Below are 265035 nucleotides of genomic sequence, written 5' to 3'. Positions count from 1 at the left end.
GTGCATTGCCTCTGACCACCGCCTGTGTGTGTGTGTGTGCATTGCCTTTGACCACCACCTGTGTGTGTGCACGTGTTTGCACACGTGCTTTGATTCAGTCGTTAATACAGGAAGCAACCTGTCTGTTTTGCTGACAGCTGCTTAGACAGCTAGCACAGTTCAGTTCAGATTCCAGAAGTCAGATTCTTTATCTTGCTCCGTTCACCAGGGTACATACCTCTCACGGTCGTCATCATGCTCCCTGACCTCAGATTTCCAGAACGCAGCTGTTGAGCCAGAGTGCGGGGCGGGGGGCTGCTCCTCACAGTGGCCCACTGAGGCGCCGGGGCCCCAGGGCTTGCTGCTGACAGCCGCCACCTCAGGGCTGTGAAACCAGACCCCGCGTCTGGAAGGCTCTGGAGCTCACACGCTCAGTTAGGTATGAATATTTGATGGCGGCAGCCAGTAAGGACTTGGGGTAACAACAGTGTCTCAGGGAAGCACCGTGCAGAGAGCACACCCGCATTGTCTGTGCTTCAGGGCCCACAGCAGATGGATGGAAAGAGGGAAAAGTGAAAAGGACCCGGAACAGCCTGCGGCAGGTCGGAGTCTGGTGTCAGCGTGCTCCGGGTTGGTGCCCTTGGGAGGCGGGAGCTTCCCGTGGGCAGTGACCGCAGGCCGCAGCTTGGGGTCCAGCTGGCTCTGCGCCAGAGCGCACTACCCACAGTGACGACGCAGCAGGTGCTAAAGCCAGAGAGCCAAGGACCCTGACTGACGGTGCCCGGGCCGTAGCCACAAATCCGGAGCCAAGCCAAAGAGCCACTCCGTGCCTGACAGGGAGGAGACACTCGACACCTGTTATCTCTCCCCTTCCTTCCTCCTTCCCCTCAAAGTGCCTAGAGCCCGCCTCTCCAGAGCCTCCTACTGCCTGTACAACACCTCACTGGAATGTTCGTGTCAGCAGCCTCCCTGGTAACATGGCCATTTTTGGAGGCTGAGGATCTTAGCAACGATGAGGCCATGGGTGGTCAGAAACTCCCCTCCATTCCCTGAGCTATAAACCCTCCTGTGGGCAGAGAACGTGTCTCTCATACTTTGGAGAGGAAGGAACCGAGAACTGTCATTTCTGGAATCCCATGTAAGTTCTAGAAAGTTCCATCCTGAAGGCGAAAGCCATTCTGTCTTCTGTGGCTTGTGTACCAACAACAACAACAACAAAATACCTAACATCTACTGAGCACTCGCTACATACCAGATAGCAATGTAAGCATCTTAGATGCATTAACTCACTAATCCCCTCCTGATAACCCCGCAGGGTAAGTTCTAGGAATATTTCGTTTTTGAGGTAGGCACAGAAAGGTGAAGCACTTGCTGATGTCACACTCTTGGCAAGTTGTAGGGCCTACCGCTTTGCCCATGGATCCCCTCAGGGCCTTTCCCGGGAGCAGCCTTTTAAGGAGAATGGAGGAGAAAGCAGTTGTGTCCCTCCCTCCTCCTGTTACTTTGTCCTCATGATGGAGCCCCCACCTGTGCCCGTCACTGAGCAAGGGCTTTACCTGCGTCATTTCATGTCGCTTTTGCAACTGCCCTGTGAGGTAGGAAGTATGGTTATGTCCCCGTCCCAGGGGAGGAAGCTGACATGAAGCAACCTGCCCAGCAACGCAGTGGTAAGAGTCAGGATCTGGCCCAGGGCTGCACCATCTTTCAAGGCCAGGCCCTTGCTGGGCACAGCACGAGGCAGCCCACGTGCAGACACGGCCATGAGGGAATGGAGTGAGTGGGGGAGGGGGGAGGATGGCCAAGGAGGCATCGTGGGCGGCAGGAGGGAGGTTTGCGGCGAAGTCTTGTCTATGTCTCTGCCAAGAAGATGCGCTGGTAATTGTCTATCTGAGGGTGGCACCCTGAACAGACAGCCTCGGGTGGGGCCCGATGCCTCTGGGCGGGGGTCCAAGCCTGGGTTCTCATCCCAGCCCTGCCTGGACAGATCCAGCCTCTTCCCGGGGCTGGGCGGAGGGCAGGCTCTGCCGACCCTCCTGGCTCTAATATTTTGTGATGCGGGAGCAGGAAGCAGGGTGGACCGCATAAACCCTTACCCATGGTAGCCTTTCAGGGAATGCCTGAAAAGCAGCCCACTCCCCAGGGTTGTGACTCTGCGCCCCCCCCCCCCCCACAGCAAGCCCCACAGCAGAGGGCAGGGACAGCAAGCGCCTCTGAGCACCAACCAGACACCAGGGGCCATAGGGCAGCCTCTTCGCAAGCTACTTGCTCTGAATTAAAGCAGACACTGTTGCTATACCCATTTTATGGATGAGGAAACCGAGACTCAGGAAAGTCAAACAACTTGCTCAAGGTCACCACAAACCCAGTAAGCGTGAGGCCGACTTATCCACTAGAGCCAGTGGCCACCGTGCTCAGGGACCACAGTACTTTTCAGGGGGCCCATGAAGATATTTTAATTTCAGTTAAAAATCAGAAGGAAAAAATAAGCTTTCAGGATAAAGAAAATGTTTTAAAGTATAATAGTGATATATTCATCTTTATATCAACGTAGTAGTGGATATATTTTTGGATTTTTCTTTTTGATGGAGAAAGGGAACCGTAAAGGCAAAAGTGCCTAGGGCTCATGAAAGTCATCATGGCGCTCTGGGTAAGCAGCCCTTGAGCCCAGATCTGTTGCCCTCCCAAGGCCAGAGCTGTCAAAGAAATGCCCCAGCGTCTCTCCTGGTGTCAAAGGAGCAGCATCCAGGGTAATCCTGTCTCTGGGAGGGCCTTAGGACAGACACCTGGCCATGGACACCCACTCCACTGGCCACTATCCCTGGTGGGCAAGCTTCCTCGGGCTCAACTCCCAGCAAGAAACTGAGGTGCAGAGGAATCACTTCTCAGGGGCAAGTCATTCATGAGGAGAAGGTGAGGAACAAGGTGATCCCCTGGAGGTTCCTGCTTGGAAGAAGCAGAAGAATGACGAAGATCATCCAGAAGAACATTCTAGCTTTTCCTCTTTACCTGACAGAAAACAAAACAAAAGCCTGGACCAAGGGTAGAAATTCTGTCTCTGGAAGTCCAGGTATAGCCCAGGTGGACAGAGAGCCTTAGCTCTGGAGTCATGCAGACCTGGGTTCTGGTTCCCACTCTGTCACTTAGTTTGCTGTGTGACCTTGAGAAAGTCGCTTTACCTCTCTGACTCTGATTTCCCTTCCGGAAAATGGTAATAGGAACAACCCTCCATCCCCACAGGGTTGCACTGAGAATGCTTCCTGTATAGAAAATGCTTGCCGTATAGAAAAGCAGTTGCAACTAAAAGCCAGAGGAATATTTATTGTGGGGGGAAAGAAAAAAATTGATCCCAACATCCCCAGGGCCTTGGGTAATTGGTATGCTGTGGGCTTGCTCAAGTTATTGATTTATTTGGAGAAGCCAGCAAAGCTGCCATTACCATGAGATCAGCCTCATTTTCCCTCGAAGTCTTTGAGGGGATGGTTTATACAGGAGATAGTCACCCTGCTAACGAAAGAGGAGTGTCACCTCCAATTAAAGCGTCACCAGAGCTGGGAATTCATCAGCCCCGGTGACTTATGCCACACTTGAGCCTTGCGAGTCCAGAGTTACACAATGTCTGGCAGAAACCATGAAACAGAACAGAGGTTTGAATAATGAGCAGACCTGAGGGTTCCTTCCAGATGAGCAGCATTGTTGCCCAGCAGGTGAGCCTGTCTTACACCAGGCGTGGTGCTATAGTTAGAACAGCATCTGTGAACATCAGGGAGGCTGAACCCTGCTAACCCAACAAGGGAACTCCTCCAGGTGTCCCCAAAGCCCAAAGGCAGCCCCCTCCCCCAGAGTGGTGCTTCTCAAATTGCACACGAATCACCTGGGTTCTTGTTAAAATGCAGCTTAAGATTCAGTGGGGCTTGAGATTCTGCATCTCTGACCAGCTCCTGGGTGATGCTGACACACGAGGGCAAGACCTTTCTCTGGGGCTGCCCTCCATGCGCTCCAGGGAGCCCTGAGCACTCTGCACTCCAGACTTGGCATTCGAGGAACCAGCTGCACTACTATAAACTAGATCCTCATGATTTCCTTTTTTTGGTGGGGGATGGGGTATAAGATAAACTAAATAGAAACATCTGTGGCAGGATAATTAATTGAATGGTTCATTTTCACCCTTCCAGCAAACCCACTTCCCAAAACACACACACACACACACACACACACACACACCCATTTCAGGTAACAAGACCCTTTGGTGCTGTCTTGCCACAGAGATTTTAAAATTACAACTAGTTGGAATAGTCAGATGCTTTGCTTTTAAAAAAGAAAAGGCTCTGAGGACGCCTGGGTGGCTCAGTCGGTTAAGCATCTGCCTTCGGCTCAGGTCATGATCCCAGGGTCCCGGGATCGAGTCCCACATCGGGCTCCTTGCTCAGCAGGAAGCCTGCTTCTCCCTCTCTCCCCCTCTGATTGTATTCTGTCAAATAAATAAAATCTTAAAAAGAAATGAAGCTCCTCTTTTAAAAAACAAAAACAAACCAAAAAAAAAAAAAGAAAGAAAGACAAGGCTCTGGATAAAGCCAAACCCTCTGCTATCACCCCTGCTCCTAACCCCCCCCTCACTCTTAGGACTCCCCTGTTCATGCTTATGGAAAAGTATTTTTAAAGAGGGATTTTTTGCAGAATCATCTTGGAGTGGCTTTTCTTTTATAAAAATCTAAGTCCAAGGGCATCTGGCTGGCTCTGTCGATGAAGCATGCAACTCTTGATCTTGGGGTTGTGGGTTCGAGTCCCACTTTGGGTGTAGAGATTACTTAAAAATAAAATCTTAAAATATATATAGGGGTGCCTGGGTGGCTCAGTTGGCTAAGTGTCTGCCTTGGGCTCAGGTCTTGATCTCGGGATCCTGGGATGGAGCCCTGCATGGGTTCCCGGCTCAGTCTGCTTCTCCCCCTCCCTCTGCCCCTTGCCCCCCACCCCATGCTCTCTCTCTCAAAATATTTTTAAAAATCTTAAAACATATATAAGCCCAGAGGCCCAGAATGGGGGAGGGGACAGGGGCTCCCCGTTCCCATCTGTGCTAGATGTACTGGTGGCGGGTAGTGATGGTGCCACAGGGGAGTTCGGGGCCTACAGCCTCCCTATCGACTCCACCAGGACCCGTCCCTAATTCCTGAACATAGCTCAGCCACAGCACTCTGGGGACGCTGGGGCCAAGCACCGTAGGGGATTCCCTGCACTGGGGAGAAAGGCTGTGCACGGGCTGAGGCAATCAGGCAGAGCTGAGCCTCAGAGAGAAGCTTCCAGCCACATCCTAGGCTCCCCCACCGCAAGCTCGCTGCACCTGGAAGCAGCCCCCATGGACCCCCACCCCACCCTCCCAGAGGACCCGAAGCCTGGGATGGTTATGATGCCAGCGTCAGAAATGACGACATAGACGTACAGAGCCCTTGCCCTTGGCTCTGGTGGTGTTCCTGCTCTGGAGACACCTGGAAGAGGGAGGGCCTCTAAAATTATTGAAAAGGAATTTAAGGCCACCCCTCTCCAAGGGAGCTGGGGGACAGAATTAGACACCATCAATGACAATGTTGAATTCTTTTTTTTAAGGGTATTTATTTTTTTTTTAGTAATCTCTACACCCAACGTGGGACTCAAACTCGGGACCCGGAGATCAAGAGTTGCATGGTCTTCCAGCTGAGCCAGCCGGGTGCCCCTTTCTATAATTTTTAAAGTGGTTTCATACCCCCCGGCACAGACTTAGTTTAATGATACTCAATATTTAGGAAAGCAGTTACCATTTTACTTTTAAAGTGAGAAGTGAACTGTGGCTTAGAAACTCACTATTTTTTTTTTTAGAAACTCACTATTGACTATACCATTTGATTAAAAAAAATCGCTAAAGTTTACCATCTGTTAAACTAATCTCTTAGCACTCTCCTTGTTTCAACTATTCTACACCATCAGTTTAGTTGCTCGCTGAGCAAACTGCACTCCCTGACATTATATAAACATAGGAACGAATGAGTGAATGAATGAATGAGGGAATGAATGAGAGAATGAATAAAGCAAAGGTTATACACACTACACAGTTCATTATTCAGTGAAACAATCACCTTGATCCTTTTTTTTTTTTTTTAAGTGTTAAAATTCTGAAATCCCCATGACATCAGAACACCCCTAAGGTGCCATTGAGTCGGGCCGTTCCCTTCTGGTGTCTCCGGAGGGCACTGCGCTCCGCAGAAACAGCGGTTAATTAGCAAAGCTTGGGCCTCCACCGCCTGCTGTTCTTCCCTAAGGAAGTCCATCTAGGAAACAGTAGGAGGTACCTGCCCGTGATAGTAAAGCTCAGGAGGATTTAAAAAAAAAAGGGGGGGGGCAACAGAAAAGCGTCCTATTTCCTCTCCCCTTTGCCAGGCCTGACGGACTGGATCCCTGCCGGGCCCCTCAGCCCTGTGAGTAAGAGGAAGATTCCCTCTTTTGTTCTAGCCACACAGTCATGGGAGAAAGGCTGCCTCTTTCCTCAAGGCACACTCGCATCAGTATCTGAGTAGATGATAGGCAATTTCATCATCATCAGGTTTTGGCAACAGAAAAAAAAAAAAACCCACATCTTTTAAAAACAAAATAAAATTTAAAAATATCAAAATCGTGGGGCGCCTGGGTGGCTCAGTCGTTGAGCGTCTGCCTTCGGCTCAGGTCATGATCCCAGGGTCCTGGGATCGAGCCCCACATCAGGCTCCCCGCTCTGCGGGAAGCCTGCTTCTCCCTCTCCCACTCCCCCTGCTTGTATTTCCTCTCTGGCTCTCTGTCTCTGTGTCAAATAAATAAATTAAAAAAAAAATCAAAATCACAATCACATCAGCTGCTTTATCAACAGGGAGGGAGGGGGAAAAAGTTTGTTCATTGCATCCCAGCCTGTTCTGAAAGAGGAGGCTGAACACACTCCACAGAGCAGCGAAGAACATGCGTATGGAAAGTCAAAGTGCGTATCTTCCAATGATGACAGTGGATTTTCTGAAGTCCCCAGCATGAATGTAGTAAGAACTATCGACTGGGTACTGACTACATGACAGCATTTTCTATGGCCTTTCCTTAAATTCTGAGAACAGCCCAATGAGGTGGCACTACTCAGCCTGTTTTATGCTAACAGAAGAAGTGCCTAAGCTCAAAGTTTTGTGGCTAATAAAACAGGATTCCAACCCAGGCACCCTGGCCGCTCTGGACACCAGGGTGCGACCCAGCCCAGACCCGTGGGCAGGTCACTCCTCCCTGGGGAACACGAAGGTTGTGGACAGAGCCCCTCTGGTAGGGCTAAGAGCACTCTTTTTTCTTGATATAGAGCTAAACCTCCCACTCAAACAGTTGAATTCATGCAGAGTCAAAAAAGGAATTCGTGGTAGAGTTTTCTATTCTTGGGCTGAAAACTATCTCATTAAACTACCCCAAAAAGGCACAGAAAGTTCACAAAAATGTGTACTCTTGCTCCAAAAGCATTCTCCCGGCTTTCCTCTCAGCCCTTTAAAGATACGTCATCTGGGTGTGTATGGTGAGTACTTGTGAGTGTGTGTGTGTTTGGAGAGGGTGACAGAGTCGGGGAAGCAGGCAACAACTGAGGACTTCGCTCAACTCCGTAGGAAAGAAACCATCACAATACTGAAAAATGGACATTTTCATTTTCCCAGCATTTGTTCTGGGCAGGTGTGGACAGACAGGTGTCCTCGGGGAAGGGCAAGGATGATGATGTGCCCGTTTGCTGAGGTCAGGGTTCATAATTGGGGGGCTGGTACTGCCCCCAGATAAGGGGTCTTGGACAGTCAGTGCACAGAGAACCCTGTGTCTCTGAGCATCCATGCCAGGCAGAGCATCATCACCGTGTCACAAAGATGGAGGCGATGGTACTCGAAGTTCTTCGTTGCGTGGATGCGACACTGAGGCTCAGGCGGAGGATCACACAGCGAGGGGGACGCAGAGCCTGGTTCAGACTCAGGTCCACCGACCCCCGGTGGCTGTTCCACATTGGCCTGCTGAACCAGGGTCAATTAGGAGGGGTTGGGGGAAAACACAAGGCAAGGAGGCAGCACCGCACAGCCTAAACCCATCGACAGAACAGGACCACCTTTTATATTTTTTCCGCACCAGATGATGCATTACCAGCAAATCGCTGCCAGGGAACAAAGAAGGCAGACATAGGAGCATCCTTGAGCTCAGCCATCAGAGACGGAGTGAAAGGCGGATTTACCTGCAAGAGCAGCTGATGTTTTGCCTACAAACCTCCTCCCGGCAGGCTGTGAGATGTGGAGTGCACGTGCTCTGCAAGCTGCACACAGCAATCCTCGAGGCGGCCCGGCTGGGTCCCCGCAGCCGCCATGCAGGTGGAATACTAAACACACCCCGGGAGTCCAGACACGGCCGCCTGGTTCCCGCCCCGCCCGCGCTAGTCTGCAGCAATAGCTCTCCGGGGCGAGGCTTCACGCGGATCTGTTCCCGAGCATCTGGAGACAAGCGTTCGAAAAGCTCAGCTCCTTGTGGGAAAAGAGAAGCCATCAGCAGATCATCTTCGTGGGGGGCAGGAACATCTTCAGGTGGAAAATATTGCTCTGATGACTTCCCCATCGGGGAAGAACCGGCTGAAATTGCCAAGGTTGCTGTGGCTTCCATTTTCCAAAAAAGCAAAATGTTTTCGAGAAGCCCCTATTGTACCTTGGCTTAATCCATTCCTTGGCTTAATTCATTCCTCCTTTGGCGTCATTTTCCTGGCCGCTGGAACCACTCCTGCACTTTATAGTTACTGCAAAATCTCATCATAAAGAGATCCGTAGCGTCGGTACTGTCGTTTGAAAACCAAACAACAAAAAGGCACCGCGACAGGCAGATTCGTGAAGCCCTTGGCGGGATGGGTGACTTCAGTTAAAGTGGTCCCTGGGAAATGTGGGGGTGGCCTGAAAAACTCAGCGGGGCTCCTCCTAAAAACTGAGAGCACGGGTGCCTGGCTGGCCCAGTCGGTAGAGCACGTGACTTTCGATCTCAGGGTCGTGAGTTCAAGCCCCACACAGGGCCTAGAGCTTACCTAAAAACTAAGAGGAGCATTCTGGGAAATAACCCTCATTCTGGGCGGTACCCCTCTCCTAAAATATTAAAGGTTATTTGTAATTGTCTCTATAACCGAAAGACAAAAAAAAAAAAAAAAAAAAACAAAAAACACTATGAAAGGAGAGACCTCTCCCTTATCATTCCCTTATTTTATCTTAAATTACATTGAAATTTACTTTAAGCACTTCCTGTGCCTTGAAAATGTAGACATTTTGGCTAACGTTATTATTTGATGCTTTGTACTTGAAGGTAATCAAAGTGTCAGGTTTATGTACCCAAACTTACTTAGACCTAGGTTTGGGATCCTTTTTTTTTTTTTTTTTTTTGGATCTAAAATTGCATGATACTTGAGTAACACCGTTTGTCCGTCGGGCAGTTTCCCCGTGGTTTTAGGCACTTTCTTGCTCACCATCTTATTCCACCCACAATGGTCTCTTACTGTCTTAAAGATGGCTCAGTTTGACTTCCCTGGCCAGATGCCCCCTCCCGGATCTATGTCCCCTCAGCCTTCTAGGTTTCAGTAAACGGTCACAGTTGCTCAAATCAAAATCCTGAAGGAAGTCATCATTACTCAAACCCACACCCCAGTTGTTAGCAAGTCCAGTGGGACCTGCATGCCAGATAATGTCAAACCGGACCACCTCCCACCAACCCCATCCCAGAGGGCTCCCAAAGTCCCCTCACCAGTCCTCTGTGTCCCCAGTCCTCCCTCCACGAGGCAGCCAGAGGGACCTGGTAAAAACATAACCTACAACATGTCACTTTATTCAGACTCGCATTTGACAAAAATTTGCACGCTGACTCTGGGCCGGCACAGTTCTAGCAATTTCTTGACGTTGCTAGAACTTGCGGGGGACAAGCACCCAAATTAAAGAGTGAAATGTAGAAATTTGCTCTGGGTTCTCTCCCATCTGGGCCACCACCTACCCCCCTGCCCTGCACACACGCCTGTCCTTCATTCTCCTTTTCTCAAGCCTGGCTCCTGCCCATCCCCACGTCTTGGAGATGTCACTTCCTTGGAGAGGCCTTCCCTGACCACTCCAGCCTCCCATTATCCACCTTCCTCCTGTGTTTTATTCTCATCAAGGTTCTTGTCACCATCTGAAACTCTTTCCTGTCTGCCTCAGCTATGGGGAATGCAAGCTCCAAGAAAGAATCGCGCCGGCCCATTCACAGCCTGGAACGGGGCCTGGTTCAGAGCAAACGTTCAATACATATTTGCTGAATGAAGCAATCAATCAATCAAGTAGAACTAGTTAAAGAACTTGTAAGTAATTAATGTGGTCAGGGCAGCAAATCGGGCATCACTCAAAAACTAATCAACCCCCGTCTCAAGCTCTGCCATTTTATCATCATTAAGACAACAACAGTAATAAAAAATTCAATAGTTCCATCTCATAATTCGATTCCCTAAAAACAGTTCAATAACACTTATACTTGGGAATTTATTCAAAGCCCTTAGCATTTACCATCTCTCTTCATCTCGTGACAACCCAGTGAGAGATGGTCCGTTCTTCTCATTTGAATAGGTCCAATCACTGAGGTGTCAGAGATGTTTTGTGACTTGCCCAAGGTCACACAGCCAGTAAAGGGCAGAGCCAACACCTTCACAACCAGGCCACACAATTGTATTCAAATTCCTCTCAAATAAACATCATAGGGCACTTATTGTGTACAAGAAACCCTGTAAGAAAAAGTTTCAAAGATAGATTATCTCAGAGACAAATTGAGTTGTTGCAGATAAAAGGTTTTTCAATGAATTCTGAACTACTTGGCAGAGATCCAACCACAGTGTGTCAGAATGCGATATAAACCACTTTATTGAGTGCTTCCTCTCTACCACGCCCGGGCTATGACCTCACGTGCATGACCTCATCACTATGTATTATTATCCTCACTTTACAAATGAGCAAACTGAGGCTTGGAGTGAGTAAGTAACTTGCTCAAGGTCCTATGGCCAGGAAGTGACGGAGCTGGGCGCTGAAGGCAGTGCTGACTTCGGAGATACTCACCACGGGAAAAACCTAGTACTCTGTGTTAAATCTGGTCAGTTGGCAGGAGTTTCTGAGTACAGAAGAACTAGAAATGCCTGAATCTAGCAACCTTGAGACATGTTTGCAGGACTGGAAGGAAAACATCCCTGCTCCTTCCTGGAGAAGGTTCTTGCCTTTATCTAAAGATATGAAGCCCCTCAGCAATGTCTGGTAGTCATCCGTTTGTTCCTTACCTGTAAGCTGTGGCCTGTTGTCTCTGAGACCAGGACGCTTCCTAGGGAGAGGGCTTGGAGTTTGGCAAGAAGAACTCTGTTGGAGACGTGGGGGCCAGGCCAACGCCTGCCTTGACAGCCAGGGGCCTCCTCCTGGCCTGGGCTGGGGTCTCGCTCCCCCTCTCCCTGCTGCTCCCTCCGCAGGACCCAGCTGTTGGAGCTCAGCCACACCAGGACCGGAACCACAAACATGGCAGCCTGTGGCCTGGCTCCCTCAGTCAGGCTATGGGAGAAGAAGCCTCCAAACCGGAGCCTGTAATGGCCGGTGCCCTGGAATTTTCTGCTTGGTTCACCAATTCCTAGCTGGTCCAGACGTGGCTTTGGTGAACAAGGCGGCCATTCAGTCTGTAGTCCAGCAATTAAAAGGCTTCGAGGGCAGACTCTCCTTCGGCTTCCAATACTGATCCAGGTCGTCAGCTAGAAATACGGTCTTCTGGGTTTTCTAGCCCGTGTGTCTCCTCTGCGGTCCATTCGATTTTGAGAAGAGTTGGAATTGTGACAGAATTGGGGGGGGGGGCCAAGAATAAAATTAATTAGGCTCTCTTGACTTCCAGGTGGGACCTCAAGATGTCCACAACTGAACCTTGATTTTCCTCTCCCCCCCAAATCCTGCTTCACCCCAGCCTTCCCGTCCCGGCTAAGAGTAGCCGCATCCCTCCCAGGGGTGGACTTGTGGACTCTTCCTCTCTTGCACACCCCACATCCTATCCGGCCACACCTCCTGTGGGCCCCACCCTCAAGTATTCTCCAGAATCACTGGGCCCTCAGCTGGCCGGACTCCTGGCTCCAAACCCCAGATCAAGCTGGGAGAAGCAGACAGAGCTGCAGGGTACATCTTTCCCTACCTGTGGCCTCCGGCCGCCTCCAACCTGGACGCCAGGCCTTCCAGGTGCTCAGCTTTCTAAACAACAATGTTGATTGCTGAAGAAAGAGAATGATACAGAGTGATCCTAACAGAAGTGAGCTCTCTGCAGATGCTGGAAGGTAGTGTCCTGCTGGGAATCATAGCCATCCAAGAAGGTGCAGCCCCTTCTCTTGTCAAACCCAGTCTGGTCTCAACTCGTTAATGAATCTGGTCACAGACAGCAGAGCTCCCTGCTCTCTCTCCCTCTCCATCTGGGTGTTAAGGAGAAAAGCAGATTAGAAATGTCACTCCCGTGGCTGGCTCAAAGCTGCACCATCGGTCCACCGTCGTTCCGTGCCGACAGGTCCAATTGCCTTCCCCAGACACTCAGGTGTGTGGTTTTGAGAAATCTTCTACTTAGATGAATTTCATGAGCCCAACTATGACCTGGGGTAACTCTTTTATGAGCAAAACAAAGAAATGATCAACGACAAGAATGAGTTTGTTCTCCTTTGTGACTCCAGATAGTCTGTGCGTGTCCAACTTACACAGGGCTTGCCCAATTTTCTGTTGTAGGCAGGGGAGGTGCATCCCGTAAGGGGGTCTGCCAAAGATATGAGTGTATGAGAGAAGATTAAAGCCTTCTTTTCCTTCATCTCATCGTTCAAGAGTATATACTTTTAGATTAAGGCCAGATGCTAGAAGAGTCCTTGGCAAAGCAATTTTGAAATACTCTGGGAAAGGATTAAAAATAAACCAGAAGCCAAAGTTTTAATATTAAGTCATTATTTTATATCTAATGGCTTGAAATAGCCACGCATTTGGGGGAGTCGATTAAAGCTACCAGCTCATTTTGTCCACTTGGGTGTTCATGTGTTATTATGACGCCCTTGGGAAGTAAGAAGTGTCTCGGAGTCATTGTTACTTAGTCATTGTTTTCTTTAGTGTATAAAGCTGGAAGTGAACAAGGTGTGATTTATCTGATTGAAGCAGGACCACACAGAGAGATGAAATTCAGGACCGGTGTCAAGACGCCTCGTGAATCTCATTTTCTATTCTATATGCAGACCACCAAAGCATCTCTCTTACTAAACAGAAGCCCAACGAATCACTACGTAGCATTTTTAACAAAAAGATGTAGCATACCTTAGAACTTTATGCTTGTGATATTTTCAGGCAGCCTTAAAAAAAAAAAAAAATCTATGGAGGTTCAGATGCAATTTTTCAAGTTTGTGAAAATTCAGTTAGAAAAGGAAAAAATCTAGGGGCACCTGGGTGGCTCAGTCTGTTAAGTGTCTGCCTTAGGCTCAGGTCATGATCTCAGGGTCCTGGGATTAAGCCCTTCATGGGAGGCACCCCGTCCCTGCTCAGCAGGGAGGCTGCTTCTCCCTCTCCCTTTTTCCCTACCCCCTGCTTGTGCTCTCTCTCGCTATTGCTCTCAAATAAATAAATAAAATCTTAAAAAATAATCTAAAGAATTTAGATTCCCTGGAGGCAGTGATCTTAAACTTTGTTTTGTGTGAGGAAAACAGTCACATAAAATTAAGCTCTGTGAGAGAGGTTCTGTGATGATTTCATTTCGCTTTTTTCCCCTCGATGAAACATTAATCCCCAAATCCCAAATTGTTCTCCCCTTAGATGTCATAAGTAACCCACTTTTTATCTGCTTTGTAACAAGCAGAAAACAATAGTACTGAGTGATCAGATGGTACAAGGGATTAGCAGAGAGGTTAGCCATAAGCTTTAGAGGTTTATACCTGTAGCTCCTTAGTCTGAAATGGGGTCCCCTATCGGTGGAGACAGGAACCCTGTTAACCAATTAATTCAAGGCAACTACTGTGACATTTCCTTGGTAATTGGTGGTCCCAGCAGAAAGGATAAATTGTAAATAAGCACAGAAATGAAACCCAGTTTTCACTCATCAAGTGATTCCCTACAGATCAGTTTCATTGAGATAAATTGCCTTATAAATAACGACAATGCAAACTTACACCCGATGAACTGAGATAAATTTCTGTGTGTATTTGTGAAGGCATTGTCTTTTCGGTTACTGATGGAATTATTTTAAAGCACTTACTAACATGCTCAGTGGGTACATGGTGGTACTTCAAGAATCTGAAAGTCACTATAGCTTTTAAACTACAGTTACTACCCTTTGTTTTGTGAAGGACACAAAATTGATGCTTCTGGAATAGAAGATGCTGGGTAGAGGTGGGTAGAATGAGGTTTTCATGTTCCTTTACGGTCCGATGTTAAAATTCCAAGGATTTCCAATGGTTCACTCTTGTTTGTAACGGGAAATTTCTAAAGGAGGAAACTTCATTAAAGGAGAGAGAAATTTATTTTCCTCCTTCGCTTAGCAATGAAAATCTCTGAGTAAAACACCCTGGGAAAATACCAGGACACACCTGAGATTTGTGACTTCTTTTAAGAATGAGTCATCTGTTGTGCGGGCACTCAGCAAGGCATTTTTGATCTAGAAATTCATGTGCTTTGGTTTCGGGAAATTTCCTGTTATTTCTCTCTGATATTGTCCTTCCCTCCATTGTCTTGGTTCTCTCCGGAATTCCTTTGGATCATTTTTTGGAATTCCTAATTTGATTCTCTTTCTTTTCTAGGTATCATTTCTATCTTTTTGTCTTTTTGTTCTGGCTCCTGAGAAATTTCCTCAACTGTACCTTCCAATCCCACCTATTGATTTCCCCCCTCACATTATATTTTTAATTCCCCAGAGATTTCTTGTTTTTGATATTTATTAAACAGCATTCCAAGCATGCAATTGCATCTCATCTCTCTGGGACTACTAATTATAGGGTCTGGGTTTTTTTTCTTCCTTTCTTTTCTGCTGTCTGGAATTGCCTGTTTTTCTCTTGCTTTTTCCCTGTTTGCTTTGTGTTGGTATCTATTTTTCAGCTAGAGACTTCCTATAAGATTATTCTTGACTTTCATATTTAAGGATGGGGCACTACAAAGGCAATTGGAAATTGCTTGTGTGGGTGGAGCTTGTGGTGGAGGATTTCCTGCCCCGGGGATGGAGTGGGACCCGGACATTTCACTGGAAAGCCTTCACTGCAGGTTTTTTGTTTTGTTTTTCATTTGACAGAGAGAGAGGGAATACAGGCAGGGGGAGTGGGAGAGGGAGCAGGGAGCCTGATGCGGAGCTCGATCCCAGGATCCTGGGATCATGACCTGAGCCGAAGGCAGACGCTTAACGACTGAGCCACCCAGGCGCCCCTTCACTGCAGGTTTTACTAGGTCCTTTCTCTTGAACTGGTCAGTTTCCCCACAAGTGAATAGTCCTCTCTCCCACTAAGGTTGGGTATAATCCTGACTGCCAATATTTTGAGACCTACAAGAGAGAAAGAAGCCAGAGATCTCATTGCTCTGAGTCAGAGTTGCACTTAGTCCCCATTTGGGGTTCCGAGCCTCATCAGCCCACACCTCCGCGCCAGGTCTCTCTATGTCCAGATTTTTTGATGCCTTTTGTCTGATGTTTTTCTTCTTCTACTATTTTTATCCTTATCAGTTTTTACTTTTTAAACCCTTTACAGTCATTTCCCCCCCCCCCCCCAAAGATTTTATTTATTTGATAGAGAGAGCCAGTGAGCACAAGCGGGCGGAATGGCAGAGGGAGAAGGAGAAGCAAGCTCCTCGTGGAGCAGGGAGCCCGATGCGGGCTCGATCCCGTGTCCCTGGGATCCTGACCTGAGCCGAAGGCAGACGCTTAGCCGACTGAACCACCTAGGTGTCCCCTTTACAGTCATTTCATTCGGGTTCAGGAAGGGATGAAAATAAATGCGTATGCTTAAGACTTCATGCTTAACTAGAAGTCCGACACATTCCTATTTTACTTTGAGAGGATTAGTGCAAAGCACATATATTAGGAGCAATAATTGCTCCATCAGCTCCAGGGAGCCCAAGTGGGAAAAAGTAAAGAAAACACATGTGCCAAAAAGATGTCTACATTCCACTTGGAGTGGTGGAATATCGATTCTAAGTAGACTGCGCTAAGTTAGATACATATATTGTAGTCCCAGAGCAATTTTTAAAAAAATTTGTAGAATAGTTCCTTGAATAGAAAACTAGAACTTTTTTGTATAGAACTAAAACTAGTATGTCCTAGTATATAAACAAAAAAAATCTCTTTGTATACAAGAACTATACAAAGAAATATAATGAAACACCCAATAGATAAATTGAAATAGTATATGAAAAGTATCTAAATAACCTAAAAGAAGGCAAGGAAGGGCAAATAAAGAAACAAAAAATGGAGAAGACAAACAGAATGCAGGTAATAAAATGGTAGACCTAAATTCAAAAATATTAATAATTATCTTAAATGTAAATAGTCTCAACATACCAATTAAAAAACAAAAATTGCTAAATTGGAGTTTTAAAAAAGATCCAATGATATGCTGCCTATAGAAACCTACTTTATGTATGGTGGTATAGGTATATTAAGAGCATCAAGATGGAAAAATATATACCATGCTAACAAAAAGCTGGAGTGGCTATAACCATATCAGACAAAGTAAATTTCAGAGCAAGGAAATTACCAGGGATAAAGAAGATGGACATTACATAATGATAAGAGGGTCAACTCACCAAAAAGACATAACAATCCTAAATGTATAGGCACAAATTCACAATTATAGTTGGAGATTTCAACATGCCCCTCTCAGGAATTAGTAGAACAAGTAGGCAGAAAATCATCAAAGATGTAGAAGTGAATATTACCATCATTCAAATGAATCTAATGAACATTTATAGAATATTCCACCCAGTAACAGAACACATATTCTTTTCAAATGCACATAGAACATTCACCATGATAGACCATATTCTGGGTCATAAAGCAAACCCTAATAATTGTAAAAGAATTTAAATCCCTTAAAGTATGTTCTCTGACCATATAGGAATTAAAGTAGAAATCAATAGAAAAATACCTGGAAGATCTCCAAATATTTGGAAACTAAACAACACATTTTTTTAAATTTTATTGTTATGTTAATCACCATACATTACATCATTAGTTTTTGATGTAGTGTTCCATGATTCATTGTTTGTGCATAACACCCAGTGCTCCACGCAGAACATGCCCTCTTTAATACCCATCACCAGGCTAACCCATCCCCCCACACCCCTCCCCTCTAGAACCCTCAGTTTGTTTTTCAGATAAACAACACATTTCTAAATAATACCTGAATCAAAATGGAAATCTCCACAGAAATTAGAAAATATTTTAAACTGAGTGAAAATGGAAATACAACAGGGGTGCCTGGGTGGCTCAGCCGGTTAAGCATCTGCTTTGGGCTCAGGTCATGATCTCAGGGTTGTGGGATTGTGCCCTGCATTGTATTAGGCTCCCTGCTCAGTGGGGAGTCGGCTTCTCCCTCTCTCTCTGCCCCTTCCCCCATTCGTGCTCTGTCTCTCTCTCAAATAAATAAAATCTTAAAAAAAAAAAAGAAAATGGAAATACAACATATGAAAATTTTGTGGGATGTAAGAAAGAAGTGCTTGGGGGAAAATGTATAGCATTAAATCCTTATATTAGAAAAGGTCTCAACCCAAAGAGCTAAGCTTCCACCTTAAGAAACTAGAATAAGAATAAAATAAATCCAAAGCAAGCAGAAGCAAGAAAATAGTAAATTAAGAGCAGAAATCAATACAATTTAAAATGGAGAAGTGATAGAGAAAGAACAATAAAACCAAAAGCTAGTTCTTTGAAAATCTCAATAAAACTGGTAAACCTCTAGCCAGATGGACAGAGAAAAAGAGAAGACAGAAATCACCAACATCTGAAACGAAAGAGTAAATATAATGAAAGACTTTCACTGACATTTAAGGGATAATATTAAGGAAATATTTCAAACAACTCTACACACACGTTTGACAGCTTAGACGAAGTGAACCGATTCCTTAAAGCCACAAACTACCAAACTGACCCAAGAAGAAATGGACAGACTAAATAGTTATACATCTGTTACAAGAAATTGAATTATAGGGGCACCTGAGTGACTCAGTTGAGTAAGTGTCCAACTCTTGATTTCTACGCAGGTCATGATCTCAGGGTTGTGGAATTGAGCCCCACATTGGGCTCTGTGCTCATCGCAGAGTCTGCTTGTCCCTCTCCCTCTGCTCCTCCTTCTGCTCCCCCTACCCCGCTTTCTCAATCTCTCCCTCTCATAAATAAAGTCTTAAAAAAAAAAAAAAAAAGAAACTGAATTTATAGTCAAATCCTTCTGGAAAAACAAAACAAAACTCCAGGCCAAGAAGGTTTCACTGGTGAATTCCACCAAACATTTAGAGAAGTTATAACACCAGCTCTTCATAATCTCTTCCATAAAATAGACCAGAGATACCTCCCATTTCCTGTTATGAGACCAGCATCACTGATACCAATGAGCCCAAGATTATGGTATTAGTAATGACAGTAAATTTTCATTTATCATAAAATCCATTTTCTAAAGATATGTCAAAGCTTTACGTAAAAGGTAGAGTGGCACAGGCCCACCCTCCCTGTGTACTGTGTATCTTTCTAAGGAACTCTAGAGGGAAGCACATATGATCCTTGGTTGTTGCCAACTTCGCCCGCAAACAGAGTGAACTTGAAGTTCAGGCATCACCATCCCTAAGATGCCAACCCGCCCTCCTTGGGAAAGCTTCCTTCCTTCCTTCCTTTTCTTTCTCTCTTTCTATCTCTTTCTCTCTCTCTCTCTCTCTCTCCTTTCTTTCCTTATTTATTTATTTTAGAGAGAGAGAGCATGAGCGGTGTGTGTGGGGGGTGCACAGAGACAGAGGGAGAGAATCTCCAGCAGATTCCCTCCTGAGTGTGGAGCCAGAGACTCTGGGGCTCGACCTCACAACCCTGAGATCATGACCTGAGCCAAAATCAAGAGTCCGACGCCCAACCAACTGAGCCACCCAGGCTCCCGGGGAAAGCTTATTTCTGAACCTTGCTTCTGGTCCCCTGACTTCAGCCTGGCCTCCTGAGATTCTTCTCTCATTTTTCACTTCCCAGAATCTCCTAGGACCCCTTTCCCCCCAAACTTCCTTTCTCTCCCTTTTCAAATTTCCTAATACTTAACAAGCAGAGAAATTTAGTTTACTTCAATCTCAGAGCCTCATCGCACAACCTGAAGGTCCGTCAATAGAATGTCCCCAGGATGAAGAGCACTTTACCCCTTGGTGAAGCTTTCTTTTCCCCAGAATTCAGAAGCCGCTGAACAGGTTTTAGGTTTTTGTTTTTGTTTCATTTGTTTTTATTTTTCACTTCCTGTCCCACTTCAATAGTAGAAAGACATGCAATGTAAGTTTTGTGCACCACTCATTGAAAAATAAAGTGTGCAACATGACAGCCAGCCTTGTCTTTCTCTGGGGTTCTGCCGTTTATTTTCTATTGTTTACTAGTTCACAAGCACACCTTTTTTCTACCTCTCACTCCCTTGAAAATTTTAAGAAAAAAATATAATTGGATTCTCAAAACAGACTTAATGTCCGTTTGTATCAAGACAGACAAATGCATTAAAAAATTTACGAAGTATTCTTTGGTTTTATGAAAAAGGCGATAACAAAAAGGCACTTTTACTTTGCGTTCTTACGGTTTTAAAACAATATATAGGACCATGACCACCTCCCAGTTAGAGTTCCTTCAAGCCATGGCTACACTGCAGTTTTGTGCTGCGGTGGGCAGCAAAGATCCAAAGAGGAGAGACAAAGCCTTTCCAGAAAGGTCTTCACTGAAGACACTTAGTTTCCACACACCCAAAATAGTTTACTAATGCATTCTCTCTGCTTATTTTCCCTGCTTCCACTTCCAAGTTTGAGAAAAGGCTTGCCCTCCCTTCCCTAAAAATTTGGTTTTGCAGTTAAAATGGCATGAATGATTTTAGTTGGGAGTAAAAAGGGTAGTAGTGAAAGAGGTACAAATTATCTTCTCACCAAGCTTTCAGAAACTCCACCAGAGGGCTCATCCCTCCCTACCAAGCTGCCATAGACCCCAAGATTATGTTGTCTACGCTGGCCTTAGAAATCCCCTCATCCAGTTCCCCTCCCACACCCCTTGAGTAATAGACAGTGATGATGGGAGGCAAGCTGTGTAGATAACTAAAAACCCCAAACTACTGGTTTCATTTCAAAACACATGACCCACAAAACAACAAACAAACCAGCCACGAGTGTAGCAGATGAGGGCTCCTCATGCCTTCCAAGAAAATTACATAAAGACAGAGGAAAGTGTAGAAAATCAAATTGGACATACCAGTGAAATTAATTAGGCACTGGCACTCATCGCCATGATCAACCTTCTATCTCAATGCCCCTCCCTCTGATTCTATCACCATGAAACCTCCCACACTAGTTTGTCAGTCTCCTACATCACATGGGGTTGACCTGGCCTGGAAGCTCAAAGAACTGTGGACCAGGGAGTTGGCACTTCCCCAGCGGACACTGGTGACGCAGCGTTCACGGGGTCTGGAGGGGTGGGAGAGCAGAAGGGTGCCATGTGAGCAACCTAACCTTTTCCTACAGGTAAAATCGTCTCAAGCTCGGGGCTTTGGAGTCCTGGTCAGTGGTATGTACAGGCCATCAAAGAGTGAGGACGAGCTTCTTGGGTGCAAATCCTCACAGGTTGGGTTTTCTCAGAGGGCCTGTGTCTGGGAGCTTTTCTGTTATTCCTTCTGTGTCACCTTCTCAGAGAGACCTTCCTTAACCTCTCTTTCTAAACTAAGAACTTAGTTAATGCACACAGGAATAAAGAAATAGAGCCCACACCTGAGTTGAGTTTCCTCCTTTGTCATGGGGAGAGCCAATGTTCTCCACAGACCTTCACTGAGCCCCCATGATGTGCTGACTGAGAGAGGGGCTCTGGGGGTGCAGCGGGGAGCCAAAGAGGGGAGCTGAGGTGAACCTTCCTGGCAGGAGAGGATGCCAGAGGATTAGAGACAAAATACTAAAAATACCTGACATGGAATAAGCCCTCGACAAGATTAATAGGAGCCTTTATTACCTCTTAAAGGAAACCCTGAGCTTGGAAATCTACACAACTGAAACAGATTATCTTGTGCTTAGAACATCTCAAGGGTCCTCATTTTACCCTGCTTCTCCTCTTTCCACGCACAGCACCTCCCACCCCCATTCTCACCCCCTGGACACATTTGAAATACAATTCCGTTCACCAAACTTCTAATTTGGGGTGCCAAGTGAGGTTAATAGTAATAATATAATTAGTGCTGGAGGAGGGCCAAAGGAAAACAGGATGGTTCTGGACAGGGAGATGCTCTTTTAAAAGAGTCTTTAAGAAGCCCCTCCGGGGGAAAGCAGCAGCTCAGAGCCTCCTCAGAGCAGTCCCCATCAATTGCCCCAAAAGTTCTGCCCCTCCAGCTATAGGGAAAGGCCCCGCGACCCACCAAGTGGGCCACTTCAGGCTGGTCTTGGTGGCAATGGGTCCAGGAGAGAGAAATAACGTTCTCAGCCATTGGTGGCGGTAGCCAGAAGAAAAACGCTTTGGTGGAAGCACAATTTGGACAACTAAAAGGAAAACATCAGTGGCATGTTCCAGAAGAGGAAGGAGAGGACAAAGGTGGCCTGGAGAAGTCTGTTTGTCCCTAATTCTAATCAGGCAGTGCTGGGAGGGGGGATGGGGTTCTTGATCCCTTTTATTGGGGGTGGGGGAACTCTCTACAGGAAGATTTTCTGTGCTTTAACTTGGAATGCCATTAAATTGTCTTTCAGGGGCACCTGGCTGGTTCAGTTGGAAAAGCATGTGACTCTTGATCTCAGGGTTGGGAGTTCAAGCCCCACGTTGGGTATATAGATTATTAAAAAAGAAAAATTAAAATTTTTAAATAAATTTTTAAAAAGATTTTATTTATTTGAGGAAGAGAGAGAGAGAGCATGAGCGGGGGGAGGGGTAGAAGGAGCGGGAGGAGCAGACTCCCTGCTGAGCAGGAAGCCTGCCCCTGCCCCCATGGGGCTCAATCCCAGGACCCTGAGATCATGACCTGAGCCGAAGGCAGACCCTTAACCAACTGAGTCACCCAGGTGCCCCTAAATAAATTGCATTTTATAAAAATAATTTCAAAGATGTCATCTAAGTAGTACGTGCATTTAATTAAAACAATTTTGTCAATGCTTTGTAAGTAATTCAAGCACTAGACTTGTAACAACCCTCTAAGGATATTGGTTACAACCCGGATCACCGTTTTCCAAAGAGAAGACCGTGGGTTCCACGCCCAAGACCTCTCTCCAACATGGCTTCCCCTCCCATCCTCGCTGCGCTGTCCCCAGTCAGACCGCCACCTGGCACTGCCCTGTGACTCCGGGTTTCCTGGCCTCCGACCCCCCATGCAGCTGCCAGGGGGCTCCTTGTGAAAAGCAGATCTGTCCCAGCCATTCCCTGGACTATACTCCTTCCTGGGCTGTCCCGCCACCTCCAGCATCAAGGGCACATTCTAAGCATAACACCTGTGACAAGGCCTTCAGGGTGCGTCCCCTGCTTCCAGGATTGCCAGCCATTGCCCCATGCCCTCTGGGCTCAGCCACAACCTGCAGCTCTCCAGCAAGCCTCTCCACCTTCCCCCATGCTCTTCCCTGTCTGGAAGGTTCTGCCTCCCGTTTTCTCAGCCTACAAGCCCCCGTGTCCTTCAGCCTCAAAGGTAATGTCACCAAAATTTTTTTTTTTTTAAGAGTTTATTTACTTGAGAGAGAGAGAGAGATCATGAGCAGGCGGGAGGGGCAGAGGGAGAGGGAGAAGCAGACTCCCCGCTGAGCAGGGCGCACCCCCTACCCTCCATGGGGCTTGATCCCAGGACCCTGAGATCATGACCTGAGCTGAAGGCAGAGGCTTAACGGACTCAGCCAGCCAGGCACCCCCCAAATCTTCCCTTTAAATTCCTCAAGCAGCTGGTTGCAAATTCCTCCAAGTGACCCAAGTGTACTACAATCCCCTCTATTATAGCATCTTTGATTTAGGATATGCTTTTTTTATTTCATTTCTGTATTTCCTAAGAGAATGTGAGTTCCTAGAAAGCTCTTTTTTTTTTTGTTTTTAATTCCCAGTGCCTAGCATTGCGCAAAGCAAAAGGTAAGTATGCAGTAGCTTCTTCCTGGATGAACGAGTGAGGGAGTGGATGGTACCCTGCAGGTGCCACAGTGCTCTTTCTGCAAAGCGAACCCGACCGCCTGCCTCTCTCTCTGAGCCCGAGCTCCTCTGGTGATGAGTTTACAAGGGAGCTATTAACAAACAAGAAGCAAACAAAACAAACAAAAACGAAGTAGCCGCAGAAGTGGAGACGTCGAGGGGGCTCTGACAAATTACTTATTTGCACTGAGTTTCTGTTTCCTCATTTGTGAAACACAAGTGTTGCCCGGGTGAGCTCTGAAGGAATCTTCCAGTTCTCAAATTCCAGCTGGCGGAGCTCCAGGAACCACAGTTTCCCTGAGGCCTGGCAGCTATAACCCGAGTCTTAGCACCATCTAGTGATAAACAGGCCCAGTAGCAGCGGGGAGGAAGGCTGGGGAATGGGGACCATATAGGCACAAGAAGGAAACCCCGAGCTTAAATATTTCAGGAGGCAACAAGAAATTAGGTCAAATGTGGAGTTAAACCAAGAGGTCTAATTTGAGTCCTTTCCCCTGGTGATGGGATAATCAATAAGCCTCGGAACATGTGAGCAGCAGCCAGTCAGGATCCTTAAAACGTGAAAAAGGCAACAAAACAACTCCTGTGGGCTAGGGTCCTCTTGTTCTTTTTATTAAGTTACTGCTTGCTGTCCCAATTAAGTCTTTGCCTTGGCAGGAAAAGTACTTTTGAAGAACCTATGGTGTGGAACTCTAAAAACCCCAATAAAAATACAAATTATTCAATTAAGAGTTTGTATGTATTTTTCAAATGTCTTTTACCTTCATCAGAGTGTGATAAGAAATGTGAGGGGCGCCTGGGTGGCTCAGTTGGTTGGGCGTCTGCCTTCGGCTCAGGTCATGATCCCAGGGTCCTGGGATCGAGCCCGGCATCGGGCTTCCTGCTCGGTGGAGAGCCTGCTTCTCCCTCTGCCCCTCACCCCCTGCTTGTGTGTGCATGTGCACGCACGCGTTCTAACAAATCTCAAAAAAAAAGTTAAAAATCCAAATATGGCCAACTAACATTATAGAAAATATTAAAGACAATTCTGAGAGAAGCAAAACAGTCACAAGAACAATAGTACCTACATCATGCTCGTGCACAAGTTCCCTTAGAACTCACCCCAACATTTCACCAACCTGATCTTTCTTTTCTAAATTACCTTCTGGTCATCAAGAGCAAGACTCAACCAACCAACTGAATAAATAAACACAGTTTAAAAAAAAAAATAGAAACCTTACTGTTGGAGGATGATGCTGAATCTTTGCCGTAGGCTGTGTCCCTGCGGGCCGGGCTCCCCAGACAGCCTTCGGGGCAAAGCAAACCGTGAAAAGCTGCTTTATAGACACGTGAGGGAAGCAGGGCCTTTGAGTGGGGAGCAAGACTCATCAGCCCTACATTTAAAACAGCTCTGAAGGCAGAGCCCATTGGAGGGTGTAATCACATTCGCAAAAAATAACCAACATCTGCAGAGCGCCTGATTCTAGAAGCCTGTTCTTACACATCTTCCCTCAATGGGGTTTGGTGAAAGCCCACTCGCCGCTTATTGACCGGTACCTACTTACCTCACTGATACGCAGTAATGAGTATTACCTGACCCCCAGAATCCATATCGTATGACGTTGAACCCAGGCCATTCCACCGTGGTGACCGTATTTTCCAGACCCAAACTGAGGCCACTAGCAAGGACAAGGACGTGTGTGCACACAGATGCAGAGGGGAAGCCGGGGCTGCCGGTACATCTCACCTCTGCATCCCTCCTTGGGAAATGTATCATCTAGAAGTGTCTGAAAAAGGCAAAAATGGCACACAGAAAACCGAGCTGGCCTTCCGACAGGAATCAGGATGAAACGGGTAGGATTTGGAGGCAGCTTTGAAGAAAAGGGGTGAGTGGCTGGGCGCAGTTGGTTCAGGCATTAGCAACATAAAGGAATGTAACAGGCGTGATGGACTCAGGAGGCAGGTCTGGGCCTGACTTGTACATTCTACCTCCCATTGAACATAGGCCCTAACCTGTAAGCTTACTAGAGGTACCTCTTTTAATTCTAATACAGTTACATTAAAGATGATGTGTTCTACTTGGATCAGCTCAAGTTTACCTGACAAATTCAAAAAGCGTTTCACACATAGAGGCTTGGAAAACAGACTCCAAATAAATAAAAATTTTAAATTCTAATAGTGCCCAAATAGGTGCCCAGAGCATGGGAAGGAGGGAGGAAGGTCCATTAGCTCAGTGCCATCATCAGCTTCCTCATAAATTCCAAATACGGGAAACCCTTGCAATTAATTTCATGGGGATTTAACATATATTAGGTGATTGTGAACGTTACCTTCCCGACCAGCGGCCTTTGGAATGTAAATGTGTTCTTTATTCTCCAAACGCCCCCATTGTTTTCCTCCCCGTGTTCCATTTGGAAACAGTGTATATCGGCAGATGTCACGGTCGTTACCTCTTTGTTGATAAGCATGCTCCGCTAAGAGGTTTTTATAAGAGTCATCTTTCCTGTAATGAATACTCAGCGATTCAAGCCCGTCTTTTCAGCTTGCTGGATGTAAGTGTCCCTTGATTAATGGACCTGTCAGCTCAATCAGCGGCTATCATACCACAAAGGCTCAGCCTGAAAAATGTCACTTCTTATGCTGGTTGTCCAAGCACGTCTGGTGTACAGGCATTTGTGCACCAACCGGACGTACCTAGGATTTCATTTTGGGTTTGGTTAATCATAAGGGAAGGTACGTTAAAGTAGATAATTGAATTATTTAATGCAATCGGAAGAATTTCTTTTGTTCAAACAATGGGCTTCATAGGACGGCGGGGGGGGGTGTGTTTTTCTAGTTTTTCACTTCTGTCAGCTGAACTGCTACCTAACCATTTAAATCCATGTATAGATCAATATAAACAACATTCGTTTTTCTTTTTTTATTTCCTCCATTCTGCCTGGAGTTAAAGTCTTGCAAGAACAGAGTTGCTTGGGAGGAAAAAGAAAATCAAGTCCTTAAATGAAATTATTCTGCTTAATAAGTCAAAAGACATGGAATCAGTTAAAATTAAGGCTGTATGCTTTGAAAGTCGATTTTTCCATATGCTTTTATGTTGTTGGATTCCATTTCAGTGTGGGAATCGGAGCTCTCGCATTATAAAGGAGAAGTATGGGCAACTCCATTTCTAGATAGACAATATTATTTTTTTCTAAAAGATTTTATTTTATTTTTTAAATATTTATTTATTTGACAGAGGGAGACACAACAAGAGGGGGAACACAAGCAGGGGGTGTGGGAGAGGGAGAAGCAGGCTTCCTACAGAGCAGGGAGCCCGATGCAGGGCTCGATCCCAGGACCCTGGGATCATCACCTAAGCTGAAGGCAGATGCTTAACGACTGAGCCGCCCAGGAGCCCCCAGAAGATTTTATTTTCAAGTAATCTCTATACCCAACGTGATCAAGAGTCACATGCTCTAACGACTGAACCAGCCAGCACACCTAGATAGACAATATTCTTGAAAAATTATGTAACTGTCTGGGTAGAATAAATTTCAAGGGGATTATGAAGACCAGCAGTCCCAAAGTTATAAAACGGTGGACTAACTCAATGTTTTCCACACTATAAGTAAAGAAAAGTACCAGATGCCATGCTGGTGCCCCAGTGAAAGAAGGAAAGCAAAAAAACACTTTCTTTCAATGTCTGGGGGGATAGAAATATAAAATGTAGGTCTCAAAAGAAACAAGGACTAGAGTAAGGTACATAACTATAAAAATCTAAAATGTCCTTAAATAATAAGAAAGGGAATGTAAGCCTTGAGCCAGGACAGCTAGACACAGCATCTCATGGAAAGTAAACACAGGGCTGGCGGAGGCTGGATCAGCCCGGCCAAGCTCAAGGGCTAGAGGACAGGGATGCAGCAGGGACATCTAGGTCCTCCTATACATACCAAATTCGAGCAACATCAAGACTAATGGTCAAAAACCCAATAAAGAACTGAGGACAGCATAGGGGCGTCGAGGATGTCATTCACAGACATTCGAATGACTTCGAGTATAGCGGTTCTGCACTAAGTATAAGTAATAGGGCCCTCAACTGAATACAATAGAAGAATGCTCATTGAAGATACTGCAAATACACAGCTTACAGGGGGTGTGAAGAGATTTACACATGCTTTCTGCAGCAACCAAAGTTTATGCTAAAATAAAACCTTAGAGAAATCCATAAAGTCTCTGTAGCTGACCACTTTGTTATTTTGTTACACTGTTCTAAAAGAGCAACTGTCTCTTCTGCTAGATATTCCACAAGCACCAAAAAGAAATTGCCAAGGAGAACAACTCCAAATCTACAAGCACACAGAGCACTGAGTACTGCTTGCATTCAGTGCCCTACCATTTGCTGACTAATTAAGAGGAATATTCTTATTTTCTTTCATATTAGCAACCTCATGCAGATACTGTTAGGTTCCTGCTGTTTCCAGTGCCCTTTGGTTTCCTGGCAAGCCAGTCTGAGAAATTCTGTGATTCAGCAAACCTTATTCCTGGTTTCAGTTTACTGTCTTTGGGGTCGTTACTCACATCTGAAAGAATTACCCCAGGTTGCAATGGATAATTCAAATCTGGATCGCACAAAGTTTCTAATCTCCTTGTTAGTCTTCAAAAATTTCTTCTCCATCGCTATCATGTAATGTTCCTGAGGGGTAATTTAAAAGGGGATCCAGCTGTATCCTCAGTTCAAGCCTTTCAAGTGAATGTAGTTTCTGAGAGAATGCAAAGTATTATCTTTTGGTACAAACACTTGTGGCCCGTACTCCTTCCTGGCAGCTTTCTTCCCTGGTAAGTGCTGTTCATTATAAATTTGCCCAAAGTGGTCAATACATTTTCCTCCATAGAACTGAGGTCAATCTGATTTTAAAACCTTTTAAACACTTTAGGCTTATCTGTGGAAGTTTCAGTCCTACCTGAATTATGCTTTTGGACCTATCTGGAAACACTTCAGGTTCTTTTTTCCCCCTTCTTTAATGAGCGAAACGTTTTGGTTTCAGAAATTTGGTGAAAGGTGGGGTTGACCAACGCAGTCTATATGCACATTTCTATATACATTGCCTATGGGGGAATTCAACTTCCCTGGATTTCTCCGTGCTCCGGTAAAAGCCCTCGCCTCCGGAGACCCTTCACACGGCATAATGATTAGATCTGTGGTCATTTATCTACCTAATTGCTCTTCTCTGAAAGGACATGAAGTTCCTCTTATCTCAGGGAGGGAGAGGGCCAAATGGCTCCAGCCAGACCTAGGGCCCTAGGTGAAGCCCCAAGGTGCCGGAACTCTGCAGTGCTCTCTGTAGGTAGATATTCATATCAGAAGGAATGAAGTCCCTGAACTTGCAGACTCTAGGAGGGGGTAAAAGCAGAGACCCTGGGGGGCCGTCTAGCTCTTGGAGAGACTATTTACATACCAAAAGGATGGAGTTAGGTTTCAAACCCATTTGGTATCCAAGCAGTCTTTCAAGAAGGAAGGGGACTATCTGCCTCCTTCCTCTTTATTAGCAAAGAAGCATTATTTTTTCCTTGCATAGGACATTTGACCCCTGGCCAGCAGTAAGATCTGGGGGACGTGGGGGTGGAGGTGATATACTTATTTCTATTTAGGCAATTGATAAGAAATCTGTCTCCGATCCAGAACACCTTGTCTGTACATTCAAGATACAATCGATAACAATGAACATGAAAAACCAAACACTGACAGACTGGGTGATCAGACTGGGGTGCGTCCTTTCCCTCCTTCCCCACCAATCACAAACAGCTGTGGAGGGAGGGAGTAAGGTGTCCAGTCAAAAGCCTAGTCCTGCCTTTCTAAGCTGGAGGGTGCCCTCTGGTGCATTTGGTCTGCACTGAGTGGATTGCCAGATAAGATAGAGGACCCGGTTAAATGGGAATTTTGGATAAATAACAAATAATAGCATAAGTATATCCCAAATACTGCATGGGCCATACTTATGCTTAAAAAAAAATCCTTCATTCATTCTTTATCTGAAATTGAAATTTAACTGGACATCCTGTACTTTTATTTGCTAAATTTTGCCCTCTACCCTGATGACAGTGACCTCCTAGAGTTGCCAACAACTCATGTCCATTAAAAGAATAAATTTAAAAGGGCCCTTTTCACGAAGGGGGCCTTTCTCTTTGTTTCTGGAGGGATGTTAGAGGACATTGTGCTCAGATACAGAATCTGGTCAATGTTGACATCCAGAATTAGGGGCTGAATGTGTCTCCCCACCAGTTCCTGTGAAGGCCTAACCCCACCCCGTGTGGCTGTGTTTGGAGATGAGGCCTCTGAGGACATAATTAAGGCCAAATGAGGCTGTAGGGGTGGCGCCCTGAGCCAATAGGAGGAGTGACCTTCGAAGAAGAGACAGCAGAGATCTCGAGCTCTCTCTCCACACGCACAGAAGAAAGGCCTCGCAAGGACGGCGGGAAAACAGCTACCTGCACACTAGAAAGACAGCTCTCACCAGAAACCAACCCTGTGATCTCAGACTTTCCAGCTGCCAGAGCTGTGAGAAAATAATGTCTGTCCTTCAAGCCGCCCAGTCCGCGTCTTGTTATGGCAGCCTGAGCCGACTAAGGCACCATGGGCACAGTTAGCTTCTCAAGTCTCCACTGAACCTTCCCACAACCACCCTGGGCGGGGGGCGGGGGTGGTGCTGGTATTTCTCCTGGCTCAGAGATACAACTCCCAGGGCCTGGAAAACGGTAGAACAGTGCTCAGCACATAGAAAGAAGTTTTAAAAATATTTAATGAGGGCGCCTGGGTGGCTCACTGTCAAAATAAGTAAATAAAATCTTAAAAAATATATATTTAATGAAGGAAAGTTACCCAGCTGAGGTGGCACCGTGCGTGCGTCTGAGGCCGAGGCGGGACAGTAGCCTTCGGGCTCCTCTCTCTTGGCTGTTTCTGTCTCTAACCCAGGGATGCCGAGTCCCTGAGGATAAGTCCCTTTGCCAGTGTAGGTTTGGATTTCCTCGTCTCTAATCTGGCTTTACTAATTCCCATCCTGATCAGCTCACAGCAGGATGGTGGATGCAACTAGTTGAATGCGGAAAGCTCTCGGAAAACCATAGAGCCCGATCACCTGTGTTCTGAGCCTTACCTGTAAAAGAAAGCAGTGAGAGGCAGACCAGTCTAGGGGATCATTCAAGAGGAGGCTCTGTCCCAGGGACCTTTGCTGTTGTGTCCTTCTGCAGGACAGGGGAGGACGCTGGATGAGCCTGGGGGGAAATGCCCCTTGAGGCCCACGTGCTCTTTGTGGGGTAAAAGCACGGCCTCCCACTGGGTTTCCCATCCCCAGAGAAGCATTTGAATTTGATCTTGGTCCAAACGGCCTCCTCTGTCCTCCGTTCCTTCCTCTGAAGTTCTCTTCCTGATGTTTGAATTTAGAAACCACAGGTTCGGGGACCAAAGAATCACACCCAGAGTGGGTGGCCTAGATCTTGAATTTTAAACAACTGGGGAACTCCCAGAAGTACTTTTGTCTGCCTCAGTGAGCAACAGAAGCTAACTCGGGCTGACTTCAGGTGAATTTATTCAAAATACACAAGGTAGCCTGTGTAATTAAGGAAGAGCTGAAGAGCTGGCCAGAAAGCACAGGGCACGGATAGTCGCAAAGACCTGAGCGACAGAAATGAACAGTGCGTGTGGCCAGGGTGTTGGGACTGTGATGCACCTGCTCCCACTTTCTTTCTTTCCTTCCCCATCTCATCACCCTCCCAGCTGGTTGTTTTCAGCTGCAGGCAAGAGGTCGTGGCTAAAAATGCCTTAATAATAAAGGTATTTCAGGGGCACCTGGGTGGCTCAGTTGGTTAAGCATCTGTCTTTGGCTCAGGTCATGATCCCGGGGTCCTGGGATCGAGCCCCACATTGGGCTCCCTGCTCAGCAGGGAGCCTGCTTCTCCCTCTGCCTGTGTCTTGCTTCTCCCCTTGCTCATTCTCTCTCTCTGACAAATAAATAAAATCTTTTTTAAAAAAGATATTTCATTGTCTCACGGAACAAGTATTCTGGAGATGAGTGGTCTGGGGTTGATGTCACGGTCTACATCGCTGATTCTTTGGCTGTTCTATCTCAAAATGGCTGCTGCCGCTACAGATTATTCTCCCCCTGGTATTGCAAGCAGGAAGAAGGGTAGTAGAAATAGGGATGTCCCTTTTTATTAAGGAGGCCTCCCATCACCCTTCCCTTTATAATTGGTTGGAACTGGGTCCCACGGCCACCCCTAGCCACAAGGAATGCTGGGAATGTGAGCGTCTGGCGTAAGTCATCAGAAGAGCAGTGACTGGCTTACACCAGGGCTTCATCTCCTGGGGTTGGGCATATTGGTGCACAAAACTAAATCAGGGCTCTGTTAGCCAGGAGGAAGGCGCAGGAGTTCTCATGATTCAGATTCCCTGGAAAGAGAGCCAATGTGCCTAGCTTGGGTCACCATGGCTGAGTCCCGATGCATGACTGAAAGGTACTACTCAAGAAGGAGCGGGATCCTGTGGCTAGAAGAAGGGAGATGAAAGCTGGGTGCCAAAAGGATGTGTCTCTACCTCCCTGTCGTTTGGATTTTCCAGATATCAGAGGGGATTCCAGCCTAGCAAGACTCTGTAATTTGTGGGACCCAGTACAAATAAAAATACAGGAATGCCTTATTCAGAAATTATTATGAATTTCAAGATGGTGGCAGCAGAGCGTGAAACAAATATGGGACTCTTCTGACCACATGTGGTAAGCCTTAGGTAGGGTCTGTTTTTGTATGCAATTGGATGAAATACATTCGTGGATGGTGGGGAAGGCTGTGATCTATAGTTACAATTCATGTATGTCCAGGTGCTTGTGCAAACTCTCAGTTAAAGAGCAAAGAAAGGGGTGATCACACCTCTTCTGTGTGTATACTTGGCCAGAGGCAGAATTCAGGGCAGAGTTCTCAGGGAGCTTCCAATGTACCCCAATCGCGATCATCACTGTGGCCATGTGCAGTACAGTGTATCATCTGTGTCTTCTAGATGAGGTTGTTGGGGCTCAGAGAGGTTCATGGTCATCTGTGGTCCATGGTCAAGCTAGAATTGGAAGCTGGGCAGTCTGAATCCCGAGTCCATGTTCATCAGCACATTACATGATTGGACAAGTCTAACGGAGTTGGGTCATCATAAGCAGTTGGTTTGGTGAGACCAATAGGGTTTGACCAGACGTAAGGGGGCTGTTTTTGAGGGTCTTCGAGTCCTAGGGCCCATGGAGAGCTGTGTCACAAGCAACAGGAATGCAGGATGGATGACAGCCCCAAGGACGTCACTTGCAGATAAGAGGAGCCTGAACCAGGAAACAAACTTAGTTTTCCTCACCAAAGGGTCTGTCACACACGGTCAATTTCTGAAATGAATCCACAAGCCAGGAACATTTGTCTAAACACTTTAATTAAAATGCATTTGTAACAGGATGAAAGCCAGCATCTAAGTACAGTGTTCATGTTTGCTAAGAAGACAGATGAAAGTATTCCCGGTAGCCAAACACATTTTGATAATGAAATTTTACACAGCTTCTTGGTTTTAATCTTATTTAAAATATTTATATAGTTAAAAAAATAGTTTGCTATTCATTTTCTACCACAGTACAGGAAACGTGGAGACATTTGAAATCGGTACAGATTCAAACACATAAGTAAAGATTCTCTTTCAGCGGCAAAATTATAGTGTTCTGAGCTGCGCCACCCGTGCCTTGGTGACTAACCAGTCCAATTCTATTTGGAGAATAACGCTAGCCTCAAGTTCAATTTATCTGCAATCCAACTTTCGTGAAAGCATCAAGTTTAATGAAATATCACAGTGAAGTTAAGACACCGCTAATCTCATTTCAAAATCAATTTTCTTTCCGGGACAATTCTTGGGAACCTCAAGAATCTCTCGCTTCATATAATAAGCAGTATATATTCAAGGGTTGATATCTAAAAGAATGAGTGTGTTCATATAGAAAAAAAAAAGCTTCCTTATAAAATAGGCTCTCACAGCAAAGGGGCCTTTGAAATATTTTGCCATCTACTGCAGGGTAATACGTGAGCTTTATTGATATATCTGAAATCCTTGGCTAAAGATGGAAGCATTCTCTATGCTTGGATCTTAGAATACGTAGTGCAAATACGAGTATGCTAAATGGGGATGGTGAAGACAAAAATTAGCCCAAACTTCCAGACTTCCCCTATTTAAAAACAGTGCTTACTGCATGAAATTATGTATAAGATTTTTGTGTATTGCAGCATTTTTTTTTTTTAACAGCATGAGATTGGAAACATTGCAAATGCCTGTCCATGGAGAGCAATTCAACATTATGGTCCTTGCATACAATGGACCAGATTGCAGGCATGAAAAATCAGCACGCCCTTGATGTACTAAGAAGGGAGGATCTTCTAAATCAAATGAAAAACAACAGCAGCTCTAGTATGTTACCATTTGTGTAAAGAAGAAAAAAGAAGAAGAAAAAAGGAAGGGTACAAGGAACTGATGTAGTGTGGACCACGGAGGTTGGGCACCAGGGGTAGGAGAGATCATTTTACCTGGGTAGCCTTTTGTACCCATGAAAATATGTTATTAGCTATTAAAGTAAATTAATAAAAGCTTTTTAAACGGCTATAATCATGCCGCTCATCATTATATTCAATGTGGTGATTACTCAGATCATGTGGCATGTCATCAACTAGATAAATCTGTTACCCTGGGATTTGGAAATGTTTAGAGCAGCCTGGCAACTCTCATATTGCGTCATTTTTTCACAGGGGAAATGAATGTTCTGCTTTTAGTCTGATGGACAAATACACAACATTTGCAAGCCCTCAAAGGCCCCTGTTGCAGCACGGCAAGGTCCTGTGATTTTATATAAAGTGGGCAGTATCTATTGGAATTACGGGCCTTTTGTGTTCATTGTTGCTGGTGGAAACAAATAGCCCAACACTAGTTTTTGTTGTTAATCACCCACTGCCCCAAGAGCCATTAGGTATGCAAATAAAATCCTCCCAATATTCAGTGACTGAATGACTCCTCCCCACCCCACCCCCCTTTTATCTTGAATCATTACAGCAACATGACTTGATCTGGAGAAACTTCAGGAATGTCAGTGGTGTCAGCTGTGGTTTCTGTCTCCTAGGAGTAATGGAAGTTGCTGCCATCATCTTTATAGCAAGGGTGTCAAAAGCAAGCAAGCATGAACCCCTGCAGACCAGACCTGAGGAACGGGTAGGGGTGCCCAGAATCGCTCACAGTTACCGTGGCCAGTAAGCCCACTTCCATTTTATCTGTTCTGAGATACTGGCATCGGACTGGGAACTGAATCCAGCCTGGGGAAGATCCGTGCTAACCACCCTAACCAGCACAAGATCCCTAAAGCGACTGCCCAGCATGGATCATCAGGTCAGGTGAGCTGTAATTTAGTCAATTTAGTCAAATGTAATTTAGTCATTTAGTTAAATGAACAGCACAACTGTACTTTCTGCTCTCAAGGTTTTTTTTTTTTTTTAAAAAAAGTAACCTCTACACCGAACGTGGGGCTTGCACTCAGGACCCTGAAATCAAGAGTCGTATTCCCCATGGGACTGAGCCAGCCAGGTGCCCCAACTGCTGGCAGGTTTTCTATCCTTGAAATGTGGGAGATGAAATTCAAACATTCAGTAATAACCCTTTAGCCGCCAACAGAGCTTCCCAGGTGTTGGAGCCTCGTTCTCTGCTCTGCCTACAAACTTTTAAAACAGAAAAGAATTTTGTTCTTAAAAATCATAGTTGGGAGAGGTAGGGTTCTCAGGTGACGGTGGGAAATTAGGGACACGAACACTACATTTGTTGACTTAAAGACCAGCCCTGGCAGAAGCCGATGCCCGGGCAGGAATGACGGACTCTCTGTGCCCGGGGAGTCTGGGCCTGCGCAAGCTGGGCGCGGGGCTGGGCACCGGCCTGGGGCGCGGGGAGGACGCGCCTGCACCCGCCCCGCCGGGGAGTGGCGCGCGGGGGGCCGACTCACTCGGCCTCCTTCTCCGCCGGGATCTCCACCGACAGGATCTGCTCACTGGGATCCGGGCCCGGGCTCATGCGGATCCGCACTGAGGGCTCCTTGGGCCTGGCCTCCCCCTCCCCGCCTTCCTCCGGCTTCCCAGGGGAGGCAGGTGGCGGAGAGCACCGGGTCGCAGGTGGCGGAGAGCACGGGGTCGCAGGCTCCGGCGTTGCGGGCTGCTCCGGGGCGGCCGGGCCAGCCTCTCCCGCAGCGTCTTGCGAGCTCTTGGCCTGAAATCCGGAAAGGGTGATTGGTGAGGCAAAGAACGTCTGAGAGTTCTTGGAGGGGTCTTGAACACCTTCCCATTCCCCTTCTCAGACCCCCAAGGAGGAGGATGGCAGAGGGCCCAGGGGTGCAATCTAATGGGTGGGAAGTGGGGGATGGGAGCGGCATCAGGATTATTCCGTAGAAACAGAGTACATTATGGAGAGGTTTAGGGATTAAAAGTCCCGGTTGGATTTGGTGGATATTTTCGGTCTCCGTTGATTGGCCAGGCTAGAAACCAAGTGAAGTTGCAGGTTCAAGCCTGCCCCTGAGCTATGGAGAGAGGAGAGGCTGTGACCAGAAGGGAGCGCCAGCGAGGACTTTGCAAAGCTGAGCCAGCTGCCGGGTCCCCCCGGGGCTGCCCCGTCCACCCCAGATACCAGGGCTGGATGCTCCTGGGTGAATAGAAACATTCTAAGCAAACAAGATAAAGGCTGAGATGGCAGAAGCAGCCTGGTGCCCTTTCTGGAAGGTCTCAAAGGTGGAGACCCCCACGCCCACCCCCATGCCCCAGGAGAATGGGCAGGGTACCACTGGCATTCGGCTGGGCTGAGCCCCCATGTTTGTGGACTTGGTGGGGACTTCCAGCCTCCAGGCTTCTGGGTTCCTGTGGACACTGGCTGTAGTCTGTGTATCAGTAAAAACCCAAGCCTTTGTGGATACCTGTGGCCTCTCCTGCCCTGTCTGACCCACCTCTGCCTGGACATAAATGGGAGGGAGTGGCCCCCAGAGGAGGAGACCTGAATGGTCCATAGCTATCCGAGACCCACTTGAGATAGTGGTAGTGAATTTAAAATGAGAGCCGTCAACATGCTTCTGAGGAAGAAAGATCCCCTGAAGTTTGCTCAAATCATAGGGTGTTGAAGGAAGGGAAGTGGGGTGGGGAACCCCACTCCTAGAACCCAGGGCAACTCTGGGGACCTGTCCCTCCCTCTGTTTCTGTGTTCCTGCATGTTCTAGTGCACCTGTTCTGCCTTTCCCTGTCTGTCCTAAACTATGACAACACACTTCCAGGGCAGGTGCCCATTATGGGACTTCCAGAAGCATCCTGCTATGAACGGAACCAGAAGAATCATGGGGAGGTTGGTCAGGGGCTTTGCCAAGTTCAAAAGGCTTTTAAAAAGATATCCAAGGTATCCTGCTTCATCTCTACATCCCCATGGGGCAACCATGAGTAATCTGGGTCTCAGAATGCATGAGGAGCTTCCCCGGGTCACAGAGCTGGCCATGACAGAGCTGGGATTTAGACCCGTGTCTTTGGATTGTTATTTCAGAGCTCCTTGCACTCTACCCATTCTGCCCTGATTATTCTGAAATTGCTTTTTATTAGAACTCTCATACAAATTTAATTCACCTCTCCAAGCTGCCTGGGTGGAGAGCTAATACTCAGGAGAAATAAGCCCCATTTCAGATAAAGCCTTTCACCGTCCTGAGAACAGTCTTGGAGTTCATGTACACTTATTTCCACGTAGGAGCCAGCACTAAAACCCCAACTTGCTGGCTCGACCTTGACCCTGGCACTTGGTGAGCCAGGCAATCCTGTCTGTCCTCTGTCTGGGGCCACGGGTGGCTGTATATTGAGAATATCTTGGAACCCTGGGTAGCTTTGATGTCACCTCCCGGACTCGAGATGTCAAACGATCTCCGGATGGGTCCCCTGGACTCTAACACCAGCCTGGATTGAGACTGAGTTCCCTGGGCTCCTTTGAATTCTGTCGTGTAGTCTGCAGCACCCTCCCTGCCACCGAGCTCCTGCCTACCCACCGCCCCCCTTCCTAGCAGGTTCCCTGAAGGACAGTCATGAATAGTCATAATTAGTGCAATCATTCTAATTGGCATTTTCAGCATTAGTCACAGAAAAGAGTCCCAGAACTAATTTTAAAATTCCCTTCAGATTTCCGAGGGCGGGGACAGTTGGCACTGTGCTGGCCGGCAGGGTTTTTTCTCTTCAAGTCTCCTAAATTGTCACAGACACAAAGATTAAATATGAGAACATCACGGCCATCTGGGGAGAGACCTTCCCTGCCCACTGCTCCCACCTCTGCAACAGCACAGACTCCCCTCGGGGAAATGGCCTCCCTCAGCCCAGGGACGGGCATGGGAGCCTGGCCTCCCCCAGGGCTCCACAGTGAATGGCTCTGGAAGTGACACGAGATCCGATTCTGTCCAATGACAGTGAGCCCTGGGACTTTTGCTGGAATCACGGGGCAAGAGAGGCTTCCGGTGGGCATTGCTAAACCAGGAGGTGGCGGTCCTAGTGCTCTTGCGATCTGAAGCCATCCTCGAGGGAAGCGGACATGACAGGATGGCAAAACGAGTCCCATTGGCAATATCTGAGCTTTTGGATCCAGCCTTGCCTAGACTTTGCAGCTACTTGGCCCAATCGATTCCCTGTTCCCTTGAGCTAACTTGAGCTGGCACGGTGACCTGCATTTGTCACTTGCCACCAAAGGCATCCCGACCGATAGGAAGGAGGGGGAGACATTCCCTGCAATGAAAGGTGCACAGTCCAGGCTCTGGCATGAAGTTGAAATGGGGGGGCGGGTGGCCGGTTCCCCACTGCGTTACCTGTTCCAGCAATTGTTGCTGCCTCGAAGCTGACTCCAGCTCAGCGAGCTCCTTGAGCCGGGCCCTCAGGTGGGCAAGCTTGCCAGCTATGGCCCCCTTGCTGCCCATCTTTCCTGCTGCGGCCAGGGCGGCATTGAAGAGCTTGGGCGTGCCTGCCCGGGGAGGCAGGATGAGCACGCTCTTCGGCTCCCTGGGCTTGTTGTTATTTCTCAGCATGCACCTGAAAGAAAGCAGCACCCGCGCACATCACAAGTGTGCTCTGGGAGAGAAGAAAGGCCCGTCTGTGGCGGACTCTGCTGGAGCTGCGTGCTGGGGCTGGTCGTTCTGGCTAACAGTCTGTGAGCAAGCCCAGTGTTAGGTGCTTTATGCACAGCATCTCAGTGAAGGATCGGAACAACCCCAGTGACATGAGTCTTACTGTCTGGACCTTATAGGTCCACGCCTCAAGAACCAAGGGCAGCCACCAGTCAACAATTAGCTGGGAATGGAGGTCCCCAGTCCTACAACCACAGGGAACTGAATTCGGGTGACCACCATGTGACCTTGGAAGCAGGTCCTTCCCCAGGGGAGACTTGAGATGAGACTCAGCTCTGGCCAGCACCTTGATGATGGCCTTGGAGCAGACCCACCTAAGCCATCCCAGACTTCTGACCCATAGAAACTACCTAACATGTAGTAATATTATTATGCAACAGATAACCGATTCACACTTTGTCATTTAAATCCCACAGAATCCTTACAGGGAGGCCCCTATTTTTCTCCCTCATTTCAAATAAAGATACGGAAGACCAGAAGGGGTAAGTAATTTTCCCAAGGTTACACAGTTAGGAAGTGGTGGGTGCAGAATTAAAACTCAGATCTAAAGGCAGTATGCCACCCTGCTCTGTAAATAAGGCTAGAATCTTCCATCAAACAGAGCCCCAGCCTTTGATAGTGAATTGTTCATGCTACAGATATGTGATGCGTGGTTTGGCTCAAGAACAAATGAATTTCGTCTGCAGTCTAGTGGGCCTGGACTCCTAATTGGCAAATTCATTCATCAGGGCTCCAGCAAAACTTGTTTGTTTAAAAATGAGGACATTATTGGCTGCTTATCTAATCAGAGGCAATGGATTTAAATTGTGCATATTGATATTAATTGGCCAAGACTTGCATTTTCTGGCTGGGGCTCCCCCAGGAGAGCACAAACATGATAATTCATCAGAGGCCTCTTCATGCCTGGCACCATCACCTGTGTTATTCAGTCCATAATTCACAGCACGACAGTCTGTGGGAAAGCTCAGCATGGTACAAAAATGACACAAAAGAACTCTCTGTGGGACCTGTGCTGATGGCCAATGGCCATCTCTCTTCTGAAACATTGTGCTGGCTTCTGGGACATTGGATTCCAGAGTCAGGAAATTCAGCCTCACTTTCAGATGACATGTTTTCCTATAAGCAGGATCGCACGTTCATCCCTGAAGAGAGTGGCATGCCCCATTTCTTGGAGTGGCCAAGACAGAGAGCTGAGCCCTTCACGTCTCTGGGGCCCCAGGTCCCCGATCTGTAAAGTGAGGAGTTGAGACAGAATCCCACACATGGCTTTCACCAGCTCAGACGTCCCCAGGCCCTGTGGTCCTCAGACCTCATCTTCCCTTTGATGGGCAGAGCTCCCGCATATTTCCCTGCCTCTGTCCTGAAGCTTGCTTATCCAGGGAACCTGGCTCTCTGATGAACCATGCTAGAGCGCTGGCCTCAGGGCCTCTGTGCTGCAGGACCCGGGGGCTCCTCCTCGTTCCTCACCTTCTCCAGCGTCTGGCTGCCAGCTCACCGAGCATGGTCAGCAGCCTCGGCGGGATCCTAGCTGATTTGCCAACCCCTCACCTAACCTAGCCAAAGGAGTGGGTGGTGGCTACAAGCGTGGCTTTCTTGGGCCTTGCTCCTCATGCAGAGGGAGGAAGGGAGGACAGGGAAAACTGGCCCCTGCTCTCAGACAGAAACAGTCGATTCTCAGTATTCGTGGTAGTGTCGTTCTATAGAGTCCCTACAAATCCTGAATTAGCGAATACCGAAACCATTGCTTCTGGCGGAAATACAGTTAGGTTTCTGGTGAGCCTCTCATGACAACATTTCAGCAACTGATCAATACTTGTGTGTGTTTCTGTTTAAAGACATCTGATTTAATATACAGTTGATTCATTGACATCGAACTCACGACCCACAGCTCTATGAGTCATGCCTGAGCGAAGCTTATCTAAGCCACATGTCTTCTCTGTAAGGGACATTCCAGCCTCCTGGCCCTTGGGAACGTACACAGCACCTCAGCACCACACTTTGGGGCCATTTTAAATAGCAAATTTGCCAACGACAATCACAGAATGTGAAAAATGCGGTACTAAATAGACCACGAACAGGCTCTTGTTGTCAAGTGTTCAGATGCTTCTGGGCTGAAACAATAAAGCAGAGCGTCACCTTGGTCAACTTCTGCTGGGAATGTGCACTTAGGGCAACTCAAACTTCTCACTGCTGTCTCTATGCACGTCCGCGTATTACTGGGGATGCCCATGAGTGCTGATTTTGGGGTTCCAATACATTTTAGTGAGTAGCTGAATTGCAGATACAGAATCGCAACTATGTGAATCACGAGGATTGAGAATACTTCCCTGCTCCTCGGGAGAGTCAGGGGAAGTGGGCAGAGTTTGTGGGAGAAGTTCAGACAGATCAGTCTTTGGAAGGGTCCAGTAACTTCCTTAAGAGCAAACAGGTAGGTTGAGTTATGGGGCAGCTTCCTTCCTGTGTGTATTATGCTCTAACCTCAACACAGCATCCACTCACCTGGGGTTGCCAAAGGGATCCTGTGAAAACCTAAGTCACCTCAAGTCACCAGTCTGTGTAAAACCCTACATAGCTTCCATCTCCCTCAGAGCAAAACCCAAAGTCCCTTGCAAGGCTTCACCTACAAGGCCCTGCCCGGTCTCATCCCCTTGATTTCTCCCATCCCGCATCAAGCTACACTTATTTTCTGGCTGGTCTGCACACACACCGAGCCTACTCCCCCACAGAGCCTTTCCACCTGCTGTTTGCTCCCTCTGGCTGGAATGCTCCTCCCTGCAAGCAGTCCCGCTCACTCTTTCATTCTGTGCAGGTCTCAGCTGAAATGCCACGTCCTAAGAATGGCTTTTCCTGACCAACCGCTCTCAAGGAACTCCCTCCATCACCTCCGTCTCCTCAATGTGGCTTTTTGTTTCCCTGTAGCCCTGTCCCCAGCTGACACACCACAGAATCGTTCATTTCTCCACGGTCGGCCTCCCCTATTAGAATGCCAGCTTTATTTGGTCCCTGCTGTGTCCCCAGGGCCTAGAACTATGCACTCAATAAATGATTGTGCGCGATGAGTGAATGTTGTAAGTTTGTGCCCTTTATCATGACCTCTCTCGGTGCAGTTTATTTATGGTGTCATTTCATAGAATGTGGTAGAAGATAGGAATATGGGGAAAAGGCATGGAGGAAAATCCAGATATGTAGATTTGAAAGGCTTCAACCAATGGGAAAATTACAGAGAGGATTTAATGGATAAAGAGGAACAATTATGATTGTGAATATTCATTGAGCTCTCCCACCTGCTGGTACCCTGCTGGAGACATTCGCACACACGCTATTTTATTTAATTTTCCCAATAACAAAGTAAGGGGTTAAAATACCCTTATTTTACAGAATTGCAGAAAACTGAGACCAGAGAAGTTAAGTAACTTTTCCAAAGCCACACAGCCAGTACTTCACACAGATAGGGTGTGAGCCCCACCAGCTTCCCAAGCCTGCTGTGGATTTTCTACCACAACCAAACTGCCTCTGTCACTCAGCTTGAAACCTGATCCTAAGGGTCAGAAAGCAAAAGCCTGCTTCTCTAAAAAGTTACCCACTCTTCACCAGTACAAAATACAGATGGCACAAGGTTATTCGCTGTGGCACTGTTTATAATTGCAAAATATTAGAACTCTAACTGCCCATTTACAGGAACACTCTGCAACTGTCAGAGGAACAAGGAAACTGATGGGTCTATGGACTGAGAGAGAATGTTTTCCAGGATTGGTTGTCAGGTGAAAAAAAAGCGAAGTGCAAAAGAAAATCTACAGTATGCTACATTTTGTGTAAGACAGGGAAAATAAAATATTCACCGATCTGCCTATTTTTGCAAAAGGAAACACATTAAGGAAGCAGCAGAAACTAATGAGCCTGGGCTCTTGTAGAGCCGGGAGTAACAAGTGGGGGAAGCTGGGACACTTCTCCGGGCACACCATTCTGTTGCATTATGACTTTTGGTACCATGCTAATGCGTGACATATTCAAAACAACAAAAAATCAACAAGGGTTGGGGCAGGAGGAATCATTAAAAAAAAAATGGAGTGCAAACCGAAACACACGAGCCTGGGTACATTTCAGATGAACAAACAACCACACCCAAGGGAGGCAAAAGAAAATGAATCCAATTAACTCTGAACACACACTTACCTCATAGGTACTTAGGCTAAAGACAAAAAGAACAGCACCAAATACTAAATTCTGCTGAGAAGGCTTCCCCACCACCCCAGTGCTTTGAGATAGCAATTCTGAAATCGCTTTGTCTGTATTGTAGGACTGAATAAATGAGTGAATGCAATGAGGGCAAATAGATCCAAATCTCTCAGTGTTGGAGAAGGAATTTACAAATAGGGAAAAGGAGAAGATTTGAAAGAACTCTGTGGTGTTAGACTGAAATTGTTAGATAGATACAGATGGAAAAAAATAGATGTTGAGATATATATACTTATATGAGTGTATATGTATATTTGCATTTGTATATATACGGGGGCATGCAGGTGTGTTTCCCAGGTCTGTCCACTCGGAAGCCTAATAGCACCCTAGTAGCCATGGGCACACATAGTGCTCAGATGTTGGTTTCTAAAAACCATTCCCACCTGCAAGGAATTGGGCTCCTTGGAGAAATGGCCATTCCCAGGGATGTGGCAGGAAAGTCACAAGATGAGCCCGGACGGAGCATCTTATTGCGCTTGTAAGCAAGGAAGTGCTAAAATGGTTTGGGTACATAACAAAGAGCCACAAGGGCCAGCCTAAAGAGGTCCCTGCTGGCTAAATCTGGAACAATTTGAGCATCAAAATAATGATTATAACATTATTATGGAACAAAAGAAATCCACATTGATATAGATAAATGAATAAACAAATACATGGGAGAGAAGAGAAACCTCTTCCTCACAGTAGAATGCTCCTAATAAATGTAGAAGGCATGATGAAATCAGAAAAATCACCATTTTGCAACCATGATGGCAATCACTGATTTAGCAAGGAGCCCTCAGTGGATGCTGAACATAGAGAGTGAAGGTTTGATGGGAAACAGGAAGTCTAGATAGCCTCAGACTGACTCCCTGCTAATTACTTATTAATTACAAGGAGAAAAATGTTAACTTCGGCATGCAAAAACCTAAACCAAGTGATCAAAGGGAAAATCATCAATACTAGGAGAAGCCAGCATCCCGTGCCTCTCGGTATGCTGTACTAAGAAGAACACAACATCACTTTTTTTTTTAAAAAAAAAGTAGGCTCCATGCCCAGTGTGGGTCTTGAACTCACAACCCTGAGATCAAGAGTCACATGCCCTACAGACGGAGCCAGCCAGGTGCCCCCCCAACATCACTTCTGAGAAATTCCTGCCCCCATGCAGAACCTGAAGGTAATCATGAGAAAACATCAGAACATCAGCTAACCCTAAGTGAAGGGACATTCTACAAAATAACTGGCCTGTCCTCTTCAAAGAAATCCAAGTCACTGAAGTTGGAAAAAGGTTGAGGTGCCATCCCAGATCCAAGGAGACTGAAGATATGAGGCTATGTAATGAAACAGGGGGTCCTACACTGGATCCAGGAATGGAAAAGAAGACAGGAAAGGCTATAAAAGGCATGATTGGGACAACTGGCCAAATTTGAAGATGGATTGGGAATAATAGCATGATTTCCATACTGAATTTCCTGACTGTGACAAAGGTACTATGGTCGGTAAGATAAAGGTTTAGTCCTTAAGAAATGTGCACTGAGGGGCGCCTGGGTGGCTCAGGTGTTAAGCGTCTGCCTTCGGCTCAGGTCATGATCCCAGGGTCCTGGGATCGAGCCCCACATCGGGCTCCTTGCTCGGCGGGAAGCCTGCTCCTCCCTCCCCCGCGCCCCCTGCTTGTGTTCCCTCTCTCGCTGTGTCTTTCTCTGTCAAATAAACGAATAAAATCTTAAAAAAAAAAAAAAAAGAACATGTATCACATGACCTCACTGATATGAGGAATTCTTAATCTCAGGAAACAAACTGAGTGTTACTGGAGTGGTGGGGGGTGGGAGGGAGGGGGTGGCTGGGTGATAGACATTGGGGAGGGTATGTGCTACGGTGAGCGCTGTGAATTGTGCAAGACTGTTGAATCACAGATCTGTACTTCTGAAACAAATAACGCAACATATTTTAAGAAAAAAGAAAAAGAAGATAACAGGAGAGGAAGAAAAGGGGAGTAAGTCAGAGGGGGAGACGAACCATGAGAGATGATGGACTCTGAAAAACAAACTGAGGGTTCTAGAGGGGAGGGGGGAGGGGGATGGGTTAGCCTGGTGATGGGTATTGAGGAGGGCACGTTCTGCATGGAGCACTGGGTGTTATGCACAAACAATGAATCATGGAACACTGCATCAAAAACTAATGATGTAATATATGGTGATTAACATAACAATAAAAAAATAAAAAAAAAAAGAAATGTGCACTGACATATATGTGGATTTTTTTTTTTTTAATAAAAAAAACGTACCTGGCCTTCTTCCGGAGTAACTTCTGAGACTCGGGATAATGCACCAAAATTTCATTGAGGTCCTTCTTGTCCAGAATGAAGAGGTTGGTAAACCCGTGGGCGACCACATTGGCCGTGCGCCGATTCCCGCCCCCAACGGCCAGCAAGCTGGGATGGGGAAGGGAGGTGAGACCTGGCAGGCTGGGGTTGGGATCCCACTAAAATGTCCCTTTCCACCCCTTGCCCGGAGCACAGTGGCGGCCCCACACGGGCGAGAGCCGAGGCCCACCCTGCATATGTCAGCATCCACAGCGGCTTACTCAGACCCACCAAAGGGCCCTTGAGGATGAGGTTGTCCCCTCTCCCACTGGCACCCCCCCCCCAGCTTGGGCCCAGGTCCGCTCATTTCACCCCAGCTCCCCAATGACCTTATTTCTCCAAACACGGATCCAGGCTTCAGTGTCACCAGCACAGCCTTCCCGTCGGGGCCACCCAAGACCTGCACCTGTCCTGCCTGGATGATGTACATTTCTCGGCCTATCTCCCCCTGAAACAGAGAAGGGGTGAGCCCCCTGCTGTCGCCAAAAGTGACCACAAAGGCGGCAGGGCTGGGCCCAGAGGCTGCTGGCACAGCACGGAGCAACCTGGGCTGGTATCCAGCCCCACCACCGACTCGGTGTGTGGTGTGGAGCCAGTCACTTCCCCTCTGGGGCCCCAGTCTCCCCATCTGTGGCTTGGGGAGAGTGGCCACCCCTGGCCTGCCTAACTGACAGGATTCTGTGGGGAGTTAGGGGTGTGATGGAGAGGAAAGTACTAGGTAAGGTAGAAGGCACAGCTGTAATGGCATTTTGGAAATTCCCAATTATGCACGCCAGTGGAGGGTCGGGGGCGTGGAAAAAATTAACAATGGTTCATACAATACATTGATACCTGTGCCTAGCACATGTCACTTCAGGAGCTCGGTAAGCGTTTGCTAGCTGAAACAGGAGTGGTGACAACATTGGTAATGAAGTCCAGCTGTTGTGTGACATTTTTCTGTGCGAGGCATTGCTCTAAGTGCTGGGCCTGCTTAATCCTCCACAGCTCCGGGGTAAGAACTCTTTGCCCCAGGTCGCAAAGCTAGGCCACGGGAGAGCAGGGATTTGAGCCCAGACAGTCTGGTTCCAGACCTCATGGTTGCTGTGGGTTGAACGCTGTCCCTCCCAAACCCATATGTTGAAGTCCTCATCCCCAGGTGCTCAGAATGTGACCTTCTTTGGAAATAGGGTCACTGCAGATGTCATTCGTTAAATTAAGATGAGGTTGTACTGGAGTTGGGTGAGCCCCTAATCCAATATGACTGGTGTCCCTATTAAAGGGACATTTGGACACAGAGATGGGCATAGCAAGAAGACGAGATAAAGTGACACAGGGAGAGGACAGCCATCCATACGCCAAGGGGAGAGGAGCAGATCCTTCCCTCACAGCCCCGAGAAGGAACCGACCCTACCGACACCTTGATCTTGGACTTCCAGCCTCCAGAACTGAGAGACAATGCATTGCTGTTGCTTAAGCTGCCCAGGCTCTGGTCCTTATTTAGAGCAGCTGTAGCAGACTAATGCAATGGTCTTAAATCCCCAGTTAAAGCAAACGAACGAATGAATGAATGCATGCATGAATAGCTTGCTTTGGACTGCAATCAGAAATACCCAGTCTGGGGCGCCTGGGTGGCTCAGTCGGTTAAGCATCTGCCTTTGGCTCAGGTCATGATCCCAGGGTCCTGGGACTGAGCCCCACATCTCACTCCTGCTCAACAGGGAGTCTGCTTCTCCCTCTCCTTCTGCCGCTTGCTCATGCCTTCTCTCTCACTCTTTCTTTTAAAAATAAATAAAATGAAATAAATAAAAATTTTTAAATAAATAAATGAGATCTTTTAAAAAAGAAAAAAAAAATACCCAGTCTGCCATGCACCTTCCAATCCTCATGCCCTCACAAGCCCCCGGCTCCCTGTCCATCACATCTGGCATGTTTATGTTTTTGTTTTTTTTAAGATTTTATTTATCTATTTGACACAGACTGAGAGATAGTGAGAGAGAGAGCACAAGCAGGGGGAGTGGCAGGCAGAGGGAGAGGGAGAAGCAGGCTCCCCCCTAAGCAAAGAGCCCCAAGCAAGGATCCCGATGCAGGGACTGGATCCCAGGACCCTGGGATCATGACCTGAGCCAAAGGCAGCCGCTTAACCAACTGAGCCACCCAGGCGCCCCATATCTGGCATGTTTAAAAGGAGAAGAGCAAGGATAGGTAAATTGATGACTCTGGATTCATTCAACAAACGTTTCCTGGGCACCTCACAGAGGCATGAGCTTCTTAACAGACAGGAAGAAAGTTCCATGCCCCTGTTTCTGTGTCCAATTTGACACGGGGCTGAAGGGTCTAGAGAACTCACCCTTGCCTCACTAACCAGCCTTGGGGTGGGCAGCGGGGGGCATCCCAAGGGTGTCTGAGCAAGATCATCGCTGCGCAAAACTGGACAGCAGAGGGCGCCATTCACACTTGCTCATCAAGGGCTCACTTCAACGTCCCCCTGCCAACTCCCACCAACTGGTTCAGTCTTCCTCATTTGCCAGCAAGTTCTACATACCCCCAGGGATAATAAGAGCAGCAATGGCACCTGACTCTGTAGGCACAGCTGATTCAGTTTTCACAACCACCCCATGAGGAAGTACCGGCAACATCCCTACTTTACCCATGAGAAGAGACTCAGAGAGGGCAAGCCACTGCCCCAAGGCTGCACAGCGAGGAAAGAGCCCCAGTGTCAGACAAATCATTCTATTGCTCCTAAACCCCTCTTGGCCTCTAGGACTGCAGCTTTAAGTTTTCAATCATCTGTAGCCTTGTTTCCCCATTTCTCTGGGCTCTCTGCTTCTAGAAACTTCGCTGCTATATAGCATACAACTTGGAGATGGGGGCCTTCTTGGGCTGAACTTTCCTGAGTCTCACAGGGGTTGCTTGGGCATTATTTTCACCCCTGTACACACACCCAGCCTCAACAGCTCAGTAACAAGGGGACTGAAATCTGAGTTCTTGACGTTCTGCCCAAACTACTCACTCCAGGTGACCCTGGTCTCACCTTGCATCCCAGGGAATGGGAGCAGAAAGGGCCCTCGACACTTTGTAGCCCCAGGTTCAAATGCACATATTTTCCAGGATCAGACGGGCGGTTTAAGGACTGAAGGGAGCCTGGTATGGGGCAGTGGGGAGGGGTGGGGCCTGCGGCATCAGGAGGGAGGGCGACGTCCCCCTTCAGGGGCAGCACCTTCTCCACCCCAGCTGACTCTTGCTATTTCGGAAAGTGGAGCTCTGTTTTCAACCAGAAATCTGGATTTTTATGTGAAACCTTCAAATTTTTAAAGGCTGGGGACTACTTCAACATTTTTTTTAAGATTAGGGGGAAAAAAAACCACCTAAAAAACCATGAAACAGTGTATGGGCTGGCCCCTATGCAAAGGCCATCGGTTTGCAACCTCTGACCTAACCCAGCCCTTCCTCTGCTCCATTTTCCTGATAGAAAGACCAAGACCCTGGAAACAGTTCCATCAACACAGTCAAGGCCCCACCTCTCACGAGGCTCCTCACTTTCCTCTTCTGGAAAGTGGGGCTCCTCGCCCTGGCTCCCCTGGTCCTGTGTCAAGGGAACAAAGCCTGATGGCACACCGGAGTGCAATGCCTGGAGCTGGACAAAAGCTCCTTGTGCCAAACAAGCCGGGAGCCCTGGGGGCAACTCATGGGTGCAACATCTCCTCTCCCTCTGCAGCAAGTCTGCTCTCCCTGGGCTTGCCCTCCTGGGCCTTCAGAGGCACCCGCTTCAGCCCAGCTCCTGGCCGGCAGGTGTGCTGTAAATCCCAGATGGCCTTGCAGCTGCCTGGGGCTACCCACCTTCTTGCACACGTAGTCGTTGGGCAGGTAGACGACAGAACGGAGCCTCTTCAGCATGTCAAAGATCAACTGTCGGTCACAGCCCTGTCCCCAAGAGGAGGGGGAAAGAATGCCCGTTTAGAGGAGGGTGGGGGCTTGGGGCTCCCCAGAACCCCTGGGGGGCGGAGGTGCTGGGTGGGCTGTACCTGGAAGAGAGCCACTTTGCTGACGATGTTATAGTTGACATCGATGGCAAGGTCCAAACGCATCTTGTCTGGAAGCTGCACCATCAGTTCTGACTCATCTGCAAAGGAGACACTGACAATGATCAGAGGCACATCCCGGCCTCCATCCCCCGCCCCTACACATGCACACATGGGGCCCTGGCCACACCATTCCTCTGCCCCTCCAGAGCCACACAGTATTGCGAGAGTCCCCCCATCTGGGCTTTTCGGATGCTATTCCCTCTGCCAGGGAAAACCCTCATGTACGTCCCTGGTTAACTTCTACCCATTCTTCAGAACCCAGTACTAATGTCACCTCCTCCAGGAAGCCTTCCTTTGAGATCCCTGCACCAGCTATTAGGTTCAGCAGTCTCTGCACTATGTAGCGCTGATCACACCCCTTATGACAATGGTCTGTCCGTGCTAGTCTGCGCTTCTCACACTATAAGAATGTCAGCAGGGACTAGAGTATATCGAACACTGTTTTTACAGAGTGCTTTACAAAGATGATTGTATTAAATCCTCCCAACAACCCGACAGGTGCCCACTACTATAATGCCCACTTTACAGAAAGGGAGGCTCGGGAGGGCAGGGACTTGCCCATAGCCTCGCAGCCCAAGGGGAATGGAGTCAGTATCCCACCCGGGCCGTGGGGCTCCAGGGCCTGTCCCAGAAGAGCAGGGGCTGAGTCTGTTTTGTCCATGATGGGGTCTGCAGTGCCCAGCAGAGAGCCTGGCATGGAATGAATGTCGGTACTAGGGACAGGAAATGCACTAACTTGACCCCCAATCCCAATGCCCCTCCCACTGCACCACAATCATTTATGGGCTCAAGAGTGGACCTGCATGACCCTGGGCAGGTGGAAGCCCTCTCTGGTCCTTCATGCGTGCCTCTGTGGAAGGGGGCAATGATTCAGATGTCACAGGGCTGTCCCTGGAATGGAATGAGGTGATGGCTGAGGGACCATGCCTTGTACAGAGTGAGTGAGCCAGCAAAGGATACCAAAGACGCCTCAACCCCTCGGCTGTCCACAGTTGTGACAACACCCTCAGCTCAGGAGAACTTGGAGCTGAAGTGTGGCTTCTTCAAGGCCAGAGGGAAGCCCGTGGAAGCAGGGGGCCCTTGAATTAGCTGAGAGCATTGAGGGGTCCTAAGACACAGTGCCAGTGGCCCCCGGCTTGTCAGGGGCCCCCCGAATGATGTCTAAGTTCTGAAAACAAAAGTACTAGCTCCCAAAGATAAAAAAAGAGAGAGACTGGGGGCGGGGGGGGGGCGGAAATCGTGACTTAATTAACATATAAGTAGTATGTTCACATTTCATTAAGGGTTCCATTTAGAATTCAGGAAAACATGACTACATTTGAAAACAGTGCACAAGTAAGATTCTCCCACTTCACAGGAATCACTGAGCGCATCCCACCATTGACAAGGAAGCAGAAACAGAGGGGAGTTAAACGCATTGTTGCGGCCAAAGAATTTCAGAAGAAAAGCATCACATCAACAAATTTACAAAAAGTTTATGTGTATGGGCACGTGGGTGGCTCAGTCGGTTAAGCGTCTGCCTTCGGCTCAGGTCATGATCCCGGGGTCCCGGGATCGAGTCCCACATCGGGCTCCCTGCTCAGTGGGGAGTCTGCTTCTCCCTCTGCCTGCCACTCTCCTGCTTGTGTTCTCTCTCCCTCTCTCAAATAAATAAATAAATAAGATCTTTAAATATATGTGTGTGTGTATGTATGTTTACGGAAAGAGAAGGAGAGAGAGGGTCTTCCTTCTGTCCTGATTTCAGCCGTACTTCCATCTCTGATGGGGATGCATTTCAAGGCAGGGGAAGGGAGGGGAGGCAGGGAGTCCAGAAGACAAGGCTCTCAAGCCTTCAGGGGTCTCCTGACGGCCCAGCTTGGGGCACCGCATGGGCCTCCCTGGGTGCCCCTCACTTGAATATGTTGGGGCCACAGCCAAGAGGCCCCAGTGCTCAGGACCTCAGGGACATGGGTCAGAGGCAGGGCCCTGGGAGGAGGGGCCAGGGGATAGCTGGTGGCAGCCGCAGCACCTGTCTTACCCAGCATGCCTTGGGACTGCCAGGTGTACTCGTACCAGGTCTTGACCCGGTTCTGCACGGAACTGGGGATCTTGTAGAAGTTCATGTACTTCACGGTGTTGTCCATGCAGCTGCGGTAGTAGGCCTGCCCAGCTGTGGCGGCCCCCACCACGTCTCTCATCTAGGCTCAAGGAGGAAGAGTCAAAGGGCAGAGTGGGGCTTTGGGGGGGGTTGTGTCACAAGCACGTGTACTCTATTCGGACTAGGGGTGTGCGAGGGAGGGGGATCAGGAGAGAGGGAGACCCACGTCCACACACAGAGAAGGTTGCCGATGGGAGAAAAATTCTGCCCCCAGGGTGGACACGGGACGGGAGGAGTGAGGCTGCTGAGCGCAGCCACCCACGAGGAGGAAATGCCTCGCTGGGCTGGGCTGCTTCTGGTACGACCTGGCCCCTCGGTGCCAGAGGCCACTTTGACCTCACTGGAGGAAATGTGAACCCGGTAGCGCTCCTCGGGGCAGGACCCAATTCTGAGGCCACCTGACTGGCCTCATGCATTGATTAGAATAGGACATGCATCCCTGCACATTAGACACCCCCAGGGGTTTCTCTCCGAGGGAACAGCCCAAATCCCCAGCCTTTGCAGAAAGCCATTCAGCCCAGCTCTCCAAAGACATCCCAGAGGGACCCACTTTCCAGTGGAAGCAACCGTAGAGAAGAATGGGACCTAGACCTCCACCCCCACCCCCTTCACCCAGCAGGTCCCAGAGCTCCAGGCTCCTGAGTCCAGGTCCCGTGGTGTTTCCTGGACTTAGTCCGAAACGAATGGCCACAGATGATGACATTTCTGGCAGCAGTGGGAGGGAGGGGGTCCTGCAGGCAGGTGGGTGGCAAGTCAGACTAGTGACCCAGCTACCTGTCCGATCATCACAGAGAAAGCGAAGACACCCGTGAAATAGTTCAGCCCCTGGAAGACGATTTCAAAGAGCGTTCTGGGGTCAGGCAGCCCACCAATGGTGATGAGGGTCTTCACAGCCCAGTAGTAACAGCGAATGTAACTAGAGAGAGAATAGGAAAGAGACTTCGGTCAGCAAAGCCCCCCCCCCCCCTTGCTGAGCCTGGGTGGCCTGGCTCTAACAGATGTGCAATATGCACATCTGTTTCTACATGCAAGGAAAACAGCCTCACCCCCACAGAGCATGCGGTTTGCAGAGTGTATTCATAGATGCAGAGGCACGTTGTCACCTCCATTTACAGATGTGGAAACTGAGGCTCCAGGAGATTGCTAGAAAGACTTGGCAGGAGGGAAGACCAGGGTTTTCTGACTTCTGATGTCTGGGATCCCTCAATATTCTTTCAATTTCCACTAACTTCCCTTTGTCATCCCGCCATGTTGGTTCACGGAAAGCAAGAGTGACACTGAACTTGGAAGATATCTCGAGGACTACGTTTTCTGACCCTCTCCCTTGCCCAGACCTTTTCCAGACAGGGAAACTGAGGCCCCAGAAGGCAAAGGAAACACTCATGGTCACCAGTGGGCTAGGTCCAGAGCTGGGATTAGAATTTAGTCTGTCATCTGCTTCTCTTGAGTTGTCACCCACAGTTGGTAATGTCGCTCCACGGGCGCATGAACCAGGGAAGGGAGGTATGGGCCCAGGAGGTGCCCCGAGCTCATCTCATTATCACAGAGAAGTAAGAGCCCCTCACACATCTGTTCGCTCCTTGAGGCTGGGCCCTCCCAGGGGTCAGCAATGAGTGAGGTCACCAGGGCTCGACGACAGGACAATCCCAGCTGGCTTTCCTGTGCCTTCCTGTCTTCCTACCTGGGCACGCAGGAGGCGTCCAGAGCCTGCCCTGGCCCCAGTGTCCTGATGCACCCGCACTTCTGAGGTCCTTGCTCAGCTCCAAAATCAAGACCATCATCCAGCTGGCAGATCATCTAGTCTGGGGATGACCCCAAGCGGGCCCTCGCCTGGGCTCTGGTCACCACTATTTATGCAGAGTCATAGTTAGCACACGTGATCTGGACTGGACTGCCTGGGCTCAAACCCAGCTCTGTCACTTCGTCACCGCCTAACGTGGACAAATTACTAATCTCAGCAAGCCTCGGCTTCTTTCTCCTAAAAGGGACACGGCAGCAGCACATCCTTCACGGGGAATCACAAGGACAAAATGCGGCACTAGAAGAACGCCTGGGACGTGACGGGCTCTCAATCAATGTCAGCTACCAGAGCCTTCTCTGTCGCTGGTACCGGCCACGTGCCCCCAGTTAGGGAACAACAGGCTCACCCGTGTCCCCAAGAAGCTCACCGTCTAGTGGGGACAGGCAAGAAATCGTGCAGAGAGCACTGGGAGGGGGAGGCAGAGGTTGGTGGGGCTCTGCCTCTAACTACTGGGGCTGGCCGCTGGACCACCCTGCACCTCATTCCCACCTGGTGCCTGGAAACCTCAGGACAACGCGGGCCTCCCCCACAGAGCCCCCCATCATACTGTTCCTGGCCACCAGAGGGCGTGCAAAGCAGACTGAAGCAGGGACGGAGCTGAGCGCTGTCTGGGAGCGGAGTGGGTGCTCCTGGACTCCCAACAGAAAGGCGACAGGAACAATGACCCCAAACCTTCCCCCAAACTCCTTCTGATTGGAGATATTCTATTGGCATGGCACGTCTTAGGGGCCTCCCTGAAGTCCTCGTGTCTTCCATGCTCCTGGGCCTGTGGGGACCCCCCCGCACGCTCCAGGCCAGGAAGAAGCAGAACAGCGCGAGGGACCCAGGTACGTGGGAACTTGGGTCCTCAAGCCCTGGGCCAGAGCAGACACTCAACAAATGGTCACTATTTTGAAAGTGATTATTACCCGTGATATTGGACTTCTGGGTGGATCCTTCACTCTTTGTGCTTTTTTGCACGTATTGGGGGTTCCCTGCAGGATCTTCGTCTGGAGAAGAATAAGACTGCTAAGACAGCGTCCCCCTTCCAAGTTGCTGCAGAAGGAAGTCCCTGCCCTCCCCTTCCCTGCTTGCCCTTCCACCGCGGGCCTGCCCGTGATGGGTGTGCCAGGCCCAGTCCTGGGACCTGGGTTCTCAGCTTCTTGGGGCACAAACCCCTTTGAAAATCTAAGGAAAGCTAGCAAACTTCCCCTTAGGGAGGCCAGTGTGTCCTCAAAATTTAGCTCCACTGGGGCGCCTGGATGGCTCAGTTGTTAAGCGTCTGCCTTCGGCTCAGGTCAGGATCCCAGGGTCCTGGGATCGAGCCCCGCATCGGGCTCCCTGCTCCTTGGGAAGCCTGCTTCTCCCTCTGCCCCTCCCCCTGCTTGTGTTTCCTCTCTCGCTGTCTCTCCCTCTGTCAAATAAATAAATAAAATCTTAAAAAAAAAATTTAGCTCCACTTTCCAGGAGGGTGGTGGTGGGACCCCCGTACGTCTCTGGATCCCGGCTTAGGAACCCCTCTCCTGGTACGCTGGCTTCCCCATAAGAATGACCATAGCTAGGACATGGTCACTGACTCCTGTCCACATGCTACACACAGGAGTTTCTCATTCCTCACAAGAAATCTGAATGTAATACTATGCTCAGGCTGTAGAGGAGAAACTAAGTCTCAGAAAGGGGAAGGGCCTCAGCCAAGGTCACAGAGCAAGTTTTAATGAATACCTTCTGTGCGTCCCTTCCGGGGATTCCTGTCCCTTAAGCCTGTGCCCTGGCTCTCCAGGCTCACAGCCCCGACCTGGACCCCAGGTGCTTCTGCTGCCCTTCCCGCACCGCCCTCCCTCCCCCTGACCACACCAACCCTTCGGTCTGTCGCTCCCCCAACCGGTTCCTTGGCTTCCCCCCATCCCTCCAACCCCTCCTTCCCTCAGCCATCACCAGCAGAGTCATCTTTCTGAGATCCCTCTAGGTCCTGTCATCTTCCTCCTTCCAAGGTTTCGAGGCAAGAGGTCAGAGGGGAGCTGGGTTATCTTTCCATACCCATCCGACCTTTAAAACTATGGCAGCCTATGGGAACGCCCTGTAATTTCCCACCTACTCTTCTGGAAACCGAGAACTGCTCTAAAAAAAATAGTGTACTAATGACAATAATAATAATTTTTTTTTTAAATCTTAAAAATGTTCAGATCCTTGGCCAGGCCATCGCCCTTTAGGAATTTATCGTGAGGAAACAATCAGGCCAGAGGACAAAGATTCAGATACAAAGATGTTCACTGCAGTGTCACGCGTCAGACTGAGGAACTGGAAACCCCTCAGTGCCCAGGGATGAGGCCATAATTAAATAAACACTGGCCTCTCTGCACGGGGAGGGCATCAGTATCGTGGGTTTTTTTTTTTAAATTAATAATAGGCAAATATGCACGATATCATCTTATTCTATATCCCTGTGGGTGACCTATTTTTCCACATTTTCACATTTCTAACATTGGGATGGATCTTACAATCTATGTGTCCATTTATTGTAATATTTCTTTTTTTTCCCAAAAAGCTGCATTGACTCAATGCGTCATAGAAGGAACTGCATCTTAGAAGCGAAGAAATATAGTGAAGAATGTTTCTGATCCTTCTTCAGTAATCAGAATAAATAGATATGAAACAAAGAACAGCAAAAAAGAACCCCATACTGGCTCCCCATTGCCTAGAACAACGCTGTTATCCCATAAAAATATGATGCGACCCACCTACATAATTTAAAATCTTCTAGTTGCTACATTTTCACAGTCAAAAGAAACGGGTGAAATTAATCTCAAAAACAATCATTTTTTTTAGTGACCCAAAATATCAACATTAATATCATTTCAACACATAACCAATATTTTAGGCGTCAGTAATAAGGCAGTTGGCATGTTTCTTCATATCTTCTGAACCTGTATTTCACAGCTCAGTCACGCTGCGTCTCAAGCACTTGGTGGCCCCCTGTAGCTAGCGGCCACGTTATTGGATAGTCCCCCGCCACCCCCCAAGATGGCTCCCAGAGCCCTGACTCCGCCATTTTGCAACTCCGCGCCTTTCTTCCGGCTGCTCCCTCCCCCAGAGCTTTCTCTGTCCCTTCTCTCCACCTACCAAGGCCAAAATCAAACGTGGCTTTTTGGAATTGACCTTCCAGTGCCACCTTCCCCACACCTCTCCAGCACCAGGCAGAGGTTATGCTGGTTAAGAATGCAGCCCCGGGCTCAAATCCCAGCTCCGGAACTTATGGGCCAACTGTGTGACCCTGGGAAGTGACTTCCCATCTGTTATCTCCTCTATACAATGGGAATGATGATAGTGCCTATCTCGAGTGATGACTGGAAGGATTAAGTTACTATGTTAAGTAGTTAAAGCAGGGCTAGTTACAGAATAAGCGTTCTCTGCTCTAAGTGCTTGCGGCTATGATTAGTAGTAGTACCACTGCCGTTGTCATTACTAGAGCCTGTGCACAACGTATGGCAGCTGTCTGGATTGGCCACTAGGTTTCACCTCGTTTTCCAGCTCCCGCATGGCTAGTGATGCCCAGGGAGCTATGCTGAGAGTGTGCTCTGGCCTCCTTCCCACTTGGCCGTGTCCACGGGGTAGAGGAGTGGAGGCACATGGGAAGCGAATGTGCCAACTCTACTAGGCTTTAGGAGGCTGAAAGGATCTTTCTAGCAAGTCTTGTTCCTGTCTGTGCCCCTCCGTGCCTGGTACACGGCGGGTGCTCAGGAAATGTTAGCTCAGTGAGGACACGGAGACACGGTCCTCAGCCTTCCTCATGTCAGTGGTTCCGTGGGAGCGAGGCAGCCTCAACAACATGCGGTGGCAATGGTATCTCTTTCTGGGACTCTCAGTGAATTATAGCCCCAGGAAGAGAGTGTGGCTCACCTGTTTCCCATGCCATCGTAAACCCAGTGAGTGGAGCCGATGCCCTGATAGGCTGACGCCCAGTAATACAGACATGAGTTCACATGTAGGCTGTAGAGCAGGTAAGCCGTGGTCCTGATCACCCTGCAGAAGAAGGAAACGCATGAACAGAGCGGCAGGGAGGGTGGCCATGACTTCTCACCCCAAGGGTTGGAACTGCAGGGAACAAGCCCACCTTCACCTCCCCTGACGCCCGCCTTGGACATGCCCCTGGTGGAGCGTCACAGCCCTGCCCCGCTGCCTGGCAGGATGGACACCTGGCAGACACCTGGCAGGATGGACTGGGCCAACTGCATGCTCTGCGGAGACTTCGCCAGCTAGGGACGGTGGCGTGTGAACAGCGAGTTGTCCAGGCCAGGGGCTGGGAGGGCCCTGAGTTCCATGTGCAGACAGTGCTGGGGCAGTGAAGGACAGGAAAGGTCAGCAGAGGCTGTATCCTTGGAGAGGGCCGCGGAAGGGACGGACGCGTGCAGGGAAGGGTCCCTCTGTGAGTGACATGGGGAAGCTTTGTCCCTGCGTGTGGCCCGGCTGGGCTTGTGCCCCACTCTCCGACATCAAGAGATGGCCCACTGTCCTTACAAACACCCCCCCCCCACCGTGTTCGAGCTGGATTGAGGGGCCCAGTTCCCTGCGCTGAGATCAAAATGACACCCGGCTCCCTGGAAATAGCGGTGAGCCATGCATACGAACCTCTGTATGCCCTCCTCACAATTGGGGGAAATGGGACATTCCTGGCTCTCTAAAAAAACAACATCCCTTCAGAGGAGGGCCAGGAAGAGGCCTGGCTTCCGGTAGCACTGGGGCCCGCAGGGCCAGAGGAACTTGAAAGGGGAAGAAATAGGAGTAGAGAACGCCTTGCTCCGTTGTTGCTGCGAACGGCCCATGGCGTGTGTGCGTGTGTGTCTCACCTGTAAATATAGGCTTTGCTGAGGATGGATTCCAGGCGGCTGTTAAACTCGAAGAAGGCCAGGTACTGGGAGGAAGAGCAAAGCATCAGGACAGCCCGCCGTCGGTGGGGTGGGGCGCTACCCTCCCCTGTCCCCCAGCGCGAGGCCTCTTTCTGCAGCGCCCCCCAGAGGAGGCTGGACAGTGAGCATTCAACATCAGAGGTCCATAGCCCTCTGAGGGGTGGGGGCCAGAAACTCCATTTACGAATCCGCAGGAAACCGTGACCCCTCTTCCCATAGAAATTACACGTAGTCCTGTTCTCACAGTTTGCCGATGTGTAAGGCGACTCCTTAGACCTCTCGAAGCCTATCATGACATTTTCAGGGGTACACACATCTCAGGTTAAGGACCCTGTTTGCAACGTTTACTTATAAAGGAAACCATTTTATAAAGAAACAGCATCCCTACCACCCCTTACATACATCCTTCAAAGGCTTGTCTATAATAATAAAAGTATAATAGCTGCTCTTCTTTACTGAACACCTTTGATGACCACACTTTATATTCATTACCTTCTTGCTTATTTACACGCGAGGTGCATGGTAGCATTCTCCTTTTACAGAGAGGACATTGGCACTTCGTGATGTTGAGTCACCCGCTCAAAGCACACAGCTGCTAAGTGACTGAGGCAGGATTTGAACCCAGAGCATATTCAGAGCGGCAACACACCGCACACGTGTTGTTGGACATTGGAGAATGACTGTGAGGGAAGTTCCCCGAGCCATGGGCTGGTCGTCCTCCACGGGGTCCTTCTGAAGTCCCTCCAGGGTTTATATCGGATGCAGGGGGCTGTGGGCTTGGATCTCCCTCCCCTGAGGCTCAGAGTTGTGTCCTGAGTCGCGCTGAACACCAGATACGGATTCCATTGCTCTGGGGGGCGGGGGGAGGCTGTAAAACTCGGCTTGTGGGTCCACAATTGGTCTGCCAGGAAAACCCATTTGAGGGATCCCAAGTGCTCTGACTGGCTGTCGACCCTGGTCACATTACAAGGATCACTGCCTGGTCTCTCTTTTACCCTGTGTCACCTTCACGGGGACACTGGCTCTGCCCCAGCGGCAGGAAAGATAGCTGTCATGACACTGAGCAACAACCAACAATGAGAACAGGTATTGGGCTGCACGACCAAATCTATCCCGGGTACTTCCTGGCTCCTGTGACCTTGGGCAAGTCACCCAAGCTTTTCAAGCCTCCGCGTCCCCATCTTTTATTTATTTATTTATTTTTAAAAAGTTCCTTCTTTTATTTTTTTTTAAAGATCTATTTATTTATTTTGAGAGAGTGAGAATGAGAGAGAGAGAGAGAGCACATGAGAGGGGGGAGGGTCAGAGGGAGAAGCAGACTCCCCGCGGAGCAGGGAGCCCGATGCGGGACTCGATCCCGGGACTCCAGGGTCATGACCTGAGCCGAAGGCAGTTGCTTAACCAACTGAGCCACCCAGGCGCCCCGCGTCCCCATCTTTTAGACGCAGACCATCATAAAGCAGAAGTCCCTCTGTTGTGTTTCTGTAATTACTGAAAGCATAGACCGTGGAGGCAGACTGCTTGGGTTCCAACCCGGACTCCATTCTTTCCTACCTGTGTGACCTAAGGCAAGTTACTTAACCTCTCTGGTAAAATGCTGCTATTAACAACACTAATCTCTGTTAAACTGTGGGGTTGAGGAGTACGTACTTGTAAAGCTTCTGGAACAATCCCTAACACACAGCACAACGAAGAAGCTCTAACACTTTTAAGGAACTTCCCATCCCCCCTGGGGCCATCCTGATGCCCCACCCCCACCCCGCCCCCGCTCCCCAGTGCTGCTCAAGGCAGACATCAAGATGCTAGTGCAGAGCACGGGGGAGCTGAAGGCCCTGGATGGGAAGCCTACCTTCAAACAGCGGGGTAAGCGCAAGAGGGGATTCACACCGAACTTCAGGTAGAGCAAGTCCAAGGGCAGGAGGCAGAGCATGTCCATCTGAAATCCCAGTGGGACACCGCAGTGTATAAAACAGGCAGCCCCCAGGGGGTTGGGAGGTAAGGGGAGTGACAGGGTCTCTACCTTCCCTGGAAGGGTGAGGTCAGAATGCCCCAGGAGCGGGCAGAGAGCATTTTACCCACAAGCCTCCGTTTGCCTACCCAGTGTCATTCTGGTGGGAATGACATCGCACCGGCCCCAAAGCACCCAGGGCCCCCAGTAACACCACCTTCCAGGACCCGGCGGGAGCTTGCACCCTTGGCACACACCTTAAAGCGATGAGATTTCAGGTAGTTATTGCGCATCTCCTTCTTGTCCGTCTGAAAGAAATGGAATATTGACCGTGAAATGGCCCGAGAGCTTAAAACCTGACCCGGTGGGGAGCAGCATGGACATCCCTGCAGAGTTTCCACCTTCCTATCAGAGTAACAGCCCCGGGGACAGTGGAGCTTTGGTGAAAGAAAGCCTCAGGGTCTGCAGGCAGTGAAGCTGGACCTCCCCTCCGGGAGAGGAGGCTGGACCTCCTGGGGGAGGGGGGGAGTTGTCCAAGCTCATCCGGCTAGATTCCGATTTCCTAGCTGGAAAGTCAATATTAGGCTCATTCTCTTAGCACGTGGGTCTTACCTGGACCATTTGCAACCTGGTTTACTGAGGAACCGCCTCCTGCTCTGATCAGGCTGGGGAAAGAAGCTGCCCAGGGAACTCTTTTTCCTCTAAATTGTATTAGAGACACAACCCCAGCCCGCCTGCACATAGAGGAGCAGGCCCCACCAGTGTGGCATTTTGGAAAGTGACCTGCACAGAGAGATAGGGACTGGGCCCTCTGCCTTCGCCAAGTCAAAGTCAGAACTCAGTTTCCTCCCCAGGAAGTGGGGCCTGCACCAGGGCACAGGGTCTGATGCTGATCCAAGCAGCGCGCTCTTTGCAGGACCCCCCACCCCAGGAAATGCCGTTCGCCCACAGCTCCCGTGCTGACCGCTCTGTGGACACCAACTCAATCCACCCTCACTGCAACGCTATGAGGTGGGAACAATGACTCCCCCCCTTTTATAGATGAGAAAACTGAGGCTCAGAGCGGGGATGCAGCTAGTGGTCGTAGAGCTGCGATTTGAACCGGGTCCACCTAAGGGTCATTCTCTGGTCCTCTTTCCATCTTTAATTCTGTCAGGTGCTGCAGGAGCCATTTCACCCATGAGCAATATTCGTGGGTGTAATTTGAACAAGGATGGGCACACACGCCCGAGATCTTGCTCCCTTGTCTTGTCTATCAGAGCAGCAGCTGGGGTCAGAGTCCCGAAGGCCCTGCTGCAGGGCCTGCCCCCCACCCCCGGCCCTGCCACCTGCCCAGGACTCACAACGATGTCTCCGCCTCTGACAAACTGCAGGCGCAGCTGGAACACGGTGATGTCCAGGAGGTAGATGAGGTCACACAGGTAGTCCATCAGCAGCCAGAGGAGGATGTTGTCTGGCGTCTGGTAGGGGAAGGCCCAGCGCACGGGAATCAGCCAGCAGTTCCAGTTCCAGGCCAGCACCACGAAGAACAGCCACAGGACGTACATCAGGTCTGTGGGGGGGGGGGGAGCGAAGGGGCAGGAATGCGCTAGAACGGCCGTCAGAGGAGGACTCCTCTCAGGAGCATCAGGGTAGGGCTTCCTTCTTTCCACTAGTCTCTTCCTAGATGTGGCACTTTTGTAACAGGAGTATGTGTGTGTGTGTGTGTGCGTGTGCGCTTGTGTGTGGGCATGTGCGTGTGCTTGTGTGTGTGTGCGTATGTGTGGGCATGTACGTGTGTGCTTGTGTGTGTGCATGTGCCTGTGCCTGTGCGTGTGTGCTTGTGTGTGTGCGTATGTGTGTGCATGTGCGCTTGTGTGTGTGCCTGTGTATGCGTATGTGTGTGCGTGTGCATGTGTGCATGTGTGTTTGCCTGTGTGTGTATGCATGTGCGTGTGCACGTGCGTTTGTGCGTGTGTGTGCGCGTATGTGTGTGCATGTGTGTGTGCTTGTGCGTGTGTGCCTGTGCGTGCGTGCGTGCGTGTGCCTGTGTGTGCGCGTATGTGCATGCATGTGCGTGTGTGCCTGTGTGTGCATATATGTGTGCATGTGCGCTTCTGTGTGTGCCTGTGTGCGTATGTGTGCATGTGTGTGTGCATGTGTGTGCATATGTGTGTGCGTGTGCTTGTGTGTGTGTGTGCCCGTGTGGTGTGGATGTGTGTGCATGTGCGTGTGTGGTTGTGTGTGTGTGCGTGTGTGCATGTGTGCCTGTTGTGTGAAACTATCTCTGATTTAAAAATAAATCCCTGCCAGGCCCTAATAAACCAGCGTACTCAGCAGGGGGGACGATGGGGGCATTATTAGATAATAGGTAGCTAACTAGAAAACACTTTGCTCTCATTCTTACTGAAAGAGTTCCAAACATGTCTTCCCTACTTTAGTAAATACACAATAGTAAATAACGCCTAGAAGATGGACACCCAGACGGGTGGAGGGATGGATGGGTGGATGTCGTGGGTCACGTGGTCATTTTAGAGGCCCAGTGGACAGCAGGGTTGGCATCTTGTCCCCGCAGGACTTGTGTGACCCCAGGAAGGTCTCTCTGTGGCGCCCACCCTGCCTCCCTGGGGAAGGCACAAGGCGAGGTCGGCTTAGAAAGGCTGGGAGGTCCTTCGTCAACTGTAAAGTGCCGTGCCCATAGGACGGGTCGTCATTCCCGAGGAATAGAACGTGTGAGGGGAATTCACTTTAGATGTCACAAGAATTTCTGCTCTTTTCTGTTCAGAGCAGCAGCTCCCGGAAGGGGCCCGCAAGAACAGAGTAGAAGGCAGCCTTGGCCAAGAAGCAGGGCTCCCGGGTCTGCTACTAACTAGTCGTGCCTCAGTTTCCTTGTCTGTAAGGTGGGGGTGATGGTAGGTTCCTAGTCGGGGGCTTTTTGCTTCTTCGCTCCTGACGTGCCCTTTCACTGCCCCCGCTTCTCCCGCTCGGTCTCCTGCCCTCGCAACAATACGTGGTGGGGGCAAGGCCCGGGCCCACCCAGGACTCACTGGTCAGCGGGTCGATGCTCTGGGGAAACCGGTACATCTTCCACGGGCGGCGCTTGAACTTGCAGCAGAGCATGTCACAATAGTGGTCCTCGCCCTCCTCCTCCTGCCCCGGCCCGGCCGGCTTCACTGCCGGGGCCGGCTCGGGGGCTTTCTTGGCCGGGGCTGCGGGATGACACCGGTGACCATCTGACCCAGCCCTGAGGCTCGGGCAGAGGCTACAGAGAGAGGCCAACCAACTACAGACTCTGGACCTGGAGCCGAGGGGACCCTGGCGCCACCCCCAAAGCTGCAGTCAGCTCTGCGTGCGGAAACCGGGGTGCTCTCCACAGCAAACCCCACGGCACCCAGCCGGACACTCTCACCAGCTACTGGTCTGGAACTGCTTCTCAGGAGCTACCCAGAATGAAGTGTTTCTGGGCAAGTTAGGTGTTTCCAAAAGTCTGCTTGTGCGTCTGTGTTTGGACCCCCTTGGTTCTCTCGGGAGGGCTGGGGGCATTTCCTACCCCAGACCCCTGCCACCAAGGGCCAGAAACCAGGGAAACCTTGCTCTGGGTTTCTCAGAGCAGGAACCTGAGCTCCTTCATCTCTGAAACAAGACACTGAAGGGGACCACAGCCTCTCTGTGCATCAAAGGCGATGGTGTTGGTGACCTAGAGAGTGACTTTTGTAGGTTCAATACGTTTGCGTTTCTAGCTTTAGGACTGTGGATCCAGACCCTGCTAGGTCCGTTGTTGGCGCCCTGAACTCTGAGGCACAGTCCTCCTTTGGAAACCCTCCCTGGCAGGAGAGCACTTCTCTCATTTCCTCTTGGAATCTTGAAAGCAGGAAACTTTCAGGTAGCCCCATGAGATTATGGCAAATGAGGCCTCCAAAAAATAAGACTGAAAAAAAGTGGGGTGTGGACGCCATCTGTGTGTAAGTCCATGAGATGCCCCCCAGGCTGGACCACCTGCCTGCTAGTGGGAAAGGCCCAGAAGGGTCGAGGAGGGTACGTGCCCTGTGGGAGTGGGAGCCAAGTAAGATGGGATCATCGGTCAGAACTTTGGCCGTATTCCCTTCCCTGGTTCTATAGCTAAACCTGTACATACAGGACCCCAAAATCCAGACAGTGGGGAACTTGGCTTTTCCCAAGCACCCCAACCATTTCCTTGGGGGTACCCTCACCATGAGTTTACAAGGGGCTTTAGGGGACCCATTTCTGGCAGGGTGAATCTCCGGACTCACAGGGCTTAGGGCTCTCTTCATCAGAGGTGACGTCAGGGTCGATGAGCTTCTCCTTCACCTTCTCTGTGCGCTCCTTGAAAAGCTTCACCAGCTCCTGGAGCCGGTAGTTGATGAAGATGCTGTTCTGGCTGGCCGCAGACACTGCGCGGTCCTGGCCACTGTGGACACACCACCCGGCGCTGGGGCGGGCTGGATGGGGCGGGACCCCCGTGCCCCCCGGGCCAGAACCAAACGGCGTCCGTACCCCACCCAGCCCGAAGGAGGCAAAAGCTACCCCAGTTTCCTTCGGCCACCAGAAACATCAAACCCACTTTAATAGGTCCTAGGAGGAAATTCAGTCTGGGGCTCACACCTGGGGGCCCAGCTTTTAGAAAATGTACCACGCAGGATCTGATTCGGATGGGCAGTTCTGAGAAAACTTTGATCCCACTTGCGATTTAGGGGGAAACTCTTGGAACTCAGGTCAGGACTGTTAGCCCCAGTTTGGGGTTCCCATGAGATTCGTGTCTGGGACAGATCAAAGAGCAGACAGGGCTACGCTTCTGGCTCAGGAAATAGCTGATGGAAAAAAATAGTGCGGATACATTCTATATCCTTTTAAATTATAGGAGTTTAAACTGTATGCACTCGCAGCGAGAAAGACAGATGGACAGAGAGACGGACAGAGAGAGAGAATGAATGTGAGTCCGCCCGGCGCTCCACTCACGGGGCAAGTGCCCTGGGTGGCCTGGGACAGGCTGTCCTCTGAGCAGCGTCACTCTGACCATCGTGCTGAGCTGAGTGCATACGAGTGTTTTCACACCTATTTGTTTTCAGACACGGGGGCACCGGAACTCAAGCCAGCTACTCCCCTGGTGCTCACTTGCTGAAGCAGGCTGGGGACAAGCCATATGGGGGTCCCAACAAGAAAGGGCACACAGGTATGGTGGAGACGCTAGCTGCTCACCCACATCTGCTCCCTCCCGTGGGGAGTGGTCGCTGGGACGCAGACACCCAGCGAGGGTGGCCGGGCGGGCTCCCAGCAGGGGAACATGAGTGGACTTGCTACACGCATCTCTGGGCCCCTTGTCTGAGGTTCTGATCCAGCGGGTCTGGGCTGGCAGCTGGGAGTCTGTACTGTTAACAAGCTCCCCGGGTTCAGATCCCTGGCGGTCCTTGTTTTCCTCACTCCTGACCCTCTCAGGGGTTTAGAGCCGGGAGCCAACCTCTGCCTGTGGGCCAGGAGCCTCTCCTTTACAACAAAGCCCCTGTGCGTTCTGCAGACTGTACAGAACTCCTAGGCCAGCCAGAAGCAGCCTGGGCAGGAGACCCAGCCCTGTCTTAGAGGTCAGAGGCTGCTGGCAAAGTTGTGGTGGAGGGTTCTAGAAACGTCCATGCTCTCCCCCTCAACCCCAACCCCCTCCCCTTGCCTGCTCATCCCGACCCAGACTTCCAACTCTCTGCGACCCCAGAGGTGGTCCCTACTCACTCAGTGCCCTGTGGGCTGGACTGGTCCAACCAGGCAACCACGGGGGACTCAGCTGGTGACAGTGCCTTGAGCTCTTCAGCCTCATCATCTCGGGAGGGCAGGCTCTTCCTGCAAGGACACAGACATGGAGGGGCCTTCAGCGAGGGCAGAGGCCACAGGGGGGAGTGAGCCGACCTCGACCCCTGCAGATCAGTCAGAGCTGAACCCTGGCGGGGGCGGGGGCAATGAGACAGGGGGTGTTGGTGCTGCAAAGGGTCCTCACTTGCCCGCAGGGAGACTCAAAGGGAGAAGAGAGGGACACAGCCCTCTCTGGACCTCAGTCCCCACATCTGTTCAACGGCCTAGTGTAAAAGTAACAGCACTGACTTGGTGTCAGGCAAACTTGAGTTTGCATCCCAGTCCTGCTTCCTACTAGTGTATGATCTTGGCAAGTGACTTAAACTCTCTGAGCCACCTCAGTTTTCCCATCTGTAAAATGGGACTAGATTTACTCAACTCATTGAGATCCTCAGGACTCAGTGGGGCCTCAGCTTAAATGTTCTGCTTTCCCCTCCCAGTCCCCAGCACACCCTATCTGAGGAAGGAAGACCAAATCCTCCCCGGGCTCCCCTGTCATTCAGTGCATGTCTGCCCCAGGACTGTGCATTCGGAGCCATTGGAGTCCTGGCTGATGGTGTCTGGGTGGGAATCCACCTGTCATTCTTCCCATCCTCAACTATCGCAACTCAGGATCCCAGAGGCTTCTAGAGGGATACAGATGGAGGGATGTGTAGCACTGCCTTTATTCCAGAAGGCTCTGAAACTATCCTATGACCTTCTGCCTACTCACTGAGGACGGCAACACTCACGGATTCACCTCCTTCACACTCTAATTAAAATTCCCAGCCGCGAACACGGAGACCAGAATTTGCACAGGTGGAGGACCCAACTCGGTCCTCTTGCACCCAGCCTGGTGCCCTCTCCTGAGTCAGGGTGCCATCTCCTGCCCAAGACACCAGAGTGTGGAACTCCATCAGCAGCTAGGCTCCCACAGCCCTGTTTTGCGTGCAGCCCTGTGCTGAGTGCCTTGCACGAATTAGTTCGTTGAATTCTTCCAGCAGTCTAGTAACAGGTGGTGTGTCTATCCCCATCTTACAGTATGAACATGGAGGACTAGGAGTGTGCATTGGCTTGCCTCGAGCCTCCCATTGGTAAGTGGTGAGCTGGGATTCACCCCAAACCAAGGCTTTAAGCTTTTCAAGGTTTAAGCAAACCTAGCCCCTGTGCCCCTCTGTCAGGGTCTGTGGTTTCCATGGATTTCTGGTGCCTATCAGTTGCCCACAATGCTCATTCCATCCCTGACCATAGGCAGCCCCATTGGCTTCCCAAGTCAGGTATCAGAATTCTCCCCTCTCAGGGCCAAGGAGGCTTAGGTAGATGTTCCCCTGGTTTCTCGAAGTCATGTTCAACTTAGAGCTCTCTGGGACAGTCTTGTTTGTTTGCTTAATTCCTTGTTCATTGTCTATCTCAGCCCCATGAGAACATCAGCTCCAAGAGAGTAGGCCCCTGTCAGACTTCTCCCAGCACCCAGAGCAGAGCCTGACACATAAAGTTGTTCAAGAAATGTTTGTGAATGAATGACTGAGTGAATGAGTGAGTGAGTGAGTGAGTGAGTGAGTGAATTAATGATAAGGACAAGAGGAGCCTTGCCCATAAACAGAAGGCAGAGGGCTTGGATTCTATCCCCAAGGGAGCCTACTCCCCCTCTCTGTGCCCAGATATCCACCCCCAACCCAGCCTGTATAAAGAGAACAGAGAGAGGTAGACCAGACGTCTGCAACAATATTGGCTCTGTTTTTTTCTGCTGTGTTCTGCATAGCTCAATGAATGAAACAAGAGGATTGATGGGACAGTGAGCTATGTTGCAAGGCTAGATGAGATTATGACTCTTTTCTTCACATTAAAATCAGAGAGCCTTCAGTTGGCCACATCTAGCTATCTCTGTTACAACAGGCTTTTTACCTTGGCTGAGAAAGTCCTCAGGGACACACGGATGAGAGCAAAGATTAATCAAGAAAAAGGAACTATCTCCTAATCCAACCACCGCAGGAGAAGCACTGGCAGCTCCCCTGCAGCTTAAATGCAGTCATTCACAAAGCAGTGTACCGCACTTCACAGTTTGCCTACAGCTGTATGCAAGACCTCTCTGTTACCTGGCTCAGGTTGTTCAAAACCAACTCTAATCATGTAACAAATTTATATCAAAAAGCATAAAAATGTGCACAGCCTTGACCAGGATTCCCACTTTTCAGAAAGGAGCCCAAGGGCAGAGAGAAGCCCAAAGAGATGTCCATAGCTCCATTATGGACAGTGCCCAACAAGAAAGTATTTGTTAAGTTCATTCTGGCACATGGAGCTGGAGGAACGTCAGATCTGGTCTCAAATGAAATGTGGTCCAAATCACCCCTCCAGTTAAAAGCACACAAAAGCATGGGCCCGTAGACAAGGTACAAAAGAGAAGGCAGTAAAATGAAATCACTACCTAGTGCAGTGGGACAAGGGATGCTTATTTTTCTAGTGTTTTTTGGTATCTCCATTCCATTATTTTAATAATAAAACAGGGGGTGAAAATTAGCCTTGTCACATTTATTACCCCCCTCCTATAGTTGAGGGTACTTGGGAGAGGACTTCCTTGGAGAGTCCTAAACCAGAGTTGAGGACTAGGAAGTGGGACCATAGTCCCAGTTCTGACACCAGGTCACCGAGTGACCTTGAGCCGCTGCTTTCCCACCCTGGCCTCAGTCTCCCTTTCTGGCAAATGGACAGAAAGGTGCTGTGAAAAGCCCAAGAGAAGCATAAAAGGTGACCTTTCAGTCCCTGCGGCAGATCCCGGGACCGAGAGGGTGTCGGATTTGGCAGGAGAAGGTGGTGGCGGCTCAGGTGAGGGTGGATTCTCCACGATGAGGGGGTGGCTGTCCGCATCAGCATCTTCCACCTGCACTTCCGGATGCTCTTTTGTAGCAGGCACTTGGAGAGAGGAAAGAGAGGACAGTCAGAGAGAGAGAGAGAGAGAGAGAGAGGCCAGGTCCCAAGGGCCTTGCTCCGTTCTTGATAAAGCCACAGAAAGCATGTCTGGAGGGGCCTCTGGCAGCCCCACCTCCCAATGGGACCCACGGGAGAGCTCCATGCAGGGGGTGCAAGAATGCAGAGCCCGGGGGCCTCCGAGGGCCTTGGCTGCCCCAGACCCCAGCCCAGGGGCTGCAAAAGAAGCCATAACACCATTGAGGCCACAGAAGTTCCTGAGCATAGCCTGGAGTCCAGCTCTCCCAAGCTCTGGTCTCCTCGGGCCTAGTGAAGCCTCAAGGACTTGGGGTTTGGCGGGAGTGGGGGCGGGAGGGTGGCAGCACCCAGAGAGGGCCGGGGGAGGCTGGGAGAGCCCAAGTCTGAGGGCCTGGCCTAGCACAGCCTCAGCTGCTTCCCCTCGCTGGGCCTCAGTTTCCCCATCCCAAGGCAGGGGTGACAAAGGCACACAGCCTCACACTCTTGAAGGGCCTCAAATGGAGACATTGGGCAGTTTCTTGCAACCAAGGATAACAGCCTGTCCTTGGAGTGTGTGTCACCCCTGTTTGGGAATCTGTTTGGGTGTCTCCTTATTTCCAGACCCGCTGGGAGGCCCTCAAATCCATCAACCCAACCCCTCTCCTGACCTCTGAGAAGCCTGGTGCCGGGTCCCACGTCCCAAGGACCAGGTCCTCCCCGGCCAGTCTGGGGTGGCCCTGCCTCAGGCTTCATCACCCACCCCAGGGGCGGTGGGACAGGCCTGCCTGAGGCGACGCTCAGAGGATGCCAAGGGGCCAAGACAGGGCTCCCTCTCCCGGCCACACTGGGGTGGGACCACTTGCTAGCAGCCGGGCCCAACGCACCCAAAATGAGGACAGGGAGCATTCTGAAGCCCTTGGAGATGCGACTTTCTTTTTAAATGGCCATCATGGGGAAAAAGCCAGCACTTCGCAGAATGTGGCAGAGGGAACCTAAGCGAGACCTTTGAGCATTTGTTTTACCAAGCCTTAAGCCCGCAGAGGAAGAGCATGAACAGGAATGGCGAAATTTCTAAACATTTAAGGAACAAGTGTTGCCAGACTAACAAGAGAGATACCCGCAGGCTGTGGAAAGCAGGAGAGAGCGTGAGGCACCGGGGCCCTCACCCTGCTTCTCCGGGCAGGGTGAGCTCAGCGCCCCAGACTGCCCCCAGTGTGGCCCCCGGAGCCTCCGTGAGGCTGTGTCAGGTAGCCTGCGAGGGGGCAGGTGCTCCCCCACCCTGCCTCACCCTGAGCAAGACTCTGCAACCTCCATCGCCCCCAGGAAAGAAGGAAAACCCCTAAGCCTGGTGTTTCATTTTTATAGAATGAGAATAATATTATGAAAAATCAAAGAACACAGCATGACTACATTGGTTGAGAGAAGAGTCATATTTACGTAGAGCACGTCCTATGTGCCTGCCTGCCATTTGTTTCACCAAACTCTTAGTGCTTTATATAGATTAATTCTTCCCCCCTCCCCAGCCCTTCTAGAAGGCCACTGTTATCACTGTCCCCATTTTGTGGATAAACTGAAGCACAGAAAGACGAAGGAACCGGCCCACAGAGCCAGGATTTGGACCCAGGCAGCCCAGCTCTAGCACTTAGCCTCTTCCTTCGTCCTGAGGTTGGTGACCAGCTCGCAAAGAGGCCTCCATTTAAACAAAACCTCACTCGGGGCCAAGCAGCATCACTGAAATGGGGATGGTGTTCTTACATGCTGCCCTGCCTTATCCGCAGCATCTCACATCACCGCCGGTCATACCACCATGGCTGGAGCAGCCCACTGTCCCAACGTGGCCATGGGACTATTTCCCCAAGTGAGCATCATGGTCCCCATTATGGCCTGTGTGTGTGGAGGGGGCTCCTGGGGACCTGGGCACAGACAAGGCAAAGGAAATGTGGGACGAGAACATTCCTCCCGTTTCAATTCTCTCTAGATCCTGAATGCACAGAGACGAAGTCACAGCCTGGTGCTCCCCGGGCCCTAATGCGTCTCAGACACAGCCTGATTCCCCTTTGGGGCTAAGACGGCAGGTCTCCGCTGGGAGCCTTCAGCAGGTCATCACCGTTCGCCGAAACAATCAGCACGACTTTGTTTTTAGTTCATTTGCAGTTGTTTCTATTTATGCCTTCTATTTATGGCAAGCGATGCTGCTTTCCCGCTGGAATAGTATGGTAAAGCTTCCTGATTGAATAAACTTAATTAAATGTAAAAAATGAATCCACTGAAAGAAAAACGGCAAGCCAATAAAGGTAGAATTGGTATAGAATACAGCAAAACTTGAGAAGGGATCCATGGGGGGTGGCGATTGGGGGATGCTTGGGAGTGAGTAGATGCAGGGCTTGCCCAGAAGACGGGGCCTGGGGGTGTCAACCCTTGTGGTGGGGTCGATCACCCCCACTCTGTGCCTATTGCAAGCTGGGAAGAGAGGACGGCGGTGGATCTATTCTCATGAAATGTTCAGTTCTGCCTGTCTACTGACCTCACAGGCAACCTTGCACACTATCCCCCCAAAACAAACAAATGAAAGGGAAAGCGAGTGGGTCTGGCTTGAGTTAAGGCAGAAAGGGATAGAGGTTAGTCCAGAGGCACTCCACTGTCCCCGAGCACTTGGTCATCAGGAAGCAAGCAGCAGGAACCCGAAGACTGTCACAGGGACCTTGTCACAACTAAATGGATCCAGACAGGCTCTCCTTCTTCACTGGCCCCTAAGGCTATCTCTCCTCCGGGTCTGCCTGCAGACACCTGGGGGCCTCTCCTTTCCTGAAATGGGATTTGCTGGGCAGATATCAACAATCCTCCCAAAGTCCAGCTCCCAGAAAATCCTCAAGGTCTAGGATTCTGTCTGAAATGGGTCCCCACATTCCTCTCTGCCCCATTCCCCTCAATTTATTCTCCTTGAGTCTCTTGGCCTAGAGATCTTAGTAATTTGTTTCAGTGAGGGTGTGATTGACTAGCTGTAAAAAAAAAAAAAAATGATGATCTGCAGAATGCAATGTTTTACCCAAAGAAATTAATTGCTAATTGTGGGATTTTAGGCACAGAGATAAGCGGACTAATATCCCTTAAGTCAGCACAAAGCAAGATGAAGGCATTGACCAACAGAGGAAGGGGGTTGGTTTTCCAGTTCAACTGTTAATCCCACGCCTTGACCATGGCACCCATGCGAGGAACAGCCCAAGCCATGCAGAAGCCCACACCACAGGCGCGAGCATGCTGGGTGCACAAGATCACACTACCTAGACGACGGACGGAACTTCTGGTCTCCTTGGCGAAGCTGGAGTTGGACAAGGCCGTCCTCCGAGAGGTGAGGACAGGGATGCGGGTGATTGAGGGGCGGTAGCTGGGCACATTGGGGAGGTGCTCCGCCAGGGCTGGGGGAGCAAGCCCTGGGGCCACCTGGCCAGGTGGCTGGTCCTGGACCAGGCGATTCAGCTCCACATCCTGGCCTGGTTGAGCCATGCTGCTGGGGCCAGTGGGGGTCAGGCAGATGTGGGAGCCTGGGGACTGCAACCAGGAACAGAGGGTTGGGGGAGGCAGGGGAGGTGGGCTCCTCCCCACTAGCACCAACTCGGACCAGCCCGGGGCCCCCCTGCCCTTGCAGCAGCTGCATCCAAAGCCCAAACATCATTCGTGTCCCTGGGGTCAACATCGAAAGCATCATCAGGTCATGTTGGCTGGTCTACGTGGTAGCTCTGGGGGACAGCCCCGGGTCCCCCAACTTCTTGTGCTTTCTCTGTTAACCAGCCACTGGTAGCATTTCCCACCTCAGACAGAAAAAGTTAGAATCAGGGGCGCCTGGGTGGCTCAGTCGGTTAAGCGTCTGCCTTCAGCTCAGGTCATGGTCCCGGGGTCCTGGGATCGAGCCCCGCATCAGGCTCCCTGCTCGGCGGGGAAGCCTGCTTCTCCCTCTGCCTGCCGTTCCCCGTGCTTGTGCACGTTCTCTCTCTCTCTGACAAATAAATAAATAAAAATCTTTAAAAAAAAGGTGCTTCTCAAAGACCAGGTGGGGAGCAAGGTTGGGACACCTGGAGTCGGGACACCTGCATCCAGTCCCCTGTCCGTCGCCGGCTGGCTGGGACATGAGCACCATGGTCCCCATTATGGCGTCCTGCCTCAGGGCCACGCGGTGTTGGGTACCTTTGACACATTGTCCCCTCCTACTCTGCCCCATGCCCTGTGTGGCAGGTATGACTCTTGCCCTGTCTTTCTGGATTTGGGAGTCACAATTAAGAGAGGTCACACACCCAGCTCCAGGTCCCACAGGAAGGAGGAGGGAGGAACCAAGAGTGAAATGCAGGTCTGTGCCCTTGGCCACTCAGCCACATCCTGCCCACTTGGAGCCTCAGGTTTCTCATCTATAAAACGGTCTGTCTGCCTCAGAGGGTGGCTTGAGGAACATGGAGGCCCAAAAGGTCAGGGCTCCGTGTCTGTCTGTCTCAGGCTCCCCAGCCTGGCTATGCTCGGCTCCCTAGCCTCTGCCGCACCAGCCCTGGAGCTCTCGGGTTTGCGGGTGGAGGTGGTAAATAATAGCAAAGTGCGTGTGCTGGGTACAGCCTGGGGGTCTGGGCAGTAAGGAAAAGCTCACTGAGACACGTGGGGTCTAGGACGGGCCCTTAGCAAGCTCGGGTTCCAGTTTTCATTCAGAGATGCTACATTTCAGCCAAACCGTCTCCAGATGGTAGTCCAGAGAAGAGCGGCAGGAGGGGCTGACCGGGAGTGGGGTTTCCACAGGCCTAATGGAGTCCCAGGAGCCTCCCGTAATCCCCCTGGGGCCCTGAAATACATCACCAAGCTCTGATCATGTGGCCCCAAGACGCAGAGGATGGGTTTCACCTGAGGATGAGACAGGTGTAGGGGAGTGGGGACGGTAGGGATGGAGGGAGAGGGGCTGAGTGCCCTTGTCCCCAGGCTGCCCCCAGCCCGAAAGTATCCTCAACGCTCTGACCCCCCCCCCCCCACCACCACCACACACCTACCTTCGGGGCTGGCAGTCACGGCCTCCTCCTGCAGCTCCTACAGACAGGAAGGGGGAAACAGAAGGTGGACCATCAGGGCTCCTCCTCGCCCCAGGCCAGCCCAGACCCTGCTGGGAGATCTGTCTTCAAGAGTCCTCCCGGGCCCCGAGTCTACTCCTTGCCCTGCCTGACTGGTCAGGCCCTGCCCCCCAACCTGCTGGGGCCTCCAGGGAGGCGGCCCCCACCGTATAGAGGGAGGACACCCAGGAGCCCAGCGCCGGGACCTGACACAGATAAAGGGGGGGTGTGTTCTCACGTAACTCTCCCCGCCTGGGCGCCACACTTCACAGTGCATAACTGTGTGGGACGCCCTGGGGAGGGGTTTTCGGCCGCATTTTCCAAAGGTGGCCACAGAGGCCCAGAGTGGGGAGGTGACTCGTCCAGGGCCACACAGCCACGTGAAGACTGGCCTGCAGGACAAGCTGCTCCCCCCGCAATGGACGTGTCACCCCAGGCCCTCGCTGAGCCCACCTGACCCCGGGTATAAGCCAGGTCCTGCAGCACCCACCACCCTGCTCCCCTCTGTCCAGGGGGCATCTCACCAGCTGAAAATCCCCCCGTAAACAAAGTAGACAAAGCCTACCCAGGCCTCAGAGGTAATCTGCTCATACCTGGTCCGAGGCCCTCTGGGGCTGGGTCCTGTCTACTCCGCTCGAGTCCTTGCCAGCCTGTTCCACCAGACAGCTATCCAGCAGGACACTGTGACCCCAAGGGGGAGGAGGAAAAGGCCAGTGTCAAGGGTGTTAGACCTTTCCCGAGCCCCGCCTGCCGAGAGCCAGCCCATGTGTTGGGAGCTGGTGCCCAAAGGTGGCCAAGAATAAGGTCCTCACCCTCAGGAGGTTCCCTGCACGGGGCAGGCAGACCACGATTGTGTCTAGGAAGAAGGCCTGCCCATCATCAGGGACGGTGAGTTGACCATGAGGCATAGGTGAGGAACGGTGTCCAGGACAAGGGAACAGCATGTACAAAGGCAAGTGTGGTGGATGGTTCGAGGAACCGTCCTCTGGGGGGTGGGACCAAAGAGCACTGGATAGCGTTCAAAATGTACTCCCAGCATTTGCCCTCTGCGAGCCTCCAGGTGACATTGGTGACACAGTCAGGGCAGGGAGTATGAAAAAAGTGAGGCCCAGAGAGGTGACCTGACCTGGCTAAAGTCACACAGCAGATTGTCTGCCACCACACAGATCTCAAATGCAGGCCCTAGTTCTTTGCAGGCCACGAGACCAGAGCCACACTTTGGCTGCTGAAGATTTCAGGGGTCCCTGGCCCAGGCTGCAGACATACACGGGTGACAGGGACCAGGGGTGCAGAGAGGAGTATAGCCAATTAAAGAACGTGTACCCATCTGAGTCTGCAACCCCACTTGGCTTGGAAAAATCTGATTTTCAAGAGGAGCCTGAACTACATGTTTTAAAGGTGGAATCTCCAATCTTCAGATGCTGATAATTAATCCAAGTTAATAGACTCATAGCAATATGTAGATAATCAAAAGAGCCTGTCTGTAGGTTAAATTGGGCCCTTCGATGCCCATGTGGCAGCCTCTGGGTTAAAATGGTGACTCAGAACCAGGGGCCGATGGGACTTACGTAGTTGGAATTGGATCCTGGGTCCTAGCGGCCCACACGGCCCCACAGACCTCTGTCAGCGAGGCTCACGGCAGTGTCTACCCCCCAGAAAACCCGGATTCACCATCGCCTACCCAGAGGGCCAAGCTTCAGCGCTCCCAAGGTGGGTGAGGAGGTGGGGGGCAGAATTGCAGCCCTGGTCAGTTTGGAGCCAGCGGCCTGGGAGCGGGACTCAGTCGGTGATCACATGGTCACAGCAGGCCCCATCCTCACCTAAGCCACCCTGCGTTCCATCTCAGCAATCCAAGGCACAGACGGCCCAGCCACAGTCACATGGCTGGTGTGAGGCAAGCCTGGATAAAATACGAGTGTCTCTGACCCCATGTCCGCAATACTTGGCTGCCTGTCTCCAAGCGGCCCCATGTGACACGGGGGGGGTGAGGCAAGTGTCCTGAGGACCCGAGCACCCAACCCTCTTCATTTCCCTTCATCATCACGTAGCTATTTCCATCGCAAGGGGCCTCAGATGTCAGGGTCACAGTCCCCACCCTGCCCAGGGAGAAACAGATTTTCATAAAGAGATTCAAGTCACAAAGGCAAGGGCACATGATGACTTTCCGGGGGCCTGTGTGCTTTAGCCTTTGCAGGCCCCTTTGTCCTTAAAAATAAAAATTAGATTTTGTGACTGCATTTATAGAAGATTCAATATTACATACATTCTCTTCCATCGAAAAGTTCCTTTTGGGGTCTGACGTTAAAAGAAATTAAAATGTGCTTGAATGCCCTTCCCGGTTCTCAAAGCACCAAGGCCCAGGGCATGAACATCTGCAGCCCCATGTGGGGCTGCCTAGGGCCGTGCTCATTCCAGAATCAGGCCATGACATCTCTGGATGGCCCTGAGCACGTCACTGGGAAGCCCTCAGGCTGCCTCTGTTTGCCCATCTGTCAAATGGGTAGGACTTGCTCAGCCTGTCCAGCCGGACTTACTTGAGGGAGGTCAGAAGGGCCGGTGAGAATCTCATGAAAAAGTCAAAAAAGGCTTCCCATGGCCGGTGCCATTCTTGATCCTCCATCCCTCGACACTGAGAAGCAGTTCTCCTTGTGTGGGGCACCAAGGGTTTGCTTTACTCCCAGCTCTGCGCTTGCCAGCAGCGCAGCCCTGGACGTTCAGGGGACCGTGTCTGAGCCCCAGTTCTCTCGTCTGTGAGACGGGATGAATAACCGGTGCCCAGAGGCTGGCATGGATACCGAGTGCTATGCAAATGGCCACTGTTGTCAAGATTGCTCTTGTCATTATTATTACTAATAGCAGAGGGGGGAGCATCCTGCCAGGTTATGAATCACCCACGTGGATTGGGGAACATCTTGCACAAACATCTCCAGCTATCAAGACACCTAGTGAGCCCTACCATGGCCCTGTCAGCAACACCAGGGGCTGCTTTGGGAGCTGTGTACCCAACGTCATGTTGCCCCTGGTCGGCAATGTGCCCAAGGCCCCCTCTTGCCCAGCCCAGAAGTCGCAGGCCAGCCACTTCTAGAAACCTCCCCAATCCCAGGGATTTCCAAGCGGAGGATCAGACAGATGGGCTGAGGTGGGCAACCCGGAGGACCTCCCTAGCTGGCTATCCGAGTTAAAGGTGCAGGGAGTAGCCAAGAGTTGGCCATCCCGCTCTTTGTCCCCCAGGTCACCTGGCAGGCTACACCCCTAAGCTAAAGTCCTCAGCACACTCCTCACCGGGCACGCCAACCCTGCAAGAAAGAAGGGGAGCCCTTAGGAAGAAGCAGCCACCTACTTGGGTCTCGCTGTCTTTGCCGACAAGAACGCCCATGATGCAGGAGGTCAGCTGGGGGCGATGACATTCATCCCAAGCCCCGGGTCGGGTGCGCACAGGGAGACAATTGGGAGAGCCCCAGCCCAGCCCCAAGCCTGCCAGGCCAGCTCTGGAGCCAGTGTGGCTCGGGTCGCCGATGAGCCACTGATCCTTCCTGCTTCTAATCAGATTGAGGGGATGTGCAGGGAACTCTGCAGAAATGTCCCCAGGGAGGCCAGGTGGGGACCAAAAGGCTGCGGTTGCTAGGAAAAGCCGAGCTGTTGCCGGCAGAGACCAGGTCGCTAGGCGACCGTCTGCCTGTTACCAGGGCCCGCGCGCGTCATCAGCAACCCCTGTGCCTCTGCAAAGCCGGCCAAGAGCCTCCCCCGCCCAGCCAGTGACAGCCCAGCCCACCTGCCCGCGCCCAACGCCCTCTGGCCCCAGCCCGGGCATCTCTCACTCTCTCACCCAGTGCCCTCGTCCCGACCTAGGGCCCCAGGCCCAGAAGTTCCCTGAGTTTGAAACTCTGGATAAACATTTATGTGAATATGTGCGTGTCTGCAGCATTTGTGGGTAACTGTATACATGTGCTTGTGTGCACGAGCATGTGTGTAGGGCGTGCAAGTGTGTTATCAGTGTGCCTGTGTGTGCACATGTGTGAATACATGGGTGCGTGTGGGTGTGTGCGTGTGCATGTGTGCATGCTGCGTGTGGGTGTACCTGTGTGCACACCTGCACATGACCCAGCATGTGTGTCAGTATCTGGGTGTGGGTGTGTACGTATAGTGCAGATATGTGTGTGTACCAGGCAGAGAACACGTGTGTAGTTGGTGCGTGTGCATGTGTGTGAGTACACTAACTCGCTGGCCTCCGAGGTGGAAAGCAGACGGCTGATGGGGCTACACTAACGGGGCTGGGCCGCACCTAAGTTTTCACCCAGGAGAAGGGGTGTCACCTGTCAGTGAGAGCAGCCTGGCTCTGGGAGACCCATACGGCAGAATTCGGACTGCGTTACAGAAACCATAAGGCAACACGCTTATTTTTGGTGCAAGAAATATTTTCATAAGTCAGAGGTGTATAAGGATGGGATGGACAGCCCTCAAGAGGTTGTGAGCTCCCCGTCACTGGAGGCAAGCAAGTAACTGTGTGGCCTCTTGCTAAGGATGAAAAAAATTGTATGTGAACTAGGGAAAGATGGACTAAAAGCAGAAGCCACTGAGCAGGCCTTCGGCCCGGAAGTCCAGTGTTGGTCTCATGGTGTAACAATATCCTGCCTGGGACTGGAAGTGACCCTCAGTGGGGATGAGACCATCAACGACCTTTGATGGGGTGCCCACTGCAGGCCAGGCCCTAATATGCCCCCTACACAGCTGGCCCTGCCACCACTCTGCAGGGGCTGTGAGTGTCCCCGTTCCTTGGACGTGGAGGCAGAAGCTCTGTGTGGTATGCACCTGCCCAGGTCACCCTGCCAGGCGGAGTGGAGCCCGTGTCTCAGGCCAGGGAGGAAGGGTGCAGGCCAGGGGACACCACAGAGGGCCCAGTGACAGGGACAGGAAATAAAGCAAGGGACAGATTAAATCAGTCTGGCCTGCCCCCTGATAACAGCCTCCTTGAGGTCTTCCTGCCTTAGTCTCCCCACAGTGCAGCTGCCAGATCACACCACTCACCTGCTCATGAACCTTCAGTGGCTCCCCATTGCTCCTGGGAGAGCAAGTCCAAGGCCTTCACAATCTGGCCCTCTGCCTCTGAAGCACCGTCTCCCCCTGTGTCCACCAGCTGCATTGTCACTGTCCCCGGACATGTGGGCTGCTTTTGAGGCTCACTTCGAAACCCCCAGGCTCTACGCTGTTCTCGTCTCCCACTCCCCTCATTGGCACCTCTTCCTCAGGCCTTTCTGGTTCCTCAAAACTCCCTGGTTCTGATCTGGCCTTTGGGCCTCTCCTCTCTCCATGCTGGCTCCCCCAGGATCTCCTCCAGTCCCCTGGTTTCTGGTTCTGCCTATGCGACCAGACTCCTGCCTTTACATCTCCAACCTCTTACCCCCAGCTCCACACTCAGGTCCAGCTGCCTGCTCTCCATCTCCCCGTGGGTCCCCCTCTCTGTCTGTCCTTCTGTCCATCCCACATTGCCTAAAATCTTCTCCCTCTTAGTGGTCTTTTGTAATACTATTGAAATGTTTGACATAGAACATTGTGTAAATTTTAGATGTGCAACACATTGATTTGATGCATTTATAGATTATAATATGATTGCCACCATGGTGACAACACCTCTATCATGTCACATAATTATCATTTCTTTTTAGTGGTCGGAATAATTAAGATCTAGTCTCTCAGCAATTTGATGATTATAACTTTTGGTGGTTTCTGATCGCCATTCTTTAACCATTACCTTAACTGACTTCTCTGTGCGTTCCTGTGAAATCCTTATGGATTGGGGTGGAGAATCAACCATTCATGAACAGGACAGAAGCCAGCGTGGCCTTCTTGGTGTCAAAAGCCCCCATGGGACCGCTGTGGGGGGGGTGGAGGGGGACACAGCCCTATGTCCTGGCTCTGTTCATGGTAGGGTTGTGAACCCACTGCAGGGGCCCCTTCACTCCTCCAGCCATGCATTCAGCTGACATTTACTTGGCGCCTAGGATCTAGGGACATGGGAGTGAGCGCTCAGACAAAACCCCCCACCCCCAAGGAGGCTGCGTTCTAGCGTGCGTGCGTGCGTGCGCATGCGCGTGCGTGTGGGAGGCGTGTGGGAGGCTGTGAAGTGGTGGGCCATATAAGTCCCAGGTCATTTTGAGCACAGGGGGGGACCCCCAGCCTCCCCAGCCTCTTTGGTCAATGCCCAGCAACACACATCACAGAACAAAGGAAGGAGTACCCCCAGCCCAGAAACCCGCTGCCCCTCACTGTAACCCCCCCCCCCCCAGGCCATCCTTGAGGGGAAGACAGAGAACACAAGCGCCTTACTTTGGCTCCTCCTCTTCTTCCTCCTCCTTCTCTCCATCCTCCTCCTCAGCTTCTCTCTCCTCTTGAATCCGGGGCAGTTCCCTGAGTTGAGGTCAGAAGCAGGAGGTGAGCCCACCTGCAGCTCCACCCCAAGTCCAGCTGCTGCCCCATTTTCAGGAAGATGTTCCGCAGCCCCTGACACCAGAGCTGAACGTCTCAACCAAGACTTGACCCAGGGAACCCCACCTGAGCAGCCTTGGGCTCCCTCTGGCAGCAAGGTCTCTTCACGGAATGAGGGGCCCGGCCCAGCCCCCATTGTCCTAGGGGCAACCCTGGGTCAGCCCCTGAGCCCCTCTGGGCCTCAGTTTCCCCACCTTTACAACGTAGGCCATGGGCCTGAGGACCTGAGACCTCCCAGCCCGAGAGGCCACCGCCAAGATCACTAGCGGGAACAAAGACCGTGATGTCCCTATGGAGGGCAAGTGGTCCACCATCACCACTGCCACACGTTCCAGTGACCCATGACCCTGTAGCCCCCCTTCTGGAAATTTCTCCTGCACACCTACTCACATGGCTGTGTAAGGACATCCGTGCCAGAGTGTTTGTTGCAAAATTGTTTATGATAACACACTTTCAGAATCATAAATGTCCACCCATAGTGGGCAGATTAGATCAGTTCTGGCACATTCACGCAATGGAAGATCTCTCTATGCACTGAAGGTGGAAAGAGCTCAGGGTATACTGTGGAATGAATAGAACGAGGTGCAGCTAGGAGGAGTGGGGGCGGGTTTGAATCCTGTTCTCTGCCCTTTGGTACCTTTGGGATTCTCTACCGTGTGCCTGTTACCTTCCCAGTCATTTGTTCCGGCGCTTTCTCTGGCTCCCACCTGGGCATCTTTTCCACAGTTTCATTCTCCTCTTCATAAGCTGGAGGCTCCTCTGAGCCCTGCGGGCTGGTGCCACCATCCCGATGCTCGTCCTCCTCCCAGTGAGGGTCAACCTCTTCTAGGACGAGATCAGGCTCCTCTCGGCCTCCGGGGAGGATGCAGACTGCAGGGGACACAGGGCGCGGGGGAGAGTGGGCTTGGGCCTCTGAGTCCGAGGGACCGCATGGGGGGCCTGGGCCATCAACCGCCATGATACGAAAGATCCAGGTTCGGGGTCCGCCTTGGCACGCGCAGGTGCAAGGTGGCCTGGACTGTACCGGGGGATGCAGAGAGAGCCTGCCCCCGGCCTGTTCTCTAGATGCCGCCCACTGGTGACAGCATACTACATGCTCCTAACCCCAGCTCCCGCTTCCAGGAGTCTTTCCCTCCTGGGCCTAGAGGCTCCAGCTTCCAAGGGGATTGACTTTCTGGTAGAGGTGGTCCGACCTTCAGATACAAATTGAGCATTTGCACTATTTCTCCATGTACCCAGGTCCCTGACAATGCAAACAGTGTGGGGCTGTGAGCTCGCCAGAAGTGGGCATAGGGGAGTCTCATCAGGAACCTAAACCCCCCAACAAGCAAGAGAAAGGGGGGAAGTGGGGAGATTTGCCTGGATCCCAGACATTCCCAAAAAGCTCCAGGTCTTGGCTGGCCCTTCAACCAAGCATGAAATTATGAACAGCGACTTTAAATGGGAGTTGGTCTCACACTTTATCCTGTGACTGGGAATTATGGTGTGGAAATAATAATAATAATAATAATAATACAATGGCAGCTGTATTTATTGAGCACTTACTATGTGCCTGGCCCTGTACTTAGTGACATACATGGATTAACTCAATGAGTCCTCACACCAACCTTTTGAGGTGGGAATAATTGCTACTCCCCATTTTATTTTCCCTCTTTTATGTTATTCCCCATTTTACAGATGAGAAACTGAGACCCAGGTTAACACCTTCCTTTGCAGGGCGCTTCCCCTGTGCCCGGCTCAGGGTTGTCTGCTTTCCGAGAGCTGCATCTTCCTGCTCCCACCTCTAGCTCCCAAGTACAGACATTATCCTGCCTCACATAGGAAGGGCCAGCCTGCCCTCCAGGAAAGTCCCCCCACCCCCCGGCCACACATCCTGAACTAGCTAGCCTTTTCCACGCTGGTCCTGGCTCCTCCAGGCCTACAAACACCCCTGGGGTCTGACCAGGGAGGGTCTTCCAAGCGTGGCCCTGAATCCAGTGGTGAGGTAACACCATACTCATCATTCTAGAACATTGTCCAGTCATGGTGCAGCATCTCTGCCTTGAGCAGCCATCTGGGGTGCAAGTCCCCACCTGACATAGCAGGGAACATCCAGGGTACAGGACAACCTCTGGCCCGTGAGCCCATTAGCTTTCACAGCAACCCTGCATGGGGAGAACAGTACTCTCGCCATTTGATAAACCACAGGGCCAGCTCAGAGAGGCTGAGTGACTTGTCCAAGGCCACACAGGATATCGGAGGCATTGCCAAGTCTCCTGACTCCCGATTCCCTGGTGTGCTATTGCAGGTGATAAACATGTCCCCGTGAGTGCCTCCCTGGCATGGGGGTCTCTCCATAATGGGCACTGGATGAGCCCAGCATTTGGGTTCTGAAGAGTCAATGCCATCTTTGTTTACATCCTGGCTTTCTTTTTCAACCCTTTCTTTTTGGGTACTCTTTAGTGAGTAAGCATTTTACAAGATTTTCCTCCTTCCATGGCTGTGCCAGGCCTGTGAGCTGTGCCCTATACTGTCCCCATGTTACAGCCAAAGATTCTGTGGCTCCGGGAAGAGGATGGTGGCCACAGCACTGGGCAGGAGGGGTGGGCACAGGGTTCTCTGCCATGCTGACCCAGGGGCGGGGTTCCGAGACCCCCTCTGTAGGCATCCAATTGATTCATAGCTCTCCTGGCTTTTCCAGGGCCCCACCCTTGGGTCACAGATGGGGCCACCGAAGCACTGTGGGTGCTCAAGCTCCCATGGAAACCCCTGCTCCATTCTGGGCTGAAACTTTGCTCCTGAAGTCCCTCATTGGCACGCCACCTCCTGGCCAGCACCCTCTCTGCCAGCCTCAGATGTCCCTCAGGGCACCTGAATGGGGTTCTGACCCCAGCAGTGCAGGTCATCAGGTGCATCTGGGGAAGGAGCTCCTGTTTCCAGGATCAGCAAACAGGGAGGCTGGGGGCATGGATCTTAGGCCAAGGCCTGGGTTGCTGGCAAAGCCCAAGCTCTGGCTTATCCTCTCTGGCAGGCCTGGGTCCTGGATGCTTTGGATGTGGCCCAAAGATCAAGAACCTTTGCTTCGATTGCTTCCTCTGCCTCCGATGCTTGCTCAGCCTCAGAGGAGTCTCTGTGAAGTCCTTCCTCTGCTCAACCACCTTCAGTGGCTCCCCATTGCCTACAATCTAGTCCCCTAAAATCAGGCCCCAGCTTTTCTGGTTTTACCTTCTGCGTCAAGAACTCAGGATTCATGGAAGCACCCACCACTCTCCTTCTCCCACCTCCAGGCGTTGGCTCACTTTATTCCCTCTCCCGCGTTGCCCTCCCCTCACCGCCAGTTTGGGACCTCAGGGGTCTCTAAGTCAAAGGTCCGTGTGGCCAGGGAGATGGTATATGTGGGTGAGGGGGAGCGTGCTCCCCGCCTTCAGGAGGCAGCTGCTGATCAGACTGTCCTCACGAGCACGGCGCGGGTCCGTCAGAGCTGGATAGTCCCCGTTTTTGAGAGAAACCAGACTTTTCCTCTGCAACGCCACCTCATTTTTAGATGTTGGCAACTAGTTCTAATATTGAAAATCATTCCGTGCCCCAAACATAGACATCTGTGAACCTGCTAGGGCCCAGGGCAACCGGCTCGGGATCCCTAGCAAACTCCTCCCTGCTCCCCCCACACCACAGGCCACATTAACACCCCCATCTTTCGAACCTGAGGACTCATATTAGCTTCACCCAAAGCAAGAACATCATGCAATCACAGCTGTGATGTGCCAATTTATGCTTTTTAATGTCAGTGAGGGCATGTGTTGCTGTCCACTGGTGGACTCCAACTCTTTGAGGGACAGAACACAGCCAAGCCTAAGGGGATCCTCTTCTGGGAAAAAGCGTGTCCCGTGGGGGCACCGGCTGGGTGCCCGGCCCCATGCTGAAGGCTGTGCAGGCGACCTCTCAAAGAGAGTCCTCTGCGGGCTTTCCCACAGCCTTCTGGTGGGAAGTCCTCCTGCTGTCTAGCCTGAATCCCACCGGCTGCCCTTGGCCATCTTTCTCCTTGCTTCCGTGGAAAGGAGCCGGCCTTTGTCTCGGAGAGGCGGCTCTGGGACTGGCTCCCCTCGCCTTGCCTGAAAGCGTGGGGAGCGGCGGGGGGGGGGGTCACTGTTCAAGCAGGGTGCGGGGTCGACAGCCTCCTCTTCCCCTCCCCTGCAGGTCTTCAGGGCACCCTTCTTTCCTTCCATCCATCCATCCGTTTGTCCATCCGCGCTCTCCCAGGACCCCATTCTGTCTTGTTTCAGAGGCCACCCGCTGCCGCCACGCCTGAAACAAGACAGAAAGGTGGGCGGCTGGGTGGCAGGCGGAGGGAATGAATGAGCAGGTACGTGAGTGCGGGAATGGGCAGGGAGGCTGGGGGCAGAGCCGGCAGCCGGGGAGGGCACTCGGCCCCCAGCCCCTTGGGCTCACCCCGCAGCGTGGGTTGAACAGTGTCCCCCCCAAAACATATATTCAGTTCTACTCCCTGTGACATGTGAAGGTGACCTCGTTTAGAAACAGGGTCTTTGCAGATGTCATTAGTTAAGGATCTCAAGATGAGCTCGGCCTGGATTTAGGGTGGGCCTTACCTCCCTGGTTCGGGTCTTTACAAGAGAAAGGAGAGGAGATTGGAGAGATAAGAAAAGGCGGGGACTGGAGGCCGGAAGCCTGTAGGACACGGAGCACTGCCACCAGAAGCCGGGAGAGAGGCCCGGCACGGTTTCTCCCCAGGGCAGCAGGAAACAACCCAGCCAAGGCTTCGAGTTTGGGCGTCTGGGTCCCGAGCGGTGGGAGAGCACATTTCTGCTGTTTGCAGACGCCCGGTTGGCGGTCCTTTGCTCCGGCAGCCCTGGGGCACCAACACACCCGGTTCCTGGCCCTGGAGCCCCCACGCCCACCCACGCCCCACACGCTCCGCGCTCGCGGGGAGGCCGCGTCAACAGCTGGCTGAGCACCCGAACCCCTTCCAGGGGAGCAGAGAGGAGGAGAAGAGGGGGCCAGGGCTTCCGTCTTTAGAGCTCTCCAGGGCCCCTACTCCAGGGAACGTTTTCTCCACAAGGGCTACCAGGCCACATGGACACTCTTTGCCGCCCCATGACAACTCGCTCTGTGACCTTGGGCTCATCCCTGTGCCTCTGCCAGCCCCAACAGCCATATGGGGCTCACTGGTCTACACAGGGTCTCCACGAGACCAAGCAAGCTCTGCGCTGAGGCCTGCCCCCCCCACAACGTCTCAGTATCATACAAATCCCATCTCTTCCTGCGGCCCCGCGGCCAGACCCCAGCTCCGCGGTGGCCGGCCCGGCTGCACTCCAGGCTGCGGCGGCCATCCTCACCCGCAGGGCGCTCGGAAAGACCACCATCAGCCTAGTGGAGCTAGGGTGGACAGCCGGAGGACACCTAAGGCCCAGGATCTGAGGGCCCGTGTCCAGGGTGGAGTAGGGCCACTGCCCACAGGCCCTGAACTCTGCTCTGCTCACTTCTAGAACGTATCACAGGCCTGGCACATAGCAGGCCCTCTGTGACCTTTGTGAATGAATAAAAGCCCTGCATGCCACATGCTTTTCCTGAGGCCATGAAATGAAGGGAGGACAGATTTGGGACCCTGGCTTTCCCCTCCTGGCCTCCATCCATCCCCTGATACTAGTGCGGGGCTGGGATAAAAGGCAGCACATAGCTCCCCATCCCACCCATAGATGAGGGGAACCCTCCTGGCTCAAGACAGCCAGAGTTGGGGCGCCTGGGCGGCTCAGTTGGTTAAGCAACTGCCTTCGGCTCAGGTCATGATCCTGGAGTCCTGGAATCGAGTCCCACGTCGGGCTCCCTGCTCAGCGGGGAGTCTGCTTCTCCCTCTGACCCTAACCCCTCTCATATGCTCTCTCTCTCTCAAATAAATAAATAAATAAATAAATCTTTAAAAAAAAAAAAAGACAGCCAGAGTTTATGGGACCTAGTTCCCCCAGGGAAACCCCATGCCTCTCCCCTCCCCCCTCACCCAGGGACTCTGCTTAGCCCAACCCACTGGCCCAGGGAAGCAGTGGGGGGCTCTCTCTGGGTGCTCCCAGAGGAAGGGGGTCCATCCAACTTGGCCTCAGAACCGTTTTCTCTGCACAGAAAGTGGAAGGCAAGCCTGGTCCCCCTGGTCCCCCGCCACGTCTCTCCTCAGCCCCTAGGAGGGGCCTCTAGCCACCATCTGGCGCTGGGCCAGGCTGACCTGAGGGGAAGTCTGCAGGGCATGGGCTCTCTCAGGTCAGGAGGCCCTGACTGAACCCCCCAAGCAAGTCCAGGCCTGGCCGGCAACCGGCCCACTGTGCGCTCAGACCCAGCAACCCTCCCCGAGATGCCCATGAGGACCCACGAAGTTGTCACTTACTCGTCTGCACGTCACACGTTCCAGGGGAGTCAGGCTCCTGCATGAGGGGAAAGGGGGAAATGACGTGTCTCCTCTCCAGCCTCCCTGCCCCCGCCACCCCTCCCAGCACACACAGAGGCAAGAGCGTTTCCCTCATCCCCTACCAGGACACCTACAGAAGGTCCCGTTGCTCCCGGCTTCTCTCCGGCCTGTTTCTCCCCTCCTGCCTCAGAGCTTACCCCCTGCTCCAGGCTCTCCCCTCCCTGGATCACCACTGGGTTCCCCCCACCCAGCTCCTCTGCCTGGCCTGGGCCCCCTGCCTGAGATGCCTGCCTACCTACCACTCTCTTTGTGGGGAAAACCTCCTCCCAGCCCTCCTGGGGGGGGGTGCCTCAAAGCTCTATCTGCAGGAGAGGCCTCTCCCCACCAGCACCACGCCTTCCCCTGCCCCAGCCCTGTCGTCAGGAACCCCTCTGCTCTGTGAGGGCATCTTCATGGACACAGTGTTCCTGCCACCAGGCCCCTCTTTCCTCGTCTTGGAAAACTCCAAAGCTGCATTTCCTCTGCCACCCGCAGAGGCCACTTGGACACAGAGCCTGAGGGCTCAGCCTGCAGGGAAGAGGGCCCTGAGGCTTCTTGTCCACCTCCTGTTGCAGCCAGGACTGGGGCCCAGGCCTCCCGCCTCCCAGTTCCAGGTGCTGCTGTCAAGATACACAATTGTCTCCAAGGGAGAAGGGCCAGGTGCCAGGTCCTTTTTTCTTTTTTTTTTAATAAAGATTTTATTTATTTATTTATTTAGAGAGAGCATGCGCAGGGGGGGTGGAGAGGGAGAATCTGAAGCAGACTCCCTGCTGAGCTCGGAGCCCGAAGCAAAGCGGGGCTCAATCCCATGACGCTGAGATCATGACCCCAGCCGAAATCAAGAGTTGGCCGCTAAACCAAACGAGCCACCCAGGCGCCCCCAGGTGCCAGGTTATTGGAGAAGGAAAGAGGTGACAGAGGTCTTGCTCCCTCACCCACCCATGCTGGAGTTCTAGGTTCTCAGAAATGCACCCAGGGCCCTCTGCTTTCCTGCAAGCCCCACTTCTTTCCAGAACATTCCAGGCTTCTCTTGTCTCTGGGCCTTTGCGTATGCTGATCCTTTGCCTGAAGGGCTCTTCCTATACCACCCCCCTTCACTTTTACCCACCCCCATCCTACTTCCCCATCAGGTCTCAGCTTGCAAGCCACCTCCATCAGGAAGCCTTCCTTCATGCTCCTGGGGAGCTCCTCCTCTGCACCCCACATCCTCTCTTCCCTCCATGGAAGCATCTCCCCCACTGACTGTGACCCCTGGTTAGCAAGGCTGGGCCAGCGCCCCTCAGCCCTGTGGCCAAGGTGCCTCAGAGAGTGTGTGGAAGAAGTGTGAGCCGAGCAGATGGGCCGGCTACATGGGCTACGCTCCCGTGACAGGCTCCCTTCTTCCTTCTGTGCCCCGCCCCCAGACCACCCATCCTTGTCTGAGCTCCCAAGACCAATGCCCCACTCTCCCAGCCCAGCACAGACCTGCTCCCCAGCCTTCCCGTGGAGCACGGGCTGCGGCAAGGCCATCTCCAGCCTGTGCAGGAGCCAAGCCATCAACCTGCATGAGGGAGAGAGCAGGCCATGTCTGAGCGGCAGGGCTTGTGGGGAAACTGAGTCCAGGGTCGGGTCCCTCCCACGGCAGACAGCAAGCCCACCGGAAGGCAGACCAGAACCCAGGTCTCCAGCCCCAAAGACCATTGCCCTCCTCCCTGGCCTCCCTAGGCCAACCTCTGGGGTACCGCTCTGACCCCAGCAGGTAGCTCAGCAGCCCCCCACCCCACGCTGGAGGTGCATGCGGGTCTCTCCCACAGTGCCAGGCCAGGAGCATTTGGGGACATGTATCCTGATTTTTAAGGCATGCATCTTTCGGTTCAGCAACTCCAGTTCCTCAGATTTACCCCCACAGATTTACTTGCACGTGAGCAAAATGGTGCCCGCACAAGGCCACCGAGCATAACAAGAGGAGAAACAAACCTAAATGGCCAGCAAATGGCTAAGGAAAAGCTGATGCAGCCACATCATGGGGTACTTGGCAGCTGCTGAAAGAATGAAGCAGGCCCATGTGTATAAAACCACCTCTAAGAGACACTTTTTGGTGAAAAAAGCAAGAGGCGGAGCAGTACAGAGATCTTGCTGTTGTCTGGTACATGTGTTTGGCTAAAGGAGAAATGGATTCCCCGGCTTGTGTGTGCATACAGAACATGTGGGGGGACAGTGGCTGACGGGGCTGCCCGGGGAAGGGCCCCTGGGAATCCGTTTAAATTTCCCCCGGGGGGCATATGTTTCATTTTAAAAAACTAGTTTGGTGAAGTGTTGGGTGTGGGGCTGAGGCAAAGTACTGATCCTGCTCCCCAGGAAAGGTGTAGCATTTGGGGGGCTCACCTGGCGGGGTCACCGGGGGGCAGCAGGGTGGAAGCCTGGGAGCTGGGCTGGGGTTCTGAGGTCAGCTCCTCCTCGGTTTCCAGGGGGCCAGCCATGGGGATGCAGGGGCTCTCCGGGGCCTGCAGCACACTCTCCGTTTCCAAGGTGGGTTCTGGGGGCTCTACGCAGTGGGGAGAGCAAGAGTCTAAAGAGGACAAGGCAGGGCTCCATGCGACCCCTCATGGGCACCGGGGGCCAGATTCGAGGCACCAACGCATGACTGAGTCGGGAGCCCCTTGGGTCCACTCCAACCACCCCTCTCATCAGACAGACATGGAACCGAGACCCAGGAAGCTCAAGGCGCTTACCGAAGACCTCACAACACCTTCCCACACTACTGGCTTCCCAACCTGGACTGGGGAGGGGTTCCAAGGCCCACCACAACAGCCCACTCCCAGTGAGCCTGGGTGACGGCTAAGGTCCTCCCCCAGGATCCCTCAGGCCCCAGTTGCACCCCCAGCCCAGCCTGTGACCATGCCGGGCAGCCCTTCCCAGGTCCCCTCCCTGTACCTGGGCCCAAGGCAGCATCTGTAGGCTCATCTCTCTGGTCCTAGAGCAGAAACAGGGAGTGGGGTCACGGAACAAAGCAAGCCCTGTGCATTCCCTCCCCTGCCGGCTGTGCCCAGGGCAGCTGGGGCAGGTGACAGGGGGCTTCATCTATCCCCACGAACCCCCTTGCTTTTTGCAGTCACTCCTCTCCATCAAGAACCCTCCAGGGAGGCGAATACCCCCTCTATGTGTCCCAGGGGGTGGGGATAGCCTGCTGGGTCCTTCCTGGGGCCCCAGAAAGCCTCCCAGGTGGTCATCTGCCTGCTTCCCCTTTCCCTTGACTTACCTTGGAGGTTTTGGGGGGCTGAGGCAGCACTTTCTCCAGATTCTGCTCAAGCCACCTGAGCAGCCAGGGCCCAGACCTGCAAAGGGGCCAGCGGTCAGTGGAACAGCCGAGTCACACTGACCTGAACGTCTGTTGGAGTCCCAGGTTTCGACCAGCCCTTCCTCACCTCTGCTCCCATTGTGCACAGTGGAGACCTTGTATTGGATACTCTGGAAGGGCCTCAGGTAAGGGGGGAATCTTCAGCCAGCCTCAAATTCTGACCCATGGCTGGACCAGGCCCAGAACTACAGGCCCAGCCCTGGCCACCTGGGCAGCAGGTGAGGAATAGGGGCTGCCTGGGAACCTGAATGCTGCATGGGGGGGGGGTCCCCGTGTCTGGCCCAGACGGGTCTGGCTCCATGGGTCCGGGAGTGGGGCAGTCACACAGGGCCCGATACTTAGAAGGGCCCAGTTTGGGTTTCTTGCTCTTATCACAGTCTTAAACTTAAATTTTTAAAAAAGATTTATTTATTTGAGAGAGGGAAAGAGAGAGCATAAGCATGAGGCGCAGAGGCAGAAGGAGAGAGACTCTCAAGCAAACGCCCCTCTAAGTGTGGAGCCTGACGCAAGGCTCGATCCCACGACCCTGAGATCATGACCCGAGCCAAAGCCAAGAGTCAGACGCTCAACTGACTGTGCCACCCAGGCGCCCCAAACTCTTATTAATTTTTTTTAAAGGAGTTCTGCCTTTTAATTTTGCACTGGGCCCCACACATTACATAGCTGGTCCTGGGGCCAATGGGTCCCAAATCCATCTGGCCTCCAGGCAGCCCCTCCATCTTCAGGGAAGCTCCATGTTCCCAGGGGAACCCATCCCCCCAGGTTTGGCCCAAAATATAGCTGGCAAATCTTCTGGGGGCCTTCATCCCTAAATTGCTTTACTGGTCTTGTGAGTCAGCAGAGTGGCCCTGGGAACCCCTGACCTGGGCAGCCTCCAGGAGACAAAAAGAAATAGACTGTGAGCTAGAACAATGAGTGAATGAATAAAGTACGTTCATTCATTCATCCCTTCTGTGCTGAGTTCCCCCCTTATGGCAGGCACTGTGCTGGGCACCGGGGTTCAACAGCGACGAGACAAAAACCCCTGCCCTCAGAACCCAACAGTCTAACAAATGAATAAGGGAAGGGAGGAATGAATAAAGATGAATGCAGAGACTGCACACTGGAGGCTTCGGGCTTAGTTTGGGGGTCCACGGGGCTCAAAAAACTTTTCAATTAGTTGGCAACAGCTAAAAATCAAGGATTACATAAAAACCTAAATTTCTAGCTTCTCTTGGAAAACTGGAGGATTGGCCACCTTGGGCCTGAACTCCTCCGAGGCAGAGGCAGCGGGAGCTGGCAGGGACCCTCCTGGACAAGAACGTGGGCTCCCCTGTTTGCCATAGCCCTTACCCAGCTCGCTTCCCTCCCCGGCAAGACAGCTGCCCACCTTGGTCAAGTCTGAGCAGTCCGAAGCTATTGCCAACTGGGAGGCCAAGCTGGGTACCTCTATGTCCCCCACAGTGGTCCCGGGCCTGCCTCTGGGCTCCACATGACACCCACGTACACCAGCCCATCTATGAGAACTCATCCATGCCTCCTCCCCGTGGCCCCTCACATGGGGATCTCCCAGAAATCAGCACAACAAACCATGGGACGCACAGGGCCCTTTGGCTCCATTTTATGGATGAGAACAGGGAGGTCCAGAAGAGATGAGAGGCAAGTCCAATGTCACACACTGAGGTGGCAGTGAACCTGCTTCTGAACCCAAGACCCTCAGTTCTGGGCACATTGTTCCCCCCAACTCACACACTACACATGAGGCTCAGGGGTTCCCAAACCAGTGCTCAGGGATGGGGACTCACCCAGTGTCCTGGGCCCCAGGGGCCTCCCCGAGTCCGTCTGCAGGAGAGAGGAAGGTGGTCAGCAGCAAGAAGCCCGCCTGGACCCCCTCCTCCGGACAGCCCCGCTCAAACCTAGCCTGGAATCTGGGGCCAGTCTGATGAGAGTCCCCCGCCTGTGGGCTCTCTGCAGGGGCAGGGCCCATCCCAAGCTCCCCCAGTGCCATCCCCGAAAAGCCGCCCTGCCTTCTGGCCTTACCTGAGCCCCCAGTGCTGCATTGCCCAGACATCTGTGCTCCTGCCTGCCAGGACAGATGGTCACATGAGGACAGAGAGCCCAAACGCAATGGCCTCCCACCCCGCCCACCTCAGCTCCCGGCCCCGGAAGTACCTGAGCAGGGGCCTCCGAGCCAGCAGCAATGCTCGGCGCTGGCCCGCTGCTGGGGACGGGCTGTGGGATGACCTTCTCCATGCCCTTCTTGAGCCAGCTCAGCACCCACCCGCTGGAACTGCTGAGGGACAGAGATACAGACTCACCCGCAAGGTCCCCAGCCCCTCCCTGGTCCCAGGGGGCCCTCCCCAGCGTCCTAAAGAAATCGGTTTGAAACCCAAACATCTATCTCCCCAGTGTGAGACTTCAGATATGCCACTTTCCCCCTGAGTCTTGTGTCCAACTCTGGAAAATGGGGAACACCGACCCTTGGAGAGGCCAGGTATGTCCAGGGCCATCCTGAGCCCACCCCCATCAGATGCTGGGTATAAAGCAGCCAGGGAAGCATCCTGCTTCCCCCTGAGCCTGGCTCCAGGGGTCCCCTCTTATACAGGGGTTGAGGGTTTCCTATGGGGTGTTTCCTTGTGGCTGAGGCTGGGCAGCCTCAATGGGAGGGTCACAGACTCACTGCCTGAGGCTAGCCCTCCACAGGTAGGCTCTCTTGGATAAGTGCTAATGGTCTAAAATGAGCCAACTTTGAGATGTCATCAGTTAGGAAAATGGGAAGCTCTGGCCACACTGGATCTGCATTTCTCCCAAGCACTGAGAACACTCTGGCCCCTACTCACTGTTTCTCTTGGTCCCATTGTCCATTTGGCCCAGGAGATCCCTGTCCATTGCATGAGGCTCCCTTCAGCCAGTTCCCAGGATGTTCTGGGCATCTGGGCAGTTGTCTGTGAACGACTAGCGACCTGAGAGCAAGGCTAGTCCCCACCCCCAAGGGGCTCCCTAGTTTTGGGGGGGAAGGGGGGCTGGCCCCCAGGAAAGGGGAGGGTGGTGTGCTACCTGTTCACTTCGGGAACCATGGCGACCTGGACCTGGACGGATGTAGGCAGAGTAGGGACAGCCTCCCGGATTTCTGGAAAAGAGTCCCCCATACTTTAGATCTGGAGCCTCAGAGTTGCCCGTTTCTACCCTGCTAGGAAAGTCAAGGCAGAAGCAGGGGAAAGGGGAGGGCCCCAAGGGAGTCAGAAGGCCAGGGTTCCAGCTCAGCTCAACTAAAAACTCCCCAGGAGCCCAGCCCTCAACTTCTCTGAGCCTCGGTTTCTTGTCTGTGAAAGGGCCCGCCAAGCCTGTGGACGCGGCAAGGTCCTGAGGCGAACACACTCCTCCCCGCTGCCCGGCCCGCCAGCCTGGGCTTCCGGCACTCACCCTGAGGGTCTGGGTCAGCTGCAGCCAATTCCTCCCCCTCCAACGGCTCTTCAGCTGGCTGGAAGGTTCAAGCAGGACCACGTAAGCCCTCAGTGAGACCAGCCTGGTTCAGGCAGGGGCAGCGTCTGACCCCCCCCGTGACAGACCCCCTCACCCCACAGGACCAAGCAGCTCTGTTCTCACAACCGTCCCTGTAAATCCCGGCAGCTCACCTTCGGCTTGGGACGCTTCCTTCCTCACGACCCCAGGGATCCCTCATCCAGGGTTGGGCCCTCACCGCACCCCCCCCCCACCAAGGTAGCCCCTGGGCCTACCACACCCCCCAGGAAACTGCCCCACTCCAGCGGGCTGAGAACAGGGAGGAAGACTGGAGCAAACTGAGGGGGACAGGGAGGTGAGAGGACCCCCGCCCCACCTAGGCCCCCGCCAGAGCTCTCCCTCTCCGCTGGGCCAGACCTTCCATCCCCCTCCAGTAGCTGGGGGGCATTCAGCACACCTGCCGCTCCTACTGCTGCGTGCACACACGTGTGTGTACAGACGTGCACGCTCACCGTGACGTGTGAGTGTGTGAGCTCACGTAAATTTCCACACACGCACAGACGCGGGCATACCTGTGCGCACATATGTATACATGCAGTAACACGGAGATGGTGTGTACACACATAAACAGACACAAAACCAAGTGTATGCCCACACGTGCGTGTGTACGTGCAAGACGCAAAACCACGTGCGTGTACACTTGTATGTGCATGCACACCCCACCGCACGTGCGTGTGCACACGGGCACATGCGAACATATTCATATGCACATGTGCACACATGCAGACGTACACATGTGCAGATACCTGCAAGTATCAGACACAGACAAACGTGTGCATATGCACACACAGACATTTGCATATATACACAGATGCCTTTGTGTACACACACGCACATACACATGCTCAGTCACGTAGACATATACACACGTACACACACTGACACACACGTATTCATAAGCAATCCTTTCATGTGTGCATCAACACACATGCACGTAGACAAACATACATGTGCGTGTATACCTGCACACGCAAAGTTCTGCGTCCGAACATGCATAGATGAGCAGACATGCACAGATGTACAAAGTATGTACATACACAAATATGTGCACACACAAACACATGAATACATCCACAGACTCAGAAACATTTGCATACAAACACACACAGCATGTCCCACATATACACGGAACCACAGGGACACCAATGCATGTGTTCCCTGGAGGAACTAGGTCCCATACACATGCATGTAAATAGTGTGTGTGTTCACATGCACACAGTTTGCTAATGCGTATGTACGCACAGACATACCACTAAGGACACAGGGCATGCACATATGTGTACACGTGTGTGCGCATGCGAACACTATGCACACGAACCCTATACCTGGGTAGTCACTGTTTCCTGAACGTGCCCTGCACTGCCCAGGACTCGCCCTTCCTCTGCCAGGCACGCCCCACTGCTTCATCTCCAGTCACACTGGGCCCAGCCCACCGTGTCTGGGAAGCACTCCCCCACCAGCTTCCACTCTCCAAACTTAAGATGATTCTCTCCCTCCTCTGAGCTCCCATAGTTCTGTCTGGTACACTTGTTTGGCCCTCCCGGGAGGGTAGAGCTGAGCCCAGTGTTGGAGTCCCTGCATTTCCTCATCACCTCTGTCTGCTGGTAGAATGACCTGGCCAGTACCTGTCTGCTAACCCCTGGGGGCGATGCCTTATTCAGCCTCATGCTCCCAGCAGAGCGCTCAGGCCTGGCATCAATTAGAAGCTAAATCAAATCTGTGTAATTGAGCTTCTGGGTTAGTTGTCATCAGGCTCCTGAATGGATGGGAGGCAGAACTGGCAAGTTTGGATGAGCTGGAGTCCCCCTGTGGAAGGTCCCTGGGGGGCAGCTGACCCACGCTGAGAATCCCCTGAGCCACTAGGCCCGCATGCCCTCCCTCAGCCTCAGTCTCTTACCGGGGATTCGTCCCCTCGCTCAGCCTCCTCGGGGGCATTTTCAGGCTCCGGCTCTGGTTCCGGCTCCACCTGTGGCTCTGGTTCTGCCCCCTCCGCCTCCGTCTTGGTCTTCTGAGGTGTCCCTGGGGGCTGAGGCAGCACCCTCTGGACCCAGCTCAACATCCTGACACCTGCAGGAGACAGAGTCCTTAGGCCTCCCCAGAGCACCCACCATTGCTCCCACCACTGGGGGGCCACTTTTGTGGGTCACACATTTCCCTTTTCTCTCATTCATCTTTCCGACATTTCTACAAATTATACCTCCAGGTATTCACTTGATAGAAATACTCAGGCAAAAAAGAAAAGAAAAGAAAAGAGAAAAGAAATACTCAAGCCAAAAACATGTGTATAAAGAGGCTGGTTGCCACAGTGTTATAGCAAAAAAATGAAAAGCATCCAAATATTCATCAGTAGGACCCTGTTTATTAGAAAATACGTAAATGTTCATTTGTAAGAGAGACAGGTATTAAATTACAATACATCCAGTAATGGAATATTATGGAGCCATAAAAAAAAGTGGCTCTATTTGAACCAGTACAGGAAGATGTACATGCGCTGGATGCCAGTCATGACCAAATCAGTTAAACTCTCTGTGCCTCAGTGTGCTTGTCTGTAAAATGGGGATGTTACAGAACCTATCTTGTGGAGAGGATTGTGAGGATAAAAAAAACCAATACAAACATGACGGGCACACACTGGAAGCTTCATAAATGTTGGCTATGACTATTATTTGGTGTCAAGCAAAAAACACCAATTATAGAATGTATCATGTTCAGCATGATCCCAAGATAAATTTAAAAAAATACATTATGAATAGCATATGAATGAAAATATTTTAACATAAACATTAACCTATTTTCATGATTTAAAAACATTTAAGATGATAGTCACATCCCCTTTTCAAGATGTATTGTCCTACCTTATTTGGGTCCAGTTTCTGGCATCATTTCCCTTCTGGGGTTGGGGGGCCTCTGCCCTTCTGACTAAACCCTTGCGGGTTGGCCCGGCCCAGTGGGCGCCACACAGGTTAATATGTGCAAACTCTCCCCCTCGAAAGGGCCCTTCTGAGGTGATGCCCAACATGACAGAGGGCCTCTCTGTCCCTCCTCTGCCAGGGACCCTGGCCCCATGCTGAAAAGGACAGGCAGAAGGCCCAGGATCCCTGCCCCAGTGCCCAGCTCCCCACAGCCCCCGGCCATGCTGCCTGCCCTTCTACTCACAGCCCTGACTTCTGTCCCTGCTCGGGCCTCAGCCGCCCAGCTCTCCTGGGAGAGGCTGTGGTGAGGGGCAGAGCTCCGGGTGGGAAATCAGATCTCTGACTCAGCGTCAAAAAGGTGAACCTGAGCCAGACATGAACCCCTCGGGTCTTCCATTCCCTGTGGGGTGGGGGCAGAGACCCAGTGATTTCCAAGGTTGGGAGAGCCCAAGATCATATGTTTAGGAAAGCCGAGTCCACCGACGAGGCCAGCCCCAGGCAGCCCCATGAGCCCAAACGGAGCTAAGTGTCCTCCACCCCAGATCACACTCATCTTCATTCTCCCCACTGGGCACCAGCCTCAGGAAGATAAGCGCTACCACTGTACAGCTAAGGAAACAGAGGCACAGAGAGATCAGTAGACTTGCCCAACGCCACACAGCCGGTAAGTGGCCAAGCTGAGTCACACTCAGGTCTGCTGACCTCCAGATGTCCCACATCTCCCCGTGGTATTGACATGTGCTCAGGGTTGGCTTCTGCAGGCCAGTCCTGCAGACCCTTTCCCAGTGGGCGGCACTTCTGGTTTGTGTTTCTGAACCTTCTGGAAATGACCAGGGAAGCCTTCCCCATTCCCAATTTTTCTTCTTCCCCCAGACCCAATCATTTCCTCCCACATGGATATATTTGCACATCCCTGCTGATTCCACATTGATAAGGGAGGCGAAGGCAAGAAGAGGGAGCTGAGAGCCCAGGGTCACTATGGTGCTGGGACCACCAGCCTTTCAGAATCTTCTGGGCAGGTGGTGAAAACACAGATTTCTAGGCTCCCCTCAACCCTCTGCGGGACCGGGAATCTGCATGTCACAAGCTGCCTTGAGGATTCACTGGGGTTTGAGCCCCACAGGCGGAGAGGGAGGCTCCAGGTTTCCAGCCTTGCCCTATCCTAAATGTCTTGCTAGAAGGAGAGCATGGGGATCCCACCAGAAGTCCCACCGAGCCACCACTTCATCCTGACTTACCTGCTCAGATGCCGACCACCAGGCAGGAATTGCCTTCTCCCCGCCACCGGCTGCTGGTCTCTCAGACACAAGGGGGGATTAGCTGGCAGCAGCGGGCCGTGTGCAAGGGATTAGAAGGTGCCCAACAGGGGTGGGGAGGTGACGGTGGAAGACAGGAGCTCCATGGGCAGGCAGCCAGCGGCAACCTAGGCCATCCAGGGGCCAGCAGGGATCTAGGCCCCGGGGGAGGAGCCCCACTTGGCCCTGGTTGGAGCAGCATGAGCTGCCAGGGGACCCAGGGGACCACACACCTTGGCCAAGCCACAGAGTGGCCAGTGGGAGAATAACAGCTTTGGGTCCCTGTGTGAGGGGAGTGAGGTGCTGGGGGCGGGGGGAGTGATCACACGGGGCCCTGCATGAGTGAGACTTGGCCTATGCCCCGCTCCCTGAGCTGAGCAACCTGGAGGTAGCAGAGCCCCTGGGGAGTAGGCAAAGTCAGATGGGCCTGGGGGAAGAGGAAGGGGCTCTAGGGTGAGGAAAATGAACAAACTTTGGCCATACACAGTTGGGATGACCCTCATGTGCTTATATATGGAGAGAAAGAAGCCAGACTCAAAAGACCCCGATGAGCCGTACAGACAAAGCTCAAAAGGGGCAAAACTAGCCCGTCTTGTCTCTGGCTGCAAACATACGTAGTAAAACGACCAGGCAAATCCGTGGTGATGTTTTATAGCCAGAAAGCGGTTACCTCTGCAGGGGGTTGAGATGGGGAAGGGGTATGTGGAAGCTTCTAGGGGCTGGCAGAGCCCTCCCTGTTTCTTGCTTTCTTTAGCTGGCACCAATTTTTTAAAAACAACTTATGAGGTATAATTTCTATGCCATAAAATTCACCCGTTTTTAGTAAAGTGACTGAGCTAGGCAATTTGCACCACCCAGTTTTAGACCATTGCCATCGCCCCGATGACACCCTTCATGCTTGGTGGGAATCACTCCCATCCTCAGCCACAGCTCCGGACAGCCACCAGTATGCTCTCCAGCCCCCCAAATGGGCCTTTTCTGGACATTTTCTATAATGGATCATACAACATGGGGAGTGTTTTTGTGTCTGATTTCTTTCATTTAGCATAATGTTTTTGAGGATCACCCACATGGAACCACGTATCAGGACTTCGTTTCCTTTAAATTCCTGAGTGTTCCATGGGGGAGGTTATATCACAGTCTATGAATCTACTCACTAGTCAATGGACACTTGGGTTGTTCCCACCTATCGGCTATTTGAAATCATGCTGCTGTGAACATTTGTGCACCAGCTTTTGTGTGGACATATATATTTTCAGTATGCTTGGGAAGATTCCTAGGGGTAAAACTGCTGCGTTCTGTGGTAATTTTATGTGCTGTGTTTTATGAAACTGCTAATCTGTTTTGCAAAGTAGTACCTCTTGTCTTGGCCTGAATAAGAGAATGTGGGCTCTCGCCTTAGAAATTAGTAGTTACATTATATATTTACACACTTGCTGTATTTTGTTGTATTTTATAACTTTAAAAGACTTAAAAACAAATCGGGGGTGGGGTCGTGAGTAGAGACAACTCTGGGAGAGTTTTCTCTAAGGGGTGGGGCTTGGGGTACTCTCTGGGGGGGCTGTCTGGAGCCCTGGAGGTGGAACAGCAAGGGAGCCAGATCCTGCATGACCCTCCCAGAAGAGGTCTCCCAGGACCCAGCAGTCTCAGCACCTGGGCAGGTGTCTGTGGAGCATATTCCAACACAGGCATATAAGTTAGACTCTCCCCAGGTCGCCTCACCTATGGGGCCCAATGCCAGTGGTTGTGACCAGGGTGGCGGGCAGGCCCCAGGGCTTTTGGGTACTGGGCTTAGGCACTCATGACCTCTCTTTCCTGGGAAGGAGGGAGGGAGGCTGCAGGCCTGCAGGGGCCCAGGGCTAGAATATCACCTGCTAATCCCTAGCCTGCTGAGGCCACCGCTCTCCCTGATCCCTTTATGCTGACCCTGGACACTGGCCAACCGCTAATCGCCACCCTTGGAGACCCAAGGTCTGGGAGGCAGGGTAGTGCCCTCTTCTCGCAAGTCTGCAGGACGGCTCACGGTCTCCCTACATGGCAGGGCCTAGGGTCTTGCCTAACATAGAGCCTTGAGGCCCAGAGAGAGACAGCGACTAGCCCAGGATCACACAGGATGCCCTGGCTTACCATGGCATGGCAACCTCCAGGGTGGCTTATGCTAACGCCCAGGAGACAGCAACTTTCAGGAAAGCCAAAAGTGGGAGCCAGTGCACAACACCCCAGGTAGCTGGCTCCTCTCCTCAGAACCAACAGTTGCTAGGGTTGCTGAGGAGTGGGTGCCCTCACAATCAGGCGGCAATGGGCGTTGTCTCTCTGCAGAATGTTCCTTTATTCTCCTATTGTGTAAGGCACTGGGGCCAGTCCATTTCCCTGCCTCTTCTCCCTACTGAGCCGTCAGAAGAGCAGGAAACCCTCACAGGCCTGTGTACCTGCAGACCAGGTAGCCGCTGTTGGGGGGGTCAGGAGCAAGGAGTCCTTTCTCCCCTCTTCTCCCTGCCCCACGTCCCTGTCCTCCCTGGGGAGGCCCACCCCCTGAGACAGCTTCCCTAGGCCCAGTCCCCTTACCCTCTCCCTGCTCCTCCACGGTCCAAGGTCCTCGTTCCTCCTGCGCACCTCCCACTCACCTCCACCTCGCACGTCTAATGGGGTCACGCAGAAAGGAAGTAGACTCAACAAATTCTCACTAAAGTTTCAATGACCGACAAGCCGTGGGAATAGCCACTCTTTAAAGGGAGGCACCGAGCGACCAGCAATGCTGTTCGAGTTCATATCTCTCATGCCTCGCCCCTTCTCTAAAACTTGCCTGTGTCTCCCTGTAGAATTTTGAGCAAATGCCAGATACTTTAGCTAAGGCCAGAAGTCCATAATTAGCTACCCAGAGCCAAACGGAGCTAAATTCTGAACCCACCTGCGCCTGCTGCTTCCCGATCCCGATTTAAGAACAGACTCCCATGCGGCCACTTTTAGACCGCTCGGAGCCACACACACCCTGTCCTGACCTGTCAGGGCCCTGAACACATTGTGCGCGCCCGCGTACGGGGGTGGGGGCGGGTTGACTCTGAATGTCCCTGACACCGCAGGGGGAGCCCCCAGCTCTGGGTAGTAGTGTTGGACGAGTAGAGAAATCGGCCCCGGCCAAGGTTGTGTCACCCCACAGAAGGGTGTTGGGTCGGGGTGTCTCTGCTCCTCTAGCCATGGCCCGCACCATCGACGTGGTGCCCTGGGACGACTGCTCCACGCACGCGTACGCGTCCCCGGCCATCCTGCTGCCGCTGGAGCCGCCGCGCAACCAGCTGGCTGGCGTGAAGCAGCAGCTCTACCACCCAGCCCTGCCCAGCCTGCGCCGCATGGACATGGACTCGGTCAGGGCCTGCCTTTCCGACGAGCACTGCCGGTCCACCACCTACTGCCGCAGAGGTCTGGCCACCGGGCTGCCGCTGGCCACCGGCCCCCTCCGGGCCTTGCGGGGCGGGCGCGGGGGTGGGGGTAGGGGGGAGAAAAGCCAGGAGGGGGGCGGGGGTGGGGGTTGGGGGTGGGAACCTGCCCAGGTCTCAGCCTCCGCTTCCTTATCAGGGAAATGGGGTAACAGGGCCTGCCTCATATTATGCTGAGATTCAAACGAGCTGGGAGAATAGGGGAAGGGAGGGAAAAATAAAACAAGATGAAATCAGAGAGCGAGACAAACCGTAAGAGACTCTTAATCACAGGAAACAAACTGAGGGTTGCTGGAGGGAGAGAGGTGGGGGGCTGGGGGACCTGGGTGAGGGGCATGAAGGAGGGCACCTGATGTGATGAGCACTGGGATGTTACATACAGCCCACGAATCACTGAACTCCACCTCTGAAACTAATAATACACTCTATGTTAATTAATTGAATTTAAATAAATAAATAAATAAATAACAAGCTAAGAGAAGCACTTAAAGTCATGCCTAGCACAGAGTACATGCCCAACAATAACCTAACGGTGGTTACTAACAGAGAGAGAAGTGTGCAGATGTCGCGTAGTAGGAGTGATCATAAAGCGACAGTGACAGCTTCTGCCCAATCTGCTCTCCACGTGGAAAAGGAAGAGAAAGACCCTCCTCACACTCCCCATGAATGAGAGGTAGACAGGAGAGTCTTTGGGGTGAAAGGGCCACATGCACCCAAGGAATAGCCCTTCATCAATTGAGAAGCTTGGGTGTGGAGATGGGGGTGCCTGTGAATGAATGAATGAATGAATGAATGAATACACGTTCATTTCAGCACATGTATTAAGCACTTGCTTTGTGCCTGATGCTGCCCCAGAGGGAGGGAAACAGAGAGGATAGCATGTGCAGGGCCCTGGAGGGGAAAAACTGCCCCAGGTGCTGGGGGAACTCGAGGGGTTTGGTTGGGCTGAAGGACAAGGTTGGGCAGCAGCAGGAGCTGGGGCTGGGGACCAGGGCACTGCCACTAAGCTCAGGGAACTTTGGAGGCAAAGGGGACCCTCTGAAGACTTGAAGCAGAAAAAGAGGTCTGAGCATCTGGGGGTGGGGAGGGGGTGGAGGATGGCTCAGAGGGACCAGAGGTGGATGGGGGCTGGGGGGCGGGTATGACACTGGGAAGGACCACAGTCTTCAGGAAGGAGTAACATTGTTTCAGCCACTGGAGAGGGTTTGGGAAGGTATTTAGGAGATGAAGTAACAGGATTTGGTACCAGTGTGGGTGAGGGGCAAGAGTGGGAAGTCTGGAATGATACCCAGTTTCCAGCTCAGGTGACAAGTGGGACGAAGGTGTCAGAGACTGTATGGAAATTTCCAGAGGCCCCACGCAGAGCCCTGTAGGGCCTAGATGGGAAATGCCCGAGGTGGGTGGGGAAGCAGTGAGGAGGGAGGCCCCCACACCTGACCCTTTAAGGGGCAGCCGCCACGGGGCTCCGGCTAACTGATGCGTGGGCAGGCTCAGCACGTTTCTCCCAATTTCCTGGGTTCTCTTGGAAGCCAGGAATCTAGGTTTTTAGGGACAGCTCTTGATTTAGATATGTATTTTTATTGCAAGCTTAAGCCTTTAATAAAAGTAATAGAGTCACAGGTTCAAAATTCAAATGCTGTAACAATGTAGATCTTAACATCTCCCTCTGCCATCCCCCACTTCTGCTGACTTAACAGGTAACCTGCCAGTTTCCAATGTATCCTTCCACTGTTTACTAATGCAAATACAAACATAAATTCTTTTGCTCTCCAACTTTTTGTTATGAAGATATTCAAACATAGAGAAAAGTTGAAAGGATAATACTATGGATACCCAGTGCCTTCCACCTGCTTCAGTTAATCCATTACCATATTTGATTATTCTCTCAAACACACACACACACACACTCACACTCTCTCACACACACTTCAGCAAACAGTTCCCAGCGACAACAACCTCCCATATGACACAATACTATATGATCACATCTAGGAAAGTTAACAATAATTCCATAACACCTACTCTTCAGTCCATATTGAAATGTCCCAAATGACCCCTAAAGATGTCTCAGAGTTTTAAAATCCTTCCAGAACCAGGCTGCAATCTAGGATTGCACACTGTAACTGGTTGCTATGTATCTTGTTTTAGTCTGAAATAGTCCACCCACTTTCCATTTTCCAACTGGAAAATTTCCAATTTTAGTATCGGCTTTTTAGAGTTCAAAATACTTATGTTGTAGATAGTCCTACGTTGTGAATCTGAGTATTTCCTTACAATGTTGTTTACCTCGATTGTTTTCTGTAAACTAGAAACTAGGTGTAGAGGCTTGGTTAGCCAGATAAAACATTGGTGGCCAGAATCTTGCACAGGGGATGGATGCCATGTTTGCCCTAACGCTTCAGCAGGAGACACGTAATGTCATTATCCTGCTGTTCATGATGTGAGGTTTGATGACCTGGTTAAGGTGGTGACCTGGAATGTATCTTCTTCTCTGCCTCCAATCGCCTCAGTTTTAGGCGTTAAAGCAAAAGGGAGCATATACTCTTGCACACCTTGGAGGTTTCGTATGGAGAACTGCCTCTATTTATTTTAAGTAGCTGCCTAGTAAGGATGTATCACAGTGTATTTAACGAGTCCTTTAATGACAGACACTTGAGCTGCTCCGTCATTCTCTGCTCCCAACAATGCTGAAATGGGTAGATCTTTTACCCACATCATTTCCCAGTTGTACACCTGTAATGTGGGATAAATTCCCAGAAGTAGGACCAGAGGGTCCGAAGGTATGTGTATTTATACTTCTGATAGTTAATGTCAATTGCTCTCCATAGGCTGGAACCAATTAATACCCCCTCCGGCAATATTACAGCAGTGGCCCTGTTTCCAATAACTGCACTAACTTTTGGATTGTTTCCAATCTGATAGGCAAATATTGGCATCTTAATGTAGTTTGAATATGCATTCATCTTATTGTGAATGAGGCTGAGTGTCTTTTCATATGTTTTAGGGACCATCAGCATTCCTTGTGTTTGTGTGTGAATTACCTATGCATACGGCTGGCTCGTTCTTCTTGTCTTGTCTTGATTTCTAGGAACTCTCTAGGGAAATTGCACCTCATCTGTAAAATAAGTGGAAATACTTTTTTACCATTTGCCCTTTGACTCCTGTCAGTTTTGCCAAGCAGAAGTTTGCTTTTTGTAGTCAAAGTCATCAATCTGCCCTTTATGGCTATCAGATTGTGAATGAGTTGATATGGCCTTTCCCACCCCAAGGTTATAAGGGAATTTACATATTTTCCTCTAGGGTTTTTATGGTTTTGTGTTTTTTACATTGAAATCTTTGATCTACTTGGAGTTTATCCTGTTGTAAAAGTAAAAATCGATTTTATCTTGGTTTGTTTTTTTTTTTAAGTTGTCAAATATTTCCAGGAACTTTTGGAGAAAGGTCTCCTGAGGGGGCCCATGATGGCTGGTGGAGGAGACACCTCTTCTCCACCTCTCCCTCACTCCATCTCTTCTTCAGATGACTTTGACAACGCCCACTTCACACTTTTGGGTGTCCCCAACAAACCCCTGCAGTGCTTGGTGAGTGTCCTTTGCTCCTGGCCCCGGGGTTTGCTCAGGGGAGAGGTTGTGAAGGTCCTGCCCGCTCCCAGCCCCAAGTACCTCGGGTTCTTCAGCTGCCTGCTTGGGCCCCTGCCCCCTTCCCATCTCCTTTGCGGGGCTTCAGGCTCTCTGCCAAGCGCCTGGGTCGGAAGGGCCAAGTTGTCAGCCCCAGGCTACAGGATGGTCTGGGTCGGCCCCCCAGGCTTCTGCACCTATCACAAGGCCCTGACTCACATCACCCTGGCAGGACGTCACGGCGACCGGCCAGAGACTCCGCAACAGGTGCCGCGAGGGAAAGCTGGTACCCATCGTGCCGGGCATCAACCGGGTCGACTGGCCCTGCTTCACACGCGCCATTGAGGACTGGTCCCGCTTCGTGTCCTCGGCCGGCGAGTTCAAGCTGCCCTGCCCGAGCAAGAGGGGTCAGTCTACTGGGTCCGGAGGATGCCCTAGGGCGGGAGAGACCCGGAGCGCCAACTGTGGGTGGAGGGCATCGGGGGGGGGGGGCTGCGACAAGGACGGCGGGGAAACCAAGGAGCAGCTGGGGCACTGAGAGCGGGCAGGACCGAGATGGGCTGAAGGACAAAGACGTGGGTCTCGTCTTGGAGTGGGGGCAGGGGCCAGGTCCCGGCCCGAGGGAGCCATTGGGCGGAGGCTGAGCGCGGGGCGGGTTCTGGGACGGGTGGAGCAGGGTCTAGAAGCGGGGCTTGTCCTGGCGGGGCGGGGCAGGCGGGACTGGCTGACCCAACGGGTGTGGGCGTGGTTCGATCCAGGGGCGGGGCTCAGGTACGGGCGGGGGCGGGGCTTGTTCGGGGTGGGCTGGGGGCTGGAGAAGGGCGGTCTCTCCGCAGTCGAGAGTTTCAGTGGCTACGCGGTGCGGTACTTGAAGCCGGAGGTGACCCAGAACTGGCGGGTAAGGAGGGCTGTGCGCTGACCTGTTCCTGGGGACCAGGGGGTCGGGGAGGAGAGGCTAACACGGGGAGCGGGGTGGGGAGAGGGCACCCAGAGCAAGGTTTCCCGGTCCCCAGGGCCAAGATCTCTGGCAGAGAGCGCTGTGGCGGGCCGGGGCGGGGGGGGGGGGGGGGGGTAGTGGCCCCCGCCCCCCCCCCCCGGCTCACGGATCCCCCATTCCTCTGGCCCGCGCCAGTACTGTCTCAACCAGAACCTCAGCCTGGACCGCTACGGACAGAAGCCCCTGCCTTTTGACTCCTTGTAAGTGAAGCCACAGACCTCGGGACCCCATACCTGGAGGAGGGAGGATGGAGCCTTGGCCGCTTTCCTCCGAGCACCTTTAGTGACTCTTGAAAGTGTGAGACCCGGGAAAACTGCTGGGTTCCAATACACCACAAGGAAATTGCAGTTTCGAACTGAATAGATGTTTAATCAAACGGAGCATCCTGTCGTCCAGTCCCTGGCAACCCCACCTTTCGGAGTGGAGGCATTAGGTGGGACCAGGGTGGAATGTAATCCTTCTGGTGGGATGGCGCCTCCCGAGATGGGAGTGAGGTTCCCGGAGAGGGTCACCATTCCCCACCTCGGGCTCACCATCCTCCTCCCTTTTTGGCAGGAACGCCTTCCGACACTTCGGCTCAATCTACAGGTAGGGGAATGACCCCACTCCTGCTCCGCACTCGGCCACTCCTCCGTCGGGCTGTATCCTGGCTGCCTCTGGGCTCAGGCAACTCTCAGACCCCTGTCCACCCCGCCTCGAGCCAAGGGATTGGTACCCTCTGGGTGATATCCAGGGGGCCGACCTGCTTCCCTCCGGAGAGATCCGTGCCAGGCGAAAGTGCAGCCTACTGGGAGATGGGGGGAGCAGAGTGCATGTCCCACCCGATTTGGCTCAGACTAGGCCAAAAGGAGGGGGGCTTACCAGGGAGGAGAGCAAGGGCTGATGGAAAGAACCAAGAACCGAGAGTCTGCCTTCCAGGATGTGGATAGGTGGGAAGGGCTGAGGCTCCTGTTTCCAGCAGGAAGATGTAAGGTATTCAAGCACCTTCATCTTTCAGCCCTCTCCCAACTCCCAGGCCCCCTTTCCTCCACCGCAGCAGTACCACACTCCTGGATGTCCCCCAAAGCACCAGCACAACCAAGCATGCCACACTTTTGCTGGTGCTGTTTCAGGGCCCAGGTGATCCTTCCTTCTCTGCCTGGAAAATTCCTCCTCACTCTTGAAAGCCCAGCCTAGATGTCCCATCCTCCTTGAAGTCTTCCCTGAGGCTCCCTTGAAGCCTCTCCCCTCCAGCTCAAACCCCCTCGGGTTGGTCCACCACAGGTGCATCCCTATCTGATAGCACGTAGACTACTGCGTTATAATAATTGATGGAAAGTTTGCCTCCTCTTACCCACCCTGTCCACACACAGGGGAAAGCTTTCTATTTTACTATTATATACTATTGTATAATGCCTGCCAGCGTAAGTGCACTAAATGTTTGAAAAATGAGTAAAGCGGGGCAGGACTGGGGATCAATGAGAAACAAAGATGAGGCAAACTGGAAGGGGGGGACTGAAAGTCAAGCAGAGTCTCTGAAAATATATCATTGAAAGGAAATAGGGAGCCACTGAAGGCTCTTGAGCCATAGAGAGATAGGATGGAAGCTGTGTTTTCAGAGCTTCGAGGACAGGAAGGTGGGTTTGGGGGGCAGGCCTATAGAAGGACAGCTTGATTTTCCCCAGGACACCCTGGAAGCCCCTGCCTCACCCCTGTTTCTCTCCACAGTCGTGTCAACTATCTGACCCCCTGGCATTAATCGATGAAAAGGAAGCCGAACCTCAGGCTGCTGGACTATGCCACTCAGGTTCTCCAGCAGGACAGAGGGTATATGGTGGCACCACTCATTTCCCTATGAGTTCGGCCTGACTGGAAATAAATCTAATAATAATAAACCAGGTTTCTCTCTCTCTCTCTCTCTCTCTCTCTCTCTCTCTCTCTGTTGCAGGGATTGGGAGAGAGGTCAGTACCTCAGGATGATGCTCTTACCTTTACCTGCCCCCCACCAACTCCTGGAGGAGTGGGGGGGGTGCTGGAGAAAGATGTTTCGTGACCCCAGGTGAAGAGTCAGGGTCTAAGCCCCAAGGCTCAGCCGGGGGTGAGGTGCAGAGTTAGCCTGGGAATTGGGTTTTCCCTGTGCCCCTGTCCCCTGCTCGCAGACCCACAACCAGGCCCCCTCCACCTCAGACTTTGAACTCGGGCCCTAAAGAGAAAAGAGGAGGTTTGAAAGGAATTTTAGATACTGCTCTCAGAAGCTTTTACCATACCAGTATACTCTGGGGGCTTCCCTGGATCTGGCAGGCTCTGGTAGGCTCAAGGCAGCCTCTGGGCATGGAGCAAGAATCACCTACTCCCTCCACAGAGCTTCAGGACTAGCCCTCACATCTGTCCACCAAACTACAGAAAGGAAAACATGATGTCCTGGGGATAGCCATGGGCTCTCCTGGGCCAGGTCCGGAATAACCGCACTCAACGGGCTAAGGAAGACTGTCTCTGGCATGGTTAGGGAGAGCCAGGATCAATGCACAGCTCCCTTCCAGATAGCCCACCCGCATCCCACTTGTGGTCAGTCTGCAAGGACAGATCCCAACCAGGATAAATAGCCACCAAGCTCTAAGACTATCTGAACAAGAGCCCTGCAGCTAGGGTCTGGGGCCTCAGGGATCCTTGAAACTTTTGAAATCATGAGCAAAACTGTATGTGCCCCCCACATACACATTTTCCCATGGAGAGGCTCCTTGTTTTCATCTGATTCTCAGGAGAGTCAGTGCCCACACAGGTTAGGAAACCTTGACTTACAGTTTCCCTATCCCCTTCCACTAATAATTACTGAGCACTTACTGCATGCAAGCTAGGTCTCAGGTGGAAGGAATTTAAAGAATAATACCAGGTTCTTATTTCTGGACCCTATGTTACACTATTCAGAACACACCGTCATGTGACTTATTATCTCCTCCATGCCCCATATCCCATAAACACTCTGAAAAGTGACCAGAACGAATGCTATCCTATATCACAGATGGGAAAACTGAGGCCCAGATCAGGAAGAAGTTCACTTTGGCCACACCCAGAACTCAGGACTCAAAGCAAGTCCCAGCACTTGACACAGTGTTCACATAGTTTGCGCTCAATGTCGTAGAATAAATTATTTCCCAGAATGGGAGGTCTTTTGTTCAATCTTGGTTAAAAAAAAGAAAACAAGGAGACAGCTTTATCGTTGTCATCTGATAATGCAGACAGAGCCTGCCTTACAGACTCTAGGCTGACTTTAATTTCTTTTAGGGGTGGAGGTGATGGTTACTATCCTAATACGGAGGTGAGGGACCATGGTGTCTGTCTCTCTGTCCTCAAGGGTGGGGTTCTGCTGACAATAGAGCAGGAGCATGGGGAGGAGCAGATGGGGAGTGGTAAACAGATCATGGAGCCCCTTCTTCCTTGGGGGCCTATCGAGAAGGTATCCAGCTTCCTGCCATTTCATGCAGGAAGAAACGCTTTCCTCCAAGCCCAGCGGGCAGTCCACCTTGCTTGAACCTCAGGAAGTCCCTGGCAGAACCTCTTGGGGTATCAGAGCCACATCCTGCAAACCTGAGTGCCTCCTCCAACATGACAGCTCAGAGAAGGGATATATCTGCCCAAGGCTCCCTTCACAGCAGGGATGCTGGAGTCGAGTCCTGGCCTGTGTGGGCCTGGGACAGCCCGAGAGCATGCCTCAATGTACCAGAGGGAATCAAGTGCCTGGGTTTTTTTTTCCTGGCCCTGCTTCCCTGACGCTGAATGACTGGGCAAGGCCCTCCGGGAATTTGGCCCAGCAGACATTTGAGGCTTACCCGGCCCCATGCTGGGTGCAGGAAGGACACAGACCAGACGCCCTCCCTTCCTGGGAGGTGCTCCCCGTACAGGAGGAGGAAGGCAGGCCCAGCTGATTCAAACTTGAAAGCAGAAGGTGAGAATGTGGGCACACCTAGACCACATTCCTCAAGCCCAAGACACTGAAAGGTACGGTAACCCACACCAGCAATGTAATTAGGTTCTTGCTCACCAATTGTACACTGAATCCTGACTCCGTAGACCTAAAAATGTGTATCCAAGAATAAAGCAAATGCAGAGTGGATGAGCATTAACAAGCCTGATTCAGTATGTACTTTCTTTTTTTTTAATTAAATAATTTATTTTTAATTAATCTCTATGCCCAACACGGGCCTCAAACTCAGGACCCCAAAATCAAGAGTCCCATGCTCTTCCAACTGAGACAGCCAGGCACCCTACCACTTTCTATTTTTTAAGCGTAAGATAATGTATTAAACACTTCTCAGACACCATGAGGTGGGTGATTTTAGGCCCATTTCATGGGTGATGAAATGGAGGTTAAGTGCCTGGCCCAAGGTCACACTGCTGGTGATTGGCAGAGCTGGGACTTGAAGCCAGCCTACCTGACCCTTGAGCTTGAGTAGCCACCACATGCCACTGCCTTCCTGCCATGAGAGAGATACAAGCCAAGAGTGGGGAGGAAACCAGAGGGGGCTTCCTGGGGGTGGGGACATCTGATAATTCTACACAGAGGCCAAGAGATGGGAAGAAGCCCTACTCCCACCTAGCCTGGGCCACTGTCTCCTGGCCTCAAAGTCTCCTCAGCCTCAGGGGACTCTTTACTCATCATAAATAGATCATTAGAAATCCTCCCTATGGCCACTACCTTGGGGACAGTCCAGCCTCCACGGCCTCACCCACAGGTCTTCCTGGTCGGTCCCCCAATCCACATCCCTGGCCCTGGGCCTCAATGCATTGCCCCGCACAATTCTCCCCACCAGCCTCCTTGCTATTCTGAACACCCAGGCTCTTGTCTGCCTCCTCACCTTTGTTCAAAGCCTTCCTCCCCCCTAAAATGCCTTTCCCATCACTTCCAACCCAAATCCCACCATTTCTCCCAGGCAGGCCTCTCTCAAGTGCTCCCTCCCCACCCACCCCCACCCCCACCCCCAATCTTCCCCGATACTACAGAACAAACTCCTAGCCTCTGGCCCACAGTTGGCTCTAAGGAAATACTGCACTTGGAGGCTCCCTTTACCTCTCTGAGTGAACACAGGGGCTCAGGAATGGGGCCTGGGGCCGCCCAGAACCCACACACAGATCTAGACTAAATGAAACAACTACTACAAAGTAACAGTTGTGTTCATGACAAAGTAACACACCAAATACATCCTCACCCAGGGCCTGGGGCTGGCAATGGGGATGGATCAGGGGTGAGGTGAGGGTCAGGGAGGACTCACATGTAAACTTTTGTGCTAAAAATCAGAAGCTTTGACATTTCCGACCTTACCTTTTGATACACGAAAACCTCAAACCTCTCTCCTCTAAAGTTTTAGCTGCATGCCCCGCAGCACCAGCTCGTGGATGAACAAAGGCAGGAATGCAGACCTAGGTTGGGGAAGCACACACAGGGAAGAGGGAGACCCCCGTGGGGACCCCCTATTCCCACCCCTCCCGTTGACCTCCTTTTCAGGGACCTGAGGAGGACTGGGCATTCCGGGCCTGGAATCTTTGTAGATTTGTGACAATCAATAGCAGCCAAGACTTTTCCTGGAGGCATGACCTTCAAGGAACAAAGAAATCCCCCGTTTGAGGATGGGATGTGGAGCTTATCACAGGCCAGCCTGGCCCAGCCTGGGAGGCCCCGGGGCCAACGTCCAAGGCTGGAGCAGCCGGGGGGCCTGACTGAGGCCTGCTCGGGAGGAGGGAATGAGGTAGGGAGGCGGGAGGTCAGGATGGAGGACTGGAGACAGAAAACTTCCACAGAGGCGTCTGAGGAGGTCTCGGCTCTTCCCGGAGCCGCCTCTGCGCAGATGGGGACACAGAGCCCGGCGGCTTTAATCCCTCAAGGAGTCGAGGGCCCACCGGAGGGCTGGCCGCCCCCTCTGCCAGCTGGTGAAGGGCTTTCCCGCCCCCTGGCCGGACCGGGCGCCGGCACCGGGCCCAGCCATTGTGCCCAGCTTCCTGGCCCACCAAAAGTGGGTTGGAACCAGAGCCCCAGGCCTCAGTGGCCGGAGCTGGGGGCCTGGGAGGTTCAGAGCCCAGGGCTGACCCATCCCCTCTGTGTGCTCCCCACCAGGCCAGCCCCCACGATTCCAGGCCTCCTTCACCACCAAATGCGTGGCCTTGGGCAGCCCCAGGACTTCTCAAGCGTCAGCCCAAAGGGAATACTACTCATGTCTGCCCTGCCCTGCCCTCCTGGTAGGAGGCTCTGACCAGCGGGTGGAGGCAACAGGGCTTATGAATGGGGTGTCGGGGTGGGGGTGGGGAGAGCCCCGACATTCAGAGGGAAGTGTTAGGGCAGCCCCCTCTGGCCTCTGACCTCCGACTGTTCTGCTCTCCCGAGTGGCCACGACGTGCCCAACCCTCCACAAAGACCATTGCACTGTGCCCTCACCCTCCCGAATTACCAGCTCCGAAGCGGGAAGCTTCTGTCCTCCTCTGTCTCTTGATCCTCCCCAGCTCTGGTTGTCGTCCCGATGTCACGGCTCACCCCAAGGTACCACCTTCTTCCTACGTGTCAGTGGTTGGGGCAAAGCACGATTCCCCAAAGACTAAAGGAGGTAGAATACTACCTCCTTTTACGCCCCGCGTCACAGCGTCCCAAGTCCCCTGGTGAAAATGCTCTGCTCTACAAGAGGGAGACTCACATCAGCCGTGGGACGCAGGAGGTTGTGGGGGCTCCTGGGCGGGTGGGTGGGCGGTGTGGTCAGCCGCTCAAGCCAGTCTTCGCCACTTCTGTCGCTTACAGCTGAAGCCAGACTGACACAGGAAGACCACAGGCTGGAGGCCAGCGGAGGCAGGGAGAGGAAGAAGACACAGGTTGATCCTGTCACCCTCCCAGAATCAGAGCGTCAGGTCTCTAAGGGCCCTTAGAGATCAGGGTCAAGACCTCTGCTTCAGATGGGGAACTGAGGCCCCCAAGAGGGGCAGATAACAAGTGCCTGGGGTCACTTTTTATCAAAAGGCTAGGACTTGAACCTGAACATCCAGGCTCCACTCACTGCCCTGGTTGGGGCGCAGGCTGGAGCCCAGAGGCAGAGGGCCAGGTGGGAGCTTTGTAAGAGGAGAGGATGGAGACAGAGCGAAAGCATGTCACTGTAGGCTCCGTGTGAGCTCAGCCCCGCCGGGGCTCCTCCTGCCCCATGCACACGAAGACCATCGAACATTCGGGAAGGGCAACCTGAAGCTAGAAAGCACCAAACACACGCCAGTGCTTTCCAGGAGTCTCTGCAAGGTGTGTGGGTTTTGCCTAAGGTCACTCAGCTAGCAAGGAAGGCAGGATCGAAGCCTGGCACGGACACGAGGGGCCCTGGGCGTCCTCCGGCTGGCAAGTGGACACCTGCAGGAAGGGACCACACGGCTCCTCAAGGGAGGTCCTCCCAGGGGCACACACAGAGGAAGTCAGTCCCCCTTAGCCTTTCCACTAGCTGTCTGCACCCAGTTTTGAGCCCCCCTGTGGCATGGGCAGCTCCTTGTCCTCTTGACTTTCTACCCTCCCTACCCCCACCTCCGGGGCAAGGTGCTGACCACCCTCCCCTGGCCTGGGGAGGCTGTTTCTCCCTCTCCCCGCCTGCGCCCCTGCCTTCGAGAAAATGGAAGGAGCCTGAGTCACAGCTGGCCCACTGGGGGCCTGGGGCAGGGAACAGAAAGGTGGGTTGGAAGGCCAAGGAGGGAGGTGGCTGGCTGGACACGCAGATGGATGGCGACGGGAAGGGGTGAGTACAAGTGGGCTGAGAGCAGGCAGCCCTCTGGGGCAGGGCACCTGGCTGGGGCCACTGCTGCTCCGGGCAAGCCCTGGTTTCCCACGGGGGCGGAGTAAGCACTCATGCTTACCAGGCCGGGCTGCGGTTTCTCACCATCCACAAGCTGCGTGTCCCTCCCAGCCCAGCTCCCTCCCGCCGGGGCTGCAGTGAGAACTCCAGCAGGGCAGGAGACCGCAAGCCTATCCCCTGGGGCCCCGAGGACTGTCAGCACCTTCACAGCTTTCCCCCCAAGCCCCGGGCCTCCATACAGAACGTCATGAATCCTCACAGCCACTAAGCAAGGCAAGGGAGGCAACTGAGTCCCAAAGAGGTTGAGTGACTTGCCCAAAGTCACATGACCAGAACATTCAAAACTTGGGATTTGAACCCAGCCTCACGTCCTGATCCCAAGCCTGCCACCAGAGCCTGTACCCCTCTGTCTCTCCCTCCATGCCCCATCATCCCCCAGGGGAAGAATGACCAGAACAAGCAGAGCTTTGGTCTGTGATGGTCAATGTCTTTACTTCTAAAGCATACATTGGACTCACTATATATTAACATCAAAAGGGGCTATCTAAAATGGAGTCATTCTTTTTAAAAATCCAAATTTTCACATTTTTATATAAGATCCAAAATGACATGAAATTAAACTATACAATGTTATGAACAGTATAACAACTGCTTTTAGAAAGCAAAAGGAAAGGGAAAAATTTGCAGTTGGGCCTGTTGTCGGCCTGGGTTCCATGTCTTTTGAGGCATTGTGACTGAGAGCCAGCACCGAGGGGAAGGACCGGCCCCTCTCTGCAAGCACAGGAAGGGAGCCGGGTCCCATAGAGGAGGAGGCGGATGTGGGCTGTTCAGCCTTCCCGAGGTGGGAGCGAGACAAGGCCCTCCCTGCTCCTCTGGGCCCTTGGTGCAAGCACTGATTAGTCTTTCCAGACCCACGCCTAAGGAAGGCTGGAAGAGGGCAGGGCAGGGGCACAGCTGGGTCCACAAGAATCATTTTGATAATAAAGGTCCTTCGGGCTTCCCCAGGAGGGCCCCCACTGGCGAGTGATCTCAGTCAACTCCAGGCACCTACCAGCTCCCTTAACAACCCTCTGCCCTGGCCTGCTCCCTATTGCCCTGGACACCCTTGACTCCATGAGCCCCGGTGGGCAGGCAGAGACCTACAGGGACCCGAGGAGGACCTCAGAGACGATCTCTAGCCTTGGAAGTCACTGGATAATGTCCAGGCCATCTTGGCAGCGCAAGACCCCGGGGTCCAGGCCAGGAGCCAGACTGACAGGGAAGGTTCCCAGGGGCTGGGAGAGCACTGTGGAGTCAGAGTCCTTTAACACCCCCACCCCCACCCCCACCCTGGGTGCCCAGGCCCGGTCTTGGCCCAGAAGGAGAGCTGGGGCAAGCTGTTTGGAGTCGCGCCCTTGACACTTTGGTTCACACATTCAAGGGGGAGGACACTTGTTTGCATCCACTGGTAAGACCGTGGACTTGGCCCTGCTTCCTCCCAGGCACCAAGGTGGTCTAACAATCCCCTTCTTTCTCATCAGTAGTTCGGTCTGGCCGAGAACACATTCCCAGAGCTTGGAACCATGCTGCAAAGGTAGGAGGGGCACTTTCCGAACAGCAGGATTACCCCTCAGTACAAAAGCTGCCTTTCCTCCCTTCCCTGTGGAGGGCACTGTCCCTGGCTGAGTGTGTCACACGAGAGCTTCTCTGCCTCCTCCCTTCTAGCTGGGCCGGTTCTCTGCAGGCACACCCAGCTCACAGATGTGCAGCCGTCCTGTATGTCTCCCTGGCGGAACCCGGGAGGCCACACCGGCCCCAGCTGGAGCAGAGAGGCCTGCGGCTCAGCCTCACCGACTGCCCTCCTGGTCCCCAGGACTACATCACAAAGCTGGCCTGCTCCCTCAAACGGCGACCTGAAGGAGGATGCCCTACATCCGGCCCACCTATGGGATCCAGCCCTTCTCCCAGGCCCGACCATGACCATCCTCTTTCCTAACCAATCTGGTTTCTAATTAGGCTGAAAAGTTTGGGAAGGTAGGGCTGGCACCAATCCCTCCTTGGGGTCGAGGGAGGCCACTTGACTTCCAGCCTGGTTCCAGGGCCCCAGAGACAAGGGAGGCTGATGGCTCTCAAGTAAAGGAATCCTATAATGGAAAAGAGGTTTGTGGGATCAGGGCCAGCCACAGCAATCTGGCTCCCCCCACCCCCTCCCTCCAGGCCGGTACCAGGAGCGCCAGGCACCCCCACTTCCCCTCCCCCCCACCACGGCTACGCGGGCGCCCTCGGTCCTCAGACCACCCAGCCGGGCGGCGGGGGGGTGGGGGGAGGGCCCAGTTGGCCGCGCGCGGGCCGGGCCCGGTGGGGACCGCTCGGAGGTGCGCACTCAGGGCTGCACTCAGGGCCGCACTCAGGGCAGGCAGGCGGCCACCTGGTAGGCGCCCTCGGCGGCGGCCGCGGCGGCGCTGTGCTGGGCGCTGTGCTCCTGCAGCAGGGCCACGTCCAGGAAGCGCTCGCCGCACCACACGCACTTGAACTGCTGCTCGCGGGCGTGCACCCCCTGGTGCTTGTTGAGATGCTCGCGCTGCTTGAAGGCCTTGTCACAGCTGGGGCACTTGTAGGGCTTCTCGCCCGTGTGCACCCGCCGGTGCCGCTGCAGGTCTGACGCGTACTTGAAGCGCTTCTCGCAGTCCGGGCACTTGAGCGGCTTCTCGCGCGCCGGGTCGCAGCGGTGCTGCACGAACTCCGAGGACGAGAAGAAGCGGCGCTCACACAGGGTGCAGCGCAGGGGCTTCTCGGCGGCGGAGCAGTGCGCCAGCTGGTGCTTCTGCAGGGCCGACGCCCGCTTGTAGGCCTTGGTGCACACGGGGCACTTGAAGGGCCGCTCGGCGGCGCCCGGCAGGCACTTGTGCCGCAGCAGCTCGGCCGACTGGTCGAAGCCCTTCTGGCACACGGGGCACTTGAAGAGGGTCTCGAGGGTGTGCACGTGCTGGTGGTAGAGCAGGTGGCTGGGCTGCCCGAAGCCCTTCTCGCAGAGGCCGCACTTGAAGGGCTCCTCGGGCTTGTGCGTGCGCCGGTGCCGCATGAGCGCGTATTGCTGCTTGAAGCCCATGGGGCACAGGTCGCACTTGAAGGGCCGCTCGGCGCTGTGCGTGCGCTCGTGCTGCCGCAGGTCCGACGGGCGCTTGAAGGCCTTCTGGCACTCGCCGCAGCGGAACGGCCGCTCCCCGCTCGGTGTGCACGGGTGCTGCAGCAGCTCCGAGGACTCCTTGAAGTGCAGCTCGCACACGTTGCAGCGGAAGAGGTGGTGCTCGCCCGAGTGCGCATACATGTGGCGCACCAGGTGCGAGCGGTGCTTGAAGGTCTTCTCGCAGACGGCGCACTTGTACGGCCGCTCGGAGCTGTGCGTGCGCTTGTGGTGCACCAGGTGCGAGGACTGGCTGAAGCTCTTGTCACACAGCGTGCACTTGTACGGCTTCTCCCCGGTGTGGATGCGCTCGTGCCGCGACAGCTCCGACAGGTGCTTGAAGGGCTTCTGGCAGATGGGGCAGCTGTAAGGCTTGTCGGCCTGCTCCGCGGGGGCCACGGCCGGCGGCGGCGGCGGCGGCGGCGGTGGTGGCGGAGGCGGCGGCGCGGGGGCCGGGGGCAGGGAGGTGGCCGCGGCGGCGGCGGCGGCGGCGGTGGCCGCCGGCTCGGCCGCCTCAGCCGGCTTGTAGGTCTTCTCACAGATGGAACATTTCACCAGGCCGCTGGCGCCGCTGTGCGCACTGTGGTGCTGCGCCAGCGAGGTGAGCAGCGAGAAGCCCATCTTGCAGACACCGCAGACGAAAGGCTTCTGTTCGGCCTGCACACACTGGTGTTCCAGCAGGTCTGTGGCCTGATGGAAGATCTTGAGACACTGCGTGCACTGGAAGGAGCGGTCGTGGCCCGCCAGGCACTGGTGCTCGTGCGGGCTGGACAGGTGCGCCAGGTCGTGACCACACACGCCACACTTGGGGCCCGGCTCGCCGGCTGCCTGCAGGGGTGCGTGCTGCGGGGGCTGGAGGCCGGGGTCCGGCTGCAGGAGGATGCCGTAGACGGCACAGCCCAGGGGGTTCTCAGCCGAGCCCGGGGGCAGCGCGTGCTCGGCCAGGGCGGGTGGTGGCTCGGCGTGGTGCTGGGGCTGCGGCGGCGGTGGCTGCTGGGGCTGCGTCTGCGGGGGCTGCTGCCAGCTTTCTGACATGCTTGGGAAGACGAAACAGGGCTTGGAGAGTAAGGGCTTCAGTTTCCCGCCGAAGGTGATCCAGCCCAGAGAGAAGCTGCCCAGGATCAGGGATGGACAAAAACCTCAGACGAGGCACACAAGGGGTACTGGTCAGACGGCTGGCGGCATTAACCAAGACGAACTGCCAGGCTCTGCCTACCGGAGGCGGGGCTCTCGAGGGCAGAGTGCCCGGGCGGGGGGTGGGGTGGGTGGCGAGGCCAGAGGGGCTCTGCCTTCCCCGATGACTGGTTCTGGAGGGAAGAGAAAAACGGTCAGCTTGACGCCGAGATCCGTGGCTGGTCCCTGGGCCCCTCTCCCCGTTCTGCCCACACTCGCCACACAGCTGCCACATCAGGGAAGAGAGAGGGGCTCAGGGCTGGAAGACCCGCTCTCTTCACACACGACCAAAGAAGTCTGCTGGTGGCTCAGCCCCTCCAGCAAAGACAGCCTCCCGGCTCCCCAGCCTACTGCCAGCCCTCTGTAGCCAGCTGTCTCACAGATAAGGGTCTGGCATGATCTGCCATAATACAAAGAAGTCATAAATTCTGCTCATGCTCCAAAGGAAGAGGGAGGCCCATGGTGTCCAAACCGATTTCAGCAGCGTAACTTATTTTGCAAATAAAATTCTTACTTGGAAGCCCAATACGTTATTACATAAAAGCAGAGAGGCACTGGTGGAGGACACCCCAAGGCCTTCGAGCTCCCTTCCCCCCGCTGCCCTGAATCTCAACCCAGGACATCCCTGCTCAGGGTAACAGCCTGCTGAGACCGAGAACCAGACCTCCCAGACCTGAGGGCCTAAGAGCAAACGGCCTCAGGCAGCCAATATTTAAAACAACTACAGGAACCGAGGACCATCTCAAAAAACTGATTTTGTGAGGGGATGACCCACATCCCTCTCAACTAACCCCTAGGCCCTCTTTCCTGACCACGTGCCTGTTCTTCCTCCACCCAACTGTTAGGATGGCCTTGCGGAGACCTGAGCCAATGTATGATGGGGTACCGATGATAGGTCCATAGACCCACCCAGCCTGGAGGGCTCCACAGAACATCCGGGCTCCAGTTAACTCCCAGAGCACCCAAAACTCCTAAATCCTCTGAATCTGACAGTGCCAAGGCCCGCAGGAAAAAGTGGGCAATCAGGAGTTTGCCTCGGCAATGTGGGAAGTAACATCCTAAGCACAGAGCATTTCTCCTCTTCCCAGGACCACCTGGAAAAGACAACCTTTCCAGAGGCAACCCCATTCCCTTGCTCCAAGTCTCTAACATTTTGGGTAATCCATGGAAGGGAAAGACCACCCAGCCCAGGCAAATCTCTAACTCACCACTTTGTGGCAGCAGAAGGTAATGAGAGCGAGAGGGAGGAACTTTTAGAATTACATGCAACCCACTTTCAGGTTTCCAGTTCCTCTGCCTCAAACATTGAAAAGTTTCTAAGTTTTCTCCTGAGGGAAAGAGGAGAAAAAAAGGGGATGCCTTCACAGGCCAGCCCTGCCTCTAACTGTTCTGCCAAAGAAACCTGAGAGTCAGGCGAAAAACTGTCACCCACAGCATCTTCCGGGAAGGAATGAAGGAAAGGAGCCGCTGCTCGTAGTGGAATCAGCAGGTTGCATGAACAAGCAGGTAGGAAGCCTCCCCAGGAAAGAGGGAAGAGGGGCTACTCTGAGCGCAGTCTAGGTCCGGATGAGCCAACCCAGATGAATTTTTTTTTTTTTTTCCGGTATGAATGGCTGCCAGAACCAGGGTCCCGGATCCTGGGCCCCCAGCTCAGCTGCCCACCCCTGCCCACTTCCAGGAAGGTGCGACCCGGAGGCCTCTCTGATCATTCCGCAAAGAGGAGAGACCAGGGTAACGGAGGCAAAGGGAGGCCCCCCCCCTGCGCCCCACGCCAGCCCTTCCTCCTCCCTGGGAACCCGAATGAAAGGCGATCACCTCCCCGCCGGCACTGCCCGCCAGCCTGGCTGGGTTGCCTCCTGTCAGCCCTCACCAGGAACGGCCAGGCCGCTACGGGCCGGAGCGCCGGCCCCGCGGGCGATTGGGCCCGAGGAAGGCCCCAGAGCCGCAGGCTGGGCCCGGTTAGTAGCTACGCGCCCCGGCTGGCCTGGGGCCGCCCCAGAGCTCAGGAGGCCGCCAGGTCGGGCCGGAGGTGGAGGGGGGGGGAGGTGGTGGTGGTGGCGGGCGGGCCGGCTGGGGAAGGGGTGCGGCGGGCGCGGGAGTGGCCCCCAGACGCAGCCCCGGGCGCCCCGCCGCTCACCTGCTCCAGGCCGCCCGCGGGGTCAGGCGCGGGGCGAGTGGCGACCGGCTGCTCTCTCGGCCGCCCCTTTATTCCGGCTCCAGCGGCGGCGGCGCGGCCTACGCGCACTGCCAATCCCCGGCCTCGAGTAGCGGCGGCGGCCGGCCCGGGGGCGGGGAACGGGCTAGCGGCGGCCGGAACCGAGGAAGCGACGTGCGTGGCCGGGATAGCGGGGCCAGGGCGGAGGAGCGCCGGGAGGGCGGGCGGACGGACCGACGGCCTTGCAGAGACCGGCGGACAGGCGGGCGGCGCGGGGGCCAGGGAGGCGGGGCCGGGGGAGGAGCGGCAGCCGGGGCGGCGGCAGCTGCGGGAGGAGCGGGCGGCACGGAGCGAGGCCGCCCCCTGCCGGGGACCCCGCGGCCGGGCCGGGTCGGACAGTCGGGCGTGCAGGGTGGCTCTCCAGTTGCCTGACCTGCACGCCTCAGCGGACCAGGGAGGGCGCCCGGCTTCCGACCAACCTGCTCGGCCTTGGCGGAGGGGGCTCCCCCCGCAACCCGACCTGAGACCCGACGCCCGCGCTTGAGAGGAGGGGCCTCCTAGACCCTCTGATCTTCTGGAACTGACCCGCTTCTGATTGCTCAGCTTGCTCTTAGGAGACGGGCCCCTGGAGCTCGGGCTCTGGACCGGCTTGAGGAGGGGGCTCCCGGACCTCTGATCCCGTCCGGGCCTCGAGGACAGGGATCTCCGCTGGGTCTAGCGCGCTGACCGCTGACCCAGGGACCGTCCGTGGCTAGGAGGTCTGGTCGCGGATGGCTGCTGACAGAGGAGGGTACAGAGAGGTCAGGGCCCAGAGCGATCTGTGAAATGGGCACACAGAGGCTAGGGGTGCGGTTCCGGGAGGCGCCAGGTAGCCGTCAAGGCGCTGCGAGCTGGCAGGCAGCGTGGTCTGGGTGTAGAGTCCCGCCCGAGTCCGGCGGGGCCCCGCCCCTCCAGGCCCCGCCCCGAGGCGGTGCTTCTCCGGGCCCCGCCCCCGGGAGGGCACTTCCGGCGTAGCCGAATTCCGGGTGCGATCGCTCGCGGCTACGGGCTGCTGTCGTGGAGGAGGCCCCATGAGTGCGGCGCCCCTGGTGGGCTACAGTAGCAGCGGCTCGGAGGATGAGGACGAGGCCGAGGCCGGGGCCCAGGCGCGGCCGGGGACTGGAGGCTGCTGGCGGTAAGGAGCGAGGAGATCTTTCTGGGGAGGGTGCTGGTTCGCGCGACACCCCGACGGAACCCGAGCGTCTGAAGGGAAAGGGGCGATGGTGCGGAGCGGCTCTCCAGGGAAGAAAGAGGGGTACAGCGGAAAAGGAGGGTCCGGAGGACAGCCCTGGACACAGCCCCAGAGTGCCCCTACCTGGCTAGGCCAAGGTTAGGAGGCAGGAAACGTGGGCTTGGGTCCCCCCTCCAGCGCTGGCCGCCGCCAGGATCTCCTGGCGCGCACCACAGCACCACCCTAGGTCTGTTTCCACATATGGAGGGTGTTTTCATCCATCCAGTAAATGCTCATGGAGCACCCGCTCTGCGCCAGGCTGTGACACTCGGCAATGAACGAAACGGTCGAAGTCTGACTTAGTGGAGCTGCAGTTCTCAAGTGCCACCCCTGGTGCTTTGAAGAGTGCCTTTCAAGCAGTAGTATCTCTGTTGATCTCACAATAGCTCTGTCAGGTAAAGTACACTTTACAGATGAGGAGACTGAGGCCCACAGAGTACACATGACTTGCTCAAGACCCCACAGCTCGGAAGCACTTGTCCACTGTTCAGGGAATGTGACCTCTGAACAACACACTGCTGCCTGCCCAGTTGTTTCCCATGCTCCCAGCTAAAGTCAGCCTCCTGGGGCTGTGGGGAGACCCCAGTGAGACAGTACTGGGGAAAGAGCTTTGTGGTTATCTAAAAGCTGCTTCCAGCACCTGGTGGGAAATTGATGCGTACAGTCACCCTGGATAAGGGGTTATGACTTTTGCTGTAGGCACAGAGGTGGAGAATGCCAGGAGGCTAAGTGTGCTCATTTCCTTTTTCTCTCTTGCAGTACCCAGAGCCCCCTTCCCAGCCAGAGGTTGCCGGTACCCGACAGTGTGCTGCACATGTTCCTAGACACCGAGGAGGAGCCTGAGGATGACCGGGAAAAACACGGGGGCCGGGTGCGCACCTTCCCCCATGAGCGGGGCAACTGGGCCACCCACGTCTATGTGCCATGTGAGTAACGTGTAAAGGGCGGGTGACTGAGATTTGATAGGTGCCTCTTGATGGGAGGAAGCTGGCCCCAACCAGGAGGAACAAGCCAGAAACCTCTGACATGGATGGTAGGAGAGAGATGGACTTAGCAGAGAGAGAACAAGTTTCAAGAATTGGGGAGTTTTTCCTGTAAACCTGTTTTCAAAAAGTTTCGAATTCGTTGCCTGAAATATTTTTTTAATTAACCCTGGGTATAATGTTTTCCCACTCATGAGGTGACCAAGGGAGGGTCTAGGGCAGTGTCAAGGCCATCCCGGAGTGTGGCTGCAGCTGGCAGTTTATTCCTGAGAGGGCCCTGGGTGTGCTGGGGCAGGTCCCCCTCCCGCCCCTACCAGCCCCCATGAGTGAGTGGCAGGCAAAAAAATGCCCAGGCGCCGGAGTCAGACCTCACTTCACTACCCAGTGCTCTGGGCACCCTTTAGTAAGTTACTGGACTTCCCAGAGCTTCAGTATCCTTATCTCTAAAATGGGGATTATAGAAATCCGTATATCCTAGGACTGTTGTGAAGATTAAATCAGATCATTTGTGTCAGGCTCTTAACACAATACACAGAGTAGGTGGTGGCTCTTAGTATTTTGTGTTCGATCAGGTCAACTCTTAGAGCCTCCATTTCCCCATCCACAGAATGAGAATGATTCTCTGTACTGCCTACTCACCAGGGCATTGGAACAAATTGACTAACAGCCTGGCTGTGAACAGACCGTTACCCATGCAGCTCCAGTCCCACATTTGGTTAAAAAAAAAGAAGAAGAATATGTGAACATACAGTGGTGGTCATTGTAGTGTTCTTCGTCTTTGTGAAAAATTAGGAGCATTCTAAACATTTATCAGGAGATTCTAAACATCTAATAGGTGACTGATAAAGGAAGTGCTGTTGGTGATTATGGATTACTGTGAACCTATGATCAGCTTGTCCTCTGCACTGAGAGGAAGCTATCCAACATGTAGCGTTACATGAAGAAAGTCAGTGGAAGGGACACCTGGGTGGCTCAGTCGGTTAAGCTTGTGCCTTCGACTCAGGTCATGATCCCAGGGTCCTGGGATCGAGCTCCACATGGGGCTCCCTGCTCCGCGGGGAGTCTGCTTCTCCCTCTGCCTGCCACTCCCCCTGCTCATGCTCTCTCTCTGTCTCTGACCAATAAATAAATAAAATCTTTTTAAAAAAAAGAAAGAAAGAAAAAAGCCAGTGGAAGAACAGTTTGAATGGTACACTCTCATTTTTTCAACAAATAAAATGTATACACGAGGATATGCACTGAGAAGAGGCTAGGGAGATAGGCATCCATCTCTGACAGTCTTGAAAGTGGGGTGTATGCCCCCTGGGGGAGAGGTCAAGATGATCCATCCAGAAGAAAAGTATTAGAACTTCTTTATATATCCCTTTTTATCTCATCTTTTAATTTTCTTAAATTTTTTATTTTTTTTATTTTTTAGAGATAGAGGCACAGCAAGAGAGGGAACACAAGCAGGGGGAGTGGGAGAGGGAGAAGCAGGCTTCCTGCCGAGCAGGGAGCCCGATGTGGGGGCTCGATCCCAGGAGCTGGGATCACGACCTGAGCTGAAGGCAGACGCTTAACGACTGAGCCTCCCAGGCGCCCCATCTCATCTTTTAAAAGTTTCTGTTCTTGGGGTGCCTGGCTGGCTCAGTCGAAAGGGCATGCGACTCTATCTCGGGGTGATGAGGTCGAGCCCCACATTGGGTGTGGAGATTACCAAAAAATAAATAGACTTTAAATAAATAAATAAATAAATAAAATAAAATTTCCATTCTCGAGAGTGTACCTTTTACAATGGACATAATTTTGTAACATGCACATTTGTAACTTATAAATAAATACACGTTTGTTGCACATATGCGTGCAAGTTTGTTTGACTAATGGCCCAGGTGATCACAATAGTTTGGAGACTGCTCGATGCTCTAGGTGATAGGATTTTGGGGGGCCCTGCTTTCTCCTTGGCATATTTCCTTTTTTTCCTTGAATTCTTTACAATGAGCATACGTGTGTTACTTCTATAACCACAAAATCATATATTAAAATAGATAGAGCTAGGCTGCTTTCAAAGTAATTTTCCCCCAAAATCCAGAGTAGTGAAGGCCTTTCTCGGCCTTCTGGGATTCTTCATTCAGCCACACGGCCCTGGCTAAGAGAATGGCCCGCCCTCTCTACTCTTCCCTCCAGATGAGACCGGGGAGGAATTCCTGGATCTGCTGGACATGCTGCTGCCCCACGCCCAGACCTATGTTCCCCGGCTGGTGCAGATGGAGGCATTCCACCTCAGCCTGTCCCAGAGCGTGGTGCTGCGGCATCACTGGATCCTCCCGTTCGTGCAGGCTCTGAAAGACCGCATGGCCACCTTCCCGCGGTGAGTGCCCGGCGCTTCCTCTGCCTCTCCCCTCGTTTCCTCCCCTTGGCTCCTCTTCCTGTCCTAAGCTACTGTGGGGGTATAGGTGTGGGGTGTGCTACCCCAGCCAGCGGGCCAGACCTGAGGGTTAGAACACTGAACATCTCCTGGAGCTGCCAGCCGTATGCCCCATCTTGTGCGACTTTGGACAGGCCACAGAAGCTCTGGAAGCCTTGTGTCCTTACCTGCGGGCAGGTCATGGTAGCCGCCTCCAAGGGGACCTGTGGAGAGTGAAATGAGGCAGGCCCCGGCTTGGCAAAGGATGGGAACTGGCCCCCACCTCTGGTTTAGTCTGCTAGCCTAGGACTTCTCCTTCCTCAACTTTGCATATCTCTTCTTTCTACCAGAGTGCCTTTCCTCCTACACTTGGCCAGGTTGAAGCCCTGCCCCTTCCTTGAGGCTCTCCAATTTGGCATCTCCCCCAGAGTTCCTCAGTCCTGGGGATCATCCCATGCTGGGGCAGTTTATACCCTCGTGCTCATTTCATTCATATCCAGTCCTTGGCCCCTTTGGAGCCAAGCGCTCGCAGGCCCAGGAATGCAACTTCTCTCTGAATACCCCACGGGTCTTCTCCAGATGCTTTGCTGACTATAGGCATCAAATGGATGTTTGTTGAACAATTGAGCAGGAGAGAGGGATCCTCTGAGTGTTAGTTCCAGAAGGAGCCCAAGAAGCCATTCAAGGTGGTGGTTTTATTTGCAAAGCCCTTGGTTCAAATGAAGTGTTACCCAAAAGCCTGGATGTGTAGATGTGTAGGAGAAAAACACAAGTCTTCCAGAGCGCAAGCCCCACTCCCACAGTGCAGGAGGCCTCAGGCCCAAGATTTCCGTAGACGCACTCCGCCCAGGTAGGGAACTGCCCATTCGGTTCAGCCCTTTCTGGGGGCCGGAAGAGGAAGGGACTTGTTCCAGTTCAGTCAGCCGGAGAAATCAGGACTATCTCCACCTCATTCAGTGCCCATCCCACCCCACCATCCCGTTTTTTTATCATTGCTACCAAATTGACTGAGCAATATGTATATTGCTTGGTCACAGATACCAGAGATCCAACCCAAAGTGGCTTAAACTGAGGGGGAATTCATAGGCTGGTATGACTAAAAAGTTCAGAAGTCACGCTGGCTTCCTGCATGAGTGGTTGGGGGTGAACAGAAGATGGCACCTGACTCACCGTCTCTTAGCTCGGCACCTCTCTGTGTGGGCTTCCTTCTCACAAAGACAAAGAAGGCCACCGGCAACTTGGGGCTGCCAGTCCACCAGCCTAGGAAGCCAGCCCTCTTTTCTAATAGCTTCAGCAAAAGTTACAGGAACGACTTTGATTGGTCTGACTTGGCTAATGTGCTCTTCGTCTGTGAGTCCAGTTGGCAGAACCCTTTCCCCCTCTACGTGAGGATGTTTCAGTTGCTGGCTTCCAGCTCTGTTCTCTGGGTAAAGGTGGGATGTCAGCTGTGTCTGGGGCCACCTGACTTTGGTAAAAATGACTTATCATCGCACTGCATGCATCTGGGCGGCAAAGACCATGCGAGAACGAAACCTCTGGCGGGAAGCCATGGCGCTGGGCTCCTCAGTGTGCAGTGGTCCTTTGACTGGACAAGTCCCTTGCTGGGACCTCTGCAAACTTTGCCCACGGGCCATTGCTAGAGATAATGGTCCCTGGGGAGCCCAGATGTAGCTCATGCTCTTGCTCTCTGTGGGACCAGGAGCAGCGCCTAGATCACCAAGCTGGCTCCCCTTGATGTTCCCCTGCTAGTGCGTGTGTCTCCTCCCCTGTGTCCTGGAGAAAGCCGGACTAGGTGGCCTCTTTGGGTTTGTTTGGTTGAGCCTGTGACCAAGAGTGGGCAGCAGCACACCTTCGATTCTGTTGCTGCAACCGAGGGAATGCTGTGTTCTGATTGGCCAGGCCTGGGTCAGGTGTGCCCCCCCGGGGGGGGGGCAGCAGGGTAGAGACCCCTCCCCCAGCACAAAATGGGGGGAGCAGCCCTCCAATACAAGATTCCTGGGAGAAGGGGGGTTGGTTGGTGTCTTAGCCAGGGTTCTGTGAAGTCTCGAGTAGTGGCTACTTCCCACTCACTAGGTCCGATCAACAGTGTCAACATCAATGTCATGGACCAATGGAGTGTCTTGTGTAAGCAAAAAGTGATGAGACCCTGCAAAATAAATGATGGCGTAGGGCTGGAGGCGATCTACCCAAGAGGCAGGGCAGTGAAGGCGTGTTGCTGGCCTTGCCTGCTGAAAGCCCACTGACCCTGGGCCTCGTGGACGGGGCTGGAGAAAAATGAATTGCCAGGCCAGTAGCCACATTCCAGGAACCAGGGGCTATGTTGATCTCCTTGAGCAATAAAACCACATCTAGAACACCAGCTGCAACTGGGGTCACCTCTTGGTTAAGCTTCTTCTAACCTGCCGCCATTCTCTTCCTGTCTAGTTCACTTCTGCGAACACCGCGACAATTAGCCAGTGCCCTAGGCCTGCCCGAGACTCTGCTGTCTACCATGGTAACTACACCCGCCTCTCAGCTCGGGTGTTTCCAGCTCCCTCACTGGAGCCACCTGTTGGTTTCAGGCAGCTAACCCAGCAAACTGTGAGATCCCCTCCCTAACTCCTCGAGCTGTGGCATTCACGCTGGATCTCTACTTAGTGAGCGAGCCCATATCACGAAATTCGGCCTGATCCAACTCTACGATGCTTGCACCACACCTTTAAAATCTATCCCCACACACGTTCCGTGGATTTCTGCTCATGTAGATTAGAAAACTGAGGTAGTAGTTTGGAGCATGGCACATCTCCTCACGAGTCACACTTTGTACCTCACCTTAAGGGGTCTGCTGGGACTTTATAGGTCTAGAAGCAAAAGCGGGGAGCACGCCTGGGTGGCTCAGTCCGTTAAGCGTCTGTCTTGGGCTCAGGTCATGATCCTGGGGTCCTGGGATCGAGTCCAGCATTGGGCTCTCTGTTCAGCCAGGAGCCTGCCTCTCCCTCTGCCTCTGCCCCTTCCCCCTGCTCCTGCTTGCACGTGCGCTCGCTCTCGCTCTCTCTATCAAATAAATAAAATCTTAAAAAAAAAGATTAAAAAAATAAAATAAAACAGCTTTTAAAGAAAAATAGAAGCAAAGACGGGTAATGGGGGTGGCTCGTGAGGAGACTCGCCATCCTCCTGCAGGGCAACTGCCTCAGTGCCAGGTGAATCCCCTCGAATGGAGGTGGAAAGGCCCAAACCACTGGGAAAGAAAGCTCGTGAGAATTTAGGGGCTCAGTGCCCCAGCTTCATCAGGGCTTCCCACATGTCCCCATCCCAAAGGATCCCAGTCTTTCCCAGGCAGTGTCCTTACTTGAACTGCAGCAGCCGCTCAACTAGTTCAACTTGTGTAATTCAGCGGATCACAGGATGCGGTTCTGCCTTTGAGTTTCTGCAGTTACAGCCCTGAGGCTGTGGGGCAGGAGGCTCTCCCTTAGGGCACATCTAGAGGTTCCTAGGTCCTTGATGCTGCTTGAGTTGGGAATTCAAATCCCTGAGCTCACCTTGTTCTTTTGCCACTCTGTCCAGCGACATTAAGAGCAGCCAACCAATGTCATTATATTCCATAGTTTCCCCAAATTGTTTGAAAGTATCATACAGTACTTAGCTCCTTCTAATAAATGGTTGACTGAGATCATGCATCGCAGATATTGTACACACCTCTATAATCAGTTCCCACGTGGACTACCAGCGCTCACTTTACTACTAGAAACAGAGTCAGTACTGTCTTTGAATCTAATCAGAGAGCCAGTTCCGGAAGCCTCCAGAACGAGTTCAGAAGACTCAGTCTTAAAATCCTGGTTTAGAACCACTCTCGGTATCCAAATCTGCGTTGGGGTTCTCCAGAGAAACAGAACCAATAGGATAGAAATAGAGACAGAGGTAGAGATACACAGAGATTTATTATAGGAATTGGCTCACACAGTAATGAAAGTCGAGAAATCCTACAATCTGCCATCCTCAAGCTGGGGAACCAGGAAAGCCGGTGGTATCATTCAGTCTGAGTCCAAAAGCCTGAGAATGGGGGTGGGGGGGGGAGATGACTGATGGTGTAAGTCCCAATAGAGCCTAAAAGCCTAAGAACCAGGAAAGTCAACGTCCAGTGTCCAAGGGCAGGAGAAGATGAATGTGTCCGCTCAAGCAGAGAGTAGGAGTGCCAGTTTGCCCTTCCTCTGCCTTTGTTCTGTCCAGGCCCTCACTGGATTGAATGATGCCCACCCAAATTGGGGAGGGCCATTTGCTTTATGCCGTTCACCAATTCAAATGCCAATCTTTTCCAGAAACATCCTCACAAACACACCCAGAAATAATGTTTTACCAGCCCTTTGGGCATCCTTCAGCCCAGTCACGTTGACACATAAAATTAACCCTCACAGTTGGGCACAAACCTCCAATGTCCACTTCAGGATGTTTGTCAGGTCCCTTGCAGAACTCTGGGTAAACTTGACACTTGACCAAGCTCCTGCTGGTTCCGTCATCCCTTACATTTTCCCCAAAAGGGATGCATTAGGAGGCCAAAGACTGACAGGGAAGCCCAATTTGACTGAGTCTGAGCCCCAGGACAAGTGAGAGTCTACCCAGCGTGCTGGGGTGTTGTGTTCCATCATATGGAACCTTGGCCCGGAGGCCGTCAATGATCATTTCTTGCAGTGGGATTTGCCAAGTTGGTCCCTCTGAGATCTCCTAGTGTCTCAGAGAACACAAACCGGAACCAGCCGGATTGAAAGCAGTTACCTGATGACTGAACCTGATGGGCCCTGTGTAACTGATCTGAGAGATGGGTGGGTACATGGATGGGCAGGTGTTTCTGCCCCATTTCCACACCAACAGAAACCCACTTCCCCTCATTAAAGCATCATAGGTGACAGCAAGGGCTTTGGAATCAGACAGACTGAGGTTAAGATTGTGGCTCACCAAATTCAACTTCACCTAACCTCAGCTTCCGTGTCTGTAAAATGGGCATAGTTAAAGTGTCTGCATCACAGAGTCACATGAGGATGCCCTCAGCTCAGGCCCTGGCACATGGGAAATGTTCATCTGTTATCACCTTGATGAAGAAGACTTTCTCAGTTCCCATCGGTAAAATTAAAATAGTCTCAAATTGTTCATTGGGATGAACTGCTATTAATAAAAATTTTGCTAGCATCTGAATGAAGCTATGTGTTACTGCAACTGGGTGATTATGTAAGGCCTTGTCCAGCTCTAATATTTTAGGGTTCAGTTATACCACCTGTATAATAGGGTAACAAAATGAAGTGTGCAGTGAGTTAACTGTATTTTCAAAATCTTTCTTTTTAATATAAACTTTTTTCAGATTTTTTTCCTCTTATTATTCTTCCTGAAACATCTTTCCTCTTCTAAATTCCAGATTCTTCTTTACCGCCAACCGGGTAAAGATTTATACCAATCAAGAGAAAACCAGGTGAGTCTCCCCATCTGCCCCCAGTTTGCTTCCAGAAGATTCTTGGGAGTAAAGACTGAAAGGGTGCTTTGCTTCCAGCCTTGCCTGCCCCATTTTTTTCTTTGTTTGTGTTCTAACCAACTCTATGACTACAAAAGCACCTATTCCCAAATCTGAACCTTTCATTAAGAAAAATAACTAGAGGAACATGGGGGGAGGGGGGCAGAGATAGAGAAAAACATCTCAGTAAAATGAACAAAAGCCTGCCACTGGAAGAAAACATGGGCCCCTGCCCAGCTCCATCTCCACTTGAACATTTAGCTCATACCATCACCTCCGTGACCTCTCATTTCCACGCTGTCACACGCCTGCCCTTGATAGGTCCATCACTGGGCAGTCATGAGGCGCCAATGAGGCCAGCATGTTCCAGCAGTAGTGGAGTGGGTTGAAGCTGGGAGGTGAGGGATTAGAGATAGTGACAGTGGACAAGTCATCTGATAAGTTTCACTGAGACCAGGAGGGTGTCTGGCTGAAGATGTGGGCTCACAGGAGGGTTTTTAAAGATGAGGGAGCGTGTTTGAGAGCTGAGGGGAGGGTGGCCGGTGCCCAGAAGCCACGTCCCCAAGAGAAACAGTCCAGACTCAGGAGTCATGCGACACTGGAGAGCAGGGCCGCAGAAGCTTGGGGGTTGTAGACAACGTGGCAGGGGCACATGAAGAAGTTCCTCAAGGATCGTGAGCCCCCCGGGAAGGAGGAGAGATGTGTGGTTAGGACTGGGGAAGGAAGGTTTAGGGACAGAGGAAAGAGCCAGCTCAGAGGGCAGGCAAGCGAGGCAACCAGGAGAGGGGGGAGAACCAAGGCCCCCTGACCTGCTTCCTGTGTCCTGCCCTGCCCCCAGGGCAGATGGTTTAGGTTCTCAGGGGCTGCATCTCAGGCTCACCTTGTCTCCACTTCTGCCTTCCCCAGGACCTTTGTCGGGCTCGAGGTCACCTCCGGGCACGCCCAGTTTCTGGACCTGGTCTCGGAGGTAGACAGAGTCATGGAGGAATTTGACCTCACCACTTTCTACCAGGTAACAAACAGCCTCTGCCTCTCCATTGGCCTGCCTAAAAGTGGAATCAAACCATCCTCGGAGGAGCCCTTGTTAGAGGCAAACTGAAGAGCCCTCCAGAACTTGCCCCCGTGAAGTGTCCTCAAGGCCAGCCTTCGGAGGACACAGGCCTCCAGGAGAGAGGGGAGCGGAGGGGCCGTGGCAGAGTCAGGTTCAGCCCATTGGAAGTCTGACGCTTCATAGAAATCTCGTTTTATCTTCAATATGTACAAGATTTACCCATTCTGCTCCATATGGATCCATGTTCATCTCTTTTTTGAGAAGGAGTAGTTCTCCCAAATTTTTTTTAGTAAAATTGACACACCAAGAGGAGCGCTAGCTTTCCGAACCTTCCTGCACCTCACCCCGCCCCATGCCCTCCAGGGGTATTTGACTCCAAACTGAGTATCAGGTCCTTAAAGGGCCCTTGGTTTTGCTTGATATATTCTTTTAAAGCCTTGCTGAGGCATAGGAGTGTGAGTTTCAATGGAGACTATTACTCATAATTTTAGACATTTTGGTTTTTGTTCATTTCATGTTAGAAAGTATGTCATCTATTGAAATGTTCTAGATCAGAAAATAGAGCTGGAGCCTGCGTTCTCATCCACGTCCCAGATTTAATGACTGTTAAGGGAAAGCCTCTGGAAGCAGGACTGTCTTAGTCAGCTGGGTCCACCATAACGAAATACCCTAGATGGAGTGCTTTAAACAGCAGATATTTCTTTTCTCACAATTCTGGAGCCTAGAAGTCCAAGATCAAGGTGCCATCATGGTCCGTTTTTGGCTCAGACTCACTGACTGTGTCCTCGTGGTGGAAAGAGAGGAAGCCAGCTTTCTGCCATCTCTGATACAGGCATGAATCCCATCATGAGGGCCCCCGCTTTGATAAACTCCTCTAACCCTAATTATCTCCCAGAGGCCCCATCTCCAAATACCACTGCATTGGGAGTTGAGGCTTCAACATAGGCATCTGGCAGGTGGGGAGGGGGGCAGGTTATGGACACAATTCAGTCCATAGCCGGGGCCAACCCAGAGCTATTTTATCTATCTGCGGAGGGTGCCTGGGATCAACACTGATCAGCTCTGAGAGTCTAGTCTCTCCTGGAGCAGGCCAGGGCTCCAGCAGGGATACCGCGACAAGGGTCACAGACCTCCTGTCACGTCTGGATGGGCCAAGACATCCAGGTGACCGCCTGCCTCCCTGCTGTTCTTCCACAGGACCCTTCATTCCACGTCAGTCTGGCCTGGTGTGTGGGTGACGCGCGTCTCCCCCTAGAAGGGCGGTGCCTACGGGAACTACAGGTGAATTCGCGGCGGGAGCACAGAGGGTGCCCAACGCCAGGAGTGACGGGCCGCATGTTGGGGAGGGGAGGGGGAGGTTTGCCTGCAGGCCCTGAGGATTATGCGTGCAAACCAGAATCTGGGGGAGGAGACCCCCATCGCCTGACCTTGCTACTCAAAGGGCAGGCCCATGGCCACAGCCCCGGGGAGCCTATTAGCAATCCAGACTCTTTGGTCCCAACCCAGACCTAAGAAATCAGAATTGCATTTTAACAAGATCTCTAGGGATTTGTGTGCACGGTAAAATTTGAGAAGCACTGCCCTACACCACTGATCTGAGAGAATGCTGTAGGCCTCTCCTGAAGTCCTAGCCCTTCGCCCAGAGGTTGAAAGTTCAGGTGCCCAGCAGGGCCCGGCAGGTGTGAAATGTGCCATGTGTAAGGCACATCCACCCCGTACCCTTCCTGCTCTGATAAGCAGATGAGATGGTTCACTTTCCCGTCACTGCCTTCGGAGGAGCTGATACTCCTTCACCGCTGGGAGAGTTTAGAGTGGGGAAGGTTGCCATGTAGGACTGTGGACCAAGTGTCGCTAGCACTTCTGTTTTTCAAGGGAGACCGGAAATCCAGATTTTTATGTGCAGTCTCTCATTTTCAAATGTTAGCACTAATGTGAATTTTTTTTTAAACATGTTGCAAGCCAAGCAGAGTGTGTGCAGGAGGATAGTACCCCTGGGCCATCAGTAAGCAGCCACTTCTGCTCTTGGCCTAATCATGCTATGGGGGCAAAGAGCCCTGGTTTTGGGCTCCAGCAGACCCGATCCCAGTTTTTTCAGGTTCTGAGTGTCCATTTCCTCCTCTGCACAGTTGGGATGATAGGACCCACCTCCCCAGATGGCAGAGCTGATGAGACAAGACACCTAAGCGCAGAGTCTAGGGCCTGCACGGCCCTCAGCCTCCCTGCACGGTGCCTAACTCCTGAAGGATTTTAGTAGGCTGGGCTTGTTCGCAGTGCCCTCTGGGTCCCTGATTCCCCTAATGCGACTGTCCTTTCTCGGCTCGCGGTGGAAGAACATCGTGGATGAGTTTGAAGACCCCGAGATGGTGCTGCGCGCCCACGCCGAACAGGTCCGCTGCAAGTCTGGGAACAAGTTCTTCTCGATGCCTTTGCAGTGAGCACGAGAGACCCTCGGCCCTGGCCCCTCTGCAGGCCAGGCAGAGATGGAGAAGCCTGCCCCAAGCCCTGGGAAGGCTCTCAGCCTCCCAGCGCACTGGGAGGCCTGGTCTGGAACGCAGCCACTGCCCGTCCTCCCTGGGGGCTGGTTCAGGCTGGTTCGCGCCTGGCCGGTTTGGGTTGCAGGTCTGGCCCTGGGGTGTGTGGTCATTGTCAGGAATCACCAGTAGAGGGCAGCCTGGGCTTCCTAGTTCTAGATCTGTGGTCTGTGGTCATGCCACACACAAAAGAACGTCAGGGTCACCTCAGCGAGCCCACCCAGACTCAGCCAGCACCCCCACTGTAGCCCCGCCAACAAACTGCCCCTCCCCCACCCCCTCCTCCCATCAGCTGTTGGCATTTGGAGGCCGTTGGCCTCCATCAGGGCTCTTTAAACCCTCATGCCCTGGCTCTTCCCCACTCGCGCTGAACATTCGGTGTTTTAATGGGCCTGTCACCCTCCCTCCCTGAAGCACATCGCTTTTATTTATTTATTTTTGGTCTCCCCCTCCAGTGCCAGCAGAGGCCATCTCAGGGCCAAGGTGGAGAGTGCTTATTTGTGCTTCTGCCTCAGTTTTCTCCACCCCTGCCTCCCACTCACGCCCAGCCATGTGCCTGGGGAGCCGGGAGCAGATGTTTCATTTTGGCCTGGCCGGCGGCGGCTCTAAGCCAGCCCTTCAGTGCTCTGTGACCTCTGGCTTCTCGTCGGCTTTCCCAAGGAGGCGGAGCGGCGAGGCCTTCCCCGCGCTTCTCTCTCCGCCACCTCCAGCCGCCTGCAGCGGGCATTCTGAGGGGGGCTCGGAGAACAGGTCAGGGGGTGCCCAGGGCTTTTATTTTCCATCAGGCCTTCACCAGAGCAAAAGACCAGTCCCCTCCAGTTGTCATCTGCATCTCTGGTGACAGAGAAAGATATTTTTATGTGACAGGTTTCAATTACGTTCAAATAAAAATTGCAGTTTTAATTTTGGATTTTCTTTGGGACTGCTGTTCAGCTAGGTGACAAGACGACTGTCCTCTGCCTGCACCTTCTCCCACGTACCTCACAGTGGGGGGGGGGGGACTCTTGGGAGTCCCCGTTATGGTTTCTGAGGCCATGAGCGGCATTAATGGTGCCTCAGTAAAATGACGGTGGGGTCACCGGCCTGCCAGGCCTGCACCCCAGACAAGTGGCACAGACCATTATCTAGCCCAGGGCAGGGCCTGTGGCAGGGGGTGGGGGGAACCCCGACTCCTCATTGGTGTAAGCACAGACATTCAGACCTGACACTGCTATAACACGTCCAGAGTACTTTCCAGAACCATCTCATCTGTCCTCCCAGTAACTCCCCCCAAAAAAGTAAACCAGGGAGGAATGAGTATTCCACTTATGCAGAAGAACAGCTTAAATGCCTTCTCTCTCTGGTCCACCCTGACCTCAGTCCTGCCCTGGGGCTCCTGGTCAGGACAGCTGTCCCCCACCTCACCCCAGGCCTGAGGAAAGGGGGCCCGTCGCTCTGACTCCCCCTCTGCTTCCCGCACCTCTGCGCTCTCTGAGGCAAGCTCCCAGTCACCGCCCAAAGACACAGGAAATCACGTTCTGTACCTGGTTCCCCAGCCCCACTGCACTCATCTGCTGATTCAACTCCAACCGGGCAGTCAGCGGTGCCTATGGATTTTGAGGTCACGCTGGAAAGGGAGAGGAAGCCTGTCCTCCTTCCTGGCATGCAAGGAACACAGCAAATGTGCCGTGCAGCCAGCACTGAGGGCCACCAGCTCTGTGTCAGGATGTTTGGGGGCAGGGGCGGGGGGGGGCAGGGCGTGCAGAGAAGGATCCCCATCCCCAACGCAAGAAAACGTCACCCAATCTCCGGCAGGTTCCAACCTCAGCAGGGAAGCCAGCCCCCACCAAGGCCCGCTCTGTCGGCCCAGACCACCTGATTTTCCTCATCAGGGGCACTGGCTCTCCCCAGGAGGGCAGCACCACCATGAACAGACCCAGGTGGACCGACCGGGCCAGTCCCAGCAGAGTCTGGATGGAATTACAGTGCGGCAACTTTAAGAAATGGGCCAAGATCAATAAGGGGCTCATCAGTGGGTAATGGCAGGTGGCGACAGAGGAAGGAAGCCGGAGAGTCGCTGAGGGGGGAGGCTGGGCAGGCCAGGCCGCAGGAGGCTGGGGGGGGGGGGTCTGGCGGGAGCCCAGACCCCGAGTGTGCAGCCAGAGCCGGGCTGCCCGCTCCCCAGCGCTCCGCCGACAGAGCAGAAGCAGCTGGGGCTCTTCCATAAGAGGAGATGTGATCGGAAGGCAGAAGACAAGCCCAGCGCAGGCCGGGGTCCCACCCCTTGGCAGGCTTGGCTCGGAAGAGAAAGATGCTCCTGATGGGGATTTTATCACACCAAAGAGAGCGCAAAATCCACACATGTGGCCCGGGTGTCCTCAGATGTTCCCTGCAGGGCAGGGAAGTGATCTTCGAGGCCGCCTTGGCCCCTTTCCACCTGGCACTCTTGACTCTCTGCACGCCTCTCCAGACCACCCCAGCTTTGTTTCCAAGGAAGAGGGACATTACCTCGGCTTGTTTGTTTATTCCTTATCTTGGTACGGGAGCCTGAGGGGCCCATGGGAGTGGGGTGGGTGGGTGGGTGGCAGCCAAGGATGGGGGTGGGGGCCCTGGGCCTAGTTCCAGCCCACAGCACCTGGCTTTTATGAGGGACCTCGGCGCCTACCTGAGCCAGAACCCCCCTTTTACCAATGAAGAGGCAAACCCAAAGAGGGCAAACAACTTGCTCCAGATTGTCCAGTAAGTCAGTGCTGAGGCAGGCCCCCTCCCCCTCTCCAGGCCTGACTTCTAATCCCCACCTGTTTGTACAACCCCTCACCACACCTCAGGGGCTCAGAGCAAAGCTGGGCTATGAAACCACGCATCTGTGCTTTGATTCAAAAAGGCTCCAAGAAAACAAGAGGGGCGGGGTGGGGGTGGGGGTTCTAGATGAAATGATATTAGCGAAACTGGGTAAGGTTTAATGCAGGGTGACTGAAGGCTAGAGCCCACAGCGGCTGTCCTGCCAGTACCCTCAGGCCTTGGGTGCTGGCCAGACCCCGCAGAGCCACACACTCCCATGATGGTTGGGTGTACAAACCCACCTGGGAGCCCAGAGTTGCCTGCAGGGGCCAGAACCCAAATACTGGGAGCTTCAAGTTCAGGTCACAAGGGATGCCTCCTCTTTTAAGTAGGATTTACCCCAGAACAGGAACCTCTAACAGACAGAAAATAATTACCAAGCTGACCACAGGCCTCTAAGATCATTACTCATGGTTCTTGGGTCCCTCTCTTGACTAGAAACCTCCTAGACTCAAACTCTTCTTTTTATTTTTTTTTAAGATTTTTTTTTTTTTAAAGTAATCTCTACACCCAACGTGGGGCTTGAACTAACAACCCTGAGTCCCAGGCTCTACGGACTGAGCCAGCCAGGCACCCCTCAAATCCTTCTTTTTAAATTGACCAATTGGCGATAAATACCGTGAAATACTGCAGGGTGTTCAGTTAAGCCAAGACGAGCCTGTTGTCCATTTCTGACACCCACTATACATTTCAGAGTAAAAACTTTAGAAGTCTACCCTGCTTATCACAGTGAGCACCAGTGAATGTATAGAATTGTTGAATCACTGTGCCGTACACCTGAAGCTAATATAACACTGTGTTGTCAACTATACTTCCATTTTTAAAAAAAATTTAGAAATCCATTTCTCAAATGAGGGGTCCCACAGAAAAGGTAGTGGAAATGGATAAAATTGTCCCCACCTTTTCCCTGAAGAACTGAGGCCCCTCTGCATACTTGCTGCTAGAATCTAGTTTTAGCAAGAAACCTACTAAATCCGTTTAGTGAGAAATCCCCACCCCTGATAAATCTGATCAAACTCCCCATCCCCACTACCCCCAGGTGATACCCAATCGCCCTGGCCTGCCTCCCTCACCCCACCCCCTAGCTGCCTCCTTGGCTACAAATTCCCCCTTGCTCTGGTTGTATTGGGAATTGAGCCCAGGTCTCTACTGGAGTCTCTTTCCCTATTGCAATAGTTTGTGTGGGTTTGGGGGTTTTTTTTTGTTTTGTTTTTTGGTGGGTTTTTTGTTTGTTTGTTTTTGGTAAAATCTATCCTCACTGCTTTAACTTCTCTCCGACTCTGTTTCTCCTTAATGGTTTTTGGTGCTGTGACCCAGAGCTGAACCGGAACCACCATCGGACTCACAGACATGACAACCAGGCTTCGCGGTGTCCACCTAGACCTTCTGTCTCCAGTCTCTTTGCTGGGGCTTGAGTATCCAATGATGAATCCGACTCCAGAGCCCATTGCTCTGAATAAATGTCCCCTGAAACACAGCGAGGATTTCGATTCTTAGGATTCTGGGTATACTCTAGAAGCTGGGTCGAGCCCTAAGCAAGCAGCTGTTTTTAAGAAGCTGTGTTAGAGTCCTGGGTAAACAGAGGCTAGGTGAGTCCTACGCTTTTCTGATTCAAAGAGGCTAGTCTCTGTAAGGAACAGAGGCTGGGTTAGAGTCCCAGATATTTCTGTTCATAAGTATAAAGGTACCGTTAGTTAAGAACATGGGAGCTTTTCAACCCACTGAAAGCTCTCCTCAAACTCCTGCTGACAATATCCTTCTAAGGCCAAATGCTGTCCACTTTCTTTCTCATTAGCAAAACTTTACTAAAAACTCTCTTTACAGTGGGCCCTCTGGGGGGCTCTTGGGATATACCCAAATTAGTCCACCTAAGGGGAGCCCTCGGGCCAAAAGGAACAAAATTCTCTGATGCACAATGCTCTGCTTAGTTCACTCGGTATGAAAAAACCAAAAAGCAACTAAATGATTCAAACCTCATTCAAACTATAGAAGTTCTTCAACAATGTCTTCAGAGAAACTGTTCTGACTCAGTAAACCCCCTAGAACCCGTCATAGTGCCCCGTTTTCCCCTTGCAGTTCTCCTTCATATCCATCCCTCTCTCCCAAAATGTCCTTCACCAACACCATGCCCAGCCCCTCAACTCCCTGCAACTGGAAGGTGCACCAGACCCCCATCTCTTGCAGATGAAGCCCAGGGTGAGACCCCCCTACCCGTTCTCAAGCCAGGCTGACAGAAGAAACGCCATTTAAACCTTGGTCTCAGTCAGAATTAACACGTCACCATCGAGGACTTTCCTGACTCCTGAAAGAAAAGGAAAAGATTCACTAGATACTCTAGGATTGTTCTGGGAGCATGCTCTCCAGATTCCCTGATTTAGATCAACTTCTCCACCTATGGTTTGGCCTTGGGGATGCGTCCCTTCGGTTTGGAAAGGTCAAAGGAACACCATACCTGAAGACCCTCAAGGGTACCAGATGATGTCTAACTCCCATTAGAAAATGAGGGATATAAGGAAAAAAAGAAAAATGACTAGAAGCCATTCTTTAGGTCTCTCTCACCAAAATTGACTGGTCACGGATTCAAAATTAAAAACAAAGATGAAATGTGTCTAATGATCACCGTCAATTAGAGACAACAGGAAGGAGCTCTCGGGGCTGGAACTGACCTTCCAAACAGCCGCAGCTCTGGCCACGAGCTTTGGAAATGGTCTCAGAGCAGAGCTCCCTGACACATTCCAGAGAAATAATATTAACTGGCACAACACAGACATGTCTAAGCGCCAGACATTAGCCCAGCGTTACAAAGATGGTATTTCAAAACCATTGGGAATAAAGAATGCAAGCTCATGGCATTGCAATTAAAACAGCTAGGAGGACCTGAGAATTTTCATCTATGGCAAATTCCAAAATCACCGTCTTCCATCAATCGAGACACTTGCTGAAATTGAAGAAAGAAGGATGTTGGGCCTGGGAGTGCCAGGCCTCAAGAGGAGGGAAAAAACCCGAGTCCCGTCCTCACCAGAAAATTCTTGACTCTCCTCCTAGGAAGTAAGAGTCCAGTGCCCTCAACTGCCACCAAAGTCACAAGGGGGAAATAACCATACACGTTTCAAGGGCACCCCACCACGCTTCTCACTGACTCCAGGGCAATGTGTCCTACCCTTAACCCCACCTTGTTTCCCGGCCCCCTTCCTCGAATCACCAAACTTTACCAGTGGTGAGTTTTGATAATTTACTTCATGATCTACCTGCCTCTGTCTCCACCCCTTAATATTTCCATGGGGCCTCCTGAAGCTCAGCGCAACTTCCTTGCCAGTTCTGCTGATCCAGAAGCCTGTTTGGAAGGAATCTTCCCATGAGTAGGAGATAAAAGTTTATCATGCCCTGGAAAGTCTCCTTCTACAGGTCCCTGACTCCTCCCCTCCACATCTACCTCCCCTAACACTCTGACTTCCCTGGGGTCCTCTGCCCCCTTCAATTAACACCTTCCTCACTGAATATTTAAATCAACTATTAGGATTCTCTCTTCTTCTTCTTCTTTTTTTTTTTTTAAGATTTTATTTATTCATTTGAGACACAGAGATAGAGAGAGAGAGAAAGCATGAGCAGGGAGAGAGGCAGAGGGAGACGCAGGCTCCTCGCTGAGCCAGGAGCCCGATGTGGGGCTCGATCCCAGGACTCTGGGATCATGACCTGAGCCGAAGGCAGACGCTTAACCATCTGAGCCACCCAGGCGCCCCAGGATTCTCTCTTCTTTACGGACAAAAAAACCTGACTAATATGGATGCATAGAGATACAGAACCCCTTAAGGTATAAATAGATGTTTCCATGTGCCTCCCCAGGATTTCTCAGGATCATTTAAAGTCAGAAGGACTGGAGGGGCCCCACCCGATAATCCAAGCTTTATTAGACAAAAAACTTCTAATCCCCACTTCTAATCTATGCAATACTTCCATTTTGGCCATTAAAAAAACCAAACGGGCAAAAACATCAGCCCAAGATCTGAGAATCTCTTAACAAAATTATTAAATCCATACTTGCCTTGGCACCTAACCCTAACACTGTCTTGTCTGCCACTCCTTCGAACCCCAGTACCTCCTAGTCCTCCATCTGTGTCTCACCTTGTGTAGAACTCCCCTTCATAAGGAATCCCAATACGTGTTCTGCTCACCTGGGATAGCCACCAACACGCCTGCACCGCTGTGCCCCCAGGCTCCACTGAGGCACTTCCCACACACCTTAAATGTCAGTTCGAGGGGCTTAAAATTCCCAGGAGACTCCACTTTAATCCGATGCGTAGATGACCTTCTTCTATGTTCTGACGGTTATGGCAACTCCTCTTGGACACGGACTACCTTCCTAAGGCTTTTTAGAAAGAAAGGGCCACAAAGTGGCTGAAGACAAAATTCAGCTAAGCTGTGTGTCTGATATCTGGGTCACTGTACTTCGGCTGCATGTAAAACTATCTTCACAGACCAAGGCTCCCCTGTTTGACATTTTCCCCTCCCTGAAAGAAGAGGACAACAGATAGGCATTTGGGGTCTTGGAGGATGTTGTAGGGTGTGGCTAGAACTACATTCTCCTGATTGCCTCACCCCTCTGTGCCATGACTAAGGAGGCCTCCCCAGATGCGGGAATCTGGGGTCCCCTATCCAAAGATGCTTTTGAGAACCTTAAGGGCTCTCTCTCCACTTTCACTTCCCACACTTACACTGACCAGTTACTCCCTGCCTTTTTCTTTGTGCATGAACACAAGGGTCATGCCCTCAGAAGCTTATTGGTCACCAAAGATCTCAGCCCCGTGGCTATGGCATAATCCCCCTTGCCCGTGAGCCATGGCTACAACCACCAAGCTTGTCCCAGCTGCCTCTGATTTAGCATTAGGTCATCTGCTGTACAGACCCTACTGCTTGATGGAAACACAGTACTTTTCTGCATCTTGACTTACCTCTCATGAATCTTACTACTCCCCCCCTCACATCGCTGTATGTCACTGTCAAAACCCTGTCACCTTGCTTCCCTTACCCACTAATGGGATGCCCCACCATTGTGTCCCTAACACTAGTCCACGATCCTGTCTTAGGCTAGATTCATCAGAACCCCCCATACACACTGACCTCACTCTTCATGTCAATGGCTCCAACCTCTGAAAGGAGGATGGAGCCTTCCAGGGTGGATACGCCACCACTGATCAACACAAACCTCTAGAATATTGAGCCCTGCCAAATGTCAAATCAGCCCTGGTTGCTGAGTTAATTGCTCTTATTCGGGCTTCCGGTAAGAGCAGAAGGAATAAAGGTTAACATATGTACTGAAGCTGCTACACCTTTGGGGTAGAACGTGACTTGGGCACGTAAAACAGAGAGGATTCTGACAGCAGCCAGTTCCCCCAGTCAAAAACAGACCCCAAATCGCAGAACTTCTAGAGGCACTGTTATTAGCCCCGTAGACTACTATGGTAAAAACTGAGGGACACGGCACATCAAATTCAGACGTGACCTAAAGAAACAGACTGACTGGTAAGTGCGCTACATCAGCAGACCCCTCCCTGCCCACCCCAGAAATCCAAGGGTTTCCAAGCCTTGGGACTACACCCTTGCATCCCGCTTTCAGGGCCTAGACCCCTGGTGGGATTATTCACCTGCCCCTGAGAGAGCACTATTTTAGGACGACTCCTCAGGCAATCATAAAAGAAATCCACATGGCGCAAATGGTAGCTTCAGACTCGGGAAGAAATGGATGGGGAAAGCTGGATGTTTAAGCCATTCAGATAGACTTTGGAAACACCCAGATGGCTGCTCCACAGTCCCCAAGTTCATCTCTAGAGTGTGGGGCTTATTCACCACCACTCTCACGGAAAAGGACAAAATGCAGGATATAGGAGACAAACGGTAGTTTGGACTCTTTGGCTTTTATTTGGACCAAGCGGTCGCCCCTTGCCTCAACGGCCAGAAACAGAAGCCTGGAAAAACCATAAAGGTGCAGCAAGGAAGGGAAGCGGCTCGCCCTCCACCGTGTCAACCCAGATACTTACCCCTTGCGAGAAAACCCCGCACCTATTCCAGTCCATCCTCACAAGGGTCTCGTCTTTTCCATTGTAATTTTACCACAGGCCCTTTTCCAAGAATGAGCATTTATCATCACACTTACCTAACCGGCACTAAATCCAACATAAAAGCCCCAAGCCACGACAGGGTTCCCTGGAGATCCCTCATGGGAATGAAAATGTCCCCACGGCACCTCCTACCTGGTTTCTCAGACCCAGCCCAACCCCATAGAAACCACCTCCAGACACAGCTTCTCCCCCATCCTCAAAATTAGCATTCTCTGGTTATCCTCAGCCACCAGATGGTTATTTTTATGACCCCTGGCTAATTCCTGATGGTTCTGACTTTGTCTGGGGAACCCACGCTTCTTGGTTGTCCCCTGCCAACCAGACCAGCTCTTGCTACCTCGTCAATCTTACCAAATCTCTTCGTCTTACTCTGTTTCCTGCAATCTTCTTGCATTCTTAAATTCTCTCTAAAACAACCACCCCCTCCCTCAGGGTCACCTCGCTCTCACTACAAGAACAAGAGGTATCCATGACGTCCCAGATCCTCCGAATGGTGATCTCCGTTCCTGGGAAGGCGAGGTAGAAAAAACAGCCACAAAACTGGGCCTGCATTCCATCCAGGATCTCTCGACTTTTGGGGGAAAAGTTTGCCACTTTTTTGGGTACCATCCCTAGGAATTTATCACCTGGCTCAAGAAGTTAGATTCCACAACAGAATCATCTACTCATTGCTGAAGCCATTCACCTTGTCCCTAGATAATATCACCGTGGGCCTCGAGTCAGTGACCGGCCAACTACAAGAAACCCAGCGAGCCATTCTCCATATGACCCTGATTACAGAAGGGGGCACTTGCCCAGTGGTCAGAAGTAACTAGTGCATCTTCAACCCCAACAATCTACCAGACATCTTTGCCATAACCAGGAAGGTTCGAGAGGTGAATGAAGAAAACATTTCACTGCCATTCTAACTCACACCGCCAAGGAAGGATAACAGGTCCTGAGACTTTTGGTAGATCTCTGAAGGTCTGTGAAGTTGGGTACACATATTGATTCCGTCTCTAGCGTCCATCTACTTTTCTTCAAGGTATTCCTCTCATTAAAGGTCTTGTGTGTCGTACAGAACAGCAATTATCTATTGTCACCAACCACATAAGGAATAGACTTATGTTGTTCAGAGGAAAGAAGAATTTCTTTTCTTCACTTGAGCAAGGGGGGAGACTGACAAAGATTCTTTGCTTGACCAAACTTTAGTCAGGATCCCCCTGAACCTTCTCCCCAAGGAGGCCCTTCTATGTACTTCCTTGTAGAATCCAGTTCAGCAAGAATCCTGCTAAATCAGTTTACTCAGAATTTCCCACCCTGAGATCTTATCACGTTAGGCATCCCTACAACCCCCAACCCCCACAGGTGATATCTGATCTCCCTGGTCCACCTTCAGCCAGAACCCCCCCACCCCCACCCCGCTCCCCACCTCCCACTCCACTTGCTTCTTGGCTATAAGTCCCCCCTGTTCAGGTCGCATTTGGAACTGGGTCCAGCTCTAGAGTGGAATCTGTCTTCACCTACTGCAACAGCCTAACCTGTTTTCTTTCGCAGTGGTCTTTTTCCTTACCTGCCAGGTCTCTGAACATGCCATTTCCAAGCTCAGCCGGATCTCTGGCGATTTCCAGGAGGTGAGGCGGGCTTGCCCACCGCAGGGCTGACTCTAGAGAAACCCGCCCTCAGGTAGGGAAAGTCCCCATCCCCAGTGCTGGGAAGTGGCAGAGGAGAGGAAAGGTCCTCACCCTCCTGTCCTCCCCACCGGGTCTCCACCTCACAACCCTGGGGCCCAGTCGGTGGGGCCAGGACCGCTGTCCGTCTGGATCCACAGCCTCTGCGGACTTTGGACCGGGCCCCCGCCACCCCAGGCCGGCCGCGTCCACGCAGACGGATCTTAAGCTGCTCCTGCAATAGGATCAAATCTAGCACTTTCAGCTCAGCTCTGCGGAAGTTTTGCCCACTGGCCCATCACTTTGTGGAACCACACTGTTACATTTCACTTGCACAAAACAATGTCCTCTGCTTGGACAAAGTGTCGAGACAGCAGAAGCATACCTGATCCTCAGCAGCCCTTTGCCCCACATTCCAGATAAGGACATGGAGGCGGCAGGTAAGTGGCAAAAAGTGCAACTGCCTCCCTCTGAAACCTGTGCTCTTGTCCGTGCAAGGTGCCCAACCTGACTGGGCAACTGAGGAGGGTCACTCAAGGACCAGTGACATCCTGAGGCTTTTTGAAAAAGCCCCCGGGGCCAACAAGCCGCTAGATTTTTATCTTTTTTTCCCCCTAAGACAGGACACTTGGGTCCCTCTTCCCTCAGCCTCCCTTCCTGCCCTCCACTGCCTTAGTATCCCTACACACCCGCCAGGTGGGAGAAAGAAGAGTCTTTCTTCCTCCTTGCTCCCTCCCTCTCTCTAGGGGGTTGCTAGGAAGAGGGGGGTGTCAAACCCGCTCTCCACAAGCACCGAGGGAGTGACGGGGGCGAGCTGGCAAGGACTCCCTCCTTCTGGGAAGAGTAAAAGGGCCGCTCAGTCGGAAGGCACCGCCGGCACCTGCTACCGAGAAGCCCTCCCGCTGAGGTACCGCCGCTGGCCCCCGCCCGGGCCGGCGCGCGGAGCGAGCACTGGCCCTTTAAGAGCGGCGCGCGGGGAGGAGGGCTGGGAGCGCCCCGAGCTGCGCCGAACTCGCGGGGGACGTCGGGCGCCGGCTCCCTGGCTCGCTCACTCGCTCCGACCGGCTCCCTGCGCCTCCTCCCGGGACTGCGCGGGGACCCGGGCCCGGGCGGGCGCGGGGCGAGCAGAGTCCCCGGGCGGGAGGCGCGCGCTCTGGGCAGCACCCGGCCCCGGGCATGGACAGAGGGAGCTGGGCGCGCAGGGGGCGCCGCGGGACCGGGCGGCCGGAGCGCTGAGCCAGACAAAGGCTCAGGAGTTGCGCTAGCTTTCGGGAGCCGGGCCCCGGGCGCCGAGGCTGCGGGACCCCGCGGCGGGCGGCTCCGGCCGGCCACCTCCCCCCGTGGGCCGGCTCCGCGCGCCCGGACCTGCCCTGCCGGCTTCTCCTCGGGCGTGGGAATTTGCCGAGGGGACCTAAGCGGTTCCAGCGGGGACAAGGACCGAGAGGTCCGCCGCGCGCCCGCCCGGCGGGGAGCCAGGGAGCGTCGCAAGTTTCCGAGCCGCGTGCGGGGCCCCGGCGCCGGCCAGCGGGCGAGCCCTGCGTGCAGCGCGCCCGGCCGGGCTAGGCGCCGAGAGCATGGGCAGCGACCGGAGCGCGCCCGGACGGCCGGGCTGGGCGGGCAGTCTCCTCGGCGGCCGGGAGGCGGCGGCGCGGCCGCGACTGCTGCCGCTGCTCCTGGTGCTTCTGGGCTTCCTGGGCCGCGGCGCGGCGGCGGAGGACGCAGAAGTCAACGCCGAGGTAAGGACCCCCCTCTCGCCCGGCTCCTCCGCGGCGGGCCGGGGGCTTGCGGCGGGGGGGGGGGAGGCGAGAGGGAGCCACGCCCGCGGCCTGGGGCGAGGGGTGGAGGGCGCGGAGACGAGCCCCCGTCCGAGAGATGGGGGGCGGGGAAGAAAGGGGCCAGCGTAGCTGCCCCTCCCCAGCTCGCCCTCTGCGGCGCACCTCATCCCAAATCCTGGAGGGTGTAGGACTCGCGCCCAATCGACCCCTACGGCCCTGCCCGGGTCACTGATCCACCCCAGCCCGGGTCCCGGGAGTCGCTTCTGCTGCCCCCAGCCCTCGCTCCCCTCCTTCCCTCTCCCCGCGCGGCTGATTCCTCGAGAGTCCTGCGGGCGCGCCGTGACGTACCCTGCGAATGGGGAGGGGGCTGCCCTGGGGGGACCACGGGCGGAGCGGGCAGCTCTCCCACCTCGGTAGCCTCTGGTCTGGGTGACAGCGAGCCGCGCGCGGCGGGCGGGGAGGTGGGAAGGGGTGCGAACCTCCGAGACAGCAGTCTCGGGTTGCGGGGCGCTTTGGCGACTTCCTTGGGCTCTTGCGCGGAAGCCGCCCCGTGGCCAGGTGGGTCCGAGAAAGATCCTGTCTGCCCCCGGCGCTTTCTTCCACTAGCGCCCCTACGCCGAGGCCTGGGTCGGAGAGGGCAGACTCCGAACGTGTTATCAGGAGCCCGCCTGACGTCTCTCCGGAGCCCCGTCTCCGGATCGGTCCCGCTAGTGACCAGGCGCGGCCTTCTGGGCGCAGAGTGGGGTCCAACCAGCATCCCCACCACCACACGCCGCCTCGCACGGGGTCGCCCAGCGCGGCCCTCCCGAGCACGGACAGTGAGGACGGTAGCTTCGTTGCCCCAGCAAAAGCTGGGTCCCTTCTGTCCAGACTTCTAAGACCCGACTCCCTGCCCCGGACTAGGAGAAGGGTGGGACTGGGCAGGAGTGAGGGGGTGGGAGGAGAGACGCGCCTCTGTGCCAACCCCGGTAGGCTCGGGCCTCGGTGCCCTTGGGCGGGCCTGGAGCCTCCTGCAGCCCGGGCTGTGGCCCTGAGTGCCTTCTATTTGCAGCCGGGCCGGCGCTCCCTCCCAGCCCCCCGGCGGCTTCCCCACCTCCCCCGGCAGCCTGGGAGATTTTTCCGATGGAAGCCTGCCCTTCCCCGCCCTACTTTTAATAAAAGCATGGAGGAAGGGCAGGGAATTCCTCCCGGCTCAAGTTACACCTCCCATCCAGTTCCCCACCTGCTCTGCCCTCCCTCCCTGGCCTGGCCAGGGAAAGCTGCGGGGAGCCAGGCCTTGGCAGGAGGTGGAGTGGGAGCCCAGCCCGTGCCCAGTCCAGCTGCCCCCTCATTTCACACCGGTGGTCAGGCAGGGGCTTATAGGGAGTTCCTGCTGGTGGGGACTCCTATCCAGGTAATGGGTAGAGAGTGCTTATTAGGCCCACCTGCTACTCTGGAGAGGGGGAGCCAAGGACTGCAAGTCATAGAACCACCCTTGAGGAGTTTACAATCTATTTAAGAATGGCATCTGTGGGGGCACCTGGGTGACTCAGTTGGTTAGGCCCTTCGGCTCAGGTGATGATCCTGGAGTCCCAGGATCGCATCCTCATCAGGCTCCCAGCTGAGCAGGGAGTCTGCTTCTCCCTCTGACCCTACCCCCACCCTCCCACCCCCACTTATGCTCACGCTGTCTCTCACTTTGTCTCTCAAATAAATAAAATCTTTATTTAAGAAAAAGAATGGCATCTCTGCACAGCAAGCAATATATGGATCAAGCTCGAACTTGGTGGCCATGCCTGTGAATTGGCATCCTGGATGGATGGGGTGCTGGGACCTATAGTTGGAGGGGCTTTACTCTCTTTCCTTTGCTTCTGCTCCTCCATCACTCCCCTCCTCTCCCAGCTGAGGGAGTACCCATAGCCCAGAGCCTGCACCATCAGCCCTGAGTACCCACAGACCAGGGCCCTAAGCCAGTGGTGGCTCTGGTTAGAGATTTGTGACTGGCCTGCAGGCTGTCTCCTGGGGGAAATCCTGGGTTGGGGCATTGCTGGAGGAGACTCTGGAAGGTGGAGTCTTGATGTTGGCTTCCAACATCAAGGTAGGACCCTTGATGTTGGAAGCCAAGGTACACAGAGGGGTAGAGACAGGTGGACTATCCCAGCAACTACAGTTGGCTTTGGGGCACAGGCTGTTCTTTGGAGTCTGTCAAGTCTGTCCAGATTTGGGCCCAAAAAGTCAAGCAGCTTCAGCAACAGGCAGGAGGCCATGGGAGAACTGTCCCCAGATCCCCCAGCACTCACGGCCTGTGCTGAGGCCAACTCAGAATGGCAACCCCGCAGCCCTGGGAGAGCCCTGCCCTGCCGAGCGCTCGGTTCTGGCCCCTTTGCTCCTTGACCAGATGCTCCCTGCTATCCTCACCGCTGCCCAGCTGGGATTTTGACTTCTGCCTGAGGCCAGCTATGGGGGTTGCTGTGGTCACCACTGGCCCCCACCTCGGATTAGAAGACTGAATTTGGCATACTCCCCCAAATTCATAGGTTGAAACCTGACTCCCCAGGCGATGGTATTAGGAGGTGGGCCTTTAAGAGGCGATTAGGTCATGAGGATGGAGCCCTCTTGAATGAGATTGGTGCCCTTATAAAAGCTGCCTGAGAAAGCTCCCTTGCCCCTTCTGCCATCTGAGGGCACAGCAAGAAGAAGGTAGTCTGCACCCCAGAAGAGAGCCCTCCCCAGAACCCAGCCGTGCTGCCACCCTCATCTTGGACAGCCGGGGCCTCCAGAACTGTGTGCAATGCATGTTATAAGCTGCCCAGTTTATGGTATTTTTGTTATTGCGGCCCAGACAGACTAAGACATTTGGCCTCTTCCATGTCATCCCGAGGTTGATGTGGCTCACACAGCTGGCCACTCAGGCGGGGGCCGAGCCCCATGGCCAACTCTGCTTTCTGACCTGGAGATGTGGTCTCTGAGGCAGCAGAAGCAGAGAGGGGTTGGGGGCTGTCTGCTTGGATGCCCTCCACCACACAGGGTCCTAGGAGGACCCCACAGATGAATGTGAGGACCTGGGGCCGTGCAGGTGGTGGAACACTCCGAGCCTGCGGCACCCCATAGGTACCTTCTAGCTGGAGGAGCCCCCCTGAGTCAGGGCTCCCGTGAGGCTGCTCCCCAGGAGGACACCAGTTCTGGGGATGCCTGGAGACCAGTGGCTGTGGACTGGGCCCTTTGGGGGAGGTAGCTGAGATGTTGCATCCCCAGGCAAGAACAGCATAGGTATACAAGCTGGGCTTGGATCAGAGAGACAAAGAAGGGCGCCTCTTACCAGATACCATGACCCTGGTGGGAACAGCAGGAAATGAGCAAGAAGACCCAACTCAATCTCTGACAGCTGGACAGACAGACGAGGACCTAGGTGCCAGCCATCATCCAGCCTGTAGAGATGCTTCCCATCCTACTGCCATCCGATGGTCAAGCTGCCAGAGCCGGGAGGCCAGGGTGTGGAGCAGCTTTCCAGGGCTGGCCGTTAGCCCTGAGAACTACCTTGTCCTCCCAGAACTGATTGCCGCCCTGGAGGGGTGAAAGCCCAGCTTCACGTTGAGCATTTAGGAGCATGGCACCGGGTACACAGGAAGCGCCTGCAAAATGGTGGCCAAGCACAGTGACAATGAGCAGCAAGTAGCATTTGCTGTTGCATGCTGGGCAAAAGGCTGCAGGGTGCCATCCTGTGGGGAGTCTGCAGGGCTGGAGCCAGGCGGGAAGGAGGTTGTAGGGGTGGGGCAAAGCTGCCCTTGGCCGTCCCCCCACCTATCCAGCCACCCAGGCTTTGCCCCGTGAGTAGCCCTGTCAACACTGATAACGCCTACAGGAGAGTTTCCAGGTGAGGCCTCAAGGCCTAGCTCTCAGCCAGCCCCAAAACCACTAGCAAACAGGACAACTTTCACCCCGCCCCCTGGCCAAAGAACCCATCTGTTTTCCCCTCCAGGTTAAGGCTTGCAGGAGCAGGCTGGTAGGGGGCAGGGTAAAGAAACCCAGGAACTCAGGCAACCACCTCCTTCCTGCTTCCCTGGCTGGACATCCCCCACCCCTCCTACTCCCCCTGCCACCCAGAGCCCCTTCCCCACTGTAACGTAGTGGGGGAGGGCAGCTTGAGCCCCAAATAAGCAAGTGTGTTCTGGAACTGCTAAAATATGGACCGTGCTACCTCGAAAGGTAAAGGATCCAGCAAGGACAGGGGGCCTGGCTTGGTGCCCCCTCTCCTCACTGGCCTTGGTCTACATCATCTCTGCTGTCATCCCTGTGTGCAAGGAAGGAACAGGGGCCTCAAAGAAGCTTATTTAGCCCCCCTCCATCACTCGAAGGCCTGTTTGGCGGACAAGCAGATGGGACCCAGGGGCAGGTGTCCCTGGGAGGCAGGTTTCTGCTCAGCCTGAGGAGCAGCTTTCAAACAGTCATTAATGCCCAAAGACAGAATGGGCTGCGTTGGTGGCAGTGGGCACCCCATCTCTGCAGGGGTGCAGGCTGGAAGAGTCCTGGGCCCCGCTATGGTCCATAGAGGCTTCAGTGAGGTAGCTGGATTTGACAGCCTTGAGGTCTTCTGCAGACTGAGGCGGGATGAGTCTAGGGCTGGGTTGGGTCCCCTCGCTGGTGAATGTGCTCCTGGCTCAGATCCCCTGGAGAGGGTGGGCCCAGTGGGCCCGGGGTGCATGCTCTGCATCTGCAGGGTCTGTGGCTTCCCAGGACTACAAATCTCTTTTCAGCACTGGCTCTGTGCCGGCCAAGACTGGGAGTGCAGAGCCAGGCAAGGCCTTGGCCTTCTCCCAAGAGCCCAAAGACCAAGATACAGAGTAAGGGAGACAAGCACGACAGGGACTTCGCACCATGGAAGGTCCGGGTCTGTCACCGGCAGCCCTGACAAGATGCCTTTTATGCCTGACCGGCAGCCCTGCCAGGGCGTGCTTGGACTGCACAGAGAGCTGGGTCCGATAAGGCGGTGGGAGGGGCCCCAGCCCTCTGAGGCGGGGAGCTGGCCAGGGGAGCTGGCTGTGGTGGCAGCAGGGGTGCTCCCCCTCCCCCGCCCCCCACAGCTGCTTAATGCACAGTATCGATCCGCAGCTCCTTCTCAGACATACCCTCCCCGTGGGCCTGCCTTGGCATTGTCTCAGCAATTCTGGGGGCCAGCCCTGCTGACACGGCCCAGCACCCAGACCCGGCCAGAGAGGCGGGGTGTGGGGAGGACTAGATGCCCTCCCCCAGTGCTGTGCTGGGCTCTGCTCCTTGGGAGCTGGTGCTACTTCACACGCGGCCTGGGCCAGGAGCACTGCTTGTAGGCTCCAGTTCTAGCCAGACAGCTGTGTGACCCTGGGTGGGCTACTCGCCCTCTCTGAACCTCACTGTCTGTATAATGGGGACAGGGTACTTGTGAGCATTGAATGGGATGAGAGTAAACTGTCTGGCCTGCGGCAGGTTCTCAGCCTTCTGCTACGGTGTTTATGGCCTCTCCTAGGGGCTGGGGGGCCAGGAATCTCCCCTCAGACTGATGGCCCCACGTTTGCTTACCTGGGGTTAGCCACTCACCTGAAGCATTTATACATACTTTTTTTTAAATTTTATTTACTTATTTGAGAGAAACCATGAGCGGGGGGAGGGGCAGAGGCAGACGGAGAAGCAGACTCCCAACTGAGCAGGGAGCCTGACACACGGGGCTCGATCCCAGGACCCTGAGATCATGACCTGAGTCGAAGGCAGATGCTTAACCAACTGAGCCACCCAGGCGCCCCACATCTATACATACTTATGGGATGGGGTCTAGAGCTCAGGAAAGAAATGCTGGAAGAAGCCGGGTGGGTAGGTTCTCTCTGCATGGGCCCTAGAGCTCTTTCAACCTTCCCTGCCTCCCCCTGGACAGTGGCTCTCATAGAGGATCTCCCCCCTACTTTGCTGCTTCCTGACCCATCTGTGCCTCGGTTTCCCCACCTGAGAAACAAAGTTTCACCTGCTTAGCATTATCCCACCTATGGGACTATAGGTAACGAGGAAGAAAAGGAGGCTACTTTTGTAAAGGACAGACTACAGTCACCAATAGGAGCAGGAGGGGCTTGAACACAGCCCTCCTCAAGTTTGAGACTAGGAGGTTGGTCATGACCTTGGGAATCACGACCCCCTTTTGGCCCATGGCAGCAGAGCATGTCAGCAAGCTGGGACTTTAGGGGTACAAGCAGCCCCTGTCACACACCTGTGCACCCCGATCCCATGCTCTTTTCCCTCCGCGTCCTCACCTTCTGGGTTTGTCACACTCCAGCGGTAGGGTGGAGAGAAACATCCTCCCAGACACATGGGACAGGAAAAGCCCAAACAGCCCTACGGGTGGTGTAGACTCATGGGCACTTGGCAGTCAGCCCTGAGCACAAGTCTGCCAGAGTCAGGCAGGCTCCGGCAGCTTCTTCACCCTTCCTCGGGCTCGGCTGCTCGGCCCAGGCCGCGTATCTGCTCTCCTCCCTCACGTGCCATTGCTCCCCGGCCTGGCTTCTCATCCTGGCCATGGCCAAGGGCATTGGTCACCAGGAGACTGAGGGCTCAAGGCTTGGCTGATGCTGACTGAGATGGAAGCTCTTGGCCTCCCTAAGACCCCAACGGTGCTTGTCTGTGGGAAGGAGGGTCCACAGGCACCCATGGGACCTTCCTGGCAGCTCCTGAGCTGCCCCCAGGAGTGAAGGGCCTCTCAGCCCCGTCAGCTCTGCTGGGCTCTGGAGCTCTTCACTGCAGACAGGCCCAGCTCCCCTCCCTTTCCCTCCCCAGGGCCCCAGCCTGAGCCTCCCCCTGTCACTGCAGACACCACTAATCAGCCCCTTGGTGGCCTGTGATTGCGCTCCCTGAGATATTTTTACCTTATGCAAATAGGTGATGTAGAGGCGCCCTCCTCCGTCAGCAGGCAGCTCCACCTCTCCCGCCATCCCCTCTCACTGCCGGAGCTGGCCTCGCATCTCCGCCTTGTCTTCTGTGTCTGCCCCAGCTTCTTTGGGAAACTGCCCATTACGGGCAGTGGACTTCCCACCCTGCCCCTCCCATACACACAGAGCCTCAGGAGAGGATTCCCGTGCTTGGGAAGAACAGGGAAGGAGCCCTGGGCCAGAGGGGCGTGGAGGGCCAGTGGGGGGGGGGGGGGGGGGGGGGGGTGCCTCAAGGCCTCCCCCTGCTGCTTTGCCCTCACCTGAGGCCTCCTGGCACTCAGGCCCTGTGGGAGGCTGGACCCTTCAACTCTCTCTGGAGAGGCAAAAGACTGCCGTTCCAGGGACAACCAGACAGGCCTTTGTCATTAATAATACATTTACTGAGCACCTTTCCCTACGCGGCACATCGCCACGCAGTGGTGCGGACTCCCCATCGAATCCTCACAGAAACCCGTGCAATGAGGCAGGTCCTGGTCCAGCCCGCCCCATAAGTGGGAGTTTTTTTTTTTTTTTTTTTTTTTACCTCTGCAAGTTCCTCCCCAGTGCCTCCTGGAGGGCAGTGCCTGGGGCCAGCTGGCCTGCTAACCCCTCCCGGCGCCCCCAGCTCTGCTGCTCCAGCCACCATCCCAGGGCAGGGGAGCTGCTCGGCGACAGAAGCTCCCCTCTGAATGGCCTGGGCACTGTGGTCCTCTCCTGCCTCCTTTTCGGCCTGACAGGGTTTTCAGTAAATGCAGCACTTGATGAGTAGATGTTTGATTTTTTTTTTTTTTTTTAACAGCACTAACTTGTGCACCTGGAAATAAAAACTTGGCGGTCTTTAGTCTGACAACAGCCTAAAACACAGGAGGCATGCAGCCATACCTCAGAAGTGGCTGGGCCAGAATCTGTCCCCAGCTCTGTCACCAGAGCTGATGGCTGTTTCCCAGGGCCTGGGAGGCCTGGAAGCTGCAGCCGGGCACCTGTCCGTGTCACCCTCTTTGGCTCAGCAGCCACTCCCTCCAGTGGCCACCTGGACACCGCTGAGCCGGCTGTGTGGGCCGCCAAGCCATGCCGGGGGGCTGGCAGGTGGCACTCAGGGAGCAAGTCTTTGAGGACTTGGATGTGACGCTGGTGGCAGACAGACATGGGCGTGGCCCTGGCCAGCTGACACAGGGCTGTTGGTTCATGGCAACCACCATATCTGGCCATCACCCTGTCTTATGGGACTTTGATGTGCAGCCTTAACCTTCCAGAGCCTCCCAGAGAGCAGGCCTCAGGTGCCCTCACCCTGGGGGGCCCCCAGAGACCCAGGGTGGGCCAGGAAAGGTACAAAGGACACTTCCCTGTGGCCAGAGCCTATAGCAGTCCCTGGCCTCTGTGCTCACCAGCAGCCTCGCGTGGCTGTCACCATGCTGTCACGGCCAGGATGGATTCTTAGCACAATTCAGCTCAGCTCATCGGGGATCCCGTCCTCCAGTTTGCGACTGTGACAGTCCTGTCTGCTCGCAGACTTGCAGGCGTGAAGCCCTCCCTCTGCAGGAACACCTGGTCTCCCCAGGGAGCCTGGAAGCCCCTGGAGGTCAGCACACCTCTCCCGCGGTCCTCCACAGCCTCCAGCTGGTACGGTGTCTGGCATGGAGAGGGCGCCACAGAAACACTTGGCAGGAGGTGGGGGGGCGGGGGAATGCATGGACAGATGGATAGATGGAGGAGACTTGCCCAGCAAGCTCTGGAAGGGGACGGCACCCCTGTTGTGTGCCAGCCGCTTTTCCCAGGGCTGCCCCATTGCTCCCTGAGAAAACTCAGGCCCGGTGAGAACAAAGCGTTTGTGGCAAAGCAGGGACTGAACTGCAGGTCTCCTGTCCCACCGCAGTGGGCCTGGGTGGGCTGCCCGAATCCATCTGTTCTCCCGGGAGGCTTACCGTCTGCAGGGGAGCAGCACCAAGGGGCTGGTTTTCCTACTTGGGGAGACCTCAAGAGGTTCTGAACCCTTCAGGGTCCCCAGCAGTCTGCCAGGAATGGTAGGGGGCCCGCCCTGGAGCAGCCAGTACAATAATAAGGACAGCTACTGTGGACTGTCCTCACAGACACAGTTCCCATCCTAATGGGGCAAACAATAAACACCGAACTGAAATATATAATGTGTCAGACGACAAGGACAGGAAAGGACAAGAGAGAATGCAGAGTATGCAGATGGGGGTCTTCTTTTAACACTGTGTTGTCAGAGAAGAGACCCCTCCAACAAGGTGAGGTGAAAGCAGAGACTGAGGAAAATGGGTGTGGGAGGCATACAGATGCCTGAGAGTGTTTGGGCAGCAGGAACAGCAAGTGCAAAGGCCCCGAGGCAGGAGTGTGACCATCGGGGAGGTGGGTAGGGCTGAGGGCTGAGGCAGGGGGCAGGTAAGGAGCGCCTGGCAGCTCCTGTAAGAACTGGCTTTGCCTCTGAGCTGGGAAGTCTTTGGAGGATTCTAAGCAGAAGCAGAAGATTGACCAGACCTGACTTGTAAAGGCCTTTTGTTCTGGCTCTTGTGTGAGAACAGACCATAGGAGTGGACACAGGGAGAGCAGTACAAAGGCTCACACGGTCACCGGCAGCAGGAGGGGGTGGCAGCCCCAGCAGGGCGATGGTGGCCGTGGCGGGCGGTCGTCGGATGCAGGCTGCGTCTGTTCAGAGGTAGCCGTGCCAGTCATACTGACCCAGGGGTGGCCTCTCCTTTGCAGAACTGGCTGAGGCTCTATGGCTACCTGCCCCAGCCGAGCCGTCACATGTCCACCATGCGCTCCGCCCAGATCCTGGCCTCAGCCCTGGCCGAGATGCAGCGCTTCTATGGGATTCCCGTCACGGGTGTGCTCGACGAAGAAACCAAGGCGTGAGTCCCTCCGTCTGGCCCTTCCCAGGCCCCACTGGCACCTGCCCTCCTTCTGGCCTGCTCTGACAGGGGTTTGGCAGGTGGAGTTTCCAGAACAGAGTGGCTTAGATAAGAAATGGCAGATGGCTGGGTCTTCCCTGTGCTGTTCTCATTGGCTGGGAGAGGTGGCCTGAAGCTCTGTGTCGAGGAAGCTCCTGGGGCGAATCAGGCTGGGCAGCAAGGAGCATGGGATTGATTAGTGATGTCTGCCACAGGCAGGGGGGGAAGGAGGGAGCAGCACGCGGGCCCTGGACCGTGGCTGGGACATTTGGCGCCGTGCTGAGTCTGACCGAGGTGACAAGACCCAAAATTGCATCCCTGAGCATGCACTGAGCACAACGTATCACGGACGGAGGGCCTCAGGAGTAACTCTTCCATTCCTGAGTGATACTGGTGAAAGAGGGCTCACCTTCGTGGAGCCCCTGCTGGGCACTCGGTCTTCCAGTCTGAGTCAACATGCCTGTTTCTCCAATGAGGAAACTGAAGCGCAGAGAGGGTCCCACCCCCACCACACCCATACAGAGGGCAGATGGAGGCCAAAGGCAAAAAGGTGGAAGAAGGTGGACTGCCTGGAAGAGGCAAAGCCAAAGCGGGCAGGCATCGGGAGGGAGGCTCTGGGCTTAAGGCTCTGTGTCTGTGACGCAGGTGGATGAAGCGACCCCGCTGCGGGGTGCCAGACCAGTTTGGGGTGCGTGTGAAAGCCAATTTGCGACGGCGGCGGAAACGCTATGCCCTCACGGGGAGGAGGTGGAGCAGCTACCAGCTGACCTTCAGGTAGGGACCTTGGCTGTCCAGGGCAGCAGCCCTCCCACGGCATCAGCCGGACACTGCCGGCTCCCCTCCCCACCCGGCCGAGGCCTCAGGCTTCCTAGAGGGCTTGTCTGGAAGGCTTCCTTTCCCAGAAGCCCACCCCAGGGTGCCCAGCATAGACCATCCGACCCGCTCCCATGCCGACAAGATCAGCCGCATATCCTAGGCAGTCTTCCCCCGGCGAAGGTCAGGACCCTTGGAGCTGCTTCCGCTCTGTCCTCCTTCCCTCCCGGCTCCCCGCCCCACCCACCAGCAGCTGGGGGGCTGGCCGCACAGCTGGGGGCCTCCGCAGTGCCTGGCACATGGGGCTTCAGGCATCTAAGGGGTGGGGGCGGGTAGCAAGGTGTTGGAATCCAGGCATCTGTCAAGTGGGCAGACAGCAAGTCCCCTGCACAAACCCTGGTCCAGGCACCCTCCTCCTTTGGCAAGAACCGCCCCCCCCAGCCACGTCGCAGTCCCCAAGGGATCCCCTTCCTGTTTTAGTCCAGCCACGGCCCCACCCGCAGCTCTATCTCCTGAGGAAGAGCGGCTCCTGCGGCCACTTAGACCCCAGGCCCCCAGAGCGAAGTCATGGCCCAACCAGCTTTTAATGGAGGAGATCTGTCCAGCACACAGAAGCTTAATCTGATTTATGTGGGTAATACCAGGCATCCTCCTGCCTTTATCACGTGCAGACTCGGGGCCCGTGTTCTCCATGAGCTCATTCATGTCATCCTCCCAGCTCCCCAAGATGAGAGCCAGGACTCTCCTTTTCCCATTTTACAGATGCAGAAACTGAAATACAGAAAGACGAAGTCGCTTGCCCAAGGTCATGTAGATCATGTCAGAGCCCGGCCTTGAACTCGGGACAGCCTGACCCTGCAGTCCAATAATCAGAACCGCTTGGCCCGGGTTTCCTAAACCTCAGCCATTTGTCTCCAAACCGTCTAGTTCTTTCTCTTAGCTACATAGCACCTGTTCTTTTATTTGCTTCGTGGTTTTCTTATTTAAGCTAATTGGGCGCCATGCAACCTTATTTAGTGATATCCTCATGAACTCCCGGGTTTGACGTGTTAGTTCTCCTTTTCAAATTCACGTCAGAATGAACTAATGGTTGGTATTGATGGGCACTGTCGGTGAACCAGCTCAGATCTTAGGCATGTCTCTTGGGACCATGTGTCTTCACCCACACCCAGTGGGTGCTAGCAGTGGACAGTGGAACCCAGTAGGCCCTGGGTTCACTCCTTGTCTCCCTGCCCACCTGCAGCATCCAGAACTACACAGAGAAGCTGGGATGGTACCACTCGCTGGAGGCGGTGCGAAGGGCCTTCCGCGTGTGGGAGCAGGCCACACCCCTGGTCTTCCAGGAGGTGCCCTACGAGGACATCCGGCTGCGGCGGCAGAAGGAGGCTGACATCATGGTACTCTTTGCCTCTGGTTTCCACGGCGACAGCTCACCATTTGATGGCACGGGGGGCTTTCTGGCTCATGCCTATTTCCCTGGCCCTGGTCTGGGCGGGGATACCCATTTCGATGCAGATGAGCCCTGGACCTTCTCCAGCACTGACCTGCATGGTGAGGACACCTGGCCAGGGCAGGGGAGGGGAGGCACGGCACAGCCGGCCCTGGGCATTGCCCTCTGAGCCGGTTCAGCAGTTACAGGGTTGGGAGGGGAGAGCTTCCCTTGCGCATTTCTCTGGAGCACTGACCCTCCATCTCAGTCTATTGTCCCATGATCTCTAAGGGGTGGTAGGGAAGGGAAGGGATCATCATACCCATTTCCCAGGTGGGGAAGCTTGAGGCCCAGCAGTCAAGAGCAGCTCAGCCTCTCCTAAGATTAGCAGAAGGGCCAGCTCTCTGATAGCCTCAGCCCACAGGGCCTGTGGGCCGGGTCCTAGGCCAGGCCAGAGCTGACTATGCTGCCCGCCCCCACTGCAGGGAACAGCCTCTTCCTGGTGGCAGTGCATGAGCTGGGCCACGCGCTAGGGCTGGAGCACTCTAGCAACCCCAGTGCCATCATGGCGCCGTTCTACCAGTGGATGGACACCGACACCTTCCAGCTGCCCGAGGACGACCTCCGGGGTATCCAGCAGCTCTACGGTGAGTGGGCAGCGTGGGTACGGCTGGGGGCTCTGCATGCCGGCTCTCAACTCCCAGCCCGACGAGGCATACGTACCACCACTAACCGTGTTTTGTAGATGAGGAAACGGGTCCAGAGAGGATTAGTGACTTGTCCACATCAGTCAGTGAGTAACTGATGGTGCTAGAAATCACGCCCAGGGCTGACCGACTCTAGGGCCTGGCCCTCCCCCAAAGCCTTCATGGGGGCTCCAGGCTGGGGTCCCCAAAGCCCCTCACTGACCCCTCCTTTCCTCCTCAGGGTCAGTGGTATTCTTATTAGACTGGGAATGCCCCTGGGGTCCCAGACCCCGTTCTTCCCACTCTCGCTCCCAACCCCAGCCTGTCCCAGGCTCTCCAGTGAGTGTTGTTGGCTTATCGCTGCCCAGTGGCTTTGAGGCAGGTGGCACCCCCCTACTCAGGCCCCACCTGAGAAGGCCTCCAGTGGTAAGGTCTCCTGAGGACCAGTACTGTGGGTCAGGGTCTGTGCTCAGTGCCCCACGGAGCCCCTTGTTAGGGCTGGCGGTACCTGCCCTGCTGGGCACATGGCAGACACTCCCTTACAGACACCCCGGCAACCTGGCAATGAGATGGGCCCTCGGCAGAGGTCACGGGACCATGTTCTTTCCTCTCCTCTGCATGTGTCCCCTACTTCCTGGTCCACTGAAGCAGGCTAGTGTCCTGAGGGGACTGTCCCCAAGGGCACGTGGAGTCAGGGGCAGCCTCAGGGGCACAGTGACCCACGTCCAGTGTGGGGAGGTCGAGGAGGCTGTATGGAGGAGGATGGAGGTCCTGTGGGTGATAGCTGGTATGGCGGAGGGGTCTACTGTGGACAGACAGGGACTTGTACCTGGCTAGGCCTACCACCGAGGCAAATGTCCCTCTGGGCTGGGGGCCCCAGGGTCCCCTGGTTCTGAGTAGGAGAACCTGGCATCCTGGCTGGGTTCTGGGGCTACCTGCTGACTTCCCACTCCCCCCACCCGACTCTGCAGGCACCCCGGATGGCCAGCCACAGCCCACCCGGCCTCTCCCCACCGTGACTCCCCGGCGACCAGGCCGGCCAGATCATCGGCCCCCCAGGCCCCCCCAGCCACCACCCCCAGGTGGGAAGCCGGAGCGGCCCCCAAAGCCAGGCCCCCCAGCCCAGCCCCGAGCCACGGAACGGCCTGACCAGTATGGCCCCAACATCTGCGACGGGGACTTTGACACAGTAGCCATGCTGCGTGGGGAGATGTTCGTGTTCAAGGTCTGGCCCCCGCCCATGCCTCCCCTAGACCCTTGGCCCCATCTCAGAGCAGGAGAGCAAGCCCCACATCCCACTCCCTGGAGCCTTTCCCCATCTGGCTGCCCAGGCAACCCCACCCCTCCTTCACTGAGCAGCCTATGGGGAGCCATCAGACCCTAGACCAAGAAGAAACCAGCCTGAGGGACAAGGGGCTTGACCAGGGTGACACAGACCTGCAGGGGCCTATGCCCCACCCAGGGCTCCCTCCCCAGGGCCACCCTGGCCTTCTGAGCTACCCCTCCACATCTCCCTGACCTGGGAAGGGGTGGATCGAGGAGATGCCTCTCCCAGGAGGAGGCTTGCTCTGCCCACTCACACACACGCCTTCCCCAGGGCCGCTGGTTCTGGCGAGTTCGACACAACCGCGTCCTGGACAACTATCCCATGCCCATCGGGCACTTCTGGCGTGGTCTGCCCAGTGACATCAGTGCTGCCTACGAGCGCCAAGATGGGCGTTTTGTCTTCTTTAAAGGTAAGATGGGGCAGGTGGGAGGCCTGGGCAGCCTTTCTGCCCTGGCCTCTGACCCAGCGGGCCTGAGGGAGGAAGAGAGCAAAGGGCTACATTGCATGTGTCATCCTATTGTCCACTGTGGGGGGAGACAAGTCAAGGCAGGGGTGGGGGAGGTAGATGGAAACCAGGAGACACCCGCGCCCCTGAGGGCCAGAGGCTGCTCCGACTGGAGGTGAGCGTCCATCCTCCACATCATGGGGGCTCCGCATCAGTTCCCTCCCTGCTGGCCTCTTGTGCCTCCGCAGCCCCTCCTCGTAAGAACAGATCCCCCAAGCCCACTCGGGCAGGATTTCTGGGGTCTGCCAGCAGGGACAGTGGAGCTCCCTACCACCAGCTCTCCCGCAGGGGCCTTATCCCCCTTGGGAGGGCCTCAAGGGCAGTACCCCCTGACGGACTAGCTGTGTCCCCAGCCCCCTGCCGGCCTCAGCTCATGCTAAAAGCCCCCGGGCCCAGAGGCCAGGCAGGGCTCCCCCTCTTTCCTCTCTCTCTACAAGAACTGTGTATGGGGGCGGGGCAGATGTTCACGTGGTAATGCAGGCCATTTATAGTGTGACTGTGTGGTGTGTGTGTAGGTGTGAGTGACTTGTACGTGTATGAGTGTGTCGCAGGTGCCCATGAGTGCCAAGTGCGTGCGACATGCAAGTGAGTTGCATTGTGTGTTGTCTTGGGTATGTGTAGGGGTATGATTGTGTGCATGTGTGGTGAGAGAGAGAGAGTGTGTGTGTGAGCGTGGCCATGGATGTGAATGGATTTGTGGGCCCAGGATCGCACTCCCCGAGCCCCTTCCCCACAGAGCCCCTTCAGCCCCAGGCCCGTCCTCGCCCATCCCCCACTCCTGCAGGTGACCGCTACTGGCTCTTCCGAGAAGCGAACCTGGAGCCTGGCTACCCACAGCCACTGACCAGCTATGGCCTCGGCATCCCCTATGACCACATTGACACGGCCATCTGGTGGGAACCCACAGGTCACACCTTCTTCTTCCAGGAGGACAGGTGAGCACCCCCTTCCCCAAAGGGAGAAGGCCCCAGTCCAAGCCCCCCTACCCAAAGAAAACCCACAGCCCGGTGCTTTTGGTCACAGGTACTGGCGCTTCAATGAGGAGACGCAGCGCGGAGACCCCGGCTACCCCAAGCCCATCAGTGTCTGGCAAGGGATCCCTACCTCCCCCAAAGGGGCCTTCCTGAGCAATGATGCAGGTACCAGGGCCAACCCCCTGCAGTCTGCCTAGCACTCACCATCCCCCCTCCTCCACACCCAGGATTCACCCAGCATTGCGATGGCAGGTATGGGGGACACTGTGTCAGGCCTGGGCCGGGGGCTTCCAGAGCATGACTCTCCTGATCCTTCCTGCATTGTCTCCATCCCCTTTTTACAGTCAAACTGAACCAGCGAGTCTGAGTAAAGGGCCCCAAGTCCCACCACAAGGGAGTTGGGGAGTCAAGAGTCCAACCCAGGTCTGCCTGTGTCCAGAGCTGGCACTCGGGATGGCCTTGCTCCCTGCAGAGTCCAGCTGGGCCTGGGCAGCCCACTGGGAGCCTGAATCCTGAGGGGGGTGGCTTGGCTCAGGTCATTGGGGGGCAAGGGTCCTCGCAGGGTGCCCACTTTCCCACCTGGAAAGGAAGCTTGACCTCTGTCACTATAACTGAGCAACAGGGAGCTGTGGCTTTTATTTCTCCAGCGGGGTCTCCGGCGACCTTAAGAAAAACCATTAGTCTTGGTTCTCAGGTTCCCGGTTCTTGGGCTCAGGGGAGACCCTGCTGGCTTTGCCGGTGCTTAGGCAGGTAATGGCGTCTGTGTATGATGGCATCACTCTGCAGCCCCTCTGATCTCATTGTGTCCAGCAGAGTATGGACTCACCCACAGTTCAGACTTGACCCTTCCTGGGGCTGAAGGGATGTGGGCAAGGTGCCCAAGGCCGCAGAGCTTGTCCAAGGCAGCGTTGGGCTCTGTTCCAGCCCAAGCTGCAGGCTGGCTGTGCGGCCTTGATCAAGACACTGGCCTCTCTGGTGTGGGGTGGAGCCAGTCCTGGGACAGGGTAGCAGGGCCGCCTGACTGTAGCCCGGGATGCAGCAGGCTGCAAGACCCTCCGGTGTCCCACCCCGGTCAGTGTCAGCCCAGCCAGGAAGCACCGGAAGCATAGTCAGGCCCTTGACTGAACCCCGCCCCCCATCTCTGAGCCCGGTCTGGCTTCTGGAGCTGGGAGGGGGCAGATTTGAAGGTACTCACGCCAGCAAGTGAGAAGGGGGGGTGCTTTAAAGCCGGGGCGCCTTCACGGCCTGGTCTTCTTTGAGGGTCTCGGGGGGGTGGGTGGGGCACAGCCTGACACCACTCATCCCCGCTTGCCCCCCACCCCCCCGCAGCCTACACATACTTCTACAAGGGCACCAAGTACTGGAAGTTCGACAACGAGCGCCTGCGGATGGAGCCGGGCTACCCCAAATCCATCCTGCGGGACTTCATGGGCTGCCAAGAGCACGTGGAGCCGGGACCCCGCTGGCCCGATGTGGCCCGTCCGCCCTTCAACCCCGACGGGGGTGCAGAGCCCGGGGCGGGCGGGGACGGCGAGGAGGGCGAGGAGGGCCATGAGGCCGGCCCGGGCGGCGGCAAGGGGACAGGCGGGGACGGGGACAGCCGCGTGGTGGTGCAGATGGAGGAGGTCCCGCGGACGGTGAGCGTGGTGCTGGTGCTGGTGCCGCCGCTGCTGCTGCTCCTGTCTGTCCTGGGCCTCAGCTACGCCCTGGTGCGGATGCAGCGCAAGGGCGCGCCGCGCGCGCTCCTCTACTGCAAGCGCTCCCTGCAGGAGTGGGTCTGACGCGCCGCGCCCCGCCCTCCTGCCCCTCTCCGCGCTGCGGGGGCGGGGCCGCTGGGCACCGAGCCGGCAGCCTTCCAGGGCTCCCTCAGCCCCTGGGGGGGGGTGGTCTCCAGGCCCTCCGCCGGCCCCGCCCCGTTGTTTATTTATGCCCAGGTTTTGTTGTTGGTGGGGTTTTTTTGTTTTTTTGTTTTTGTTTTTTTTGCACACTAATTGAGTATTTGTTTCTACTTTGCTGACCAGGAGCGGGCGGTCCCTCCTGGCAGGGGTTAGAGCTTTCTAAATGGAGTTCTGCTCCGGACAGGGAGTGAGCCCCTCGCCCCCGCCCGCCCCCCCCCCCCCCACCTCTGGCTTGGCCACAGCCAGAGGAGCAGAGGGTCAGAAGGCCCAGCTGGAAAGTGGCTAAAGGGTTTCTGAGGCTCCTTCCCGCCCTGGACCCTCCTCAGCCTGGGCTGGCTTTGGAGACGAGTGGGGCCTGACTGGTCTCCACCCACCTGAATGTCTGCCTTAGAAGAGCTTTCACCCAGGGGCAGCCCCTGGCCACAGGGGACAGAAGGGTGAGGTGGCCTACTGGCCCTGAATCCTGTGGAGTTTTGATTCCTTCCCCACCTACCCCTGTCAACCCGTTACCCAGGCTTCTCGTGCCCAAGATGCCTACCCTGGCCCTGGCCAGCCAAGGGGCCCATAGTCCCCAGCTCCCACATACCCCTTGAGCCTACCCTACACCTCCTCCCCTCTCTGCAGAAGAGGCCCTGAGCCTGCCTTACCAAGGACCAAAGGGGGTCTGCCGAGGCCCCTCCACCCAGGGGCCTCACCAGCCCCCCAGGCTGGGCTTCCTGCCCCTGTCCACCCCTCTCTGAGCTATGACCCACCTGGGCTCCTTCCCTGGGCTTCCTCCCACTCTCCCTCACCCACACCACCGTCCTCAGGGGTCTCGGAACCCCACCAGCCTCAGGCACCAGCTGCCAGCCTCCCAGCTGTCCCAGGAAGACAGGGGGCTGATGGGCGCCCACAGCCCACCATGCACCCGGCTTGGGGGTTCCTCCCCTCCAGCTCCCTGTCCCCCAGGGCACTGGGAGGAGGGACACTGGTGGAGAGAGGCTAGCAGCTCAGCCCCTCACACAGACTTGCAGGCTGCAGCTCTGGAGCCCCCAAAGGAGCCCACTGTGGCCTGGAGACTCCCCTTCTCCTTGGCTCAGCCTTAAGGGCAGGGACGCTTCCTCCTCCTTTTCCTTCCCAAAGTAAGCAGGAGGCAAGGCTGCTGTGGAAATGGTACTGTACAGCCGGCTCCGTCCCCTCTGCTTCCCCTCGGCCCTGAGCAAGCGGGTCTGCCACCCAGACCCCCGAGGCCCCTGGAGGGAGACGCATCTCATGGACTGGCCTGGAGCTCGGGTCTGGCAGCTTGCTCCCCCCTCCATCCTCAGAACCGGAGAGCCAGCCAAGGGATGGGGGGGTGGAGGGCAGTGTCCACCCCCATACATTTCTTTCTGTAAATACTCTGCACTGATTAAATTGTACAGCCGGCAAGTGTGGCCTCATTGGAAGAGGCCCTGGGCCGGAGGGGCTGTGGGTGACAGGAGTGAGTCCAGGCCGCGATTAGGGCACTTGCCCTCCATGTGGAAGAGACCTTGTTCCCAGTTCTCCGGGGTTCCTTCCCAGTAGCCCTGGGAGGGGCAGAGCTCAGAGGAAGAGTGAGGGGTGGCTGCCCTCCACAGACCAGAAGCAGGTGGGGCAGGGGACTGGGGTTGGCCCTGCTGGGGTGGGGCAGAGAAAGAGTGCAGAATTTACTGGACATTCATTCACGGTGAGAAAGGGCATCCCAGCTTCCCACACGCAGTGTGTGTCTAGGAGGGGTGGGACCGCCAGGCCACGCCCCCCAGCCTTTCTTCCACCCATCCAGACGGGGTTCTGGGCAGCCTGAAGACCCAGCTTGGAGGCAAGAGATGGGAAGTGGTACCGCTTTGGATTTGAAAAGTTCCCCTTACCACATGCTCTGCTCAAAGGTGGGGGGGGCGGGCACCCAAGATCTGCCCTGTCATCTTTGAAAAAGCAGGAAATCACGCTGGGCAGCCTGCAGACAAGGCCCAAGAGAGTAGGAGACGGGAGCTTCACTGCCCCTGGGGTCTGGGCGTGGCTGGCAAGCCTTGGACCCCACATCCATCCTCTGGGCCAAGCTATTGGGCACTGGCCTGCACCCCCAGAAATGCAATGGTCTGCTGTAGTGGGGTTCCACCCCAACCATGGAGCAGGCCAGGCCTCCACAATAGCTGGGGCAGGGTCCTTCAACCTGTTCCAGGCCCCACCCTCCCCTCAGCTGCACACCTCCTCCCAGCCCCCCTTGATCCCACCCTTTCCTCTCTTTGTGTTGAAAACTGGCTGAGGAAGCCCCAAAGGCCTCTCAGGCTCAGCTAGGAAATGGCCCGTGAACCCCTCCTCCACCACAGGGGCCTTGGTGGGCAGCATGGGGGTCCAAGGCACACACCATCTTGTCAGCTTTCTTGTGGCAGAAGCCACAGGGCCCCACCCAGGTCTGCCTTCTGCCTGAAGCCCAGAGGTCACCAGGCAAGTGGGGGCACAGGAACGAAAAAGGAGAGGACATGAGACCTCTCACCGAGCTCTTCCTCAGAACCCAGGCCAGGGAATAGAATTGGCAGAGGAGGCCTCAGCTTCTCAGGAAATCTCCTGAGGAGACCTCTACCCCCAAACTCTCTGGTGAAATCTCAAGACAACCCAGTGGCTGAAGGAACAGCACATCTGGTGAGCCCATGGGTGTGAAGGTCTCTGAGGTGTGGTGTCAGGCCTCAGCCCTGCCTCACAACTTGACACCCCCTGGCCCTCCCCCAGGATTAACAGGAACCTGCATCTTTAAATTGGTTTTGTTTAATGTGGCTGCACCTAAACTCACCATGGGCCCCACAGCACCTGTCTTGCTAATTCCCAAGTAAGATAATTAAGACTTAACAGATACACAAAAAGAAGCAAAATCTAAGTCATCTCTCCCCAGGCCAGTGTTGACAGTTTGGCGTTTCTTCCAGCCTTTTTTCCCTCGCATTTGCACAGCTTGCAGTTTTAGAGTCTAAAACATCCTGGGCTTCGGCCCAACGCCCCGGGTGCTTACATCTCCGTGGAGTGGGTAACGCGACCTGCTGCATGGGCCGCTGGGGGGGTGGGGTGAACGGAGGATGGGCGGCTGTACACGGCCGGCCACCACGGTGCCTGGCACATGGCAAGTGCTCAGTGTCGACTTGCACACTCCCCCACTTACATTTTATTCATGAGAAAAGTGGGGCTCAGAGAGGTCAAGTGACTTGGCCAAGGTCACACAGCCAGGACACAGCCACGCTGGGAGAAGAACCCAGACAGACTGACTTGCACAGCAGCTCAGCCCCAGCTTACCCTGGTGCTGCTGGAGAATAGAGACAGCAATGAGGAGGCCCCTGCCCACCCTGGTCTTCCCTCCCCACACATTCTAGGGGCTGAAGACCCCAGGGCCACCAACAGAGCCCCCTTTCAGGCTGGGGCAGGGGCCAAGCTGGCTGCTTCCTCCCCCTCCGACTTGGCAGAAAAGCCTTTTTGTTGTGGCTCACACAGAGGCCATTCTCTGGCTCACGGGAAGGAATGGCCAGCTTCCTGTCCATCCACAGCCTCCCAGACTGCAGTGGACTCCTCCACGTAGGTCCGAGAGGAACAGGGCTCTCTGTGCCTCCACGATGTCCAGTCCTGCCTCTGGGGCCCAAAGCTGCCAGGCTTTACCCTCCAACGTGTGAAACCACAAGAGAGGGGAGGGGTCTGCCACCCCTCGGCTCTCCCAGAAAATGCCGGAGATTCCAGGCCTCATGGCACTTTCAGGGCAGAAAGTGCCTTTCTTGTGACCCACCGAGCACTGGTAGAGGCCCCTGCCAGGCTGCTTGCCTTGTCCCAACTGTCCCCTGCCCTGGCTTGCCTCTGTGCCTCAGTTTATGCTGTTCCCTCCTACCGGAAAACCCTTCCCTGCACATTTCATGCTGTCTCAATTGTATCGATCCTTCAAGGCCCCGATGAAGGCTTGCCTTTTCCAGATTCCCACACTCCCTCCTCAAGATAGTTGAGTTTCCTTCCTCCTCCGGCTCACCCAGCACTTGTGTCCTGACCATTCCTTGTCTCCAAGCCTAGCCTACCCATCCTTTTTTTTCTTTTTTCTTTTTTAATTTAAATTCTAGTTAGTTAACATACAGGGCAATATTGGCTTCAGGAGTGGAATTCAGTGATTTATCACTGACACACAACACCCAGTGCTCATCCCAACAAGTGCCCTCCTTACTGCCCATCACCCATCTGGCCCATCCCCCACCTCCCTCCCCTCCAGCAACCCTCAGTTTGTTCTCTGTCGTTAAGAGTCTCTTATGGCTTGTTTCCCTCTCTCCTTTTTTTCTTTTCCCCCTTCCCTTATGTTCATCTGCTTTCTTTCTCAAATTCCACATATGAGCGAGATCATGTGGTATTTGTCTTTCTCTGACTGACTTATTTCACTTAGCATAATACCGTCTAGCGCCACCCATGTCACCGCAAATGGTAGCCCGCCCATCCTTACAGGCACCCAGTGGCCCCATTGCTCAGGAGCTGTGTGTCCTTGGGCAGGGCACTTCATGTCTCTGAGCCCAGATTCCCCATCTGTAGAATGGGGCTAAGAGCATGCGTAGCTCATACACTTGGGGAGCTTGACCGAGTGAAGCCTTGTGAACACTTAGAACAGCCTCTGGCCCGTGTCAGACTCTAAATAGCTTGTTACTAATACCTCTATTTTAGGTGCGGGTGTACCTGCGGGTGTACCTGACTGACTGCACTGAGGAGGCTTACCTCCTAGCCTTTCTCCCCTGGGGGTATTTGTGGGATGTGGTCAAAGGTCGAGGAGCCGGGGGACAGGTGCCAGGAGGAGGGACATTCCTGTCCCACCAGCTCCCCTCCCAGCTGCCGAGCCCCTCCTCGCCCTCGGCACCAGCCCTTCTTCCCAGACCCTGACTCAGGTTTCCCCCCAGGGGCCCCTGACACCTCCCACCCCCACACTGTTCACCCACCTCCATCTGCCAGAAATAGCCTCCAAACCCCCCCTTCATTTCCAGCCAGGCTAAAAGGCCCCTCCTGGAAAAAACGGTATCAGTCCCCTGTCAGCATGGATCACAGCAATACACTGGATTCCATTAAGAAATCATTCCGAGTCACTGGAAAGGGAGAGGCAGCTATACCCCAATCATTTCATCAAAACCACACAGCACCATCCTAAAACCCGTCGGCTCCGGTCAGATCCACCTCTCTGTAGAGATGGGGATACTGAGGTCTGGAAGGGGGCTGATTTGGCCACGGTCCCTCGCTGACCCTGAAACAGTCTTCTGGTCTTAGGCAGGACTCTCTTCCACCCCCTTCTCCCCTCCCCGCCCCACGCCCACCCCCACATGGGACCTCCTTCTTCTGCTCTTTGGAGAGCTGAGGGCAGGGTGCTGTGATTAATCCTGCCTTCCTGATAAAGGGTACGTCTGTGCTTCACAGAGCACAGATCATGGAGAGGAGCTCTGCCCTCTGCAAATAGCCCCCCCATTGTCCTGTGGGAACAACCCCTCCCTCCCTCTCAGGCCTCGGATTCTGGTAGAGCTGACCCCATTCCTTTGGTGGCCAGATGATCTTGTGACCCAGGACTAGCCAATCAGCACCCCAGCTCATGGTTCAGGGGTGGGCAGAAAACCCATGCCGGGCCAATCAGGGCCTCCCTAGGACTTCTTCTGGAGCCCCTGGGAGAGAGAAGTCCTGTGTCTGCAAGGATTGCTGAGCTACTACAGCAGGAGCTAGCGGGTTATCCTGACACCATGTGTAGAGAGCCTGCCTCAGAGCAGAGACAGCACAGAGGGAAACAGAGCCTTGAAGATTCTGGAAGGCACCATTAGAGTACCTGGATCCAGCAAAGCCTGAAGCTCTAGGGCCCTAGGCTTTCAGTGTCATGTACCAATAAACTCCCTTTATTTCCTAAGCCAGTGTGGGCTGTTACTGGTTTGGGTCTTGGCTTCTTAGATTTTTGCCCTGACTGATGCCCAGGGTTCCAAACTTGTGCTTAGCTTAATGCCTTCTTTTTGCCCACCTAGGACTCTTCACAGGATAGTGCCAAACCCCATGACCACAAGGCACGTATCTCTTCAACCCTTGAATGTTTACTGAGAACCAGGCCTCTCTCTCAGGTCCCTGACACAACCCCCCAGCCTCAGTAATGCTGCCTAAGACAACATGGGGCACCCGAGTCTTCCCAGGAGGCCCTGGAAATCAAGGAGCCAGATGGTGGCAGGTGTGGGGAGTGGGGGAGGCTCAGTTAACTGTTCCCTGGCTTTTCCAGGTTGCAAAAGGTAATACATAGCCATCGAGGACAATCAGGAAACCATAGAAAAGGCAAAGATGACGACGAAATATGCCAATAATTTCTACTCTCCCGCCAAACAGCCCTAACATTTGAATGTAAACCCGCAGGCTTCCCCTTATGAGTATATATTAACATAGTTTATGTTTAAAAAGTGAGTTCATACCAGGCATGTTGTTTTTTCACCTCTTTCCCATTTAATATAGCATGAGCTTCGGATGAGAAACAAACAATGGAGAAAACTTTCACTTTATCAGTTGCTTGCATTTTTTTGAGCATGCATTATACGCCCATAATGATGAAAGAAGTGAGTAAATGGTATACCTTTAACCCCTTTTTGTGTCCACAGGTTATTTTCTACAACATCCTTTTGCTGAATGCATTCTATGGATGCCCCAGAGGAGTTTCCTCAACCCACAGCAATTACAGATAATATTTTAGAAACATCCATAATTATTGCTAATAGTTCTTAAGGGCTCACTCTGCACCAGCCATTATATGCTTCACAGGGTAGTTTTTCTGTTTCCACTTCGTACCAGAAGAGCACAAGGCTCAGAGAGGTGAAGGAATTTGCTCAAGGTCACACAGCTAATCAGTGGCGAACTCAAGCCCACATCTGCTTCTGACCCCAAAGCTCGTGCTCTTGACTGTTCATTTATTCAATAAACGTCTGCTGATGTCAGGAGTCAGACCAAGGATCCAGCAGTGAATAACACAGAGACCTTCCCTCATGGGGCTCACATTTGAAGGAGACGGACATCCCAGGCAGAGGGAATAGGCTGTGCAAAGATCCTGAGGCTGGACCAGGCCTGGAGTGTTTAAGGAAGAAAGCAGACAAGCAGCATGACAAAGGGGAGGTGGTGAGGATAGAGTGAGTGGGGGTAGGTCCAAGCAATGGAGTCAAGTGTTGGATTTATTCTAAGCCTGACAAGAAGGCTTTAGAGAATTTTAAGGGGTTAGGAGGAAGGTGGCATGATCTCTGATTTCAAAATATTTCTCTGGCTACTATATATTTTGATAAGCTCCTTTTGCAAACATCCAGGACTCCTGCCTTCAGAGAGAGTCCTAGAAGTGAAATCACCAGCCCAGGATGTTCTAAGACTTTTATTACATACTGACAAATTACTCTCCAGAAAGAAAGTAGCACTTCCCTCTAGTGACTAAGTGCCCATCCCCGTCTCCACCCCGACAACACACACTTGGTATGAGATCACTTTTTTGTTGTTCGTTTTTTTTAAGATTTTATTTATTTATTAGAGAGAGAGAGAAGAGCAGAGGGACAGGGAGAAGTAAGCTCCCCACTGAGCAGGGAGCCCAACACAGGGCTCGATCCCGGGGTCCTGGGATCATGATCTGAGCCGAAGGCAGACGCTTAACCAACTGAGCCACCCAGGAGCCCCATGAGATCATTTTTATCAAAATGATTGGTGAAAGTAATGTTGCTTTGTTGGTTTTACCTATAGTCCTTTGATTGCTGCTGAATTTGCAGAATTTGGGAATTTTTTAGGGGAGAGAGGATTACCTGCTCATGCCCACTGCCCAGTTTTCTTTCAGGGTGTTTCTTCTTATTGATTTGTAGGAACTCTTTATATTGTGAGGAAATTGGCCTTTTGTTAAGCAATGAGTTTTAGAGCTACAAAGTTCTCAGCCCAAGCCCCTCGTGTACAGATGGGCAAACTGAGGCCAAAACAAAACTGGGTACTGGCCCTAGTCAGTGCTCTGAGTTCTCTGGAGCCATGCTAGTTCCAGGAGGACGTCCATGCCAGCTGTGTTCATTGCCTAGCGAGAATCCCCTCCAGCCCTTCCTGATGTATATAAGGTTCTTTCCCCGTCTCGACCCCTAACTCCCCACTGGAGGCTCTGACTCAGTTCCTAAAGGAGAGGAAACCATTCTGTAGACAAGGGGCTGTGTGTGCAGGTGATGTCACCCACGAAGGAATGGGTCCCAGAGAACAGAACTTAGTTTCCTGGGTGGGGTGGGGTCTGGGAGGGAGGGGGCTGTGCTCCTATCTTCCCCTTGTCCCCAGATACCAGGAGGGGACACACCATTTGATTGGGAGGCTGGCCACAAAGACACCCCACACTCCACACCCCACACAGCAGGAGCAGACTTTAGAACATTTGCAAGGGGCATCAGAGAAGGGGTAGTGGGATGAATCAGAAAAAGTCCTGGATCAGGGCTCAGAAATTCAGGGTGAGAGCCCAGCTCTGGCCACTTCCATGAGCAATCAGCCCTTGCTGTAAGATGGGGATTCAGTTCAACAGTGTACTTAAATTCAGGCAAACGCAAGGCCCTGCTTACTGTGGCAGTATCAGTGGTGTTGCCCACCCGGCACCCATCCACCTGTTTCTTGGCTGCACACCTTGATTTTCCTCTAAAGAGTCAGCCCTCTCCCACTCTGATTTGATGACCTGCAGAAAGGCTGCCCTTCCCCCACCCCCAGCTGTAAGGACAGGTGAGAACTAGGTGGAGTGAGTCCCCTAGCCCTTCCTGCATTCCTTCTAGGGTTGGGCAGTGACCCAAGGCATCTCTGGCCCATACGTGGGAAGAGCCTGCATGGAAAGCGAGCAGCATATAAAGGAACAGAGATACGAGACAGAAAGATGACACTGTTTGAGCTCCTGGATATAGCCAGACCTGACGTCAATACCCTTACTTTTTTGCAAGAGCCAATAAATACTGTCTTCAGTCAATCATTTAAGTTGGAACTTCTGTGCTTTGTAACCAAACACAACCATCACTTAATCCAGTTCGTCACCAGTCTGGGGCTCAGTGAGAACAGACTTGCTTCAGGTCACATACAACTTGGGAGCAGAGTGACAGCTCTAGAAGTCCAGACACACCGTCCCCAGCCACAGTGCTCTGCTCACCAAGGTCTGCTAGGTCGCACGACGCACAGCCCCACTCACTTTCCCTCACGGCCAGGTGAACTTGCAAGTTAACAGAAGGCTTTGCAAACACACGATCTTGTTCAGTTTCATAAATGCATCGAGCTGTTTGGGAACCAATACGAAGGAAGTCTATTTTCAAAACATGAGAAGATCTTTGTGTGCAAAAATGTTCATTCACCTTTATTTGCAGTGGGAGTAACTGGAAGCAACCAAAGGATCCAATAACAGGACATTTGTTAAATAAGATGCAGCATATTCTTTGATGGAACAGCATGCAAGCATGTTTACATAGATGATGATTCTGGAAATCGTCCATGTGGCAGCATGGAATCCGGCCACGGAGGGGCAGTGGGGGGGGGGGGTTGGGGCAGCGGGGGAGGGCTCTGCTGGGGACCACAGAGGACAGAGGCCAGAGGAGAAGGGAAATTAGCACCATAGTGTATCATAAAGGGGCCTTCAAGTGCATCTGGTCTATTTCCTATTGGGGAAACTGAGGTCCCAAAAGGCACCATGGTTTGCCCAGGGTCCCAGAGAAAGTTGGTGGCAGATTTGGACTCAGATCTAATCCCGTGGTCCCTGGAGGAAGGTGGCCCCAGCCCTCACTCAATTACTCGCCTGCACTATATGCAGCCATTCTCTGTGTAGAAAGTGCAAACACTGCAGATAAGGCTACAATCCAGAACCTCCTTACTGCTCAGAGGTAACTGCTCCTTCAGTGTGGTGTTGGTCATTTCAGAACACTTCCGTGCATTTATAGACGATATCTATATATTCATCATCGAGGAAGTATTTGTTTTATGACCCATTTGTTTGCTTAACATAAATGGTATCATATTGTGTGCAGTGTTCTGCAGTTTGTGTTTTCACCCAATATTATGTCCTGGACACCTTTCCATGTCAGCATGTACAGATCGACCTCGTTCCTTTTCACTGCTCTCCATTTTGTGCAGAAGAGATCACTAGGGATAAGTATGGCAAGGTTCCCCGTCCTCCCTGAGTGTACAGGAAGGTGGCCCCACCTCCTTTGTACATGGGGCTGTCAGTAGAAGCGGCAGGTGGGACTTTTGGTGAGAGGCAGCTCACACAGAACGGCTTCAACCCTCTTTCCCTCCCCCTGAGGGGCTGATCCCTGAAGCTTCTTGTGGAGAAGGGGGTGCCCTCTACGATGGCAGAGACTGCCTCAGCCTGAGTCCCTCCCTGAGTGACTGTGTGGAGCAGAAGACTCGCCTTCCCCCCAACCCTCACCTGCACTGGACACGTAGGTGGAGCAAAATACAACTGTGTGTGTTAAATCATGCCGATGTCAGGGTAAAGTCAGCTCTGCAGCTTAAGGGCGCCCGGGGCCTGGCTGACCCACGCAGTCTGGGTGTAATCGATTTTCAAAACAATGCCCTCCGCCGATAGGTTGCTCCTAACGTGTTCATATTACAGACCCCGGTGCAGTTTGCTGTTCCCGTACCCGCCTCCCTGTGCATACTGGAGAGCATTTCTCCAGGCTTTTCTCCATGTGCCCCCAACCATGCAGCTTTGCTCTGCTCCACCTGCCCTGGGAGCCTGGCCCTGCAACTACACTTCCTGACAGGCTCGCTCGCCCTCTGGCCTCTGTTCCACTAATAGAAGGTGCCTGTCGTTGTCTGTAGGGCAGAAGAGAAGGAGGGCTGGGCACCTTCCCCATCTCACCCTAGCCCCGCTTGGCTTCACTTCACTTCACAGAGTCTCTGGCAGCGGTAAACAGCTCCCCGCAGGCAGACCCTCGAAATGGGCTCAGGCGATACTCTCCCTCGCCTTGACCTCTGGGCTAGTCTAGTCTCTCAGCTTCTCTCGTGGCGTCCAGTGACACCTGACGACACCTGTGTAAGTCATGAAAACTCCATGTTTTACTTGGCCTGCCTGGAGTGAATTCTGTATCCTGCCAGGGCTCCGTTCATTACACTAGAGAGAAGGTCAAATCCCCCAGGCCCCTGGAAATGCATCTTGTCTATCTTAATACATGCTTCCAAACTGCCCTTCCAGGTCACGGTGGACCACCTGACCTGAACAGCCTGACCAGACCACGGCAAAGCCCTGGGAGAGACAGGAACGCAGGGCTCCCTCCCTGAGGCTGGGCGTCTGGCTCCTGAGGTGCAAGCTGCAGTTTCGGAGCCGGCGTCCCGGCTGACCACCCACTGCACACGGGTGCGCCCGGGGAACCCCTGTCTGGACCCATGCCCAGGCCCCTGCCGTCGGAGACCGGCCTGCCGCACCTTCCCCGCCCCCGTCCTGCTCCAAGGCAGGACAAAAACCTGACAAGCGTGTTTTCACCAACCTAAGAGTTTCGGCCCCTCTTTGGGGACTGTTTGTGTTTCGGGTCACGTTGTTGGCTGCCCTCACCTCCTTCTTTCCTCTGCCAAAGTGTGTTCCCTGGGCTGCCAGGCCTCTGGGAAGCTGGCCGTTCCTGCCCTGAGCTGCTCGGTGGGAATCTCCTGTTCCTCTTCCAGGCCCTTCCATGTACCCTGTGCCATTTCACTGTCTCCTCATAGTCCAGCAAATGGAAGGTACTGCCTCCATCTGACAGACAGGGAGCTGAGGCCCGGCAGGGGACGGCAGCTGGCTCAAGGCCCCTACGCAGGTTAGGGGCTAGCGTGACATGCAAAGTGCCCCCCAGCCCAGGACCCTACTCCACCCACCCACACCAACGCAACCACCAGAGGGGCCAGGCCTGGTGGCAATCCCCCTCTCCCAGTCCTTTTACTCATTAACAAGTGCAGAAACGGACCTGCCCTCACAGCAGAGGGCTGGCCCTTGACCAAACCCTGCCCCCCACCTGTTTTTGTAAATAAAGTTTTGTTGGATCGCCGCCATTCCTCGCCGGCTGTGTACAGCCGTCCCCCCCATCCGAGGTTTCGCTTTCCACAGCCTCAGTTACCCGAGGTCAACCGCGGACCGGAAGTACATGATCCTCCCTCTGGAATTGTTAGAAGGTCAACGGCAGCCCGATGCTGCCACGTCTCAATGCCTGTGTCATTGGCCTCACCCCATCTCCTCACACGGGCGTTTTATCAGCCAGCATCACTGCGGGAAGAAGGGTGCGCACAGCCCAGTAAGGGGACAGGGGGAGAGAGAGAGAGACGCCACCACGTTCACCTAACTTGTATTACAGTATCTTGTTATAATTGCTCTATTTTATCATCAGTTTTGTTGTTCATCTCTTACTGTGCCTGATTTATAAATTAAACTTGGGGGCGCCTGGCTGGCTGAGCCGGTGGAGCACGCGGCTCTTGATCTTGGCATGGTGAGTTCGAGCCCCACACTGGGTGTAGAGATTACTTAAAAATATTTTTTTTAAATCTCAAAAAAAAAAAAAAAAAAACCTTTAGGGGCGCCTGGGTGGCTCCGTGGTTAAGCATCTGCTTTCGGCTCAGGTCATGATCCCAGGGTCCTGGGATGGAGCCCTGCATCTGGCTCCTTGCTCAGCAGGGAGCCTGCTTCTCCCTCTGCCTGCCGCTCCCCCTGCTTGTGCTCTCTCTTTCTGTCAAATAAATAAAATCTTTAACAATGACAACAACAATGTTATTGTAGGCATGTATGTATAGGAAAAAACATAGTATATACAGGTTCACTTCTATCCGTGATTTCATGCATCCCCCCACAGATAAGGGGTGGGGGTACTACTGTGCAGGGTTCAGTCACATCAGAGACCATATGGTCCCCAAACCTAAAGTATTTGCTATGTAGCTAGGGCCACGTTATGTCTTTCTACGCATGTTTATGCCATCCATCACAAGCCCCTTCCTTGTAAAAAATATATATATACCCATAATTGTATAAAATTATATTTTATGACTGAATTGGTATGAAGACAAATATAATCCAGGCTGGGTTGTATTCTCTTTTTTTCTAGTGATTTTATTTTATTTATTTTTTAAAGATTATTTATTTATTTGAGAGAGAGAGAGAGAGAGAGACAGCACGAGTGAGGAGAGGAACAGAGGGAGAAGCAGACTTTCCGCTGAGCAGGGAGCCCGATGTGGGGCTCAATCCCAGGACCCCGTGATCATGACCTGAGCTGAAGGCAGACGCTTAACTGACTGAGCCACCCAGGCGCTCCTTTCTCGTGATTTTAAGTTAATTAAAACATTTCCATGGGCCCGTAGAACAACTGTGGACCCTAGGCACTGCACCCATTATGCCTCATGGAGAAACAGGCCCTGAGTCTGCCACACTTTGGGTCCCCCATTGCTGACAGTAAAGTCCCAAAGGGAGACACCCCTATGGTTAGCCCTCACCTTGGTCCTTACTCCAATAGTAAGGGGGCAGGGAGAAGTTTGATGGGTTGGAAGGGAACCATTCAGGGCTCAGACAAAATGACTGCATATATTTCTTAGGATGAAAGTATTTCATGGGACACCTGGGTGGCTCAGTCGGTTAAGCGTCTGCCTTCGGCTCAGGTCACTATCTCAGGGTCCTGGGATCAAGCCCTTCATCGGGCTCCCAGCTCCTGCTTCTCCCTCTCCCTTTGCCCCTCCTCCCTCCTTGTGCGCTGTCTCTCTCTAATAAATAAATAAAATCTTTGAAAAAAAGTATTTATTTCTTTTCAAGTTTCCCTATTTTGTATTTTTTCAAATTTTTAAATATTTTTTTTGGACTAAATAATAGATGGCGTGGGTTAAAAAATATTTTGAATGTCCCAAATAATTTGCAAAGGAATGTGACTCTCCCTTCCACCTCTGCATCCCCACCCCCTTGCTGCCACGGGTGTGATTTCTTTCCCAGCAGACTGCATATACAAGAAGGGACGCATGCACAGGGTTTATCACACACACTGTCCCACTCCCGGCCTCTCCCCCTCTTACGTCTCTATTCTTTTTTAATTTTTTTAAGATTTTTTTTATTTGTTCAGAGAGAGAGCGAGCGAGCGAGCAAGAGCAGGAGCCGGGAGGAGGGTCAGAGGGAGAGGAAGACGCAGGGCTGGGAAGACGCAGGGCTGGATCCCAGGACCCCAGGATCATGACCTGAGCCAAAAGCAGACGTTAAACCAACTGAGCCACCCAGGCGCCCCTTAAGTCTATATTCTTATGCATAAATGCAGCTTCTCTTTGTTGAATAGCTCTTTGCTATTCCACTGAATGAAGATACCATAATTAGGACATTTGGGTATTTTCAGTATTCTATTCCAACCGTAGAACCACAAACGCTTCCGTACAGACCAGCCATGTTAGAATACATTTTTTCCTTCCTTCCAAACAAATCTCTCCAAAAAGGAGTCTCTTTCTATACAAATTTTGATAGGGTCTCTCCCATTACCTGAAGCTTTCTGATTCCTTTATTTTAAACAAGGAAGTACTATTTGCAGAAGACACAATAGCCTGAAATGACCTCAGCAAATTCTAATTTTGGATGTTTATGGCGGACACCCAGCAGAACGAGTTGGGGGGAGAAAAGGAGGCAAAGACATTTAACACAGATTTAGTATTTTTCCTGGGGATATGACTTCACAATTGCAAGTGTTAAAGAAGCCTGTAAACAAACCTTTCAAAAATTACTTTAGAAAGCAATGCTTTAAAAATTGAGAGCACCCATTCACCAGACACCATTAACAAAATAAACAGGAAGCCACAGAGTGGAAGATACTTGCAATCCACATGTCCAACTAAAGACTTGTAACCAAAATATACAAAGAACTCCCACAGAACAATGAGACAAAAAAGCAGATGATCCAAAAGGAAAATGGATACATAACTCGGTCAGTACTTCATTAAAAAAGGATACCCCAATAACCAACAAACATATGAAAACACACTCCATTAACCATTATGAAAATTCCGATTAGGACAACAATGCAATACCATTAACCCACTAGAAGGGCTGAAATGCAAAAAAAAAAAAAAGAAAAGAAAAGAAAGAAAGAGAAAGAAAGAAAAAGAAAGAAAGAAAGAAAGAAAGAAAGAAAGAAAGAAAGAAAGAAAGAAAGAAAGAAAGAAAGAAAGAAAGAGAAAGAAAGAAAAAGAAAGAAAGAAAGAAAAGAAGAAAACCACTATCAAGCGTTGACAAGGATGTGGAGCAACCAGAACTCTCACACCCTGTTGATGGGAATACAAAGGGCAAAACTTTGGAAAACTGTCTGGCATCATCTGTGAGAGCTGTACACAGCTGCACTCCCTGACCCAGCAGCTTCACTCTTCGATATAGACTCGGCAAATATGCATATACCTGTTCATGAAAAGGCATGTGTATGAATATTCATAGCAGCACTGTGTGATTGTGATTTCTAATAAGAAATAAACATTTGGTCTTCTTCAAGGTTCCTGGCACATGACTTCTAAGACCCTTGGAATTACCTAAGTGATGGGAACTATAAGATGTCTTTTGTTATGTTAACGAGGTGATGTTTGGCAAGCCCCCAAGTTACCTATGGATGGGGGCTTGTTGCCAGGGAAACCAATCAGTGATTAGAGACTTGGAAAGTTTAGTCCCCCCCCCCCCCCCCCCCCCCCCCCCCCCCCCAGAAAGGAAGAGGGGCTAGCGATTGCGTTCAATCACCCACTGCCCATGATTTAATGGCCCACACCTATGTAATGAAGTCTCTTGCCCTGTGCATCTCTTCCATCCGTTTTGGAGTTAGATCCTTTTATAATAAACTGTGAATCTAGGAAGGAAAATGTTTCTCTGAGGTCTGTTAAGTGGCTCTAGCAAAATAATCCAACCCAAGGAAGGGGCCGTTAGAACCTCTGATCTACGGCCTGTGGATCCAAAGCACAGGTAACAGCCTGGATTTGCTATGGGCATCTGAGCAGGTGGGGGAGGGCAGTCGTGCAGGACCGAGCCCTTAACCTGTGGGCTCCGATGTTATCTCCAGGTAGATGATGTCAGAATTGAATTAATTGCTTTGCGATGTGGGACAAAACACATAGCAGCATTAGTACTATTAAGTACTCTTTTAGGTACTACCTGTGATAGCCAAACAAACCAAGTGTCCCTAGACAGGACAATGGATAACTGTGGTATAAACATACACATACTACAGAGTATTAGAAATGAACAGACTATAACTGCAGGTAATGGCATAGAAGAATCTCAAAAACATGAGTCAAGGAAGCGAGACATAAAGGAGTAAAGGCTGTATGACTGCATTTATATAAAATTCAAAAGCAGGCTAAGCTAGCCAACAGGTGGGAACAACAGATGAACAGATAAACAAAATGCGGTATATCCATATATCTATCCTTATATGGAATATTATTTGCCATAAAAGGAAATGGAGTTCTGACCCCTGCTGCAATGTGGATAAATTTTGAAACCATGATGCCAAGTGAAATAAGCCAGTCACAAAAGGACAAACACTGGATGATTCCATTTATATGAAATATCTGGAGACAGAGTAGAGTAGAGGTTACCAGGGTCCAGGGTGATGGGGAAATAAGGAATTATTGCTTTATGCTTAAAGGGTCTGTCTGGGGTGATGGAAAAGCTTTGGAAACAGTGATGACGGTCGCACAATGTTGTGAATATAATTAATGTCACTAAATGTACAACTAAAAATGGTTTCAGTGGCAACTTTTTAATAATATATGCGTTACCACAATAAACAACATTTTTTAAAAAGATCCCTATATTGCAAATAAAGAAATGAAGTCAAGAGGAGGGATTAAAAAACAAAACAAAACAAAAAAAAACCCAGGTCAAACCAACCTCTGGTGTTAGAAATCCGGCCAGTGGTTCCACTTGGGTGGGGGATAGTGGCCAGGAGGGAATCTGGAGTGAGGGTGGATTCTGGTGAGCTGGGCATGTTCTTTCTCTTTTTTTTTTTCCCCCATTAAACAGTCTATTACAACACTACGTCTATTGTAATCAAAGTGGTGCTGTTTACAGACATTATCATATGAACATTTTTAACAAGAACAAACTACTATAAAAACAAGCATTTACTTGACGTTTTTTTCCAATTGCTTGCACATTATAATGGCCAAATGTATATAACCAGTAATAAAGTTGCAAAAGCTATAACTTTTTAAATCACACTGGTTTCCTTCAAATAAAACAGTTAAGCAACATAAAAAAATAAAAGTAGAGCTACTGGTTACCATTTATGCAGATTTGCTTTATTCAGATCTATTCCTGTTCATTTTATCCATGAATCCTTACAGGTTCAGTTCAATCACAAGAAGCAAACTGCTGGACAAGCGTCATTTTTCCCCCATGAAGACTGTTTTGTCTGGGAAGGTGTTCCTCTTCCTTCAGCTTCTTCTAACGATGACGATACTCGCGCTCTCGGTCCCGTTCTCGGTCCCGATCTCGGTCCCGGTCCCGGTGTCTCTCTCGTTCTCTGCTTCTCTCTCTATAATAATCATCATGACGATCTCTACTAAGGGATTTATGACGCCGACTCTTTTCTCGTGATCTACTATGGTCCCTCTCTCTTGATCATTCACGTCTTGATCCAGAACCATAAGACTTGGATTCAATTCCATGAAGGCAATCTTGCAAAGAGATTATAAGAACTTTGCAACGATCATCAGCAGATACTTTGGATTGTTTAATTAAAGAAATTGCAGTTACCAATGTCTCAATAGCACTCCCGTAATCACCAGCACTGGCATCAGACACAGCTCTTGAAATAGCGCTGCTTGAGATTGCCCTATTTCTATTCATGATTTCTTCAAACTCAGCTTCACTCAATGGTGTTCTTGCAGTATCCATTTCCCTTCCAGGAGGCCCATAGTCACCCCTATCATATGGTGGGGGTCGGCCATATGGATCTGTTGGTGGTGGACCCCGGCTATCTGAAGTAGGCATGCCGCTGTTAGTCGGTGGAGGAAAGAAAGCCGGGTTCACATGTGGAACTGGTGGTGGGGCACCTGGAGGTGGTCCAGGAAGATGCGGAGGAGGAGCAAGTGTAAGGGGTGGCCCAAGAGGGCCAGGTGGGCGAGGTGGAAAGGGGCCTGGAGGTGGAGGTGGTCCCTGTTGTGGAGGTGGCGGGCCAGGAGGGGGGCCGTAGCCTGGAACTGGAGGTGGAGGGCCAGGAGGAAGTGGACCCAATGGAGGCTGCCCAAAAGGTTGTCCAGGAAAAAGAATTGGTGGTGGAGGGCGATCTCCTCAATTAGGAGGCCCAGCTAAAGGAGGAGGCAGAACCTGACCAGGAGGTGGAGGACCTGGTGGACCAGGTGGGCCTGGAGGACCTAAGGGTGGACGTGGTGGAGTCTGTCCAGCTGGAAAAGGTGGGGGTGGCCCTCCTGGTCCTGCTGGTCCAGGAAATCTGTCCGCCACCGGGAACAGCCCCTGGAAAACGTCCCCGTCCTCTACCACCTTGTGGAAATGCTGCACGTGAACTGCCTCCTGGAGGACCAGCTTTACCTTCCCCAGACATTTGTCCTGATTGTGTAGTTTTCCTGGACTGCATTTCAAATTGACTCAGGAACTGTTTATTGCATGGAGTTACAAGAGGATTCTGACCATGAAGTTCTCTTTCAGGCAACAGATCCATTAACTTTTTTGAGGATGCTTCAGATCCAACACCAACAAGGGCAAACCCCTTTGACTGGCCATTTGCCCGATTTTCAAAAAATTTTATCTCCAAAATATCATTTACTCCCAAAGAATGAACTGCTTCAGTTAAGTCTTCACCTGTTGTCCACCATGTTAGATATCCAATATACAATGCAATTCTCTTTCCAGTATATGTATAGACAACATTTGGTGCTGCTCCTTTACCCACATCATCACCAACAGTTGGTGGGAGAGTATCCATGTAATCACGGTCTTCTGGGGCATCTCCATTATTTGCAGATGGAGAGATGACATCATCATACAAATCTATCTGATCATGCCCACCATATTCAGCTTCCTGGTTGAACTCTTTCGCCCACATCCGCGTAAATGTCTATGTGGTCCACACCGTCCGCCATCTTCTCTTGGCCGAGGCTGCCGCCGCCTCCTGCCAGCATGTTCTTTCTCTTGATCTAGATGGGCTGGTTACATGGATCGGTTCTGTTTGTGAAAAATTCATCAAAATATTTGTGTATTTTTCTGCATGCATATGAAGAGATGAAACGGACCTGCACCATCTAGTATCTGGCAGATGGCTAATTGGGACCTGGGTTAAATTTTGGGGACAGCGTCTCAGGTGCCTGTTGAGAACACTTTTAGATGGTAGTCACACTGGAAAGTGGAAGGGGACACTCAGAGCGTGATCACAGGGACAGTGATGAAGAGGTGTGTGGGCGGAGTGTAATGCAGAAAGTAGAACATCATTATTTAATGAAATATGACAGAGTGGACAAAGCTACTCTTCTAAAGTGGTGTATTGTTTTAGCTAATATGTGATTTTAAAATATCTGTGTGTAGCTAAGTCAATACATTAAATATCTGAAGTATCTGAATATTTAACCGACACACCTGAAAATTCTAGAGCCAAGCTGGCCCACAAATGTGTTGTTGGCTTGTTTTCGTTTTTTTATGATTTTAAATTGCGGTAAAATACACATAGCATAAAATTTACCACCATAACCATTTTAAGTGTGCAGTGCAGGGGTATTAAGTACATTCACACTGTTGTGCAACCGTCGCTGCCATCCGTCCCCAGAACTCTGTTCCTCTTGCAAAACTGAAACTCTATGCCCATTACCCAGTAACTCCCCCTCCCCCAGCCCCTGGCCACCACCATCGTACCTTCTGTCTCTATGGATTTGATTGTAACCATATAGTCAACGTCTTTTTGTGACTGGCTTAGTTCACTTATGTTCTCAACTTTCAACCATATTGTAGCATGTGTCCAAATCCCCTTCTCTTGAAAAGCTGAATAACATTCCATTGTATGGATATACTACATCTTGCTTATCCATTCATCCATTAATGGACACTTGGGCTGCTTCCACATTTTAGCTATTATGATCAATGCTGCTATGAACATGGGTGTTTTCTTTGAGACCCTGCTTTCAGTTATTTGGGGTGGAATTGCTGGGTCATATGGTAACTCCACTGTTAACTTGTTGAGGAGCCCCACCCTGTTTTCACATCGGCAGCACCCATTTACATTCCCACCAACAAGGCACAGGGTTCTGATTTCTCCACTTCCTCTCCAACACGTGTCATTTTCTGGGTTTTGCTGATAGCCTAATAGATGTGCCATTGCTTTTGTTTTTGTTTTTGATCTCTTTGGGAAATAGAAGAGTGTCATATATGCAGGCAATATGCTGTTATTAATATACATGTGCAAGCATGCCTATCCCAGGGTTAAATTCCCAAATGTGAAATTTCTGGATCAGAGGATGTGTGCATTTTTTTTAAGATTTTATGTATTTATTTGACAGAGAGAGTGTACCGGGAGAGAGTACTCCCCTCGAGTGTCCTCTCCTCCATCCCACCCTCCACAGAGGCAGCCCAAAGGATTTTTCTCAGTCACTCCCCAAGCTTGGAACTCTCTGAGAGCTCCACGTCACACGTAGTTGTGTGGTGCCTCAACAGGAATTTGCCAGCAATTTGCTTTTGAAAACCGATGAAAGCAGCCGCAAGGGGATCCCCTGTGTCTCACTTTGGGTTCCCTCAGAAATGAGCCTGAGACAGGGATTCCAGGGAAAGTACTGTAGTTTATCACGGGTGATCCAGGAATAAGAGCAAGAAAGTGATAGGGGAAAAGAAGACAGAATAAAGGGCATGTTATCAAACTTGGTACCAACGTGGGAAGCCAGAGCTTATTCCCCTGGAGGACTCTGGAGGGTGGGGTAGCACGCGCATCCGCCACCCCGCCTGAGAGGTGGGGAGGTGGGGCACTATGCACCAACACGCATCGACAACTGGTTGGGGGCTGCTCTGGGATGTTCATTCTCTGGCACCTTTGGCTGACTATGTGCATGGGCGGTATCAGAAACGCAGAACTGGCAGCTGCAAGTTGGACAAGCCTGCCTAGACCAGTAAAGGCCTGGGGGGCTGAGAGCCTCTGCTATACCCTATAATTGTGTCTCCCCGTTGTGTCTTCCTGAGTGAGTAAGACAAAGGAAGAGCTGCAACTGGTGCAGGGAAGTCTGCACCCCAGCAGCTCATCTCGCTGTAGCCACAGGCCTTGTGGCTTTCCAGAACTCATTCTGCCTTCTCCTCATACCAGCTTCTGGATTTTCCTTGGAGGAATCACAGCTGATGTCCCATCCTCCGTCCCTGGGGTTGGGGTGGAGTTGGCCCCGCCCCTCAGATACGGGCTAATCACAGGATTCTGACCTGACCAATCAGGAGATACCATCATGCTGCTGGGCACTGCGATTGGTTCAGAGATAATCAAATGATCCAAGTAGCTCCATCTAAGGTCTTCCCTAGACTTCGGCCACTGCTACTGGGAAGACGGGGTTCTCCACCGCCTGGGCTTGTTTGGTGTGGAGCTGCGGGCCACTCTCGTGTCATCAGGAGGTGTCTGCGTGTTGGTGGCTGTTGTCTGAGAGCCACTCAGGGAAAACCCAGCAGGGAAACGGAACTGATTATTGGCGACCCCTTGAGCCCTGGATGCAGTCAAACCTAAAGTGAGGTCCACCTCGGACCATTCAGATACCAGGGCAAATTAAGTGCCCTTTTTAGCTTAAGCCAGCTTGAGATGGGCTTCTGTTGCTTACAGCCGATGGAGTGCTAACCACTGCACCAAGGCACCTTGACATATGTGGTCACTGAGAATAATTGTAGGGCTTCCCTTGCCCATATATTTTGGGGGCAGACCATTAGTCTGGGTCTCCCTATCGGAGACAGGGGATATTTTCCTCATCATGGGAACCAGGGCAGCAAAGGTGAGAGATAGAGACTAAAGAGGCTCCAGCCTCACGTGCACCATGCTTTCGCTGCTCTCTCCTTACTTCTCCACACCCTGGCCACACCAGGCTCCTCACTCACACTCTGGATCTTGGCCCTGCCCTTCCTGTCTCTGGGGATCCCCATACCTCCCCATTGCCACCGCAACCAGCTCAAAATACCCTTTTGGTAAGGCTGGCCTGGACCAGACTCCAAAGAGAATGCCTTTTTTTCCTCCTCCTGTGCTCCTACTGTTTCTATCCTATTTAAAGCAGAGCATGGTACTCAGTATGATCATTCATTCCCTCATTTTTACAACAGTTATTTACCAAGCATCTTCTGTGCTTTTGTGCATTAGGAATATAGCAAAGGACAATACAGACAAAAATCAATCTTCCTGGAGCTTACAATCTAATAGGGGAACAGACAATAAAAATCAATGAATCAGGAAACCACGCGTGGTATATCTGAGAGTAAGTACTACAAAGAAAAATCAAGCAGGGAAAGAGGATAGAGAGAGCTGGAATGTGGCCAGAGAAAGTCTTTCTGAGAACATAGCATTTGAGCAAAGGCCTGAAGGGGGACTGGGAAGTATAGTAGATTGAATGGTGGCCCCCCAGAATATACGTCCACGTCCTAGGCCCCAGAACTTATGGATGTAACCTTATTTGGGAAGAGGGTTTTTGCAGAAGTGTTAGAGAAGGAATTTCTGTTGTTGGGCCACCAAGTTTGTGGCAACTTATTATAGCAGCCCTAGGAAATGAATACAGGATATAAATCATGTGGGAATCTGGGACGAATGTTCCAGGAAGAGAGAATCTCAAGGACAAAGACTCTGAGGCAGGGACCAGACTTGGGTTTATAGAAGACCAAGGGGCCAGAGCAGCTGGAGCACACTGCATGGGGCAGCTCGGTGGGAGGTGTTGTCAGAGGTTTAGGGGACTCGATCATGAGATCATGTAGGGCCTTGTTGGAGCCAAGAGAGGGCTTGAGCAGAGGAGTGACACGACTGACTTACAGTTTAAATACACGAAGGAATAAACGAATGCATAGCAGCCACCCTATCACATCCCAATTATGTCTCTGTCTGTCTATGCTGCTAAACTGTGAGCAACCTGAGGATAGGGACTATGTCTTAACATTTTTTTGCATCCCAGGGGTTCAACCTTAATGCCTGTCCTGGCTTTTCTTGGCCTACAAATCAGTAAGAAAAAGACCAAAAAATAGGCAAAAGGAAAATTCAAGTTTAGTCAACATAGAAAGAGACTGGCTCAGTTGCATTCCTTGGTATTCATCCAAGAGAAATGAAAGCATGGGTTCACAAAAGACTTGCCTATGAATGTTCACAGCAGCTTTATTCATAAATAAAAACTTAAGCAGCCCAGGTTTTCATCAACAAAAGAACGTATATTTGTGTATCCATACTATGGATACCATACAATGGATATTCAATACACTAAAGATAAAGCAATGGATGTTGGATTTATTCCACACTACTCAACATCACAACTAACTACTGCCATGACGTAGATCAGTCTCACGGAAATAATATGGAATGAAAGAAGCCCGACACAAACAAGTACAAACTGTCTGACCCCATTTATAGGAAGTTCCAGAACAGATAAAACTAATCTGTGAGGAAAACATAAGAACCGTGATTGCCACTGAAAGATGGGGCAGAGACTGACTAGGTAGGGACAAGAAGGAATCTTCTGGGGGTCATGTTCTGTATCATGATAGAGATCTGGGTTACACAAATGTATGCATAGTCAGAACTGATCAAATGATACACTTAAGACTTTTGCCTTACCGGGGCGCCTGGGTGGCTCAGTCGGTTAAGCATCCACCTCTTGATTTCGGCTCAGGTCATGATCTCAGGGTCCTGGGATGGAGCACCGTGTCAGGCTCTGCGCTGAGGATGGAATCTGCTTGTCCTCCTGTGTGCTCTCTCTCTAATAAATAAAATCTAAAAAAAAAAAAAAAGATTTTTGCATTACCATGTGCAAATTTTATATAAAGCAAAAAAAAAAAAGAACCATAAGCAAATATTGAACTCCAGTTCATGACATGCATGTTCCCGTGTTTAGAGATGAAGTGTACTGATGTCTGTCCCTTACTCTGAAATGTGTCAAAAAAATAAGAATTGATGGATGGATAGACCAGTATGTGCTAAAGCAAGTCTGATAAAATGTTGATCGCAGAATCTACGTGATGGGTAAATGGGTGCTCCTTGTCCAATTCTTTCTGCTTTTCCGTATGCTGAAATTTTCATAATTAAATGGTTCTGGGGGCAAAGAGGATCAGTGATCAGGGAGGTGCAAATTATGAGACTCTATCTTCCACCCATTGGATCAAAATACAATGAGACTCTATCTTCCAAGCACTGGATTGCCAAAAATGTTCAAGACTAGTGATGCTCAGTGTCTGCGAGGGTGTGGGGATTCTCATATACTCTAGATGGATGGGTCTGTCACAGAACCCCTGCCAAAGCCACTGGCCTCGATGCCCCGCGCGCTTCCTTCCTGCCCCCTTCCTTCCCTGAGTGGCTGGTCCTTTACATACAATGTATACAGTGTCGTATCCTGTTTTCTCAGCATTAGATTATCAACATTCCCCAACTTCTTTAAACAATCTTTGTAAACACTGTACTTAAAAGAAAAGAGGCATTGCAGGATTTGGGTGTTTGGGTTTGTTTTGTTTGGCTTTTGATGATGACAAAGTTCATTGTAGAAAAATTAGAATATACATAAAAGAACAAAGAAGAAAATAAAAATCCCCCGAAAACCTCCCACTCGGACGTTTTGTTGGCCCCCTCCCTGCCTCTTCTGTGCATATATCTGGGCACACATGCACACATTCACAGATTTTTATGTTTGTGTGCATTTGAACAAAATTATTATTCGATTTTCTTAAAATTCTTCTGGGATGTGGCTTTCCAGGCTGCGGGGTTCTTTAATGAGGAACCACATGATTTTTCCATAGTTGGGGTCCAGGTAGGGTCAGCCTGCTACTTGCTATGCCCTTGGGGAGCCCTGGGCAGGGACAGGCTGGCCGACCCAGATGTTAGGGGTGTGCAGGCTCCTGGGGTCAGAGAGCCTGGCACAAGCACCCACTGATTCTGGGGGGGCACCCCATTCCCCTGGCCCCTGGCCTGGCTGCCCCAGCAGCCCCCGCTGCCTGGTACCAGGCTCCACTGGGAGCCGAGCCCATAATCACTGTCCCCTCAGGGTTCTGCTGCTTGTCCTGGCTTGTCCTCCCTGTCCTGAGCTGCCCTGGCAGGGCCCTGAGTCCCCCTGAGGACTGTGGGAAGAGCCGGGTATGGGGGCCAGCCATCAAGGAGGCTTGCTTCAGGGAGGCTCTTGGCCCAAGAAGCAGCCTCTGTCCAGCCCTCAGCCTGGAGGAAACCCCTGCGCCCTAGGCCTCATTGTGTTGTCAGGATGTCCCGTTTCCTGACCGCCTAACCTATTTATGGGCCACAATGGCTGCTTCCCTGGGGAGGCCTCTACTGTACTTGGGCCCATCCTCCTCGAGCCTCTGGACTTGGCCCACGTGTCACAACCTAGACCCAGTCTGGGCTTGCCCTGGGGCAAGGACGGTAAACGGGTGTCACCTCAGGTGCGGATTCAGTAGATTGATGGGGACTGCCAGGTGCAGGGTGAGGATTCTGAGGCTCTATCTGGACCTAGCAAGAGAGAGTATGACAGTCCATCCACCGTGACCACTGTGTGGTGCTGAGTGACATGAGCTTATAGCCTGGTGACAGCAACCCTCTGCTCTGGCCCAACTTCCCTTCTAGTCTCATCTCCTACCTCCCTTCCATGTTCCTCCCCTCCAGCCACAGGTCTGCTCTCCTTTGAACATGCCCTGCCTTTTCCTGCCCCAGGGCCTCGTATTGCTCCTCCGGCCTCTTGAATCCTCCCTCACCCTGAGCAATTAAATCAGGCAAGATTTATCAAATGGAACTTTCAGCCCCAGTTAGCTGTTTAGTTCAGCAGTTCTTACTCAACCTTCCAGACCCCAATTCAAAGGTTGCTTCTTCTGGAAGGCTCTCCTATGCCCCCAAGATGGGGCCACATAACCCACCCAGCCCTGATAGCATTCTAAAGGAGAGACCACCGGATCAATTTTGTGGGCATCTTAGACTCCCCAGAAGCAGAGTCTAAGGTGGGAATTCTTGTGCAAGAGGTTTACTGAGAGCCTCAATCCATAGGAAAGTGAGGGAAACAGACTAGGGCAGAGGCAGAAGCTGAGCAAGATGTGGTTTCAGGAGAAATCTTGACTCAACTGGATCCCCCAGGAACTCCAGAGCATGCATGGCACCAAAGAATGTGTGGACCCCGGAGGCATGGGGACTGGGCTGCTCTGTGCCCGCATCCGTCATTGCTCATAACCTCCAGGCCATCTCCAGGGAATGCAGCGCCCATCAGCCAAGGGCAGCCTCAGATGGGAGTGGGCAGAGAGCAGCTGACAGCACAGCGGCCGAGGGAAGGGGCACCAGCCTTGGGATCTGGGTGGCCATGCACAGCACCTGCCTCTGGGAGTGTCCAGCACCCCCACCACGCGTGAGCTGCCCAGAGCACGGCGTCTGAGGCACCATGGAGCTCAGAACTGGGCATCTGAGAGCACTTAGCATCCAACAGACAAAGCTGAGCCCAGAGAGGGCAGCAGCTCAGGGCTGATGCTGGCTGAGTCCATGGCCTGAGCCCCAGTGCCTTCTCAGCAGGACTAGTGTCTATGCCCCCGGGCCCCATCTCCTTCTGGTTGTGTCCCACTTCCCTCCCCTTGGTTGTGTTACTCAGCCTGGCTATATGTTGAGCAGGCTCTCTGGGAAGGCCATAGGCCTCTGTGTAGAGGATGTTCTGGGCTTGTCCCCAGCCCTGTCCACCTTCCACTCCTCTCTCAGGCCCAGGCATCATCCCTACACAGGTCACCTCTAGCCTGGCAAGTAGGATCCCAAATGCTGCCTCCTCCTGGAAGCCTCCCCAGACTTGCCAAGGGGCCTCTCAGCTCCACTCCCCACCCTAAAGACAACTTTGGGATTTACATGATAGAAGATGGTTTGTGCAAGAGCCTAAATATTAGAAGCTCCAAAATAGCCTTTCTAACATCACCCAGTTCGGCAATCATGCCTCCACAGAGACAGACCTGCTGTAGTGGTGCAAGCTTGTGAAGCCAGCCTGCCTGGGTTGTGGGAGCTGTGCCGGCTCATGAGGACCTGTGTCATCATGGGGGTGGCAGCTGTGTCCCCACAGTCCTCTGATACCCTCAGTGTGGTGCTGGTTGGTTATCATGGGCTTGGGTGGGTGGCCAACTGTTGACAGGCTGCATGACATGAAGTGAGTATATGTATTGGCCTCAGCTTTGCCTTTCTATGCTCATTGTGCTTATTTGAAATCAAGGTCTCCAACATTCAGAAATAAGGTTCATTATGGAAATGGGGACTAAATGATACCAAATCTATACTTCGTGTGCTCACTTAACACCCCACAACCTGTACCAGGACCTGGCACTCAGTACGTATCAGTGGATGGATGGGTAGTTGGGTAGTTAGGTAGATGGGAGGGTGGGTGGGTGGGTAGATGGATGGATGGGTGGATAGTTGGGTAGCTGGCTGGGTAGTTGGGTGGCTGAGTAGTTGGGTAGATGGGTAGGTGGCGGGGGTGGATGGCTGAACGGGTAGATGTGAGTGAATGGGTAAGTACCTGCTTTACAAATAGAGAAAATGGGGTTCCAAGAGGTAGTACTACCTGCTCATAGTCACAAATAAATGGCAGAACCGGGATTCCTTACTTATTCTTAAAGAACCCCAAGCCCACAATTTGGGAGGCCTATCAGTATGGAAGGAGGAGGCGATAAGGATTCACAGGTCTCTGGAGAAGGGGAGAGGTGAACTGGTCAGGAAAAAGGTGATACTGGTCTTGCTGCTTCCTGCCCCCTGTTGGTGGTGGTCAGGTCTCCAGTCTGACCAACCCAGGGGCTGATCTCAAGGACCTAGGTCATCCAGCCATGTGGCAATGGTATTTACACTGGGATGTGGCAGTCAGGGTGCAGAGAGGGGCGCGTCTGAGGAAGGGCTGGGTCCCTTCGAGCAACCTATAGGAGGAGGGGCCCGTGCCCATAAAAGGGGTAGGGGCGGGAGGGGTGTCCAGAAGCCTCACTCAGCATTCCTAGCTCACTGAGCAACCTATTTGGGGATGGCAGGGAAATTGTGGTAGGGTTCGGGCCAGGCAGAAGACAGAGAGGAAGGGGAGTGTGCCTGTGTTGACAGTTCCTCCAGGAATCAGCTCAGTTCATGCTTGGAGGAAGGAAGAGAGAAAAACAGGCCACCACACAGACCACCAGGCAGGAAACTGGAATCCCAGCTCTGCCCCAGGTGTGCCTTGCAATCTTGGGCACTAGGCCCCCGGGCCACAGGATCCTCACTGGCAAATAAGGACAGGAACAGCACCTGCCTCAAGCGTTGGTCTGAGGACAGCGAATATCCAGGGAGCTCAGGGACATGTTCCTGCCCTTCCCACCTTGGCTTCTGTGATCCTCACATCAGCCCTATTAGGAAAGCAGAGCTGGTGTCATGCCCATGTCTCAGATGACAAGACTGACGCTCTGGGTGGTGAGCTCAGGCTTGCTTCTTTCCCCCACTGATGCACCCTGCCTCTCCCACACCCATGGCTACGCATGGTGATGGCCAGGCGCCTCCATTTCCCACCTGCACTCGGACTGCACCACAGGCATGAACACACACACACACACACACACACACACACACACACACACACACACCCCTGCCCCTTCTGCAGGGCTGCCCTGGGCTCAGCAGAGCTAAGGGTGGGAGCTGGGAGCAGAGCATGGTTTTTCCAGCTGCTGGGCTCCTTCTGCCAGAAAGTGAGGGAGGAAGGAATGGGAGGGGAGTGGGATGGGGGTGGACGGGTGAAGTGGGGGTAGGCGGCACTGGCTGCCTATTCTATGGAAGGATCAGTTTTTCCCTGGAAACACTCCATGGAGTCCTGCCCTCTAGCCCTCTCCCTTTTCCTGGAATGAAGGTCCCAAGGCCCACCTGGCTGCACAGGCAGTCACGCCGCCGGCCCAGTGTGGGCTCCAAAGCCCCCGCCCCCACCCCACCAGCGAACCCAGGCTCCTAAGTACATCTGTGCCTCATGGAGGGAAACCAAGGCAGACATCCGAAAACCACCTCCCTCCATGACTGAGTCCTGTCAACCAGAGGAACACGGTTCAGTCCATGACCTTCGACAGGTCATGGCGACCAGTCCCCTGCCTTGGGAATGCCAGGGGTCCCACGTGGGGCCCCTTCCCTTGCGGGCCTGCTCTGTTGTGTAATCGAGAAGTTGCTGCTTATGTCCAACCGGATCATCCCCGTCTCCTCCCCTGTGAGTTGGAGAACGGACTGGGCCCTGCCTTGCGCCCGCCTCCCTCCCTGGCCAGCGAGCCCGGGCTGGAGGTGCCGGGTGCGGAGGCAGTGGAAGCTCTAGGCCAGGCAGGACTGGCCCAAGTCCTCTGGCTTCTGGCTGCTCCGAGCGGCTGCGGCCCCTCACCCCCTCCCTGCCTCCTGCTTTCTGGTCCGCGTGTGCTCTTCCCCTTCCCGCTCCCTTCTCCCTCCATCGCCGGCTCTCACTTTCCCACTCCCTGTCTCCTCCTTGGCTTTCTTGCCCCCTTCTCCCTCGCGTTTCTCTGTCGGGGCAGTGGCCTGGCCACCTCTTCACCACCCGCAGGTCCCTGCTGGCTTCTGTCCCACCTCCCCTGCTCCTGGACCCCTCTCCTGGCTTCTCTCTTTCCCCTCCGGCCCAGACCCCTGAGGAGGGCCCATTACCTTCCCTTCCTTCCAAGTCCCTTCTCTGGTGCCAGGCTCGCTGGCTCTGCCCGCCCCCCCCCCCCCCCCCCGCCAAGCGCCTCCACCCACTCCTGGCACATCTCGGGCCACAGGCTTGTCCTTCCTCTGGGCCTTTGCACTTGTCCCCTCTACCTGGAAAGCCATGTGCCCGCCCAACTCACTTCCAATCACTTCCTGGGAGTGGGAGCCCTGACTGGGAGCCCTCCCCACCCCCTGGGCTTTCACAGCTCAGCTCCCTCTGAAGGCAGGTATGTGCCCAGCAGAGAATGCCAAAGCCTCCGCGGAGAGACCTGGGTTAAGGGTGGGAGATCCAGGGAAACACTAGCCGGGAGGAATCCCTCACCGACCCAAGGGGAGGCGAGTTGAGGCGGAACTCCAGAATAACACAGCTGGGGGAGGGGGTTCTGAAATCACAAGCCCAGACCTTCCACTTGACAGCTGGTGAGTCAGGGCTCCCTCTGTGGGGTCCCAGGCAGGCACCCCCAGACCCGGCAGTGCACGGTTCTTTGCTCTCGGGGCACTCTGGCTGATCAGTGCCACCCCAGCAGGCGGCCCTGGGGCCCAGCAGACTGTAAATCACCACCATTGTCTAGCCGGCCCCAGTCTCGCCCATACTTTAAAAGGGAAGGACAAGAATCTCCCCGCACTGGCCCCTCCGCCCGCTAGTCAAGAGGCTGGCGCAGCAGAAGAGAAAGGGGGTCTTTATGCCCACAGGCAGAAGGGCATCACATCCCCGCCCAGTCCCCCCACGGTGCCCTCTGGTGAAAGGCGCCTTTGTGGAGCCCCCGAGACTGGCCAGAGCAGACGCACAGCCCGCCCCAAGCATGAGGTGGTGGCAGGCAGCTGGGGGGTGCTCGGCCCCAGGGGGGGGGGCGTGTCACAGGCCACAGTGGGGGACATCGCCAGGCCCAAGGACCTGAGGAAGAGGCGAGCGGTGGCAGGAAAGGAGAAAGGACACACTCCCACCGCAGCACTAGGAAGTGGTCTCACGGCTGCCACGGCCTGTGTCCACACAGGCCCTGACCTTCCACAGCTGCCGAGGGGCAACTTCCTACGGACCTGTCACAGGGGAGGGCCGGCCTCCCCGCCTCCTCGCTGGTGGCTTTCGCACCTGCTCTACCCCTCAGCCACTCAGCCAGCCTTCAAGGCTTCGGAACTTCTGGCCATCCCCCGGGGGAGCTAGAATGTTCTTCCCCAGGAGCCTGCCCTGCTGGCCACTGTCTTAGAGAGCCTGCTCTCACAGCTCCCGACTCTAGCTGCCCTTCCCCACCTGCTCGCCCTCTAGCTGGCCTCGTCCCTTATCCTTTGTCATGGTGCAATTTCTGTCAGTCTCCCCAGCGAGAAGGTAAGCTCCGTGAGAGCACTTCCGTTCATTTCTTTCCTTTATCTTGCCCCTGAGTCTGACCCATGGTGGGTCCAGGCTTTATATTTCTAGGAGGGAACGAACGGATCATTTCCTTTCATTTACCCTTCCTCCTACCCAGAGAGGGAGGCACAGGGGTTCTCTGGCCCGGGACTGAGGCATCTTTCTCAAGCCAGGCACTGAGAAAGAGGCAGAATTGGGATTTAGAGTCAAGGCTGGCTGAGCCCCAAAGCCATGCCTTTAACCGCTGTGCTCCCTGCTTCCCTGTGGCAGGCACGCTGCACACACCAGGCCCCCTGCCTGGCAGGATCCCAAGGATAGAAGGGCTTAGCCCTTAGGGAAGGTTCTTAAGGATGCCCTTGGGAAGCGGCTCTGGAGTTCCAGGGGCCCCATCCCTCCCCTGCAGGTTGGATGGGATCCAGTGTGGGGTCCTCCAGCAGAGCGCCCTCCCTTGAGAACAGGGAGTGGCTCGACCCCTCTCTACACCTCACAGCTGTAAGCCTGACCCTGCCCGGTTATACATCATCAGGCAGGGCTCCTGACCCCTCTGGGACGTTAGTGCCCCCCCCCCACACACCCCAGGTGGGGCGGGAACACCTGCCTGGCAGGTGCATCTATGAAGAGCGCAGGTGAAAATCTGCAGAAAAGGGCTCCTGGAGAGCAAAGCCCCAGATAAAAACGTGACCCTCACCCCATCTACAAAGGCCTGAAGTTGACAGGAAGCTAGGGGTGGGAAGGACGCCAGAGAAAGGGTCAGTCCCCCTCAGCCCTCAGCTGGAGGAAAAGTCTGAGCCAGGGCTGCCAAAGCTGTGAGTCAGCCGTCCCTGAAAAGCCAGGCAGCCCAGGGCCCGGCACCATGGAACCCAGACCTCCTCTGTGGGTGGGGAAGGTGGAAGGGTCTCTCCAGGGAAGGGCAAAGCCACCCAGCCAGGAGCCAACGGAATCTGTCTCTTCTGAGCCTGATCCAACAACCTGCAGTGATGCTGGCAGCACCTGCTGGACCATGCTAGTCCCTGGGAAGGAGCTTCCTGACAAAGGCCACACGGGGCAGCCTGCACCCTCCCCGCAGACTGTCTTCATGCCCCCTCTGCATCCTGCTGCCCCAGGCCCACAAGCCCACAGCGCGCCCCCTGCCCAGGCCCCTCTGAGCCAGGGACAGGGCCTTAGGGAACAGCAAGGTAGCCCCTTCACTGTGCAGATGAGGGAGTCATCCCAGGAAGGGGTCCCACCACAACCAGCCAGCAGCAGAGCTGAGCCCCAAGGCCTGGCACTTGGCTCTGCTCTGAGAACAAGTCGTTCAAGTGCGCCTGCCCCTCCTGGTGCTGGGTCAGATGCTCTGGCACAGGCAGGCTCTGACTCCAGAGTGGAGATCCTGTCCAGTGCCCCCTCTCACCCCATCTCTCTCCACCCCCCACCCCCACTCACGATCCAGCCACACGGAATGTCCTGAAGTTCCCCAAACTGGCCAGGCTCTCTCCAGCCTCCAGGTCTTTGCCCACGCTGTTCCTTCTGCCTGGAAAGTCACTGCCCCTTTTTTTCCCTGTACCACCCTTCCATTCTCAGTGCAGACAGTAGACATGGACTCCTCCAAGGAGTGCTCCCTCTCCTCCTGCCCTCTCTGGATTCCTAACCACCTAGAGGCCACTCTGAAGGGCTGTCGTTCAGTTCCAGCTCCCAGTGCCGAGGCCTGTACACAGTAAGACTCAGGGTTTACTTGGCGAGGGGCCTGCCGATGAAGGGGAATGAGCTCCCCATGCTGGAGGGTCTCTTTGGAGCACTTTGCTCCTCCCTCTCTCACTTCCCTCCTCTAACCACTTAGGTAGCTGGGGCGATTGCGGGGGCGCCTGCAAGGGGGAGGGGCCACTCTCCCCCACACTGTCTCGGTTGCCTAGCCCTTGGAAGGGCCCACTCCACCCCTGCTCTGTTGGCCCCATTTCTCACTTTGGCTTCCTGAGCCCCTGCTGCTAATTGTTCCCTCCTCTCTGTATTTCCGTGTTCAGATTCCAGGCACAAGGATTTGAAGGCTGAGTCCCACTAGACGCCCAGGACTGGTCGACACTACAGGGAGCCAGTGATTCACTCAAAAGTCTATTTATTCATTCAACAGATGTGCTGTGAGCCCCAGATCTGTGCTGGGCCCTATCGTAGGTGCTGGGGATACAGCAGGGTAAAATGGACGCGGGCCCTGCCTCTCAGGGCTTACAGGCCAGTGGGCTCCTCCCTCCTCCCTGTGCTTCTGCGAAGCTCTGCCTTCCTCCCTGGTGAAGATTTCTTCCTCTCTCCTCTTCATGAAAACCCTCCTGGCACCCTCTATGAAGGGAGACACGCTGCTGGGGCCCTCGAGGGAGGCCAATCCTGATGATCCTGGTGGGTCCTGCCCTAAGCACAGTCCATCCATTCTCAGTGGGTCCCCCACAGCCCTATGAGGTGCCTATCACTACTGTAATTCTTGTTTCTGTAAAATGGGAAGGCTCAGGAGGTCAACTTTATGGCCTGAGTTCACAGGACGGGTAAGAGCCAGGATTCAAGCCCACCTTGGCATGTCCTAGAGGGAAAGGCGTAACCTCTGGCCACTTGGCTCTTCCCTGCCCAGAGTGTTCTCATCTGTTCGTCTCATTGCCCTGCAGTGACCCCATGGGCAAGAAGGGCAGGTGCCACCAGAGAGTATTGTCTCCACCAAACTTGCTTTCTGCTGGGAGGGAGGTGCTGGGGAGGTCTGCCTAGAAGGAGGGGGTCTGGGCAGTGACCACAGGCTGCCCGGCCAGCTCAGTCCCTTTCAGGCGGCTCCCCTGCAGCCCCTGTCTCTGTCATCGGGGCTTCCTTTCCATCCCCACTGTTGCCAGTGGCACGGGGGCTAATGTTGGGAAGTTATGTCCATCTTCCCCACCCCCTCCAGCCAATCCAGACTACACTCAGAGGACACTAGCTCCATGTTCTGCATCCCCCATCTCCAGCCTGTTTTCTGGTCTGTCGTGGTCCTCTACAGCCCTGGTCTCAGGGAGGACCGTGTCCAGCTCCCCAACACCCCCTGTAATTAATCATGTGGGCTGCCCTTCCAGTCAGGCCCAGCTCCAGCCCCTCCAGCCCACCCTGTGGCCAGGCCCCAACACAGCCAGCCGTGTCTCCTGGTCAGAAGCCAGTGACCAACTCAAAATAACTATTTCCCTTCCCTCTAACACAACTGTCTTTGCTGGGGAGGACAACAGCTGCAAGGGATTAGGGGTGGGGAACAGAACCAGAGAGCCCCCCACCCTCAGCCCTACACCCAGGCCCAAACCCACGGAGCTGGAGGCTGAGGCAGTGGATGTGGGGCCGAGGAGGCTGCCTACTCCAGTGTCCGGGGCTGCCTTACCCCCTGGAATAAAGTCCTCCTCCCCCGCCCCCCCAGCAGGAAGCACGAGGGGAGCTGGAAGCCCGCAACCTCCCCGAGCCCAGGACCCCAGCCAGGCCCACCTGTGGCCACTGGGCCAACCTCCAAGCCTGAGGTTGCTGCCCAGAAGTCAGGAAGAAGGAACTGCATGCTCTTTCTCGAACAGGAAGCCCAGTGCCCACTTCTGGGCCTTTGCTCCTGCTGTTCCCCGCGGATTGCCCTTCCCTTTATGGCCTCGTGTCCATGCCTCCTGACCCCTCAAAGTCCTCCACCAGAAAGCCCTCCTCCTGCCCCCAACCCCCTAACTAAATTCAAAGACTGTAAATTACAGCCTTTACCTGACCACACACCGTCTCTAATGGTATTTATTTCTCACAGGAACAGATGCCTGGCAAGCCTGACACAAGAGTGAAATGGCAGAACCCCCTTCACTGGAGGAGATGGGGAGCTCTTTTGGACCCCACTGTTGGAAATGGACCGGCCAGGCCTCACTCTGAGCAATGACCTCTCACCCCGGGCTAGCTCAGGCGGAAGGACAACGGGAGGCATGACTGGGCTGAGGAGGGCCCCGAGTCAGCTGGGAGCTGAGTCCCCAAGGCAGGGCTCTATCACCGCAGTGCCCGCCCCAGGCACGTCTTACCAGGAATAGGGAGCTCCCTACCTTCCAGGCCGCTGCCTTTCTCTCAGGGTGGGTCCTCTGTGCCAAATATGGAGTCTGGCCGGGACTCGCCATCTCGCCCGGGGACCACTCTCTCCGCCCACTCCTCCCACCTGCCGGCCCCGCCCGCCCCGCCCCGCCCACCTGCCGGCCCCGCCCACCCCCGCCCACCTGCCGGCCCCCCCACCCCCACCCCCGCCCCGAGCTGCGCACCCCTTCCTGGCCGCCCCTTTCCTAGGGCAGCCTGATCCTGCCCTGTTTCTCCCTTCCACCCCTTCCCTGCTTCTCCCTCATACTCTTCCAACTTTGAAGACAATCTTACATTACATGTATTTTTGGTAAACCACCTCATATACTTTTTGGAACCGCCCGGTGTCCATGCCTCCTGACCCCTCCAAGTCCTCCTCCAGAAAGCCCTCCTCCTGCCCCCAACCTCCTAACTAAATGAGATGAGAGATGTATGTTAGCAAGTAAATAAATATCTGCCCCGTGCCACGCATTAGCTTATCCTTTCCTACCCTTGCCTGAAGGCCCTTGGTGTCTGAGAAGGGGGCAGCACAGGGAAGGGGGTAGGTACTAAAGGGGAGGGGCCAGCTATGTTTCTGTTACCTGTGTCCTGTGTCACTTAGGTTTTGGTAATCTGTTGCTACCTAGGGATTCACCCCAGAACTCCCTGGCTTAAAAGCACCACTGTTTTATTTGCTCCTGGTTCCTGTACCTTCGCTGAGCTCTCTGGGCAGTTCCCTGGCTGGTCTTGCTGGGAGCCATCTGCATAGCCTCACTCAGCTGGAAACTGAGGCCATGCTTCTGCACATAGTCTGGGCCTCCCAGTCTGTCTCGTCCAGGGGCCTCTCCACATAGTCGCGGAGATGATTGCTCCAGCAGAGCAGCCGAGAGCCAAGAGTGTTTCCAACAGTAAAAACGCAGAAGCTGCTAGGCCTCCTTAAGGCTTTGGCTCAGAACGGGCACAGCGTCACCTCTGCGAACACCCCGTAATTAAAGCAAGTCACAGGGCCGGCACTACACAAGGCGTCAATACCAGGAGGCAACGTTCATTGCAGGCCACCGCATTCACAGGCTGTCGCAACGTACGTGGGACACACTGGAAGCAGTATGTGAAAGATTGTAACAGTGCTAATCTGGGGTGGTGGGACTATGGGGTCTTTGAACATCTCTTATTTTTACATTTGAAAAAAGACAAGAAATAAGGGGAGGCTGAGAGGAGGCATCCAGCTTACTGTTCTGGGTGGAGCTGTCCCAGGCAGCTGTCATGGCAAGTCCCCTTGATTCCCAGGAAGTTGGGGCCTTCTGCCTGATGGGGCCCTGAGAAGGTAGGGAAGCTGTTGCTGATGCCAGGGCCTAGCCCTCTGGGAAATGAGCCTTCATTGGAAAATGGGCTGGGCCTTACATTTATAACAGGCCTGAAATTTAGGCTTGAGACATCATGTCTGAATGAGGTTCACAGTGGCCGAAGTATCCAGCCAGGAGTGAAAGAAAATGATGCTCATCACTCACCATGCAATTCTGAACATGCGTCCCATTCCCAAGGCTCATCACTTAAAATGCACCCTGAGTGTTTTTAATTAATCCAGCGATCCCTCACTGCTCCAAAGGGTAGCCCAAAGATCAGCAGCATTAGCACGACCTGTGGGCTTATTAGAAATGCAGATTCTAGGGTCTCACCCCAGACCTGCTGAATCAGAACTTGAATTTTAACAAGATCCCCAGATGATTCTTATGCACAATTACATTTGGGAAATCTTTTCGAATCTGTTCTTAAAAACATGGTTATACTACATTGAACCCCCCTGCCTTTTTTTTGGTGGTGATAAAGTCTTATTTCATTTTAATGCAACATCTAAAACATCATTGTCCAATTAAAATTTCCTTTATCTGTCTGCACTGTCCAATATGGTAACCATTAAGCCAGCTACAGAGCCCTTGGAATGTGGCTATTATGACAAAAGTACTGAATTTTAAGTTACGTTTAAATTAATTAAAATTTAATTTAAATGGCCACAGGTCACTAATGGTTACTGTATTAGCACACATTTTAAATCTACTTCGTTTTTTTAAAGGTCTATATACCTAGAAAATTGCAGCCGGTCTCCCTTCATGTCCAGGGGATTTGCACAGCTGTGAGCTCCTTGTTACAATGTGATGTTATGATGTCAGAAGAAATATATATTTTGGTGCTTGACCCCAGTTCCTGACCAGAACTCCTAAAACCTTTGTAATTTCCTATGCCATAAAGGTGCTAAGGAGCATCTTTTCTGATACTTGCTCTTTGACCTTGGTTCCTGACACAGAGCTCCTAAATCCCTTGGCGTCTCCTGGGTGACAGGAGTGTCTTTTGTTCTAATGAAGTGCCTCTTGGCAGGCTCCCGGGCGGGTGCCCTGAACAACCAAGCATGGTCAGAGGCTTGGAACTTTCAGCGGCCCCCGACACCCATCCACTCAGGGAGGGGAGAGGGGCTGGAGATTGAGTTAACCTCCGTGATAAGACCTCCATAAAAATCTCTAAAGTACGGGGTTTGGAGAGCTTCCAGTCGCTGGTGACTCTGAGGTTCCGGAGCCTCCAGTGGGAGGGCAGTGTGGCTGCCACCATGGGTTCCCCATACCATGTGAGCTCAGCCTTCTGGGGGACGGGAGGTGCCCTGAGGCACCCTTCAGGTCCCAGTGACTTCCTCAGGCAAGTGGGGCACAATGGGACAGCTGATGCTCACTTCCCACAGCAAAGGCTAGTGGCCCCTCTAGGGTTCTGCTGCCTAAGGAAGCTCAAGGTTCTTCATTTCCCTTATTTGAGGTTGCAGGGATTTCCTGGGGCCAGGGCAGGGGCTAGTAAGGAGCATCTCCCCTCCCACACCCCAGTGCCAGCACACCAACCAACGTGGGCACAAACTCTGGGAATGCATCTCTACTCCCTGTGATTATATAGGATTCTCAGAAATACCTGTTCATTGGGGAAATGAGTCAAGTCCAAATACATGACTGGCCAGAAACGTTATCTAGGTACCTGTGTCCCCAGTAAAATGGGACCTAAGAATTTGGCAGGCCCAGCCACCTGAGACCTACAGAGGATTCCCTTGTGACCCTGCTTTCCCATTTGATCCCTTGCCACACATCCTCCCACGCCCCAAAGAAATGCACCCGAAAAGAGCAAAGAGACGCTTGGTCAAGCTTTTGGAAGAGGTGGCAGGAATCTTCCTCACCTGCTTACTGGGCAATATCCTACACGTGGTCCGGGCTGTGCTTTCAGAACGGCACCCCGCCTGGTAGCCAGCCCCGAGGGACGGAAAACTACAGCTCTGCGCTACCTCTCACAGGTGGCGGCTCCTGACAGTCCCCAGGACCCTGACATGTTGACTTCGGTAGGTTTCCAATACCAAGAAAAGAGGCTTGAAAGGATTCTATTCTTCGGAGTTCAAGTGAACATGAGAGCAGTCTTGGAAGGGAGGCCGCTTCAGAGGGCTCCTTGGAACCCAAATGCTATTGTGCGAATGGACTGATTCTCCTGTATTTCCTGAACTGACTCTGTTCCCTCCCAACTACCGGGAGGGTTCACAACTGAAGACTTGTGTGCTCGCTTCGGCAGCACATACACAACTGAAGACTTGATGGAAGAGAGCTGGGGGAGACCCAAGTGACGAGAGAACTCATGAAAGTCCCTGTTCATCCTTATTCCCCTCATGCGGTGAAACAGCATAAGCTCTTGGTGGCATTCTCCAGCCCTTCGTAAGGGGATCCATCCCATGTGCTTCCATGTCCCACCCCTTGCACACTGTTTAGCTTTGCTTCAGACACCATGGATACCAAGAAGCACAATTTTTCCAAGGCTCATGTTCCATCCAGATGTTCAGTGCCTTGTGGATTTACGATCTGAAGTGCCTCATGCCACAGCCCAGAGGCCCTGGTGGTTTGCATTATAGGACTCCATATTTCAGGTTCTGGAAAAGGGGCAGAGATGTAAGTGACATACTAGAATTTTGTATAAAAGGAACTTAAAGCTCGAGGGGCGCTTTGCTTTAGGCTTTCCTTTCTTCCCAGCATCTGGCCTCTCTGCACTCAACTCTTGCTCACTCCAACTTGGAGCAGCTTCTCCAGGGACAGAAACACCAAAAATCACCAGGGGAAAGTGTTAACATGGAGATTTCTGGGCCAGATTTAGATCTACTGCCAGAGAATCTGCATCTTAATGAGCTGGGCCCCAAGAGCCTGCATTTTAATAGGCCAGGGCTAGGTAATCTCAATTTGACCTTTTTAAAAGTGAGAAGTATAATCAGAAGGATATATTCAACAGTGTGTGTAATTCAAATTGTACTGAAGCAAACATCCGTGTGTCAACACTGCCCAGGTTAGGAGATAAAGCCCCAGCGGCCCTCGGAAGTCCCTAGCAGCACCTCTCCCATCACTCCTGTCTCCCATCGCTCCCGTCCCCCACCCCTGTAAAGCAGTCTCCTGAGTTCGGAAATACTCAGTCCCCGGCCTGTCACTAGGGACTGTTGTTCATCAGTGCATCCAGAACAGTGCACTGTTTGGCTTATCTAGAAATCAGAGAGAAGTGGAATCGTTCCTAACACATTGTACCTTGCTTCCTTGCTGTTTGCGCTGCGCGTGGTGGTTGTGCGCTTCCACTCTTGCTGCACCTAGCGGCACGGTGTCCCTCTTCAGGGCTGTGTTGTATTCTGCCATGTGAAAACCACACAACTGATCAGATCCCTCGTTCGTGGGCGTCTCTTGCAGCCCAGCCCTGAGGTAAGTCTCCTCCTCTGGCTGCTTTTGTTGAGGAGGAAACAGCGGGTCAAAGATGTTGAGTGATTTAAGAGCCCGGGTTCGACAGCCTGAGTTTGAAATCTGCCTCTGACGGCAGGGCGATCACTGTGTGAACTCAGGCACGTTCACTGCTGTGCCTTGGTTTCCTCAGCTGTAAAATGAGAGTAATAGGGCCTGTTTCCGTGCTGTGAAAATTCAGCACCACGAATGCATGTGAGGCAGCTAAAACTTTGCCCCTTCAAATACTTTCAGTTCAGGGCGCCTGGGTGGCTCCGTTGGTTAAGCGACTGCCTTCGGCTCAGGTCATGATCCTGGAGTCCCGGGATCGAGTCCCGCATCGGGCTCCCTGCTCAGCAGGGAGTCTGCTTCTCCCTCTGACCCTCTTCCGTCTCATGCTCTCTGTCTCTCATTCTCTCACTCTCAAATAAATAAATAAAATCTTTAAAAAAAAATACTTTCAGTTCATAAATGGGAACTGGGACTTCCATCTTACTTCATATTCTTTGTGTGGTTTAAACTCCCCGTGAGCATGGGTTACTTTTGTGAACCACTAATGAAACACAAACCTTTGCCCCTACCGCTTTGTACCCTTAGCCTCAGTTGCTGAAGGTCCACTAACATGCAACCGTGAAGTGACAACCAGGCCAGCGCTCACTGCCAAGGGCGAGCTGAGTCTGGTCCTCGAGCTCTCTCCAGCAGCGATGTCTGACCTGGTTCAGCCACCTGGAGGGATTCTCCGACTTCTCACTGCCCTCTACCAAAAGGGCACAGCCAGCCACACGGGAGGCAGGAGGCCACCAACGCCAGGAGGGCGGGGATGGCACAGGACTCCAGTCTGGCGATCCGGGTCCTTGTTCCACCCCTGCCACTATTTGAGGGGCTAGCCCGCATCTCTCGGAGCTGCAGTGTCCTGAGCAGTAAAACGGAGGGACAGAGGGCTAGACAAGGAGAGTGCCAAGATCTTTCTCAGTGAATTCCTTGACCCTTGAGGCTTTGGGCTAAAGCCGCTGAGGCGCTGGGGAAATCAGCTTGGAGATGGTTCTCTGGCATACCTGTCTTCCTGAGAAATGCCCCAGGAGGGGCCTGGCCTGGCTACAGGGAAAGCATTCATGGGCCAGTGGCAAATAAGGGCCATAGTGGATCCACTCTCCCCCAAGATGAGTCCTGCTGAGGAGAATGGTTGCACACCTATCCCATTGAGTCCATGACAATTAACTAACACTCTCAGTTGGAAGGCAATTCCTTCTAAAACACACCTTCCAGGGAGCCTCATAATGCAACTCTGGCTGCTTCAAGTTCTATAATCTAAGGTCACTCTGGCCCCAGCACCACGAAGGAGGCCGCTAACCCTCACAGCCTGTCCCTTCCTCCTTCCCTCGGCCTCATAACTCGTCGCCATCTTGCTGGTGAGCTGGAAGGCTAAGGGCAAGGGGCCACGTAGTCATTGGTGCCACAATTCACACTGGCCTGGGGCCAGTGCAGATAATACATCCCATCACCCTCAACGCCCCCTCACTTCCGCTTGGATGGATATGTAAAGCATCTGGGAAGTCAACAGCTGCCGCCTTCCACCCCAAAGAGGGAGGTGAGGTAATCCCCATACATAGTCAGACAAGTGCCTCGGGGTAAAAGGGGCTCTGTGTGGAGGAGAGTGTGTTACTGTATTTCTCTGGACTTCCAAGAGCACTTCACCGATGGCCTGGCACTGAGGAGCGACGGGAAGTTAACTGGGTTTTCTCGTCTCCACAAAAGCATCTTTCATCCCACAATAGACCCCATATTGGAAGGAAGATTTCACTGTACAGTGACCAGAGACAAGAAGCTCTGGTGAGGTCCCTGGCCACCCCACCGCCTCCCACTTCCGAGGATTCCAACCGTACTGTGACCCTGAAGGCTCAGGAGACAGGCACATAGAGTCTAACAACGGCAATGCTAGGAGGTTTAAGGATGGAGAAGCGGGGTGACACTCAGCTGTGACTGGCGTTGGCCCTGAAAGAAGAGGCAGTCACCTGGGCGCACGGTGCCTGTCAGGGGGGCAGCATCCATGAGAAAGGTGGCCCCGGTCTAGTCTTTAGCAGGGAAAGGGCAGGTAGAGCTGTCCTGACTGAGCCCGCCTAAGTGTCAGGCACTCAGTAACCGTGGGGAGAAATGAAGCTCGAGGCGCACGAGGTCGTAGTGGAGCCTGGTTCCCTCCAGACGGCCCGCCCCCCCTGCAGCCCCCCGGCCGCCTCCGAGCCCTGGTGCTTACCCGCAGCACGCTCTGGGGGAGCACCACGCCGGACAACAGTGCTTCTTGCCATTTAACTTCACAGAAGGTGGCAAGGGCAACGTCGAAGTCAGCGCTGTTTTTACCTCTCATCGAAGTTCAAAATGGCCGGGGCCCACATTTCCAGCGCCATCCCTGTGGAACGGAACCAGATCTGGGGGCAGTTCCCTAGGGCAAGCACAGGGTCTAAGATGGCCTTTTGTCCTTTTCTTGACTTGGAAATTCTTATTACATAAATATTACTTCTCAAAAAAATTTTATCGTACAAAAAGTCTATACAATAACCATTCTCTCTAGGCGTGCGTCACTGTACTTGTTCTTCTGTATCCTTCAAGACCTAGGCATATCTGCATATGCTCTTCTCTGCCCCCAGATGGCTTTCCCCCAGAAACATTACAGAGTTGCATCATGTACATGTTTCACTTTTGTAAAGTTAACTATTTGTGCCAGGGTGGGTCATTCCACTAACCAAGAATATGCCCAAGAAGTGTGAGCAGGGAAAGCGGGGTACAGTTTCAGTTCTCACGTGATTTAAGTGTTTAAAGAAAGCACTTTTCCAAGTCCCTAAATTCAAGGCAAGCACTTCATCTGGAACTCAAATAGGGACACGGGGATCAGCTGCCACACTGAGGGACACGGGGTATGCTGTTACAGAAGAGCATGTGGGGCTCCAATAGGAGGTAATAAGGTATTTAAGAGCATTCTGGGGGCACCTGGGTGGCTCAGTCGGCTGAGCATCTGACTCCTGATTTTGGCTGAGGTCATGATCTCAGGGTCATGAGATCGAGCCCCACGTCGGGCCCCACACTCAGCTCAGTCTGCTTCAGATTCTCTCACCCTCTCCCTTCTGCCCCTCCCCCCACTCTTTCTCTAAATAAGTAAATAAATAAATAATTTAAAAAAGGTGGACTAGATGCCACTTTGTCTTAAGCTTAACATGGGCCCCAACCCCTAATAAGATGATTCTACTGGTCATGACGCTGTTCAATTTTTTTTCCATTTAGGTGATCTTGGGAGTTGTTCTAAATCAGTATCTATAGATCTGTCTTGCTCTTTAAGTGCTTACTTCAAGCTATTCCATAGCATAAATGTATGGGATGTTCTCTGGAAAGAGCTCCATGTTTACATCACAAAGGAAAGAAAATAAACTAAGAACAAATTTACAAACCAAGAATATAGTATTTTATTCATTTCTAGATTATGAGTATTACACAGCATATACATACATTTAGATAATATATAAAACAATGAACAAACCGTAGGAAGAAATATTGGTCTGAAGTTGCCATATGGGACATCTTTAAATCTGTAAGTTGGTGGTTAAGTGTATCTCCCCACACACTGAGGCAGGCAGCACGATAAATTCCAGCATGTTCCAAAGGACAGCTTACCCCCCCCACCGCAGTTACAATGCAATTATCGCAACATGGCATGGTCACTGGTGTCCACAACAGGGGACACCAAGTAATAGATAAAAGAACCACAGCACATTAAACGAATAGAAATATTTGTTTTTTGCCTTGTCCTCCGGATAGTTTCCTTTTTTCAACTAAGAGTCATGTCCAGGGGCTATCCCTTGAGTTGCATTCCGGTTATTGCTGGAGAAAAAGAAACAAACAGAAGAGGTATCAGTTTAAGTTATCAGAAAATAGATGGTCAGTGCCATTAACCGCCCCCCTCCCACCTCTGGTGACACCGGAGGGGATGCTGGGCTGTGTGGGAACTTGTAATGTCAGCAGCAGTCAGGCACGTAAGTGGCCGCCATTTTGTCAGAGGAGACCGATGGGTTGCTAGTAATCTGGGGCTGCTAAAGAGGCTGGAAGAGGCTGGAAGACATTCTCCAAGGAAGGCCTGTGAGCAGGAGGCAGGGAGGGGCAGGACCACCTCGTGGAGGTGGAGACAGCAGTAACAGAACATTTCACAGGGCTGATCCTGATTCAGTGCTGATGGTGGAAGAAGACCTTAGGAAGATCTGAGGATGAAAGGGACTCCAGCCCCTAGGTGGACATGGAGACGCTCTGCAGCTGGCCTCAGCAGAGCGCACTTCCCGGCTGCCCCAACTCACCGCCTGGCCTCCCCTGAGGAAGGCCGGCTTACCTTTGCTTTGTTCTGAACCGGGAGATACAGTTTGAACTCTGCTGGCAGTTCGTCTTCTGAGTAGAGTCTGTCTGAGAAGTAAACCCGTCGGATGCGACAGTTTGCATGGATCTGAGGATGCAAGACTTCTTTTAAGAAACAAAGCAAGAGTGGCCTTCCCCTTGTCCTGCTTCTCCTGGAGCCCCTCCCATGACGCTGTCAAAGCGTCATCTCTTTGGCGTCTCCTGAGCATGGCTTAGGGGTGGGTTCTGGCAATAGGGATATTTTGCTTGCCATGTTCTCCCACTGTATCTGAGCACACACCTGATGTGTCCTGGACCTCTCTGAGCCATCTGGACAGTGACTTGGGCACTCAGCCAGAAAGCCACACTGTCCTGCCACAAGGGCCACAAGCCAGTAACAGGCAGAGAAGACTTCCCTCTCCCGTTTGGGGCTCCATCAGAAAACGAGCCAGCCAGTACCTGCACTCTTAGGGTCTCGATATAATTTGTGCCATATGCCCGCCTAGTGAAGTCTGACAGATTGAACTGAATCTGGTTCCAGCCATCATCCAGCCGCATGGGCATGGTACAGATGAAGGGTTTGACTCGGGTGGTGCTCTGGTAGTTACTTGCCCGAAACCGCCGACGCACATTCTTGTCATCTAGTACCTATGAAACACAGAAAAAGAGCCACATTAACCCTACCTTGGAAGAAGCAAACAACCTTGGGGAGGCAAGGGCCTGAACTCCCACAGCCCGGTTTCCCAAGGCTGAGGCCCAAGGGAGAATAAACAGACCAGATACAGGTCACACTGGATGCAGATGGCCCGGAAGTAGCAAGTTTATCTTGTCCGTTGCTGAGACAACACCAGCTTCTTAGGACACATGACACAGCCGAGGGCCCACAGACCATAGAAAGACTTCATAAACGTTCTCCCATTTGAAAAATCACAAATATTAGGACAGAGATCAACAATAACCAGTATGGAACAGACACTACTCTAACCTTTAAGCTCTGAAATCTGATAGCTATCATTCAGATTTCCTAGGTGCTTGCTGCTGCTTTAAAGACGGCATGAGGGGCGCCTGCGTGGCTCAGATGGTTAAGCGTCTGCCTTCAGCTCAGGTCATGATCCCAGGGTCCTGGGATCGAGCCCCGCATCGGGCTCCCTGCTAGGCAGGGAGCCTCCTTCTCCCTCTACTATTCTCTGTCTCTCTCTCTCTCTCAGACTTTCATGAATAAATAAATAAAACATTAAAAAAATAATAAAGACTTGGCATGAAAGTCTGATTACTAATACCAAATTTATGTCATCATAATAATGGCCGTATCAAGTGTCTAGCAGAGGGAGAAGACACACAAAAGAATAAGGACACTTTCTTAGAGCTACTTTCCTCCTGCAAGTTGACAGGTTATCCCTCTGGGAGAGCTAAGAGTATACACAGTCGTGTGCATCTACTAACCTGTACTTCAAAGGTAAAATATTTCTTCAGATTTTTGATAATCATGACGAGGAAGGGAAGTTTAATCCCCAACGTCTTCTTTGGGTCTGCAGGACACGTGATATATGTGGTGCTGCAGAGAGAGGAGACACTAGTAAACACACCAGTTGCCTTTTCTTCTGTGGTATACACCGTGAAAACACTCGGTCCAAGAGGTAAATTGGAGAGTAGATCTAAAAGATCCAGACACATCATCCAATAATCCCTCAATCCGGATGCTTTAAAAAAAAAAAAAACAAAAAAAAACAAACGATGGTGGACTCTGAAACACAAGCTTCACACAGAACTATATATCAACGAGAAAATACCTGACAAACAAAGCCAGGCTGGTGAGCTGAGCAATTTCCTCCAGTGAGAGAAGACTCCCCTCTGGTCTAAGGGAGCCAGCAAGTGATAGAAAACCCCAACTAAGACCACTGTGGCCCAGAAAACCACACTGCGGCCCAGGCCACCCACTGGATGATTAGTGCCGCCCCTCCATGCATGTCCACCAACCTTGGTTACATATAATAACATAACTAACACAGAGCACTTACTATGGGCTGAGCAGGAGCTAAGCGTGTTTATACACAATTCACTTACTTAATCTTCACAATAACCCCGTAAGGAAGGTGTCCTGTTATCCCTATTTTACAGAGGAGGAAACTAAGGCCTGGGGGATTAAGCAACTTGCCCAAGGCAAGGTGTGAGCAGCAGAGCTGGATCCCCAGTGGGTGGTCGGCCCTGCAGTCCCTGCTATTAGCCTCCATGACGTACTGCCTCACCGGCGCGGGGGTCTCCGGGAGAACGGACAGGCTGCCTACCTGACATTTGTTCCTTCAATCTCTAGCACCAGGGACTGGATGTCGTTATCAGTGATTCTTTTGATGTGGCCATTCCGCACCTACAATGAAGAAAATGAAACTGATCAGTACTGAAATATTTGGCAATAACCTTGTCAAGATTGTGAAGGCCGAATAGACCATTTAAAGAAGACCACAGCAGCCACTGGGGCATAACACAGATCTCTGTGACATGGGAGACTGAGCTTGTATGGAAGTAAGCCACGATGTTACCTCTCTATGGGGTCCCATCAACCAGTACAGGAATTGCAGGTGACCTGGCAATCTGTATGTCAGGATAACATTGTAGGCACTGTGCACCAGGGACATTCTTATATGTTCCCTGACTAATCCTAGCAACAACAAAAATCTTCAAGGTAGGTGGTATTTTACAGATGTAGCTGGTATTTTTCTCCTCGCTTCTGCCCCAGGGTAATGCAAATGAGGATCCTGAGAGTCAGGTTAAGGACCAGGCTTTCCACGGCCCCGCGCTGCCTCATGCACTCCGGCCAGAAAGGCTGAATGCTGGATGCCACCGAGGAGGAGATGGGCAACCAAAACATGAAAGCATAACACCCCCAGTATGAAGCATCATTTCTATCTTCCACAATGCTTCATACTGTGCTCCTACTTCCTGCTTCCCTACCTTCTGTTACCTAAATTTTAGTTTTTTGAAGTTTTCTTTTTTTTTTTTTAATTAAATTCAAGTTAGTTAACATAGTGTAATACTAGTTTCAGGAGAATTCAGTGAATCACTGAATTGGTGGGATACAACACCCAGCGCTCATCACAAGTGCCCTCCTTAATGCCCATCCCCCATCTAGCTCCTCCCCCACCCACCTCCCCTCTAGGAACCCTCAGTTTGTTCTCCATTGTTAAGAGTCTCTTAAATTTCAACTTTCTTGGGCGCCTGGGTGGCTCAGTTGGTTAAGCGACTGCCTTCGGCTCAGGTCATGATCCTGGAGTCCCGGGATCGAGTCCCGCATTGGGCTCCCTGCTCGGCAGGGAGTCTGCTTCTCCCTCTGACCCTCTTCCCTCTCGTGCTCTCTATCTCTCATTCTCTCTCTCAAATAAATAAAATCTTAAAAAAAAAATTTTCAACTTTCTAAAGTAAGAATTCAAGTCTCATCTTTGCCATACACAGAAGCCCTTCTTTGGCATTTCATCCCATACCGACCTCTCCTCTTTCTGATTTGTTTGTCTGGCTCATGTAGCCTAGAGGACATAATTTAGCACTTCATCCCACACTATTTTGTACTGTCTGCTGCCTACGTAGGAGGTACAATATGGGGAGGGATCAATACTCAATACGGATTTCCCTTCTCAAAATAATTCAGGAAAGCACAATTACCTTCAAGCTCTAAACTCTGAAGCACCTAATATGGATAGAGCAGAGACAGGCACAGGCATTTTTGACACGGGGCTGGCCTATTAGGGCTGAATGTATTCACACATGAAAAAGATCAAGCAGCTTTAGAACAGTATGCACCAAAAGCATGTAGTCTTTTTCCAGGTATAGTGAAAATGGCTGTATCGGCCTGTCATAGTCAATGACTCAAACCTTTGGCCTTCCACTGGGCTTGCATATAGAGAGCACAGTGCCAAGTCTGACAGATAGCTGTATTTTTCAAAACGGATTAATAATAATATGGCATTTTGTGTTTAGACCTCAGTCTCTGTGACCTCTGTTATTATGAATTTGATCCACTTGTGGTGTGCTTGGTGTTCCCATGTGATAGGTAATATCACTGCCCATCTTCTTCTGCAAAATGCAACTGAGTCCTGTCTCCTCAAAAAAGTACTTTAAGCTCAAAGGTAGGGATCAAGTATTAAGCATCGTTTGTGTCTTCTACAATGCTTAGCACTATGCTAGGCATAAACTAAGCATTCAAATATTTGCTGACTTCTGGAATTTGTCACCCTGAGAGTTGGCAAGGATGAATAGATTCAAGGAGGATTTTTTAAAAATTCCTGGATAACATATCCACTATGGACTATTATAGGAAGCCAGAGAGCCTGGGGTATATCACAAAGCCAAGGAGGCTGCCAGTGTGAAGAATGCTTTCCCACAAATCAGCCTTTGGTACCCATTATCAGAGACAGAATGCATGGTGGATGGGCCCCAGATCTCTGCCAATGCAGCATTTCTTAGGTTCTTAAGACACAAATGTCACATTGAAGTGCTTCTCAAACAAAGCTGGTGACACCCAATGCCCTCCTGCTTCGAATTCTGGGCCGCTTTCCCAGGGAGATTAAGAGCACAAAGCCTTGGGTCTGTGTAGCACATGCCAACACTGCCCACCTCATCCCCCACATAAACACTCTGGACCAAAGTGGCAATATTCCTCCTCTGTTTGCTAGCCCACAGCTGCTGGGAAAAATCAGTCAGACTTGTTGGTGAAGGAGGAATCAAACGAGAAATTATTTCCAAGTAACATGATGCAGTCACATTGCTAAGAGCCGCCAGTATTCCAACAAGATGCAAACACTAATTTTATGACATACTGCTAATTATGCTAATATAATTATAGTTATACCTAATATAACTTCATTCTTTCTTTAAAAGGTACATAATGCTGGCACCTGGGTTGCTCAGTCGTTAAGCGTCTGCCTTCGGCTCAGGTCACGATCCCAAGGTCCTGGCATCGAGCCCCGCATGGGGCTCCCTGCTCAGCGGGAAGCCTGCTTCTCCCTCTCCCACTCCCCCTGCTTGTGTTCCCTCTCTCGCTGTCTCTCTGTCAAATAAATAAATAAAATCTTTAAAAAAATAAAATAAAAATAAAAGGTACATAATGTAACTATCAAACAGATGGTTAACCTGAAAAGATTAAGGGCTCAAGGACAACTAAAAGGCAACTTGTTGCAATTTACCCAATGCTGCTTGAAAGCATGGCCTCAAATCTTAAGTCTCTCCCAGTACAGTGAGAATTCTCTCTCAGCTCCAGAAAGCCCAGCCAGATTTCATAGGGAGGAAATGTTAGGAAACTTGCTTCTGCCCATCTCAAAGTTTATAGCAGATGACTTCACTCCAGCAAATGCAATTATTCAAGTCTTTACAGAAGAAAACAATGCCTTACACTGCACGCAGAAGCCAACAGACTGGAAGCCAAAACAGACTTGGTATATTCTCCTCTGCTTCTGCCCCAGAGGCAAGCTCATTTTTAGCTAGATTTTCAATAACTTCCTAAAGAGAAATTTCTCTCAGCAACACATCAACCACCACACTCACAAACTTAATTCTTACAAAATTAATTAACGTAGTCCATAAAACAAGAGAACTCAGGAAAAAAGGCAGCTTTTTCAAAGGAATGCCCACCAGTCTCTCTGGAGCTTTAAGTATTCTCATATCACCAGCTGCCAGAGCTTTGAAATCAAATTAAGTTGATTTGTTAGTGAAGTATGATTTTTCTCCTTTATTAAGTTCACAGGGCTACAAACTCATTGGAAAAGCGGGGTGGGGTGGGGGTGCAATCAACCAGAGATATGAGCACTTAAAGGAAACCTCCCAAAACCTCTCTAGGCTCTAAAACTAGGATCAAAGGGAAAAGGGGGGTGGACAATTTGGGGCAAGGCCTCCCAACTTCCCTGGCAATCTGGCTGTCACCACCTTAAATTGTAAAGGTCTTCCAGGAAGCCAGCCCCTCCTCAGTCCAGCTTCTGACAAACACATATAACAAGATACATGGCCTCAGAAAGCAACGACTTCCTTTCCTTAGCTCCTTCTAGTTCAGAGGTCGCTAAGCAGGCCTGGCTTTGAAATGCAGATAAAATGAACTGGTCAGCATTTATTGCTTACGGTAGAAGTGGGTTTTATTTTACTTCCCTCTCTAAATGAGAAAGTGCCAACTGTTTTTGACTTTTCAATTATTTTTTATTTCATGACACATTCCCACTATCAAGGTGTGAGTTACAAGTGTTTAATTCCTACAAAAAATAAACAAAGCCAATCTTTTTTTTTTTCATGAACTCACTATCCCCACCTACCCACCCCACCCCCCAATTGCCGTCCCCAAGCTATGAGCTGCAGAACCCCAGGCTGCTAGCTATTACAAGTGAGAACGGTTCTCAGCCTCTGCAGACACCAGGAAGGGAACCTTCAAGCCCTTCTTGCAATCACTCTCCCAGGCTTTCCATGGTTGCTGGGGCAACTAATAAAGAACACTGATTTTTTTTTTTTTTTTCAATGTAAGCTCCAGGGAGGAGGGTCAAACTGAGGGGAAAAAAGTACTCCTGGGATAGGGAAGCTGGCCAATGCTCCATATTTCTTCAAGTGTTTTAAAAATAACACATGAGTTGTATGCATTCCCTACCCCCACCTTTCATTTCTCTGGCTCCACCCACTTACCCTGGCAGACAGCTGAGCCCTCAGCCATCTGGCATCCTAGTCTTAATGACACATGTTCCAATTTACATTAAGCCATTAGAGCTGTCCATTTCAGCAGGAAAGATTCTGCCCGCAGCTAGGGGCTGGGATCTAAGTCTGAAAACAGGCAGAGGGAGACCTCTGTGGGGAGAGCTGGGCATAGCTCGGTCTCAAGGCTTGGGCTTTGCACGCTCCGAGTCAATTAAGTGCATTGCTAACCAGTCTTCCTAGCAGCAAAGCCTTGCAAGGGCAAGTATAACTAAAACCCATGCCTTCGCCCAATTATAGTAAAAGCTGTTACTCAGAATAATAAACATCATCAGACTGATCCAGGGAAAGTCTGGAAAAAAAAAAAAAACAACCAGAAGTTGTACTACCTTCCCATCCAAACGCCCTCGACTCTGCTCCTGGAAACCACAGCAGTTTAACAACATACCAATAAGGTTTGCTAATTAAAAACTAGGGTGTGGAAACTACTTTTCTGGAGACAATTCATTTTTAAAACTGGGAACAGGGAAAATAAATAAAATTAGAAATGGGGAATGGGAATCTAATACTATCCAGCAACAACCACAAAAGTCTGGTTCTAATATTTAGCTTTGGAACAGGTGAAGATCAGCAGCAGCTGAAAGACAAGGTGAGAGGTGAGAAAGGCAGAGAAGCTGGTAGGAATTAACATTCTCATCTAGTAGACTTTTAGTATATTAGACTTATATTTATATGTTGAAATACGAAAATTGTATGCTTTATACAGGCATAGATGGGAAGAGAACCATCTGGTATTTTCTTTACAAACCAGAAGTAATGTCTACATTAAATATAAAAGTCCTTTAGTAAAAGTATTATCTGCTGGTCCCAGAAGTTAAGGGAACATCAAGAAACCCCTAATTTCTCCTAAGCTGTTGGTTTGAAAAATTAGCCGCCTTGGGGCTCCTGGGTGGCACAGTTGGTTAAGGTCTGACACTTGGTTTCGGCTCAGGTCATGATCTTAGGGTCGTGGAATGAAGTCCCACTTTGGCCTCTGGCTCAGTGGGGAGTCTGCTTGAGACTTTCTCTGTCTCTCTCTCTGTCCCTCCCACCACCACCCACCCTCCCTCTCTTGTGCTCTCAAATAAATAAATTTTTTAAAAAAATTGCAGAGGTCTTGGGGTGCCTGGGTGGCTCAGTCGTTAGGCATCTGCCTTTGGCTCAGGTCATGATCCCAGGGTCCTGGGATTGAGCCCTGCCTCAGGCTCCCTGCTCAGCAGGAGGCCTGCTTCTCCCTCTCCCACTCCCCCTGTTTGTGTTCCCGTTCTTGCTCTCTGTCAAATAAATAAATAAATAAAGTCTTTAAAAAAAATTGCAGAGGTCTTTATCAGGAAGTTTACAGTATAGCCAAGCATAGAGATTTTCAGAAGCTAATTTCAAGTATGAGGAGTATGATGAAAAGGAAGTAGAGATTCTATAAGGGGATATACATGAACTTAACCTGGAGGGGCAAGTGGATATCAACTAACTTAAACTGAGGAAGTGCCTTTGCACTGTGACCTAGAGACTAACGAAGAGGTGGCAGGGTGAGTCCCAGCAGAGGGACCGACAGGTATAGAAGCCTGAAGGTTCCAGAACATGACCTCTTTCACTTGAGCGGGAGGTCACTGCTGAGGGGGGAGCCTGGGGGAGGTGAGCCTGGAGAACCAGTGAAGCAGGCACCAGACCATGTGCTGTGTGGCCTGAGAGCCACGTTAAGGCTTTTGGACTGGGAAAGCCTGGTAAATGACAAAATTATTCTAATATCTGAAGTCTGACTTTACTGCACTTCCTATTCCTAGGCATCAGTTATAGACTTATTTACTCTTGAGCAAATTCCTCAGTTTCCTACCCTATTTAATACTTTACGCCATAACTGTTTCCAAGCATTTTATATACATCTTCATTTAATCTCCATAACCATGGGAGGAGGTGGCATCATTACAAAATGAGAAAACTGAGTAGGTAAGTACTTGCCCAAGGTTACACGGCAGAGGACAGAGGGCAGAGCCAGGACACAAATCCACACTGTCCCAACTCTAGCCCTGGGGTTTTAAGGTAAAATACTTTTCTTCCTCTTAAGGAACTTGCAGTCTAGTGGGAAATACACAATAAACTGGCAACTGCCATACAGTGTGATGTAGAGGGCCACAGGCGCACACAGGAGACGTAACTTAAGCTCCCAGTGAAATAATGTTTGAGATTTGAAGGATGGGATGGGGGCAGTGTATGAACTTCAAAGAGTGATGGATAAACGCAGGTATTACAAATGTTAGTAACCACACCCGTGAAAATGGAGTTTGTCAATTCACTGGTATCAAGAATATGGCATTCACTCCTCATGTTCATAAGGAGACAGAACCTAAACAGAAGCCAAACCTAATTTTTCCAAGATTATTTTTCACAGAAAACAAACTATAGAAATTCTGTCTTCATAACCTCGAGGAGAATAGTAAAGTTTGTGAAATCAAAACAGCAAAAATAGCCATATATACCTACTGGCAAAGGTCAGGGTCATTTGTCCATCCCTCCCTCCATCAAACTTTGCCTTTACTACAACTTTTCCTGACTCCCTGAGAGCAGGGAACATGTCTTCTTCTCTTTGTATCTCCCCAAATCTACACAGTGCCTGTGACTTAACCGTTGCTCAATAAATCTTTGATAAGTATATCAATTCCCAGTGTTTCCCCAACTGGGTTGGATTCCCAACACTTCCTGAGGACTTTGTAATATAGTCAAGAAAAGGCACACATACAACAAAGCCTATGGATCTGACTCCAACTTGCCATTTTCCTCCCTTCCCTTTTCTTGCCCCAGGGGAAAACATTCACCCCTAAACACTTTTCAGTCTAAATACGAAAAGAAGAAAATATAATTAACTTTTACTATTACAAGAACTTTGTTTAAAATGAGTGTTATTCTAAATGTTTTCTTTGCCAAAATGTCTGTTTCACTTACTCCCTGTAACCCTGCCAGTTGTTCTAATGTTTTCACACGCGTTTATGTCATTAGGGTACCATCCGACCTCTAGTGGCGTTGTTATGGGACACAGTGCACCATGGTTACTTTGCTTTTATATTCCGTGTGTAAACATGTTGACTAGTCAAAGAGCTGCATTTGAAAAATAAAAAACACTACAAAAGATCAAGCCCTGGAAGGGTTAAAATGGACAACTCTGGTAAGTTTCACCTACTAGAAATGCTGAGGCCTCTCTACTGCTGGAAGTTCTCCCACCTGCTCTGTAAACCTCTCCTAGATCAAGTCCCATTCTCTAGTTCCATTGCCTCATACTGACACTTTTGTTACAATTTCATATTCAACGGCACACAAGGTCACTCTCTTCATGCCTCCGGACAGCCCATAACTAAGTCAAGCCACAGCTGGGAAGCCATCATCCTTACAAAGTTCTCAGGTACATTCACTCCAGGTTCTCTTTGCAGAGATGTGTTTTCAGTTTACAGTGTTTATTCCAATGTGAACAAAACCAAGGAACTGAAAACCTCAGTAACGTAGGGAAAAAAATTAAGGAACTGCTTTCCTGTGTAATACTCCTGGTATTACCCTGAACTTGTGGATAGAAGCACTGTGAAAGTGGAAAGAAAACTGGTCAGATTTTTCACATAAGCATGAGGCCCAGACAACTCCCTATATTCAGATCTTTCAACTATCTTATAAAAATGACATTAAGAACACACCACCCTCAAAGCTGCTTTGGAAATGCAGAATTCCCTAGTGATGACAGGCAGAAGGCTATCCGTGTTCTCTCCCAATCTCTGGGTGGCCCAAAACGCTTATCTGTGGATACAGGAATACTTATTCTGAGATGAAATCCAAGATTCTTGGTTTCATTACCAATAAACTGCTTATTTAGATTATTCCACATCCATCTCTATAAAAACACCATTCAACATACCACTTCTTTCAGCTGGCCCCTAAGGAATCACCTGTCTTCCCCAGTAGAGTGCCCGTCTTAACTTATCCTTAAAAAAAAAGAAGGGACAGCAGACTGGGAATATGCATGAGACAACTAGACCATGCTAGACACACACATCCCCTATTCAATATCTCCTAAAAGACAGGAGATGAAAGAGAGGGTCATCATCTCCTGGGGTCAGTGAAAATGTTATCCAATGGATACCTCAATAAAAATAATGAGGCTGGTACTTGGCTCTGAGCTTATCACTCCAAACAAAACTTTATCACAATTTTGCCATTTTTCTGATGTAGACATCAAGCACGGAAGGCACAGCACAGACCCCAAGAAGCAATGAATGTGGAGAAGGTGCCAAAGGCCACCGAATTCTGCTTTGTCTGAGATCACTGGAAGGAAAGGAGCAAATGAATGAAATCCACACATAACTGCCTTCTGGCTGTGCCCCTATAAGGGAGCCTGGAACAAAGGCTCTGTGTCTTGCGCCCAGCACAGTGCCTGGCACAAAACAGGATATCAGTAAATATTTGTGAAATCAGTGAACAGCAGCTTCTTTCATCTGCGTGTTCCCAAAGCAACCTCAAGTAAGTTTATGCATTTCACGGTAGAAGATGGGCACTATCGATCCCACTATATAAATGGGGAAACCGAGGCTCTGAGGAACTGACTGACCAAGTCAAGACGGCGGCGAGGGACCACTGTCCCAACCACACCACGGCCGCAGAACACTTAAACCCCAGCTACGCCCACCCCACACGCACCCCCCGCTGCTGACACGACGTCCCCACCTCGCGCCTCTGTCACGCCAGCCTGGGGACAGGTCACAGCAGCGCCCGCCTGGCCTCCCCGGAGCTCCAACTCGGACACAACTACCCGCCACCCCGTCCCCAGCTCCCAGACGAGGAGGGGGCGCGGCCCCAGCACCCCGCCCAGCCACCGCCCCCCAGCTCCTAACCTTTTTGTCCCAGATCTGCAGGGGTTTGCTGCCAATGCTGTAGAGGATGGAGAGGAAGCCGCTCTGGAATGTGTTTTTGAACATCTCGCCCGCGGCCTGGCCAGCCGCGCCGGAGCCGACCTAGATACGGGCACCAAGTGGAGAAGGGAGAGCAGGGGCCGGCCCTGGTCCGAAGATGAGAAGCTGCGCTCCTGACCGCCTGATCTGTATTCACTCGCGGCTAAACTTGGACGTTAGACGCTAAGTCCTCGAGTTTCAGCTCCCACAAGAAACACGCAACCTCAATTCGGAAACCACAGCAACTGCCGCCCGCGCCGCTCTCCCCGCCTTAAGTGGAGGCGGCGGGTCGTCCGCCGCGTAACATGGATCCCTCCGCCTGCTTGACCCGCCCCTTGAGCGCGCGGAGCCCAATCCTGCCACAAGGATCACAGACTTCCGGTCCCTTCCGCTCTTAAGCCCCGCCCCAGTTCCGCCTCCTTGTGGAAAGAACTGTGTAGTCGAGGGACTATTTTTTCCGTCGTAGTCCCCCAGAGTTGCTTTTAGAAGGCGGAAGGAGACAGAGGATTATAGAATGTGTGAGACATGCACACGGTGTCAAGGAAACGTGGCGGGGGTGGGGTCAGGAGCGTGAAGACCTGGCCCCGCCCCTTAAGGGACTGGGAGGAGTTACAAGGGCAAAAGAAAAGTGGAGAAAGGCGCGTAAGGTGGCTTGGCTAAGCAACTGCTTACCTGGTGTCCTGAGAACGTCAAATATATGTTGGCCAAGAGCAGGATAAGGTTAAAGCAGCCGACCATTATGGTGCACTCACTATGCTAAGCGCCTTATATGCATCATTGTTTTAATTATCAACAGAGTCACTGTGAATATATCGCGTTATCTTGTGGGATGCAAACCAGTGCGGTCAGGAAAATGTATTACCTGGAATGCACTAGCAAACAAGGCTGAACATTAAGATAAAAGCAGAAATTAATAAAATTAAACAAAATAAAGTTGAGTTGGTTGAGTTGAATCAACAGCTGTTTTAAATCAATTAATACTTAGAACATCTTTAAAAAGACATAAAATAAGCTCTGCTATTTCGAGTGTGGAAGAAATCCCAAATGTTGGAGACGAACTACTCCTGAGCATCTACCTCAATATTATACTGTGTGCCCAGGCCTGTGCTGGGTATTGTGGCTGACAGAAAAGGAGTTTGCTGTTAACATCATCATCAAAACAGCTACAAATGGCTAAGATCATTTGAGCATTTATTAGGTATCAGGAACTATACTAAGAGCTTTAGCCTTTACTAAATCATTTAATTCTCACAGCAACCCTGTGAACAATCTAACCAGAATTTCCAGACATGGTGGTGGTGGTTGCGGGGGGAATATATGGATCTTATTAGAGCAGAAAATCAAATTTTTTTATATGAAACTGTTGTTTTTGGATGACTTCTGGGGACTCTATATACTTTAGCCCAGTGAACAATTTAGCCCTTGTTATTAAAATTTTCAGGGATCCTGCTTTGCCTCTTTCAGCTTCTGATGGCCCTAGGTGTTCCTTGGCTTGTGGCAAGCGTCACTCCCTAATCTCTCTGCCATTTTGACATAGCTTTTCTCTGTGTCCTCTCCTCTTATAAGCACACCAATCATTGGATTTAGTGCCCACATTGAATCCAGTAGGACATCATCTTGAGACCTTCAACTTATTGCATCCACAAAGACCCTCTTTCCAAATAAATGCCCATTTCTGATGTTCTCGGTGGACATGAATTTTGAGGAGAAACTATTCAACTCACTATACTAACTCATCAGAGTGGACTTCTTTGACAACCAACCTGAAATGGCATCCCCCCAACTCCAACTATTTGTCCCCCTACCCCACTTTATTATTTTTTTTATAGAGCTTACCATCACTTCATTGTCTATATAGTTACTTATTGCTATCTCCCTTCCCCTGATTTTGTTCTTCTGGAAGAAAGAATTTGATCTGTCTTGCTTATAGATGTATTCCCAGTACCCAATCCAAGTGCTTGCATAAAGTGGGAATGCAGTAAGTACGTGCTGAATCAGTGAATCAGACCAGTGATCCTGGTCACTGCAGGCCCAGCATGGGTTCTGTCTCTTCTGGTCTCAGTAGCTCCACACCCATCCAGCCAATAGAAGTCTCCTTCTGCTCGGAATTGGGGCTCACCTATCCCATTTGCCTACTCACATTTCTCTCATTAACCATGCATTCTCCTCAGCTAAAATGGAACACCTTGAGCGAGTGTGGGCCCAAGGGCCTTGAACAGATAGCCGATCAATGAGCAAGCTGATGGAGAAAATGAGTGTTTGCTTCTCCTAACTACCCATTCTCAGTATGTCTGCCTGAACTGTGGTCAGTTCTTTCTTATGTTGGATTTCAAAGTCGATTGTGATTATGGCCTTGGCTACAGTAAAGGTGATTTGATCCAAGGTTTGGAGAACATAAATTAGTGAGTTGGCTCCATTGTAGACTTAATTTTGGTATGCTTTTTTCAGGTGCAGACTGTGTCTTCTGTGTATGTATCTCAGCACCTACACAGTATCACCATCATGGCAGACACAGGATGGATGGATGCGTAGACTAGAGTCAAATGGTCATCTCTGACATTTACTTTTTTTTTAATTAATTTATTTATTTATTCATGAGAGACAGAGGAGGAAAGAGAGAGAGAGAGAGAGAAGCAGAGGGAGAAGCAGGCTCCCAAGGAGCAGGGAGCCCGATGCGGGACTCGATCCCAGGACCCTGGGATCATGACCTGAGCCGAAGGCAGACGCTCAACCATCTGAGCCACCCAGGCGCCCTCTGACATTTACTTTTGTTTCAAAGGTAATGCAGACCAAATTAACCTAAAACCACAGATGTCTCTCACAGAAAAATGCATTAAACACTATAATTCTTTAAGATTGTTTTCCCTTCATCAACATGAAGTCATGTAATGACAAAACACAAGAAAAATCTTGCTAATGAATTGTTTCCTTCAATGATTTCTATAATTAGAATGGGGTGGATGAGTCAGTTAAAAAAGTAATACAAAGAAAGGAAGCAGAATTTACTGAGGCAGTAAAAGGATTCTGATCTGGGTAGTGGGTGAGGAAGCTCAATTAATGCAAATCAGGCCATTAAGAACTTCAGAAGCGGTTAACAATCCTAACCATCATCAAGTGAGGTATAAGATCGGGGGTGGTCTTGAAAACCCCATTACTAATGCAAGGGGCTTAGTTTGTTTACCTGAAATTTGGGTAAAATCATTGCAGAAGTATCAAACAGTACTTGACCAGCCCAGAATCTCGAACCATGAATGTATCACAGTCCTCAGTTTAGATAGGTTACCTTGGTAGGATATCAAAACATACTCAGAGATTATGGCAAGTAAATCAAACCCATGGTATCAGTAACCTATGTCAAAGTGAGGAATAAGTTTCTGATTATTGTGGTATTTTGTTATTTAAGATAAATGTATTAGAGAATCTGATACTTTGAATTTAATTTGAAATACTTAAAGGAATGTGAAATTAGATCTACGATTTTAATTTTTAAAAATGTTGAAAACATTTTGTTTATAAACACTGTTTGAAGATTTTGATTTATTAAATCTATGAGTTTAAGTTTGTTCATATTTGAATGCTTAGGAAGACTTCACCCAACTTTAGGTCTTTCCTATTAGGTATCGCAAATGTTTGTGGAAATCAGATTAAATATGTGGTTGACTCTGAAATGTCTAGGGAAACTAGATTAGGTGTACAAGCAATGTTTACAGTTTAACCCATTAAGTTTTGAGTTGATTGAGCATCAATCCAGGAATAAGCAAAAGTGTTTATATACAAAACTAACAAGTTTGTAGTTAGAACAAGATTTGGAAATTAATGTTAAGAACACAAAGTAGATTTTAAATGTACAGGTTTAATAACTAAGGTATTAGAAACACCAGTAATTGTGTTTTTAATATCTTTTCAGTGTGCAAAGTCTTTGGTCAGACACCAGAACCCAGTGGACAGTGTTCGTTCCTGTCAGAGCCCAGAAACTCTGAACACTGGCCTCCGAGAGACACAGGGACTTGCCACACACTGCAAGGCAGAGTTTATGCCCTACCCCTCCTTGCTGATCGGGATGGGAAGGTATAGCAATGAGGGGAGTAGTTGTGCCTGGAGAATCACCCTTTAGCTGGGAGCAAAGATGGAAGTTCCAAGCAGCCTTGGAACTGGGTATTCAGCTGGTGGATAGAGGACCACTGCATGCCAGCACCAGTGGTTATATCCAAAGACCATCAGTCCGACGACTTCAGTAAAAGATGCAGTGGTGGGCAGATGAGGCTCCTGCTCATCCGAGAGTGAAGTTCAAATGGGACTCTGTTGGGCCCCTGCACGTTATTTTTTTTATTTTTTTAAAATTTTTTATTGTTATGTTAATCACCATACATTACATCATTAGTTTTGGATGTAGTGTTCCATGATTCATTGTTTGTGCATAACACCCAGTGCTCCACGCAGAACGTGCCCTCTTTAATACCCATCACTAGGCTAACCCATCCCCCCACCCCCCTCCCCTCTAGAACCCTGTTTGTTTTTCAGAGTCCATCGTCTCTCATGGTTGGTCTCCCCCTCCGATTTCCCCCACTCATTCTTCCCTTCCTTTTTTTTTTTTTTTAACATATATTGCATTATTTGTTTCAGAGGTACAGATCTGTGATTCAACAGTCTTGCACAATTCACAGCACTCGCCATAGCATATACCCTCCCCAATGTCTATCACCCAGCCACCCCATCCCTCCCACCTCCCCCACCACTCCAGCAACCCTGTTTGTTTCCTGAGATTAAAAATTCCTCATATCAGTGAGGTCATATGATACGTCTTTCTCTGATTGACTTATTTCACTCAGCATGACACCCTCCAGTTCCATCCACGTCGTTGCAAATGGCAAGATATCATTCCTTTTGATGGCTGCATAATATTCCATTGTGTATATATACCACATCTTCTTTATCCATTCATCTGTCGATGGACATCTTGGCTCTTTCCACAGTTTGGCTATTGTGGACATTGCTGCTATAAACATTGGGGTGCATGTACCCCTTCGAATCCCTACATTTGTATCTTTGTGGTAAATACCCAGTAGCCCCTGCATGTTATTTTTAAAATTTATTTTTTAATTCACATACAGTAAAATGTACTTTTTTGGGGGGGGGTGTACAGTTTTGACAAAGGCACCGAGTCATACAACCATCGCCATATTTAGGATACAGACAGTTCCATCAACCCCCAAATTTCCTCCTGTTATCACCTCCCAACCGCCATGATGAATCCCTGGCAACCACAGTTCTGTTCTCCATTTCCTACATTTTGCCTTTCCCAGAACGTCACATAAATGGAATTAGTAAGTAGCCTTTTGAGTCTGACTTCTTCACTTAGTACCATGCGTCTGAAATGCACATTTTAAAAGCTTGCTGCATATTCCTCAAAGTGTTGCTCCACCATTCTATACCCACCCCTCTGCCCAGGGATATTTTATAACACTTGCCAGCCCCCTGCATGCTTACTTTTGAAGGTTTCCCAACAGCATTTCAAATATATTAAAAGGTAGCCATTTTTCATATTTAAGGTTACTTTTCCCCTGTATTTTCTTGAAAAGATCTTTAAAAATTGCTTTTGAAATTACTTGATTTGGTGATTGCGACACTTCACTATTATGAAAAAATATTTTTTTTAAGCAGATAACAATGAAGCTCATAGGATTGGAAAGACATGTAATTACATTTATTAATTTTTTATTTTGTAACTTTCTTATGGGAGCCCCAACACCTTTTTCTTTTTACAGGTCTCAAACATTCCTGCTTCCCTGGAAAGCTCAAAGACTGGGCACCGTGTCCCAAGTGCCTAACAGAGTCCTACAAGAATTCCACGGCTAAAGGCATCATGGTTCCAACCTACATCAGTGAGGGAAGGAAAGAGAAGGCTGCTTTCTCTGAATCATGGCAATGCCCTAAGACAAAACAAAACATATGGCACAGTAATTCCTTTTTAGGATTTTATCTCACAAACACAATGTACTGTGTAAAAATGTATGTGCAAATGTGTTCACTGCAGCAGTACTGGTAATAGCTCTGCTGAGAGTCTATCATCAGAGATTGCTTTGCCTGTGGTTTGTCACACACAGGGACACCACCCAGCCACGAGAGCAGGTGAGGTAGATCTATATGTGCTAACAGTGAAATTGTCACAACTCAGGGAAAACACAAGTTACAAAAAAAGAATGTATAGCCTGGTGACATATCTGTAAAAATAAAAATTGTCATGATTTTTTAACTGTTAGTAAACATGAAGGAAAAAAATTGCAAGATATACGCCAAATGTAACCACAGCTACCTCCAAAGGAAGAAAGAGTTTTCGTATGTGTGTGTATGTGACGGGATGGTGGGGGGGTGCGGTGGGGGAAGGCTTTCATGATTGACTTTTAGGTAACATTCGAATTTTTTGCCATGAGCATATTATTACTTTGGTGGTCAGACAAGTTAAACAAACATTACTTTAAACAGCCCAAGCTCAAGCAGGAGCATTGACAAGATGTGAATCGATGTTCTGGATTTCCAAGCACGTTGTGGATGAGCTTTATAGACTGTTTTTGGGTAAGCAGGTCCCTTGTCCCCTTCTCTCAAGGTCAAAAAAGCCTAAGCAAAAACTCCTCCTTTCCCTTCATTCCACTAACTCTCTCCCACCCAGTAGTAATCATCCACAAAAAAGACACTTATCTGATACGCTTGAGAGGTTTCTGGAAAACAAGACTTTCCCACGGGGAAGTTAAAGAGCACCTTGGTTGAGAAGATAAATGGGGAGCTAGCATTCAAGTTCTGCATGGCATCTAAGAATTCCCAAGTCAATCAACACCTACTCTGAAGTGACCCTTCTCATCTGGGAAGGCTCTCAAATGCCGGCAGGTCAACACAGAGGTAATGTGCCATGTAGATAAACGTGCACACACAAAGCACCATGTCTGTAGGAGCTTCGGGGGTGTGCTCATTATATCAAGGTATGGAGAGACCGTCCCCCAGAGTCCTGGGAGGCCACGAGAAATTTGCAGAGCCTTGAGTCAAAAGGGCCGCGTGAGAGAGCCTGCTTGAGAAAACCAGGCCCGCGATGCTGTTGGAAAGTCCCAAGTCCATCCACTCGGTGTCCTGTTGGCCTTACAAAGTCTGCTGGCAGTGGGCTTGCAGGCCCTCCTTGCTGGTGTCCGGGGGCCAGGCACAGTCTAGGGCTCCCACACCTGTGGAACTGCTTGGATACGACAGAGGCTGCTCCAAGGGACACTGACGCTGTGGCGACCCTGAGGGGCCTCTTTGCTTTCCCCCCACAATTGCTTCAGAAACTGTGAGTGTCCACACCTGGGTTCCCACAGTCACCTGTTCGGGACAAGCAGCAAAGACAGAAGAAGGAATATTGTGGGACCAAGTGGCTTTTGTGGGGAACTAGTGGGCGCCCCCGCACCGCGTGGGCATCGGGGTCTGCCCGGCACTCCTGCTCGTGACAGGCTGTGGGAGGGCGCAGGCCACAGCCAGAGGCAAAGCTGGGCGGCCACCAGGTTGAGGCTGCTTTGACCTCCCCGCTGCACGGCTGTCCTGGGACGGCAGGCCTGAGGGAGCTGGGAAAGGCTGGTTTGTAAAGTGGGTCTCGTTTTCACTTAACAAATCTAACCAGTGCTTCAATCGCACCCTCTCTCACAGCCGACCAGGCCGCTTTTCCTTCCAGCTCATGGGAGCTTCTGAAGGCCACGAGAAGCAGCCCTTGGATCTGGACCTGAGACCCCTAATCCATTCCCTGCTGCACGACCGCAGGCTCAACCAGCCTCCAAGGTAAGACGCTTTTCCAGAAGGGGCCAGGGGGAAGGGGGGCAGGATGGCAAGGTAGAATGAACTATGGAGACCCCAGTGATAGGAAAGCAAATAAGTGGCTAAGGCATCTCCCGGAGATCACTAGAAGTGACATTTGTTTACCGCCTAGTCACTGGGTTAGAAGGAAGGGTCAAGGCAAAACATGGCTCTCCTGGCTCGCCCCGTCTACTGGAGTCACCTGCAGTTTGCCCCATTCCCAGGAGTAGTCAACGATACCTGTTCAACTTCTCATCTCTGGTCAAGAGCTTCCTTCAAACTGGCCCTCCTCACCTCCGGGACTCCCCCTGCTTTCCTCTGGCTAGAACCTGGCACGAATGCTCTTCTATTTCACTCAGTCCTCTGTGGCCACGGGTCTCGGTTCATGGCCCCTTCCACACTGAAAACTCTCCATACATTTCTTTTAAAACCTTTTATTCAATAATATATACTTTTAAAATTATAATATGTAACTGCCCATCATGCCATAGGTTGCCCCCGTGCCCCCACTGTGGAGTCTGTGGTCGGCTAGTTACCGTGGTCTGCTGGAAAAACAGGTGGCCACAGGCTGAGTCAAGGGGGCGCAGGGGGGCAACAGTAACCAACAACCATTTTGCATACCCTTCACATTTCCCATGCTTTCTGGGTCAGGAGGAAGTCAACAGGAAGCCAAAGGCGTGTGAACCTTTTACATTCGGAAGTGAGGTTTGATATACGGTGGTGGGCTGCCCTTCGGTTGGTCTGGTTCGTGCTGGCCAAACCTGCCACCATTTTGTGTCTGCTCACGGAACGTGATCTCTCTACACACGTTAAGACGTTTGATTTGGTTCTTGTTCTGCTTATGGAAAAGTGGGAGGAACCGCAACAGACCTGGGGAGAGAGACGGGAGGAGGGGAAAGACGGCATTAATCAATCTGACCCGGAGCGAGGACAGGCCTTCACTTGCCTGTGGCTTCCTTCTCTGGAAGAGTGCTGGCAGCAGTGTGCAAGCTGGACTTTCCCATGCCACTTTGTGGAAAACCTAGTAAGAGCTAACTTTATGGTCTCAGGTTTCAAGCAATAACCTCTTCCTTCCTCCTGTGATCACCACTCACAGAGGCGGTCTCAGGCACGGTCTTCTGGGAAGAGCAAGGGGAAAGCTCCGGACATGGCGTGTGTTCCCCAAGCCTCCCCACCTCTTGGGTCCAGAACACGGATTTAGAAGCACAGAGGCCTCTTGACCATTCTGCGCCAGCCGAGCCACAAGCTCAGCAGTCCAACTCCAGATCCCCATCAGCCCTGACCCAATTTACTCAGGACATCTCGGGACTAATAATCAGATGACTGTATTTACGCCGGCAAAGTGCCAAGTCCACTAATAAACAAAGAGCAAAAAGGGAGCTCAAGTATTTTTTAACTCTCCCCTGGGAGCAGCAGTGTGGCATGGCCTGAAAACCCCGTTTCTCCTTCCATGTCCAGCCCAGTGAAGTGGGCGGCTGAGAGGCCAGCAGCAGAATTCTAGAAGCAATGTCTCAGAGATGGGCACTACAGCAAAAGGACTGTGCCTCCGGGAAGCAGTCACAGAAACATCGTTTCATGAAAACTTTCCCTGGGTCAAGGAAGGGTTCTACGTTCTTGATAAAGGCCACATGGCACAGGTTAAGAAAAGAAGGACTATTTGCCTTTAAGCACTTCAGCAACTGATTTCCAAGCGTCCAGCACCACAGAGGGATCCGTCAGGGAAAAGCACACTAATTAAAGACACCACCATCTGCCAAATGCAGACACACAATAGCGTGTGCCTGCTTGTGATGCACGGAATGGGGGCGGGGAGAGAGGTTCATCAACGCAGAGCACTCTGCCACAGAGGTGAAAGTTGGGCACTGAAATGGGCCAATCCCAGAAGCAGGTGCCCAAGGGAGAAGCAAGTACCAAGGAACCGCAGTGCCCCACTGGGACACCACTCTGGCTCCGCCTCTCTCGATAAAGCAAAGTTCCACACGAAGGTGGGGATTCACTGCATCCCCCATACATGCATCTTTGCAGTTCAAGGTGTACCCCGCCTCTCCCCCAAGACACAGGAAACGCAAGCCTAAGGTCCCCAGAGCAGTGGCTGGTCTCCCGCTTGGGAAGGTGGTGGTTATCAACATTTTTATTTATGAAAACAAGCTTGAACACGGCATTTGTCTTTTGTCTAAGGGCAGCAGGGCATCAGTCATACATCAATCATCCAGGGATACAAAGAGGTGGCCAAGTGTGTCGGAAGTGGTCACTTGGAAAGGATCACAACCCAGGCAGTGGTGCTTTTCTGCAAACAAGGAAAGAGTTGGCTCCACGGGTCTTGAAGATTTATCCAAGCTTTCCATGGGGTGTCAAGATTTCTGTCCCAACCTCTTAGTTACCATTTACAGCAAGAAAAGCCAGCAAGTGCAAAACTGTTAATTTATTGATTCAATGAAAGTTTTTTTTTTGAACAATCCCCAATACATGCAGTTCAGGATTAAGTATCACATTTGTAGCACATTGTTGAGTCTCTACACAGAAGTACTCATCTCATCAGCTGTATAACCCATCACATCACTTTCCCCAGCCTCTACGGCACCTGCTCGTAGTTGTTTCCATGAACACATCCATAGAGCTCAAAAGTATATGTTATTACTGGTTTTCTTGGCCAGATGTTGCACCACCAGCTCCCCTCCCCCACTCCCACCCTGGGGTTAGTTTTTTAAAAGCAGGACATTATGCCATCTTAGATTGATTAAGCTCGCTGACAAACTCTGGCCTCTTGTGTGCTCCTGTGGACCCTGCTTTTGCTTTTGGAAGGGCTTAGATTTCAGTGACCTTAACTCCGCTCCATTATTATCCACCCTTATTTATTGTAGGCGGGAAGTTTGCTTTTTCCTGTGGGTGCTCATGCAGTAACACAGGTTTCTAAACAAATCGTGTGGTCTGAACTGGCATTAAGGGAAACGGCTAAGTGGGCTCTCTTAGAACCATTTCAATGCATATATAAAAATTCTTCCAATTGCTGCTTGTGTTCCCCAAATAGTTTTGCTTCCATCCTTACTACAGCACCTGGGAGAATCTAAGTCATTTCCCTGAGTAGGTGTGGGCTGAGACCCACGGCCGCCAGCTCTCTGGGACTGGGCATCTGCCTCAAGGGCACCACCTTCCAGTCCCGATGGAACCACTCCAGGCATCGTGCCGATCTCAGGACCCAATTCCAGCTCATGAAGGTGGTGCCCCCTCTCTCAAGAAGTCACGCTCCCTCAAGATCTACCCTTTTCTTATTGGTTCCCTTTCTTTTAACCACCTCCTGCCTGAGCCCCCAAGGATTACAAGCTCTTCTGCCTTCTCCAGCCAAGCAGTCTGAGTCCCCTCGTTCTCTGCAAGGGAACACTGTAGCTTTGAGCCTCGTGAGCAGTCATGTGCTAGAGAATGTCTGTTAGAACTGGCGCGGCGGCCGGTGTGTAGGCGCCTGCCTCAGAGAGCCGCCATCGGCTCTGCTGTCATTGGTGAGAAGACCCAGGAATGCTTGGTCTGCACTGTCTGCTTGGCTTCTCCCACCCAGTCCCCTCCCACAGGGACGGGACAGGAGCGGGCAGCTGATACGATCCAGGGGAGAGCGAACTGCAAGCAAGCTGCAGATGAAAAGATCGCTTGGCATGTCATCAGTTCTGCTCTCGCCATGGGGCTTGTCAGCTGAAGCCAAGCCCTGCACTTATGCTCACCTGTGGCCCATCAGCCCTGACAGACCGTCTCTATTTGGCATAGGAACTTTTTGTTCTCACCATACCAGGCCTATGTTGTTGAACACAGGCAGGACCTGAGATGATAGTGTAACACTACCCTGTTCCCCACATTTTTTGCTTTTCTTTAGGAAATAACTAAGTCCTTATCATAGGCACTTTTAACCAGTTATAAGGTAACAAAGCAAACAAAATGGCTAATCAAAAATACTGAGATGAACTTAAATAATCTGCTGACCGAAAAGGGTATTGGGTGGGTAAATATACCACAGCTGAGTCTGAGAGCAGACTCCCACTCACTCCCTCACACACACTCACTCCCTCACACACACTCACTCCCTCACACACACTCACTCCCTCACACACACTCTCTCTCTCCTTCTTCTTTCCCTGCCCCCTCCCCCCACCCACTTTTGGAACTCTCCATGACCATCTCCTAGCCCAGGTTAAGTACTCTGAAATCTTGGGGGAGCTAGGTCCATCTGGCCACAAGATGGCTCTGGAGATGGTTAAGAGAAAAGGTCTGGACTGGACTCATTTCGGTTTGGGAAAGAACAACCTACAGCCAGCCAGCCAGCCAGGTGTCAAGACCAGACTCAGAAAGGGGCGAGCATTTTAAACTCAGTCATGCTGTCTAAGGCAGAAAGAGAAATGGAAAGTATAGGTGGTGGAGAAGCAAACCATGCATAAAAAGAATTATTCCTGTGTCAGAGCTGCAGTCACGGAGCCCCAGGAAAGGCAGGTTAGTTGGGTCTGCACCGACTAAACCATGATTAACGGACAGAGGCAGTACACCCATCACCTGACTATACTCCTCTAGATGCTTTCACTGCCTCTGGGGAACCCAAGGGGAAGAAACGGGGTTACTACTTCACCAAGACCCTCCAGTATGCTCCCCCTGCCTGGTCCAGACAGGCAACTTAAAAAAAAAAAAAAAAAAAAAAGTTGGGAGGGGGGAAGAGTGACAGAGGAGGAGATGAGAGGTAGGGGGCAAAAAAGACACAAAGTGGCACATCTCCCTGATAATTACCAACAGTGTTGCCTAGAAGGGCACATCAGAAGGCTTCCTTGGCCTGACATACCAATATAGGTCCAGCTGAGAGCTCATGCCGTGGCTTTGACTTTCAAGTAGAACAAATGTATACCTCAATATACAGAATGTGCAATACAGGCAGGTAGTATTGGTATGAGAATCTTACCTAATTGCATTTTCTGGCTTTGGGGACTTATTTTTAATTTTCAATCTGTAAGCTCAACTCTAGTTAAGAGTTTTATTTGCATTTTAAATTCCCACCGACCAAACGACAAAAATACAATCTACATTTAGAGATAGGACCTGCTACCAATACCAGTACAATTTTATTGGAATATGGAATGTAAACAGATGTTTTCAAACAATCTAACCTTATAAAAATGTATGGCATTATTAAATAGCTAATAAAGAAATCCTATGGTCTGATGTGGGTAGACACCTCGAGCTCTAGCCTAGCTGTAAAGTCCCCACAGCTGTGGCATGGCTCTGCCGCTGGGGGAGGGGACTGCTTGCAAACCAGACTGGTGACAAGTCCCCAAAATGAAATCAGCTTGACTGTTTTCTTTTTAAAGCAGAATCTAGCTTCCTTTGCTGACATGAAGGCTGGCACAACAGATCCCGAGCTTTGACACTGGCTCCAGGAACTCCAACTAACCCGCCAGGCCCCTCGTATGATGCTCTGCTCAGTCGTCGGGGAACAGGCTGGCCCTGCACACATGACCCCAGTCCCTGCACATGAGAAGGACAGCTCTGCCATCACGTTCACACATGACCTCTCGGGACTGTCAAAATGCAGCTTACCCTGATTACAGAGGGAAATTGCTTCCCGTGGGGATAAAAAGAGGCAAAAAAGGGTGGTGGGGGGGGTGGGAGTACATTTTTCTCACCCAATAGCTCATTCCTAAATACATTCTAATAAGATGTTTCTTTCATTCCCCAACCTGCCTGAAGACCGACTTTCCAGCTTTCATTATGGTTGTGATCAAAAAGCCTCTGTTTCAGAGAGGTGCACGAAAACAGGCACACACACTGGGATGTATGTGCTGGGATATGGTGAGGTTTTCCTTACAAGGCTGCAAAAGGAAAAAAAAGGCTACACGGAAAAAATAGCAACAAGATTTTATGGTTAGGCAAATCAACAAAGGTTACAGTGAGCTCCAAGTTATGCACTTCGCATCAAACTTCTGAGGAGACAGATGGACCTGTTCACGGCGTCACCAGGTTTCAAGTGATGCCTGCTGACGGCAAAAGGGGCCTCTTGTGAGTGACTGCAGTTTGCTCCCTAATGAATACACTCGGAAGAAAACTGCAGGGATGAGGTACATTTCCTAGAGAGCTCATGTCATAAAAAAATACATAAAACATGAATTTGTAAAAGAGCTTAAAAAAAAAAATACTGTCACTGTTTTAATATCTCCTTTACGTAAATGAGGCTGGTGTGTCAGTATAGACTGCTGACGTTTTGCTAAAACTTGAGCCTGAATCTCACCAAAGGAAACCCAGACCACAGTGGAATAGATAGGAAGTCAGATATTCAGAGCTTGTTGACTGAACGGGTTAATTCAACAGTGGTCTCCTGTTAAATAAAGGTAAATGTACAACAACTCCGAGTCTCTCATCTCCCATGCATTCCAAAGGGAGCGTTCCCTCAGGTCCTGAACTATGTGCATTGTCACGCTGCCGCAGCGGCAGCTCCCTGCAGACTAGTACTGGGGGATTTCTTGCTTTTTGACAGACAGTTAGGTCTTTACTCTTCTTTGCATTTAGAAGGAATGACTAGAATTTCTTTTTATCACATTGTAGTTTTCCTTCCAGATTTGTGTTTGGTTGGTTGGATTTATTGGCAAGCATCAATGCCGCATTACCCGTCGCCTTCCAAGTGTTCACCGGGCCGCCGTGAGGCCACTGGAAAGCACAGCATTGTCTGCAGAGGGCTGGGACTGCTCCTTCACCACGGGGTCTGCAAGAGAACAGGATGGAAGTCAGGCGAATCTGGGCTGGAAGGTGTGGGAGACACCATCATGAAAAACCCCCCTCCGCAGTGGGGTACAGTGAGATGGACAGACTGACGAGAAAGCCAGGGTCAGAAGGACAAGAGAAATTACAGAACTAAGGTGAGAGAAAAATCAGACACTGAAAAATAATCAGGGGAATCTGCTCTTCTAGTCAGCTCCTGCACTTCCCTCAGAGGGCAAGTTCAACTACGGAGACTCCTGGAGAAGAGAGGCCCACAAACACTGACTTCCCACTGTTCAAAATCACTACTAATCTTTTATGTGTTATTTTCTTTGAATGCTAATGTCAGATCCAACCCCCAATTTCTTCAAATCACGTGCAGTAATGAGCACTTTGGAGCAAAGGAATGAAAAGAGCCATTAGAAGACCTATCAATTTTAAGCGACAGTCATTTGAAACACTTCTTTTTTTTTTTATACAGAAGATGTGTATTCAGAAAAGTGGACGGATCATGAATTACATTTTACAAACACCAGATTTCTTAATTGGATCTAACTCAAAAGGGTGAAAATAGCTTCTGGTGCCAGAAATTGGAAAGAGGACCCCTGAGGTGCACTTGTCCGAGGTCTAGAAGGCCAAAGGGTAAAACCTTTCCAATTTGTTGTCTGCTAATGTTTATGGACCAGCAGGTTCAAGATTTATATTATTCGGGTAAGATCTGCTTAATCTTCAGAGGGAAAGAAAAGAAAGGAAGACTGCATACTGGCCAAGCCAACAGACAGGCTGAAGGTTTTCTTCTCCATTCAGAGAGTGAGCTGAGACGGGTCCCGTAACCTTTATCCCCAGTCTCCTCTGTGCCTGGACTGAGTCATCTTACGTTGCCAGGATTAAGGGGAAAGTTTATTTGAGATATACTTTATTGGGGGGAAGGGCTGTACACATGCAGACAATACACAACCACAAGCATTGAATACACACACGCACTTGGAAGTGAGACCTAAAAATTCTTCAACTGAGGTAGGATTTTAGTGGGGTCTTTTATTTATTTATTTATTTGAGAGAGAGAATGAGAGAGAACGTGGCGGGGGGAGGGGCAGAGGGAGAAGCAGACTCCCTGCTCAGCAGGGAGCCCGATGCAGGACTCGATCCCAGGACTCCAGGATCATGACCTGAGCCAAAGGCAGACACTTAACCAACTGAACCACCCAGGCGCCCTAGTGGGGTCTTTCCACACCTGCTTTCCTTTCATCAAGTTCCTTTTATTTATTTAACTCATTTCCTTCTTTAAAAATATACTACGGTCACCTCATTACTTTTAACTAGTTTTCTGAGGGGAAAATATCTTCGATTAGGTTTCCACACAGACGTATATATTTGAAAACAATGTTTAGGTACTTGTGGTCTATCAACTCAGGGCCACAGGGAATGGGTCCACAGACCAGACTCAAGCGGAGCTAAGGCAGTGGACAAACACCTCTGCAGATCAAGAAACGGAACTGCAAAGCTGTCTCAACAGTCTAGAACTAATGAGGCCAAATTCCAAGGAAGAGTCAATCCAAATACCTAGAATTCTCTTGACTGGCCTCAAAGATAAAGAACAGAAGAATTTTTTCTTTAATAAATTACACCCCTGGAGACTCACAGAAGTACGGGTGCTCCATGGCCTCTTTGGCAGTCAGTCTCTGTTGATGGTCGTATCGCAGAAGTTTGTCCAGAAGATCTAGAGCCTCGGGGCTGACGAGGTGTCTGTTCTCACTATGGATGAAGTTTTCCCAGCGTTTCCGTGAATGTCTGAGAAGGAAAGGGAAGCATTAGTACCGAGAGTCTATTCAACAAGAATCCTGATGTTACTAGGGCTAAAAGCAACAAAATCTTAGGATACTGACTGCGCTGATTTCAAGCTCGTTAAACCTCCTTCTCACTGGTAGCTGCCCCACCCCCAGAGGGCCACTCGCAGCATCCTGAAACAAAAACCGTGCTCTCTGACTGATAAATAAGAGGAGCGAAAACTTCGACATCATGATTTAGTATTGGTGGCACCTTCTTAGATCATTTCTTATGCCTCAGGCTTTTAGTCCATTCTGGCGAGGCACAGAGGGGACAGAGTTATTTTTGTTGTTCAGCAGAAATATTTAGAGAGCTAGCCTCAGAAACACAGCGGCTCCATAAAACAGTTTGAAAATCGTCAGCGCATTTACTTTTCAACACTATTGCACTGTACCTGCAAATATGCTTTAAAATTTGCTACCTTGTAGAAAATACATTACACAGAAGAAAAAACTATAAATCTCTTAATCAAAAAAGAATCACAGCTTTCTAACATTTTCCAGTAAAATAAGCATATGCTGTATCAGAAAGCTTTTTTCTGTAACAGGATTTTGTCTTCCATTTTCCACCGACTGACAGGTTATCTCTTAGAGAAGTACAATGATCAGAAGACACATGTAAACAATTCCCAAATATCTCAAAGCAAGTTAAAAAAAAATACGGGAAGAAAGGAGGAGACTTCAATTTTGCTATGATTAGCAAGCGATTTTGGTGAACAGTCCCACTTCTGAAATGGGGTACGTTAAAACCCTTGTTCTCTCTCCCTCTCTCTTACTTACTGTCCCAGGATATCGTTGAAGTGTGGATCTAGGTCTATGTGATACTTCTTCAGATACCCATACAGCTCATCTGTACCCAGAACCTTGGCAATGCGAACAAGCTGAAACACAAAACAAACTGACCAAATCACTGAGCACAGAGCTCACTGCAAGCCTGTGAGGATGTTATCCCAAGGCACTGGGGACTTCCACATCACTGAGTCCTCAGGGACCAGATGTAGGCTGGAGCCTGGGGCCGACAGGTGGCAGACCCCAGGACATGGCAGACCCCAGGACACGATGTTCACAGAAATCCAATTTCCAAACTGCCTTTAAAATGGTAACAACTTACAGCAATAATCTCCTAGAAGTTGACCAACTGTGGGGGTGTCACAAGCTAATGACTACAGTCTGGTTTTGTTAGTCAAGGACTGCCTGACTTCTTCACAGACTCACTCTGAAGTTGGGCATAAGAGAGCTTTATCTTTCTCTACGTTTGGGGGGCTGGTAACCACAGACAAAATGTCATGAAAGTCTTTATCCTGAAGGAGAACTTAGTGCAGACGCTGAGTGATATTTAGTGGCTCGAGGATAGCACCCCTGTCATAGGACTCCACTTTCTTGGCATGTGCCCCACACGGGGGAAGAGCCAGTGCTTGCTCACCTGGTCGTAGTTGTCCTGTCCATGAAAGAAGGGCTCCTTTCGGAAGATCATGCTTGCTAACATACAGCCCAAACTCCACATGTCCAAGCTGTAATCATACATCTGGGGACATAAGGTCAGCCTGTCAGTTCAGTGAAGGGTATTACAAATGCGTTTCTCTGATCTGGATTTCTAGTCTTCAGCTGACCTTTGCACATATTTTAGAATTCAAAGGAATAAAAAAAAAGTCACGGAGAAAAGTCTGAAATTATCGCTTTAGGCTGGGGTTTTGAATATATCCAAACTGACTGACTAAATAGCAAACGAGGAGAAGCCCCAAGGAAACACACAAAGAAGGCGGAGGTGCTTGGCTAAGAGTTTTACCTGATAGTCCACAAGGAGCTCTGGGCCCTTGAAGTACCTCGAGGCTACACGGACATTGTACTCCTGAGCAGGATGGTAGAACTCCGCCAGACCCCAGTCTATCAGTCGCAGCTACAAACATGACAGAAATTGAACACGTAAAGGAGTGATTCTAGACGCCCATGCCTTAGAACAAGGCCACATCACATTAGCTAACAATTACGTGGGCCACATGAAAAATGTTAGCAAGTGCACTGGCAAAAATTACACTTTCAGCAATTGTGGAAGAGGTCACTTCTAGAGCAGAGCACTCAGAATCTTATGTGCTTTTTCTTTTTTTAAAATTTAAATGATCCTGGCTTATCATCCTCTTCAGATCAATCAAGCTTAAGCTTTTCACTCTGCGTCCATATCACTAGCGTGTGTAGCACACTCCCCCGTCATTAACAGCCTCCATTATAAGCTCTAGCCACAACTGAAAGGGTTGGGGACGCAGGCCCCAGTCCAGCATTGAAGCACTGCTCCAGCTTTTCGTTCACCTCCTAGTAGCTGATTTGTTTACTCACCAACCAGGGACAACCAGAATTGGATATCAAAAACAGGAGGGACCCAAGTGTACTTTTAAGGCCAGGCAGATTGATTGGTCTGAGGGTCATTAAAAGAAGGAGAAACCATCAGCTGGAGTTTCTTTGCGAGGCCCTCTGGAAAACCATGACCAAAATAAACAAGGGACTACAGTGAGGCTAGGCTGTCTACTTTCCTTGTGTACCATACTTATGCAAAGTAGAAAGCAACACTGAAGGCTGAAGAAGTAACAGTAACACAAATCTGCAGTACCACCTAGGTACTGGCCAGTGTTGTGGTCTGCTCTAGGCCTCCCCGGAAAGCCTTGTTGCTTCCTGGCTGCAATGGTACCTTCTTCTGCTGGTGATCTATCATGACATTGTGAGGTTTCACATCCCTGTGCATGATTCCCTTGCTGTGGCAGTAATCCAGAGCCTATGAGATAAGAAAGCACAGAGAAAAGTAAGCAAACCATCTACCAACCCCCAATGCAAGCATATTCCTATTATTTGTGACAGCTTGACTTGGATACAGTCTCCCAAGGGTCAGCTTACTGTCTGTAACAGAGGAGAACAGACATGCTTCAGAAGCCCCCCCCCCCGCCCCCGCTCTCTGTGCACACTAGGCTGGCAGCTGGTGGAAAGGGGGCTATGTTAGGGAGGGGACACGGAGATTCTTCCTACTTAGGTGTTAGTAGGTAACACTTCACCAGCCACCTGGATTTAGAAATCCTACATTAATCTGTTGGTCTAACTCAATGGGTTTAAAACCAGATCTGGGACACTCACTAGAGTCCCTCTCACCATGGTTCAAATGGCACACAAGAGTCCCTGTGGGGATGAACAATGACATCACAATGTGTCATTCAACGTGGCTTGTCTTTTAGCCCAGTCCCCCATGTGTCCGGTCCTTCGAGATTACCAAGTATTCTAGTATTAGTATTTTCTTTTAAAAACAACCCTTGAGCCAGGGGCCTTTAAGAATTCTATTTTTACTCTAAGGGAAGATATTGCTTCCTACAAGATAGATGATATGCAGATAAGATTTTAAGCGTACAAATCAATGATTTCTTTTAGGACATTCACAGAGTTGTGTGACCAGCACCACAATCCAGTCTTGGAACTCTGCCACCATCCCAAGAATTCCCCTTCAGCTTGCCTGTGATCAATCCCCATCCCCCCTTGCCCCCTACCTCAGCCATAACCACAAACCTGCTGTTACTACCGATCTGCCTTTTCTGGGCATTCATAAAATGAAATAATACAATATACAGTATTCTTCTTTCCCTCAGCATAATGTTGCCGAGATTCATCTGTGTTCCCTTTTTCTTGCTGAGTAGTATTCCACTGTAAGGCTGTACTAGTTGATGGACATCTGGGTTGTTTCCAGTTTGGGGCTATCATGAATAAAGCTGCTTAGGAATATTCACATACAGGTCTCTGAGAGGACCCAGGCTTTCATTTCTCTTATGCAGATTCTTAAGGGTGGAAGTGCTGAGCTGTCTGTTTACGTCAAACTTTTTAAGAGTCTGCCTAATTGTTTTCCAAACTGCCTGCTCCATTTTACATCCCCAGCAGTCACGTAGGAAGGTTCCAGTTTCGCCACATTCTCGCCAACAACTCGTAACTGGTTCACCCTTGGGATTATAACTGTTCTGGTGGGTCTGAAGTGGGACCTCACTGTGGATTTGAATTGTATTTCCTAATTGGGTCATCAAGTTGACATCTTTTTGGGTGTTATGATCATCCTGTATCCTCTTTGGATAAATACTGAGTCAAATCTTTTTTACCATTTTTATCTTTTTTTTTTTACCATTTTTTCTCTGGGTGGTTTGTTTTAGATAATACAAAAATTTGCTTCTAAATCTCCCTTTCTGAACATAGTAACTATTCCCATACATTTCAAATTAGGACCTCTGGCTTGTCTTAAAAAGCACTGCAGCCTATCTGAGTGCCATGATTTACTCCTTCGGTAATAATAATCACAGCAACCCATCATCTTGTGCTTCCTACTATGTGCTTGGCACGGAGTGCTTTTAGGGGAGTTTTCCACAGGACAAGATAAGGTTTTTCCACCTTGGCACTGCTGACATTTTGGACTCTGGATAATCCTTTGTTGTGGGGAGCTGTCCTGTACACTGCAGGACGTTTAACGGAATCCCTGGCTTCTTCCCACCAGATGCCGGTAGGACTCTTCCCCAATTGTGACAACCACAAACGGTTCCAGACTTTGCCAAATTGACCTGGTTGAGAACCACTGGACTAGGTCAGAGAACGATCCCCAGGATAAGCATTCCAAGAATAAACAAATTTTGCTTTCCCCAGACACAAAAAAGTAGACATCGTATGATGCTTTATATATGAAGGTTAAAAAACAGCCAAAACTAAACTATGGTGGTAGGAGTGAGAAGAGTATCTTCAGAAAAGGGGATCCTGAAGAGCAGAGAGCCTTCTGGGGTATTCATAATATTCTCTACCAGCCCTGTCCAACAGAACTTTCTGCAATGCCAGGAATATTCTGTATCTGCACTGTCTAATGTGGTAGCCACTAGCCACATGAGGCCACTGAACACTTGAAATGTGGCTGCTGTGATTAAGGAACAGAATTTTAAATTAAAATTTAAATAGCTACCTGTGGGCAACAGCTACTGTACTGGGCAGCAGCACAGTAATATATAAATCTTGGTGAAGGTTTCACTTACGTAAAAACCCAAAAACCTGTACACTTAAGATTTATTCATTTATGGGGGCACCTGGGTGGCTCAGTCGTTAAGCGCCTGCCTTCTGCTCAGGTCATGATTCCAGGGTCCTGGGATCGAGCCCCACGTCAGGCTCCCTGCTCAGCGGGAAGCCTGCTTCTCCCTCTCCCACTCCCCCCGCTTGTGTTCCCTCTCTCTCTGTCAAATAAATAAATAAAATCTTAAAAAAAAAAAAGTTTATTCATTTATGGAAGTTCTACTTCAATTTGATTTTTCTCTTTGTTTTGTTTTCATAACAATAGGTGTAGCAAGATTCCACAATGGCTTTGTGGCAGTGCCTTATGAAACCAGGGCTCCTGAGGACAGACCTCCCCGGATCTGAATCAGGAGACCGCACTGTGTACCCAGGAACCACTCAAGAGCCCTCACCTCAATTTCTTCTACATTTTCCATGCAGCAGATTTCCTCTTCCTCATCCCCATTTTGTTCCCCGCCAAAGAGAAAATTTAACAAATGTTGATTCTGTTATTTTGCCTAGTCTTTGCCCAAAGGAATGAACTAATTAGGACCATAATACCTGGGATGTGAGAAACACTTGAGGAGAGCAGAGGCTGAACAAGTACAGTAAGTGAACAGATTCTTTTGCCAAGTTCACTAGTCGGGGACTCCCTGTGGAGTCGCGGACATGGTTTTAAATTCCTTAGGGGAGTTATTTCAGTTTCAAAATCTGGTATTATCTGACCGTTAAGCATGAAAGACATTTTTCAAGCTTCGTTCTGGGGTTCCGTGCCTCATTAGCAGAAAGAAGGCCCTTACTGCCTAGCCGCTACCTCCAGAAAGCAGAAGGGTTATGAGACACACAGTACTGAATGACCAGCCTGTGAAGACCTGCATTATCGGAATGTCTTCACCTGACCTAAGCACAACTGTACCAGGTTATCAATCTTCATCTTTGGTGTGCTAAGTGAAAACCACAAAATCTTAACACCTTACTTAAAAAAAAAAAACAACAACAACAACAAAAAAAACCAATTGTGAGATTTGGATTGCAGCTCTCATTGGGTGGATGCAGGGGGTTCTCCACAAAGCACCCGCAGGGAAGGAGCTAGCTGGACAGTTCGTAAGACCACAACACTGCAAACCCCTTCCCCACTGACGCCTTCCATTCTGGTCTGGAGAGGACACGCAGAAAGGTGTGATGAACCAAGCTCTACCTTCACGTTTCTGATCTTATTGACAAAGGAAAGACCCATTAGTTTTAAGAGTGGACTCTTAAATCCGCCACCTTGGTACTAATGACAAGTGGTTTGTATAAGCACTTCTAAGAAAACACATTTACCTCACAGAGCTAGTTCTTCAAACCCCCATTCCCTAAAGCTTAGCCTTAATTAAACTTGGGATTTTGTTCAAGTACCTGTTCACAATCCCATCAAAACTCCATCTTGGCAATTTTCTTCAATAATGCCAATAAGTCATCTCTGTCTTTCAGAGGTTCTTAACTTGAGAGCCACACCCCCCATAAAACTTTATGTAATACCGTATATTTATACATGCGGGGAGGGGGAGTTTATATGTTCTCATTAGATTCTTAGTGATCCATGACTCAAAACAAATTAGGAGCTACTCCATTTTATAAGCCATTTTAGAATTCTTTAACTAAGTGCTTACCTAGACAAACTAAAAAAGATCATTCCTCCACCAACCAATAATGCTTCCAAATTTCTGTCTTAGGAGATTACTAAGTCTGCTAGAAGGACCACCCATTTAAATAGCTACCTGTCAGGGCTGGAGGGTAGGCTGGGAAGGGGATTATGAGTGACGGCGAGAGAAAGATGGCCACAAATTCCTGCCCTCCCAGTAGGCATGTCCCTCCACACTGTCATTTTAACGCTCTGCCCATCAAAAGGTGAAGTCTACTTCCCCCCTCCTTGAATCTAGGCTTGGCCAGGATTTGCTTTGGCCAACGGGGCATTAGGAAACAATGATACAAGCAGAGGACTGAAAAGTGCTTACATATCAAACTTTGCCCTCTTGTGCTACTAGGAACCCTGAGACCACCACGGGAAGGAGCAACTTAGACTAACCCCCTGCAGAACGAGCCTTCAGCTATTCCAGCTGCCATCCCAGATATGTGAATGAGGCCATCCTGGAACAATGTACCCCAGGCAAGCTGACCCAGAAAAAAGACTCACCCACAAAATTAGGAGAAATAATAATTTTTTAAAAAACTGTTAAGTTCTGGGTGATGTGTTATACAGTGAAAACTAATAGTATTAATTAAGCAGCAAAAAGAAAACCCAAGGGCCAACAAGAGCTATGAAGGAGGAGCTTCTGATTTCTGACATAATGTTCCTGGTATCTCTTGACTCGGCCATCTTTCTCAGTTCCACTGGAAAGTTTCTATGTAAAGATCCCACAACAGAGATCTCAATGTAAGTTAAAACAAAACAAAAAAAACCCCTTGGGGTGCCTGGCTGGCTCAGTCAGTAGATGATGTGACGCTAGATCTCAGGGTCGTGATTTCAAGCCCCATGTTGGGCGTGGAGCCTACTTTAAAAAAAATTAAAAACAAGAACAAAAACAAAACAAATCTCACTAAATTCTCTAAGTATCAAGAAAGAGTGCCTGAATTCCCTTCATCCTCTCAAAAACTTCTTTAACGAATACACCTGAAAAAATTCACTGCTTATGAATGCCACTTACCTTAAGTAGCTCATACATATAAAACCGGATATCGAAGTCTGTCAGGATCTGGTAAAGTTGCTGGAACAGATTTCAGAAAAGAGAAAGTTAATACAGTCTCATCACATCTTGTCATCCCAAACACTGGTCATCATTCTCTGTAAACTTACAGCTTAAGTCACTAAAGAACCCCAGGACTTTTTTTTTACCCTGATCTGCAACAAATGGGGACAAAGACCAAGGACAAGGGTGTAATACTTTTGTCTTTGTTGGGGGCGGGGGGGGGGGCGGAATTCCCAGGAGAGAAATGTGGATTCAACGTGGATCTTTTAAAAACGTGTTCAGTGCTCCATGATTTCAACACCCCAAATTACATTATTATGGAGATGAAGTCCAAGTTGTCCAATTGTCCTCATATTCTCACTATACCTAAACAAACTAACCCCACTGAAGCAGCACAATGTCCGTTAGAGAACTGAGTTCTGAGTGGAAGAGCAAAACTTGAAGAACTTCAAAGGCCCATGTGGTAAAAAGTGTCAACACAGTCTGTCTGCTCATAAAAGAAACAGGAAGAAAGTGACTGCTCCAGCTCTAGGAGATGGTAAGAGACTTAAGAAAGGAATAGGGGAGTGAAAGAGAGAAAAAATGGGAGCCAGGGACTGAAAATGATTCCAGGCCAAAAGGACATACAAAGAGTTCTCATACTGGGACAAAGACACACCCACTGGGAGGTTTTTTTTAAATTTCCATTTCTAAGAGGCAGAGTAGCCTTAATACATCCAGGTTCATTAAAATCATCACAAACCTTCATCAGAAACTATACTATTATTTTTGGTATTCAATTCCAAGTAGATCTGTTTCCCCATTAGTCCAAAGCAGCACTTTCTATAAAATTAGTCAACACAACTTTATTAAACATGCTTTGTTTCTTTATTGGAAGACTGGCAACAGAGGAGAGCTCTCTAAGGAGCACTGACCGGGCTATACAATGTATCTGTGCGAGGGGGGTGCAAAAGTACACAGCCCTGTTTGTTTGTAGTTGTAAGAATGATACAAAAACATGAAACCTGGCTTCATATATATGCGTGTGGGGGATGGACAGCTAGGGCACAGGGAAATAAAGGAGATTTTTCATTGCATATCATTTTATATTTTAGATCCATGTAAATACATTACCTGTTCAAAAAGATAAAACAATTTGCCAAGAATCAAATTTGACATCTTCTAAGAACACCAGGACTGAGCTTCTTTCTCAAATTTCCTCTGCTGAATAAAAGTAGTTCTCCCTCTAGCTTAGTAAAAATACTTGCCTTCATCAGCCTCAGGCACAAGCCAGCTCAGGGCAGCAGAGGGAATGAGACCATACAGACCAGTCTGCTGGTGGTGCCTGGGCTGGGAAGGAACTACACCCAGGAACAACAGCACAAACACACCACCGCTTCTGCTCAGGAGGGACTCGACTGCGTAACAGCCAAACACCCAAGTGTTCTGTTCTCCTCCAGCTCTGAACAGCAAGGAAGACTTCTCAGCCAGCATCCCAACAACCCGTATGTACAGACAGCGGCTGAAGATACCATCTCTTTGGGTGTCAAATCAGCTCCTCCTCTGAGAATGAAGATCGCTCCCAGAGACTGTGCCAAGTTGAACCTCAAGTCAATAAACAGGCCATGAAAGCGAAGCCAGCATTTTCTAACCCTCAGAGGGTTGGATTATTTTATTTCCAGAGACTAAGTATGGGCTATTTTACCATTTGGACTTTTATCTCCTGTCATGTGGTATCTATATCAAGCATCTCTGTAAATGGTTGGTGTTAAGGCATAACAATAAATGTCCTTGGCCTGCCAATATAATATTTCTAGCTACTCCAGCCAATATCAATTTTTATGTAATATAAAACACTAAATGAATACAGTGGTTAGGCCTAATAATTTATGAAGTACCAAATGACAGGCTGACATTCACTCTCATTTCTCAGGACCTCTGGGTAGGAGGAGACCAAACTACATGTGTAACATTTTACCACCTGGGCCTAAAGTTCAGGACTCACCAGGGTCCACAGTCTGGTTTCTTACGACTTTTGCACTCTGTCTCCATTGCCGCCCTGGGGGGTCCCTAATGCCAACACACCTGCTGGCCCGGCCTCCCCATTCTTCCTTCTCTAGTGTCCCCACCTCCCCCCAAGTCTAGAAGACCCTGCCCCTCTCCCTTAGGCTGTAAGTCAAGAGAGCTGACAGTGGCCCCTTCCTTCTCTGAACCCCCTGGCTGTTTACTGTCCTCTGGGGTGTTGAGAGGACATGGACGGCAACCACATCCCCAGAGTTAATGTTCCCCACTCAGGTACTGGCAGTGACCTGAAGTTCTCAAGATAACCTCACTCGGCTGTGAGCGACAAGGGGCTGCTCCACTCTGCCCGCACCCCAAGTCCCATGTCAGTGTCCCCACGGATCAGGCACACACACAATGGGGAAAAATGGGTGCTGTGGCTGGTAGTAGTCACCAACTTGTTGACTCAAGATCTTTGCTTTCCTACCCCCAAGTATGCAAGGGGCCACCATACATAATCTGGTCCATATTCTAAGTGCTTGGATAACACAACAGAGGAGTAGCATACGCGGTATATACCCTACCCCGTCAATGGTGGTTCTCAGCTTGTACCCAGAAGGCAATCGCTAAATATTTGTTTTTGATAATGTTCACCAGTCAATGGAACAAAATTAAAACTGTCTTCCAGGAAACACAAGTGTGAAGAGTCCGTGACAAGTTATAAAGGGAAATTTCACAAGAACCACACTTTTCCTCCATTCTTCTTGGCCAGCTATGTGTAGAACATTGTTAACCAACCAACTGCAAAGTGTTGGCAGGAAGTTAGCTTTGTTTATATTTTCATGAAGTGACTTATCAAAAGCAAAACAAGCCTATGCTTCCCAGGAGATTACAAAGGTGCTGAGGAAGAAACTATTCACCCATCCTAGTCTGGTTCCAAAGCCTCAAACACACTGGCATTTTCTTAGAAATCAGGCCTACTCCAGGATGGCTCAAAAGACCCAAGGTGGAAACATCCTGGGACTTTTTATTAACCTCAGAAACTTTGAGGAGGACAGTGGAAAAAAGGCAATTTGGTCAACAGCCTCAGAACCTCCTTGGTCTAAAACCACCACCCAGATCGGAATGGCCTCACTCTCACTGTATGCCCACGTGGGCCTCATTCTTGCTGTATGCGCATCGGTCCTCGGAGACTGCGGGTGTACTTCGGCTGCATCACAATCAGCTATAGGTTCCAAAGCCCCATCCCCGAGGACTGTCATTCAGGAGGACTACAGAGCTCAAGAAGGTTCCCAGCCACATGTGGGAATCACCGACACAGCAAACTCTCACCCTGCACACACAGCTTGCACATTCCCTCACCCACACAGCTTAGTCTGTGTCCAGAAATCCCAGTGGTCCCCACATAGGGAGAAGAAAAAAGCCAGGGGGAGTGGGATATAAAGTGAAAGGTGCTTAAGGCAGTCTCACCAGTATTGGCATTAACATGTAACCCCAAGATCCAGAATAAAACCAAGGTCAATATTTTTAGAAATTTAAGGAAGCAGAACAAATCACTAATCAAGCAAATCGAAGTTATTACTAATCACCTGAACATGTTTTATAAAGAAGATCCTCTCCACATCAAAATACTAACAGCATTAACAAGGCCTCAAGACATCAGCTAGTCAAGGCCCACCTCCATGGAAGTGATTTAGAAATTCACCACAGAGCAATATGGGCCTATCTTCTCAAACGGAGTCTATTCAGGACGCCTTACCAATCTTTAAAATGTCCAGATGATATATTTTGCTTAAAATGTCTATTTATTTTTATTTATATTCTTCCAAAAGCATAGAAAACTGCCACAAACTGTACTTTAGCTTCCTTGAGAAAATGTCAAGTTTGAGAGTTTTCTGTAACTGTTCATTTCAACTATTAGAGACTGGCTTTTCCTACTCCTTTGGAAGTTTTGTCTTTTTTTCTGAGTGTCACGATGTATCTTTTATGATCTCTTTCACACATATGAAGCGTAACTGATGATTTCAAGGAGAAATCGACCAAACCAGTACCTCCACCATAAAATGAAGTTATCAAGGGGAAAAATGAGTAAGGCCATAGAAGATCTGAACTAAATTAACAAGCTTGATATAAAATATGGCCATGCACTAGAGTCACAAAGCAACTGTCAACAAAGTCCAAAGAACCAACATTATATGGGTCATGTTCCTCTGGACACAGTGCAGACACATTAGGAATCAACAATAAAAGAATATTTTTGTTGAAAAACTACATGGCTCCTCCACATTATTCACGAACATACAGCTATGAAGGACATTCCTAGGACAATAATCACCAGGAAACTCTTGAATATGGACTCTGTACTGTGTATCAGATGGCATTATCGTAGAAGTATTCAGTGTCTTCAGTGTGCTATAACAGTACTGGCAGGTAGGAAAAGGTCCTATCTAGCTCCAGCACGCGTATATTTAGGAGTGAAGTATCACTGATGCATACAACTTACTTTGAGATGATTTCAACAAAAAGACAGAGATAAAGAGGGGAGGGTGGGGATGGGACAAGAACGAATAGCCGATGTGGTAATTATTAGCAACTGGTAAATCTAGGGGAAAAACATGAAGGTATTAACTGTGCTACTCCTTACGATTTTCAGTAGGTTTAAAATATTTCAAAGTACAGGGGCGCCTGGGTGGCTCAGCCATTACACGTCTGCCTTCGGCTCAGGTCATGGTCCCAGGGTCCTGGGATCCAGCCCCGCATCGGGCTCCCTGCTCCGCGGGAAGCCTGCTTCTCCCTCTCCCGCTCCTCCTGCTTGTGTTCCCTCTCTCGCTGAGTCTCTCTGTCAAATAAATAAAATCTTTAAAAAAAATAAATAAAATATTGCAAAGTACAAAGTCAGGGGAGAAAAACCCAAATCCACGAGTTTGGAATCTGTACTCCTTTTTCAAAATAAAGATTTTATTTATTTATTTGAGAGAGAGAGTGCGCGCAGGGGAGGAGCAGGAGAGGAGGCAGAGAGGGAGGGTAAAGATGAGCAGACTCTGAGCTGAGCGCTGAGCATGACACAGGGCTCCATCCCATGACCCTGAGATCACGACCTGAGCTAAAACCAAGAGACTAGCGCTCAACCGACTGAGCGACCCAGGGGCCCCTGGAATTTGTACTTCTAATTTGAAAACGATACAGAAGTGAGTTCCATAACCAAGGAACGCAGCTAAGGCGCTGCTTGATGTTGCACAGACTTAAAGCCCACTTACCACCAATCAAGAAAGATAGGAACACATGAAATGAGCAGACTTCCACTCAAGAAGTTGGGGGAAAACAATGAAAACCCAAGAATGAAAACAGTTAAGGAAGAAAGAAGGGAGGAAGAAAGAAAATAATTAAGATAGGAGCAGAAACAAGGAAACATTTGAGCAATAAAACCAAAAACTGGTTCTTTGAAAGTATTAGTAAAAGAGATCTCTAGCAATACTGGCAATTTTTTGAAAAGAGAGAAAAGTCCCAAATAATGTTGAAAATGTAAATGAAAACATAATTATAAACATATTAGTCTTTAAGCCCTAAGAAAATTCTATTAACTTTGTGTAAATAAAATTGAAAGTGGACCTTAGAAATCGTTACCATTCAAACAAACTCACGAAGAGACAAAAAAACCAGGATAAGCCCTTCACTTAGATGTACATTCTGAAAAGGCAAGTATAGTCCAAAGTCTCCCTTCTCTCCCAAAAGACAAGTAGATAATCCCTATTTCATATAAACTTTCAGAGAATAGAAAGGAAGAGCTCAACTTATTTTATGAAGTTAGGATAATCAGGAATCTACAATAAAAGGAAATTATGGATAAAAATTTATGATCAATTACAACCATAAAAAATTCTGAAAAGAACAGGCCGTGGGTTGTATCACTGCTGATTCACCTCTGATACTAAACCTGGGACAAACCTCCTCTGAGCGATACCTTAAATCCAGTTCCTGATACACTTAACAGTAAAATGAAAAAATAAAAACAAGCTTTTCTAATTAGACACAGGACAAAATAAAAAGCCTTCATGAGGACATTAAACTAGCTGACTTCCCTATTTGCGGCCTGTCATACTACCTGGAGCAGAAAATGATGGTCCTGTCATGATCTGCTCTTCCAAAACACGTATTGGCTACCTGATATTTAACAATCTTGTAAGCTGACTAAAATGGCAGGGCTTGCTTGACCACTCACGGGGGCCCTGCAGTGTGATATCGCAGACCAAACACATCCTACCCTGTTTCTTCTTGAAGCTCCTCTAAAGTAACAGTAAAGGAGTGGGGCTTGGGGGATTCACTCCCAATAACTAAGAGAATGGAAGAGATGACAACATCTTGAAGCAAGATAAAAATGTCCAACTGACATAGCAGACCAAATTCTGCCAAGAGCAGAGGGCTCCAGAAGCAGACAGCTGCACATGGAAGAACTCCCGAAAGAACTGGTGACCCCAGGTATCAATGAAAGAGAGTCAACAGATTCAGCTGAAAACAAGAAAACAAGTTTAAAACACCACACTGGAAATGGGGAGTTTCGTGAAAGCGCACATTAACACTCCCCACCGGGCTCCTCTGCTGGAGGCCGGGAGGCTCGCAGCCAGGCTCACATCCTCCAGAAAGGAGCTGACAAGCAGTCATCAGTAATTTCATAACTCTTAAGAGTAGACAGTCAAAAACCATGACATTTCAGACAATTGCAACAGAGACAAAAAGAAGAACACACACACAAAAAAGAATTTGAAAGAAAAACTGAGAAAAGACTACAAGAAGAAAACATGGGGTGGGGGAGAAAACCCACACATTCTCAGTGAGAGAACAGAAGATATTACATAAAAGAACAGGACACTACTTTTAAAAGTTCTGAGAACAGAACAGAGCTAAGAGATGAAGTCTAACATTTGAATGAGTTCTAGAAAGTGAGAACAAAGAAGGGAAGAAAATCAAAGAATGTCAAAAATACTGTTCTAAAACGGAAGGACGTGAGTTTCTAGATTGAAAAAGCCCAGCAAGTGTCCAGAACAAAAGATAAAAGTGACCCATTCGAAGGAACATCATTGTGAAATTTCACAGACTGCGACGGAAGAGAAAATCCTAAAAGCTTTCCAAAGAAAAAACCAAAACCCAAAACAGATCACATAAGGAGAAACCAGAATGGCTTCAGTGGTAATAATGGAAAAAGCTCTTCAAAATTCTGAGAAAATTATTAGTTACAACCCAGAATTCTATGCCATGGCAAGTCCATTAATTAGGAAGATAAAATAAAAATGTTTTCAGATACACAAGCCTCAGAAAACATAAATTTTCCAAGATGTCTTTAAAGAAAGCTCCTAGAGAATGTGTGCCATTAAAACATCCTTTTGAGAGTTAAGATGCAAAAGAAGTAAGATTTCTCCAGGGAGTTAAAAATTCCTGCTAACCCATCTTCTGCATGCTGTTAAATCCACAGGGCAGCTGTCAATTTAAGAAACACAAAATGCTGAAGTGAAAATTTTATATGTGTCGCCAGACAACTGGTAAAAACTCATTAAGGAAGCAGTAGCATTTAAAATTTAGGCATTTCATATGAAGTTTCATTAAGACCAGCTTTTAAACTTTGGTATTCAGGAAAATGTTCGGTTTCACTAAGAAATGCGCACACCTTGATAAACTTGGGTCATTCACAGCAAAAGTGGGATCAACCATGTGTATCACAAAAAACTCTACTGGCTAAGCACCATCAGGGTGATGAAAACATTTACATGCTACTGTTAAGAGTTCACTGTTGACTTCACCTGTAAGGAGTCACACTAACAAGGAAACTTGTTACACGTGGAAAAGCTACACTGTATATAAAACTTGCTTATTGTTTCATAAATTATAGTCCCCACGTTTATTTTCCACTAATTAACCCTATGTTGTTTTAGAGTGATTACCTAAGAAAAATTAAATGTGAGATAAAGCTCTTTTATTTTCACCCAAAAGCTTCACTCCTGATACCAGCATTTTTCAACTGCTGATGTGATTTTGGCCCTAACTTCCATCACAACAAAATCACAAGTCTTTGATTCATTGACAGAGTATTATAATAACCTAAAAGCTCCCCAAACACCCCTCAAAATCAACACCACTATTTTGTTCTTATATTGGTTTTCATGTTACGTTCTACCATGTCCAGAATAACTGGCCCCAAAAACCTTACCAGAAGTTAAGGTTGTAGTGTCTGAACTATTAATAATAAAAAAAACTCTTGAAAAAACCAGCTTAAAATCATGCTTTTAGAAGAACACATTAAGTCTAAATTAACATGCATTACAAGAAATGTAAATAACCCAGGATAGGGCTTTTCTAAAGCACAGCGACACTTAACTACCTTTTCTGTGTCATTTGCTTTGTATACAGTGTTCGTGAACACACACACACTCTTGACAGCTTGAATCCCATGTCCTGCTTCTTTTCACATGAGCCCTGTATCCGTTTACCACTTCCTATCAACAAGGGAAGATTCCTATGCAAATCAAATATCTACTTAAAACAATGTTGTGTAAAACAGGAGTGTTATAGATGAGGCATTAGCTTAGACCCAGCCCAGCAGCTATTCCCAGAGTAAGCAAGGCAAAGGGTGATGAGTAATTTCACCAAATGCAAGAACCCTACCCACTTTCTGCATCCTATACTCATGCGGTAAGGAATCCGATTTGTTACTTCCCACTCTCACCAAGGCCTTTTCCTGGCCCCCTTTTGTTCTGGAGTAACCACAGTACTTATCGCCACCTGCCCATCCCCCATTAACCCCATGCCAGAAAGAAAAAGCATATACGCACCTTAAAATCTGTATTATTGATATATTCAAATACCAAAGCTGGGGTCTTTGACTGAAAGAGAGAAGAGTAATGCCTTATAAGTATTCAAACAATAAACGTGCTTTGTTTCTGTTGTACCGATCCATCCCCAAATCCCACTTAAATGAAAACGGGATTCACTCATCAGGGAGAGCCTATTAAGAAAGTATTCTCTTGAGACTATGTGTCTGGAATTTGCTTCGAAATAAGTGGGGATGGTGGGCGGTGGGAAAGTGGGTGGCAGGGGGGTGAAACAAAATTGGCCACGAGGTTGTGGCACTGCTAAAGATGAGTGATGTGTGCAGGGAGGTTCATTATCTTATTCACTTTACTTTCGTAAATGGTTGACATTTTTCATAAGGTTCTTCTTCTTCTTCTTCTTCTTTTTTTAAAGGAGATGTATTCTCTGACCAACCTGTCTGTGGGCCTGGCACATTATGTGAAGAATTATACTCTGCAGTGTTCCAGTCTGCCAACCACAAAAGGAGTGACATGTTTTCATCTTGGTTTAGCGAGCCAGATGCATTTTACAGAATTATCATTTGTCGTGGGAATCTATCGTAGGCCTTTTCAGGATCCAAAAGGAAAATATCTATGATTATCAGTAGGCTATAATGTGAAACTACTGCCTTGGCTAGAGACCACTAGAGAATGTCTCAATTTACAAGGTAGATGTGTTTCCCTGCACCCCCCAAAATCATACTCATTTAATGCAATGAGTACCAAATGTCTAATATTTCCTTGTATAAATTTTTCAAACGTCAGATTTACTTAAGTAAGGTAAAATAATGCTCATTAGCAGTAATAAGCTTTCAAATTTAAGAGAAAAGCAGGGGCTTAAAGGGTTATAGAAAGAAAATCACCTTGGAAAACTTTATGGCTGGGACGTTTTGCTCAAGGAAGCAGGTAAAAGTTACCCAGGAAACAGGGTACAGTACATGCACACGGGGCTTTGTCCGAACGAGCAGCAGTCCCAGCAGCGCTGGTCAAAGGGTTCCTCACTAGCCCGAAGGGTACAGGGGTACAGGGCTTCGTCAAGACCACCAGATCTCTCTACTGCCTGGGAGTGAGCCCATCTCCCTACAAGTTAGGGGAGGAGGGCTCTCCCCTTGGTTTTCATCCAATTTTAATTTACTTGTGTTCCACATTATATAAAACACACACATGCCTTAAGCAACACATTACAGTTATCAGTAAGACAAGTATCATTGAGTTCTATTAACTTAAAAAAAAAGCCAAAATGCAGAGGCCACTGGTACAACAGTAATATGTACTGGCTCACACTGCAGGCCGTTTTCAAAGATGATAGAGTCCAGAGTTAGTCATTCTAAAATCAATCTGAGCTCCTCGGGCCGGGATATATTTTTAATGCCAATTAGCTAGAATCTAGCTTACAACCATTCTTCTCAGTCTTTTTAGGGTCCCAAAGGCAAAATTTTCCTTATTCTTCAGTTTAATGATCCTGTGTGATCTTGAGCGAATTACTGAACCTCCCTAGCCTTCAGTTGTCCTATCTGTACAATGTAACAATGTGGCCCAATAATAGCACCTACTCCAGTGGATTGTTGAGGACTGTGTGAGGTCCCGAACAGTGCCGGCGCACAGTAAGCGGCATGTTCGCTAGCACACTGTTTCTTTATCATGTCTTCAGCAGACAGAAGCGAAGACCCACCTCTTACACGAAACGCTAGCATGGGAGGCTAGGAAAACAGGTGAGGTAGAACAGAGGAAGAACAGAAATGGGATGGGAGGTGGTACATAAAAACTTTAGCTAATCATAAAGTTTACTCCCCAAGAAGAGAAAACAAAATTAAAGAGCACATCTAAAATGGCTACAAAGTAAGCATTTTTAACAAAAACAGTTTAGTTGTATCAGCATATACAATGTGAGCCCCAGGGACAGACAGTGAATTAAGGCCTAGGATGAGAAACAGCAAGATGCCTTCCTCAAGGGGTCTGTGGGCTGTGATCTCTATGCCAGGTGTCCACGTGGAGATAGGAGATATTCGGTATTTCCTTCTATAAGCCCAGACTTTCAGATGTCAGGCTTACTTAAGTGAAGCAAAATAAGGCTAATTGGTGGTAATAAGCTTTCAAAACTGGAAGAAAAGTTGGGGCTTAAAGAAGACATTCAGCGAACATTTGTGGGCTAAATCAGAATGAGCTAATAAACTTGGGATAGGAATTTTTCTATACACACTTTTAGGTTCCATAAAAGTGGTGGTGGCTACTTCATCTTTGGGCCACCATGATTTTTTGTGGTTTTCAAAACTACTCAGTAGTAAAGATGAACACAGTCATTCCCACTATGTAATGTTTCTCATTATTTTGACATTCTGTGTCACACCACACAGGCACGCACGCACTCACTTTCTCTTTCTCCCCCGTCAGGCACCTACCACAGGGTCCTTCACAGTGTCAATCAGCTTAATGATATTTGTTCCACCACGAAGGTTCTCCAGAATCTTAACCTCTCGTTTTATCTTCTTTTTCTTCACTGGCTTAAATACACAAGAGTAATCAGAAGTGAGATTCCTTTTGAAGTTAATAAATAAAACCTTAAAACGTCAGCTAATCGAGGGCCTATTGTGCTATCTTGCACACAATGTTAGAGAGTGTGTCTAAATTAGAAAAAAGAAATCAAGATAAAAGTGGGGCTTGCCCTTGAGAATGTTTAAGATTAAGTTAAACACAGACTCATATAGCATATGTGTCAGATCTTTAGGTAGTTACATTTAGGGCACTTACAAATTTTGAACACCCATGTCATACTTTAAAAATAAAATGCTTTTCTAGATAACTGCCAAATGCAACGCGTGCTACAGCTCTGAACAGCTGTATATCATGCACTTGCAAACAGAAAAAAATGAAACAAAATGGTGAGACACCTGCTCTTCCAATGAGTTACATGTAATTTTGTCTTCCAGGAGCGAAGACCAGTTCATGGACATCAAGTTACAAACTTGTTTCCCAGCTGCTGGCTCCCATTTCCTGTTGCCACTCCCATTTCCTCAACATCTAGAATCTGAAATCAGCACAGAGCCACTAAAACTACCCAACACATACCACTCCTAAAGAAAGAAATGATGGATCAGCAAAGGAGAAAACGGATCTCTGATCCAGTACTGACTGGAAACCTCTACTTGCTAACCTGTCCATCTGCTGGATAGAAAAATTAAAGATTGCAATCAGAAATACTAGCATTACAGGTGTTATTTGTCTTAAAGAATTTGAGGAATGTAAGTAGTTCTGGAACAACAGACAGACACATCACAATCAGTTACGTTTTATAAAGTACTTAGAACACTTGACTGGCATGTAGTAAGCACTCAATAAATAAATAAATTATTTTGTTTTTAGTTAGTGACAAACACAAAATTCCTATGTAGTGGACTCAGCCTAGTTGAACCCTTTGCCCAAGGTCCCACAGCTGACAATGAAGGGTGGGGGAAGGATTACGATCTAGACAGTGACTCTGTAGGCCTCCCTCTTGGCCACGGTGCTCTCATTTCCCAAGTGCAGCTATGAGCGAAGGTGAACTAGGGAAAAGGAGTTCTCCATCATCGAGACACTAGACACAGTTCTGATACCACAGGCAAAGAGAGTCCAATGGGTTTTCAATGAAATAAGATTTTAAAAGCCTGTGTGTGTATGGTGGTGGGAGGGGAGATATATACATGCCAGAGACACCGTCATCTTTTGTTGGTCACTAAGCTACAGCTTTGAACACATAACAAAACAGAGGGAGATTATGAAACAACACAGAGCACCTGCATCACCTTTAACAGGGTGCTTGACTGACAGGCTGGGATCTAGCTGCATTCTTCCAAGCCCGCTGCCACACTCATGTCCACTCCGCTTTGTCAGGGTTCCCGGGAGAGTAGATCTGGCTACTGTGTCGCTCTCCCACTTCCACTTAGGTATCGTACTCATTCCCTTTTTCATAATTAGGGAGCTCAAGACTTTGGGGGAAATAAAGCACTCAAACACGAAGTACAACTTGATAAAAAAAAAAAAAAAAACAGCCAGAGAAGGACACACTACAGAATAGGCTTCAAAAATGTCAGTATCAGGAAACAGAATCAACAACTGTTCCAGATTAAAAAGATATGACAACTGAATGTAACACATGACCTGGGATTTTCTTTTACTATGAAAACATTATATAAGACAATTGGCAAATGAGAACAGGGGCCGTAGATTAGCTAACAGCATTGTATCAATGTTAGTTTCTGATTTTTGATCATGGCACTGTGGGGGTACATAAGAATTGTCCTTGTTTCTAGGAAATGCACACTATAGTAAGGATCACTGTGATTTACTCTCAAGCACATAATTACATACGTTTATACACATATATATGTGTGTTTATATATGAGAGAGAGAAGGCATAAAGCAAATGTTAACATTTGAGAAATCTGAGGGAAGATATATGGGGATTCTTGTAACTTTTCTTTAAGTCTGATGTCAAAAAGTTAAAAGAAAAATAAAAGCTGGCTATTGTATCTATAAATTCAGCCAATGCTACCAGTATATATATATATATATATATATATATTTTTTTTTTTTAAAGGTTTTATTTATTTATTTGACAGAGAGAAACACAGGGAAAGAGGGAACACAAGCCGGAGGGGGGGTAGAGGGTTCAGAAGCAGGCTTCCCACGGAGCAGGAAGCTGGATATGGGGCTCGATCCCAGGACCTGGAATCATGACCTTAGCCGAAGGCAGACGCTTCTAACGACTGAGCCACCCAGGCGCCCCGCTACCAGTATATTCAATGTAAGAAAATTCTAGAGTTGGAAAGCAGTTACAGATCTGTGAGAGTGGTTACAGAGGAGAAAATACACCAGAGCCAGAGATCTGTATACACCAAAAACCTTGCTCTCCCCCTAATGGTGAATTAGTACAGGGTTAATCCACTAAGTCAGTTGCCTTTATGACAATGCCCCATATAAAGTCTTGCTTTGCCCTCTTGTTAGTCAGCAACAGGTCAGGCAGGCACACAGTTCCTGGACGATGACTCTGAGATTAAGGTATCTCTCATTATGTCCTCAGGTAATTTAGGGAGCAAGGGAGCATATTTTGCTACCCAACTGTCACCTGTCCAACAATTTCCTCACCTAGAGACTGGGGACAGCATGGCAATTCTCAAGTGGCACAATGGACTCACACAGCACCTGGAGTCCTCACATCCTGACAAAAGACCAAGAGATTATAAAAGAAGAAAGTGACCTACAGCCCAGGATACTCCTCCAAAGCATGGACATCTATTCTCTACAGGAACCAGGCCATAGGGAACTCCCTTTAGCCTCAAGCTTATTCTTCTGAACCTGGGAGATGCTCTAGAAGCTAAAAAACCAATGAGCTCCCTGGGAATGAAAGTGATCATTTTAATGCTGTAAACAGAATTAAAGAGAAAAGGCTAGAATTTATAAAGGAAGACCCTTCACATCCTATGGAAAACAGACCAAGGATTTCATGAAAATAAGAATGCTTTGAGCTGTAGCCCAGCGTTTGCATTCATCCACCTGTAGCTACACAGAGAAAATACACACTTCCATCATAGTCTCATCATTTCATCCTGCTAGACAAAGTCTCTCCCAGTTAAGGTTCATTTATTTCAATTCAGAGAATATCTGTTTAAAAGATTCAAAATGAATCAGTTCAGCTGTTTCCCAATATTCTTTTTTACTCAAAGTCTAGTAGAGCAAAATGGCAAAAAGCTTAAAAAAGAAAAAAGAAATTAAAGTATTAAATCAAGTTTCAGTAATAAATGAATTCTGGCACACACCTACAGAGAATGTTTAAAAGGAAAAAACTCAATTTGAAATTTTCTGTGCATGAGCTTAGGAAAGGAAGGAAAGGGAGGGAGGGAAGGAAAAAACAAGAAAGAGAAAGAGAAAGAAAGAGAGACAAAGAGAGGGGGTGGAAGGAAGTTTCCCAAAGGTTTCAGCCCACCTGGTGCAGAGTCCCAGCTATTCAGGACAACCTTGTTCAACATAATCCAAGAGTTAAGATACTACTTCTCTCTCCCTATTGACCAACACTGAAAAACTTAAAAGACAAACTTAGTGATGGGCTGCTTTGTTAATGAAGCCAGTGATCAGTCCTATTTACTTAAGGCTGATTTTTAAAAAGCCAGATCTGAGAATGATTTCAACTACTAGCATTTGATTGTGATTGAATTTGTGAACTAACATATACAAAGGGCATAAGAACAGGCAAAGTCCCATTTTCATTTCTTTCTAAGCACAACTGAATTAATAAATTCAAGACAGGTGGGAAGGTGGTGTAGAACTTCCAAATCTGGAATTACTTTTATTCCAGTGCCACAGTGACAACAGAGTTTCGTCACCTGCAGTAAACAATCACAATGAAAACTGGTTGCCAGGGATGCAGGACAGAGTAAGGAAGAAAAGTTCAGCCTCGATGACAGCATTTATTTTACTACCTTGGGAGCATCTCTCAAATCCACTGCAACTGACCCAAATATAAACATTATCTGAGCAATATTAATTGTTCACAGCAACTCCTCCCTTAATCTTTCAAGTCCCATCTTTCCAGTTACGTTATCGACTCCTTGAGACTGTTTATTGTCAGGGGGGTGGGTGTGTTTTAATTTAAAAAAGCAAGGCATACAGCAGGCCTTTTGAATCTCATCAAGAGTGGTACAATCCTTTCTACTACTGGTTTTGCCCTCTGAAATCATTCACGTGGCCCAACTGAAATATTGTTTTTAGAACCATACTTTATTGCTTTCTAAGTGCCAGGCACTGTTTTAAGCACATTTAATCCACTTTTAATAGTATTTTGAGAGGAGTTACTATTGGAGCACTTTTACATGAGGACGCTGAGGCAGAGTTTAAATAACTGCTCAAGGTCACAGAGCCGCAGTGTTGGGAATGCCCATCTGATCGCAGGCAGTCTACTTCCAGGACCACTTTTGGGAAAGGAGCCCTGTGTAGATGACTAAAACACTGTCATCTACCTACCCATCTCTCCAGATCTCATTTAATTCTCCCAACAACCTATGAGTTCCACAAGAAACATATATCCATTTTATTGATAGGAAAAAAGAGTCAACTGGGTATAAATGAAGATGCTGGTTCTAGAACCCAAGTCTCCTGCCCTCCATTTATAGCACTTAACACTATACTGCCCTCATCATGAGGGGACAGATCCTAAAATCAGGCTCTAGAAAGTATCTACAGCCACACTATACACATGAAAATGGGTCCTCTATGTCAAGATATTCTTTTTACAAATGGCTCACTCTCCAACCCTAATATATTAGAGGGATAAAGTTGGCACCCATATCTGGCAAGTCATCATGATGAGGGAACTGTATGGGTTAAAAAAGTATAAAAACACTGGTTATTGTGGCTTCAAACCAAGAGAGCAAAATAACATTTCACTTATGCATTCACCATGCTGCTGCAGACCCAAACCAGAGAGCCCCTGGCTGGGTCCCTATAGTTCTCTGGGTATTCATCTGTTCCGCACTCCATCTAGTACCTGTCCAAGTCAAGCATTTCCTTCCAGAAGAATCCCAATCCCCAAAACCATTAGGAACAAATTCATTTGATTTCTAGTGAGTGTTTATCCATCTTTCCAGTACAGTTCAACACCTCAAGAAGTCAAATACCCAGCAAATGTCCTAACTGCTTCTCACATCTACAAGATCCATGAGAGGGGCAGAAGACCAGGACCCTAGTGCTTACATCCCCTAACCATGTGACTCTGAGCAAACGGCATGCTCTGAGTCTCAGTTTATCTGTAAAAAGGGTTTGGGTTCTAAGGTTTCTCTGCTCCCTTATTTCATGATTCTGTTTCACTGCACTCTCAAACTCAGACCCTACAACCGCAATATTGGAAACAGCAATGACTAGGGCGACTGGGTGGCTCAGCTGGTTGGGTATCCGACTCTTGGTTTCAGTTCAGGTCATGATCTCGGGGTCGTGAGATGGAGCTCCATATCAGGTTCCGCACTCAGTGAGGAGTCTGCTTGATATACTCTCTCCCTCTGCCCCCCCCCCACTCTGCTTGTACTTGCATGCGCACACACCATCTCTATCAAATAAAATAAATAAGTTTTTTAAAAAAATATTTTACTTATTTATTTGACAGAGAGCAAGCACAAGTAGGTGGAGCAGCAGGGAGAGGGAGAGGGAGAAGCAGTCTCCTCGCTAAGTGGGGAGCCTGATGTGGGGCCCGATCCCAGGACCCTGGGATCATGACCTGAGCCAAAGGCAGATGCCTAACGACTGAGCCACCCAGGTGCCCCAAATAAATAAAATCTTAAAAGAAAAAAGAAACAGAAATTCATATTATTTTTGATGTTAGTAACACTTTCATAATACCATTTTAACTACTTTTATACCGTAAGACATTTGTGGGAACTAAAAAAAAAAAAAAAAAAAATCACAAAAACTTTAGATAAATTAATACTAATGTCTTGCTTCAGGAAGATGATGTCTTGGTACATTTGCCTAACAAAGTACCTGGAGGGAAAAATACTACCATCGGAGAAAGCAGAAATAAAGGAGAAAGCCCTGCACCAGCATGAGCAAACATCACTTTGATACAACCAAGGAGTCGCCTGCTCACTCTGAAGTAACCCCACAAGATGGGTCATTGGCAGGCCTCCCATCCTTCTTTTAACACCACCTCCTCACCTCACATTTTAGAAACTTCTACAAATATGTTAAGCCCACTTAAAAAGTAAACTTGTATTACCACCATTCCTTGTTTTAATCTTGAGAACTGACCTCCGGGGGAAAAATGGATTTGCCCAACTCTTTATGAAATAAGACTACCAACAGACTACCAACTCATTCTCTTATATGAGAATTTCCAAGTCAGGGCAGCATGGGTTCAAAACACTGTACACGTTTATTTAAAAATGGTATTGCTCTTCACTTCTATTTAGGAAACAGTAGTTTTCACTTGAAGGATCCCAAGAAGAGCTGAAATCCATACATAGGTGGTGCCCAAAAAATGCTACAAGTTGTCCGAAATGGCCAAATGCTTTTATTTCTGTGTATACCTTCCTAAGAGGTACTACAAAGGAACTGAGCAATGGATTGTTCAGAATCAAAAGGAACTTTCAGCACTAAAGTGGATTTCTGCCCTCCTGTTAACCCTTCCCACCCACCCTCTTTTTTTTTTCCTCCTCAAAACAATTTTGGCCAAAAAAGATATAACCTTCCTATTGACTGGAACATTTAAAAAATTTCAACTTCAGAATTTCACTTCAAAATAGACAGTAAAATTTTGCTCACCAACTTCTAAATTCCTAAAACCTCTTAAGAGCTCCAATATGTTTTGACTAAAAAAAATCTATGGATACAAATTAAATGATAGAATTCCTCTGTGGTCATTCTCCATCTGACTATCCTCATATACTGGAAAGAACTGAAGGAAAATGTTACTGACCAAAGGGGAAGACAGCCCTGTCTTCAAGGAATATACCTTATATCTCCGTCACTGTGTGTACATGAATACATAAGTTCCTTCCTGCCGTTGAAATACAGTAGGCCTTTTATGAAGAGGAAGTTTTTTCTAAATTCCTCTAAATTATGAGCAGCTGGTACTCTGCTAAGGACCTAATTTCCTATGACCAAACACCGTAACAGCAGATATTAGTCATAACTTATCTGAATAGGAGTGCACAACTTGGGATCAAGACCCTGTCCTTTTTTAAAAACAAACAAACAATACTTTTAATCCACTTTAATTCAGCCTGTGAAAACGAGAAAACCACAATACCATTAGTAGATTCTTACCCCATCCTTCAGATAGAACAAAATCAGGATAGAAATGCCACAGGGCTTTGGGGAAAAAAAAAAAAAAGTGAGGGTGGTTTTCACCAGTGGCAACGACGTTGGTTCAGGCTGTACCCTGAAAAGAACTTGTATGGAAAAGATACAAGGAACACTTCATTAACTAGAGCATCCAAGGAGCCTCCCAAGTCTTATTCCAGAACACGGGAACTTATTCTGAAGATCTTACAAGCCCATGCTAAAATGAGGAAAGAGAGGAAGACGTAGGAAACAGGAGTTCTGGCTAAGGATCATTTCTACACAGTGGTATCAAGTAAGTTTTACTGTGCCTAGGTTTCTCGTCTGTAAAAATAACCTTCAGCTTCCTTGTTGGGTTCCCTAAACATATCCTGTGAATCTTTAGGGGGAAAACTATCCAGGAACGGATGCTATGAAGATCTCTAGAAGGAAGACTAAAGAGCAACTCGATGTTCTCTTGCATGAATGTGCTGTCACTTATATATATATATATATATATATATACCTAAAGGTCATTCCTCCAAAAAAGACACCACAGGAAGTTACACACGTATTCTAAAAATGCTGCTATTGCATAAAAGTTTATTTTTCTGAACTTGTTCTGGAGTCAGCAGTTCATTCTTCCAAATGCACAGCAGTGGAATATGGATATTCCTAAGTTCAACTTATGCCTTGCTCACTTCCTAGAAAGATTTTAAGCAGCTTATATTAAAAACATTTATGCTTATGTATAAAGGAAAAAATCATATGGCTTACCCAGGTGACTTCCCTGAAGGGAACATTTCTTTAAATATTTACGCTTGTAAAGAAAAAAAAAAAAAAGACCATGTGACTTTTCAGGTCCAGTTCACATTTGGGGAAGAGGGGAGTCAAACTCCACATCTTCAGTATCAATTCCTCACTTCTCACCCCCAGTGCCTCTGAGGGCACAGATAACTTTGCCTACTTCTGTCTACTGCAACTCTGCTTCTGCATCACTAGGCTCGGGTGGTACTAACAGAGCTGATCACTTTTCTGAAAACTGATTTTCAGACAGCGTAAGCCTGACCCCTCATGCTAACGAGGGACACAGCTACCCTAACTCTATCCTTAAGACACAAAAACAGCTTTCCAATCCCATATCCTTATTCACGGAGCCTGTCCAAAATGGCCACATTGGAAATCTTGCATATGCAAAAGTGCTAATATTAATCATTCTTTAGTCTTTTCGATATTTCACTGAATGACATGCACACACATTAAATGATCTGGCAACGATGAAGACCCTTCCCGGAGCCTAGAATTACCCTTTTTTTTTTTAGTACACCCTATAAAATATTATTAAAGCCATCCAACCAGTTACCTGAACGAGAATTTAGCCAACTCTTCATGCTCATTAAGATCATGTCTTCACCAAAGAGACAACAAAAGGTGTATCTTTATCAAACTTGGCGCAACTAAACCAGACACAAAGACTGTTTCAACTATTAATTTTAGCGATTGTAAGCATACTCTTCTACTGCTCCCAATTTCACTTTTACTATCTGATAAGCAACAGTGAACCTTCTGGGCACTATTGGTTCACCGTATCCAACCCCACCTGACACACTTTTACTGCCAAAGGAGACGAATCAATTGATCATCCGCTGAGGTGTTTCTACCCAAGCTTCAAACTCATCTTTGGAGCTGCTCTAATTTCTTCCAACTTTCTTTCTGGAATCACTTTAAGCACCAAGGGTAACAAACTCCGTGCTCAAGGAGCCCTTGAATTGATAGGATCTTCACTGGAAAAACTTTTCTTTCATACGAATCCCTATTTCTTTTTGTAACAAATGGACCCCTTTGGAATTTTCACTTTGGGAGACCACAGTGACATTTCAGGACAAGTATGTTCCTGAACGATCATGCTTTGATTTCAAACAGGTCTACATACTTTCTTCAAAGGAAGAAGGAAAACAGGTGGGAGGAGTAGCAGCAAAGGGACATCAGACAGAAGATGTGTGAGATGAGAGCGTGCACTGCTCATTCTACAATGTGGCTGGAGTTTACCTCGGGACCCGTGAACAAAATTTTTAATGCCACTCATAAGGCACTCACCTTGAGAATTTTTACAACCACTCTCTCATTGTTGGTGATGTTAATGGCCTCAAATACTTCACTATACTTTCCCCGACCAAGTTTTCGAACCAGCTGGTAATCATCTTGATTACTGTGAAAGGCAAGAGTGACACATAAATGCCAGGACTTGGGATTAACCAAGCCTATGCCCACTATATACCCCCATCCAGTCACTTCCATTAATCAAGCATTGGAAACGTCTATACATCAGGACACAACTCATTCCCTAAATGAAAGCCACAACATAAACTTGGCTCCTTTCACTCTGCTCACAGCTCCTAACCTAATTGGTCAATCACAACTTGGGGAGCAGAGGTAGGAAGGCACGGCTCTGAGCCAATCTAGAAGGGTGAGCAAAGCATCCATCCTGGGGGCTCGGAGGGTGCCCCACTGCCTGGGGCTCCACAGCAAATGCCTTATACCTCACACCCCAAAGGTAGACAGCGCCTGCTTTGAGAATGTGGATGTCTTTAAAAGATTTCCTCCCACCCAGCCTCATTTCAAAAACTAAAAAGGCAGAGAATTTTAATAGCTCCAGAGGACAGCTGCTGACTGCCCACCCCAAATAGAAACCCAGAAGTGTAAGGAGGAAGGGCTGCTCTCTCATTTTCATAAGGCTTCAGTCCCTGGACCCTACACTTCTCAGTAAGAAAGCATTCTTTGGGGTAAGGGGGAGAGAGGGGTGCGCAAGGCGGGGAAAAAGGGGGACAGGGAGACGAGGACATGTGCAGCGGGGGGGGGGGGGGGAGGGGGCTCTGCCTCCCACCCCAGACCCGAGAAAGGGCCGGCCAGCGGCGGGGCGGCTGGGGAGGCAGACCGCGCGGGGTGGGGGGCCA

The 265035-nt window shown here is 51.0% G+C and overlaps 7 protein-coding genes, 1 long non-coding RNA gene and 1 pseudogene across 16 annotated transcripts; 4 read left to right on the top strand and 5 right to left on the bottom strand.

Moving 5' to 3' along the window:
- The first annotated feature begins 34578 nt into the window (after positions 1-34578).
- LOC112837148 (uncharacterized) lies at positions 34579-41400 on the top strand. 2 transcript variants are annotated; one of them, XR_012374652.1, is made up of 3 exons: positions 34579-34707; positions 38900-38965; positions 41293-41400. It is a non-coding gene; the product is annotated as an uncharacterized lncRNA (long non-coding RNA). The 2 variants fall into 2 exon arrangements; XR_003211624.2 differs by lacking the exon at positions 41293-41400 and adding an exon at positions 40319-40378.
- Positions 34812-104870, bottom strand: CNGB1 (cyclic nucleotide gated channel subunit beta 1). Its single transcript, XM_073880227.1, has 34 exons — positions 104759-104870; positions 104138-104211; positions 95353-95522; positions 93357-93414; positions 92991-93063; positions 92106-92226; positions 91974-92016; positions 91739-91775; positions 89856-89931; positions 89531-89570; positions 88982-89141; positions 88082-88157; positions 86558-86594; positions 80895-81057; positions 80029-80109; positions 74298-74385; positions 73648-73684; positions 68455-68614; positions 65609-65716; positions 64141-64298; positions 62917-63078; positions 61234-61442; positions 60148-60198; positions 59792-59878; positions 57883-57947; positions 56936-57058; positions 52033-52174; positions 51139-51298; positions 49062-49159; positions 48877-48960; positions 45390-45508; positions 44983-45129; positions 38169-38388; positions 34812-35566 (listed from the first exon to the last, which is right to left on the bottom strand). Exons 3-34 carry the CDS (start codon positions 95512-95514, stop codon positions 35303-35305), a joined length of 3609 nt encoding a protein of 1202 aa, XP_073736328.1. The 5' UTR covers positions 95515-95522; positions 104138-104211; positions 104759-104870; the 3' UTR covers positions 34812-35302.
- On the top strand, positions 100015-107588 carry SPMIP8 (sperm microtubule inner protein 8). 3 transcript variants are annotated; one of them, XM_073880226.1, is made up of 8 exons: positions 100015-100102; positions 100823-101079; positions 104505-104677; positions 104946-105120; positions 105550-105611; positions 105846-105910; positions 106266-106298; positions 107418-107588. In XM_073880226.1, exons 2-8 carry the CDS (start codon positions 100857-100859, stop codon positions 107446-107448), a joined length of 762 nt encoding a protein of 253 aa, XP_073736327.1. In that variant the 5' UTR covers positions 100015-100102; positions 100823-100856; the 3' UTR covers positions 107449-107588. The 3 variants fall into 3 exon arrangements, with proteins under 3 accessions (XP_073736327.1, XP_025745059.2, XP_073736326.1); XM_025889274.2 differs by having other exon boundaries at positions 100021-100102; positions 100855-101079; positions 104616-104677; XM_073880225.1 differs by having other exon boundaries at positions 100021-100102; positions 100855-101079.
- Positions 107589-113423: 5835 nt separating this feature from the next.
- On the bottom strand, positions 113424-120262 carry ZNF319 (zinc finger protein 319). The gene is made up of 2 exons (XM_025889124.2): positions 119965-120262; positions 113424-117961 (listed from the first exon to the last, which is right to left on the bottom strand). Exon 2 carries the CDS (start codon positions 117687-117689, stop codon positions 115878-115880), a length of 1812 nt encoding a protein of 603 aa, XP_025744909.1. The 5' UTR covers positions 117690-117961; positions 119965-120262; the 3' UTR covers positions 113424-115877.
- A 709-nt stretch (positions 120263-120971) lies between these two features.
- USB1 (U6 snRNA biogenesis phosphodiesterase 1) lies at positions 120972-134584 on the top strand. 5 transcript variants are annotated; one of them, XR_012374650.1, is made up of 8 exons: positions 120972-121156; positions 122012-122178; positions 124399-124582; positions 127043-127112; positions 130002-130055; positions 131001-131106; positions 132343-132426; positions 133476-133528. XR_012374650.1 is itself a non-coding variant. In XM_025889244.2 (7 exons), exons 1-7 carry the CDS (start codon positions 121053-121055, stop codon positions 133278-133280), a joined length of 708 nt encoding a protein of 235 aa, XP_025745029.2. In that variant the 5' UTR covers positions 120972-121052; the 3' UTR covers positions 133281-133469. The 5 variants fall into 5 exon arrangements, 3 of the variants coding, with proteins under 3 accessions (XP_025745029.2, XP_025745028.2, XP_073736325.1); XR_012374651.1 differs by lacking the exon at positions 133476-133528 and adding an exon at positions 133272-133469; XM_025889244.2 differs by lacking the exons at positions 127043-127112; positions 133476-133528 and adding an exon at positions 133272-133469.
- A 10700-nt stretch (positions 134585-145284) lies between these two features.
- Positions 145285-165597, top strand: MMP15 (matrix metallopeptidase 15). Its single transcript, XM_025889131.2, has 10 exons — positions 145285-145997; positions 155660-155808; positions 156493-156621; positions 157904-158211; positions 158575-158736; positions 159747-160000; positions 160373-160511; positions 161392-161542; positions 161631-161746; positions 162911-165597. Exons 1-10 carry the CDS (start codon positions 145836-145838, stop codon positions 163360-163362), a joined length of 2022 nt encoding a protein of 673 aa, XP_025744916.1. The 5' UTR covers positions 145285-145835; the 3' UTR covers positions 163363-165597.
- A 15086-nt stretch (positions 165598-180683) lies between these two features.
- Positions 180684-182562, bottom strand: LOC112837083 (cleavage and polyadenylation specificity factor subunit 6 pseudogene; annotated as a pseudogene).
- A 24241-nt stretch (positions 182563-206803) lies between these two features.
- Positions 206804-219658, bottom strand: CFAP20 (cilia and flagella associated protein 20). Its single transcript, XM_025889284.2, has 6 exons — positions 219302-219658; positions 210029-210108; positions 209187-209298; positions 208203-208391; positions 207742-207852; positions 206804-207242 (listed from the first exon to the last, which is right to left on the bottom strand). The coding sequence occupies exons 1-6, from the start codon at positions 219383-219385 to the stop codon at positions 207237-207239; spliced, it is 582 nt and encodes a 193-aa protein (XP_025745069.1). The 5' UTR covers positions 219386-219658; the 3' UTR covers positions 206804-207236.
- A 7927-nt stretch (positions 219659-227585) lies between these two features.
- CSNK2A2 (casein kinase 2 alpha 2) lies at positions 227586-264394 on the bottom strand. Of its 2 annotated transcripts, none has more exons than XM_025889130.2 (11): positions 264179-264394; positions 254701-254802; positions 252284-252334; positions 243441-243500; positions 238391-238474; positions 237497-237607; positions 237134-237235; positions 236491-236591; positions 235527-235675; positions 233794-233888; positions 227586-228037 (listed from the first exon to the last, which is right to left on the bottom strand). In XM_025889130.2, the coding sequence occupies exons 1-10, from the start codon at positions 264377-264379 to the stop codon at positions 233812-233814; spliced, it is 1038 nt and encodes a 345-aa protein (XP_025744915.2). In that variant the 5' UTR covers positions 264380-264394; the 3' UTR covers positions 227586-228037; positions 233794-233811. The 2 variants fall into 2 exon arrangements, with proteins under 2 accessions (XP_025744915.2, XP_073736323.1); XM_073880222.1 differs by lacking the exon at positions 227586-228037 and adding an exon at positions 233029-233163.
- Between the last annotated feature and the right edge of the window lie 641 nt (positions 264395-265035).

This window comes from Callorhinus ursinus, unplaced genomic scaffold, assembly GCF_003265705.2.
Source record: "Callorhinus ursinus isolate GAN/ISIS: 27379988/994484 unplaced genomic scaffold, GSC_fseal_2.0 scaffold37, whole genome shotgun sequence".
Lineage (NCBI taxonomy): Eukaryota > Metazoa > Chordata > Mammalia > Carnivora > Otariidae > Callorhinus > Callorhinus ursinus.
Note: the sequence above shows the minus strand (reverse complement) of the source record. Positions and strands in the feature narration are given on the sequence as shown.

Excerpts from the sequence above, each read along its gene's own strand:
- CNGB1 (XM_073880227.1), bottom strand. The coding sequence starts at position 95,514 with ATGTTGAGCTGGGTCCAGAGGGTGCTGCCTCAGCCCCCAGGGACACCT. Across the intron at positions 89,571-89,855 it reads AGCCCCCCAAAACCTCCAAG|GACCAGAGAGATGAGCCTAC; the intron begins GTAAGTCAAGGG and ends TTTCTGCTCTAG. Across the intron at positions 63,079-64,140 it reads TGAAGAGAGCCCTAAGCCCT|CCCCGGCCAAGAAAGCCCCC; the intron begins GTGAGTCCGGAG and ends GTCATCCCGCAG.
- SPMIP8 (XM_073880226.1), top strand. The coding sequence starts at position 100,857 with ATGGCCCGCACCATCGACGTGGTGCCCTGGGACGACTGCTCCACGCAC. Across the intron at positions 104,678-104,945 it reads ACAAACCCCTGCAGTGCTTG|GACGTCACGGCGACCGGCCA; the intron begins GTGAGTGTCCTT and ends TCACCCTGGCAG. Across the intron at positions 106,299-107,417 it reads CACTTCGGCTCAATCTACAG|TCGTGTCAACTATCTGACCC; the intron begins GTAGGGGAATGA and ends TTCTCTCCACAG.
- ZNF319 (XM_025889124.2), bottom strand. The coding sequence starts at position 117,689 with ATGTCAGAAAGCTGGCAGCAGCCCCCGCAGACGCAGCCCCAGCAGCCA.
- USB1 (XM_025889243.2), top strand. The coding sequence starts at position 121,053 with ATGAGTGCGGCGCCCCTGGTGGGCTACAGTAGCAGCGGCTCGGAGGAT. Across the intron at positions 121,157-122,011 it reads GGGACTGGAGGCTGCTGGCG|TACCCAGAGCCCCCTTCCCA; the intron begins GTAAGGAGCGAG and ends TCTCTCTTGCAG. Across the intron at positions 131,107-132,342 it reads ACCTCACCACTTTCTACCAG|GACCCTTCATTCCACGTCAG; the intron begins GTAACAAACAGC and ends GTTCTTCCACAG.
- MMP15 (XM_025889131.2), top strand. The coding sequence starts at position 145,836 with ATGGGCAGCGACCGGAGCGCGCCCGGACGGCCGGGCTGGGCGGGCAGT. Across the intron at positions 155,809-156,492 it reads CTCGACGAAGAAACCAAGGC|GTGGATGAAGCGACCCCGCT; the intron begins GTGAGTCCCTCC and ends TCTGTGACGCAG. Across the intron at positions 158,212-158,574 it reads CTCCAGCACTGACCTGCATG|GGAACAGCCTCTTCCTGGTG; the intron begins GTGAGGACACCT and ends CCCCCACTGCAG.
- CFAP20 (XM_025889284.2), bottom strand. The coding sequence starts at position 219,385 with ATGTTCAAAAACACATTCCAGAGCGGCTTCCTCTCCATCCTCTACAGC. Across the intron at positions 208,392-209,186 it reads ATTTTACCTTTGAAGTACAG|GTACTAGATGACAAGAATGT; the intron begins GTTAGTAGATGC and ends TGTGTTTCATAG. Across the intron at positions 207,853-208,202 it reads TCGAGACCCTAAGAGTGCAG|ATCCATGCAAACTGTCGCAT; the intron begins GTACTGGCTGGC and ends TTGCATCCTCAG.
- CSNK2A2 (XM_025889130.2), bottom strand. The coding sequence starts at position 264,379 with ATGGAAGTGACTGGATGGGGGTATATAGTGGGCATAGGCTTGGTTAAT. Across the intron at positions 254,803-264,178 it reads TGGTTGTAAAAATTCTCAAG|CCAGTGAAGAAAAAGAAGAT; the intron begins GTGAGTGCCTTA and ends TGTGTATTTAAG. Across the intron at positions 236,592-237,133 it reads GACAGGACAACTACGACCAG|CTTGTTCGCATTGCCAAGGT; the intron begins GTGAGCAAGCAC and ends TTTGTGTTTCAG.